The sequence below is a fragment of the Syngnathus acus genome, chromosome 10 (assembly GCF_901709675.1).
Source record: "Syngnathus acus chromosome 10, fSynAcu1.2, whole genome shotgun sequence".
NCBI lineage: Eukaryota > Metazoa > Chordata > Actinopteri > Syngnathiformes > Syngnathidae > Syngnathus > Syngnathus acus.
In genome coordinates, this window is record NC_051095.1 from 9,497,344 (window position 1) to 9,772,012 (window position 274,669).

Here is a 274,669-nt window from a genome sequence, read left to right on the forward strand (position 1 = left end):
TCTGTACATTTATGCTTATACAGTATATATGTATGTCCATATGCATGTAATGTGCATGCAATGTGTATGTCTTTAAGTGTCTGTACGTATTTGTATGCATGGCACATTTAATAGAACATGATACATGGTTTCCCCCACTAGTAGTTTTAGATTTTAATTTGTCAAAACAAACGCCATTCACGTTTCAATTACTGCTCGGCTATCACCGAATCAAAACGCACACGTAGTTTTGTCAAGGCAGAGGGCGTCGCCAGGTGGAGGTTTTGTGTTATTGCAGCAACAGAAAGAAAGAAAGAAAGAAAGAAAGAAAGAAAGAAAGAAAGAAAGAAAGAGTAAACCATTTATTTTTATTAGCCATTTTAGATGAGACAATTATTGTGATTGGGCGCTTGGTTTCTGGAAGAAGAGCTCCACCATCCCGTGAACCTGCGACTTAATGGTGTAACAGTCTGGTCTCGTTCGAATCAGTTCTCTCACTTCCTCCAGACTTTTATCTTTCTGGTTCCTGATGATCAGAACAATGGTGCTGCCTGAGGGGCAGAGCAGACCCTGGCTCTCCAGAGCCAGAAGGTCCACAAGATACTGCTGGGGATCGTGGTCCATGAGCACTAGGTTGAAGGTGTCGCTGGCCCCAGGAGCTGGTTCTAAAAATTTGCACAGTATCGGGATGGTCTCACCTGAGCTGCCTGTCAACACCTGAAACTACATAATTGGCATTTTTTGTCTTTTTTGCTTCATAATGACAAATCATATTTTGACCTTTACCGTTTTAAAGATTGAATTTCCTACCTGAGAGTGACGGAAGCCAGCCACCATAATGATCTCCTCTCCGAGGTCAGCCACCGCGGGGTCCTGCTCCACCGTGAGGAGCCTTCCATCAGGAGGCAGTAGACGCAGTAAGCGCACTGAACTGTAGCCACAGTGCGTGCCCAGTTCTAGCACCCGATAGGGACGGACGCGCTGGACTACTTCATCCAAGGCCTGCCCTGAGTTCACCCAAGAGAAGATGATTAGTTTTAAAATAGGGGTGTGGCATAATCACTACTGCAATGTATTTATCAAGATGTAGCAGTTCGTACTTCTCGCCAGTGTTCAAGTGCCAAAGATCTTCCCCAACGGAGAAATTTTAATATAGGCTATAGTTGTTACAAGATGGCGCCAAAGCACTACACTAGGCTCTACAACTATCCCCAACAAAGTTCCTTGGCACCAAGATGCCATGGGATGGCACCAAAGCAATATTTATACAACAGACCTTGAGCACAAGAACAGAAATTAGGGTATAACACTATTTGCATTTCAGTAGGCACACACTGACCAATCAGCGGGCCGACCGCGGCAGAGGCATGCCTTCCTGCATGGATGTCAAAGGTCTCCAGAACGCTGGCGGCGTTGCCGTGGATGCACTGGGAGAAGACAAAAGCGTGCGTGTCCTTGGCGCAGGTGCGGCCCCGCAACAGCCGAAGTGCCCAAGCCACTATGCCGCGACATGATTTAGCCGCTCGATCCAACGCCAACATGATGGCGGGAAGCAGCGGCATGGATGCCGCCATCAGTAAAGAGGCCATTTTGACAGCACTGTGCAATGTGTTTTGTCTCCAAAACCTGCAATGGAATGAATGGCAAGCTATATTGCAGAGAAGTGACTTTTTTATAGTGTTCCCTGTGCAAATCTTTTATTTTATTATTATATTAGACACAAACAATGCAGCAAACATGTAGAGAGCAATACAATAATACACGGGGGCATATATTCAGATCTGTGAAAAACACAAAACCGATATTACAGAATATCACCGATGCACTGTGAAATTCTGTGAAAGACCCGGGATGACTTCAATCATAATGAACAAAAATTCTAGTATGACTGTTATTTTTGTCATTGGAGATTTCAAGATTGTAATGAAAGTTGGTGCTTGAAATCTGCAGTCTGTCGCGGTTGTTTTCCATGGGGTTTTCCATTGTTAAATACACTAATATTGAAAATGTATATTGCATAAAGTGCAGTCAGTGTATTAAAATAGAAAAATATACATACACAATAAACATTCAACAGTAAATGAAAACTGAGGAATTAAAGCGCTAAATTGTTTGAATTAAATTCATCTTTGGCTCCCTCTGCCGACGAACAATTTCAAACAATTCCATTTTTAAATTCTAAGGCAAAGAAAAACTTTTATGCATATTTTATTAAATTAATGATACGTATTAAATAAACTCGCTACTGTAGTTTTTCTAATTAATGTAAAACAACCATCAATTATCTATTTGTCCATCTCAATGAAGAGGGTTCAGGGAAATTTGTTAGTTTTTTGATCAACAAACACATTTACACTTATATACAATTAATCATGAAAAAATCCACATTCAAATCAATTTAAAGCTGTAAAATACGAGTGCTGCAGTACACTTACCAAGCTAGTGCAGAGTATGTATGTGTCCTGTGACTCCTGTCAAGCACAGATGCAACAGCTGACTGGAAAGGTAACCACACGCGCGCGCACGCACACACACGCACACACCCACAAACGTACACGAACACGCTGTTACTGTTATCCAGTACGCTTAGTGGAGCTGATGAACACCATTGAACATCTCAGAGACATTTCATATAGTCGAAAAATCAATTTTTGTGCATTGGCACAAATATTAACGTAGAATCTTGAATACAATTTTGCATTATTATTTGTTGGAGTTGTAGTGTGGAGAATGGAGACTGCGGCGTCCACCTGAATCAAGGTGCCGGAAAGAGGTGGTAGTGATCCGGCAAATCCGGTTGTATTTCACAATAAGAGACCTTTTAATAATAGACGCCAAACTAATGAGCGTGTCGTTTTGATCACGTAGATTACGCGGCCATTAAAAAAAAAAAAAAACATTTTCAACCATCATGCTTGGGTCATTATTTCAATGAAACAATGAAAACTAATCTAATCACTTTTGTTAGAAACAAAACAAAAAAACATCGATAAACCGCTTGACCACACCAGGTGACCATCGTGAGCCAATCAGCTTGGGGGAAACCTAAACGACGCGTGGAAAGGGCGAGCGTAACTAATTGGTTGATTCCAAAGTTTCTTTGCGCTCGGAAACATTTATATTCTCTTTTCTAAATTTCATCACAAGAGCACACGATAAATATACCAATTGCACGTTACAAAGACCTAAGCCTGTCCGTGAACAGCTATCGCGAATTAACGTCTTTAAAACGTCACCCCACCAAAAGGTACGGTCATTAAATGGGCACCTGCGTGTTGCTTTATTTTATCTTTCGTTTGTGCGCGGCCCTACCGGAACCACTTTAGATGACTGGAGCGAGCTTTGTGCTCTCCCTCGCCTCCTTTTCCTCCTCTGCAGCCGGCTCGGCCCACCACCACAGTCTCCGTAGAGCTCAACCGGAGGGGAGCCACCGTGGCTCGACTGTCTCGCCGGTGCAGCTACTGCGACATTACCGTTGGAGGCCGACGAATTTGGAATAACGGCGCTGTTGACCAGCTTCGATTTATTTTTTGGTTGTTATATATTTTTTGACAGAACGGTCACACCAACGCTTGGGCATGGCAAGTCCAGTGGCACACACCGGACAGTCGCATCATCATCAGCCGGTGACCGCGTCCGCTTTCCGGGAGGCGCAGAAATGGATCGAGGTGAGCTGCTCGTTTGGCGCAGGCAAAGTGTCGTGTTATGCTTATTATTTGATATTTTGTTCGCAATTTGCATCACCTCGCCTTGCAGCATCATCGCCTCGTCACCTGTTGAAAGGTTACGTACGCTGACATTTGTTGGGGGAAAAAAACTCGCGTATTTTATACCTTGATTTGAGCAAGGCCACATAAATTGACATTACAAAAAAATGATGTCACAAAACGTATATAATATAGAACTAATGATGATCTTGTTTAGTTGTACACATTAACTTCTTGGTAAACCTGGCCCAGTCGAACACAAGATTATTCTTTTGTATGAATGGCAACAGGTGCATACACAGGGTAGGTGTACTTTTGGCAACAATTCATATGTACAAGAAGTGGATTTTATTATTCTTTGTGGTGGGTTTTGCTGGATTTTTTGCACTGTACAATTCAGGTGACCAAATTCCAATTGTTTTGCTCATGTGAGGCCCAATTCAGATATGGGTAAAAACAACAACACTGATTCCGATAGCTTTATTATAGGAGTTAGTCATTTTCCTAAATGTGCCTTGAAATCTGATCAATATCATGAAAAGAATACATACTGAAATAATGAAGCGCTCGTATCAATTTACCCACAAAATTACTAAATTGAACACCAAGTTAAGATGGAGGAACAAGTTTATCGTACCTTCCGCCATCTAGTGGAAGAGAAAGTAATTGTTCCACCGATCAATCAGCATCACTTGCGTATAAAGTTGAAGAAAGCTGATCGTGGTATAGAGGACAACATTAAAAATAGCCAAACTTGGATGTTGGCCTAATTGGTTTATCAGGAGGGGTCATAATATTTAACATTCAACACTTGGTTTATTAGACTACACACAGTAAATTTGCGATTTATTAAATGTTTTATCAACATAACGACATCTACATAGAAATTAGGGATAGACATCACTGGACAAACGTGACTCAAAGAGCCTCCGTGACCCAATAAAAATAGACTGCAATTTTGTCCGGGAGCCTAAATTTGTGCACCACTGCTTTTAAATAATCCCAGAGTGGAGCACAAATGAGCGATGCGGCTCCAAGATAATGAGATATGATCCATATTTGAAGTGTGCCAGCCGAAACAATGAGAGCACCATGTGGAATGGATTTTTGCTTCATTGCCAGGCCAGCACACAAGCGCCGTTTTGTTTCCCGCCGAGGAGAATTTTAGTGACAGCAACTCAACACTTTTGACTTGTCACTCAGTGAGTGCATTGCATGAAGACTCTGATGAATGGCTTGTTATCTGTTTTTTGTTGTTTTTGTCGGGCGGAATGCAGCCGCAGCTTTGTGGGATGACACAAAGGCTGACATATCTGGTAAATGCATCATTTCAGTGATTGACTCAATGAAGCGGGGCCACAGCTAAGGATCTGTTGACCTGGACTCAGAATGGGATGAGTGCACGCAGCTGAATAGGTAACTGATAGCGCAATCACGTTGTTGTTCTTCTCCCGCTCGTCCCCCCTCAGGGAAGGAGTGGGCCGGTATCGTTGGCCACCTGCTAACGTTCGCTAGCTCACCCGAGGGAATCGGAGGCAGGTCGCTGTAAACGAATGAATAGATGAATGTAACGAGGCCTTCTCATTCAGGGGCCGGTCGCTCCATCCAAGTATTTTCTCTCTGTTGTGTCATGGATCTTATGAGGACCCGATAGTTGATAGTTTTCCGGATGCTCCATAGTCACTCGCCTCGGTTACACTCAAAAACTGTTGCGTCTTCAATAGCTAGAACCAGTGCTACTGTAAACAGGCCGAGCTGTGCCGCATTTAGCGAAACGTGTCAAGTATTTGGACCACTCGTCTCCAAAATGTTTATAATTTCCCATATCTGTACTTTGAACTGTAAATATCCCACCAAGTAAAGCTTGTCTCTGAGCTGAGATGTATCACTTCAACATACTTCCTGGACATCAATTCCTGTGCAGGCTTTCGTAGCTTGTGGAATTCGAGGGCATTGCAGGAAGAATACCAAAACTGTTGTTTTTCAGTGAATAAATTGTGAAGGGGGGAAAAAAAGGAAATTGGTGAATTCCTAAATAATGAGGACTTGATCTGTGATCCAGCACACCTATTTCTCTTCTTCAAGTAGCTGTCTGTCACCGTCTTGTCAGTAGCAGTGTCTTATCTTTTCTAAACTGCGCATGAGGCGAGGTGGAAGACTTCAGGTTACGTCGCTTGACTGCTCAATTAGCATCTCGTCGAGGGCTTGCATGAACATGACTATTTTGATGTTCTCACTTTGCATCATCTGAAGCAGGGTTCTTAAAAGTTTTAATTGCAATTAAGAGACTCGGAAAATCCCAGCAAGCTTGCTTTTGCTGTCACTTCAGAATCCTCACATGATGTCATTCCCAGTTCATTGTCATTCTTCCCCCAAGATGATGGACGGACAGTGTTGAACATTTCCCCTCCCAAATTGCAAGCAGGCAATGTTTTAGGCCAGATTGAGGATGTCTCCTTCATCAGTGCCAAAATCCTCCATTGAGCTCAAAAGCCTTGCTGGACCACAGAAAATCAGGATTGTATAAAATAACTTAAGTCACTGCTGCCATATGTGGCACAACTCGTATTAGGTCCAGGGGACAATTACTTGGTTAAAAAATAAAAAAAATCCCCTTGGTAAATAAAATCAAAATATTTGGGTTGTCTCAGGATGATATCAATTTTGGTTTGATGAAATTAAACCTTTATGAGCAATAAATGTGCAAAAAATACAGAAATCAGGAATGCTTTTTCGCAGCACTGTACACTGTAAACACTTTCATTTTGCTGGGCGGCTCACCTTTTTCTATCACTTCAACTAATCCCCCGCCGTCTGCCCTCCACTCTATTGATCGCCCTCATTCTCAGGCAAAGTGGGTCGCTTTGGGTGACTCCCGAATCAAACTGCCATTCCATTGATATAGCTTAGCGGTACTGAGCAGGTCACAGGCTCGGCAGGTTGCACCTTCACAAACGAGCAATGATGGTGAAAAAGCAACTAACTGCTTGTGTTTTGGCTTCAATCGACAACTCCTCAACCATCATTTAGTGATGCGTGTCGGACGAAGCCAGGAGTCGGTGCCGGATTGATAAAACCGTGATCAAAATGAGTTCTTGCTGTTTGATAGCGAGGGCAGAGACTGATGATGCTCCCGACTCCCATCAGGGAATGTTTCTAATTGGGTCACATAGGCTGAGTTGGTTTCCTACTTTTTGAGCTGCGACGCTGGGGAGCTGGACTCTTTTGTCTGCCAAGGGAGCTTATGCAACCCCACTGGAGGCCACACTACCGGTGTGAGATTATACTGTGAGATATTGTGCTTTGAGCTGCTCTTCTTCCAACCGCTTTTATGTTTTACAATGACTTCAGCCAGTAGTTGTTGACATGGATCTGTCTGGAGTTTGTACGCTGTTGCAAGATTTGTATCAGATTTTTATCCGAGCCTGATTCCGATCTGAGAATATTCAACTCCGGACGCGCTTCAATCAAATATAGCACACTTCCCTCATCCCACTGTAGACCAACCTAGATGTGTATTTTTTTTTTTTTTTTTTTCAGATCGGTGTGATCATAGTTCAGTCCACTTAGAGTGACGCCAAATAGTCCACAAAGTCAGGAACGTTGTAGTATTGCAGTTTTGTATTATGAAGTGGTGACAATTGCCAATTCTCCAATCAGCAGGCTCGTCTAGCTTTGCCCCTAGCATAATATTGGTAACATTCTGTACATGTACGCCATTGAAGCCTGTTGAAAAATGCAACGATGTGTTTTGACTAATTGACGTCTTACTAATAGAAATGCGTCCTGACTCGTCCTGCTCGGTGGCTTAAATCTCTCAGTTGTCAACAGTTGCTGGGCAGCCTGAGCGAGGCACTTTTCCACCAAGCTCATCCATGCACAAAATAACTCACTCACGGAGATAGCCACAACAAAAAGCATGCACTCATCGGTATTTGTCGGCCTGCTACAGTAGCAACCTTGTTCTCAGGCGGGCCAACATCCGCGGGTTGAGCTCTCTTGACCCTGACTCAGAAGTCCACCATGGCCAAGAGTTTGCTAAGCACATGACCTGGTTTGAAAACTGGTTGGGCATTTTTTATTCGAATAGTCTCCGATAAATTGGGCAGTGAAAGCAATGATGAACTCTTTGGACAGAATTCCAAAAGTTCTCTTTGTGCTAAATTCCAAGTTAGGTTTACCCACACCATTGATGATGACACAAGTATGACAAGACATTGATTTTCTCTGTCTCCGTGATATGAATAGCACCGCTAGTCTGAAAGCGATCATGACAAATGAATAACTTTCACTTCCCACTCACTCACTTCCCTCTTGTTGAGAGTGTCAAATAACTCCCGGAGGGGAATGGCTTACATTAAAGCGTGGGCCTCTTGTGCGCTGTTATCGCCATCTTCTTGCTAGTAGCAAGGGGATAAACGTCTAATCCTGACTAATCTAGCTGCACCTCCCTCTTTTGGGGGCGGGCTGTGGTGGTGTCCGTGCGTGCGTGACACGAGTGTGACAGCCTAAGGTTGCCCGTCTGCATCCTCGAGCAAGATCGAATCGAGCAACAAATCCATGAGTGAAATTCACCCCAATGTGGTATTTTATATTATTAATTGAGTTTTCATTATTCTGTTGCGTTTTGTAGCAGTACAAGAATATGTAATGGTCTGTTGGGTCTTTATGCATCTGTACAAATAAAAGGCTCCCCTCTATCTGCAGTGGAGTAAATAATAAACCCTCCCTACCCTTTCATTATTTGCATAACGGTGAACATGCTTTGAATGTTCTCAGCCTAACTTGCACGTATGTTTGAGAACAGCACGATGAAGACGTCACGAACATGAAGACTGTTGTCTTGGCAAACGGAAAGATTTCAGTTTTATCTTATTTTAGCTCTTTGGGAAAAGTGTGAGCAACAAGCACTGACCCTGACTGAATCTTCTAAGAATGCACTGCTGTTCATCTTTTTGGATTTCTTTCCTCCTAATATCCCAAAGCCCCCGAGGGTGAGGCACAATGGAAGGATTTCTGTACATTTGTGGTGTAAAGCAGCATTTCCGTCTCTTAATGGGACCTCACCACTAACGTGGACTGACAGACGCCCAAATTCTCAGGAATGACACATGGAATTAGTGTCAGGTAAGGTGGAAACAAACTACAGTGCTTTGTTTGCCCATGCCTATTGACCCTGGTGAGGCATTTATTTTGACAAACACATTTTTAGAATATAACAACGTTGACACTGCTATTGTAAAATCACCATTTTGCACCTTACATAGTCATATTTCCCCCCCTCCCTTTGAAATTGAAACGACATATTAGATGGATTAATTGCGAAACATTTTGGTTTGTATTATTTCTTGTGGCAGCAAGTTTGATGACTCGCCATGAAACGCAAAGCTTTTTTATACCGGTGAATACAATTTAGGAAGAAAAAAAAAGACACAATGGAGATTCGCTATTTGTCAAAGTCGTGATGGAATTTGTTTCAATGCAATCAGGCCACCTTAAACAGGCTGGCATTTCGCCATGGTGTTGACACAGTACGTCAGTGAATCTCCCAACTCATTCAACCCTGACGAGTACGGCACATCTATGTAGTGACGAGAGGGGAGAGCAAGTCTGAACGCGAGGACCAAAGAGCACAATCCTATCACTTGGCGTGTTTACATGAGTCTTTGTTGCTTTTAGATGACACGACGTTGAATCTAGCCGTTGACATCTGCTGATCCCTCCATTGCTGGGATTTTATTTTTATTGGTGTCATCGCTTGGTTACAGAGAGAAAGTAGAAACAAGATTGGAATTTGGAGGCAGATCCTTTGGTTGGATTTACACTGCTAGTCCAGGTGTCCAATTCCAAAATGGATGCCTGTATCCGAGTTTCAATTTCAATGTACTTTTACATACACACACTTGATTAGCTTTGTCTTTGCTCATCAATAAAACAAAATGAGGAACATTGAAATACTTTTTTTTTTTGGTTCAGTAACCTCTAAGTATCACAGCATATCTTGTTAATTGATATATTTTTTTTAAATTCTATGGTCACTGACTGAGTTGGTAATGGGGCAAATACGTGACTGATGAAGCAAGTCAAGGTTGGGGCGTCTCACGGTCTTTCTGAATGAGTCTTCTGGAGTGCTCAGTGGCTCGTTGTTCCCTCCCAAAAAAACATAGCGAGCAGGATATTGGAGACTCATGGAGCCCCCTTGAAAAGTCCTTCTGCTTCGAAAGCTAAGCTGAAAAAGCTGCCGCCAACACGGAGGCTCTTTGTTTCTGTTCCCGCAAAGCTTTTTGGGGGTGGGGGTTGTCACTATTCACCTTTTGTGGTATGGTTTAAGTCAGCTAAGCTTTGCGTTAAGTAGTGTAAAGATGACAGCCGACAGAATGTGAAATTGTGCTGTATGTGTTCAGAAACCTCTGAGAAACTGACAGTGAATGAAACAACCTAGTCAGTATTTTGTTTTGCCTTTTCTGGGCCTCCACGCTTTAGCATAGCAATCACACCTTGACTATATTCTCATCTATATTTACGCTGTGCTTTGTCTCTCTATTGATTGTAAATAAACTGTACTGTAAGTGGAAGATGACAATGTGGGTTAGTAGGATGGGGATTTGTGCTGGCTAAATTGAGAAGGCGTCGTTTATGCAGCAGAAAGAGGCTGAGAGGACCTCGATGGGTGCGTTGGGCGGACGATTTTAAAGGGATTTAATCGTCCCCCCCCGCGCGTCTGTGCCCCTTTTTCCCTGGCTTTTTTGGCACCAGTCGCCATCCTCTACTTAATCCAATACAACCGCCGAGGTTTGTGGTCGAGCCAAATACTGTTTCCTTTCCCCGTTTTTGGGTTCAGAGGAAGTGAGCAGAACTCGGCGGGCCAGGAGAGGGGTTAATCCACAGCCCAAAAACATCGTTCCATCGTCTAATCCGGGTGGAAAAAGGAAGGATTGGCCGGAACGCTAACATTTAGCTCAGGGTTAGGGAAATTTGGCTTGTTTAATCAGTGGCTTATCAAAATTTGGGGGCATTGGCAGAGACAGAAAATAGAGCCAATGTTGGAATTCTGAACGTTTAAAGCTCTTAGGAAAACAAGTGAGGAAAAAAAAAAGCAGCCACTAATTATCACGGTTTGTTTTCATGCCGTGGTCAGATGATGATATTGAGCAAATTCAGAGGCATCCTTTATTTTTTATATATTCAGAAAGTCAGTCCTTGGGTTGGACTATGCCTGGTTTCAACTTTTGATTTGATTTGTACAACATCAGCACCACAGCAGTCCAGACACTCGGTCTATAAACGTTTGAGTTTAAGCGAGGAAAAACGCTGAATTCTTGAACACAAAGAATGAGTTTGTTGTACATACCTGGAAGCTTGCAGCTAGAGGCTAATTGAGATGTTTTCCATGAAACAAGTCCATGTGAGAGGGTGGCTGCATGACTAATCGGGTAGTTGTGTAAGGTTTGACCAACACTCTTGTCTTACTGATTTAGCTTTTTTTTTTTCAGAACTGCATTAGTCTTTTGTTAGCGGGCCCAAAGACATTGCGTAACATACCAAAAGTATTCCATCTTAGCTTTTTATGAGAAGCCGTAACGAATCCACAATTCCTTTGCCTGTAGTCTAACGACGATCCGCTTCGATTGAACTGAGCTGAGCAAGGGGGGACAGGTGAATCTTAGTTAAATTTCACACACCAGTGCTGGCTTTCTGCAACGCTTTGGCCTCTGATGCTACCTCAGGGGCTGGAAAATTCACGGATCAGCTTCAGAACTCTCTTCCATCTTGCAATCTTTCACACAGAACTCAGAGGCAGTGGTCCAACTTCGGGATTGCTAGTCTTTTTCTTGATTCCGCTGCATAAGGCGGTGCCAATTATACTCTTATCTGTTATTACCAGAGATCATCCATGATTTGTCCGTCTTTTGTTCTTTGGCTCGGTTAAGTCAGTGATTTAAGACTTCCTTCCAAAAACTTGCCAAATAAACCGTGTGTGAAAGTCAGGCTCCTCTAAATTATATACAGAACATGATGGGTGGATCTGGAACTGATTGTGCTGATTTGTGAGGTTGTGACCTGGTTTGCAGGCTCCAGACGTACACGGTCCAACATTAAGCGCAAACTCTTGAGAATCTTCTCAAGCCATCCTGCTTTCTAGCCTATGACAAGGCCTTAAGATGAGTTTTTAACCTACGTGTGGCTGGTATTTTAAAGCTGAATAAGTCCAGCATATTTGCTGCCGCATTCACTCGCTCCGCCATGCCAGCATGCCAGCACTCCAGGCGCTGAAGCAACAATTCATAGATGCACAATAGGCGATCCCTGTGGTGATGGCTAATGAAAAGATCTGCATTGATGTATTGTCAGCAGATACCACCGCTGACCTTAGCTTGAACCTGCTGACGGGACCCCCGGCCAGAGATCTCTCATCGTCATGTGTAGTTTCTGAATCGCACTGTATTGTGCCCTAAAAAAATATGGCGCAATATTTACATTTGCTGAAGGACCTTGTTTCCCTATTGTTGTTTTCGGCCCGCTAATCAGAACCCAAAGGCATTTGCGGATTAAGCTCTCTTGCCAAGTTGTATTAACGAGATTATTGGCACGCGAAGCCGCAAGACGGGCTCACGCGTGTTTTGAACTTGATGATGACATAACCCGCTCGAGACAACATCCTGTAAGAGAAGAATGCGTCCAACTACAAAAGCCAGCCACGTGGCTTTTAGTTGTCTACTCCATCCCCGACTACCAGCCGTCAACTTTTAAATGAGTCTGTCAGGTGTCCGTCGCCTCTGGGCTTCAACAAGTAGTGCTTTAGCTAGTCTGGCAACCCGCCTGCCTTCATACCTTGACTTATTGCTTGTTAATTTGGGACAGGTAGAATTTTCCTTCTCCAGGCCCCTGGGCCCGGAAGGCAGAGCCGACTGAGTAGCAGTTCAAACAGTCTTGTGTTTTCATTGGTTCCAAAACAGGAGGTTATTTTGTCAAGTGGCTTGTGATCCGTTGCCAGGGATGATTTGACTTGTGAGGAATTCTTTTTATCCCGTCTTATCTCTTCAAATTTGTCGCCATCATCAATTTTTGTTTGTTAAAAGGCAAGCTATTCAGTTGGTATGAGAGCTTTGGAATGTTTTATTGATGGCCTACATATGTTATTAATACATATATTTTCTCGAAGTAAAAGTCCACGCTTTGAACGTTAACAGTGTTTGTAGAGTTACACGACTTAATCCAACATCACCATTCTCATCCTTAATTTTAAAAACTCTATGCAATAAAAAAAAAAATCTATATAACGGGCATGCATTTGTGCTACATAAATCATCTGGAGTAGCTCAAAATTTTTATTTAGCCAATATGACATATTTACATAAAGTGCCTATGTAATTCTCACCAGAGATGCTAATTATTAAATGCATAAATGTGTGCATATTGCCCTTCATCACAAACATGTCTCAAAAGGCTTCACGTGGCCACAGATGACAATTACACTCAACATCCTCTCATCTTAACTCCTACTGGGCAAATCTAAAATCTCATTGGTTACCAAAAAAATGTTGATTTGCATTTGCTAATAAAGTTTGATTTGATGATGATCCAGCACTAAATAGAATGTGAGGCCTGATTGGCCCAAAAAAATCAGTGTACACATTGTACACTGGAAAATGTGCAGCCACTAGAAATGCTGCAAAATGAACCAAATAGAGTTTTGGGAATGAATAATGCATTTGTGTGGAACAAATATTTGAGTTAAAGTTATTATTTTTGTTTTCAAGTCAGTACTCCGAGACTTGTAAGACAATATTGATAGTGCAACTTTTGAGGTGTGCTCTTTGACCTCTCTGTGATTTAATTCAGCATGTTAGCGTTCCTATTGAAGGAAATTAAAAGGGAAGTCAGGCGGAGAATGTTCCCGTACTATTTGTTTGTGAAACAATGCAAGTGACATTCCAGTGAAAACAAGCAAGTCATGCACATTCCTCCCAGCGGCCTGCGTGGCTCACCTGACAACAGTCACACTGAAGAGGTTTAAATGTCTCGGCAAAATAGCAAAAAAACAAATCAAAATATTTCTTTATTTATTTATCTGCACATTTTTGAGAATATAGTTCAAATGGCTGCAAAGAGGACTCTCCCCCTTCCTTTTATAAATCTGCTGTCACAACACATTAGCTCGCCACGGCCATTTGCTCAGGATGATTAGAGCTTACGCCAAGCTCGTTAGCGTTCAGCACCGTTCTCCAGCGATGGACTTGACGTATGGCCATTCCCGGAATTGAAATCTCCAAAAGAGCGGAAATTAAAGTTATCAATCATATTTTAGTATGTTTATTGCTTTGATTTATAGCCCAATATATTTGCTGAAGGACTGGACTCACGGATGTTTTCCCTCATAGGCGGTGACAGGCAGATGCTTCGGTGACAAGAATTTCAGGGGAGGATTGGAGAATGGAATATTGCTATGCGAGTAAGTGGTTGTTCTTTTTCATTTTTGTCAGGCTTAAATGTCTCCTTGTGTGATAACACTGTTTAGTTTTAATCTTAGCACTATGAAGCCACTTCAAAACACTGCCAATTCTAAGAGCAGTACCAAGTCTTTCATAGTGGACCAAAGGGCTGAAAGATATGGACAATATTTCATATCTCCATTTTCATGCAAGATTTTGACCTTTTTTTTTTTATCTAGAAACATTTAAATATAATACTTAAAAGAAGGCGCAATTTTCTTAAGATCACAGTCACTCCTGACCATTAGTAAAGTAACCAATACATTTAGAAATCAAACCTTTTACTACAACTTGTACTGATTCTTTGCCAGTGCTTCAAACAGGACCTCTCACAACATCATCGCAGATCATTTACAGGAGGCTAACGGCATCATCAAGCAGTCCCTACACAGAAAAAGTGCACATTTGTGACACTGCACACCTTCATTTTCTACAGTCCTCTGCTGGGCCTGCTGAAGGAGAGTGAAATCGAGCAGGGCTTTCCAGCCATTGAAGTTGTATGAGTTAATGTGGTGGGAAAAAGAAGTTTCCTCATGAGAAAATGACATCTTTTCATCACTAAATAACTTTGCCGGAATGCCATGAGCGATATCAAATAGCACAAGGCTATCCATGGATGGATCAGAGGACGCTCTGAGACACAATTCATTCCAGTGAAAACACATCGAAGAAACATTAGGCTGAGAGAGCAGGGGGTTCTCAAATTGGGGTCCCTGGGCCAGAGCACCAACTTTCATCTCCTTGGACAGAATTAATACAAAAAAATCCCTAAATCCTGCGAGGTTCCACATGGTTCAGAATTTGTATTCATTTCATCTTGTCCTCATCAGGTTACTGAGCTCCATTAAACCCGGCTTGGTGAAAAAAATCAACAGACTCCCGACACCCATTGCTGGCCTGGTAAGTCATTCACCCTCAGTTCTTCGATGTAGCAACATCTAGATTTAAAATCCACCAATTTTAGGGGATGGTATAGTTACATTTTAAAAAATTAATCTGGGCAATGTTGACATTTTTTGGTTTAGTTCCTCTTTTGGTATTTTGTAAGTTTGTGGGGTTTTTTGCATTTGGGATAACATGTTTTTTTTCCAAAATACAGCAAGAATCCTGAGATGCATTTGTTTCATTGAACAGCCACATTGTCATCTAATGACAGTTTGTAGACAAAATGCCACCGCCAACCAACTACTGGCTTGGCATGCACATTGCAAAGTATGGTTGTTTTTGTAGGGCGACGAGAAAAAGATTTGTTTTGACTATGTTGCCATCTAGATGTGAAACGGGGTCACCTGTGAAATAATCGGGTGTTTAAATAAAAATGTGCCAAGGGGTCCTGGTTATTTGGATCCGTGATGATGCATTAGACAAATAAATCTGGGTTGGGCTGAAGTGTCTTATCGGGCGGTGTCACTAATGGCTGTCAATGAGCCGTCCCTGTTTTTTTTTTGTTTTTTTGTTTTTTTATGAGTGTCTGGTAAACACCCGGCCTTATTCCCCACAGGCGTTTAGTGCATTGCAACCATAACAAGCAATTATGCTGTTGCGCTCAATCTCGGCAACACATCCACTAACCAACTCTTGTTAAGTAGTCAAGTCAAGTCAAGTTTATTTGTATAGCCCTAAATCACAAGCAGTCTCAAAGGGCTTCACTAGTACAGTCAGTAGATGTATTGAGACTTTGTTTTTGTGACTATGTTGAAATTTTCTGTATAGAATCCATCATTATTGCTCTGGAGTAGGAAGAAATGAGCAAGGTGCTAAACTTAACAAGTAGTAACGTTTATTGCAGAGATGTCTGCTCAAGCGGGGTCACCATAATGATTACATGTTTCCATGCAGGTAATAATATAGCGTGCTACCAATAATTATCTCACCCTTTAAAATGCATCATAATGCCTAACATCCCTTGGCATGTTTGTTTTTTCCACTGTCCAGGGCTGCAATTAGGGAGGTGAGAAACAAACAAACAAGGTCTGCCGTTATCAGGCCCCGTCATAATAAAACAGAGGCAACTTCCCCCCTTCCTCTTCCTGCTTGGGACTAATGGCAAAACAAGCCTCTGAGGACTTTTTGTAATTAGAGCAGCTACCTCAGCACGTTGGCAGCTCTGCCGTCGTCCTCAGGTCGCTTGTTGCCCGCTGTTCGTTGGCTTACGGATTATTTGTTTTGGGGGGAAAAATGCTCCACAAGTGCATGAATACAGGGCACGTACTTATGATGGAGAATCTCTGTAACTTACATTAAATCCACTCCAATTTGCCCACAATCATTGACTCACAAGGTGATGTATCACCTAATATTGCACACAATAACTATTTTCATTTTGTACTGCCTTGTGGTATTCTTAGGGCTCAGAGAAGGCGACAAGCGCTGCTCCACTGAAAAAACACAACAAATATTAAGTTGATAGAAAAAGCAAAACAAATCCACTTCTATTAGTCACTCACTGCCTTGTGTTTACAACTCGCACACAGTCCAACTTGTGTCCAAGTATATTCCTACTGAGCCGGAATGTGTGTGTGACCCCTCACGCTCGGCAATCCTTACTCCAAACACGCTCAGTTGTCAATCAGAGTTTTGCGGTCGACACCCGGTTTCCTGTAGAGCCGCAGCGGCCTGAAAATCTGCAACGGCAGTCGGGAAACAGACAGAGGTGTATCTTTTCAAGTCGGGTGTCTGGAAGGCCACCGTGCTCAGGAAAACTAGCGGGATGGGGGCGGGGAAGGTGTCTCTTGACTGCTGCACCTTGTTTTGTGGCGAGTGTTTCTAATTGAAATCACACCTCTGTGAAAATCAGTCGCACATCAATTCACTCATTATATTTTATTATCTGTTTGTTCTGGCATCGAAACTACTGTAAAAGTAAATGCTTGAAAATGGAGTCTCAAACTTTTTCGGAAAAGGGACTACATAGACTGATGAAAGTTTTCCACGGACAGCCAAATGTATCTAGCATATGTACACCTAAAGGCCGTAGGAACTAAAAATGTGCCGAGTTTTAAGAGAAAAAAACACATGGTGGCACTTTTATGAATAAAGATGTATTGTATTGTTTCCCAACTAGTACTTCCTTTTTAGTTGTGAGTGAGTGACAATTGTACGTGCCACCTCAATGGTGCAACCCTAACCCTAACCCTGTCCCCAAAAACACAGGAAGCCATGGCTTTGGTTTGCTCTAAAATAAGGAGGGAGGGACGTGAGATTGTGTGGATAACCTCTACACCTGTTTAAGTGTACTACATTATCAGAAAGCTTCCACACTCGAATTGACTCCGGACCTCTGAATGTAAGGCCATTGTATTTGCGTTTCGGTCTGGGAGAAATCAGGGTGGAGAGGAAGCGGTAACACCCTGAGATGGAGAGAGAAATGACTTTGCCTGCAGCCCTGCGATTGACAGAAAGTAGGAAAACAAAGAGAGCGAGGGCGCGCACGAGAGAGAGCGCGAGAGAACCTGGGAAAAAGGAGGGAGAGCTCGGCTCAGGTTGCGTCCCACACAGATTCTGTCCGAGATTGTCGAAGGTGGAGAGATTTTCCTTGCATATGTTTCGCATAGTTAGCCTACCTTTCCATGCGTACAGAAAATAGTTTTCTGCAAGGGTGTTGTGCACTTCACTGCAGATGATGATAGGGGCGAGACGTTTTTAATGATACAGTTCATGTCAAGTAGAAAACGTGTTTGCACTATTGTATTATTTTAAAAGTCGTCCCTTTGCCATGCTCAACCTTGGACCTTCAAACTGTGAGGCGACATGCTAACCAGTGCGCCACCCTGCCGTGCCGCAACGTCACATATCTTGATTGGAAATTGATAGTTTTCAGTGACTTATTATGAATGTGGCTTCCCTTTCAATCCCCCGTTCTGCAAGTTGATGCACTGATGCACATGCTTGTGTTGGTGTGCCATCTTTCTTGTCGCAATACAGCGCCAAGTGTTTTGGTGAACGACTGAGTTCAAATCAGCACAGTAACTCTTTCATGAACGTGTACTCTCCACACACAGGACAACTTGAGTGTGTTTCTGCGTGGATGTGAGGAGTTGGGACTGAAGGGAACCCAACTTTTTGACCCCGGAGACCTGCAGGACACGTCTACACGTCCCGCTGCCAAGTAAGTCCGACACTTTGTGCACCATTTTAATACTTTGAGCAAAGCAAGCAGGATCTTGAATTGTTTTAGCAGTAGTTTAGTCTGTCGGTCTGTCAGTGATGTGTCCTCCTGGCAATCAGTCAGTTGGCTGCCAACACAAATACCTCCGTGCAAGTCAATGCAATGGAATATTGTGCGGAACAATGACTGCGTCTCTCACACAGTTTCGTTCGGCACGCGCTGCTCACTTAGCCGTGAGCGCTATCGCGTTGCCGAGTGACAAAGGCTTGTGTTTGTAGTTGTAAATGTAGTGGTGCGCGCGTGCGTGGGTTGTCATTCAACTTGCTAACAAGGTGTCATTCCGCAAAGATGTCCTAACGCAACAGTGCAACGTTGAGTGCTGCCTGACTTGTTCTGTCAAGACGAGGAATTCCTTTGCTCAACATGTCACTCGTTTTGTTTCCAATCAAGTTAAAGATGCATTGATAAAGCGAACGCTTCCGGCGTTGCGCTTTTTATGCACCTGGATATAAGATTACATTTTATATTTGCACATCCGTTAGGGGAACTCTATTTGTGGCAGAATCATGTTGCAACTGAGGCTTTAGTCAAGATGATGGAAAAGTGGAAGCAGGATGATTCCCAACATGGTTGCTTCCTTCGAGGGATAAGAATTGATGAATTAAAAAAAAATCATGATATTAATTGAAATATTATGTTAAGCCATACAATGTATTTCCCTTTTGAGTTCCCTTTTGAATGCCCATGGAAGTAGATTCTGTTTTATCTTTGCTCGTAAGCATTGTCCTGCCTGTTTGATTGTATAAAGGCAAAATAAATAGAATCAGCTGATAAGCGGCGATAAGCTGCAGGGAGTGCCGATAATGCTCACTTCTTGTTGACTTGTCCCGGTCTGGGAGTCTCTGTTCACAGCCTCGCCTACGCTTCTTAACTATCCTTGCAAAAAAAAAAAAAAAAAAACATCCTTGAACCCATCTATTTTTTGAAAAACACGCAGACAGTTTAACAAAACGAAAACAAAGCGCACCGTTCAGGTAATAGATTTGGACTCATATGAGAAGTTTGTATTGTCTCAATGGACAACAAACCTAAAAAGAGGACATCACTGTGGGGTTGTTTCCACTGCTTTTGTTGAAGCTGTCATGACAGGAAGGGTTTTCGTTCGCGTGTTTATAGGCCGGGGGAAACAGCTTTTACCGGGAAGACTCAAGGAAACAGAATTTAGGCCACTCTGGCAAAATACATTTTGTGATAGGTGACAGTTTCCTCTTTCTAATTGCCCTCTACTCACACACGCACGCGCACACACACATACACACACAGAGTTTTGTTCCAATTAATAGGGTCTGAAAAGTGGAAAGCATGATTGGGAAAAAAATTCCCAATGGAATGAATGTTCTAAACATAACGTTAGAAATGACAATATTAGCTGTGCTTACAGTTTCTTTCGCAGTGATCGTCGATTCACGCAACTTTTTGGATCTTTTATATTTGATTTGATATGAAGTCACATTCTCACACTGTGTTTGTGATTCTCCACAGGCGGAGCGACTGCGGCCGAAAGATCAAAAATGTAAGTTACTTCATTTGATTTTGAGATGATGAGTTATTGTCTTTTACTTTGAATCAGTGTAGTATATTGAAGGCCTTCTAATGGTTAAAGGAAGGTAGACATGCTTTTTGCGGTCCCGCTCCTTTCACTGTTGACAATACAAAGCCGAGTCGCGTTTACCACAGAGCGCCTGCACAAACACGACAAGGCCAAGACATTGTTCCCGCCTTGAAAAGGGAGGCAGGAACCCTGCCGCTGAAACGCGACAAGCTCCTGGACCCTGAATGACTTATTGGCACCCGATTCCGCAATAATTTAGAAGAGAATAGAACACATCGTAAGTAAGACCTAAAACAATGTGAGCAGCTATGTATATCTTTGACAGTGCAAAATGAACCAAGGGAAGAAAAAAAAAAAAAACACATGGGCACAATATTTTCGGCCCACGTCAACAGCACACTTGATAAGAGCTCAGCGTGGCTTTATATTCTTATTTTAGTCACACGCAACAATCAGCACGGGGAACATAAACATGATGTATATGAGTAATACAAAACATAACTCTTTATTTGTACGATTGCTTTATTGTTTTTTTATGAACTGATTCCCTGCTAGCTAATTTCAAACATCCCTATAACCTACCACGTGAATTTATTTCATAATATATAAATGCATACCTGGCTTTGAATGTCTTGAGTTCCTAAATGACATGAAAATACGTCCCCGTCAGTGAACGAGTTTTTAAAAGGATTTCAAAGTGATGACTATATTTGTGAAATTCACTTTGTGGGGAGCAACTAAATACAGATGTCTTACACTCGATTGGCAGTTTTGCTTTAAGTGCATCTCTGTCGGAAAACATGACTAGGTCGTCACGACTAGCTCATGCTGGAACTTAGCCAGCACCAGCGTGCTTTTTGTGGCTGACAGCAAATATTGCCCGAGAGCACGTTCCTGTCATTTTGACAGGCAGAAACATAAACAAGCAGCTGGACAGCGAGCGAGCTCACAATATTGTACTGCTTCCTGGTTTTGGCTCGTCACGGTGTTGGTACATGTTTCTATGGTCTCCCACATTCCAGCGAAATTCCAAGCTTTTTTTATCCTTACTATTTGTGTCATGGCTCTGATGCCTTCCCCAGCAAACAACGGTATAAACCAGGGACGTCAAACTCATTTTTGTTGCGGGCCGCATCGTCGTCATAGTTTTCTTAGGAGGGCCATTATGACTGTCAACACAAATAAATGTATGAACGCCTCATATTATATATGCACAACAAATTGGTGAATAACTAGTTTTTAAATCTGAAACAAGTAAAAAAATGTTTTGAAGATGAATGGTAAAAAAATGCTAGCAATAGCTCTATTTTTTAAAAGTGAAGGCAATTTTAGTACTGACATGAATTTGATTTGTCTTCGCGGGCCACATCTGGCCCCTGGGGCTTGATTGTATAAACAATACAATAAATTCAATCATGTCTGTTTTGATTGGTGCAGGTTCTAATCACTATCTACTGGCTGGGTCGGGCTGCCAACAGCTGTACCTTCTACAACGGGCCCACGTTGGACCTGAAGGAGTTCGAGGGCCTGCTATCACAGATTCGAAAGGTATTGAATACTCTTGTTTTTAATGGGATTTGGCATTGAAAATGATATGATATTTGTTTGGATTGGACCTCCTTGAAAACCTTTATGCCATGGTACCAAGAGTAGCTACTTTTGGGTTTATTTGTATTTGGTGCAGGTTGTTGAATCAGCTTAAACTGCATTGCGTTAGTGGCTAGCTTTTGATTTAGGTGAATTTTTATTCAAGCACCAAATTGCAGTTGCACAATAGAAAGCAAATTGTGGCCCTTTTCTTGATTTTCGTGGGACAGGAAAGGCCTTTCCTCCCCTTCCATTAGCAGCTTGACATTTTTCAAACAGACAAATGCAGGGAGGACTCGGCAGGTTTTTAGAACGTGAAGTTGAAGTGAGAATTAGAGCTGGTGTCGAGGTTTGAACGACGACATGGCCGCAGTGGGACGTGCAGAAATAGTCAAAAGAAAAATGCTTGCCCAGGTAACATTTCATTGCATATTTTTAGCAATTGGAATAGTCCCTGACTAGAGTGTACAATTGTGAAATCCTTCTTGATCTGCATTTGTGCTTTCTGTATTCTGGTGGCAACATTGAGACCATTTTGTGTGTATGTTCAAATTTGATCAGTTCATTTTAGAATCTGTATTCAGTTGTACATTGTGCTTTGCAACTGTTGAACTCAGTCGCACTTCGACTGTTTACAGAGAGTCAAGATCTTCCCTTATTAACATTTTTGCTCCATGTTTGTTGTTATCTTGCTTGATGTTAGCATTCCCATCCCTAAATCTTGGTCTTGGCACATTTTAGGAGGCGGAGGAGGCAGAGAGCCCCCAACGCAGCATTCGGGACAGCGGCTACATCGATTGCTGGGACTCGGAGCGCAGCGACTCGCTTTCCCCGCCACGACATTGTCGCGAGGACTCCTTCGACAGCCTGGACTCGTTCGGCTCACGCTCGCAACAGACCCCGTCGCCGGATGTCCTGGTGGCCCGCGGCAGCAGCGATGGTATGGAACTCTACAAACCCCAAAGTCTCACAGGCAGCGATTTACGTATCATTTTCATTTGAGCTGCGTGACTTGAATCGAGCTGTAAAACTGGCCTAAAATCTTCGAAAGACTCAACTTGACTTGGTCTTACTGTTCGTGCGACACAACAAAATTTCGACTCCAACAACATGACTTGACATCTTTTGCATTTGAATTTTCATTTTCAAGATACAGTCGTAATACAATGCGGACTTGAATTGTGACTTGCTTCCACTTCTGTATTTATAATAGCGCACCAACTCTGTAGAAAGGTGCTCTCATACAGTACCTCAGGCAGATAAATGAAGGCCCATTGTGCTTTCACAGCTGCGCTGCCGTTGTGAGGCTCGTTGTTCTGCATTGTGTGTTATTGCAGGACAACGCCCAGCTAAATCGAAAAGCCCTTTGAATAATTTCAAAGGTTTTTTTTTTAGAATACCAGCTCATTTCAGATCTTTGTTTCGACTCTAGCCACACAAACCTAAGCTAAAACAGGTCTAATTACGTGTTAGGCAATTTATAGAATTTAAATATTCATTTTTAAATTGAATTTGAAATTGTCACAGGAGCAATAAGCACTCATTCATAATATAAAACATCGGATGAAGTACAACTAAAAACACTTTTTTCACATATTCTTTTTCACATACAGTATAACAGCCATGAGCAACAAAGCAGCTTAAACAGTGCCATGTTAACTTCAATAAAACAACAAGTCAGTTGAAAGAAGTGTTGTTTCACACCCACTCGGAGTTCTTCTCTCGTGCACGCTCTGCCTCCATCAAGCCGCCGACGCATCGCCGGACAACTTGCACGCGCCCACCTACTGTAAATTGACACCAGCCAACTGGATACCTCTGGAAAATGAATGAGAATCCAGGCTGAATACTCTTAGTGATACAGTGAACGCAGTCATTCCTGGAAGGCTTTGAACCGTGATGATGAACAACAAACCCATTCGCAGCTGGATATTGTAACACAAACATCAACCTGACGATATACAGCATCATGTATAGTGTACACACATCCGGGTCCAGGTTGGGAGGCAGGAGGCAACGGTCCCCTCCCTTGTCCCAACGTTTGCAGCAAAGCTCCTTCACAATTGGCCTCTGTAAAGCAACCTCAGAGGAGCATGGAAAGGAAAGTTGAATTCAAGGAAGACATTCGATCTCCTATGTAGTCATTTGATACTATTTATGAATGAGACGCTTTGTCCTCACAATACTTTCATTTGGAAAGACTAACACTTTGAGAAAATATTGAAAATAACTCCACGCTTCAGGGTTAACTTAAAGCGTAGTTGTTTGTGTAAGTAATAAGTTTATAAGTAATAAGTCTGGTTCACGCTATGTTTACCTTTTCTTGATACCTGCTGCTCGTGCATATTCAGGCATGCGAGCACACACCACAGGAATGGTAAACCCCACATTCTCTGTTCCATGTTTACGCTGAGGATTCTTATGTAACATGGAGGATTTTTTTCTTTTAGCACAAGCAGGGAAAGTCCTGCTGCCGATCTAGGTGTCACCTGTCTTATTTACCTTTTCTAAAATGGGATGGAGACGTTGAGCTAATAATCATACTCTTCGGGCAGGAGATCCACGTGATTTATGTCTCTTGCAAACAGACATAGTGATGATTTTCTATCCCTATAAACCATTTTAGACATCTTGTTGGATGAAATGATATCATAGACTTTTATTTGAAGCGTTTACATTTGTTGGATTTCAAAGGAATTTGTGACTGTAAATGGGGTCATAGTACTGAGATAAATAGGTCTGATGTTTTTTTAAGAGTTGGATATTGACTTCATGCTATCAAAACTATGTTATCATAGCTTTGTCAATATTGTGAACTGACTTGAAGGAAATGTTTCATCTTCTATCAAGGAGTCAACCACTGTACCTAAGTATTGATACTTTATGTCCGATCATTGCTCATGATTGTCCCCCCCCCCCCCCCCCCCCCCCCCCTTCCCCAAGGCCGGGGCAGTGACTCCGAGTCAGACGGCCCACCGCACCGCAAGACCCCGGACATCCACAAGGACGACATGTTAGCCCGCCGCACCTCGGTGAGCGAGCCGCGCACCGCCATGCCCTTCAACCAGTACCTGCCCAACAAATGCAACCAGGGCAACTATGTGCCGACGCCGCTGCGCAAGAAGAAGAACGGCGGCGACAAGGATGACGGCGAGCGCAAGAGCTGGAGTACGGCCACCTCACCTGTAGGGGGAGACAGACCTTTGAGGTGAGTGTTTCTTCACAGGCTTGTTTGTGACCGTCCCGGATGATGTCATCGACGGTATTTAGATGAGACATATCGCTTTGTTTGACCGGCGGCTTGTTATTGAAATTGCCAGTGATTCCATGTACCATCACGCCGCCCCGTTTTTCCCGCCGGCACTGTCTGCAGAACAGATGGTAGGGATTGCCTTTGAAATGAGCTGCTGCTTGCATAAACAGTGTGATGTGTGTACGTTAGCAATCATGCGGTTGTATCACATCAAGCAAACACGTGTCATTTTCCAAAAGTGTAACGTCAGGAACCTGCTTGGCTTATTTGAAGTGCCAAATTAGGCATCTTTACAAAACATTTTGAAACCGTTCCCTGGGTGTCTTTGTTGTTGGAATGCTTAAATGAAGCATCAAGAATAACAATCCAGTTTTACACCCCCTGTTTTGAAGCTACCAAAAGAGTTCCTTTTTTTTTTTTTTTGGCACACTTGATGCCTCAGCAGAAAATCCAGAGTCCTGCCTGTTTGTGTACGGGAAAAAAAACAATCCAACAAAAAAAAAAAAATTGTTTTTTTTATAGTGAAGGCACTTTATATTTATTCAAATGTAATCATACAAATCTGTATGTTGTAATGTTTTGGTGATCACAGCATAACATGCATGGACTACGGTGCACACAGAAATGGGAACACGGGACCCTCCCTCAGGATGTACGGAAATGAGCTCTGCTTCCTTTGCTGACCCTGTTCACACCCCATACTTGAACCGGACAGCTGCGCACTTTCTCCCAGCCGGCCTTCTGCCTACCTGCAAAGCTCTCTGAAAGTCCAAAATAAGCTTGGGAGGTTGGCCGTAGCCTGACGGGAAACGACAGTGGCCGCTTCATGGAGGGGGGCAGGGGGGCTTACATCGTACCACCTCGAACAATCGAGTGCATGTCGCCGCTTATCTGAATCTAACGCCAATAGCGCACACTCATCTGAGCTAGCACTGCAGATTTGCTTACCTTTTGGCTCCGTCTATTTACTTTCACATTTGATGAGTGGGCGAGCACAGGCACTCCAAGACCCAACTATGTGTTTAAATTTCCATATGCCCTCTTTCAAACATAAGCTGTGACCTTTTTGCCAAGGTTTGTGATGCTTGTCGTTTACAACAGCAGCAGTTGTCTGCATGTGGATAATACTGCCCCCCTGTGAATGTTTGGCGCAACATCATTCAACCCCCTAAATCTTGACACCCAGACCATTTCTTGCCACTGTCTACTCAACAAACATTCAGTAATCCACATTTGTGTTTGTTTGTCTCTCCATGCTGTCATGTGTCCTGCCAGCGTGTCACATGACCCACAGTAAGTCATCGAGTTTCCATGTGGTCAAATCTGCCAGCCTGTTGTTTATTGAAGGAATGCATTCGGTGCCAAAATAGCAGCTGTACCATGATAATGATCAAATAGAAATGATTTGCTCAAGGTTATGTTCATTATTACAGTTCAAGACAATATGAGTAATATGAAAACTTGCAAAATGCTAATGAAAAAAATGGCTCTGTTTGGGGAGAAATCTGGAAAGACTATGATAAAGTGCTATTTTTTGCATGCAAGGATTACACACCGACTTTACAGCGATTGTGGAACGTCATGTTAACTTGCCAATATCTTGCCACAAATTTGAGACATTTAGCATAGAATAGGAAGTCTGTGATTCGCAGCTCTTCTGTAACATTTCTTGTGGTCAAATTCCATCTTTGTAGCGCTGCCGCCACATAATACTGCAGTTGCTGGGGAAAAGATTTTGGAAAATCTGTTTTCTGTGTTTTAAACTACAACATGACTCCCATTCCTCGACAACCACTTAAAACAACATGTGACGTGTGCAGCAATGGCAAATTTCTGTTTAAGTGCGTCTCTCTTTTGTTCCTTCGCAGGAGTATGAGTATGATTGACATGCGCGGCGAGGTGAACAACACCACCATCTTGCCGCCGCACAGTCACGTGCGTCATGAGCTGATGCGCAATCAGTACAACCAAATGAAGGAAGATGATAGTCACTGGCAAGATGTGAGTGAGATATTGGCCATTTCCCTGTCGCGTAAGGACACCTGACCTTTACGCATGGAGCAAAATGAAGTGAACAATAATCATTCGTGTGCGGCAGGATCTGGCCCGGTGGAAAAATCGTCGACGCAGCATTTCTCAGGACTTGATCAAGAAGGAGGAAGAGAGGAAGTTGATGGAGCAGCTGATGATCGGAGGAGAGTGCATCTCGCAGAGGAGGAGGAGCATCAAGACCTACAAGGAGATTGTGGAGGACAAGTAGGTCCAACATAATTAGCAAGCGAAGATTTTGCCGTTCCCTATAAATGTACTTTGCGCACTTCACCAAATTCCAGCGAGTCTGTTCTACTTGCACCATGTAGACGGCACCCCTGTCCAGCGCTCAATTTAAAGGGAGTGAGGGGAGCCACTTTGACGGGCGAAGAATTGAGTGTCCACACCCACAACGGCGCAAATGCATGTTTTCAAATCAGCCAGTCTATGAAAACACCAAACAGACCACACTGTACACTCGTGATCGACTTGTGCTCTGCCCGACAATGGGGACTTCCAAGCATGCTTCCCTCTATTGGTCTCCACAGGGAGCGTCGTGAGGAGGAGCTGCGGGCAGCTTACCGGAGAGCCAAAACCCCCGAGGAGGCGGCCTACATCCTCCAGCGTTACGCCCAGCGCTTCTCCATCAGCGAGACGGTTATGGAGCGCCTGCAGCTGCCCAAGGTCCTGGACCGCAGCGTCTCGGCAGACCCGTCCTTTTGCGGCTTCCCCATCTCCCTCACACCTTCGCCGACCACCTCTGAACCGTGGGACGCCGACCCAGACGGCCTCCTGAAGTATCTGCGGCAACCGTTTGCGCCGGCCCCCAGGTTCACGTCCACGATGGAGGCGCAAATCGACGAGTGGCCCAGAGATTCGCCGCCCCAAGGGCCAAAGATCCGCTCGCGCTCGTCCGAGCCGCCGTTCAGCCCGCCGCTGTCGCCCAAGCCCCTGCCTTTGCTGACGCCCGAGCCTTACTTTCAGCCCTGGCCTGCTACACCGGAACCCTGTCCCAGTAAGGTTAGTTTTACACTAATAGAGCATTTGATTTGTGAATATAAAGTCTCTTCCATCTAAATCACAGGAATAACCACACAGATTCTGCTTAAAATAATACCACACAAAGAATATTGCTGCCTTAGGAGGGTGAACCTGTTATTCAAAGTTTCATTTTTCCTTCCTGTACCGTGAATGCTTTACCTTTATAAATTTGTAAATCATCGTGTGGTATTAGTTGAAAGAGACGCCAAACTACATTTTATGAGGTTGATGCATACATTGAAATAATTCAAGAGATCCTCCCTCTGTAGCTCACTTACATGTACACTAACACCCAAACAACACTTTGACTCATCTTTCAGGGCTTTGGTGCTATCTTGTGGCATCTTAGAGCATTACAGACATGGGACAAATGATTTCATTTTCCATAGCTATGATTTGCAAACAATGCTTAGGTGGGTGTTTCGGTGTCAAAAATGATGTCAGACACCTTTTTCTAAAATGTGTGTTTTTGGTTGAAAACGTGTTCACACTTGACAGCAACAATGACAAACGTGTCTCTAAAATTTTGAAATCCATCCATCCATCGTTTTTCTGAACCGCTTTATCCTCACGAGGGTCGCGGGCCTGCTGAATCTATTACTTTACTCAAAACAGGAAGAAACATTTTCCGGATAAAATGTTAGGCAGCGATGGCCGCTACTGAGCTAAATGAAGCCAAGTGCTTCTCTGGAATGTCTTGTCAAGCGTCCCAGTCCCACTTTGAATGGAGTCTTGTGTTCCCTATTGACCTAAGAAGTTGCCGGCGAAGGGCCCTCTCGGTGTGGAGTGGACAAAGACGGCCCACACAAGCTGCTTGGAGACGGATGAGAAGGTGGAGGTAGTATATAGGGGGCGCGGATTGGGAGGTAGTGGGGGCACTCACTGGGAAGTTCACAAGGAGCCTCCTCACACATATATTACTAGCGTCTCTTTGTCTTTGAGGCCCGCTTGTTGCTAAGGTTTGCATGCTTAAGATAATAGTACCCGAGCCCAGCACAAATGAAAGCACAAGTGGGGTTTTAGCCACAGATTCATTTCAGTCCTAGTTCTCATTACCTCCTCTCGGAAGCACTGTTTAATGCTATTAATGAGATGATGTCAATGTTTTTTTTTTTTTTTTGGAGGGGTGAGGTGCTCAATATGCTCCAAAACCCATGTCCAACTTGAACAGGAAGGTCAGCCATTTTGGTTTGGTGCAGCCATGTCTGATGAATTCAAGGGCTTAACAAACTCCTTCGAGGTCATTTGTCCAAGGATCGATCAAATTCAGACTGGCAGCGGTCAATTGTTTTGTGTATGTTGGGTCCGATGTTGTAATTTCATATTGAGTTCAGTCTAGATCTGACTCAGATTACCTTTGTGACATTGCTGCATTATGCAAAACAACTGATATGTGTCTACCTATTTGTATTTTGTAGGGCTTAGTCACATTTCATTTTATACTGTGTTTTATATGCATTGCCAAGTATCATCTTAGCACAGACGTATCTCAACACAGCATCCATTTTGTTGTAGGCCGATGGACTCCTGCGGGTCAACGGCAATGAGGATTGTCAAGGATCAGAGTCCTCTCCCGTTTTCCTACTGTACTCTTTGCCCCAAACCACCGCCCACCACCCATGTGCCTCGGCGACAAAAGGAATTCTGGCGTCCACCAACGTAGAGGCAGCTTTAGGTGACATCCAGGACAAAGAAGTCGCTCTGTGTTCAACGCCACCCAGCAGGCCTACTTCGCTACCAGTGGTAAAACTATCTTATTACGGTCCCTTTATTAAAACATTAATTGCCAGCCATTTTAAAATCTATAAATAAATTTAATCATGCCCATCAAATACTAATATTAAAAAGCTAGGCTGCACATTTAAATTGTTTTGTCAACCTAATAAAATGCCTGCCTAATTTACTATAGTAAATTCCTCCTTCACTACAATGCTCATTTTAAATGATGCAAAAATAATCTGTTAATTTTTTTAGGAGTTGCAGAAACCAGAGGAGAGCTTTGAGAGAAAGAGTGGAAGGCAGTCAGCAGTCGCTCTAGCGGAGAAAAAGTCTCAATCAGCATCACACCTCCAAACATCTGCAGGTCTGAGTCACATGCTGTTCTACTGCCCCCATGTGGACACTTGCGTTTCTGTCATATTGCAGACACCACACTTGCATGATCACTACTGTGTCTTTGCAGAAGCCAAACAAGAAACTGTACCGTCGTGTGAGTCAGGGCTTGGCACAAACTCTGTAACCTCAGTGGTAAGCCATTAAAATCCTTCCAAATTCAACATCTCCATCTATCCGATTAATAATCCTGTAAAATCGCTAGACGAGCATAGACAGTCACGTGGGGACAAACCAGAAGAAAGAGGAGGTTCCCAGTTTTGGACATCAACTGCCAACTACAACCACAGAAGGTTACTCGACACACGCACACACATTAAACTGTCTGTGCTTTTGTCCATTTTACTTTTATAACCATATATTTCCCCAAAGGTGTTGAAAACAGTACTCGCTCTCCACTGACAAGCAGCAACCCAAATTTACGCTGCGAGTTCTTTGCAGGTAATTGTACTTTTTTTTTTTTTAACTATAGGGGGCTGGGACACACAATTGACTATTAAATGCATTATGATATAGATCTATATGATTCTGAGCTATTTTTGTATTCAATTGCAAATGATGCAAATTGTTGGCTGTGTTTATATGTATGTAAATTGTGATATGCCACATTGATTGTTGCCATTTGTTTCATTGTTGCTGTACATTTACAATCTGCAGATAAGGGAGAGAAGGATCACTACGGCAACGTGAGTACAATCAACTTTGTTGTTCTAACAATTCTATGTCGACATGTCCAGATTCTTATGGTGCTCAGATGCTTTTCAAAATCAAGAGATTTGACTTGCGACTATCTTAACTCAAGATATGACTTGACTCAATTTGATTTTTGCCCCAATAATTTGGGACTGCAATATGAAGGTTCAGCTTACTTCTGACTTGCACATATGTGACTTCCTCCCACCTCTGGTCACCTCTGTCCTTTTCTGTCTTTCTCCTTCAGTAGGAGTGGATTGGATAGCATTGGACTAGTGCTGTTGTGGTAGACCAACTATCTCTCTTCTCCCCTCCATTTTTTTCTCTGTATGTCTGTGTGCGTGATATCCCGATTGTGTGAGGGTGCCCGACGTGTGCATGACTATTTTGGTGCTTTGGGTTTTGTGGATGCATGTGTTGTCGGTGGTGGGTTGGGGCGGGGGCATCCTGTTAGGTTTCAGTGCCGGTGTCGCCTCAGACCAGGCAGGCCGATCGCTGGTCCTGGGACCCGGCCGAGGAGCGAAAGCGGCAGGAAAGGTGGCAGCAAGAGCAGGCGCGCCTGCTGCAGGTACACGGATAGATGGCGAGGCAACGCATGGCGCATGAGGCTACGCCCAGCTCTGTCAGGATTCATTGCCAGTTTTGGTTTTATTTGCACAAGGGAGTCACACTTTCAAAAACCTGCTACCCTCCCAGGGATGTTTTGTTTTTGCTAGAATTAATGATTAGTAATTTATTATTTATGTTTGCCCACTGCTGCTTTTAAACCGTGAGACCAGTTTATATCTTAAAGGCGTCATATGTCATAAAGCTGATTAACCACACTCCATTGCGCCTGTAAAAGCTTGCCGCCATTTTGATGATCAGCACGTTTATTGTACCGTAACATCCGCTCATGTGCCGCTGCCGTCAGTTGAGGGCGCCCTTGAGCAGCACAAGGAGCTTTGTCACAGCTTGTGCTTGGGGGCGAGATTCTGTTGGCTAAATGCCCCCCTCCCTCCTCCACAGCTCAGTGAGAAAGGTTTCTGACCTTGGATGATTGGAAGAATGTGTGGTGCATTACTGTGCTGGTTGTTTTATCCCGTGTAATTGTTTTTCTTTCTTTGTGATTCTGTCTTCCAATGCAAGTCTTAATAGAAAAAAAAGTCAATTCATAATTTTGATAATAATGGGGGTTTTTTTTCGCTAACAACCAAGTAGTTGAAACCGCTCTCTGCAGTTCAAACTTCAATCAATTCTTGAATAAATTCTTGAAAAGCTGACAGTGTCATTCAAAATTGAGCTTTTTTTCTGGGTCTTAAAGTGTCTTAAATGAAATGTTTCAAATTTAAAGTCTTAAAAATCAATGAGATAAAGGTGCCCAAAAATATCTCCACTTTAACTCCTCTAAGCCTCCAGACACCGTGTTAACTTTGTAAAAGACGACATTTTCAACAGTGGTACTCTTCTCGGAAGCCTGTTTGCATGTCCACCTCCTGCTTGCTTCTTCACCTCTTTTTTTCTTTACGTTCACTCCTGACAAGCCAAAATTGATTCAATGTTTGCATGCCTCCGACATCAATTGCAATGTCTTTTCTTCCTGTATTTGTATATGCTTGCGGTGCGTTACCTCGGTAACACAGGAGAAATACCAGCGAGAGCAGAAGAAGCTCAAGGAGGACTGGGAGAAGGCCCAGAGGGAGGTTGCGCAGGAGGAGAGGCGCTACCATGAGGAGGTGGGTGCACATTTTAGACAATACCAAATGAAAGTTGCCTCCTCAAGCCTTATGTGACGCGTTGTCTGTGGTCATGGGCTTTGATTGTTTAACGGTTCCAACGCTACCCTCACGTCAGGAACGTCTCATCCTGGAAGAGACAGTCACAGGCCTGATTCCGCAATCGTCCGCCACGTCGGTATCCGAGTGCCAGGACACCATCGTGCGCTCACTTGCTGACTGGGAACGCAAACAGGAGCAACTGGAGAGACATTCGGTGATCAAATCTTATTTAACTATCTTTTTTATTTTTAAATGTATTATTAGTTTGTTATTATTAAGCATACCTTCTGTATGAAATGCACTATATATAAATACTATACATTATATACACTATAATGTCTTGCCTTACCAAAAATTAATTTATGATGACATATTTTTTGAAAAATATGAGAACAATTGTGTTTTTTTAAATCAATCTTTTCAAGAACAATGACGCGATTTGATGGGATGAAGAGTCACCCTCTTGTGACAATAAATTGTACAAATAGTCATAATCCTATGATAATGATAATCCTTTTGTTCTAAATACATGTATGCTGCAGATAGCACAATTGACAAAATGCTAACGTAGGCTGGAGTATTTGTCCCACAGGTTAGGTATGCGCTTTTTTAAACAATCACATCATTTATTGCAATTTGTTTTGCGGGCCTCGAAACTTGCATCTTTGAGCCCCCCTGAACCCAATTTGAAAACCCCTGTGATTGGTCCACCAACTAACAGTCTTTACTTCTGATTGGCTAACACAGCTGGAGAGTGGAGAGGTTGAGTGTAGACCGCGAGAGAACGACAAAACGAGCGACATCAGCACCGCCGACGACAGCGTCAGAACAGCCAAGAGGTTTGTCGACGCATCAAAGCATAAATAAAAAAAAAACATTACTTTTCCTCAGTAAACATGATCTTTACTAACAAGAGACATTGTTAAAGGTATGCATAGCTGATTTTCTACCAAATCATCCAAGGATTTTAGATCTGCGAGTTTACACGTAATATTGATGCAAATTAACCTGAATTGACAACGTACTGCACCTACTTCTCGCAACCAAAGTTTAAGATCCAGCTCATCTGTCAACCTAATGAGTAGAAGGAAACATCCTAAAAATAGAGACCTAACATAGATGTGGGCCATCTACAGCTCGGTGAGTCAGACTAGCTGCGTGAAAAATGGCCAAAAACTTCACCAAATGGCTGCCAAGACCTCCGCCCCGGTCAAGAAACGGCAAGACGTTGACGCCAGCAAGCCCGTCCGGCCTGCAGGAGAACGCAGGTGTGTGTGTGTGCGTGCGTGCGTGTTTGAATGGTCTTTAAATGTATTTGCTTCAGTCTTATCATTTAAAGAAGCTCTCTGCCTTCTGTCTGACCAATTGATGAGAGTATAACCATGGCAACAGAAGTGCGCTTTTTCGGCATTCATTGTAACCTGCAGTCTTTCAGTTACTGTGTTTGGCCAGTAGGTGGCACCTCAAGCTTTTATCATTGCAGCATCTCACTCTTCTCAGATTATCTTCATCTCGTGTCCTAGTTGGTTTTTCAGCAACCCACTTAACAGCAGGATCTGGAAAAACGAGATGCAGTAATCTGCATCGCCATTTAACGCCCTCGATACTAACCCCAAATGAATGCGGCCATTGCATAAAGACATTTTGTAATCCTCATAATTATTTGAATCCCTCAAAATTACAAAGCGATCCAGATGAATGCGGCTCGTTTCAAGGCTGTGCAGTCAGCCGCATTGTCAGCTGAATGCCGCAACGGTCTGTCCATTTTCCAGGAATGCACCCGCCACAGTAAATGCTGGGCGCAGCCCACCCAAGCCCCCTCCGCCTTCTGTTGACGCACCACCCAACAGGTATCCATTTTGTGCCTCGCATCAACGCTGTGTTTTGTGCTGTACTTGTGCTTGCTGTCATGAGAACAAAAAATAGGTTTGTAGGAGGACAAAAGTATTGGGACACGTACATTAATTATTAAATATCGCTGCCCTAGAGGTATGTTGGGTGATTTGGTGTGAGAGAACATGCCCACACACACACATGCATACAAAACCATCTTGGAGGAAATCCAGCGAATAATGTACCAACTCTCGAGCTGCCTTTGTCTTTCGACTTGCTGAAGCAGCACGTGGGCTCATTGTTGCCGATGTTATTGCGGTTTATAGGTCTGTCAGTGGCAAGAAGCTGTGCTCCAGCTGCGGGCAGCCGCTAGGCAAAGGGGCCGCCATGATCATCGAGACCCTCAGCCTCTACTTCCACATCGACTGCTTTAAGGTTAGCGAAGACATTTTCCCCAGGTTAACATATGTGCGAAGGGTCAAACTACATGACAAAGAAATATATGTGGTTTTTTGAGAAAGCGAGTTTTGGGGAGTGTTTATTATGTTAATTTCACTGTTGTTGTGGTCAGTGCGGGGTCTGCAAGGGCCAATTAGGAGACATGTCCACAGGAACCGACGTGCGGATCCGCAGCGGCCTGCTCAACTGCCACCAGTGCTACATTCGCTCCCGCTGTGAGTTGCCCCCACCAAACATCCTTCACACACACATGACTTGATTTTGTCCACATTTACATCGACCATAGTCGAATAGCTCTAACATGAACACGTGCCTGTAAAATAAATGCTACCACTCCACATTTTGAGAATCACTGACAAACATTCACCCTCGTCTAGCTAGCATTCATCAGTTTCCTTTTTCTCATCTGTCTCCACCGTTTGTTGCTGCATGCTGAATGTTTGTGGGTCTCTCTTCCCCACTCAAGCGGCCGGACAGCCGACCACCTTGTGACGTCTCCAGTCGAGTTGAACCTGATCACCTGCCAAGCCCTGCCCTCCCGTGCAACCCCCATTCATCACGTGGGTCAATCCAAGATTTTTCATCCATATATTATTCTTTGACTACAGAGTATCAACAGTCAGGACAGTCATTCACTCATATTGTCATTTTTACGACGCACAATCTATTTGAATCACCATTCATCAAGTGTGGTTCATTCATACATACTTTAATTGGATTTAATCTGGTTTAGGTGTTTCCTTTTTTTTTTTTTCTTTTTCACCAAGCAGCATCCATTTTATGTCACTCCCAAAAGCAGACAAAATGAAATTAACCTTCACGACGCACAATACTGGATCTCTATTGGTGCATTCGTTATTTTGGATCAGCACTGAATTGTACACTTTATGTTGAAAATGTGTTATAATAATCCACAAGGCTTCCACTGACACACTTTTTGAATGTAATTCACGAGGGCAGTAACTGAATCCGCTACTTTAATGTGCCTTAGGAACAAAAGAACGACGCAAAAAAAGAAACAAAAAAAAAGCATAATATTTTCATTTGAAGGCGATCGATCAGTGGCCAAATTGTCCTCGCACTCCTTCATTGCAAGTCGTCCACTTTGCCGCGTCGTTGATTTTGCAGTGATAGAATGCTCTTGTCCGTGAGGAATATATACACAGGATGAGACAATTGACCTTTCGCTTAAACCGCGTCCCGGGAATGTAGCGTGACCAATCACAGCGCAGCAAATAAGAACAATGCTTTCCTGAAGTTTTTGTTAATGCATAGTGACACATAAGTTGAATGGAAATGTTTTCTTTTTAGGCTCTGGAAAAAGCTATGCAGTCGTCCACAGTCGGTTGCGTCTTTCAAAAAAAAAAATCAAGTCGAAACTTGCCCAGAGTAATAAAACCATGAATGAAGATATTCAATTGATAAAAGAAGCAGACAGAATCCGAACTAGCCCAGAAAAAAGATGTAAAATATACATTACGCTATGCAGTCAACCACCATCACAGACTTTATGTTGTGTGAAACTTTTTGATCTTAGCAACAATAACTAAGGGGCTCTGAGCGAAAGGTCTATTGAACCTTTGCCAACTTTCTTTATTTTTGTTTTTAAATATATATATTTTTAGCTTGGTTTGCATTTTGAGAGTCGGGCAGTGTGCTGCCGATGTTTAACAAAAAAGACTGCACGTTTAAGCCTACAACCAAAAGATACTGTAAAAAATGTACAAATCAAAGCAATAGCCACTGCGCTTAATTCCTGGAGTCGTTGAGCATTTTCCATTTTCTCTTTTTAGCGCGGAGGCTTTCTCGTGTATTTATTGTAGTAGTCACCTGAACACCATATTTCGATGTATCCTTTCATTAACTGTGTCAATGCAATGACTGTATCTTTATAAATAAAACCATCCAAAGTCACTGTCTGTCTATATGTTCTTCTGATTTTGAGGCAAACTATTAGGAACAGCTGTCCCAAAGGTGAGTATTTGCTTTGTTTTTAATGGGGTGCAAGCAGGTGTCTATTTGAATGTTTTTTTCTTCACATTTTGGGCAAGTTTTTAAGGTTAATTAAAAAAAAAAAGTTATTTTCTTCATAATCGATTTTTAATTCATCCATCAGGTCTTGGTCAGCCGGGAAAGAACCTGTTGAACTTAACCTAGGTGAATATATTTGATAGTTTCTGTCGAGCAAAAAACGTGTTTCTCCATATGAACCTTTGTTAATCTTTCATTTTCAACGAAGTAAATTTAATTTTGAATTGATTTCGTTTCTACAATGTTTTATATCATAGTTTGCATATTATATCATAATTTTACCTGAGTTAAAACTGTTCCCTTTAGTAAGATCATTTCATATTTAGGTATATTTTACCCCCTACCTTCTACCACAGTTGAACCAAGCTCACAGATAAGGGTAATAATCACGTTAAATGCTTTTTAAATGTGAGATTGTTCTAAATTAAAAAAACAAAATATTGATTTTTGCAAGCCTATTGATAGAAATATGAAATTGTGAACCTTTGCAGATTTTTATCAATTTTGGCTTTGTTATGCAATAGCTGCTGGCCGAATTTAATTTCTGTCTAAAATCAAGCTTAAACCTTTACATTAATTAAAACGCTTTACCTAAAATGAACAATTGCCACCTGTTATATCGCTAATATCGCTTCCCATCGCAAATTGTTACAGAAACGTGAACATTTCCACTGTTATCATGTACGTTCTTCACACCACAGAAGCTGACAAAAACATGACCAAGACATTTTTTTTTTCCTATTATTTTTTTGTATCATCAACAACCATTTCAATGCCTTGGAAAACTATGTGCACATGTAGAAATATTCCCTTCTTAAATATAAGCATCCAGAACCTAATAACATAAATAACCTTCCAGACAACAATGTTCACAACAAAGTGGGAGACTTAAAATCAAAAAGAGACATGCAAATTATATCCAAATAAATACAACATTTGCATACATTCCCTTTTTACCAAAAATAAATTCTTAGGGAATCCGACTTAAAATGAAGACTATACGTGTCTATGATTCAACTATTAGGAGACGCGAATACATATTAACACTATACAATTGGAGCCACAAACACACTGTCATAGAAAGACACACGAAACATAGATTTATGTCCATGGGCGGGGCGGGGATTTGGAGGGGTGCTGCTGTAATTGTGCCTTTTTTTCTCATAGTGGACAACAAAAGAAACTTGATGAAATATCAAGTTAAAAAAAAAAATAATTCTTTCTGGTTGAATCCCACAAAAAGTCCAAACCTCGCTCAGATTCATGGAAACTGTATAAGGCTATGCAGCCTGCGTGCCGCATAGTTCATTCTGTCAGAAATAACAGAAATCAAAATGGCCTGCACTGAAATGCAGGCTCTTGATAAGTTTATGCGGTTGGCCGCATAGTCGTCGCGGTTCTTGCAAAAACTATGCCGTCGGGCGCATACTTACTCATTAACCCATCAGAAATTGATCACAGGTAAAGTCCAAGTTCTATGCGCTGGCCCGTGAGTCTTGCAAAAATTTAAACCAGCCCAGATGAATGATCGAGTATGTGGCTGCCCGCATAGTCCAGCTAAACTACAGGATCGGTCGCAGTTTGTTGAATAGCCTAAATGTTGACTCAAAATTATAGTCCAGACAAAATGCATGCTCTTGCTAAAGCGACGTGACTGCATGGTCGTTGAAATTATACAACAATGTAAACCAGCCCGGATAAATGCAATTGACATTAAATTGTGCAGCTGTCCACGACCTCAGAAAAAATGAATGCGGTAAATATTATGCGGTATTGGTCATAAACTCTAGCCCGAATAAATGCAAAATATTATTAAAAATAAGCAGCTGTCAATTGAATGCCTCAAAAATTCCCAAATGCAGCCTCTCGAAACTTTGGTCTGCCGCATGGTCAGACACGTGTTTGTCATTTGTTGGGTATAAGCACTGTATTATCTGTGAATAATGCAATACTGTGAGCTCGCCAACGCTCCAAAAACAGTTGGGTCAAAAATAACCCAGTACGGGTCAAAAAGGGAAGCAATTCGTGCGCGTGTGAGTGCACGTACTAAGCAATCCAAATTTGGGCTGTTTTGTACAAAACAACCGAATTTTAAGTTGTTTTGTGCAGTCGTGTTATTTTCGACCCACCGATTTTTCAACAATTTGCCAAATGTGCCATGAAATGTATTTTTGTCAAGCAAATGCCACACAAAAGGGAGACAAAACAAAAGCACTTTTGACTGTCACTGTCCATCAGTCTGCGTGTGCACGTCAATTAGAACATGCTGCTTTTTACTAAAGCAGCCTTGGCTCCGTTCTGTCTCTGCAAGGACGACAGCACGCTGGCGAACGGCCCGCCCAGCGAGTCCGGGATGGAGGTGATGGTCCCCGGGGCGGTGGCCCAGCCTTGACTCGGTGCCGTAACCCCCACCCCCGTCACCCCCACCCCCATGCCGGACGACACGGCGCCCTTGCCGGCCTCCGCCTGTCCGCCGTTGCCGCCCCCGCCGTTCACCTGCACACCGGTGGGGCTGGGGCCACCGCAATTAGAGGTGGGCACCGGGTTGGGGCCCCCCGTGCTGTCCGGGTCCGTGGATTTGGCGTCTTTGCTGTCGTCGTCCCGCGGGTCCAACTTTTTGCCAGAATTGGACTTGGCGGCGGCTGCGGCCGCTGCAGCAGCACGCTCCTGCTTGCGAAACTTGGCCCGTCGGTTCTGGAACCAAACCTTCAAAACAGCCCCAAATTTGTCATTAGTCAGTAGTTTTGTTGTTGGGTTTTATAGGAATAATATTTATAAGCACCTTTACATTATTTGTGTGTGTGTGTATGGGGGGGGGGGGTCGTTTAAAAAAAAATTCGCCCACAGATATCCTGTTCCTTTCCAGTAAACACGTGCGTCTTTTCCACTATTTGTCAATAAGTGTGTGCATTATTTTAATATATTTGCGTCTATTAAAAAACAAATTGGTGGTTTGAGCTTGAACAGTTTGTGAACCCATTTGCTAAATAATATACAATGAAAACGTGAGTTTTTAATCGTTAATTCTATAAAAAAAAATAAAAAAAACTGTCAATTGGTGTCAATGTGTCTTACTGCCTGCGCGTAATGTATGCAGTAAACCTTGCGTAATTGGAGCATTTTTAACTTGCATGGATTACTGCTCTTGACTTTGTGATTGTTTACCTGCACTCTGGCTTCGGTCAAGTCTATCTTGAGTGCCAACTCTTCACGGGTGTAGATATCCGGGTAGTGGGTCTCTGCAAAGACCCTCTCCAGCTCCTTTAGCTGCGCGCTGGTGAAGGTGGTCCGGATACGCCTCTGCTTGCGCTTTTCGTTCAGACCCCCGTGGTCCGTAAACAGCTTGTAGGGCACTGCATACATAGGAGGACAAAATGACGTCATGTTTTTTTTTTGTTTTTTTTTTTTTGCAGTGGGTCGGTCTATCGTGCTTTTCTAGACATAACATCAAGGATTCTGTAGAAAAGTTTAGCAACATTTATGTAATACAGTGTTTATTGCGTTTAGCATCGTCGTCTTAATGGTGGAGAATTTGTTGAATTGACTGCTTGCAATATAAATGTGATTAAACTCAATTCTGTGTCAAGTGGTCATCAAGATTAGATTTCAATCGGGAATATATAGTTAAAATCCGTTACAAACAAGTCCGGTTGCTGTGCGCAAAAAAAATAAATTCCGGAGACTTTACGTGATATAATTGCTTTGAAAGTGATCACTTAAGTGGATTTTTAATTGTTAATGCAGGTTAATTCGGTTCCATTCTGTGCGTAATAACCGTGCGTTATAGTCAAGTGGCGATATTGATTTAACTATACTACCAAGTTGGATTCTGTTTGGATCTGCATGTATTTATGAGATTTTTGTTGTTGTTGTAAAAATGTAATTTAATTTTTTCGGATACTATTCCGGTTGCCGTGCGTTAACCCAGCAGCGTAATAGTGTTGATATCAATTATGTTCAACTCCGCGTGGTGATAATCAAAGAGAGTTTAATGGTGAATTTTATTCTCTTCCAAATGAGTCCGGTTGCTCTGCCTTAAACCGTGTGTAATCACCTCTTGTGATGTTGCTAAATGTTATAAAACAGCATCAGAAGTGGGGTTATGTCCGTGATCATGCTCGTAAATGTCGTTTAATAGCGTCCAAAATGAATCTCGATGCCGTGCGTAATCATCCACGTAAATGTATTAATTCCACTTTTTGAGGGAGTATAGATGATAATAAGTGTGTTCAAATCTGAGTCCAGTGATCGTCCATGTTCGCTTTTAATCGTAAATGTACTTGAACTCTGTCCCAAAATGAGTGGCTGCGCCGTGCGCAAGAGCGTGCGTAAGTTGTCAAAACTCGTCGCCTTCCGCGAATACAGTAACTCCCAATTTGAGCGCCAATAATGAGTTTTGCTCTTTGGTTATCTAATTATTCGTCTCATCGCAAAGTAAACACATTACGGCAGCTTATGGGCTAATTCTGTTGGAGGCTTTCGGGTGTGACACGCGCGTAACCAAATTACACGCACGCAGCCGCTCCTAACGCGATAAATTCCTTCATTTGTGTACGCAAATTTGGCCCCGTACCGAGCGAGCGAGCGAGCGAGTGAGCAGTGACGCTTGAAAATGCGCCTTACCGGCCGCGTAGGGGCTGCTCTGGTGGTCCCTCAGCGTGCCCAGGCTGCAGGAACCGGGCGCCAGCGACGGGCAACCGCTGGTGGCCCCGAACGTGGTCCGGATGGGGTTGTACTGGAAGCCGCTGGCCTGGCTGCACGAGCTGAAGTCCGCGTAGGCCGACGCCAGGCTCGACGTGTCCATGCCGGCCATGCACGACTCGTAGGCGGACGAGTTAAGGTAAGAATACTCCATTTTATACATTTGGGAAGGCACCCAAAAGCTGAAGATTCCCCAGGTCGGCTTATGATGGCGGGTGAGAGGGAGGAGAACGTGTGAGGTTGTTGGAGGGATTTTTTTTTTTCGATGTTGACTGCTCGGCGGCCGCTCCAGAAGTGGCCTCCTTTATAGCAGCCCAGGCACGTTTTGTGAAAAGCCCCCTAAGAGCCGCCTTGCCGGAGGTCTCCAGAGCATATCGAGCTCATCAGAAACAAAAGCAGCGCCGTGCGCACGCCGCACTGCCTCCTTCCTTCCTTCCTCCTTCTTCCTCCACCGCTACCACTGCCGCCTCCCTGCTTTACATGACAATAAGTCATCAGTCTATTGGGCCCGTCGTCCGGCCGAGCTGCAGCATCATTGATCCCCCCCACAACACCGCACCCACCCACCCACCGCATCTCTAATTAGAATTTAATAGCGCCGCAGTAGAAGCAGAGAAGGAGAGCAGCCCTCCTTTTGCCCTTTAATTCAATCACAGCACTTGGAAATAATGAAAGTTGGGTGACGATTCTCCCTGATGCAATTTGCTCGCCCCAAGCTTTTAAAAGGCAGCCTGAGAACCTTTTGCCACACTTTCGCCATTTTTCTATCTCTTGCCTCCAATGCGAATTACAGGATGCTCATCTGCTGAATATTTGTCCACATGATTCCATCTTGAAATGCTCAATGTCACGTTTTTGCCCCCCCCCCCAACAAAAAAACAAAACAAGGTTGTGTCACGCGAGCACCTGTCGTCGTTTTGTGTATATTTCATGAGTTGCGACACAAAAGTCCATTTTTTCTGTGTATATTGTGATCATGGATAGAATGATATTAGCATTCTATTCTTTTCTATGCTAGGAGTAATTGCCATAGTATTAAAAATACTGAAACATATTTTAGGAACATCATTGTACATGCTTTTCTTTGACATCACTATTCTGACAGTCAATGAGCCATTTTTCACAAGTGATTTATTTACATTCTATGAACCCCATTTACCATTCATGAATAAATGGATACAGATTCTTACATATTGAAATCTTCACCAGTAATAATATCATTAATATTTATAGTGTTCTACAAACTTCCTGATGTTTTTCATATCAATATTAATTTTTCTTTTCCATTATTTGTCCACTAAACTAATTATTTCCCTCAACAGCACTTGAAGTAAATGTATTTCATATTTTTGTGTAATTGTATTTTAACATTTTTAGGAAAAACAATTTTGGGGGGGGGGATTAAATATTCATGTCTATTTACAAGTGATAATAATTATTTACTAGCTTCCAATTTTTTCATAATTCGTTAATGTCTATCATTGGTGCAATTTTTTTGTAATGAAATGTGAATGATGAAACCATTACAACAACGAATGCTTTAAAAGTTTAATGTATTATTTTAAAAAACATACAACAACTATAAGACCAATCATATAGTCGTTAAAGACATCAAAATGTCTCCATTGTCATTCAATCGACTTCCACATTGTCCTAATTGTCTCAATTGCTTTTATTATTGCTTTTATGCGTCCCCGCGCTGCAGTAAACAGTCACCCCACTAATCAAACAACAATCATGCTGACACGCGTTTCATGAGTATATTAATACAGATTTCACTGTCTTCACGCAACGAACACTTAAAATGCGCCATCAATTCAATAGAGTACTTTCCCGCATAAAAGCCAGTCATGCAAATGCATTTCAAGTGCATCGTGTTTGTTTGCTTTAAGTGTACTATTTAATTCATCCATCCATTTTCTGATCAAATAATTTGTTACGATAGATAGATAGATAGATAGATAGATAGATAGATAGATAGATAGATAGATAGATAGATAGATAGATAGATAGATAGATAGATAGATAGATAGATGTATATATATATAGATGTATATATATATATAGATGTATATATATATAGATATAGATATAGATATAGATAGATATAGATATAGATAGATGTGTATATATATATATATATAGATATAGATAGATGTGTATATATATATATATATATAGATAGATAGATGTATATATAGATAGATATAGATAGATGTATATGTATATATATAGATAGATGTATATATATATATATATATATATATAGATGTATATATATCTATATCTATAGATATATAGATATAGATATAGATATAGATATATATATATCAAAGTCAAAGTCAGCTTTATTGTCAATCCCTTCATATGTCAAGACACACAAAGAAATATGTGTGAGATATGTGTGTGTGTGCGCGCGCGTGTGTGTGCGTGTGTGTGTGCGTGTGTGTGTGTGTGTGTGTGTGTGTGTGTACGTGTGTGTGTATGTGTCATTTATCACGTAACTCCCCCAGTGGGTTTTGTGCGTGGATTTTTTTAGCTTTTTTTTTTTTTTTTCTGTTCTTTGCACAGCATATTATGGAAATGTTCTTTTTTTCTGGCTTTTCTGCACACAAGCTGGTGCTTGATGGCCAAGTAGTGAGCTAATTCGATTACGGCGAGCCAAAAGGGCCAAATGGAGCACACCGAGCTCCCTCCCTCCCTCCACGCGTCTGGCGTCCAGCAAAAAGAGGGGGGAAAAGCACCAAAAATAATCGAATCAGGCTCAAAAGGAAGCACAAGGCCAAACGCAATTAAAAGCTTGCTTTTCTTTCGCTCGCTCTCTCTTTTATTCTTTCACTCTATAGTCCACCGGCTCTCTTTTTCTTTGTTCTTTTTGAAAAAAAGGGAAAAAAGCGTCTTTTTCCATGTTTACGCCTGCTGCAAGGCACTGGTCATAACATTAGGGACACTGGTCATACATAATATTAGGGACACCGGCACAAGCCACACAATGAACAAAAACAAAAAAAAAACGGGGCTTTGATGTATTTACGTGTTCGTCTGTCGAGATTGATCAATATCATGTTGATGTCATTGCTTCAATTGATAATATAGCCTTTCTAAAATATTTGGAGTAAATGAAAATAGATGTAAGTATACTGTACCTTAATATTTATTATTTGAATGAACAGAAAAATATTCAATGTCAATACTACGGTACTTTAAATTACAAACAATGAGACGGTTCAGAGCAAAATGTAATATAAAGCAAATAATTTAAAAAAAAATCTACATAATGTATCGTTTATATTTTGAAATACATCAAATACCGCTCATAAAATCGTCAGAACAAGTAAAAAATGTCTATCTTTCATATTTTGTCATTCAAAACGATAAATAAATACAGATTGTTTTATTTGTCATCGTACTTTTTGCAATTTTATTTCTTAAGATTTTGTCAGTTTTTAAATAATATTAACGTGGAGAATAGGAAAACAAAAAAATTGGGGGGTCGAAAAGCAGAACAAATTTCGAAAAACAACACAACTGGGAAAATATTCAGAAAAATAGAAAAATTATTCCAATAAACAGATCTTTTGTCTCATAAAAAAAAAACAGAAAAGCTATTCTGAAAAACGGGGGAATGCACCCCCACCAAAAATGCTCAAGAATAAAAGGATTTCTTTCCCCATGTGAATAGTACAATAAAGAAGGACAAGAAAATAAAACAATACTTTATAAAAACAGTGAATAGTCATGTTCGACATCGGTCAGTCATTAATTAAACAACTCATGAAAAGTGAGTCTATGTAGTGGCCATTAAAGTTTCACATTCAAGTCCTCGTCAAAGGGAAGGCGGCCCCGCGAATATGTTCCTCACTTCAATAAATCACAGCACAATGCTTGGCACCTCCCCTCAATTTAACCGAGGTGCACTCTGATGCTGCATCCTCGTTGTCCGCCCGCCGCAGAGGAATGCCGTTTTGTGTGTGTGTGTGTGTGTGTGTGTGTGTGTGTGTGTGTGTGTGTGTGTGTGTGTGTGTGTGTGTGTGTGTGTGTGTGTGTGTGTGTGTGTGTGTGTGTGTGTGTATGTTTTAGGGAGGTGGTAACGAGTGATGGGAGGGGTCGTTCTGTCACTCTTCATTGTCATCATTGATAAGGCCTCCCATTCACTTTCTGTGTGCATGTGTGTTTATAGCAACGTTTAAGCTTGATGTCTCAATTGGACACCAAGCAAGAAAAGGGTTACATTATTTGCGCAAAAACAATAAATAAATACATAAATAAATAAATAGATAGATAGTCCATGTATCAAGTCCACTTGACATACAATCAAATTTTTAGGCCCTGGTACACACTTAGAGAGCAAGGCAGTCTTAGATAGGTTGCACACACACACACTATAAAATATTGCATATTTGATCGGAAATGTGCTTTTTAATGCCACGAATCCCCTCAACAGCTACACGAAATGTCTTGTTTTAGACTCAGTGACAAATGTGACAACAAAGTAGCCGCGAGCTGTGTTCGAGAAACGTCGTGTTTCTCGGCATGCAGATGGAACGTGACATCTGGAGAAGACCAAAATTCAATTAGTGTGTGTGTGCGTGTGTGTGTGCGTGTGTGTGTGTGTGTGTGTGTGTGTGTGTGTGTGTGTGTGTGTGTGTGTGTGTGTGTGTGTGTGTGTGTGTGTGTGTGTGTGTGTGTGTATATAAGTGCGTGTGCATACACCAGCATAAAAATATGGCAGAGATGCACTCAGACTTGTTGTTCATAGGCGGCAGGTGGTGCAACCAGCCTGTTAGAATGTCATATGTCTTTATATGTCATATGTCAAAATTTTAGGGATTCATATCTTGAGCAGATAGTCAGCTATTTTTGTTTGAAGCAGGCATTTTAGGCAAATTCCAGAGCTTTGGAAAAACAAAAAACAGGAAAAAAAATCCCTTTCACAAATCAAAATGTCCAGGAAATCAGGCACTTTTATTTGAAGCAGCTATTTCGGGAAAATTCCAGTTTTATCCATCAACACTAAATTAGCTGGACATAGCTGTCATAACAGCGCGCACGAAAAAGTCTCAAGCACCGACAAACAAAATTGAAAAGAAAGTCGGCCATTTTGGTTTGGTTCATCGAAGTGGTCTGACCATATAGAGGATTGGCCATAAGAAAGGCGGTGAGGGTGCGAGGGCCAAGAAGCAGGAGCCTCCTAAGCGCATCTGTCCCTCCATCAGCCTTTAAGTGACCAGGCAGAAGACCCGTGGTTGCTGCATTAGCATAAAAATCTCATTCCAGGGATGAGATCAGGAAATGTACGAGCCTCCGACGTGGCCTTGGCACGGCCGAGGGGATCAATCCCTAAATGACTCCAACCTCCACGTGGACATTAACGCAGGCAAATACCCATCGACCCGACGTCCAAATCCGATTTGGACGGAGGAAAAAAAGACGTGATCATTAAATCTCTTTGCCCGGCGTTCAGGAATTTGATTCATAAAATCGTCGGGATTAAATTCTTATCGGGAGCGCTTGTCATCGTTTTGGTCAGGCAGCTGCTTAACGCGACTGCTCGATGGCCTTCATAAGATTTCGGCTTGTAAATAAACTTGTAATTTAATCCTGGCTGCTCCACCACAACCGTGCCTTGTTTGCTGCATAGTCGTACTGTGCAGGGAGGCGCAGGCATGGTGGGTGCACACCTTGTGATTTTATACACAAATTGAGAAGATTAAGCTCGTACATATTTGTCGTTTATAAAATCTCGGTTCTGTTAGTGTGGCTCTTTGGGGATGTGTGAAATGTTTTAGCTGGGGTATTGAAGGCTGAACCCTTTGTCAGTGATTCCCAAAGTGGTGCGAGCACAACAGGGCTGCATGAATGTTCTTCAGGGGGTGCACAAGAGTACAAATTTAATGATTTTTTTTTTTTTTTTAATAAGCAGTGTGCATGCACCATCTGTCAGGATTTTAAAAGACTGCTTCAGAGCATGAATTAAAAACGGGTGTGTGCACCACTGATGGTGCGTCAAATTGAATAATGATTATTTGAAACTCTCATTGTGATAATGATAATAATAATGACAAAGATAATGGTACAGATGATGATGATAATTCAATATAAGAAGAATAAGAACACAAAAAGAAGAAGTAGAGCTTGAAACATGTGGAAAAGGGACTCGCATACTAATGCACGCACCACTTGGAGTGAGGTAACAATCTTACTTTGTGTTATTTTTTTTGTTTTTGTCTTGTTGTTGTTGAAGAACCATATCAGGATGTTGAAGGTTCTGCGCAGAAAACCTTTTGTTTTCTAGCAGAGATTCCCAAATTGGAGCACAAGCCATTGGAAATGAGCAAATTCTAATATGAATTATACAGGATAGAATGTTTTTGTTTTCATTTGTATTGTTGTGCCAAGATGTAGAAGGCCGTGCATTTTTTAACAATTTTTCTGGAATGAGAATTGGGACATAGTAAGACACATTTTTATTTGTGCTGTTGTTTTCAAGAACTGTTTCAGGATTCTGAAGGGGATGCACGGCTTTAAACTTTCTGCTCTTGCGAGAATTCACCAACTGATGCATGCACCCTTGGAAGTGCGCAAACTGTAATATCACTAACTACATACATATTTACATTTTTGTTTTGCTGTTTTTGAACGACTGTATTAAGATGTCAAAGGTGGTGCGCAGTTTGAAATATCTTCCTAAGTGACTGGGGTGCACTAATTGTAGGAATAACGATATAAAGTGAGCAATAACAATAATAATACATTTAATTTTGAAAGCCCCATTAAAATGAATTGCTTGGGATGCTGACGACATTGCATGGGGATGCTGAAGGGGGTGCGCATATGGGCTGATGTATGGGGAAGGGCAGCGGGTCCTGTTTGCCTTCTTGTTGCCACACATTCCCTCCCAAATGTTTTTGAAAGCGTCTTGAAGCATCATCAGTTTTACGCTGGGAGGTCAAGGCATATTTTATCGTCCATTGCGCACCGCCCTCCCGCCTCCGCATGAGCAATCGACAGCGATTAGGCCTCGGCGGCCTCATAAATCAGCCGCGTGACCCGTTATTATTGTTGAATTCAATAGCTGTTGGGGAAGTGAGGGTCAGTGTCATTAACTGGCTCCCTCCCTCTCCATGCCGTGCACCCCACCCCTCCCTCCCACCCTATCCGCGGGCCCCCTGAAGGCATGTGGCCCCTCTATACAAGGACCTGCTGGCTAATAATGCCTAAAAGCTTAATCACACATGCATTAAGCGACAGACAGCGGCCTTTTGTGCGTGCGACCGGCTTTACTGGAATGAGGCGATTAATGGTCATCTGAGCGGCAGGCGACAAGGCGGCGCAGAGAATGATGGAGCGTTTTTTAATGGAGCTGTGCGGGCGGGCAGGCGGGGGGTCTCGCCAAGAGGAAGCGCAGCCGGGCGGGCCACAATTACAGTAGCCCCTCGTTTTTTGCCATCCATCATAAAATGTCAAGGTTGTCGGGTGTTATTCGGCGCTTTGTGATGTTTGTATGAACGCCCTCCCTCCGTGCGCGATGCATTATCATATGCAAGCACCTGCGTGAACCCCAGCAGCATTACTTTCATATTTGGATATGATCACTTGATTTGGCCTGCGGCCTCCACCTGCATCAACAAGGCGTCACGCTGCTCATTTGCTTAAGGCCCATTAAGACATGAACCAGGCACATCACTAATAAGGAGCTGGGTGCATGTAGTAGGGAAAACGGTGTGACTGCAAACATTTCCTCGGGGAGCTCTGCTCCAAAATGGCGGCATACAAGATGCAGTATAAGGACTTAGAATTGGGACACAAATATGGACTATTTTAGTCGGCTTTAACAAAAGTGATGGGACCTCAAACAATGCCTTGAGGAACTCCAGTTTAATGAAATGAATGGCACCTGACTGTTACCTGTGATCGTCGGTGCGTCAGTGAAATTATGTGACATCTTTTAGTGGCCTTTACTTTCATCCAGCTTAAGGCACATGGGTACAATAGTCATGCTGTGTAATCAGCATCTCGATATGCCAAACCCTGGTGGTTGGTGGACTATTTCAGCAAAGGAGTTTTCACTCACACAGATTTAGATGTAGAGTAATAGGACTTTTTGTGTATAATGTTACCCTTGGCCCTTTCAGTTCATCTCAAGAAACCAAAACTTTGTGTGTGTGAATCTGGCAAAAGTATTGGGACACCTTCATGAAGCAAAACCATTGATTTTGTCCCCTTATGCACGTTTGACTGCTCACTCCATTGACATTGTACACCACCCATGCTCCCTCCTCCTTCCTTCCCGCTGTTTCATCTTGACGTGACAAATCGCCGCGTGTGCACTTTGCGAGCGAATGCAGGCCTCCTCATCATCGCCGGCTGCAAATTTGATCAGAGCCCACCGAGGGGACCCCAAAGGCCCCCGGTCGCCTAATGATGAATCGTCGCATTAGGATTCATGTTTATGCATCGCTGTTTTGCGTGCGGTGTTTTCAAAATGGATCCTGTGGTCTTTTTCAATCCACGTGTTCGCTACGGTGGAAATCAGGTGGGGGTCAAAGGTCGTCCGGGCCCGGTCCCAAGTGCAGGCCGAATCCTCGGAATGAAAGCCCGCCGGCCCCAGGGATGATATGGACTCGGTGGAAAGCGTAAGAGGAGCAATAAAGCTTAATGTGATCATCGGAGACGGCTCTCAAAATGGAAGGCGCGCTCCCAAAACCCACGAGGTGACAGTATGATGAAGTTTCTATTGGATTTGCCAAGAGGAGAGCCGGGGCGTCGAAGAACCCCAAAGCGGCCACGCCGGCACGCCGGAGATGAAATTGATAGGCAATATGTGTTCATAAGAACAATTACACTGGCAGTGATGCACCAGATTGCAACGCGAGTGCTGAAAAAAAGCTGAAAAAGCCTCAATGGATGCGTCATATGAGAACTTTATTGTGCCAATACTGACACTGTGTTCATTCCAACTAAAAAGCACGTCTCATTTGATTTCTAATATTGCAATTGGATAGGAGGTGAAAAATATCATCATTAAAATTGTATTGTTAGCGGTACTCTTACATAGCAGCAGTATTCCTATTTTAAGATTTAAACACCGGCAGGTTCTTATTTAAATGTTGCACAGTTGTCATAGTAATCATAATAATAGTCCCGGTGAAGCAGCATGTGGCTTATTTTCCATTATTTTTGCACATACCATTTTACGTAATTGTCAACAATTTAGCTGTGATCACAAGGTCGCATTTTTATTACCGTAATTTTCGGACTATAAGTCGCGGTTTTTTTCATAGTTTGGGTGGGGGGGCGACTTATACTCAGGAGCGACTTGTATACATATATATGTTTTTTTTCACTTTTTTGGGCATTTTATGGCTGGTGCGACTTATACTCCGGTGCGACTTATAGTCCGAAAATTACGGTACTCATTGTACAAACTTGTCAAAAATATGTCTTCAGTAGGGACAATTTTTTCCTCCAATGACATATTTTTAAATTTTTTTCAAAGTTAACTGGAGGATCATTTTGTGTATTATATTTCCTAAAAAAAACAACATGTTATATTTGTGACCGTTTTGTACACTTAATTTTAACTTTGAGTGGGGTAGAGGGTAAGGTCTGGAAACAAGTTCAATTAATAGGATACATTTTATTTAATAGTTTGAGTTTGAGCGTTGCATTTTTCATGTCACACTCATCAATGAACCTTAAGATGAGCCAAGTAGCTTCAGTTATGTAAGAGCAACAACATGACGGAAGGGGCCAGATGGGCTCTTGTTTGTCTTTTATTCTTGTGTCTTTTATTTTAAAAGCCATCGTTCCACCCGCCCTCTACTTCCTCCTCCTCGTAGGTTTGCATGAGAATCAGAAGCAGCTTTCGGCGGGACCGGGACCCGTCGGTCCACGTGGACGGGATTGATGTCATTGTCTCGTCACGCTGACCTTTGCTGTAATGGCCGCGGCAGACATCGCAAACTCTCACATCAATTTGGCCCAATTGGATGTGGCATGTCTCGGCTAACTCAATTTGCCCAGAAATGCACCTGTCTCTGCCTCGCCTACCCCCCAACCCGCCCCGTATAGATTAACTCCCCAGCGGGGAGAGGGGGAATTGGAAGGAGGGGTCAGTGGATCAGCAGCCAACTCCCCCCGACCCCCTCCTTCAAAAACCCTCACTTACATGCACATCAACACAGAGTTCTCATCTTCCACTCTGATCTTTTCCCTCCTTCTTACTTTGTAGATGTTGCCTTTGTGTGTCCGTGCGTGCGTGCGTGCGTGCGTGCGTGCGTGCGTGTGTGTGTGGGCAGAGCAGAAGGAGAGCCATTAGCCAGCCTCTAATTACATTAGTGAGACGTTAAAGGGGGGATGTGAGTTTAAACAGCCAGCAGCAGAGACAAGATGGAAAGAGGGGGTGATGTGGGGGGCGGGTAAAAGTTGTTATTAAGGTGGTCCGTGACTGGTGTGTGTGTGTGTGTGTGTGTGTCACTGATGACAAATGGGCATTGCGCATGCGAGCATTAGGTAAATGAGCACTGTGCTGCAAGGTGGGGAAGCACACATGCATGCAGCCTCCATCTCCAAGCAGACACTGTTGGCCAATAAACGCCACCCTCTAGTAGCCCCCCCCCCCCTACTCGAAAAAGGAGACATTAAAAATAAAAACAAATAGCTAATAACGGAGATTGGTTCATAGATGTTACTGTTCATGAACAGACATCAAAATATTTGCAATCTTGTTACTTGTTTCTATAATATTCATGTTAAATTACCATGAATCAATTAAGTAAACCAAACCAGCAGTCCTTGACAGGATAAGAGGTCATGAAAATGTATGGATGGATGAATGGAAAACACAGACTAATTTTATATTTTGTATCATAAAAAATCATTAGCAAAACTAGGAAGTTAGAGTAAAATATAAAGAAGTATGGAATTTTATTTGTGACACAGCTCTTTATCCATTACTGTTCAAAAATTAGAATAAAAATGATGTGGGATATTTATCCTAAATTCTTAATAAAGCATCAAACATTCTCCTTACAATATTATGCTCTATGCTGTTCTGCTTATCTAAACATAGTTTTCTGATCAATATTGTGTTTGTAGAAAATGAATTAAGCAGCAAATCCACCCGTTCTTATCCAACGTTGTGGGGTGGCCATTTTGCCACTTGCTGATGACTGAAACTGACATCACAAGTGCCTCAGGGTAACAACCAATTTGTTGTTTGGGTATGGGCATGACATGTTATCAAACCATAGGCACATTTTTGGAATACATTTAAATGTTTCTTTATTGTTTTATACATTTTGTAAATTAATATAATTTTTTATTTTCAATATTTAAAATGTTAAAAAAACAATATAGACAAAAATATCTTTGTTCTCAATTGAAATGATTTTTTGTTTAGATTTACATTACTCACATCAACAGTAATATTTCTTATTATGGTTTTTGAAATGCAAATCAATTGGACAGTGCACTGTGGTTTTCTATCGTCTTTATAGTATGTAGAAACCTCTGCAATATATTCTGGGAAATGTAAAGCACAAACGCGTGACCCCTACTGCAGCCCCCCAACACCGGTGTAGTCCACTGCGGAGACGTTGAGCACACAGTCCAGCAGCCCCCCTGACCCCGCGCTGTCCCCCATTATGGAGCAGTCAGAAAGCTTTTAGAGGCTACGCTAACGGCCAAAGATGGATGGTGGAAAATAAGAAGAGAGGAGCATAGGGTGAAGGGGTGGTTGGGGGCTGGGGGGAGCAGGTGGCTAAGAAGAGAACGTCTCACTTAATGCCGCTAATTCAATAATTAGGAAAAGTGGAGTTCACAGAGACACACAGGCACACACAAGGAACCCATGAATGGATGGATGGATGGATAGATAGATGGATGAAAAGACTCCCCCTCAAAGTTAGCTTGGTATGGTCGGCTCGCTGGCAGGCTGGCTAGCTGGCTGGCTGGACGGATGGATGGACGGACGGATGGATCGACGGATGGATTGACGGATGGATGAATGGAGGGATAAATGGATGATAGATAAAAAGGTGCATCAATCGATGGACGGAGACAGAACAAGGCCCCTCCTTACGTGATAACTGCAGACGTTACCTCGGGTGACTTTTCATTTCATGCGTGACCTGATGCAAAAACCGCAATGTTTGTGCGCACGCACGTGCTTGCATATGCAACAGAAGTCGTGTTATGATGTGATTACGGTCTATTGCTTCCTGTAATTACATCACATGATTTCTTCCTCCTCTATTGTTTATTCTTCTGTACTCCGGTAAAAGACAATCACATCTGGCTTGAGATGAGACCATTCTGCTTTTAGATGCTTTACGTCGCTTTGTTTGTTTGGACAATCGACTCCACAAGCTGAAATTGATCCATATGATGGCTCAAACAAAATGGACACTGAACCTCAAGATTTATTATTTTTCACTTGTGCATTTTAAAAAATAATGACGTCTGTTCCATGCTTCTTGCATGTGTGTTCATTTTTTATTGGTGTGTTAACTTTTTGTTCCTGTCAAAGAGCGACTGGCAATACAGTACTATAATTATTACTCGTTTTATCTCCACTCTTTGGCGAATCTGAAGCCCAACATGGCCGAACTAGATGCAGGCGGGCGGGGCCTGCCAGTCGGTGAAAGATGGCCGTCTTTACGAGGCCAGACGCGGCCAAAGAAAAATAACCAATCGGGCCAACTCTGATGGCCGCTGAATATATCGGGCACTCTGCCTTGAGTGTGCGTATGCGTTTGTGTGCGTGCGCGTGTGTGTTTATGTGTGTGTGGCTGGAGCGGCGGGGCGGGGGGCCGAGGGGTTAAGTAGGATAGAAGGCGGCCATACTTCAGATTGGCAGCAAGCTGCTGCAAGGATAATCTAATCACAGGATGCAATTCAATTAGGGCGGAGGGTCTCTGGGGCCAAGCAGCCAGCCAGGCAGCAGTCGTTGCCACTACTGGGGAGGACGAGGATGGGGAGCTGCTATGAGGGTGGGGGGGTGCTTCTTGCCTCTGCCAGGACTGCATGAATGCAGATGAAATTTGAAATATGAAAATCTGCTATAATTTATGGATGGTGTCAGGATGCTGCTGGAGGCAAAGGGTGGTGGGGTGGGTATGGTTGTGGAGGGGGGTGAGGAAGATGAAGAGTTTGTTTTCATGGTTGCCTCTTGTGTGAATGATCTATCCCGCAAACACTTTCACACTGCTGTTGTTTCATACTGGTTTGCACAAGGCAACTTTGCTTGATGTCCATCCGTCCATCAGTCCAGCCGTCTGTCTGTCTGTGTGACTGTCTGTCTGTCTGTCTGTCTGTCTGTCTGTCATCTTTTCATCATTCCTTGGTCATTAATGTGTGCGTGTGTGTGTGTGTGTGTCTGCGTGCGTGTGTGTGCGTGTGTGTGTGTGTGTGTGCGTGCATGTGTGTGAGAAGAGTGTGAGAAGCTCTTAGACAGATTATTGCTCATTACAGGCGTCCATTATGTCAGGAGGAATCCTTTTTCATTTGCACAAGTCTTCCTGGAGATTTTTTTTTCTTATTTATCCGAGCATCCATTATCGGAGCTGGGAAATCAGATTAGGCTGTGATGATTCTCCGCTTGCCAATAATTTCCCTCAGTGCACATCTCGGCCTTGTGTTGACCCTCCAGCCGCGTACAACAACAGCGACACCGCAGCGCAGTAATTGCATTAAATGAAGTGTTTGATGTAAATTTAAATGTTGATAGCCAACAGTCCAGCCGAATTTCCATTTCATGTCAATGAAACGGAAATGTATTGAGTAAATGCTACGACGTACAAATCTGTAAGCTGTTTATTTGTTATAAAATCGGTGTTTCTGTATCTTAACGGAGAGAATGATATTTGAAATTGTGAAAATTCAGACAGCAAATAATTTCAATATTGTGATTGCGATTTACGACACAATTTTTTCCCCCCGCAAACACTAGGAATAAATTAATGTTTCAAGTTCACATTTATAAATATTTCAGTCCTGTCGGTTACGATTACTATTAAAAGAAATGCAAGTGAACTAGAAATTCATGTAGAACACATTTTATTGACTTCAATGAGTTGTCAACTTAAATACTTTTAGGCTTTCAAGCATTCACTATGACAACTTTCAAAAAAAATCTAAAAAATGGTGTTGCAAACATAAGTCAGTATGTCATCTACTGATTATAACAATAACCAAAACTAATGTGCGGTTTCATCACGTTAACTTGTGTTGTATGTTTCAACTCCGTATGCACTGAACCAATCCAATTTCAGACACTTGCGATTATGGACGTCTTTGGAGTGAATGATTCGGAACACAGTGACAAACCCCGCAGAGTAAACTATGGCAGTCATCGGGACTTCCTGTCAATCTGCAGTCATGTAGTCCGGCGCTCGGAGCAGAATGCCACCTAATTGTGCTTTTCAATACTGCTGTGCATCGACGGAGGGGTGAGGGTCCTGGGGGGGTGTAGTTGAGGTTGTTTGCGGGGGGGGGGGGGGGGTGGTTACGACAGGAATCTCAGCTATCGTGCTCTCATTGACGAGGTCAGCTTTCTTGTTGTTGGCAGCACGGCGGCCACCAGAGTTGCTGACGGCATCGTCGGCATTAATCACTTTTTTGAAAGTTGGGATCATCCAGTTCTCACTTTGACTCCCCAATCTGGAATCCCAGCACCACCAGCAACTCTCAAGTAGAAGCCATTTTCACCCTCCAACACATCCACTGTCACCGTTGCTCTCATCCTGCAGCAGACGGGATAAAGTGATTACCCGGCAACATCCTCCTCAGAGGTTGGATGTTGGGCGGGGGTCGAGAGAAGGGGGGGGGGGGGGCTGTTCTATTGAGCGGGTGATGAGGAGGGCCCGCCTCTCCACTATCCGGGGCTCTTTATTGAGGCGTCTATGGGGCTTTATGCTGCCAGTGCTCGGCCTTGCCCTCGCCATCATCAATCATCCCGCCGTCCGGACACCTCGGCCAATCGCGGCCCTCCAGGAAGCTCTAAAGGAGACAAATAGAACATTAGTGTGTTGATGTTGCTGCCTGTCACGCGTTTGACTGACAGCCAAGCTAGATCGAAGTTTGGGACCCTGGCTGGAAGTGGCAGGCGGGAAACCCCGTGAAAGAATAGCCTTACAGCATTCTCCATTTTGTATTAGCATTAAATTCAAATCTCCCATTTTTGCTCACAAGGCAAAGCAAACAATTATTCAAACGACATCTCGTACCTTGGAAAAACAAACCAATCGGGTCACTCCTCTCTCGAGGCAGCATCTTTCGACTTAGTGACGTTCTTGTCTCAATTTATATGCATTTACTTTTGCTGTGTGAAACACGGGAGTGTTTAGTCGAGCCCACTGGACTCTACTTTCGTGGCCCGTGCAAATCCGGCACAACGCGCTGTATAATGGTTGCAGAGGTGGGTTAGACAGAGCGTGGGTAATCTCACAGACGTGCACAAGTAGGCACAGTTAAAAAGGGGGGCGTGAACAAAGTCGACTTTATTTGCCACCAATCAAAGCAGCGATTGGTGTGTGACAGCCAAGGTTATCTCATTAAGAGCCGGTACCTTGTGCCTTATAGTGAAAGAGCATTTAAGTTATTCTACCTGTCATTATACGTTGCTGGCACAGATAGATGATCATCAATACCTCATTTGTAGTCATTAGATATGGTTTTAGTTCCCACAGCACAGTGGAAGACCTTTCATGGCACTCCCATGGTTTCACTGCACTTGGAAGTTATACAGTGAAAGGCCATTTTCTTCTTAATTATTTTTTGTTTAACGACAATTTCTAAGGTCCCACTTCTCCTAGCAGCACTGTTCAAGTGCTGCGAGAAGAAAAAGAGGAAGAGGTCGAATGTGATTACAGAGATTTTTTACAGCAGGCGCAGGCGGTGGCGCAATAAAGGAGGAGAGCACAGAAATGGGAGCGGGGCAATTACATGTGCAGACCGCACCTCAGGAAAGGCCGCCGCCGCCCGCTTCACAATTAAACAATTCTTCAAGCCCGACAAGCAAACCTCGCCATTGCACTGCTGTTGTATTTCCTCGATGGGATTGCTAAAAGAAGCCATTGGAATGTCTACAGGAAAATTATTTGCTGAAATAATAAAACCTAAAAGAGTGAAATGATCTCTGTGGTTGGGAATCACAGTCTTCAAGTTTCCACTGTGTTGAGGCTAATAGCACACATGACATTAGCGTGATGTTGGCACAATTAAACAATTATTCAACTGACTGTGTGCCTCTTCCTTCAGGTGCCATTCATCACCGAGCCTTCACCCCCATGACCCGAGGCGGGACAAAATGTCACTGCGGGATAACGGGGAACATCTTTAGAGCCGTCTGATTCCAAAGGTATTTTCCCACTGTGGCTACAACCGCAACAATCCACGTTTTGTCCAATCAAAACCTAAAAACTAAGCATTATTGTCATTGTAAATGCTCAATAGTTGGCGGCACGGCCTGTATTGGCTGTGATTACATGGTGCAGGTGTACCTAATCATGTGTCTGACTACAACAATGTTGCATTTTATGTAGAGTTGTGTGTTTATTTCTTTAGCTTTTCCCCCCTAAATCAAAGCATGCCCATTTATCATGGCGCCCGGACAGCTTTCTTATGTCGCTACCTTGCGCCGCTCGCTTCCATCCACCAAATTCCGCATTTTTATGGAAAACCGCAGTCATTTTGATTGATGAAATCCAATGATGTCCAAAGCAATCCGGGGGATCTCCAACTGTGGCGCATCGGCAGGGTGCTGCACTGTTGCCATTGTCCGGCGCAAAGAAAAGAGGAGCGATGTCCCGGGAGGGAAGAAATCACCATTTTAGACTCAAAGGGGTCTTTAAAAAAAAGGCAAAAGTTTTCTTTTACAGGCAGTGGGAAAGTGCAGGAAAACTTTTTCCTCTTCTATCAACGGAAACAATGTACTTGTTCTTGGTGCATTCAGCTTAAGAGACAAGGATTGGGTTCATAGAACAACCACTGAATAATGAATTGATTGTTGGTGCAGATCCTTGGAAAGATGCATTCCCCATTAATTTCCCAGTTAAACCTGCATAGAGCTAAAAATTAGTTCAGCTATTGCTGTCGTCAGGCCGAAATTGCAAAAATATGATTTTGAACAAATATGCTGTTATGCTGCGGTATGCAGATATGTTTTCTTTAGCAAAATGAAATTGAATAGTAATACCTACCATGAGTAGACTCACTAAAAAATCTCTAGAACAAATCCCAGTGAAAACTCAGGAGGCCCACCATTTTGGTTTGCAGTAGCTGCTTTGTGGTCATTTTCGTCCTTGAAGGACAAACTTGTCGTGAGTTCAACTTTGTGACGCGAAAATTAATAGCAAAGTTTATCAAGAGTATATTCATAAATAAACTCAAGAAGCCATGCTTAAAAATACACAGAAAGCGTACCTTTTGGGTTCAAAATGGCTTTTTCAGGGCCATTTTGAACATTTCCCGACATCCCCTTAAAGATGATCTCATGAAATCTAACAATTATGTCTCTCATAAGTTGACCAACTTAAAGGTCTCAAAACCCATGCTCGAAAAAAAAGTCTATTCTTTTGGTTGAAAGTGGCCATTTTTGGGTCATTTTGATCATTTTCTAATGTTTATTTTTTTAATAGTGGACTTGTCCTATCGACTTTGTTCATCCGCTACCAAATTCGAAGCATGTGACAAACCAGTGCCAAAGCAAAGACCAATTTTTGGTTTTGCCATTGGGTTTCGCTGGCGATTGCCATCACGTCTTGAATTTGAAAATGAACGCATTTATGTGTGGATGCAGTGTTGTTGTTTGCTCCCCTACCTCACCTGTAAAAATGTGTCACATTAGGCGGCAGCTGAAATTATAGGCTCAGTGCACATTTATGGGACACGTTTTTTTTTTTCATCTCGCATGTGACAAAGTGATGATGTAGGTTGCTTTTATTTGCTTGTCTTGTTTGTGCAGTGATTCATATCACCTGTCCGCTCTAATTGGCCTCTTTTATTAATACCAGCAGCGTGCCTCCCCTTTGCACCCAATAAGGCCCTTATATTGCCTACTTAATACCACATGGCCCAAAGGGAGCTTCAATAAATCTCCCTTTAACCACTGTGTTTTTTTTCCCGCCCACCCCTCGCAAAAAGTGTCCTCGGGGCGACATCGGGACCGTGTCACGGCGCTGATTGTGCATGGCGCGGTGCTTAGGAGCAGCTGCCGCCGCCACAGACAAGGCCTTGTCAATTAGAGGCTGACAAGCTGCTCCTTCAGCTGCCTGCAGGCGCTCCGTGTCGGGGCCCGCAATTAGGAACCGTGTCAGCCCCGGCCGGGACCTCCGCGGTGTAGTCCGCAGCTAATGGTGGGCACCCGCAAACATGCACACAGGGCTTTTGCTGCTGCTGTCGCTTGTTGGCCATTTGGGCCTGTCGTGACTCATGAGTAGGGTAACAAAACAGTCTCGAGAAGCCATATCCGATGAGTTGCAGGATGTCTGCCATTTTGGTTCAAATGGCCTTTTTAGGGTCATTTGGGCTGAGAACCTTGAGGACAAGCGATTGTCAAGTTGTGCACGGCCTGATCAACCGCAGCTAGGCAAGGGTGTCTGATATTGAAAGACCCGAAACAGCGGAGAACCCCAGGTTACATCACTGACGATGTGTTTTGAAATACTTGGCAGCATATGTATAATTTGATAGTTGACTGTCCATCGTGACATCTCAAGTAGCCATGCCTGACCATAAAGTCTGTCATTTTGGTTTGAAGCAACTATTTTATGGGGATTCACAGGAGTCCTTCAAAGACAAATTTCTTCTTGAAATTTTGTCTGATTGCTACTAAATTTGAACCTTTGAACCACAAAAATCGAGGTGATGAGAATATGCCATCATTTGAATTTTGCCAAAGTTTGATTACTTGCCATTGAAACATGAAACTCAGCCATAAAAGGTTAGAGTCAGTTTCAACATGTAATTTGTTATGTCTATTATGAGTGGACCGCAAAAAGGTCTCAAGCACACATGCTTGGAAATTGTAATATTTTATGACTCATTTTAGCATCTACATGCACCCATCAATTTTATCCGAGACGATTTTGGACCCTGCGAGTGAATGAGTCAAGAAATGTCTCCAGCGCTGTCACAACTATGACAGCCCGCAGACAGATCGCTCACCAAGCCCCTTTTGTATGCCGTGTCACCGCTAGCAGCTGGTGGTGGCATTCCCCGGCCCTTGGACGCCGCCCTTTGACCCTTGCGAGGGGTGAGAGGGGGTTGGCCGGTCTCCGGACAGGGCGGTCCGGCCATCGCCACAGCGCCCGTGATAGCTCGGGTCAGCGAGGGCCAAGTTTCCAGCAAGGAAAAAGGCGAACAAAAAGCCCCAAAAGCTCACCATGCCAGTGGGATCATTAGTTGGAGCGTTTGTTTAACTAATTAGCAAGCTGGGAAGGCCCAGGGAGGCTTGTATGGACGACATGGACATCATGCAGGAAGATACAGACATCCTTTCGTGAAAGCAAAGGATACTATGGTGGCCTGGGATCCATTGAATTATGACGCATTCTCAGTCCAAGGCATAAAATGTCGAAATGCATTCAAGGGAGCTTGGAATTCTCATGATTGCTTCCATAGTTTTTGTAAATGTATCCTTGGCCATCTGTCTATAGTTGTGGCGTGTAATGACAAGCACAACAGTCAAATGCTCTTCCACTCGATTGCCGAACGTAAAATACATTTGTAGCTTTTACACAAGAGATTGAAGGATTTGTGTTCAATTAACAGAATTCACACTCAGTAAGTGCATTTGTGAGTAAATTGAGATTAGATCATTTCAGTACACTTATTTTTGTGACTTTTGGGGGGTGGGTGGGGTTCACAGGGATATTTTTCTTATGTGAAATACATGCCTTAGCTCAATTAAGTTTGTATAACTTGCTTTGTACACAAAACCCAGTAACTTGGTTATAGGCGGTATCCAGTCGGTAGCAGAAGACCTTTTACATAGCAAGATATGTTCACCTCTTTTAAAATTCTGAACTCCAAAATAATATAGAAATACAAAATTAGCAGAGCAATAAAAGCAGAGTCATAATTTATCCACAGGTGCTTTTTTTTAGAAACTATCAAAGACACGACAAGCAGAAGAAAGTAGTTATGTGTTCAGGAATTGCTGCTCAGGGTTCAAAGTAGCGGGACACTGAAGTTCAAGAACAGAGCAAACAGCACATGCCGACAAAAGGACGCCCACAGCATTGAAGTTTTTGTTGAGGTGGCCAGGATGGGGTGGGGCGTTTAAGGTCTTGCGTTAAATATGGGAATGTTGAAACAACGGGGGCAAAGGGGGTCAAGAAAAGTCAACAGGAGAGCAGTCTTGATGACAGAAGGAATTTGATATCAAAAATAGATAAATCTAACCGGCCGGGGCAGGCGCACAATAGTCACAATGGAGGCGAGTGTTGGAGTCAACACACATTTGTTGTGGGCCATTAAAAGCACTGCGTTGACTTGTTAACATTTAACACAAAACGTTGGTGCGACGAGAAAGAGCTGAAAGGGAAGAAAGAGAAGGGGGTTCCAAGATGGAGTGGGCGGGGTGGGCATGACATGCTGGCGTTAAACAGGCGAGCAACGCACGCCTTTGAATTGTAACACTGACCAAATCATTCTTGTAATGCCTTTTGTTTACGCCTACCTGTTTCACACACAGATCCTGAAAAACTAGCAAATATTGCTACTTTAATGTAAAGATCTGAATATAAAGCCTCCAATCCTGCAAAATAAAGACTAGCACACAGACATCCCGAAAAACTATTCAATATAATAGAATCAATCCGCAAAACTATAAAATGTAGCTACTTTTATACAGATGCTGCATAAATATAAAGTTAGGTCTTACACAAAGAGAGTGTGCAAAATGCCAGAATAGAATCTCATTATCCAATGTAGCCATTTTTTTCACACCGAGATCCTGTAAAGTGCTGAGCTGCAGCTTCTTTTGTACAGAGTAAATCCAGCAATTACAGAGATACTCTGAAAAAAGTACAAAAAATAGCCTTTCACATTGTTTCATTGTGCTCAATTGTAAAATCCAGCCTTTGTCACACAGAGATCCTGCAAAATTGGTAAATATAGCAACTTTAATGCTGATATCTTGAAAGATTACAAAATTAACCTTTTTCACACAAAGGTCTGCATAATCATTAAATGTAATCACTTTTGCACAAAGATCCTTCATAGTAGAAGCTTTCACACAGTCACTGTTTAATGCCGATACCCTGCAACATTATAAAATGTGCCATTTTTCACACAAAGATCCCACAGATTGGATGTAACCCACAGACCCTGCAAAATTATCAAATCGAACCCATCACACCAAAATAATTGAGTCTATTCTACACAGCGATACGGCAACATCAGTTCCTACAAAACTATTACAAATATGCTTTTCCAGAGATCCCGCAAACCAATAAAATGCAGACACTTCCACACAGAGAGCCAGCAAAATTATGAATCCTTCAATAACTGATGCCTCCATAAGAGGATTACATGTAGATGCCACCAGATATCAGTAAAGGATTAGTTTTATCTAATTAAAGCTCTTCAATTCACTTCAAATGTGAATATGTGTAATAAATAAGCATAATTTCTGAAGGCAGTATCTCTGATAGATTCTGGAGATGTACCTAATGTAGTGTCCGGAGAGCTTCCTCGCGAAGCGCTGAGAACTCTGCATGACCTTCAACCCGACCCCCCAGTATCCCCCTACCCCTCGTCGCCAGTCGCACACAAGTCTGAATTCCATAATTCTTTTGGGAAAAAAATCTTCCTTTTTGACAATTTAATAGCGCAAACTAATCACGCGGTTGACACGGGCCATTCATCTGGTGGCGGGCACACAAAGAACGGAGACTGCTCTCGCCCCAGTTTGTCGTGGGTGCGACAGTCGGGGACGGGCCTCCGTTTCCACATGGAGTGCACAAAAAAAGCATTGTGAGTGCTTAATGGCTATGTTTGCCGAGCCACCCAAAACCCAGTGCATCAAACCTATGTATCTTGGCTCGCGACAAAAAATGGGCTGCAGTAGGTCAATAAAAAAGAAATTAAAAATTCAATCTTTGGTTGAAAAATTATTATTTTTTCTTTTCTTGGTAGGAATGTCTATCATGACAAACTGCCACTGGCTTCTTTCTGTTGTCATGTTGTCAGTACAGATGCAGTTGATGGATATGATCCAGTTTTATGCTGCCGATTCCAATATGGATCATCCATGACCATGAGTGAGATTAGCCGATACTAATACCGAGTTGTGATAAGAATCTATTTTTAAGAAAAAATAATATCCTGATAAATAAACTTGAATGAATCGCCCAACGGTAGTCGGTAATTGGAATGCAAAAGGGGGGGGGGGGGGCAGTTTAAACCCCCCAAGTTATGAATTTGTTTCTGAATCAATTTAGCCGTGCAGGCATTTTCCCCAAACATCCACCAACAAGCGAAATTGATCTGCTGGGACCTCACCTCTTAGTGCGCCTCAATAACAGAGACATCAAGCACCACAGATAATTTTTAATATATATGCAATAAATGTTCAATTTGTTTCTCAGGGAAGGACGGCAAATAATAACGGCACATTTCACAGCACATTCATAACACGCAAACAATGTGTGTGTGTGTGTGTGTGTGTTTGTGTGTGTGTGTGTGTGTGTGTGTGTGTGTGTGTGTGTGTGTGTGTGTGTGTGTGTGTGTGTGTGTGTGTGTGTGTGTGTGTGTGTGTGTGTGTGTGTGTGTGTGTGTGTGTGATTAATTTGCCTTTTGATTGCGTTTGAGGAAGCAATAAAAGCCGCTTGACTTTGCAGCACTTTTGACCGCTTTACTGCCGCACAAATATGTTTGCATGCGTCATTTTGTTTCACGCCCGTCGAGGTCTTTTGTTTTGCTACCCAGATGGGACCTGGACATTTCCATACTAATGATGCAAATTATGAATGACGTCTTATTCAAGATGTCACCAGCAGCAACCTTGCTGTGCGGTGAAGAACTGTTGCAATAATATGCCATTCACTTTTGAAATGTAGGATGCAATTTTGTTATGGTCCAAAGGAAAACATGTATATCCACATTTTGCGATTTGTCATTTTATTTAAAGACACATTTTAGAGAAACTTGCTTTTCAAAAACAATGTCTTAAACATTTAATTTAACAAAATGGTGCAAATTCAGCATTTTTGGTTGATGGGAGTCAAGTGCTATACAGAAAGATGATTACAGCGACTCCAAGTGCTCGGAATTTGCCCGCGATCCTAATCCTGATCCCAATCCCTCTCAAGATTTGTGGTGAATGGTCCAGGGCAGGAAGACTGCGTGACCAAAGGACACATAATAATGGCGCGCCTCCCCGTTTGTGCTGACAATCCTCCTCATGCCCGTCACTGTGTGCGTTCTCCCGAATTCACCTCGCACGCACGCACAAGTGAGAAAAAGCAACTTCTCCGTCCTTTCATTGTCAATAGTAGTATTCGTGCTCACTCCACCATGTAAACTCAACTAGGGTTTGGGATGCGACATATCCAGGTTAGGAAGGATGCACATACGTCGCCCGGCCCAATTAGCGCCGTACAATTGATTTTTTTTTTCCATTTAGAGAGTCCAAGTGTTTTTGTATAGTCACATGAATTGTTCCATAACTTTAGGTGCATGCTTTCCGAAGTCAATCAAAATCATACGCCGTAAGAGCGGAACTACATCGTAAATTGAAGAGCCTTTGTCAGGAACATTTTGTCTTCGGGAGGTACCCCAAGAAAGGTTCTAGTGCAAAGATAATTTTACTTTTTGATTGACACCCCACACACACTCACACACAGGTTCATTTTATTCAGCAAAATGTTGCTTAAAATGTGACACTTTCCATTATTTAAATTAGTGAGAAAACAGTTGCGAATAAAAATAATGGAGATTTGTTCCTGATCGCGTTTTCTCGTTTCAATTTTAGGAAATCGTTTTTTTTTTTTTTCAACTATTAACGACCCCCACATCCAAAAAAAAGTATTTTGAGTACTTTGTGTTGTTTAAAACCAAAGAAAATGTTGGAACGTTTATGACTAAATAAATAGATAAGTAAAGTTCATTTCGATTGTAGAACCTGCTCTTATCTGAGTGAAAAAATGTGAGCAAAGTGTGTAAATTCCTCAAGTTCATCTGTTTATAATTTTTTTCTACGTGCATTTTTTTGCGATAAGTCAAACTGCACAATTTACCCAAATAAGCGTGCATTGCCTGTTTTATCGCCTCAAATATAAACGTATAACTGTTACGATGGATGCTGCGCGTGCAAACTCTTGTTGTCAAGTAGTTCCTAAAATGACCCTTTCCACTTAAAAAGATCGTTTCGATATCGATTCTTTATTCGTAAAAACACGGAAACGCAACAATACATTTATAATTTAAAAAGAATACATATGCTTTGAAAATCTAATTTGATTTTCCTTTCGAAAAACAATAATAATAACGGCAAAAATGACTGTTTATTTAGAACGATTGCAAAAAAACAGCATCGGTTGTATGAAGAAAATAATCGTTCCTTTTTATTAGATATAGATAATAGGTATTTCTAAGGCAAAATATATTTAAAGACCTTGAAATGTATATGAATATATTTTTGGAATATAAACAATACGATAATGACAACTTATTAGGCCAACATTTATCTGGATTACGGAAAAAGATATTGTCTGATTTAAAACTACGCTCACTCTTGTAAAATTACTGATTAAAATTTTCTCGTTTTCATCATTAATAACGCTGGTAAAATATCGTTATGGTTATAATATATGTTTCTCGGATTGCCTCATTACTTACATTACTTATTTACATCACATTACACACATACGAGAATAATGAATTAAAATGAATATTTTCGCGAGCGCAAAAGAGCATGAATGTAATTTTTTCATTTAAAAAAAATATTCCCAACAAGAAACCAAACACTACACCATGATTTGAAATTCAAAAGCCTTACAGTAGGAGCAACATAGCTCTTTTTCTCTAATGCACCGCACGTTATCTGTCACAGCTAATCTCTCTAGTGATTAATTAAAATACATGCTCTGTGTTCCATTTTTTTTTTTTGACATGCTTAAACACACATGGAAAACGTTTTAAATGGGATAACGCATGCAATGTCGGAGGCTCCAGTTCTTACCTATTTAATGCAACGTGTGTGTGTGCTGGTCCTCCGTGGTATCACATGCCTACTATGTGGACAAAAATAAAGCAGCCACATGATTCCCTTTAGCAAGTGCAAACTTTGTGTCCTCCTGCGCACCATTTTATACATGATGAGCCCCTGTAATGGGATTATTAAACAAAAACGTTTCAGGCGCTGGCGTTAACCTTTTTTAATGCCTAATTAGGTTTTGCAAAGAAATAATTAGATTCTCCAGTGCTTACACACGCTGCCTATATTTTCAAATGGCGTCTGCGAGAGAAAGGCAGCATTGTTTGCAGTGAACGGAACACGCACAGTTGAGGAAAAGAGTAAAGTGTAACGTTAAAAAACATGTTGGGACAGAATAAGGAATACTTAAAAGTCTGCTGTTTTTGCGACTCACTCACTTGGGCTCAGTTTTCTGTCCGAGCGCGCCATCTAGTGCTGAGCAGGCGTAAAACAGTTTAAAATGACATGTAATGGCACGAAATAAACAATTCTCCCAACAAGACTATATATTGAAAATTAAAATTTAGTGAGTCGTTAAAGGAACGGAGCTTTGTTGGCGTCTGCTGCCTGAACCGGAAATACAGAAAAGAGTTTTGTCGCTCATGCTGGTCAGGCGGCTGACTTGTATCTTTGTATTACTTCATATTATTTTAATCCGTGTTTGTTTAAAATCCACAAGAAAAAAAATAATATACATAGTAAACACAGAAAATACATAAATTCATGTGCAGACATTTGACACTTATAGAGAATAAAACACCCTTGCCTAGATGGGTTTCCTCCCACATCCCAAAAACATGCATGGTAAGCCGATCGAGCACTCTGAATTGCCTCTAGGTGTGAGTGTTAGTGCGAATGATTGTTCGTCTCCGTGTGCCCTGCGATTGGCTGGCAACCAGTTCAGGGTGTCCCCCGCCTACTGCCCGATGACTGCTGGGATAGGCTCCGTGGGGACAAGCGGTACGGAAGAATGAAATGAAAATTTGAAATGGATCATTTTTCTGTAGTGACTGCACTCTCACCCACGCCCCCTAGAGCCGACTGGAAGCACTTGCTCTTAGAGAAATCGTCGTTTACGAAAGTGCTCCTTTCCTGTCCTCGCGAGAGTTTGCGAGATTACTGTCACCAACCAAGAAGGTCAGGTGATCATTCACTACAAGCGCGTGTGTATTTCGACTCAGATACAGTGACGTGACTGTCACAGCACACGCTACTACACCGGTAAGTTGTGTCTTGTGTTAAAACTTTAAACACTGGCAGGCAATCAAAAACTCTCCCTTTTAGGCGGATACGCGTGCTGGGTTATTTGTCATAAACATGGCGTTGGGGAGATGACGCCGCTAGCCTAGCAATCTCCCATGCTAGCTCAAAGAGAACGTTCTAGATGCACCTGCCTTTTGTCGCCTTTGATGAGGCGTCAAAAAGAGTCCTAATCGAATATCAACGCGCCCTCGATCGCCTTAAAGAGAACGCCAAGGCGGTTTCCATCGCAGGAGTTTCCCCCCCCCCCCCCAGACTATTAAATGTAAGGTCGCTGTTTAAAGTCGTTTCATTAGCTTTCTTCTCAAGTAGCTTCGATGACAGGTACGCTAAGCTATTGTGATGCAATTCAGACGAGTAACGGAAACATCATGTGCGTTGAATGGTCTCCCAATTATCTGATAATCCAATGCATACAATGTATTAATGTCGTTAAATGGTTCCTGTGATATTTATTCTTCCGTTTTGTCACACAGAGTTGGCCAAACGTTGATATACATTTTAAAGTAGATCTACGTCTGTACTTCCTCACCCTCCTTCTTTCCTAGCTTCCTGATTTCCTTCCCTCTGGGCTTTCTTCTCCCTGTTCTCTATACTATTTTCCTTTCCCCTTCTTTCCTTCCTTTCTTTTTTAGTCCTTCACCTACACAATCTAATACTCTATCAATAAAAAATGTATTATTTATTTATATGTTTGTTAAAAATGGTTATGGAGGCCCTCTGCAAAATACAAACGTCTATAAAGTGTTTATGGCAAACTAGCAATGTAGTCCACGATCTGTTTGGCTTGTGCATTATATTTTGTTGTTTCCCTGAACAGTGACACACAAGCATTGAAAATGGCAGACACCAGCCATCAAAACCCTCCAAGACTGGGGCCTGTGGTAAGCCAGTTGCTTAATGATTGTTTCAGGTTTTTCCTGTTGAATGTGCCCAACACATTTGTGCGTATTCTTAACAGCACTTATTTTCCCCCTTTGTGTAGCAATTTTTAATAAGCAACAAGCTTGAAACGGCCATGTGGCTGTCACGCCTCTTCACCGTCTACTGCTCCGTCATGTTCATACTTCCAATCTTGGGGTGAGTAGGCACATAGGTTTTTGTTGGTGTAACCAAATCTTATTGTGTGGACCATTTTTGTTTTAGACCCCACGCGGCGTCCAACTTCTACCAGCGAGCGCTGCTTTCCAACGCGCTCACCAGTGCCCTGCGCCTGCACCAGAGGCTCCCCAGGTTCCAGCTGAGCCGGGCGTTTGTGGCACAGGCGCTGCAGGAGGACAGCTGCCACTACCTGCTGTACTCACTCATCCTGGTCAACTCCTACCCCATCACGAGTATCCTTGACTTCAAGGCGCTTGCCTGCTCTATGAACTGTGGGTGGGTTAAAAATTGTTTTAGGCAGAGGTGTCCGAATGGAGAATCACATAAATGTATAACTGCTAGTCAGTCAAGGCTTATCTTTTTTTTTTTTTTTGATAAACCAGAAACTCTGCGAGGACATTTAAAATGACGCATTAACATCTTGAATGTTGTCTTTTCAGGAAAGTGGAACAGTAACAGTTTGTTGTCTTTGGTCATTTTAGTAGGATTTTGATGAGTGTCTTTATTCGGCTGCCACTTTGTTTACTTGTCATATTCCACATGTGATAAAATCACACAGTTCAGGCGAGCCAGATTAAGTCGAATGCCATATCCCGTGTATTATCTTGTAGTTCTTTAATTCATTGACTCCAGTGAGTATTTTCCCAGTTTTCCTCTTCTCCTTGCTCCACGCAACCACCTTCACCAAAAAGGTCCTCGATGTGAGTATGACACAGCCACTATCTCTGGCTGTGACTTTGATTGCTTTCTTGTCAGGGGGGTGCTGGGAAGAGTTTTTGCTGAAAGAAACAAATGAGGTTGTTCAATATCCCAATAGAATTTCTACTCTAACATTTTGTTGCTAAAAATGTAATGGAGCAGTTTGCTTGAAAAACATGAACAGATGAATTTCAACATGTTGTCATCGTCCGCACAGTCAGTGGGCCCCAGCACGCTGATGTTCATCAGGAATCTCCTGGACAAGATGTCCGCCAATCAGCAGAACATCCTCAAGTTCATCGCCTGTAATGAGATCTTTTTGATGCCAGCCACTGTCTTCATGCTCTTCAGGTTGTGCACATATAAACATAACACTTTTTTTTTTAATCACGTGCTAATTCAAGCAGTTGCTCTTACCATGGGTCGAAAATACTTCCGCAGATGATCTCAAACGTGTTAAATTCACTTTAAAGATGACTTTGATGTGGGGTTGCTGTCTTCAGTAACGATTAGTCTTCAGGTAGACTCTTGACGTGTGGTTGGTTCTGTCGAGTGCTTTTTTTTTTGGGGGGGGGGTTTGTTATTAGGACTTTTTCATTTCACCTAGTCTGTGTCACTTTCTGACGCTTCATTGTTTTACCAAACGTCAGTTTTCCAACATTCAGCTGTGACTGATAGTATTGGAGCTATACACCTACAGCAGAACCTGGGTCAAGGATCTTCATTGGATCCGATTATTTTTTTTTAGTTTACAATTGGGCAAATCTTACAGGGGACACTTAAAGAAACGGGTGATCAGCAGAAGGTTGAATTTCAACCTCGGTAGGTGGGCTGGTACTCTGTAAATGCAACTATTTGTGTGTGAGCCATCAAATATGTCTCCTTGAAAATGTCGTTTTCGTGGTTTGTCAACAGTGGCCAGGGAAGTTTGCTGCTGCCTTTCATTTACTATCGCTTCCTCAGCCTACGCTACACGTCCAGAAGAAATCCATATTGCCGGTAAGAGCTGCAAATACACATTGTTCTATACTTGCTTCTACTGATGGTTGCCTTATTTTGTTTTGTTTTTTGACAGTACTCTATTTGCTGAGCTGCGAATCCTCCTGGAGCACTACATCATGAAGCCTGCGTGCCCTGCCTTCTTCCGGAGGATGTGCCTCAGCAGCATTGCCTTCGTCAGCCGCTTGGCCCCCACCGGAATCTGAAGGCCTTGACATCCCCCCCCACCCACTCCTTTTTTTTTTTTGAGTTTGGCCTCATTTTGGACGAGGACGCACAATGTGGCGCCACCAATGGAGGACATTTGTTTTGTTTTTATTGTTGCAATGACAACTTGACAGTGTACTGCAATTCAAGACCAGCCTGAAAAGCATTGAAGTTGTTTTATGTCCTCTTCTCCTTTCCTAATGTGACCTCATCAAAATGGTGGGCCTGCTGCTCTTTTATGCCAGAGCACATGAGACATCTTAATGTGATCCTACAACTTTATTTATTCACTTGAGATTAGTCACAAACTGAGCTTCTAGTATATGATTACAAATTTAAATATTGTCAGAACTAGGAGGCGATGTATGCAGTTTATACTTTATTTTTTGTATATACTCTTAAAAGTCCTCAATTCACTCCTCGCTGTACAAATGTCATTTCTGCTTTTTCCAGAATAAGCATAAATGTGTCGTTCCTTTATGCTGTTGGAATTCATGATGGATGTCATTAAGTGGGAAGCTGCACTGATTTCCAATGCATTATAATTCAACCTTTTTTCCCAATGCATTTAGCACACTTGTCCTAATACATGTGCCCTAACTTTTCTTCTCCCATGTCTCCGTCTGCCTACAGATGAACTACATTTTTATCGCGTGATGAGCTCTTAACGATTATGAAATAAAATGTTAACCGAATCGTCATATTTATTTTGTGCTGAACTAATGTGCAAACTGCATTTCGTGATGAAACCCGCGAATGCCTCTTTCAGTTTACTCAAAATGTTAGTTTAACCGAAAGCGGTGCCGCGCTCAGGGAATCATTTGGTAATCTTAAGACCCCATTTCAACCCCTTACACTGAGTGCCAAGCAGGGAAGAAATGGGTACCATTTTTATAGTCTCCGGTATGACCCGGCCGGGGTTTGAACCCACAACCTTCCAATCTCAGGGCGGACACTCTACCACTAGGCCACTGAGCTGGTAGAGAACAAAGACGAAAATGACGTAACTTTCCGTTCATGAACGAGTCGTGAATTGCATTTCCTGTTCACCAACTGAACAGATCTGTGAGTGAGTGATTTGCATTTCCAGTTCATTTCCGAATGACGTCAAACAGCCAATCAGAAAGTGGGGGTGAGGGCGGGTGTGTCACTTTTCACTTGCGGTTAAGCTTTGACCATGAATGAATAAATAAATAAGAAAGTGTAGCGAACGATTCGGTGAACGATTCTTTTGAACAAATTTTTTGAGTGAACCAATTCTAAAGATTCAGTTCACTTGAGAACTGGAATGCACATCACTAGTACAAAAGAGTGCAGACGGCCAAGGTCTGCCAGATCGAAATAACCGACTGGTTAGTGACACGCGCTTTTGCTCGGTAAGACCCTGGTTCGATCCCAGGTATATGTGAGCATATACCAGAATGTGCTTTTCGAGTTGAAACCCTCGCTTTATAGGCAAACAAATGCAAGTATTTATGTGTAAATACATGAGGTGGCCCCGCCCCCAAGTTGGCGGAGCAAACAAATGGGGGCCGGGTGAATTAGGGTTTCAAAGTAGGTTTAGGGTTTCGAAGTAGGGTTAGGGTTTCAAAGTGGAGTTAGGGTTTGGGTTAGAATTAGGGTTAGGGTTTAGGCTTAGGGTTTCAAAGTAGGGTTGGGTTTAGGGTGAGACTTTAGGGTTTGGGTTAAAGGTTAGGGTTAGGGTTTAGGGTTACGGTTAGGGTTTCAAAGGTGGGTAAGGGTTAGGGTTTAGGGTTTCAAAGTAGGGTTAGGGTTAGAGGGTTAGGGTTAGAGCTAGGGTTAGAGTTAGGTTTAGGGTTAGAGTTAGGGTTAGGGTTAGGGTTAGGGTTTAGGGTTACGGTTAGGGTTTCAAAGGTGGGTAAGGGTTAGAGTTAAGGTTAGGGTTTAGGGTTTCAAAGTAGGGTTAGAGCTAGGGTTAGAGTTAGGTTTAGGGTTAGAGTTAGGGTTAGGGTTTAGGGTTACGGTTAGGGTTTCAAAGTAGGGTTGGGTTTAGGGTGAGACTTTAGGGTTAGAGTTAGAGTTAGGGTTAGGGTTAGGGTTTAGGGTTACGGTTAGGGTTTCAAAGGTGGGTAAGGGTTAGAGTTAAGGTTAGGGTTTAGGGTTTCAAAGTAGGGTTAGGGTTAGAGGGTTAGGGTTAGAGCTAGGGTTAGGGCTCTAGCCCTAGGGTTAGAGCTAGGGTTAGAGTTAGGTTTAGGGTTAGAGTTAGGGTTAGGGTTAGGGTTAGGGTTAGGGTTAGGGTTTCAAAGGTGGGTAAGGGTTAGAGTTAGGGTTAGGGTTTCAAAGTAGGGTTGGGTTTAGGGTGAGACTTTAGGGTTAGAGTTAGGGTTAGGGTTAGGGTTTAGGGTTACGTTCACTTGAGAACTGGAATGCACATCACTAGTACAAAAGAGTGCAGACGGCCAAGGTCTGCCAGATCGAAATAACCGACTGGTTAGTGACACGCGCTTTTGCTCGGTAAGACCCTGGTTCGATCCCAGGTATATGTGAGCATATACCAGAATGTGCTTTTCGAGTTGAAACCCTCGCTTTATAGGCAAACAAATGCAAGTATTTATGTGTAAATACATGAGGTGGCCCCGCCCCCAAGTTGGCGGAGCAAACAAATGGGGGCCGGGTGAATTAGGGTTTCAAAGTAGGTTTAGGGTTTCGAAGTAGGGTTAGGGTTTCAAAGTGGAGTTAGGGTTTGGGTTAGAATTAGGGTTAGGGTTTAGGCTTAGGGTTTCAAAGTAGGGTTGGGTTTAGGGTGAGACTTTAGGGTTTGGGTTAAAGGTTAGGGTTAGGGTTTAGGGTTACGGTTAGGGTTTCAAAGGTGGGTAAGGGTTAGAGTTAAGGTTAGGGTTTAGGGTTTCAAAGTAGGGTTAGGGTTAGAGGGTTAGGGTTAGAGCTAGGGTTAGAGTTAGGTTTAGGGTTAGAGTTAGGGTTAGGGTTAGGGTTTAGGGTTACGGTTAGGGTTAGGGTTTCAAAGGTGGGTAAGGGTTAGAGTTAAGGTTAGGGTTTAGGGTTTCAAAGTAGGGTTAGAGCTAGGGTTAGAGTTAGGTTTAGGGTTAGGGTTTAGGGTTACGGTTAGGGTTTCAAAGTAGGGTTGGGTTTAGGGTGAGACTTTAGGGTTAGAGTTAGAGTTAGGGTTAGGGTTTAGGGTTACGGTTAGGGTTTCAAAGGTGGGTAAGGGTTAGAGTTAAGGTTAGGGTTTAGGGTTTCAAAGTAGGGTTAGGGTTAGAGGGTTAGGGTTAGAGCTAGGGTTAGGGCTCTAGCCCTAGGGTTAGAGCTAGGGTTAGAGTTAGGTTTAGGGTTAGAGTTAGGGTTAGGGTTAGGGTTTAGGGTTAGGGTTTCAAAGGTGGGTAAGGGTTAGAGTTAGGGTTAGGGTTTCAAAGTAGGGTTGGTTTAGGGTGAGACTTTAGGGTTAGAGTTAGAGTTAGGGTTAGGGTTAGGGTTTAGGGTTACGGTTAGGGTTAGGATTTCAAAGGTGGGTAAGGGTTAGGGTTAGGGTTAGGGTTAGGGGTTAGGGTTAGGGTTAGGGTTAGGGTTAGGGTTAGGGTTTCAAAGGTGGGTAAGGGTTAGAGTTAAGGTTAGGGTTTCAAAGTAGGGTTGGGTTTAGGGTGAGACTTTAGGGTTAGAGTTAGAGTTAGGGTTAGGGTTAGGGTTTAGGGTTACGGTTAGGGTTTCAAAGGTGGGTAAGGGTTAGAGTTAAGGTTAGGGTTTAGGGTTTCAAAGTAGGGTTAGGGTTAGAGGGTTAGGGTTAGAGCTAGGGTTAGGGCTCTAGCCCTAGGGTTAGAGCTAGGGTTAGAGTTAGGTTTAGGGTTAGAGTTAGGGTTAGGGTTAGGGTTTAGGGTTAGGGTTTCAAAGGTGGGTAAGGGTTAGAGTTAAGGTTAGGGTTTCAAAGTAGGGTTGGGTTTAGGGTGAGACTTTAGGGTTAGAGTTAGAGTTAGGGTTAGGGTTTAGGGTTACGGTTAGGGTTAGGATTTCAAAGGTGGGTAAGGGTTAGAGTTAAGGTTAGGGTTTAGGGTTTCAAAGTAGGGTTAGGGTTAGAGGGTTAGGGTTAGAGCTAGGGTTAGGGCTCTAGCCCTAGGGTTAGGGTTAGGGTTAGAGCTAGGGTTAGGGTTAGGGTTAGAGCTAGGGTTAACCCTAAGCCTAACTCTAACCCTAAACCTAACCCTAACCCCCCCCCAGACAGTGCAGACGGCCAAGGTCTGCCAGATCGAAATAACCGACTGGTTAGTGACACGCGCTTTTGCTCGGTAAGACCCTGGTTCGATCCCAGGTATATGTGAGCATATACCAGAATGTGCTTTTCGAGTTGAAACCCTCGCTTTATAGGCAAACAAATGCAAGTATTTATGTGTAAATACATGAGGTGGCCCCGCCCCCAAGTTGGCGGAGCAAACAAATGGGGGCCGGGTGAATTAGGGTTTCAAAGTAGGTTTAGGGTTTCGAAGTAGGGTTAGGGTTTCAAAGTGGAGTTAGGGTTTGGGTTAGAATTAGGGTTTAGGCTTAGGGTTTCAAAGTAGGGTTGGGTTTAGGGTGAGACTTTAGGGTTTGGGTTAAAGGTTAGGGTTAGGGTTTAGGGTTACGGTTAGGGTTTCAAAGGTGGGTAAGGGTTAGAGTTAAGGTTAGGGTTTAGGGTTTCAAAGTAGGGTTAGGGTTAGAGGGTTAGGGTTAGAGCTAGGGTTAGAGTTAGGTTTAGGGTTAGAGTTAGGGTTAGGGTTAGGATTAGGGTTAGGGTTAGGGTTAGGGTTTAGGGTTACGGTTAGGGTTTCAAAGGTGGGTAAGGGTTAGAGTTAAGGTTAGGGTTTAGGGTTTCAAAGTAGGGTTAGGGTTAGAGCTAGGGTTAGAGTTAGGTTTAGGGTTAGAGTTAGGGTTAGGGTTTAGGGTTACGGTTAGGGTTTCAAAGTAGGGTTGGGTTTAGGGTGAGACTTTAGGGTTAGAGTTAGAGTTAGGGTTAGGGTTTAGGGTTACGGTTAGGGTTTCAAAGGTGGGTAAGGGTTAGAGTTAAGGTTAGGGTTTAGGGTTTCAAAGTAGGGTTAGGGTTAGAGGGTTAGGGTTAGAGCTAGGGTTAGGGCTCTAGCCCTAGGTTAGGGTTAGGGTTAGGGTTAGGGTTAGGGTTAGGGTTAGGGTTAGAGCTAGGGTTAGGGCTCTAGCCCTAGGGTTAGAGCTAGGGTTAGAGTTAGGTTTAGGGTTAGAGTTAGGGTTAGGGTTTAGGGTTAGGGTTTCAAAGGTGGGTAAGGGTTAGAGTTAAGGTTAGGGTTTCAAAGTAGGGTTGGGTTTAGGGTGAGACTTTAGGGTTAGAGTTAGAGTTAGGGTTAGGGTTAGGGTTTAGGGTTACGGTTAGGGTTAGGATTTCAAAGGTGGGTAAGGGTTAGAGTTAAGGTTAGGGTTTAGGGTTTCAAAGTAGGGTTAGGGTTAGAGGGTTAGGGTTAGAGCTAGGGTTAGGGCTCTAGCCCTAGGGTTAGGGTTAGGGTTAGAGCTAGGGTTAGGGTTAGGGTTAGAGCTAGGGTTAACCCTAAGCCTAACTCTAACCCTAAACCTAACCCTAACCCCACCCCCAGACAGTGCAGACGGCCAAGGTCTGCCAGATCGAAATAACCGACTGGTTAGTGACACGCGCTTTTGCTCGGTAAGACCCTGGTTCGATCCCAGGTATATGTGAGCATATACCAGAATGTGCTTTTCGAGTTGAAACCCTCGCTTTATAGGCAAACAAATGCAAGTATTTATGTGTAAATACATGAGGTGGCCCCGCCCCCAAGTTGGCGGAGCAAACAAATGGGGGCCGGGTGAATTAGGGTTTCAAAGTAGGTTTAGGGTTTCGAAGTAGGGTTAGGGTTTCAAAGTGGAGTTAGGGTTTGCGTTAGAATTAGGGTTTAGGCTTAGGGTTTCAAAGTAGGGTTGGGTTTAGGGTGAGACTTTAGGGTTTGGGTTAAAGGTTAGGGTTAGGGTTTAGGGTTACGGTTAGGGTTTCAAAGGTGGGTAAGGGTTAGAGTTAAGGTTAGGGTTTAGGGTTTCAAAGTAGGGTTAGGGTTAGAGGGTTAGGGTTAGAGCTAGGGTTAGAGTTAGGTTTAGGGTTAGAGTTAGGGTTAGGGTTAGGATTAGGGTTAGGGTTAGGGTTAGGGTTTAGGGTTACGGTTAGGGTTAGGGTTTCAAAGGTGGGTAAGGGTTAGAGTTAAGGTTAGGGTTTAGGGTTTCAAAGTAGGGTTAGGGTTAGAGCTAGGGTTAGAGTTAGGTTTAGGGTTAGAGTTAGGGTTAGGGTTTAGGGTTACGGTTAGGGTTTCAAAGTAGGGTTGGGTTTAGGGTGAGACTTTAGGGTTAGAGTTAGAGTTAGGGTTAGGGTTAGGGTTTAGGGTTACGGTTAGGGTTTCAAAGGTGGGTAAGGGTTAGAGTTAAGGTTAGGGTTTAGGGTTTCAAAGTAGGGTTAGGGTTAGAGGATTAGGGTTAGAGCTAGGGTTAGGGCTCTAGCCCTAGGGTTAGAGCTAGGGTTAGAGTTAGGTTTAGGGTTAGAGTTAGAGTTAGGGTTAGGGTTAGGGTTAGGGTTTAGGGTTAGGGTTTCAAAGGTGGGTAAGGGTTAGAGTTAAGGTTAGGGTTTCAAAGTAGGGTTGGGTTTAGGGTGAGACTTTAGGGTTAGAGTTAGAGTTAGGGTTAGGGTTAGGGTTTAGGGTTACGGTTAGGGTTAGGATTTCAAAGGTGGGTAAGGGTTAGGGTTAGGGTTAGGGTTAGGGTTAGGGTTAGGGTTAGGGTTAGGGTTTCAAAGGTGGGTAAGGGTTAGAGTTAAGGTTAGGGTTTCAAAGTAGGGTTGGGTTTAGGGTGAGACTTTAGGGTTAGAGTTAGAGTTAGGGTTAGGGTTTAGGGTTACGGTTAGGGTTTCAAAGGTGGGTAAGGGTTAGAGTTAAGGTTAGGGTTTAGGGTTTCAAAGTAGGGTTAGGGTTAGAGGGTTAGGGTTAGAGCTAGGGTTAGGGCTCTAGCCCTAGGGTTAGAGCTAGGGTTAGAGTTAGGTTTAGGGTTAGAGTTAGGGTTAGGGTTAGGGTTAGGGTTTAGGGTTAGGGTTTCAAAGGTGGGTAAGGGTTAGAGTTAAGGTTAGGGTTTCAAAGTAGGGTTGGGTTTAGGGTGAGACTTTAGGGTTAGAGTTAGAGTTAGGGTTAGGGTTAGGGTTAGGGTTTAGGGTTACGGTTAGGGTTAGGATTTCAAAGGTGGGTAAGGGTTAGAGTTAAGGTTAGGGTTTAGGGTTTCAAAGTAGGGTTAGGGTTAGAGGGTTAGGGTTAGAGCTAGGGTTAGGGCTCTAGCCCTAGGGTTAGGGTTAGGGTTAGAGCTAGGGTTAGGGTTAGAGCTAGGGTTAACCCTAAGCCTAACTCTAACCCTAAACCTAACCCTAACCCTAACCCTAACCCCCCCCAGGAAGACAGGGAAAAAAACAGTTGGAGTCTAGGACTCACCGTTCTCAAAATAAGGGGGGGAACATATCCTCACGGGGCAACCTGAAAAGATACGTTCTTTTGAACGAATCGTTCACTCACGAGCCAACACTCGCGGCCAATGATTGTATAGGTTATTGGGGGTGCGACGTTGCCATGGTAGCTGGTTTAATCGTAATGCCTCGTCTCGGTTTCGACTTGAATGCCGTTCGTGTTTCCATTCACAACTTAGTATCGTCCTCATTTTACTTTAAATGCTACTCGTTGTCTTCTCGTGTGAACAGATCGCGGATGCTAAACTAGCTTGCTAGCCAACGTAAACATGTCGAGTTTATCCTCCTGAGTGGATAATCCTCATCTCTTCTGACCTCACCGGTTAGCTGCGACAAGTGACTGGCGAATGGAACGACGGGTTGCCACTTTTGTGGCCGGATAAGCATCTAGTTTGACGGCGTGCGTCGTTATTATCCTCCTTTATTTATTATTTTAACGTGATCCGTTGTTATCCACATTTTCCAAATAAAGATGGAAATTAATTTAAATCGAGTTGACTATATCCAGGTAAATCATCTTTCTATCTGCTTTATTAGTATTATGTGGATATTTAAGAACGTTAAACTATTCTATGTGACACTGGTTGGTTCCTACAATTTGCAGGTTGGCGTAACAGCCCAAAAAACCATGAGGCTGCTGCCAGCACTTGGAAAAAAAGCCACTCAGAAGGTTTCCTCAATTGATACCTATCCATACCGAGCAATTTGTGTGAATCTCAATGCAATAAGCTTTAAACTGATGTGTTTTTTTTGTCATTGTTGCAGGTGGCTGTTGCTGACCAAGACGGCGTACTGACATGTTTTGGGATGAAGAAATGCGACGCAGTAGTGAGTCAACTTCGCTGGTGTATTTTGTCCATATTTTGTGGCTAATTTGTGGCCTATGTTTCACAGCCTGTCTTCAAAACACTCCCGGGGCAGAAAATATGCCGAATGGACCTTGGCGGAGCGGTGGGAACCCCGCAAGAGAAGATCTTTGTCTGCTCAGGCTCTCAAGTGCGAGGATTCACCAAGAAGGGGAAACAGTTCCTCACTTTTGACGCCAATCTTACCGAGAGCATCAATGCCATGTAGGCAGCAACTCCATCAAGTATCTAGAATATGGCTGACTCATGGGACACGCATATGAGAACATTTGATCGGTCCTACCATGGATTAATTTATGCAGCCCCCCCCCCCCCCCGTAAAATAAACTGCATTTGTGATTGTAGTTTGTAGCTGAAATTAATATAACAGTTACTCACGCTCACTTACAATCCTTATTCAGAAAGTTTTATCGAAAATCGACACTGAAAATACCTGGTCCACCCACCTTGTCCTTTGTCCTACGCAGGCAGGTGTCTGGCGCTGACCTTTTTCTGTGCGCCAGCTACATCTACAACCATTACTGTGACTGCAAGGACCAGGACTACTTCCTGTCAGGAGACAAGATCAACGACATCATCTGTTTGTCTTCAGAGAACCTGGCTCGTACCATCCCTGTGCTGGCGTGTCAAGATCGTGTTCTCAGGGTGCTGCAGGTAGACAAGGTTATTTCTACTCCTGATTGTCCAACAGGATTTAGGTCAATTAAACTTTGCCTTTTTTCTTTAAATGCATCAGGGATCTGAGCTGGCCTACGAGGTGGAAGTGCCCGGACAGCCATCTGTGCTAGAATGCTACAACAAAGATGGAGGCAACTCAGTCCCCTTTTGTTTTGATGACAAGATCCTTATGCTGTCATGTGAATCGCATGAATTTCATTCCCCTCTCAGGAGATGCCATTCTCTATGGAACAACGGATGGCAAAATTGGCTCAGTTCACATCGGCGAGGGTTCAGCGACAACCAAATGGGAGATTGACAACGACAAAAAGAAAGGAGGTACCGTACTGTGCTGTTTAGGTAACAGGTGGCATGTGCGGTTGTACCCAATAAAATGCACTGCGATAGGAATTCTCTGCCTCGACACCTACGACATCACTGGTGACGGCGTGAGGGACCTCCTGGTGGGACGTGATGACGGGATGGTTGCCGTCTACGGCTTTGACAGCACCAACGAGCCCACGCAACGCTTTGAACATGTGAGCGGTCTTTAAATGTAGACTTGATCAGTCAGTCTCATGAAACCGACTTGTAATTTTCCTCCTTTGCCTGGCACAGGCTTTGTCAGAAAGCGTGACCTCCATTCAGGGAGGCTGTGTGGGAAAGGAGTCCTATGATGAGATCCTAACTGCCACCTATACAGGTGACATTGCTTACGCACTCCATTTAACATTGAGTTTGCACGATCCCTAACCTTCACAAGCTCTTAAAATACTCAAAATGTAACTGAGAAAGGCATTCTTTTCATCAAAGCATTATTTTGAATCATGCTTTTAACGTTTTCCCTTCTAGCCTATCAATCAAGTGCATCCAAGCAGACGAATCTCAATGCCTTTTGGGGCTGTCTTGCGTTTTTCCAGGTTGGGTGACAGGATTGACCACGGAGCCTCAAAAGGTTGAATTGGGTGCGGGAGACGAGGTTAGGATAAGTAAAGAGGTTCAGGCCAAAGTGGAAGCCCTCAGGTAACCGCCGCCGCTGACAACTTTGGTCTCCAGAGCAACACGTGGAAACGCGAGGCATTCTTTCACCGTAGGGCGGAGCTGGAGCAGCTCCAGGTCAAAGTTCAAGTGGGCCGCGAGCAGTACCAACAGACGTCATTGTCCAAGACAGCTGTCTCTGTGGTGCCCACCTTCAGCATCAACGACAAGTTTACGCTGTGCCAGGACGATGCCAGCTACAGCCTCACGCTGGAGGTCCAGACAGCCATTGACAACCTGCTGCTCCAGGTACTTGCTGACTTGGTAAAGCTTTAAAGGGGACATGTTGGGCTTTTGTTTTCTGAAAACCATTACAATGGTACTTTGACTTAATTGCAGTATGTTTTTGTATAGTACAATGTAATATGGGAAGAATGTGATACGGACTGTATATTTTAAAATGCAATTTTTCCTTCAAATTCCACAAAATTAATGTTCATTTTCTATTATCACTTCTCCATTTGTGCATAAAACTAAAATGTTTTTAGCAGGACAATTGATGGATACAAATAAATCATCCAGCATAAAATACCATTTAAAATACCATTCAAAATATCTGGCAGTCCGACTTGTCTCCGTCTCTTGTAGAGCGATGTCCCCATCGACCTGCTGGACGTGGACAACAACTCAGCGGTGGTCAGCTTCAGCGAGTGCGACTCTGAGGTGAACCTTATGCATGAAAAATTGGTTTTCTTGTTGACTGACTAGTGACTCCCATTTTGAAATCCTCTCTGTCTCTTTCCAGCATCCTAATGGCAACTTCCTGCTGGCCACTTACCGATGTCAAGCCAACACCACCAGATTGGAGCTCAAGGTAAGTAGCGTATTATTGTGGTTCATTGTTCACAGAAACATATAGCTAGAGGCGGTCCTGGCTACTTTTGCGCTCTGGGCAAACCATCCATCACACGTCACGTTTATTTGTGTTGTAGGTGAGGTCCATCGAAGGGCAATACGGCACCTTGCAGGCTTACGTCACCCACAGACTGCAGCCCAAGACGTGTCAGGTTCGCCAATATCGCATCAAACCTCTTTCGCTTCACCAGCGCACACACAGCATCGACCAGGACAGGTGACTTTCCACCCTACACCTTTTTATTATTAAATCGATATGACCTAACCTTATGATCTAATTTGTTCTGCGTTGGGGGCTCAGGCCAATGAACAGGCTGAGTCTGGTGGGGCAGTTCAGTTTTGCAGAAATCCACTCCTGGGTGGTCTTCTGTCTACCGGAGGTACCAGAGAAGACACCGGCGGGAGAGAGCATCACCTTCTACTTCCTTAACACCTTCCTTGGCACGCAGTTGCACGCCACCTACAGGTCAGCAACAGTGCACTAACACAAACAGAGATATTTTGAAATGCATGACTTCAAATGCACTCGTGGGTTATTAATGGCCACTCATAAAAAGCAACTGGCATTTTGAGCATTTTTTTCTTGATTCCAATTGACATCACAACTTGTTTGCAAGGTAGCATGTTAGCAGTAGCTAAGTATTCCAATGATGTTGCACTGGTGTTTTTTTCCCCGCCCCAGCAAAGGAGAGGGTCACTTCAAGTCAGATAACATCTCCACCATCTCCATCCTGAGCGATGTCCTCTCCAAAGAGGCCACCAAACGCAAAATCAACTTGAACATTTCCTACGGTGGGCTGCTGCGGGAGAATTATTCTTCGGCAGTCAGGTACTGCATGGTTAAGCACTTGTAAAAGATTGGAACCGCTGGTTTACCTCCGCAGATATCAACGCCGATTCTGTGAGCCACACGCTCAAGATGATTCACCCTAAACTGGAGTACCAGCTGGTGTTGGCAAGAAAAGTTCAGCTCATTGATGCACTGAAAGTATGTCCGAGCAAAGTCCATGGTTGGAACAAAAACCCGTTTTTCGCAAGTGTATTTCTTCTAGGAAAAATGTATGGATTTAGAAGGTCCTGAACATGACACTCCAAAGTTTGCCCACTTGAGCCCCAATCAGAAGTCAGTATCGGAGATAAATAATGCTAAATTGTATTTTTCACCCGGTTTGATGTTCAGGAGCTGCAGCTTCACGAGGGCAATGCTGACTTCCTGATCTCAGAATACCGCAGCATCCTGGACCAGTCAGACATTCTGCTGGAGGAGTACAAGAGGCAGCCGGCGCACCTGGAAAGGCTTTACGGTGATACTTTCGCATTCATAGTCAACATTATTGTTACTCTTCATTCTTGTGCACTGATGTTTTTCCTTTCTCCCTGTAGGCATGATCACGGACCTCTTCATTGATAAGTTCAAATTCAAAGGACAGAATGTGAAAGCAAAAGTGTCGTCGCTCTTGGAGATCCTGGATAGTTACGATTTAAATTCATTGTTGGACTTTTTTAATGAGGCTTAGTCGTGCAGTCCACGTGGGAATTTTTAGGGGCACTTTTGTCTATATTTAAACAATTCTAATTTATATTTTTAAATCCTTGCCAACTTTCCCAATTTAGCCCCACATTTCAAAAAAAGTAGCATATATTTCAGACAAAACATACAGTATCTTTCAGAACACAATCTTGAGTAGAAACTATGCTGTACAAACTCATCTAGTAATTTGGACTAATAAAACATTTTTATAAATATATTTATCCAGATCCATTTACTTTCATCCAAAGACAGTGATGATACCCATGTCTCGTCCACTCCATGATAGGTGTGCGAGATTATTGTCACTGTCCAAGGAAAGTCATGACTCCAAAATGCCTACAATAAGTGTCCAAATCAGTCCCCTCTACTGCAGCGGTTGTTTGAGCTCAAAAAGTCCTGTTCCTCCTTTGACAACCTTCCCCACCACCAGGCAGGCTGATGGCGATACGAGTTGATCACTTGCGCCTGGAGGTGAAAAAAAACAAAACACATTCGGCGTGTTGCTGTTCTTTCTTGGTAATGTGCATCGATACGCAAAGCATGAATTGTGAACATGTATGGCTGGCAGAGGATTTTGCGAGGACATCTTGAGCAATAATCTGACAACATTTTCGTAACTGCAGACATGTCACACGGTGTTGAATTTCGGCATTTTTCTATTGCGCTGGAACACCTCCCAACCACAGCTGAACTGTGTCAAGAGTATATTTGGAATCATACAATGTACATTTTTGCTAACGTGAAGGCACCCTAACTATGTACTGCACCGCATGTCCTCTTACCCAGCATGGTAGCCTGTTTGAGGAATTTGTAGCTGGTCTCAAAAGTCATCTGCTGCAGTGGGGAGGGGTTGGACTTAAAGGCATGGCGGTTCAGTGGTTTATAGACCCCCTCAAAACACATGTAGTCTGCCACGAGTGACAAATGTCTGGGGTCCACCTGGATACCTGGAGGAAGATAGAAATAATAGTGAGCTGAGTGGTTGTGAACTTCGAGGGGGTCTTCTAGTGAGTGCATACGCATACCATAAACTGCAAAGACATCTTTGATTTCTTTCTCTATGACTTTGAAAGCTACTTCGATCCCGTAGGTTTGTGCCATGGCATGGACCTCGTTGGAATAGAGCCTGTTGACATCCAGGATCTGGAGGACGATACAGTCACAAAGATTGTCACCATAAGAAGGCAATGAGATCTTAGCAATTTGAATTCCTCTTCACAAGGATGATTGCTGAAAAGAATTGTCTGTTTTTCTCTTTCGGAATTCATTGTCCACATACATCGCTGTGCTCGAAGATTTTGTGCATGTTGATGCCCTCAGTGTTAAGAACCATCAGTTTTTCTCCAGTCTTGGTTGTGGTCTCATTCAGCAAGCATCGGGTCAGGCCCTTGGTTTCCACCATGATGGCGTTTTGGGCTAGTTTTGACACGACTGACGTCATGTCAAGGTACACTTTGCTCACTGGGAAAGCCACTTCCAACTGTCAACAAAAGGTGATATGGAACATTGTAAGGTCTAATGACATGATGGGTTCATTAGTACTACTGCAACTTTGATGCACTCATATTTGAAAATAGGCCTCCAGTTAATGAATGGAAGAGCCTCCAATATCAGTTTAGAGCGTGCAGAAAAGACAAGACTATCTTCACTTGATAAAAACTTACTTCACACCACAGTTCATGCTTGAGGTCATAGCAGTAGCCCTCTATTGCTGGGTTGGAATTCAGGACAAAGTTCACCCTCATCTGATCGGCAGACTCTTCTACTCCTCCACTTTCCGCTTGAGTCTTTTTCGCGGCTGTCGACTCCATTTTGGATTGTTTGGCACCACCCTCCGCTTCCTCTTGTGCTTCCTTTTGCGTCTCCTCTTCCTCCTGCGCCTCCTCTTCCTCCTCCACATCATCCTTATCCTCATTTTCCTCCGCGCTGTCATAATCGACCTAAAGACAAAGAGTCGAGCTGATTGCAGGTTCAGTGCAGGTTTTAAGTGGCAAATGATCTCTTGACGGTTTTACATGACTATTGAGGAATTCAATTCAATAAGAACACAATACGACACCAAGTTGTACTAAAATGCCAATTTTACAAAGACAATGCTAAGTTTGGATTGACAAATAGGGAAAAAAATAAGTGTTTATTACGTATTTTGCAATATTATTCAGAACGCCATATTTAGAGTACTGGGGGCATATACAACATATTGTAAAGAAAATGTTGGGGATATATGGAAGGAAAATTTTTTATTTCACCACAGAAATATCTTAAAATACTCTAATATACAGTACGTGTGCATTCGTCCTCTTACTTCCTCTTCTTGCTTGTCTTTCCTCTTGGCATCTGATGCGTCAGCGTCACCTTCATTCGCTTGGTCATCAACTATTTCTCTCTCCGCCACGTCCTCCCCATCATCCCCCTGACAACAGAAATATGGTAAGATGGAGAACAGATAACAGCAAGAAGTTAAAAAAAAAAAAAGAGAAAAATATGAGCAATATGTTTGTCAATCTGTACCCCTGGTGGCTCAGCCAATTCATCACCATCAATGTCTTTGTCTCTGAGGGTGGCCTTCTGGGTCCCCACAGCAATGGAGGCCAGCTTGGCAGTACGTTTGTCAATGGCTTGAAGCAAGAGGTAAAAAAATCTGAGGAAAGTGTCAGGAACAGAGTTAGGCGGTTTGAATCAGCACCGTCTTAAATGTTGTTAATGGTTCACCTAGTTTCCATGTAGTGGAGGATCTTGTGGGGTGAGAGCTGTTTGTCTTCAGCATAATGCTCAGGATGAAGAAAGTTGAAAGTGATTTTATAAGTCTGCATCCTCGACCGAGGGAGGCTCTCCATACGTACTGTCTCGACCACATCGATTTTCTGCAGTACCTGCTCTCACGCACAGCCAACAAAAGAAATGAGAACAAAGGGGGACAGGATAAACCATTAACATGATCGATTAGTGAAAAGTAAAAAGAAGGATTTCAGGTCTCCAACAACCAAACAAGATCATCCATTCCTACCTCGGCCAAGCAGACCCTTGTAAGTTGTCTGCGGAGTTTCTGAGCTCCCTTTAAGGCCTTCTTGCTGTTCAACACCGGAACACTCATCATAGGTGTCTTGATGTTGGAGCTGGCCACCATCAGGATCTCTCTCAGTCTGTCACACACACACACCACACAAAACCAACCATTACCAACATTTCCTCAAGCGCAGACATTGACTGCAATTGCAAGTCATGACATTTGATATTACCGAGGTATTCCCAGTGTGACATTCATCTCTCCTCTGCCAGCAAAGTGGAAGGTGTTGAGGGTCATTTGGGTGGAGGGTTCGCCAATGGACTGAGCTGCCAGCAGACCCACCGCTTCCCCTGGATCACATAGTGACCGCTGCCACTTGTAATGCAACAGTGGTCGAAGTCTGGAAACAAAATAAAAAAGGGCACTGAGACCAAGACAAGAGACCTCTGCAAAAGCCTAAAAATGGAATATGAATTAACTACACAAATAATTTTATCCTACAAATATCAAAAGACTGCTCACTATTAATTACCTGTCGGTATCCAAGCCCTGTGGACTCATCGTGTCTCGATTTTGCAAGTATTTCTCGGTGATGTCGTGAAAGCTTTCAGAAACAGATCCAAAGCTTATATCAGGCCTAAACATGGCCAGGCTGGGGTCAGGGCAGCGGGAGGACTTTTTTTTGTATTTTGATTGCCCATCTTCACCTAGAGCACGCCACTGTTCTATCAGCTGGAGAAAGAAAACAGTGCCAATGAAAAGGTGTTAATATGATTACAGTGATCCCTCGTTTATTGCTGATAATTGGTTCGAAGATCTCCCGCCGCGATGGGTGAAAATCTGCGATGATATTTCTTTACGATATCCGCACAAGACTTTCCTAATTTTATTTTTTTTAATTTTATTGTATTTTTAAAGACATTCTTGTATTTTTAAGCGTTAAAGTTAAACTGACTTTTAGAAACATTCTTTCGGGATTCAATAAACCTCACAAAGTCACAAAAAAAACGACAGTGAACGTGTCACGGCTTCGCTCTGCTCTCGCCGTGCTGGCTGACGTTGGTCCGCGGGGTGAGCATAGCCGCAAGCCCGAGGCCAATAGATGAAGCGCAAAGTGGCGAGGGATCACTGTACATTTACGGCCTTAACATGGACTGGGGGGACGGGACACACACACACACACACACACACACGAGGGAATGCCAGGAATACTTTTAGAACAGCCGCATCCCTCCCGCACACATTTACTCCGGCATCGGTCTGCTTCAGTTTCGCCAGCTTCTTTTGGGAAAACAATAGAAATGCTCCTATAACAGATGAAAAGAAAATTAGATGACTGTGGTCAATAGTGGTGGTGACTAAGCACAAGTAACATTTGAAATGTGGCATAAATGATGTACCTTTGCGAGGACAAGCCAACCCTCTTTTTGATTTCCAGCGTTGTATGGCTGAAAAATGTTTATTGGCACCTTGAGGGTCCACTCGTGCTAACACCCCGTCCAAGCCCTGCGACTTTCTGATTACCTACAGCGACAACAAAATGGTTATTATCTTTAAATTATACAAGAGTTTCAAAGTAATGGCTTGATCCAAATGACGTTATTCAGCATAGTGAAAAAAAATGATCAGAAAAGTCATTTATGCAAAAAGCTTTCAAACATTAGAAACCCCTCAAAAACTGGCATGAGCATTTATTTTTAGCTACAAAGACTGTGTGTAGTATAATTTATCCCCAATGGCCATATCAGAACACAGTGGGGCCAATCTACTACACGTTCACTGTGGCAGCCATTTTGGCCAGTGGCACACACTGAGGAGGATGCACTGAATTTGACAAGGCTGCCATTTTTTTTTTTAATGCTCACCCAGTTCTCGCAGAAACGTTTTCTTTGACTATGGGATACTTGCAACAACATTTCACAAGGTTTACCTCAAAGTTGTCCTCAATGAAGGGAAACTGCCTCGGCTGCAGGAACTTCGTCTTAGGGATATCAAGCCCATCTTCACCATACAAGAACTGGACTACAGATCCATCACTGTCCCTCACTGTCAGATCATACTGTACCACCAAACCCTCCAGATGCTTTATAATACACCTACGGAAGAAAAAAGGAAGATGAGATCAAATAAGAAGTGGGTGGAATCTTTTTCCACCATTTCTGCCACTCAATGATTGATTGACCTCTGCAAGTATCCTGATCTAGATGTTTTTACAGCAGTATCCACCAGTCCTTCTCTGCCTGCCATGCAATGGAAGAAAAATTCCTGATGGTAGAAACAATGAAATTAAGCTTTGACCAATCTTTCGTAAAAATAGGAGCTTGAAGACAAACCTGTGGTTTGATGCCTGTGAGGAACCTCCCAGTAACAAAACCTCCAGCAACGGGCGCTGGGTCATATGGTTGGAAACAAGGTAGCGATTTCCCAGAGGGCATCAGTGGAGGCCTACGACCCTCTAATTCAATCTGACCTAGTAGACACGAGATCTGAAACAAGAGTCAACCAAAGTAAGATGAATATTAAGACAGTGGAAGTCTATAAATGACAATTTCACCGAAAGGCGGAGAGTGGGGAAATGTACCTGCATGGTGTTGACGGTGGAACCCTTGGCACCTGACTGGACCATCAGTTGGAGGTTGTTGTCTGGGAAGGAGGTGTGAAGGCCAATTGGCATACACACCTACAAAAGACACAAGATAGACTCAATGGAATTATGGGACCCTGAGCCTGAAGATGTCATTTGCAACGTCACAAGTAATTTTGTGTGCAGCACGTATTTATCCCCACAGGCCATGGTTGGAGCTCAATAGGGCCCATGAGCTACACGTACGATGTAGCAGCCATTTTGGCCAGTAGCACTCACAGAGGCGGGTGCTACTGAATTTGACACGGCTGCAATAGTTGTTGCATACCCGTAACCGTGGCGATGCTAACAAAGTCAGTGTGACAACACGAACTGTATTACACAGTGATTGCAAACGCAAAACTTTAAACACCACCTTGTTAATGTCATTGTTGACTTGGTTGGCCACTTCTTTGAATTTGTGGTCAGCCATGCTAAAATCTCGCTGGTCCGGATTGAGATGAGCATCCTGCCATCGGCTCTTAGCCTCTGCTTCATCCACGTCGGGGGGAAGGTTGAATGCTGTCTGGAGGGCCTGAGGAATGGAGAAAACAAAATGTTACCACTGTGAAAGTTGAATGCTGCCTGGAGGGCCTGAGGAATGGAGAGGAAAAAAAGAAAATGTTACCCAAGTCAAAATTAAAGCCCCTCTATGAGAAAGACCGTTGTTGTTACCACCCTTGAAAACACATCAGCTTCGGCTACGATAAGGTTCCAGTTGGCGAATTTATTCTTTGTGTGTAGTACATGATTATGCCCAGAGGCCAGGGTGAAGCACAATGGGGCTCAACGAACTACACCTTCACTGTTGCAGCCATTTTGGCCAGTAGCATCCACCGAGGAGGATACACTGAATTTGACAAGGCTGCGTTATTTTACAACGCGCATTCTCGGTTTGCAGTTTGAGGACAGTTGATGACTAACCCTAACCCTGATGACAGTACGTAGATACGAAGCAAACGACAAGGTGTGGCTGCTTGAACTCACTCTTGTGCCAATTTTCAGAGATTCTTTGATAATCCTTTTCCTCTTTTTATTGGCACCTGGTTTCACCAGAATGTCCTCAACACCTAATAGAAAAACACATTGGCGGTAAATACGTATGTTCAAATATGGTGGTATGCCTGTGGGAAGAGGAAACACAATCTAATTTACCTAGAGTGAATCCTCTATATAACTGCAGGTAAGCAGTAAAGAGTCTGGCCAGACAGCTGAGCAGATTGCCGCTGGTCTCCCCTCCGTAAAGTTCGTAGCAACAATGGACCAGACCGTACGCAGAGGAGCCGTAGTGAGCTTTGTCCAGAACCCCCACTAACAACTCACCCTGACGGATCAGCACCTAAGAAATATAGAACAGTAAATTGTCAAATCTCATTTAACAACTTGATACCATGTTTACACTTCTGAGACCAACAAAAATGTGTACGTGTTTGTGCACCTGCGAGTCACACATGGTGTCAGGGTCATATCCAGGAGTCGCTCGTGGGGGAATTTGGATCCATGCTTTGCTGGGGATTTTTGATTTTCCAACCAGATTTAACGGTACGGCCTTTTTTGGAATAACATTGAGGAGGAGTGTGGACACCACCTATGAAGGGGAGAAGTAATTGGTTAAATCTACTCGCCGTAAAATTTAAGACAACCAGTTTTTTAATCTTTTAATTTCAGGATGCTTGTAATCTTGATGAAATCCATAATACAAAGTCAACCATCACGGGTATGACACTACATACCTGCTTTCCTGTCCAGAGTTTCTGTGGCTTGAGTATTGCGGGTCGGAGAAGTTTAACTCGCCCTTGTTTGTCAGTCAGTCCTCTGTACACAAGTTCGGTGTACTGATCTCTGGTGAAGAAACTGCCTCGAATTGTCATGCGTGCACCTGAAACCATGTGATCCTGAATCAGACCAGCCAAAGGTGTCCCATCCTGATGAAACAAAAAACAAACTAGTGAGAAGTATAAAAACCTATTTGGCGCCCTTCCCCTTCTTTTACTATTTATGACACTTAAATGTTTTGAAGCGTTACAAGGTTAACCATCCGAAACATTCAAGTGGGATGAATATGGGGGAAAAAAGGGATCTACATTTTTCCACACAAGGCAATTACATTAGAGCAAAATGGTTTGCTTAGTTTGTTTTTACTTAGGTGTGCTGTATGCATGTTGAATCTACCTTTGGCAAAAGATACTGTTGGTCGGTGCTGACTAACGTGTAGGCCTCAGCTCGACCGAGCTCGGTCTGTGGGAAGTGAGCATTCATCTCATCGCCATCAAAATCTGCATTGTAAGCTTTGCAGTTGGCGTAGTGGAGCCTCAGAACCTGTCATACAGAACAAGCGAAGCGATCTTATAGGACAATGAATATGAATCCTAAGGCTACGAGTGATTGAAACTGTTCAATCGACGTCCAGACCTTCTCTCCAGGCAAAATGCGTGCACGGTGAGCCTGTATTGACGGTCGGTGCAAGGTTGGCTGTCGGTTCAACAACAGAACATCTCCGTTCTTAATATGACGGTTCACCTTGAGACAAGACAGATGATTCGTTTTAGGGTCAAGTCATATTCATGTGGCGGATTGTCCAACAACAACAAGTGCAACCGTTGCAATTCCTTCGTATTGACTCACTATTTTCATTGGCATCTTGTGTGGACCCGGACAGGGCGTCAACAGCTGCTTGGCAACCGCTTCTCTTTGTGTAAAGCTGCTCGGTGACAAGAGAGTTCTCCTGCCGTCCTCACTCATCACCATCGTCGCACCGGGATGGACGTTTGGGCCATTCAGGACGGCCTGGCGAAGCTCCTTCACATTCCAAGGCGTGACAGGCTGCGGGTAGGTTAGTTTTGTGGCAAACACCTGCACAAACAGGACAAATTATAATTGTGGAGAAACGAGGACAACTGGTCACTTATGACTAATTTCCACCAAAGATGGATTCGCAAATATCGACTCAAGCATACCATGGGAAGTCCTATCTCATTGGTTCCAATGTACATGTCTGGACAGATGACAGATCGAGCTGCAAAATCAACTCTTTTGCCCATCATGTGTTTACGGAACAATCCATCCTTTTTCTCCAGAATCTACAAAGGAAAACCAGGACTGTCAATCATCTGGAAGGTGAAGTGGGAAAAAATAAAACGAGGATGCAGTCACCCCAATCTTCTGTTAGGGTTATGGGAAAAGATTGCAAAGTAAACAAAAAGAATACTGTAAAACAGCTAAATAAAATAAAAAATCTTATTTAGACAATTTTAAATGTTACTATTCCTCAAATTGGAGCTTTGGACATTTATTTTAAGTGACAGATTTTAGACAGTTTGTATTAAGACTTGGTAGTTGTTTGCAGGATGTACCTGTTTGATTCCTGGGTACTTTTGAGACATCATTTTGTCCATGTCACTGTCAAAGACAATGTTGATGTGTGTCTGAAGGCGAATCCACACGTTGTAGAGTTTATCTGTTAATGTCTTTCCAGGAATCTCTGAGAGAAAAGACCTGTCTTTCTCTTCAGTATCCTGAGACTGATCAAATAAGAGAAAGAACATTTCTTTCAAAAGAATTGGATTATTTCAACGCAAAGACAAAATCTTACTTACCTCAGCCTCCGGAGTACCTTTCTCAACAGCCATGAGAGAAAGCAGTTTTCTTACAACTGCACTGTCCTTCATCACTGCTTGCATGTTGACCGTCTGACCGTTGGTAAACATCTGGTCACCCAGTCGATTAGTTGGACGGTACCTCGAAGGAGTAGGAAAGACCCACATCTTCAAGCAAAACCACACTCAGCTTGTCATCAAAGGGGCTGTGTTGTACCTGCATGGCGGGACCACCATCAACTCCAGGAAGAAGAGATCCGGAGAGAAACCTTCTTCCGCTCCGTTTGACGCAGAGTTGTTCCTAACCCCATAAAACAGACACTTCAGGAAGAAACCTGGAAAGAAATGAGAATAGTTTGGTAAAACAATTCAATCTCACATTGAATTTAAAATTCACCCCCACATTCTGTTGCCTTACCTTCTTTCTTCCACAGCATGTTGACGTGTTCTCTAGCTGTGCTGGCAGTCATGTAGGCTTTGTCTCCACCCGTCATGTCCACTACTGAAAGGTCCAATCAAAATATTGGTATCTAGGTTCATGTCATCAAATAGCAACTGATTTGGGGTGAGAAGCAGCCATTAAAAGCAAACCAAGTATGGCTTAGAAAGTAGGAGATAGTTTGAAAGCGACCTAAGAATTACAAGAAAATGAGGGGAAAAAAAACTCACCATCACATTTGAGAATGCTTTGCGTGCCAGCGGGCATTGTGACGATCAGCTTGCTGTTGTGCTCGCTTCGGACGGCGAAGCGCTTGCTCCTGTTTGCACACAGTTGTCTTTCGTTTTAGTCATTAAGTTACGTAAACGACAATTAGATTACGAAAGTAATGCAAAACAAATCCCTACATAGTGACCCGCGAAAAGAATCATTCTTTTGAATTGGTAGGATAAACATCTCCATTCACCGCTTAACAGAAAAGTCACACATGATTAATATAAAAATGATCAAATGCTGCTCTTATTATAGTTGTCCAATACTGAAGTTAGTTAAGGTAAATCTTTGGTATAGTTATTACCTGCAGTGGGGACATTTCCGAGATTTCATGTGATTTTTCCAGAAATCAGTTATCAAAGTGTTTTTTCTTCCAACAATGTGTTTTATCTAGGGAAGAAAATGGCATATATAAAAAACAGAAACTGCCAAATTGGTTACAGTGTTATTCATGTGAATATACATTTATCACAACATAGTTTAAATGTTCATCCACCCATCCAAAATAATATCGAAACATATTATGTCCATAGAGTGAACGTGTTTACTGACCTGGTTGATCTTTCCTGAGCTTTCAGTTACGACTGAATCGGTGAACTCTTTCAACGCTGCTGCAATATCGTCACCAGTGACTTTGCCGTTCTTCTCTATAAACTAGCGTAACCAGAATAACAAAAACACTCTAAACAACCAATATAGACCTTTATTACATTTTTTAAAGAATAGTCTAAAAATGTTGAAGTCACATTCATATTCAAAAAAATATTTCAATTATGTTGTTTAGTTTTGTCTGTTAGATGTTTACCAGAAATATACAGTATATGTAGAATTAATGCAATTGATTGTGATTCATGAGGGTGAAATTAAATATGTTGCTGTATGTTACAAATATTAAGCTTAAAGCTCACCTGGTTGAGAAATTCCTCTATCTGGTAAACTTGCTGCATGGCTCCATGGTCCAATAACTTGAGTTGGTTCAATAGCAGGTGGACGGCTGCCCGTGGACATGTTAACATTTGGCACGTCAAACATGAACCACGGATCAACAGGTAGAGTTTCTGAAAATGAGCAAAACCACAGCAAAAACATGAGTGGAAAATAGAAAGAAGCAGGGCTCGGAAAATTTCAGAATCCCTAGTACTTCGGACGGGCACGCTTCAAGTTTTGGTAGGCCGAAATGAAACGAACTGGCCCATTTTTGGGTTTTTAATGTTGTAGTGCTAACACATTAAGCCTAATTAATATTGGAGCTTTTATTAACACAGAACAAAAAAACAATATTCTTGCAAATTAGAAAATGGCAGCTGTCTCATCTTCTTCAGACATTTCCTCTTGTGCCAGTCTCTTCTCTGCTCACTGTTTTTCCTAGTTTGTGTACAATATGTCTTGTGGCCTTTGTGCTCAACATGCAGAAATAAATTTCTGTCCCAGGACAAAATGATACGACTGATTCCCCATTTATGGAGATGTGCATAAGGTCATTCTGTGTTTCAGCCTGGAGACTTGTGCAGTATACCGTTTTCACACAGATCATGCAGGAAAATCCTCTCTCACAAATGGCTGTTGATGGACTTAGTGTCAGCATTAACTTTCTTTGTATGACCTTTGTATAAGATGTGTAGTTTGCTACCACGGTGTGCTGGAAGCCACATTTTTAGATGTAGTCCCGGTATGTCGGTCTAGTGATTTTGCAAGCCCTGAGAAGGATACATTTTATTGAGACTTTATAGGATAATTCCCAGCAGTGACAGTGTTAATCCAGTATAAAGTAAAGGTGCATTTGGCAAGTTGTGTGTGCATGATTCTTACATCGAAAAATAAAGGGTTGTACACAGGAAGTGGTAGCTCTACGTGTCCCAGGTGTCCTGGACAGTTGTTGAAGTCCTGGTGGCAAGTTGAGCATACCTGATGGAAGAAAACAACACAATCTCAAAGACTGCTTTATTGTGAATTTCTTCTCATGTCAAGACATACAAAGAGATCGGCAACTTGGTGGAAATGGTGCAATTGTGCATACAGCAGACAGTCAGTATAATAGCGCAAAAGTACAGGAGGAGGAGTCACAATATTTCAAATGCAATTCTCATTGTTGTTGGTCATACCCACAACATTGTCTGACTTAAACATTAACAGGAAGACATTGCTTCTTTGGTGTAAATAGTGAAAGAGAGCCTCAAACATATTTTACCTCCTTGTTGTCTGCTGGTCCCAGGGCCAAGTCATACAGGCCATTTGGGAGCACATTCCCGACTCCATCAAGCAACCTCGTGTTGGTGATCGTTTTTACACTCAACTTCCTAGACGAGACCAAAAATGACCAATTTACTCACAACAACATATGCCTGGCTGCTGGTGTATTTACTGATTTGGCTAGATCAATTTAATTGCACAGTTTAAACGTGAAGGTCAAAGGACAAGCGAAAGTTTCTTCCTACAAAAAAATAATAACAAAGTAGTGGCAATCAAACTTTAAAATAGATTAGTGACATATTGAAAGGGCGAAACCTCAAAAATGTCTTGTTTACGTCACGTTTTGGACGTAAACTTTAGCACGAAGCCGAAGCTAACAAACTCACCGTATCTCTTCGGCAGAGTACATGCCAAACGACATGCCCTCCAATCGCCGCCATGGCACGTCTTTTCTAAACAGCATATCGGATGATTATCCAGATTTAGTACGTTTACTTAGCTGAAATCATTGCTAGGTTTTCTGACCACATGTAACATAGAGCCGTGCACGACTTTCTCCCACGTGCTTTGAAGGGCCCACGGAACTGAAAAGAAAAGTAGGGAGGGGGGTGTTACATGTATGATTAAAATTGAAGACGTGTAATTGGAAAATCATAAAAAAGCATACAATGAAGAATAACACATACTATACTTGAAGCCAAATTCCAAACAGTGGCGTCATATGCGGGAAAAAAAACACTCTCATTTTTAAAATCCCCTCGATGAAGCCTCCATGGTTTCGTCCTCCCAGACGCCTTTGCGCGTAAGCAACATGGCGGCGTCCGGGAGACAAGTAGGAAAGTACATATACAAAAACAATAGAATTTTGATGAGCAACCTCGACCTGCTGTTATTTCACAGGTAAGGAAAATTTAACGTTTCTATTTATACAAGACCCTTACCCATACAAGCTTCTTGAATTATCTTTTGTTCTTTCGTTTGTGACCAGCATCCATTGCAAGAGGTCATCATTGCCAATGCAACCCACTGCATCCTGCCAGAATAACGATTTATTCAGTCATAAAATATATTTTTAACCTTCATTAGGATTGTGGAGAATTATCAAATAATCAATAGGCGACCTCTTAAAATGTATACCAATTTCTGTTTGTATATTGCATGGATTTAGACGACTAAATGCATTTTCCCCTTTTCAAGGAATTTTGTTGGGATCTCACCTATACGCCAACAAGCTGTAGAGGCCAATAAAGGCAAGTTGAAACGAGATATTTGATCATATTTCAATATAGTTTATATGTCGGTCCTTGCTTAAATTTTAAAGTTTTTAATTGTCCAACTAAACCCACAACACATTTGTGTATTTGGTGTAGCGGACTCTTCAGAGCCCATCACCATCCCCAGAAAGAAAGTATGGTATGTGTTTGTACATTTATTTTATATGGAAGACATATATCTGTGAAACATTTTTAAGCTGAATGTTGTACAGTTTTTGATTTAAAAAAAAAAATCACGGTTTTGTGGTGCGTCTAGAAATTCAATTAATGATTCCAATTCAGCCTGATGGCGCAAATGTACTTCAATAATTAGACAGCTGCAAGCATGAAGAATGTTGTTTCTATTTGTTTTTATGAGATTAAGATGATAAAGTGTTTATTAATGGCATTGTTACTGTATGGTACTTCACTTACAGTACTTTTTCTTGCAACTGTAATGACCACTTTTCGTACACCATTTAAAACAATGACTGGATGTATTATTGTTTTTTTTAACTGAAAAGGCGCAAAGAGTCAGTATTGGAGGCCTTGGCTATGACAGTGAACAGGGTAAGTTCCCATATTGTTTCTTTCTGTATCCATTCATATTTGCCCGTGTACAGCTCTGACAGAGTGGTTTAAATCATAGCCTGCAATCATTAAAAAAAAAACTCTTTGGAAATACAAGTAACCCTTGCATTCACTACTGTGATGTGTTGCATGCCGTGCACAAATTGTATGAATATCTACCAAGGGTATGATTCATCGCAACAAAGATGATAGTTCTTCTGTATTTCACGTTCAAAAATTTGATGCAAATATTTTTTCCCACCAGGATCCTACAGCATTTCCCTACCAATTCCAGGATGATCCTTACCTTTCACCGAGAACTGCTGCTGAGTTTGTACGAAACTTACACTTTCTTACACAGCCCTTAACTGTTTTGGCTTGTTAAATTCATCATTTGTCATTTAATACATTTTTGTCTCTTACTGTACTTGTGTCAACTTTAAATGTCTATTTATTCAGAGGACCAATTTAGTATATGCATAATCTCTCCATCTCTCCTTCACTTGCAGAAGCTGTTCTCTCTCTCTCAGGAGTCTGGAAGATCTGCAGCTAAATACTTTGTCAACAACCATCCAAAGTTCTTCACCAAAGATTTTGCTGAGCCACATATACCTGTAAGAGACACGCATATATGGACTCTGTCGTAACGTGTGTGTGTGTGTGTGTATATATATATTGTATTGTCAGTGTAAATGGAATGAATGTTTTTGCTTGATGTTTATGCAATAGTGTCTGATGCCAGATACAATTTCACTGTGCCTTGAAGAAGTGAGCGAAGAGGCACTGAAGGAAAGGGTGAGCTTGAGAAAAGTCAAGGCTGCGGTCGACATGTACGATCAAATGCTGCAAGCTGGTAAGTGCAATTTGCATACCATGAATAGCACAGGACTGCTTTACGGGGAAAATCAAACCCTTTTCTTTCTCTTATTACCCCCTTCACTCTTTTTTATGATACATAATTCTGTCGATTCATCACTTTTATATGTGTTAGGGCTTATTTTAAAAATTCTCCACAATTCCTGTTTCGCAACCAATTAGTTTAGTTTATTTGTTTTTATTTAGGGATTAAAAAATCAAGTAAACAATTGAGCAATATCACACAAGAAGGATTGATGGTCATTGTTTTCCCAAAATAAAACCAAGTGTTTGCAAATGTCTTACTTTGAAACCCATAAAACCATAAGAAATGATCGAAGAAAGAAATGCTATTTTTGCAAATGCATCGGGGATTTCCGAGACATTTTTAAAATAAATGGATTATGTGTCCAGTAATATTTGTTAGTGTAACTTTCTTTCCTCAACTCTTGTCTTCCAGGCAAATCTGTGTCCATAGAGACAACCCACGAACTGTTAGACTTGATTTGCCTCTTTTGTGACAGAGACCCTGTCAATGAGGATGGGCCACAGACTGAGGACATGGTGAGTCCCTGACATTAGACAAGAAATGGAAGACTTATTATACGTTCCCTAAATGTCTCTAAATTAAAAAAAATGTTGAAAAGAGATTTTAATCAGGAAATATAGTAAAGAACAATTCAAAACACCCAGGTTGAAATCTTAGCTCAGGCCGTTCGTTATATGTTTGCTGTTTTAGGAGGAGTCAAGGGGTGATGTGAAGAGGTGGAGAGGGAAATTTCGTCGAGCATCAGACTTGCTGACGTTAACCTGGAGAGAAAATAACAATGCAGAAAGAATATTTAACCTGCTGCCAGCGAAAGATACTCGATGTTACTCCGCTCTCATCAGAGGCATGGTGAAGGTAGGTTAAGAACACACACACACACTTGTACGCACAGCTCTCATTGTCAATTCAATACCTCCCTGTTAGAGTATGTGATAGATCTGCAACGGGATTGACTGTCATGATATTGTGCATGTGCTTATATTGTTAATTGGTGTAATTTGTGAAGCTAGACTGTATAAAGGATTCTGCCAATGTGTGTGTGTCTTTAGCATGGTGCCTATGCGAAGGCTTTCAGCATGTACACAGACCTACTCAACAACAGACTGACAGGTAAGTCGCTTAAAGTAACAAGATCAAACAGAATGGACAAAAAAAAATACTTCCGAAAGCCAAATTGGAAGAAGAATCTTGATTTGGTTGTAGGTTTCAGTCTAGAGAAAGCTTGTCCCAGAGAGATAAATATTATTAAGAACCTGTTAACACATTTCCACTTAAGGACTACGATGCTTACTGTAGTTAAACATCTCCAAGAAGCCGCCAACATTAGGCTCTTTTTTCAGCCGACGTCCACATTTTCAACGCCCTGATCTTGGCTGTTCCAGAAGTCAGAGATAAATACATCGAGAGATGGGACCTCGTCACTGTAAGGCTTCGGACAGACAATATTACATCTCATTGTGTCCATCTTCATTGTCGTGCGACTCTTTCTCATGTTGCTTTTGTTTGCTTGTAGGAAATTTTAAAGCAGATGAGTCAACAGAAAGTCCAGCCCAACTTGCTGACCTTTAACAGTGTTCTCAAAGTCTTGAGACGCTGTGGCTCTTTGGCCAGATCGTTGGCACTGCAGACTCTGAGTGAGATGAGGGCTCTGCGGATCGGTAATTAAAAATACACAGTGTTTTTACTTAGCCTTTCTCTAGCTTGTAATGTAATGTGATTTGTATTTGTTTGTTTGTGTAGCGCCCAGTCTGGCCACCTTTGACCATGTCTTGGCTGTATTTTACAAAGCAGGTAAGCACAAGGATTATATTAAAGTCAAATGCCTTTTTCCAAAATTTAAAACATCCTAGATGTTTGGCTAGGAGTTGGTCAAATCGGTCCAGCTCAAGAACTCCGTAATGAAAATGGCTCCAGATCTTGCTGTTGTTTTGAAAGGTTTCTCTCTTAGAATAAATTATGATACGAGGTTGTTAAGTGGTGTTTAGCAGATCAAAAGTGAATTAGTGCTTGAAATGTTCCAAACCAGTTGAAGACCTTTCTCCATCTATCTCTCTTGTGCCCACTTGAAAATGTGTAAGTCATATGACAATGCGTTGTCGTTTAGCATCATCTGGCCAGGGCAACACCGACATGTTACAGGAAGTGATGTCAGAGTTGGCAGGGAAAAGCTTCACCTGCCAGGACCCTGGAGATGGTTAGTAATCCAAAAGTTATCCGACACAACTGTTTTGTGTTGTATCGATCTAATTTGCATCGTGGAGACTTGATTAATTAAAAAGTCATTTTTTCTGTCTTTTTCTCACCAGTTCTATTTTTCGCTAGTGCCATGAGACTTGTAAGTCACTTTTTTTTTTTTTGGGGACACATTTCTTGAGCATGAGTTTTTGTCACTTAGAGTTTATGTTTCTGTGAATTGCAAATCTGTTCGTCAATTCTGTTTAAATGACCCTTATAGAATTGCTGCTATTTTTTTGTATGTGTTATTTTCCCCACATGTATCAATGCAGTGTATGGATTATAAAGATCTGGAGCTGGGTTATAAAATCCAAAATCTGGTGGAGGTGGGGGAAAACTGGAGGCTTCTGGGGGATTCATTCCAACGGACCATTTACTAGTAAGATATGTATACAGCATTCGATAGTAAGCTACTTGTGATACTGGCTCAACTTTTGCGTGCACAGAAATTGTATTCCTAGCACAGTTGTTTATCCAGGAGCAAAAATAATTTGGTGCACACCACCTCTTTCTTCTTCAGTGGTCGCTTCTTCAACCTTTTGTGCATGATGGAGCACATTGATGTGGTGCTGAAATGGTATAAAGAGCTCATTCCATCGGTGAGTGCATCTCGATATCTGTTGGCCTGGAATGTGTTCATGAAGCACTGACAATTTTTGCCCTTTATGTTTTTATCATTCTAGTTGTATTACCCAAACTCACAGGGACTGAGAGAACTCCTGCAGGCTCTGGACACAGACAGTCGCTTGGACATGCTGCCTACTATATGGAAAGGTTGCTAAAAGATGATATAAATTACATCATGTGTCTGGCCTGGAACATCGATTACAAACACAAACTTTAATGTGTGGATTATGATTTAAACCAACTGTATGTGACCTGATTGGATGTTCTGTCTTTCTAGATATCCGGTCTATGGGTCAGGATAAACTAGAATTGATTGAAGAGCTCCTCACCTTGATGGCCAGAGAGAAACACAGTCCTGAGGTCAGTCAAGATCATATTCATGAAGATTTTTTTTCATTAAACATGACAACTATTAAAATTAGTAAATAATCTCAATTTTGCGCATTGTGCTAAAGGTCCAAGAGTCATTTGCTGTATGTGCGCTGGATGTAAAAAGCGCATTTGATGGCAGCAGAAGTAGGGCCAGTCTGGAGTGGAGCAACACCGCCCTCTCACATGTTACTTCCCTGCTGCTGCGGGCCAACAAGATCCAAGAGGCTTGGTGAGAGACCCGTAATTATATTTATCTTATGTATTATACTAGTAATAATCCCTTTTTAAACACGTTTAATTTTTCTGTTCTCTGCAGGAAGATGCTACAGCTTTTCAAAGCAAAGAACAGAGTTCCATCGTAAGTGACTTGGTGGCAAATAAAAACCTCTTGCATTCAACTGCATTTCTTCATTGTGGCCAAAGAACAAAATAACTAAAGTCTGGCTCGGGTAAAAAAACAAGTGCAATAGCAAAGTAGGCAGATGATCAAACAGTGAACATCAAAATTAAGTACAAATGGGCCTTTTCCTGACCTCTCAGATAAAAGGTTATGTACCATCGGTGATCTAAAAATTTCGATTTCTTCTATGTAATCCCTCAGCGATAAACTGCTAGAGGACTTCCTGTCCGTGTGCCGGAGCGAGGGCTCTGCCCAAAGAGCCGTGGAGCTCGTTCAGCTGTCGGCCGCCTTCTGTCTGCAGGTGACACCGAAACTGGCCAAGCTGGTGCTAGCTGAGTTTGAGCTGAGCGAGGACCAAAGGTGAGGAAGGCTGCCAAACAACATCTGAACACATTGTAGCAGTTTCTTTTCGAAAATGAAGTTGTTTTTTTTCTTTTTCACATCCAGAGATTTAGTGTCTGAGCTGGAGAATGTCGCGGAGCCCACAGACTGAAGAAAGGAGTCAGCATTCATAACGAAAAACTGACAATTACTGTCAAATGTCCGGTGAGAGTTTTAAACAAGAGTGTACCCACTTGTGTATCTATGTCAAAAAAATATATGGAGCATATGTAGACAATCTGTGCCTCATTTGTGGACAGAAATGTGTTTAAGTTGTGTTGTTGTTTATGTCCACCAGAGGCCGCTGTTTCTCCACAAATGATTACTTTATGATGTTGATGCTGTCAAGTAAAAATAAAATAAATTATCACAAAAATAGTGCTCCAATTGCATGAGCTATGATGTCTCTACGCTTTATATTTGCAATTTGACAACAGCATTTACACAAGCCGAATTTTCTCTTGATGATAAGACCAACTTCCTGAAATTTGAGATTAGCTATTTCCTGCAGAATGTCGGAATACATGTTGGTGTGTTTGTTTGTTTGTTTGTTTTCTGACGCCTTGAAATCAAGTAGTGAGGTGACAAACTAGGGTAATTCCAGAGTCGGATGACTTTTAAAAAAAAATGTAGCCTCCCCACTCGATGAACAACATACGTACACACTGTATGAAAAAACAAAATGTTGGTGTCTTAATTCTGAAATCCTTATATTCTTATAAATTTCGTGCACTAAAAGAGCACGAGGACATAACGTGTCCATTTGTCCATCAGCGCGCTAAATTGTCAGCAGTTCAGCTTGGGGCGTGTGTTTGCGGTTTCTTGCAGGTACGTGCATCTCAAAACTGAGCGCTTCATTTCCTCCACCAATTACAAGCCGAGCTGACAGCACAACCAACTAAGGGCATGCAGTACACCGAGGGGGAACTGGCACTTTTTAGATGGGTGTGGTATTGCACTCTACAGCGTGTCAAACGACACATTTTTGGCACATACAGGCAGTGAAGTAAGACAGGAAATCATATGACTGTGTTTGCAAGCTTGCAAAAGTGGCTCGTTTGACCAGCATGTATTTGTTCTCTAATGCCTTGTGCACCATGACTGCAGTGTTCGGCATTTGGAGGGCCATACAAACACAGGATGTGATAGCACATCCTCCTGCGCTTTTAATACCTCTCCCACGTGTTGATAAACTCTCCGTGTTGGCGGCATTGAAGAGTAAACAAAAGGGAACAAGATTTGCTATTAACCCTAACCGTCACTTCCCGAAACTGGAGAAGGACAAAGGGGAGTTTGAGGAAACACAAAAAAGAGAGAAGGCTGTGAGAAATTTGATAGTAGGTGGATTTTTTGCATAGAATAGAGAAAACAAATGTGATCAATGGAAAGAAAGAGAGATGTGAATTTCCAATCACTGGCCCTGCACAAAATACAAACTTAGGACATTCTGGTATGTCAAAGGAGACCTAATGTGTGTGTTTGTTTTCTTGCTCCCAAAATTAGTAAATGTGCTTCAAAAAATCATGTGTTTTGAGATTGGCATTATTGGCATTATGGCTCAGTGAATATCTGCTTCCTGTTTAATATGCAACATACCATTTCTTGAAATAATTTGGCCATGCACGGTTTCTTGCCAGCAACTATTCTTCCTCTTTGGTGGAGATTCACAGTGTTGGGCTGGGTTAGGCAACAAGAAATGTAACAACTGGCACCAAGCAACTCTGCCGCCTTAAGAAAAATCCTATCAGTAAAGTTAATGTAATGGGAACAAGTGCTGCTCTGGAGCGTAACGTTTGCACTCTGGAGAAAGGTCATGTGAAAGCAGATTTACAGGCACATCAGTGTAAGAAGACAGGCGGATGAAATGAAACAGCCTTTGTCCTTGAATGCAATCCATTCCTTTTCTGTCTTGGGTGAGACGGTGCCTATTACCCTAATTACCCAAACCATTTCTAACATACTGGCATCATATCAATAAAATACAAGAAAACTTGCTAAAAATGTTTTTCTTTATGTAGATTTTCAGTCATCCACAAAATCTACAAAATTTGAAATGAGACAACTGTACTTTTTGTTGAATTTGTGTTTTTTCACGACTATGGCAATAATGCTATTAGCTTAACGACATGCTAATAACTGCAGTAGTGCTGCTTGAATGACCGAACACATATCGTAATAATTTTATTTTATTTTCATCAGACAGAACTATGCCACAATCAAATGTTTTCTTTTGTTAAAATAATAGCATCTAAATAGAATTTGAATGCTATCATCGACAGATATAGAGTTTGAACTATGAAAGGGGCTTAATTAATGTTTTTTGTTGATTCACTATAGTGCTAACTTTCTGAGCACTGAGATATTTTAAAAACGACATAAGTGCAGTGAACATGTTTGTGCAAGAAACAACTTTTCAACTATGGACTGAAACTCACCAAAGTACTAAAATAAAGTTGACAAAATAAGGCCTTCTCAAAAGTGTTTAGTGGGAATCGGCTACACGAGAGGAATTTACTCCGACAAGATTCAGCACATCACTGGGAGGTGGGGTGGGGAAGGGATAGACTTGGGAAAAGAGGAGGGCTCACTTGCAAAGGTATGAGTGGAGTAGGGATGTGGAATTCATGCATGTAGAGACTGGTAGAAGCAGCAGTGAAACCTTTGGAGACAATGTTACAGTCAAAGCAGATTTTCCCAATGTAACATTGTAAGAACAGGACTTTCAAACTGTGTGTCATTTCAAATTTGCTGTAGACATACTTGAGCTATGATGCACTCAGCATTCTTGCACAAGAAGCCATATTTTATTTCAAACTTGATTGAGGCTCTTCATTCCAGATTTACAAAAGTATCTATGGTTAATTCTGACAAACCGTATTCCATAAAATAGTTTATTTACTAAAAGACATGCAGTGTCTGTTTACAAATGTTGGGAGTTAAAAAAAAAAAAAAAAGCGTCAAGATTTTATTTTCTGAATGACTCCGTTTCTTTCCACCGCTGCAAATGAATTATTTGGCAAAATTTTACGCCTCTGATTTTGAATGGAAACTTTTCTTCCAAACGCATAATAAAAATGATGCTTTTCTTGGGAGGTCACTCGTCTGACTGCTGCTGATGGAAGTAACGAGGAGGGAGGGCGAGGTTCGTTTTAAAAGAAAAGATCGCACGGATGGGCGGAGCTACTTTTCTCGCCGCCGGGCGGTGTCGGCTGAAGAAAACCGGTCGCTTCCCCAAGCCGACACAACAAGGACTTCTCTCCCAGGGGGATTTAATTGTACTCAGTCACTTGTCGGACTTCAGGTAAGAGGTGAATCTTTCTCTTCCACTCATCCATGCTTCCCATATAACGTTGCACCTGTCTTATTACACTCCAGTCTAGAAAGATTCAAAGCAATGCAGTAGTATCATTATACTGTACATTATTTGCTTGATATTCAATTCATTCATTTTATACATGTCGTCTTTTTGGCATTATTGTATGTCTTGTCATTCTAATAGTCGTATGGTGTGAATTAGAAGAAATAAATCACATGAGTTGAACCTGTAGTAGGGTAGAGAGTAATGTAAGGGTATTTTTCAATCAATAATACCTTAACAAACTGCCTCGTCATTGTCAACGTGTGTGAGAATGCGGATGAAATTTAAGTTACCGTACACGCATTGTGTAATGGACAATATAAGAATGTGATACCTGACATGATTGTGGTTATTGTGCCAATATGACTTTATGACGTTTCAGCAACTAAGGGAGAGAGGGGGGGTGGGGTCAAGCTTACTAAAAATATTAAAGTCATTTTATTTTATAACATTGATATACTTTAGACATACAATATACCGCATTTCAGAAGGAAACAAAATAATTAGAATTCAGAGGGGGGAAAAACGGAAAACGTGTTCCTCCAGAAGCAGTGCCATCTGGTGGAAGTAAGGACAAGTTGCCGTGGGATAGAATATTATGCCGATTTAAACTATTTTACATTACTCGCCTCAAAAGACACGTCATAATTACATCCCAGCCACGATACCCAAATGTAGCCTCTTCTTGTTCTCCTATGGCCTCTGTCAGGTGTCACAATGTCGCAGGAGATAAATTCCGAGGAAATGGAGGAGATCAGAGAGGCCTTCCAGAAAGTAGGTGAGTCAAACATTGATGTTGTGTATTGTTGTCACAGTCAGATTGAGTTTTAGGTGAGCAATGGACCAAATACCTACAGCAGGGATCACCAACCTCTTAAACCGAGAGCTACTTCCTGGGTACTGATTAAGGCAAAGGGTTTGACACACACTTCTGAAATAGCCAATTTGCTCAATTTGGCTTTCACTATGTGTTATTATTGTCATTACATTGTCATGTCATATTGTCAGTTGCAAACAAGATCTCATATGACATCATTTTGTTGTGACACAGTATATGTTATGGAATATTGATGAAATAGATTGCTGTCCAGGAGAGGATGCAGTATCACCGACAAAGCCCCAATTTAAGATTGAAACCCTGAATCTAAAGAAAAACACATTTTGAAAAATAAAGAGACAGATGTTACCCCCATCCTTAAAGAAATGGTCAAGAACAAAACTGTGCAAATGTTTTTTCACTTATGCTTTCTCTTCTCACTTTCTACCACATCCAATGCCTATAGACGTGGACAGCAATGGATACATCTGCATCAAGGAACTTGGTAATCTCTTTCGTGAGGTTGGTTTTTCTGTACCTGGCTTCCAGCTCCGGGAGATCATCCAAAAACTTGACCGAGACAAAGACGGCCACATCGACCTTGAAGAATTCACCTCTGTAGGTAACACACTAACTAACTAACAAACTAACTAACTAACTAACTAACTAACTAACTAACTAACTAACTAACTAACTAACTAACTAACTAACTAACTAACTAACTAACTAACTAACTCTTGTCAAAATGGTAAAGCTGCCTTTCAACTACAGTATTACAATAATTGTAGTTGAGCAACGCTGCTTTAAAATCGCTCATATAATATAAAGAGAAGAATCAAGTTTAGGTTTTAAAATTGTGTGTTTTTGTGGACTCCTTCAGCTATTCAAGGAATTAAAGAACGACCGCATCGCCCAAGGGTTCAGAAATGCTCTCAACAGGAAGGAAGGCATTGTTGCCATTGGGGGCACCAGTGAAATTTCAAGTGAAGGAACACAACATTCAATTTCTGGTAAGAAATTCTTCTTCATGTTCAAACCAGAATTTCTAAGTAAACATTTAAAGTTTACAAACTAGTCATGTCCTCCAGAACAAGAGCGCTATGCCTTTGCAAACTACATCAACTCTACTTTGGAGAAGGATCTCGACTGCCAACACGTGCTGCCCATCAACCCAAACACCGGAGCTCTATTCAAAGCGCTGGCTGATGGCATCCTACTTTGGTACATTTCTAATGGACTGCCTAGCAGCATGTTAATGCAATATAGGATCAGTAATCACATTAATATTTCATGGCCAAATGGATGATGAGAACAACTCTTGTTATTCCCATCGCCTAATGTGGTCAAATACGCTCATTTACCTTTTGATGTGTCTGTTGGTGGTTAACTGCCCAACTTGTCTTTGGTTTGACACAAGAAGAAGTAAATTCACTTTGGATTTTTTTTTAATGCTACTAATAAATGAATGCTTGGATATATTTTCATCTACCTTGCCAGCTATAGTTCCCTCAGGTCTATATACATCTATGGATGTTTTTTATTTCAATATATACTCGCTTAGCATTGTTCTATCGACTTAACTCAAACAATGTAGTTTATCCTACTGAACCTCTGATTTGTTTACACAGCAAACTCATCAACCAATCTGTTCCCGAGACCATTGATGAGCGAACCATCAATACAAAAAAACTCACTGCATTCACTACGCAGGTGGGGGTGCCTGTTTGTATTCTGTTGTTTAGAATAGCATTAATGCGCCATTAGCATTGTGTCAGTAACCTTTTTTTTTTCTCTTACAAATGTATCATGAAATTGACAAAGCAGACTGCAGAGCAGGTGGAGCCATGCAATCCATGTACTGATAACTAACGTAATCATTTGACATGATTTGTTTCATACATAAATAGCTTTATAGCAGCTAGCTCGTTGACGTGTGAATTTTACAACACTAACGGTTACAAGAAGTACTGTGATATGTACATGGAATTATATACTGTGTTCCTAAAAACATGTATGCTGATGTGCTGCAAAAGCATGACACTGATGATAACATTTTCCTTGAGAAATCCAAAATATATTCTCACTCTCGGGAATTGTTTGCCTTTAATTGTGTTTGTCAAAAACAGGAGAATCTCAATTTGGCTCTGAACTCAGCCTCGGCAATCGGCTGCCAAGTTGTCAACATTGGGGCTCAAGATCTGAAAGAGGGAAAACCTCATCTGGCCCTCGGGCTCCTCTGGCAAATTATAAAGATCGGACTCTTTGCAGATATCGAGCTGAGCCGTAATGAAGGTACGGACACAATAACGTACTTTTACACAGTACAAATTGTGTAACGTCACAAAACCTACAGCCGGTTTATAATAGTAATACTAGGAGATGAAAATGTTGATTTCATCATTGTCCTGCTTCTTATGTGCAGCCATTGCGGCACTGCTGCTAGAGGGGGAGACTTTGGAGGAGTTGATGAAACTCAGCCCAGAGGAGTTGTTGCTACGCTGGGCCAATTTCCACCTGAAGAAAGTTGGCATGAGCCTGTCAAACTTTTCAGGGGATATTAAGGTTCGCTAACATGACTGGAATGCAAAATTTTGTACTGCAAGATTTTGTACTACTACAATTGTTTTGTGATTGTGCATGAATTCCATGATTGCATTCAAGGGAACTCATGGGAGGCACACAAGCCAGAGTTTTTAATTTTGACAACATGAGTCATGCAGTAGAATTTCATGGTCTTTCGGGGGCTTTCAGGGCTTTCATTGAACCTTTTTCTCTTACTGTGTACGTAGGACTCCAAGGCGTATTTCCACCTACTGGAGCAGATCGCACCAGATGGCAGCAAAGAGGACGTTGAGCGAGTTGAAATTGATATGACTGGACTTTATGTAAGATACCAAAGCAAAACCTATATGTACATATAATTTTTTCTTACGGACTACAGTATCAGGTCACTGAAAAATATATCAACAATAATATGACGAATGTTATAAAAGATTCATCTATATAGGGTTGTCTCTATCTTAATAAGCTCTACGTGTGTCCTCAGGAGAAAGATCTCGCAAAGAGAGCAGAGCTTATGTTGCAGCAAGCCGACCTTCTTGGCTGTCGACAGTTTGTGACAGCTACCGATGTCGTGTCGGGAAACTCCAGGCTCAACATGGCCTTTGTGGCCACGCTCTTCAACAAACACCCGGCTCTGACGAAACCAGAGAACCAAGACTGGAATCTTGAGAGTAAGACACATTCAGTTAACATTGCTTCGCAGTCTACTGTCTCAAAGTCAGGCATGTTTAGATTTCCGATGTAAAGAATATTAAATTCCCAAATAGGAAATAAAGGAGCACAAAACTAGGGCCAGACAGGTATGGATTCATTTTCAGCCAATTCCAATGTTTGGCAGAATACAATTTTGATAATCTAATAATTGGCCGATTTAATAAAGCTATATCATGAATATAATTTGTTTTTGGTCCCTTAACAATCACAATAGTAGGGATACGAATTGCAGTTTGAACATTTGTCTACTTAGAATGTCTTATCTAAGTATCATGTAGTACATACATCTAACCCTGAGATGTTTGCCTCTCCTCTTCTTCTACCTCCAAGGTGAGACCAGAGAGGAGAGGACATTCAGGAACTGGATGAATTCCCAAGGGGTCACCCCATATGTTCACCACATCTATGGGTCAGTTTCTCCACTCATCCAGTGACTTCCTATCAAAAGCCAGATGTTGGAGCAGTCGCTCTGTCTCCCTGTTGCTGTATTGATACTCGGACACCTAACTTTAGTGTGGATGTGGTTTCATGCAGTGATCTGCAGGATGCCTTGGTTATTCTCCAACTATATGAAAAATGTAAGGTTCCAGTGGACTGGAACCGAGTCAACAAGCCTCCATTTAAGGCCGGGTCAGGCCATTTGAAAAAGGTCAATTTCAAGTGTGCCGCCTTACACATTGGTTACTGGTTCCCAAAATTTGCGGGAGAAATGCATTTGTGTGTGTATCTCTGTGGCAGATCGAAAACTGTAACTACGCTGTGCATCTGGGAAAGAAAGGAGCTGGTTTCTCGCTAGTGGGAATCGCAGGACAGGATCTCTATGATGGAAATTCCACTCTCACCCTCGCGCTGATGTGGCAGCTGATGAGAAGGTAATTTATTGTTCATACATCCCCCATGAGAGCAGGACTGGATGTACTGGACTCAATAAATCAGATTCCAAACAGGACCACGTCTTTTATTGTCTGATGAATATGATTTTTGATCCTAATCTAGGTACACGTTTAATCTGCTCGAAGACCTCGGGGATGGAGATGTGGCTGGAGAGGATTTAATAATCACATGGGTGAACCAAACTTTGTCTGAAGCTGACAAGACGTCCTCTATCAAAAGCTTCAAGGTAATAACAATATTTGTAAGGGTGAGCCTGGTTTATCAATATGTTCTGAAATTGGTTCTTGGGCTAGTTGGAAAAACAAATACATGTTGAAGGGTGATATGATGATATTTTTAAAGCTCACTTTGTTTGTTTTAATCTTGAAATCTCACAGTTGTGCCCCAATAAAGTGTGATGCTCATATTATAAAATTCTTCTCGGTTTTGCTGTCCAGGACAGGTCACTCAATACTAGCCTTCCAGTTTTGGAGCTAATCGATGCCATCCAACCGGGGAGTGTGAACTTTGATCTGGTTCTAAAAGAAAATCTCACAGATGAGGACAAACTCAAGAATGCCAAGTAAGACCCACTTGTTCTCTGACTGTTCATTTTATAAAATCATACATATTGTACCATCCATTCCTGATACATCTTATGCCAGCGTGGCTGTAATCCTGACTTTATTCTGCACTAGGTATGCTATTTCTATGGCAAGAAAGATTGGCGCTAAAGTGTACGCCCTGCCGGAGGACTTGGTAGAGGTCAATCCCAAAATGGTGATGACCATCTTCGCCTGCCTGATGGGAAGAGGCATGAAAAGGGTATAAAGGGATGTTGATATTCATTTTGCTGGTTGGACTGCCGCACTGGTCCTCGGGTAGCCAAATGGGTACATGGGGTCAATTTAGCAGCTTGCTGTTTCTTCATATATAATTTTTTATTTGGGGGGGCAACATAGTGGCTGAGTTGTTTTTGGGATCTCAAATCTGCGGTATATCAGCCTACAGCTTTGTCCGGTGCATGCTGGGGAATTCTGCGACCTCACTGTGAATAGGGAGAAGCCTGTTAAGAAATAGAAATCCAGAAATCAAAAGCCTTGATTTTTTTACATAAATACTGTACTATTTTACATGGGACTCAATTTAAGACTGAATGTAAGTTGTTATTTTAACCAGCATATACCATGTTTTAATAAAACAATGTAAAACAGTCCTTTCATCTTTCACAATCTGTGATTTATTTACCATAATTTAATGAAGCTGCATTTATGGTATTTTGTACGATTATTCCAGTGGTTAATTTGATTTTAACGGAGAAGAACTATTTCGGAGACAGTTCAATACTGCTCTGCATCATGTGAGTGATATGTAAGCTTTCATGATGATGATGGTCATGATTATCATTATTATCATTCGTGGTGGTATAGACTATTAATGCAGCATATTTTATTGAAAGCAAAACTTCAAACTGAAGCATTATTTGTTGCCCATATTGTTAGACGACAATATCGTCTATTGTAATCATAAATAATAAAAAATTATGCTGAACATTATCTCAGGAAAACGTGGCCCCTGCAGAAATGCATGATACTTCACGAAGTGTGTTTTTGCTTAGAGTATAGACATTCCACCTACATTATGTTGCATTTCAAAGAATAGAATACAGTATTATTTATTTAGTAATTCTAAAACTGATTCCCATAAATTTATCAAACACAAAGAAAAATACTCTCCAGAATCCTATTCGTACAATTTCTATACATTTCGAACCAATGAAATGATGCGAGGATGGTTGTACTACAAAATCTCGGTAGATGGCGACAGCGGCACTTTTATGGCTGCCAGCTGCCAACCAACCAAACGATGAAGCAGCACAACGAGCCGCTGATTGGCTCCATCTCATGACGTAACCAACTGCCTGGCGGTGCTTTGAAAGCGTACGGGAGAAGACAAACGAAGCCATGGAAACGACACCGAAGCCGAGTGGGGACATCGAAAAGAGCGTTCCAATGCGTGAACGACGAAGCACCGCTGTCAAGCGGCTAAAATTCCACAGTAGCCCCGTGAGGATTCGTTCATGCGGGGGTGACGAAGTCACGCTGTGGGGCCTGAAAGGCTGCGGATCACCCAACACCGTTGTCTTGACCACATGCTCCACGCCTACCAAAAAGCCTTCACGATTCTACGAGGACTCACCGGAACGAACCTCCCCGCAAACCACCTCTACGAACACTCGGGGCAAAAACGTCAGGAGACGAAGACTTTTGGACACGCCGCTTGATCCAACGGTTTGTATTAGACGATAAGCTTCTCTGAGTATTTCAACGACTGTACATCGCCGTTGTTATTTTTCCTAGCGTGTTGCGTCTGTTATTTAACGGTCGAAATTTAAATAGGAGCTTCAAAAGTGACCGTTGAAAAATGACCTGTATTGATGAATGTCAATTTGTATGTTTTCACAGAGTGTGTTATCCCCAGCAAAGAACTCCAGCATCACCTTTCCCTGCAAGCGATCTCTATTCAAGAATGGGAAACGTTCCGCAAGGTCCAGTACAGAGGGCAGCAGCATCAGACCTCAGGTCAACTCGAATCCTTTCAGTCCCCTCTCACTCCTCATCCAGTCTCCTCCACCGCAGAAGAACCAGTGCAAGAGAGCGCACATGTATGTACATTTTTCTGATCATTGGAGATCAGTGCACATGCTTTCTCCACTGACTGTTTTTGTTGTCCAGGTCTCATGGAGAAGACAAGAATGCAAGTAATGCCAAAGGAGACTCTAAGGTACACATTTTCTCTGAAAGTGATGTATAAGTCACGGGAAACGGTGGTAACCCCCATGTTTGCTACTTTTAGAGGTCAACTGCGCTAAGAAACGATGTGACGTCCCGGTATACCTCAGAGTTCCTCGAACTGGAGACGATTGGAAGCGGACAATTCGGCGCGGTTTTCAAATGTGTGAAAAGGCTGGATGGCTGCATCTATGCTATCAAGCGATCAAAGAAACCACTTATGGGATCGGTAGATAAGTAAGTGGAGGGTTTCATATGGGAAAAAAATTGACATTGCGGAAAGTCATGGGTTCTCATACATAGTCAAAACATTGAAACGTCTTTGTTCTTCCCATACAGACATTGCGTCATGCGGGAAGTGTTTGCCCACGCCGTACTGGCCCAGTATCCCAACGTGGTGCGTTACTACTCGTCTTGGGTCGAGGACGACCACTTGCTCATTCAGAACGAGTACTGCGACGGCGGCACGCTAGCTGACGCCATTGAACGCAACTCGAAGCGGCTCGCCTCCATGTCGGAAGCGGACCTCAAAGATCTACTGCTACAAATTGCGCGAGGCTTGGAGTGCTTCCACTCAATGTCGCTGGTGCACATGGACATCAAACCGAGTGAGTTTTAGTGGTTGTGCTACAAATAGATGCAGTGCAAATGGGAAAACTGACCGAGTCTTATTTTGGATTCCAAGGCAACATCTTCATAGCCAAGAAGCCCGGATGCAGCTGTGATGAGGATGACAAGCCAACCTACAAAATCGGTATGACCTTTTTCTTTACTTCTGTTCTGTTGCCATTACGTCATTGTGCAGGGTGTCCTTTGTTTGCGTTTGGAGGTTACGAATGGTGTGCACAGCGTAAAAATACCCCTGTTGTAAATGAAGGCCCCCCTTCACTTGATTGACATTGGATTAGGGAACAAATATGTGCCTTTTTCCAGGTGATCTTGGTCATGTGACCCAGGTAAACAATCCTCAAGTGGAAGAAGGTGACAGCAGATATCTAGCCAATGAAGTTCTACAAGAGGTTTGTCATCAATAGAGGGAAAATGGGGAAAAAATTGTACATTTGAGAAATTCACACATTCTAACCTCATCCCTTTTCTTACTTTTGTAGGACTACAGTAACTTGACAAAGGCCGACATTTTTGCCCTTGCTCTTACTGTTGTTAGAGCCTCAGGGGCGGAGGCTCTGCCCTCCAACGGGCACAAGTGGCACAAAATCCGACAGGGTGATCTTCCCGCCATGCCATGTGTGCTTGAGCCAGAGTTTTTCAGTCTTCTCCAGGTGACTGCAAAGTGTTTTCATACTGCCATCTAATGTACATGTTGACAATTACATACATTTGAAAATACTAACATGGATCAAAGGACCATTTTTAGACTGTAAATCGTTTCGGAATCGGTCAAAAAATGCATTATGAAATTGAAAAACATTTTCATTCATATATCTTATACCTATTTTGCTTTTCAGATGATGATACACCCTGACCCAACAAGACGGCCTTCGACCCATGACATCATCAGAAATTCAGTAATCCAGACAACACACAGATTGTAAAGAAAAATACCAATAAAACTCTGGTGTAAAGTATGAGTCACATTTTCAGATTCTTACACATTTGCCTCACCACCTCATTACCACAAATCCTGTTTTTTTTTTTTCTCTAAACCTTTATCTCAATAAACATCAATAATTATGCTCAGACATGTGCTAAACTATACCTGTCATAAAAAACAGGATTACAGGAGATGGCATTCAATTTTCAACAAAACCTAGGCTGTGGTATAATACAGTTGGGTTATTTTTTAAATTAGTGTTGTGTTGGCTACTAGAATGCCCCGCATGATTTCATATCATAAATAATCAAGATCCTTCCTTGTTTTAAGAAAAAATAGATAATGACTTGAAACCAAAGGCTAGGTCTCTGTGTGCTGAGTCCCACATCTCTGTAATCAGGAGACACTTGTGGTTGTGAGGCCACTTCAAACGATGCTCTTGAATTCAGATGAGTAAAAAGCAACACATGCACATACACACAATTTGCATTTTAAAGTATTCTTTTGTCAACGCTTGCGTGTCATGTGATCATCTCGGAGATGTGTTCAGTCCTCACTATATTAGTCTTCACAATTGGTCCGGCCTGAATCCACATAGATGAAGATTTCTTCATGAGCTGAACATCACGTCAGGAAATTTAAAAGGTGTGTTGAACACGTTTCTTTCTTTCATCTTTCTTTAATAATGTGAAACAATTTTCCAGCTTATTGGCGTGACATTTGGTTTCCATGGTGATGCATGCTACTAAATGACCATCCTTTGAGTATTATGGTTCTGCCAATGGATGTGTTTTTTAGTATGTTTATTGACATGATCGTCCTTCAATCTCACAGTTTTTAATCTTTCTTGCCATGTGTACAGTATGACATCATCGCTTACATACAAGCTGAATGTTAAATAATGTCTCTTGACTCAACGTAACAATGAGCATTTGTGTGCAGTATGCCACATCCAGTGCACGATTCTCAAAGGTTGTCTGTGAAAACATGGGAAGAGGAGGAGAGTGACCATCCCGATAGCCCACTTAGCAGGTACACGCACACTCCTTTGGCCTCTTGACAATTATATAAAACTAAGGTTCAAAATTGGAGACAGGCAGGAGTATCCAGGCAATTTGTTATTAGGATACTGAAAGTATTAAATCTTACATAGTGATTGTTTTCTCCAGATCAGACATGACACGTTAATCCTAATCCTTCGACAAATGCTAATGATTGTTGTTTCATCTTTACTGCTTAGTGGCCCAGCTGAAATGGCTTCGTTTCGTTGTTGTGATTATATATTGTCTCTTTGAGGTATTGTCCTTATGCAAACGTTCCAGATTTGGCTTGTTAGCATCTCATCCTCCAAAGTTAGCTTCATTGAAGCCACTGCACCTCGCTAGATTTATCATGGCATTTGTATTTTGTAGAGGGCAGTCGATGTGCGATGACACTTCCTCAGAACTACAAAGAATGGCGGCCATTGACAGGAGAGATGCCAATTCACAGAATTCCCATCATGGCCGAGGGGCTCTCACCAGGTATGAGATTGATCGATAAGACAAGAGCGGTTTTGGTGTCGCCGAGTTATTTTGTGTTTTTGATTTTTTTTAGGATAGTGAATATGGTGATGACTCTGAGAGAATGGGCACAGAAGAGCGTAGCTGAGGAGACACAGCGGCCTGATTCTTTTTTGGAGCGTTTCCGAGGCCCCGCCCACTTGGACATACATGCCCCACCCAGCCGATTTAGTCACAGCCACAATGGCTCGGATACAGATGGTGACATGAGATGCTCAAAAAGGAAGTAAGGAAAAAAATAATTTCAGAGAATGAAATAAACATCAAGTTGCTTCACTCTTTTTTACCGTATTCTCTATTTTAGGAGGAAATGTAACAATGTTATCCTTTCGCCATCGGATGATGCGTATTACCACTGGCTGATGGTGATTGGTCCTGCTGTTTTTTATAACTGGACCCTGTTAGTTGTCAGGTTGGAAAGAGTTTGTTTTTCCTCTAATTGCTTAAGATCAAATATCTCAGATTCTTCTTCAATCACAGGTCTTTGATTCGTCACTCATTGTTGCCCGTTGCATCTGGTTTTGCAGGGCCTGTTTTGACGAGCTGCAGACGAGAAATATTTTGGTGTGGCTGGTCATGGACTACATCTGCGACGGTATCTACATCCTGGACATCGCCGTTCGTCTCCACACGGGTACTTAGCATTTGATCGGAAAATTCAAGAAGTAGATTGATGAGCCACGTGGGATGACATCACAGACTGTACTGTGGAACAATTTCAGTAACTTATTTGATATTGCTTTCCATTTACGTGTATTTCCCAAGGTTTCCTGGAGCAGGGCCTGATGGTGAAAGATGGCCACCGTTTGAGGGAAACCTATATTCGAACTTTACAATGCAAGCTGGACATCTGCTCCATCCTTCCAACCGATCTGTTATATTTGACTTTTGGAGTCAGTCACACGCCCCTTCTCCGATTCAATCGTCTGCTGCGCCTGCCGCGGCTCTTTGAGTTCTTTGAACGTACGGAAACAAGAACGGGCTATCCAAATTCCTTCCGCATCTGTAAACTTGTAGTCTACATCCTGGTGATCATCCACTGGAATGCCTGCGGCTACTACAGTTTCTCCAAAGTCCTGGGACTGGGTTCCGACTCCTGGGTTTATCCCAATGCCTCGGATCCAGAGTATGCCTCCCTGGCCCGAAGTTACATATACTGCCTGTACTGGTCCACTTTGACGCTGACTACCATTGGAGAGACTCCGCCTCCTGTGAGAGATGAGGAGTATCTCTTCCTAATATTTGACTTTCTGGTAGGTCATTCAGTAACTTCTGTTCATCTAACGCAGCCGTTGATGTCCCACAGCTGCTAACTGAGCAGTTTTTTGTTGTTGTTCCAGGTCGGCGTTCTGATTTTTGCATCCATTGTGGGAAATGTTGGAGCCATGATCTCAAATATGAATGCCACGAGAGCAGGCTTTCAGGCTCGTGTGGATTCTCTGAAGCATTACATGCACTTCAGGCATGTCAACAAGGTGTTAGAACAGCGCGTCATTAGGTGGTTTGACTACCTCTGGACCAATAAGAAGACCATCGATGAACAGGAAGTTCTGAGGAGCTTACCCAGTAAATTAAGAGCAGAGATTGCAATCAATGTTCACCTGGACACACTGAAGAAGGTATTGATCTTGTTGGAGAGTGTGCACATTCCAGCTCCTCCTGCAACAAGGAAATATTTGTGATCGTGCATATCTAGGTGCGTATTTTCCAGGACTGCGAGGCAGGCCTTTTGGTGGAGCTGGTGCTCAAACTTCAACCACAGGTTTTCAGTCCAGGAGACTATATCTGCAGAAAGGTCCGTTTGAAATAGAGAGCCAGCTTCAACAGAACACACATGAAGTACACTGCAAAATTTAAGATTGATTAAAATTGTATTGTTGATTCTTTTTCCAAGGGAGATGTGGGCAAGGAGATGTATATAATTAAAGATGGCCGCCTTGCCGTGGTGGGGGAGGATGGAGCCACGCAGTTAGCTGTCCTCACAGCCGGTAGCTGCTTCGGAGAGATCAGCGTCCTGAACATCAGTGGCAGCAAGATGGGAAACCGCCGCACGGCTAATATCCGCAGTCTGGGATACTCGGACCTTTTCTGCCTTTCCAAACAAGACCTGATGGACGCGCTGCAGGAGTTCCCTGATGCTAGGGCTCAACTGGAGCAGAGGGGTCGGGATATCCTGCGGAAGGAGGGGCTCCTGGAAGAAATTAATGTGTCTGCTGGGGAGGAGCTGGAGGAGAAAGTGGAGAGGTTGGAAACCAGTGTGGATCGACTGCAGGTCAGTTGACACCTTACCAGTTGCAGTCAAATTCTATCAATAGCGTTTTCACTCCTTTCTATAGGCGGAATTTGAATTACGAACGTGGTCACGGAATAAATTAAACTCACAAGTCAAGGCACCACTGCCTTTTATAATGCGTCTTGGTTCCTCTCATGGTCTAATTTCCAGACAAGTTTGGCGCGTCTGCAGAGTGAGTTCAACTCCGCTCAGCTTCGAATGAAGCAGCGAATGACAGCCCTCGAGCACAACATCACCACGGTAACCACAGGTAGCGGTTTTCTGTCAGACACAGACGGCAACGACAGCGCATCTGGTGGCGGCGGGATGCGAAGCCAAATAAATATTCGGCTTTAAGTCCTCCTACGACGCACTGACTATCATATTTTTTATATATACCGTAATTTTCGGACTATAAGTCGCGGTTTTTTTTCATAGTTTGGGTGGGGGGGCGACTTATACTCAGGAGCGACTTATATACATATATATGGTTTTTTTTCACTTTTTTGGGCATTTTATGGCTGGTGCGACTTATACTCCGGTGCGACTTATAGTCCGAAAATTACGGTATATATATATATATTTTTTTCCTTTCTTTTTTCTTGTAACCCTGATGGTATCGACATTACAGTACAATAAATTTCAATTTTAATCCTGACAGAATAGTTTAATATTAATTAAATAAATATTTCCGCAATTATTTTAAATATGTACATACATGAACTCGCAGTGTCGTTGGTGCAAATGTTAAAGTAAAGATCATAAAACCACATGAAATTTCTTTTTCGTGATATGGAAAGTGCATGCTCTGCAGCTGTCAGCCAATGACTATTAACGACCAAAGTTCAACATAACTTTTTCTGCAAGACTCCAGGAAGTGACTGTGGGAGTGTCCTGTGAAAAGAGTGAGAACACTGTATTTGTGGGGGAAAAGGTAATTGTCTATTGCCGATTCTTACTTGTGTTTTTTCTTCTTTAAATGGACAATTGTGACTCTTTTCATCAATGTATCTCTATCTTCTAAGAGCTACAGTTTTTAAAAAAAATACAAACCTAAACCTCCTTTTTGTAGTGCAATGACCGATCAAGAGTAAAACAGAAAATCAAACTGTCTTTTATTGACTCTTTATCGCACGCTGATTATTTATTTTTCACGTGCGCGTGTGCACTGTACACTTTCCGTCTCTTTTTATGCTCACACTGTGTGTGCTTATCTAGACACGATTATATCCAATGCTTAATGAGTTCTTATCAGACACAATTAATTTATGCCTGCGGAACCCTAATCAACAGCACAACTTTCCCAAGCCTAATTGTTTAAATGTTTCTGTAAGTGTCAAATGTTGTGGCGTATGTTTGCGCTGAGTGTGCTTCTTCACAGATGGCGCTTTGCATTGCGTTGGTAGCAGCCAGTGTGGTACCAGTGTCTGCAGCAGAACCGGTAAAACCTGCTTCAAAATCATCAAAATTTTAATCTTGTTCACCAGAGGAGCTCAGCATTCTTTGAGCCGTCTCCAAAACTAGAGCCCCAAAAGTGGAATCAAATCAGCTTGAATTGTTTGTTGCAGCAGAGCCTCATCGAAGGTCTTCTTTTGGCCACGGATGAGCGGCCCTGGCTCTGGGCCGTCTACGTTTTCATCGTTGGACTTCCCGTTATTCTTTTCATCAGCTTGATGTGGCCTGACATGGTGCTTTGAGCTAGATGTTTTCTCTCTCTCTCTCTCAAAATCAGCTCGTTTGAATAGTCTAAACTTTAGACGACTAACTTTATACCTGTTTGAATTTAGAGGTTTGGCCCCCGTGATCAACAATATTACTATAAAAAGTCTGATGATGTACAACGGGATGACCCCAAGAGCTCGGAAAGGAAGCAATCAATCCATGCATAGCACAGGTAATTCTACTTCAAGTGGTTCACTCTGAACAATGCATGCAGAATAATGTGCTCTTCTTTTGTGTTCGGCAAAACTGACAGAACATTGGCAAGAAGAAAAGACACACGCTGTCAGCAGAGGAACTGAATAAGATTCGACAGCTCCACGACTATGCTGTTCTTGACCCCCCCTCATCCTCTCCAAAATGCAACAAAAGAAGCAAAAATATCAGCAAATAAAAATGTGGAACATATCTTTCGTTCAAATCTACTCAGTTACCCATAACAACAATATGTGTGTCCATCTGTTCCTAATAATTCCTGCATACTTTGAAAGTTTTATCACTGTAGCCAATCAGGCATTTCGTCAATGTCTTGGCCCTGGTGTTGTTATGTTGGGAAGAACTACAAAAAGAAAAAAAAACCACTGAATCCAAAGAGGAGGTTTGTTCACTTGGGATTAATTTCGAACCGACTAAGAAGAGGATGGCTGCACAACTGCATCTGATTGGCATTCGTCTAAGCGTCTTCATAATTTGCTTTCATTCTTTCTGCGTAAGTCTCACCGTATATAAAGCTGCAGCCCATTCACATTTGGAAAAGCAGTTTTCCCAAATTCTATGAATTATTCTTTTAACTGTATGGCGAACGTGCGTAGTTATGTATCAGTGACAACGATTTTAGCTGTTCTTGTACGCCCGTGCAGGCATCAGACCAATGTGACAAGGAACTGAAGAGGCTGCAAGAGCAGGAGAATCATCTGAAAAGACAGCTTCAAAAACAAGATCTCCTCCTACGCAGGCTACGGCTGTTTAACCAAGATGACGATGAAGCAAATACCAGAGTCAACCAAACCAAGCACGGAGGTCAGGATGCAAAAAGGTCAGGCACCCTTTTCCTGCACGTTTATTTTCATTTTATTTGATTTCACAGAGTTGGAAGACTGCTCCCACATCTACAGCGCTGGCTCTAAAGCCAGCGGTTACTACAATATCCGACCACATGGCTCCAATGCTTCGGTCAGAGTCTTCTGTGACATGAGTGAAGGAGGTGGTTGGACTGTGATACAAAAAAGGATCAACGGAGCAGAAAATTTTAACAGGTGCTGCTGTTGTAGCCTCAGTAATGAAATGAATACAAATCAGACGGAATAGCGAGGAAGATCGAAACATCTGTCTGTCTGTCCGTCCAGATCCTGGGTGGAATACAAGGATGGCTTTGGAAACATGGTTGCAGACCTTGATGAGTTTTGGCTTGGGAATGACAACTTGCATTCTATCACAGCACAAGGTCAGTATGTGTTGATCGTAGCCTTTGAGCATCCATTTTTCACTAAGCGCTATACATACATTTGTTAGGATTTTTTTTTTTTTTGGTATTTTATTTATGTTATATCAATGTTCCTTTGCTGAAATAAATTGAAATTCCATAAGCCCAATCTTTGTTGAAGAAAAATAGCACTGTGTTGTAAAGCAAGGCAAGGCCATTTTATTTAGCACAGCATCTCATGTGTTTGAATTGTCAAACTAACAATTAACATAGGTAACAATGTGGAAGGGCTGCTCCCTTAAGTGAAATACCAATAATATTTTGTTTGTTCGTCATTCACTTTTCTCTTCACAATCTGAGTTGCTTGAGAACAAGCGCTGCAAATTGTTGTCACAGTAACGAAAGCAGAACTCAGACAGCTGGCATGAGAGGAGTGGTTTATAAGGAATTTCTCAGAGATTTTATTTGTATTTTTAAATTATTTCATTTTCTCAAAAAGAGCTAATTTGAATGAGCTATATACTTCATCTCTATACGTAGTATGGTTTGAAGAGAACAAGCTATTTTTAACTCTTCAAATTGGTCCAATGGAAGTTTTTCTTTTTGTTTTAGGCAACTACACACTGAGAATTCATCTGGAAGACTTTGAGGGTAACCAGCGCCATGCCGACTACAGAAACTTCAATGTTGCCGATGAAAAGGTTTTATTATCATATAGCACGATTATTCAAATCTTCTATCTCATACTTTCCCCCTCACTCATTGTGTTGCTCTGATTTCAAATTAATTTCCTCTTGACCACATCTTCCATTTATCTTTGCAGGATCACTACAGACTCACCTTCGGCGCCTACACGGGCACGGCTGGAGACGCTCTGTCTGGCAACTACCAGGTCGGTGTGTCAGACTGGGCCGCTCACCAGGGCGTCCAGTTCAGCACCTATGATAAGGACAACGACAACTATCAAGGCAGTTGTGCGCGGGAAGATAAAGGAGGCTGGTGGTTCAACAAGTAGGCCAGCTTTCAGGTTGCAAGTGAACACTTTGAAGCTATCTGAAATGGATATTTTTGGTACCTTGTTGCTTTCAAATACTTGCATCCTGATGCTTTGCCCTTTTCATTTGATTCTGTTTCTCCCCAGGTGCCACTCTGCCCATCTCAATGGCAGGTACTACCCTGATGGCTACTATAGTGGACTGACAGATGATGGTGTGGTTTGGTACACCTGGAGAGGATGGTGGTATTCCCTGAAACGCAGCATCATGAAACTACGACCTGACAACTTCAAAATGGACCCTTTGGATGACCCTAATGTTGTCCGTGGTGATCCTTAAGTCCAACTTGGATGGTGCCTCGAAATGTTTAATGAGTTTAATGCAAAGGCCATTCATCTGTTCAATCGAGGCGCTCACAACTCTTCGATAAATTGCAGACATATTAGTTGCTTTTTGCAGAGGATATAGAATGTATGCATGAAGCTTCTTTTTCGAGAATTGCTCACTATCTGCTGAATTGCTGCTTTTTATGAAGTGACGAGCCCACATACAGTGCTTGGATCTCAGAATTTCAGCAAAAAAGAATCCACTGAACGGCGGCTCTTAGCTTAAAAATGCATATTTTTTTGACTTTGTGGCAATTTACATAAAGCAACAAACTAAAAAATAATAATTGTTTTCTTAATGTATCAACTGGGGATGGCTAGGGTGTGCAACAGGCCCGTCAGGAATCTGTGGAAGCCCAGTTAAGACAGTCTAGCATTTGATTTGATTTTCTAAAATATATTTATAAATGATTTCCCTACCCTCCTTTGTATCAATTAAGCCCCCCGTAGAGGCAAAATCTCGAGTCAGGCCTGCTACCAATTCGACTTCATCAGGGCTCGTCTCTTTGACTCAATTCCAAACGTACCATAAAAGCATCACCGGCGTTGAAATTGCAATTCTGGTCAAACCTGACAGGGGCTAGGAAGTGATTTAACCAACAATATGCATTCATGTCTTCAGGTGACTTTCACAGCAAGATTTGCAACATTCAATCAGGTGCTAGACTGGTTCTTCAGGGTAGGGGGGCTTTCCGGTGGGGGTGTTTAAGAAGAATGTGACCAATGTTAATGCAAATTTTAGTCAGCTTAAAATTTTGGGTGGGGGGGAAGGATTGGAGCTGGAAAAACAGTCTTTACAGATAAGATCGGTTTTCCCAGTGTCTCAGACAGTGGATGTGTGCAGTGGTTTAATTTCAGTGGTTCCCCTTCACCGTTGTGTGAATTGTTTTGTGAGCGCCTTCACTTCAGTTGTACCTGATGAGGCAACAAGTGGGCGGACGTCTTATGGACATACCAGTAGCCTTTAAATTGGCTCCTCTGAAGAAGCAGTTGCAGTTTATCTCTCCTCTGAAATTAGAAGGATGTCATTGGTCAACAGACCAAATTATTGAAATCATATTTAAGTGTGTGAGGAACAATTGGAGTCATCACTGTAGCATGAGAAATTAATTCTATTTGCTTATCAGAAGAACGGAATAGGTCTTGGGCCAAATCAGGTAAGCAGAAAAAAATTGAATTTTGAACTTACCCATTTAAAAAAAATTATACGTACATCTCAAATGCCAACTCAGCACTACTGCCAAAGATCCATTATTGAAACTAAGCTATCATGTGTGCCTTTGCAGTCGAATGGCACGGTGTCACTATCGTCGAGCGTTGATCTGCGTGTGCAGCCCATGCACCTTACTGCTCATGCTCTTCCTATTCCTCGGCATCATGGTGTCTTCAAACATGAATAAGGCCACCAGAAGTATTCATTTTGTGGCCTCGGGAAGTTTTAAAAATAATAACTTGGCGTCCATGCCAAAAACTTTCTGGAAGCTCCACGAAGAGGCTTTTTGGAACCAACTTCAGTTGACCCTTGATCGCCAATTCAATCCAATTCTGAATCCCCAAAATGCCTACATGAGGTTTAGGAGTCACGCCTTTTATGTTTCCCTTATGAGTCGAAGCTTCTCGGAGGTGACTGACTTGGATCCCGTGAGGAGGAAAATGGAGCAGCTACCTCTGCAGATGCGAGATTTTGTGAGCCACATGAAACGAAGAAGTTACCCGGTCCTCATCCAGCCCGCTGACATGACCTGTGGAGCAGGAGCAGTCGATGAGAAGGAACCACCGCTGCTCCTCCTCGCCATTAAGTCCACCGGGCTGAACTTTGAGAACCGCCAGGCTATCCGACAGACCTGGGGCCAAGCGGGCTGGGTGGCCACGCGTGGAATGGACGGCAGTCCAAGACAGAAAGTTGGGGGATATATCCGCCGAGTGTTCCTGTTAGGCAAAGAGTACCCCAGAGACTCTGGATGGCACATATCCGAGTTGCTGCAGGAAGAGGGCGAACAATATGGTGATATTCTACAGTGGGACTTCAACGACACTTTTTTCAACCTCACCCTGAAGGACGTGCTCTTCTGGAACTGGTTCTCCCGCCAGTGCAGTAAGACACGCTTCGTATTCAAAGGCGACGACGACGTTTTTGTCAACACGGTGAACATGATCACCTACCTCCACAACCAGCTAGAGAAGCCAAACGCAGAACGCGCCATGAAAGAATTCATGGTCGGCGATGTCATCAGCGCGGCTTTTCCTAATCGAGTTCACCAGTCCAAGTACTTTGTGCCGGACAGCTTCTACAAGGGACTCTATCCCACCTACGCAGGTGGTGGAGGCGTGGTGTACTCAGGCCAGCTGGCCAAACGTCTTCACAACATCTCTGGAAGAGTTCACCTCTTCCCTATCGATGACGTATTTGTTGGCATGTGCATGGCACGGCTTAACGCACATCCCATCCACCACCCGGGCTTCCTCACGTTTGACTTCCCATACAAAGAAGACAAGGCGCCGTGTGCATATCACAAAATCTTATTAGTCCATAAACGAAGCCCGAAGCAGCTAATTAGACAGTGGGACAAATTGTCCAAGACAAAGAACCAGTGTCGGCATGTGTCACTGAGGGTTTCTAACAAGAGGGAAAACACAACAATAAACTAACAAAAAGTGCTGATGTTCTACAAATAAATTGCTTCCACTACAGTTGTATTTGAATCGGTTAACATCTGACCTTTTTACAATGCCATGTATGTCCGGGTGGTAATTAGCTCCCATGTCGCCAGAAGACCAGCTAAACAAACCCTTGACTAAGGTATGATTTGGTAAATGGGTCTTGAATCGAAAATTTAGATGTCTCAAATGCCGTTATATTAATGTGTGAGATGCAAGTCAAAAAGAAGGTGAAATAAATTGCTTGGGAAGATGGGATGCTGGCTTGAATTTACATTTCAACTGTTACATTTATAAAAAATAGGATTCAGATATAGTGACTGGATAACAAATTTTTCTCTAGCTCGGATTATCGACACACTTTTGATGGGAAAAAGGATAGCGCCATGTTGAGCTAATGTTAGCTAGCAGGCTAGTCCATAGGTTGTCACGGATCGGAATGGAGCAGGGCGACCAAATACAGCTTTGACCAGGGCTTATTGACGAGAAAAGGTAGTTGGAAGGGAGGATAAAGGGATCAAGCCAACAGAACCGGCAAAGTCAACGGGTCTGACTGACAAGGCTGGCAAACATAAACCGAACTAACCGAGACGTGGTACAAGAAGACACAAGAAACTAGCGACAACAGAACATGAGACAAGACAAAATCAAGAAACAAGAAAGGGTGTGACCCCGCAGACAGGATTTATATACGCGACAGGTAAGGAGGCAGGTGACGGTGATTAGTACATAGATCGAGAGTAGACACAGGAAGGGAGGGGCGAGCACACAGACGCTGACAGAAACTATGACAATATGCACATAATAAAAGAACCGGGGGCGAAACGTGACATAGGTTTTCCATTAAAATTACTCAAAGACAACACAAATATTTTACACAAACCGTACCTGTAAGAAATTGCTCTTTGCAAACCTGACAATGGGTTTGAGTCCCATCTGTCCTTTCAGATGTTTCAATGCTGATAAAAGTTCATCCTTGCTTCCACAAGGTAAGTAGATAAATACTTTCCATAGGTTTAACAAAATGCTTCACAATTAATTATTTGGTATACTATATTCTACTACAAACTAGATATTGCAAGATAGAATTTGAAATTAAATTGATACAACGTAATGTCAAAGTATAGTTTATGAGCATACAAACAATATACAATCAGATGAATTGTCATTAATTTGAGAAAATATGATTTTTTTTTTTTTACTTTCAGGAGATACAAAAGTGGGTGCCCCTGCACCACTGATTTCATGCTAGAATAAGGTCAGCTGTTTAAGTGTCCAGCAGCTGCAATATGAAGGAATAGGTTGAAGGATGACAAAAAAAATGGAATTGTCCCAACATGAGTCTCGTGCTCCCGCTATCGCTTTGTGTCATCGTCTTCTTGAGCATCACTGTCCTCATCATCTTCACTCTCACTGTACTGGTAAGTACAGCGGTTGGTGTTGACAAACAAATCATCCTCATTGTCATCAGAGTTGCTAGTGCTGGACTCCTCGTGGTCTTTCCCCTCTTTGTTATTTACTTTGTCTTTCTGTTCGATGACCTTGTTTTCAATCACGAAGCCTACGGGCCTGGACAAAGACAAATAGCACAAGGACACTAAGCAATGCTGAGGTAAAAAGAAACACCGGTGAGCGTGTGTCTCAGTTGACTTGCTACACACCACAGATGACTTTCTTGCAGGTACATGATGTGATCTTTGTACAGAATGGAACTGATTTCCGCCTTCACCTTCTCCCCTTCTTCAATCGGATCCACGATCACATAGTCACCTTGATGTGGAGAAACCCAAAAAATGATTGCACTTTACCATTTGGAATGGGTCACAAACACCATAAGTCTGCCAACTCACCTCTTTTGATCCAAATGTTCTTGCGGAATTTTGTGGGCATGCTCACCAAGAACATCTCGCCCTGAGCTGTGACAGCTTCATGGAGGTTGTTACCACGGCTACCAGTCACCTACAAGAGTGAGAGGGGTAATTAAGAGAGAAAATGAGCAAAAGCAACAACAACAACAACAAAAAGTATTTATTCTCAGAAAACTAGTTACGACTTCTCGGCTTTGTCAGAGCAGAAATTAACTCATGCTTGTTATCCACAACATAAATCATTCTGAGACAACCTTCACAATCTGCTGGTTCTCCGTTGGCACGACAAAGTCTCCAAGAACTTCCTTGACGACGTGCTTGCGTTTTGTGGCCTGTGACATGATCAGTGTTCACTTTCCAAGCCAGCTAAGGATCAATAAAACATTTCATAGATGGTAAGAAACAATAAGGAAGCAGTGGGTATTTTCTGAGACCTTAAGGACATTTTAAAAACATTTCTCGCTTTTCTTGGCCATTGCGAATAAATAAAAACATCAATGCTCCTTTTAAATAATTTTCACATTTCTCAATACTATGGACCACAAAAGAAATGACGGAAATTGACACTAGACAACAAAAAACTAAGACATATTTTAATGTAATTAAACCCATATTGGAATGGCTACAGAGATCACATTATGCCTCACAAAACTAAGAAAACATTTCGCGGTGTAGTAATTATAAGATCGCTGAAAGAGCAGTCTCGATAAACTAAATTAAAATGCCAGTAATCATCATGTTGACGTTCGCAGTCTCACCATCGCAAAGATTGGCCGAGTTAGCGATAAAGTTATAAAAGTACCTTTGAATAAAGGAAGTCTTTATAGTTGCGAATGTGTCTCTAAATCTTGCCAGGATCCTAAAATAACTTAAAAATAATCTAAATTCTGATATATCGACAGTCAAATTGAACCACGCGTTACTGTTACTGCTCCACTTCACTTCCGGAACAAGGTTTGGGACTTTCTTCTTCGTTGGTGGCATATTCTTCTTCGTCTTTGGTATGATGATCAAGTGCATTACTGCCACCCACCGCGTGGGAGTTTAGACAGCAATCACTTGTATTTATTTATTTTAAATAAATGAATAATTTTTGGTCTACATTTTTCTTTTACTCCCTGCATTGGAAAACAAATGCGTGTCATTGATACTCTTTTGTCAAAGTAGCCTCCTAAATTATGTCAACCTCTGCATTAACAACTTGTTTATGCAAGTAAAGAGAGAGCTTAAAAAAGGTGGAGCCTTTCATTTTAAATCCACTTTCATTTATTTCTCACAGCTTCCAACAAATAAAGCAAACCACCCAGTTCAAAGCTAAAGTTTACTCAGCCAATGTTAACAAAATGGAGATTAAAATTCACAGCACAGTGGCCTAACTATGACAAGTGTCTCATACAGAAATTTACTATCAGACAAAATGATTCAAAACCAGTGCTCGACATAAAATCTACTGTAAAATAATTTCCAATTTCAATCAATTATTTTAAATTTAGTAGCAGTAGCGCTGGCATGCATTTTAAGGATGACTAGTTTGATTTAACAGTAACATTATAGGAGGTCGTGTGGGAATGTTGTGCAGTCTCACTCAAATGTGTGCTCACACTATGGTATTGTCTGTATGCAGATGAAAGCAAGAAAGTGCAACTTTTTTTTTTTTTAGCTGATAACAGCAGATGAAGCCATCCTGTTGATGCCACATGCACTGGAGCCCCTGTATAGGTAGTAGTAACCCTGTGTGAGAGAGAAAAGCATCATCGAACAACAGATAACATTTTATCGTGCTCAGTTGTCATTTTGGCACCCACAAAGACTGAAAAAGCTTTGCCTTGGATTTATTACCTCCTCTCCATAATCTTCTCCCCAGCTGTTTTTGATGGCCCAGAATGGAATTCCCTTACCTGAAAAGACACAACATAATGATCAGGAAAGATCTATTTTCTATTGCTATTTTAACACAAAACATTCAAACATAACATGTCAATGATTTGTATATTATTATTCTTTATGTTGATGATTCTCTAATAAACTCTGTTAAAGAAGTAGTCTGTTATTTGAACCATTGAACTACCAATAATAGAATTCAAGGAATTCATCAAAACTAACTTACGGTCTCCATAGCCCACCAGAAGCACTGCATGGTCAATCATCCAAGGGTTACAGAAGATCTTAAACGGGTGAGACACGCCCTTCTTGTAAAACTGCACAACAAGTCAAATAAAAGGAATTAGACATCCTAATCACTTCTCAGTGAAGTAAATGCTGATGCTTTATTTTACCTGCATTGCAAAAGCATTCAGAGCTACAGAGACGGGGCCATTCTCAGCCAACCAAGCTGCAATTTCTGAAAAGAAAAAAAACAAAAAACAACTGAAATGAATCCAACACACATAATAACATTTGCTTTTGCCTTTACATGGTCAGGGTGAAACCTTTGTTTCTACAGCAAATTGGCTTTGTGTGTTACATCTTCACATTAAAATGTCACTTCAAATTTTTCTGGTCATCTTTGTGCTCTCACCATTCTCATCTTTGGACAGCTCCACAGAGCTGTTGATGTAGGCGGCCACCTTCCTGCTGGTGAAGTCGCACCTCTGCTTATGGCCAGTGTAGGAATAGTCACTCTCCAACTCCAGACCGCCTTGGGCACGCATGCACGGGGACCACAATCAGGCTTAAAGGTTTTTTAAGTACCGCTCGGAATAATAGCATTTACCGAGATTCTCAATGGCTTCATAAGCATTCGATGGCAACCCGCCTCTGCACGCCTGATCCAGCCCATCACAGTCAACCAGCTCTAAAACCCACCAAGTAAAAGAAACACACACATCAACTCATGCTTGTATAACGAAACAAATTTCCGTGGCTGAACATTACCTTGTTCCGACAATGACTGCAGAGTTCCGTTTTTCAGAAACCACTGCCCTTCGATGTTACCTATGACTGAAAATGCCCAGCAAGATCCACACATACCCTACAAGACACAAACAGAGAATAAAAGCACATCAAGAGAAAGCAGGGAATGTGACTTTTGATAGTTATATTGTTGATATTTTATTTGACATGCTATTTAGTGTAACTCTTTCTACTGAGGTGGTACCTGGTTCTTAACAGGACTAACAGCGCCGTGATCCCTCCAATCCCAGCTGGCAGGGGCGGGGCTTCGAGCAGAGGGGGCCAATTTCATTGGTCGCTGAAGAGTCCACTGGCTCAGCAGCGGGTTCAGGTAAATCGAGCGAAACTCTTCCTCTGCAAGCAAAGAGAAACTGATGACTATCTTTTGAAAACAACTATAGATCGAAAAACAAAACCATAGATTATTTTGTGTCTGGAAACAGTGTGATGGGTTACGCACCAGTTAGGTCACTGAACTTGGTGATGCCGTACTCTGCAGATCCTTTATCTATAGACTGGATTTTTGCCGCGGTCTTAACATTTTCATGAAAGATCTGCAAGCGTCGCTCAGCCTCTGCAGAGTAAAAAAATATATATGTATATGATAACCGCAATTTGTGTAGTGCATAAAACTGAATTAGTAACATGAAATGTCAATGAGTACAAGAGGAAATGAAGTTTACATTTTTGTTTTGCTTGTGCAGTATAAATAAAAAAAAACCATCACAAGATACTGTATAGAATTTTTTTTTCAATTCAATTGTGTTTGTTGATTGTCTGCATTGCCACGTCCACTAGCAGCTCACATGACAATTTATAAACATTCGGGAAAGGCAGATTCAAGGCAGCATTTTACGCCGAGGCCTGGGTGTTTTTGTTCTCGCCACCACATTCCTGATATTCATCTGAAGTTGTGGAATGTGCAGTATACTGTATACACACTCACCCTCTTGGGTGTTATAGACTTTATTGTATTTCATCATGAAGTCTTTGAAAAGTCCCAGCAACTCCACAGATTCCTGGTAAAAAAAAAAAAAGGTCAACACACACTTAACAAGGCAAATCTTATCCGGAGGTTCAACTTGATTGGAAATATATTTACTCAACCACACAGACATTTAATGTCTGCATGATGTTGTTGTTGTTTTTTTACCTCCAGAGGCTGGTCAGGTGAAGCGTCCTTAACTGTGGCTGTTTCATCTGGTATAGCTGGTGAGAAAGAAATTGGAATATTTATTCCAAGTTGGAATAAATGACTATGACTATCATGTATAGAACTTAGTATTGTAAAACTGAGATAATGTGTTACCATCAAGTTGATCTAGCTGTGGAAAGACTGATATGAAATGGACACTGGTAAAACCCATTCGCGCATAGAGCATTGAAAATGACCATGTATAGTCAGGCTTTTATTTTGAAAATTACCATAAAAATCACCATGTATAGGCTTTTTTTATTTGACTTTTTAGTTGTTTCAATATGGGTTTCAAACTAGGGTTAGTGTTTCAAAGTAGGGATTTACATAGGGTTAGGGTAGGCTGCAGTATACTGTATACATACAGTATATATATGTTTACAAGGGCTTTGTAAACACTGACATTATGTAACCATGGGTTATAGAAAGTCATACTTCATTTTGGGACATCTGCTTACCCTTCGGTTGACATTTCTGTTTGAGCAAATTCGAAGTTTCCTGCCAGGGTATGTCCCAGATTTCAAACACACAAACCTCAGTCTAACAGGAAAAACAACAACAAAAAACAAGTTGAACAAGAATCCTTTTAAATTGATTCTGACTGGCGCAATGTCTACATTTACATTGAGCTATTTTCACCTCGTGGAGCTGTGGAAACAATCAACGGTTGATAATAAAAGAACTGAGTGTGCATGTCTGTGGTCTCGAGGTCACGTGACAAGAAACAACACAGCTGAATTGGAACAAAAACAAGACAGCCTGCCTACCTTGAGCTGTTGTAACTCGGGATAGAAGTCACAAGTTCGGAGCATGGTGGATTTCTTGCACTGAGTATTACTCATCTCCACTGTTATAGTGTAGCGAATACCCTTGACCAGCTGGAAAAAAAAGGAAAAAGTATATTATGATAAAAAAAAGCATCTATCATTCAGTTATTTATACATTGTCCTGATTGGTATGAAAGAAGATTAAAATATTTGTTTTTTCTCAAAAATTTACTATATTCATCCCAAAAATATGCAAATTTATTCTCAGAAAATGTATATTTTAATCTTGTGTACATTTTCCTTTGTTTCAGGTTGACCCAAATTTCTTTCACGCTTTGGCGTGTAATATTCTTGTTGAATTGCTGCCGTTGCAGCTGGAGGTTTCTTTCTGTTGATGAAATGGATCTGTCACAATCCCAGCGTGACAAAAGGCAATCATTTGGAAACTGTCAACACGCGCAATGCCATTTCCAGTTAGGTAAACAAGAAACGATTGAGATGTCAATAATCCGATGGCGTTAGAATTAATTTTGTAAATAAACACTTTCTTCATGCGATTTCATCAAGTTAGCGCGTGCAAACCAATGCTTTCTATTTGTGCTGTAGTTTTAAAAAGACACGACTGCGCATCAAATGACTTTAAATTAAGCCGACTACAAGCCTGACGCACTTTTAAATAGCAAGAAACAGATATTGACAACATCATAGCTATTTGAACCATATCAAAACATATATATGAACTATACTATTAAACTATTACATTTTAAATCATCCTATTCCGACCTGTTTGGTTGCGGAGATGAGTCGGCTGACTTTGCGGAGGTGCATCGCGTTGGAGCCCAAGTTGTAGCGCTGCTGAGCGAACTGCAGCGCCTTCTTCAAACCCGGGTCGCTCTCCGTCACTTGGATCGGGGAACCCGGAGGACTCAATAGAGGCCGGTCCATGTCCTTACCGAGCCCGAGCGTGGCGCCGAATACGGCGGCCAAGGCCACACAGACAAAGGCCTGACACCCCAACGCCATGTCGTTCTAATGAAAAAAGAGGCCTAGTGTGCAGATCGTTCAGTTAAAATGCGGGCAAGTTGTCTTCCTGCCAAAACAAACGATTTTTGTGTGTGTGTGCATAAGCAAGAGAAGCTTTTGTTGCCAAACAAATCATGAAACGGCTTTGTGGGAGGAGCCAATGGTATCAGAAGGTGCGTTCAAGAACTTCTGTTGCTGACATTTTTTATGCATACTCGTTTTGTAACGTAAGGTAACCACTAATTACTCAACTAGTAAAATTACCTTTAACAGAAATTAATTTACAGTACGTGTGATAAAGTTTAGTACATGCCCACATGTACATGTAATAAGTGTGGAAGGTGCTTTTATTTTGAAAGGTTCAGTACCGCACTAAACTACCTTCTGAAATAGCTGACGTATTTTCACTGCGTAAAACATGTTAATATTTTATAATTTTGCTGATGATCTACTATTATAGTACGTTAACAACGATCGGAACGTAATTTTATTAACGTTTTTTCCCTTTCTCTTTCCCTGTTTTGGTCGTTTTACTTTGATGAATCTGCCCCGGAAGTGATCCAGCTAAGGTTATCGGAACGGATACTCAGCCTCGCTAACAGTACCGAATTTTCAGCTAACTCGTAAACTTGCACTTGTGGTCTTGTAATAAGGCTTCAATCCAAATTTCGTCACATCCTCGAGTAAACAATAATTAAATAAATAAACACAGAGGTTTGCTGGCTGCGTGTCCTTAGAATGACACGGTTGTTACTCTGAACGTGATGAGCGATTTATTTTTAGGTCGAAGCATTTGGTTGTTGCTTTTATAAGAGTGTCCTCTTGCGTTAAGATTTGACGGGACAGACATGGAGACTCCGGTTATTGAAGATATGATCGACTTTTGCCGGTAAGTCATTGAAGGTTATGTAACGCTAGTTGCCACATATTCGCAATTGGTCAGAGGATTGGTCATGAAATTACCTTTGCAGCGATATAGATTGCAAATCTATAAACAAGACCTCATTTCAATGTGAGCTAATGCTGCGATCCAAATGGTTCTTATACAACTTGTTAAACGTGTCACATTTGCGAGACATTATTGCTACGTGTCCAAAGGAAAAGCTGGTTGAAGTGACAGGTCAACTAATTTCGTTCTGTACGAATAGCAATAAATTAAATCGATTCCAAGAATTTCCAAAATGTCGTTATTGAACATTTGATAGAATTTTCCATGTTATCTGCCTCATTATTCCCATTTGATTTGCACAGGTTACCCAAAGACACACTTGTCTTCCTGCTGTTGGTGATTTACTTTCCAGTTGGCATTTGTTTGATGTTATTAAGGATTTTTATTGGTGTCCATGTATTCTTGGTCAGCTGTGCACTACCTGAAAGTTTTCTAAGACGGTATGTAAATGTACATTATCCGTATTTTACTTTCTCGGACAGCAAACTTGATTGTTGTAAATGTTGTCACCGAATGTAAACGTGCTCACTCACACTGTTCACGCAAATACTTATTTTTTTCTCTTTCTCTGTCGTAACAGATTCATTGTGAGGATTATGTGTTCAGTCTTGGGAATGCACGTGAGGCAGCAAAATCCCCGATCCAGAGACAAAAATACCAAACTTTACATATGCAATCACGTGACAGAGTTTGATCACAACATAATCAACCTCCTGACCCCCTGCTGCACTGTGAGTCCAACGTGGAACAAGTTTTGTGGAACTGATTTGCATTTTTGGCTGAAATTGAGTCAATCAAAGCCCTTCCTTTGATTCTCACTGCTGTAAATGTACTGTATGAAGACTGAACGGACGAATGTGTTAACTGAGCAATCTGTGTTCTCATCAGCCCCAGTTTGAGGGCTCCACAGGTTTCGTATGTTGGGCCAGAGGCTTCATGGAAGTGCACTCTGCGCTTGGCAGGGGAGCGATAGGCGAGTCGCTTCAGAGGTACTGCTCCACCGAAGGTGCCTCACCATTGCTGCTTCTCCCTGAAGAGGACACCACGAATGGACGCGCCGGCCTGCTAAAGTTCAGGTCAGTGCAGCCACTTGAAGGCGCCTGTGTATTCAGATCTGATTTCCTCTGTATTTCCCCCATGAAAAAATATATAATAACATATTTCCAACATGTGAGCTTGCCTGTTCCCATTCAGACAAATTTATTCATAATTATTTTTGATAATGTTCAACGGATTTGTGTACGTTCTAACCAATCTATCTGTATTCTTCTTTCTCAGTTCTTGGCCCTTCTCTCTGACAGACTCCATTCAGCCTGTGGCCTTGAGGGTTGCAAGACCTCTGATTGCTTTGGTAATATAATTGACTTAAGCTGTTATTTGAGCTAGCGGTTAGATTTCCATTGTTTGTTAGGAAGCTATTGCAAAACTATTTTATAACTATTGGTTTCTATCTGTCTATTTTTGTCTGCAGAGCACACCAGAGAGCAGTTGGTTGACAGAGCTGTTATGGACATTTTTTTCTCCAGTTACAGTGTATCATGTAAGGTACTAAATATCTTTGTATCATTATCTCTTTCATCTTGGTTAAACTGTCAAACATATGTACAGTATGTACGTACATATGTACTTAGTACAATATCTTGTTATGATAGAAAAGCCGCAACTCATCTGGCACCAAAGCAACTTTGTTTTCCGTAGATTGCTCAAGCGGTTAATTCGAAGCTTCCAAAGAGAAAAAAAGTACCACCTCTATTTAATTCCAATCAGATGAGACTTTTGGTTTGTGTGTGTGCTTAATAGTTGTCCAAATATCCTAACTTTTCCCCTTCTGCCGACAGTTGGTTGCCATCAGTTTCACGAGAGGATGGTGAGTCCTCACAGGAGTTTGCCAACAAAGTCCAGGAGGTAAAATAAAGCCACTTGAGTAGCAATCTGCTAATCTGCATTGTCATGTTTTTGCTGTGCTTTGGCTGGCTACCGTTTGTAAGTGCTCACTTCCGTTTCAATTAAACTGCGATTACTTCGTGATTTTGTCCTTGCAGCTACTCGCCTGCGAACTTGGCTTGGTCACAACCAAGATCACTAAAGCCGACAAAGCCGAGCACATCAAAAGGAAACGACACGCCCTCCCACAAACGTCTCAGAGTAAGCGAATAAATCAACGGGATGCCAACAAACTTCACCGCGCCGCGGTCGTACTTTGATGGATGTATTTCTCCCGTTAGGCTTACGACCTGCCTCGATCGGCCTCGGTTTCACGGCGCAGGGAACTGATGAGCCTCGGATAGCTCAAATGGCCCAGCAAGTGAAGGATGTACTCCCCCACGTCCCCCTGAGCGTCATCACAAAGGACTTGGGTATGACGCAGTCAGCACACTCTTACTCCCGACATCCAACTTGTGCTGTCCTCAGCAAAATCTAATCTTGTTTGAAAAGTAATTGCATCGAGCTGCTTCAACATCATACGCCAAACGAGGAGTTGACTTGAATCGGGACGTTTAGAAAGTGCTAAGCAATCAATAAAGTGGCCAGTTAACAGGGACCGTGGCAGTGAAGTTGACCCGTGAAGATAAAATGTCAAGTATGACCTGTGTTTCCTCACCCAAATCCGAAAGTTGTCTTTTGGTGATCTTGCAGCCAAAACCAGTTGTGTTAACGTCACCATAACAAACCTGTTGGAATATAAGGAGGGATCTTCAGCGGAAGATTCCGAGGAGTCGCCATTTGGGGCTTCAGTGAACAGCACTTTTCCTTCCACTTGTGCGCAGACCTTACAGGTAATTTTGAATTTTCTTTTAAAGGCGGACATTTCCAAAACAGTTTGTGTTGGGAATTTCAATAAAAAATACCCGAGTAGTCATAAATAAATACATACATATTTTTTAAATCAATTGATCTTGATGCAATTTTAATTTCTTTTTGTCTTCTCCACAGCCTGCTGCAAAATCTTTTGGGAAATCAGCTGTTGACAGGCATTTGTCCCTTCAAGAGCGGAAAGAAGCGCTGTACAATTTTGCAAGAAGGTTTGAATTTCTTGTCCTCATTACTGTTGTGTCATAAACATATTACACCATCTGCTATTAGCACAAAAGAGAAACAGGCTGCCATTTCCATTACAAAATGATATGGATTGGTTCCTAAATCTTGGTTTAAGCAGGATCTAGCTGTTTATCAGAGGGCAAATTTGTAACTATAAAGTAGCACTAATTGAAAAATACATGCACTGAGAATTACCTCCAGCAGAACCTCTACATTATTATGTCACTTGAAGAAGCTGAATATAAGTATGTTAGTAACCGTGTTAACCCATATTAAGGTGTGTAACCCTCCCCCTTCCCCATTTTCTTTCCAGACGTTATATTGAAAAATATGGATCGGATAAAGAAGACAGTCACTGAACACTTTGGTGAGGTCAACAAGAAAAAAATAATCAGTCTGTCTAGTGCAAAAGATGATTTTTATATTCAATCAACTGGTGGCGGTGTTGGGAAAACAGACTTGCTAGACAGTTCAAGGAATGTTCTCACCAAATACAGTTTAAGTTGGTGGAAAGGTGAATAATGCATGTGTTCAATTCTTCATTCTTGCTGATGCATAATTTTGATAACACTTTGTATTATGATCCACTGACTGTGAATCATCTATTTATTTTTATAATGTTCAGAGTCATCAACTACAAATAAAGTTCAGTTTGACCTTGACTTTGGTGGAATTATTTATAACACGAAACAGCAACCGGACTATCTGGATGGTCCAATGCAGATCATCTGAAAGTGAGGCAATTGAATGTGATATTTCAAGTTTCAATATTTTGTACTCTGCAAATTTTTACTATAAACTATATTATATACGTATACAGCATTGTTAATTAGTTTCTATTTATTTCGTCTTAAATGTGTACCATCTCAACCTGACATAAGTGTTAATAGCTAAATTAATTTTGTACCAAGATAAAATTGCATTGCCAGCGTATTTAATTACTGTATACAAAGAATTAAATCGATCCAATACTTTAGCATAATGTTTCATATTGAGATAGAGCAGCATAGTGGGGTGTTCATATTCTCTATGTATAAATTAATGGCTTAATGCTGTAACGGAAATCACTTTTCATGTTAGGACAGAACTGCAGTCAGTGGAGTGTTAAATTCATGCATAGGCATCTGCAACGTGAGAAAGTTGACTTTTTTTCAACAGTTTTTCATTTGTACCAAAATTTCCGATTGCAACTTAACTCAACCCGGAAATTGCGTAGTCGCTGTTCCTTCCCCAAGCATTGTGATTGACAAGCTAACAAGTTAGCAATGTCGGGGATTGAGGATTATTCCAACGATTCTGTGACATTCAAGGATGATAACGAGTTTAATGTAGAGGCAGGAGACCACGTTGACGATGAATTTGATATTCATCGATATACTTTTTACAGGTATTATTTCGTTACAGAAACGTAGTTGGGTCCAACTAGCTACCTCCTCATTTAGTTCAACCAAATGCAGCGTCCACTTCTTAATGTGAATGGAAATATTTGGGGGTCAAGCAGCAATTTGTATTTTGCATTTATTTAGTACACAAGTCACTGAACAGCTTTAAGTGCACTATTTATAAGGTGTTTTTTTTTTTAACTTTTTGATTGCTGTAATCGTGTTTAAATCTAATCTTAAACATGATTTTTCTTATTAATTTTAAATTTGTCAACTGCCAAAGTTTGTGTTGTGTGTTTCAGAGACAGGAAAGAGTGGGCTGACTTGGAACCTGTTCCTCAAGATGATGGACCAAACCCTGTTGTCAAGATTGCTTATTCCGAAAAGTGTAAGTTTGGTCAAATGTTTGGCTTTTTTGGTGTCTGACAAAGTTTTGAAAAGCTGTCTGCAACATGGCTCTGTCAAGTTCCCAAAGATTTACAGTGCAGTTAAAAAGCATATTTCCTCTTTGCTTGTCTGTTAGCAAGTATATTTTGTCTCACTTAAATGTTTACTCAAATGAAGCCGATTGGCAGTTTTAATATCTGGCAGAAAACCCCAAAAAATTCATTTCTAAGTAACCTTTATTTATTGAATGGAAAACTATTCCAAGATGTCACCCCGCACCACTTTGTCCATTAACGTGTCTAATATTTCAAGCCGTTTGTGTTTTTCAACAGTCTCAGATGTTTTTGACTATTTCCGTGCCCTGCTGAAGAATGACGAAAAGAGTGAACGAGCTTTCGCCTTGACAGCAGACGCGATTGAGCTGAACGCTGCAAACTACACAGTGTGGTGAGATCACAGTTTGAATTTATTTTTTGTAATTACCGTAGCCTCCATTTTTAAATAGCACACTGTGATCGTTTTCTAAAGGGTTGTTCATTTGTAACACTATCCTAAAGTCATGTATTTTGAAGTATTTTTTGGCATAATAATAGTTCTGTACTGTTGTGTGGAAACGTGCAGGCACTACAGGCGGGTACTATTACAAGCGTTGTCAAAGGATCTGAGGGAGGAAATGAGGTACATTACAGCCATCATTGAAGATCAACCTAAAAACTACCAAGTTTGGTGAGTTAAGTAAGAAGTGGCAGACCAATTAATGCTTCAACGGAACATTTGTTTGTACTAAATAAACTAATCCGTTTTTAATTCAGATTTTGCAGTTTTGTTGTATTTTTATGGAGCGAATCAGCAAGCAAGTTGTTTTCGCTTCCAGGCATCACAGACGTATAGTGGTCGAGTGGTTGAATGATCCCTCAGAGGAGCTGGAGTTCATTGCAGACATCCTCAGCCAAGATGCAAAGAACTACCATGCCTGGCAGCACAGACAGTGGGTCATCCAGGTTAGTTGTGCTACTTGTGTTCTGAAAATTTGACTACAAAACAAAACCCTACACTGAAAGAACAGCTGAACTTTATTTGGGGTCAATCAGAGACATTTTAAATGGTGACATTTGTGGATGAGTTAATGTTGGGATAAGTTTTTATCCAATATTTCTTTGTCTATGACTCACTTTTTATTATGGAAAGCTGGCAGATGAAGAGATACAGATTATCACGCACATTTGGAAGAGTCGAAATGTACCAACGTGCTCTAACATTTTAGTTTTATTTATATTTTTCTACCCCTCATCAAACTTTCAGGAGTATAAACTGTGGGACAACGAGTTGGAGTTTGTGGAAAATCTCTTGGATGAAGATGTGAGGAATAATTCTGCTTGGAACCAGAGACATTTTGTCATCACACACACGACAGGGTTCTCAGATCAAGTCATTCTCGAGAGAGAGATTGAGTAAGTGTGGCACTTTTGCAGAAAGCTTCTTCAGATCACATCTTTCTCAGAAACTGTCAACAGTCATCGCATGTGTATGACAGAAAACCGAAAACTATGAAAAACAAAAGGCATAAATCTCAAGTGTTGTGTTATGTTTTGGAAATGGTTGCTTCCTAGTTGACTTAATGTTCCTTTTATTTGTATTTTCATGTAAGATACTGTCTGACCCAGATCAAAAAGGCCCCCCACAATGAAAGTGCGTGGAACTATTTGAAAGGGTAAGGCATTAGCCAACAAAAGTTCATATATATATATAAAAAACAACAACAACTCAGGACTGCTTTGTGAATCAAGATTTGACTCCATATGATTGATTCACAATTTGTCTGAGTGTGTCTTAAGGAAGTGAAGTGGATACATAAATCTTTATTTCTGACTGATATTGGTTTTTGTTTCTCCTTCAGGATGCTTCAAGACAGAGGTTTATCGTCCCAGCCCGGGCTGCTTGAGAAAGTCCTGGTGCTAAAGGAGACGCGTTCTTCATCTTACCTTCTCGCATTTCTCTTTGATTGCTACGAGGATGCTTTGGAGAACGGCAGTCAGAAAGGACAATCGGAGGAAGACCGAGTGGACACTTTAAAAAGCGCTCTGGAAGTAAGTCATTTGACTGGCTAGTGTTACTTTGCAGTCTGAGACCTGCGTATTTGTTTTTCTCTTCCAAGATTTGTGAACTGTTAGCCGAGGAGAAGGACACCATCCGCAAGGAGTATTGGCTGTTTTTGGGACGCTCTTTAAAGAACAAATACGGATCAAGTGAGCCAGTTGACGCTGAACTTCCGTCCCTGGCGGCTGAGCAGCAGGAGATGAACTAGATGCCCGAGTCCCACTCCACTCCCATTCATTTTCACTGTACTTTGTTGTTGTGTGTATTGCCACTTCCCCCCCCCCCAACAAGTGTTACAGTTGGTCAAGGAGGGAAAGGAATGAGAACGATGGATTAGATACAAAGCAGATATGTGTAAAGTCCTTCCTTCAAAATTCTGCACAGTCAAGCTTCATTCATGTAGTTCTTTTTTTCATTTGGCTGTTGTTGGTGCACTTTTTAAAAAAAAAAACAAATTAAATTCTGTTCAAGTGACATGTTACTTAAATCCATTGTCTCACTTCTTTCCGTTCTTTGCTGGTTCAGTAAAAAGAAGGTAAGGCAGCTTTATCTGAACACTATTTGTTCTGCTTGCTCCTCTGAGTCGTGCCCATGCGGCAAAAGTAACCCTCACAAACACATTAGTACTCAGCAACATGCCCCAAACGCTAAATCGATTGACTTGACTTCATCCAGCTGTTTTCTTCATTTCAACGTGTGCTCCCCCTCTGGTTTTGAACTGAATACAGCAGACTGCGTGCTTGCTACAACAGCACTCCTGCTTCTTGGCTCATTTGTACACATCGTCAGCATTTACATAGAATTACCAGATGGTGTGCTGACCTGTGAAAAATCGCTTTTGTACGACAAACCAGGTAGTAACTGTTCACTTAAAAGTATTTGGTGTTTAATAAAGCAGCCGGATCAACTTCATCTTTATGTGGGGACATGAAGCATCAACGTGTGTGCTGACAGCGCTCTCTGCTGGTTGAATGTTGAAGGCTTGCTGTATAATTGAAACGCTGTACAAAATAAACCGAAGTGAGACTTTACCTTTTGTTTGTGAGATGAATGTATCAAAATAGAAGTGAATGAGAAGATATTCTATCCGTATTTATTTTTTCCCAGGGGAGTGGGGGGAAGCTATGATACCTCAGGGGCTCAACAATAGTGATGTGCATTCCAGTTCTTTTAAGTGAACTGAATCTTTAGAATCGGTTCACTCAAAAGATTTGTTCAAAAGAATCGTTCGCTGCACTTTCTTATTTATTCATTCTTTTTTTTTACCTCGTGTAGTGTACCTATTGAAGTGTCCATGAGGTGTACCTAATCACAGGCCACTTCATTAGGGAAAAAGCTTAAGTGAAAAGTGCCACACCCGCCCTCACCCCCACCTCCCGATTGGCTGTTTGATCTGTGACGTCATTCGGACACTCCATTAGGTACACCGCCATTTTCAGGTGTACCTAATCACTTGGCCACTTCATTAGGGAAAAATCATGGTCAAAGCTTAACTGAAAGTGAAAAGTGCCACACCCGCCCTCACCCCCACTTTCTGATTGGCTGTTTGATCTGTGACGTCACTCGGACACTCTATTAGGTACACCGCCATTTTCAGGTTCGTTGATGGTATTATACCAAATGTGTTTGAATAAAAGGTTGGGAAAAAATCCGTTACGCCGACATTTGTTATTTTGGGGGACACCAACTCATAACGTAAAACACATTGTCATATAAAGCAGTTAACCAAATGTCTGATTTTTATGTTTTAATCGGCGAATATGAAAACAAGGAATAAAACACCAGACAAGTTTTAACATGAATATGCATACACGTTATTTAAAAACTACTCTAAGTGTTATAAAATCAAGATTACCCAAAGAGAAGCATAATCTCCCCGTTGTTGCTTCACGGCGCATCCCTTCATGCAATAAAGTTAGCCGTTAGCTTGGAGAAAACGTGCATAAAAGAAGTGGTGTTTCAGTGAGTTGTTCTTTCTTTCCTTGGCAAATCGTAAATCTACATTCTGGCTTACATAGTTAACGCCACGAGACGCAACACGTTTACTGATTGACCTGCTAATGCACGAGAAGGCAGTTCACTCATTGACTCGTTCGCGAACGGGAAAGTCAGGATTCGTTCCCTCACTGATCCGTTCTCGCGATGAACTGGAAATGCAAATCGTTCACTCACACATCCGTTCAGTTGGTGAACAGGAAATGCGATTCATGGCTCGTTCGTGAACGGGAAGTTACGTCATTTTCTTCTTCGTTTTGTTTTACGGCGAGGTGGCACCAGCTTCAATGCGCATTACCGACACCTACTGGTTGAAGTCATATGAACTGAAAAAGAACGAATCACTTTCGTTTAAAATTCTGGTTAGGGTTTAAAACTCTGGCTAGGGGTTCAAAGTAGGGTTTTAAATTAGGATTAGGGTTTCAACCTAGGGTTTAAAACTGGTTAGGGTGTCAACCTAGGGTTTAAAACTCTGGTTAGGGTTTTACCCGAGGGTTTGGATTTACAACTAGGGTTTCAAATTAGGGTTAATGTTTCAAACTAGGGTTAGGGTTTTAAGCTAAGCTTTGATTTTCTTGTGTCGACTTTTTTCATAGCTACATGGTACTCATCATCACTTGCGTATCTGCTCTCATGTTACTAATGAGATGCTCCAAAACTCTGATGATCATTGGCCTAACTGTCAAATTACCACCATCATCATTGTCTACGGATAGAGTTCCCTTGAAATGCACTGTGGAAACTTTAAAACCATTAAGCAATGACATCTATTCATCCTCTTAAAGGCGTAGCTGAACAATTGCAGTGATGGCACTGGATGGGGAGAAATGCACTTTGGATATTAATCTTGTTTCTGCATCGTCTGCTTCCTCAGACCGGTCTGTCAGTGCCTTGCAGTTGACTTATAATTGGCTTCAATATTTCTCAGCATAATTGAATGAAATGATAGTGATGTCAAGAGACCCAACACTGCTCAAGCCTGAAATCTTTTTCATTCAAGTCACCTTGAATAAGGAAAAGAATGTCGACCTCTATTTTACTTTATTTTTTACAAGTTATTTTTACCTTTTGACACTCATGAGGGCAAATTGGTAAGATGTATTAGCGGGTAGCGATGTTGACTTGTGGTTACCACAACTCGGCATGGACTGGGTTCGGCTAACCCTAACCAGGCGACTGTGTGAGCATCTTGATGAGCTTCGAATGACTTTCAAAGGAAGATTTGAGTTCATCCAACGGATTCACAGCGGCGAGACCTGCTCATGTGACTTTCCTCGCCATGGCCTGTTGCTGCTTAGTGAACCGCGCCTGACAATCATCCGTCTTTCGAGTATGAATGGGCCTCACACTGACATAGTATCGAAGAGGTACGGTATGCCACGCTTGTCCAATTTATCACATGATTGAATACGGCCATTTTCACAGAATTTAAGTCGTCGCTCCAGGCCGACGGCGACTGTTCTTTTACTGAAGCTATTTTCAACCCCTTGTCTGTTCCAAGTTTATTTGAAGAGTCCTTATTCACTACAAGGAACAACAAAAGTTGAAACTTGAGTATTGACTATGTACTTGTTACCAATTGATTGATGCTCCCTGAGCAGCATGCGGTATGACCAACATTTGGATTTTATGTGACAATACTTTCCCATTGAAAAAACGTCAGGGTTCCCCCGCTTGAACTTTTTGAGCTTGAAGGTTCTATGCCTGTTACTGTATGTTTATATTAGTGGAGTGGAAGTACACATTGTTTGGTCACAGCTAGGCCAGATAGCAAAGAAATGTTAAATGTATCTCTTGATGGGTGAGAAGGCCCTAATACTGTTGACTTTGTTTAATTTGGAAGCATTTATAGATTCACTTTTTCATAGTGTCTCCTTTAAGACATTAGCTGGTGTGCAGTCTGTCTAGACAGGGAGTTCCCAGTCTCTAAGTGGGATAGGCTGCAAATCTGAATTGATTTTTTTTTAATACTTTCATCTGTTAGGTCCAGTGGAGAGCCCAGCTACTATTTTGTACTGACAAACATATTGAGGCTGCATCATCATCTCTTTCTCGCAGCAATGTGATGATTTATGCACATATCTTTCTGCATTGATCTGGACTAAGTAGAACTCCTCCTGCCAATAATCGACCTCGTAATAACACGAGAATCCTCCTCACTTATATCTGTTCCACAGAGAAATGCTTTCTCCTACACACACACTAATGGTTTTAATAAAGCCAATGATGGATCATTTGGATGGAAAGGAGTCGAGCTGGCCAAGTTTTGATTCAGGCATTGCATTCCAGCACCACGGACAGCACTTTTGAGCTCAGAGAATCCATCAGACTTCCAGCATTATGGTTGTATGATGTGCAAGTGCAGAAACAATTGACAAATCACAATTCATGTCTTATAGTCTTTGTCTCCAGGGAAGCAGCAGTACCATAAAACAGATTGAAGCCTCTTTTTGAAGATATGTTCAGTATGCCGCGCTCTGCTTTCGTGAAGTTGAGTTCATGAGAGCTTGCATCTTTAAAAACTTGTCAATTGGCTCATATGTCAGTCGAGGAACTGCCAAATATTTTGAATGGTATATGTAAAATAATACTATACTCAATGACATTAATGAAATAAGGGGTAGGTTAGGCAACAGGTGGATTTCCCCCCCCCCGAGACGTCAAGTCAAGTTTTTATCGGTGCAACTTAACAAACAAAAAAATTAAACTGTTTCAAAAACCTGATGTGTTAGAACAAACCGAAGACACTTTTTAAAATTAACATCAAACTACATTCAAATGTGATTTTGACCAGTTTTATCATTCATAATAAAAACCATGACTAAATATTCAACAGACAGGGGCTTACTGCTGACCAACTGTTATAGATGGATGCAACAATAACACTTCAAATACGTGAATTTTAAAAAGACGTAATACATTTTGAAAATAAAGTATAGGGGGTCTCAAAGGCGCCCACAATCTTTGTGTTTTATTTACATCCGCACAAAGCAGCCTTCACAATACAGAGACATTTGAAACATTATGCAAATAACGTGGAGTCCACAGCACCTGTGGCATAGGTTTTAGAAAATGGACACACACGCACACGCACATGCACGCGCCCACACACGGCGCACCCCCGCAGCCAGCCCACTCTTTGATGAGGATGCAAAGGGTCCGAACTTTGCGGGGATAAGCGTTGATCAATGCTCGCGAATGGATTATCGACGGGGCGGTAAGTGCAAAGCGGGCCATGCCTTCCTGGCATGAATTAACATTTCAACCATTCCCGTAAAAGCGTCGGGAATGCAGAGAGACGCCACAGCGGCGCGAACCGCCGCCGAACCGGCCGATGAGAAGGACCGGCTGACGATGGCCGACGCCGACCGGGGTGCTCCCGGACCAGACGGAGGATGAGGTCGGCTGCCAGCGGAGAGGGATTGAGAGCGGCAGCAGAGGTGGAATATAATGAAGTTGAGTGGGAAAGGACTCTGCGCCGTCCTGTCCAGCACCCTCCTCTTCGCGTGCGCCCTCTGCGAATTTGTGCTCGGATTAAGATGCGTCTCGCTGGGCTCCAGAGTCAGGGAACACTTTCACCTCGGCGCTGCAGCCGGAGCCTTCTACTCCGGGCTGCTCCTCGGGAGCGGCCAGGTCCTCCTGGGCGCCGCGCTGCTCTGTTGCACGGGGAAGCCGCGCGGCCGGAATTTGGTCCTCTTCGGGGTTGTGATCTTCCTTCTGGGGGTCCTCACAGCCTTCTCCGGAGCCGTGGTGGACGGGGACACCGCTTCCCTGGTAGAGAGGAAGTATTCCCACTACTGTGTCCTTTCGGGCCAGGTGAGCCGCGCCTGCGAGGAGCTGAGGGAGTACCAGAGAAGTTTGGTCATCTCCTCGGTGCTCAGCACGCTCGAGTGCCTCCTGGCTCTCGCCAACCTGGTGCTCATCCAAAGGTACAAAGCGGCTCAGTTCTCCAGGAACAGGCAAGTTCAGAGGCACAGCTCCGGGCCCATCATCTTCAGCGAGGAGCGGGACTCAGCGGACTTTCAGCCTGTGTCTTATATCAATTTAGCCGTTTTGAGCGTGTTGGACGAGAGCGGCGGCGCGGAAGTCCAGCGCGGAGGGCACCCTTCCATCGAGCTGCCGGGATACTCTCCCGCAGACCCGGAGCTCAACCACAGCTTCCCCTTCTCCTACCCGCTGCCCAGTGAAATGCCGCCGGCTTATGAGGACATCTTCCCCGCAGAGGCACGCAACACATAGCCGAGCCGCTGTGGAACAACCACCGGAGGGGACATTTTCTTCCAGTTGCCTGCTACACTTTGCATTCACATCGCCGTCACACTATTGACGAGCAACAGGCTAAAATAAGGCAATGCAGGCACATTAAGACCAGCAGCTTGCACTTCAGTTTGTGTTGGAATATTTGCTGTTCAGATTTATATTCGTGAATAAAAAGTATATTTAACCTCATATCGTGCACACTGAACTTTCCAAAAACACATTATTGACATTATTATTAGTTTTAATTTGAGTTTTTAACATGCAGCACTGTGGTCAAATCAGCTGCTTTTTTCTTTTTGTTGTTGTTGCAGGAATGTAGTAGGGATGGAGAACTTTAAATACTGGCAAAAGTACCCCTTTACATGAAAGAACAAAAACTAAAAATAAGTACATTTTATACGCAAAAAATCAATTATGATGTTGTTCATCAGCTGGAACTGAGGCCTTTGTCAAATTGGATGGAATTCTGAACATTTCCAATAACCCGATAGCATTACAACAGAAAAGTCAGGAGAAGTCTACTAGAACATCTGAATTTATTGATGGTGAAAGAAAGAAAGAAAGAAAGAAAGAAAGAAAGAAAGAAAGAAAGAAAGAAAGAAAGAAAGAAAGAAAGAAAGGTGTCATTTTAACAGGGGTATGTAGACTTCTTATAAACCCGTCTAAAAGAACTATGCTTTCAAAAGGCCTCAGACTGTTTTGTTGCTTTGACGAGGAATTTCAAGAAGTATTTAGTCATAAGTCATAACGCTCATCCTTTTATGCTCACTACATGGCGATCCGTCTGCCAGATAAATGAAAGAAAAATCTCTTTTTCCCAATGTTAAAAAAAAATATATAAAATCGAGCGCCACCTCAGGAATTGCCTTGGGGAGATAATCCAGGGGAAGCATGGCGGAAGACGCTGATAATGTCGAAATAACAGTGAGTTTAGGCACTTTCGAAACAAAGTACTCACAAATGAGCAGCTGTCAGCAAGAACTTTTCACTTGGGATGCCTGTGTTCACTTTTTGTGGATATTAATCCATTATTGATGATGGGAGAGTTGCGTCAAGAAATCTCAAAAGATTTTCAATGGGTTGATCCTTGCTGTCTCGGAAGCTACCCGGAAGAAAAAGTCAAAGAGACGGACGGAAAAGATGGAATTCATAACGATGGCAAAATGATACACAGTAATCCTCTCACCATTATGACTATGTGCAAAAAGTGAAATCTATGATCTGGAAATAATCTATAAAAAGCTGCTAGGCTGTGATCACTTGCCATCAGTTGATCCAAAGAAGTTTTTTAAAGAAGGTTTTTCATTTACATGCAATGCATTTGCTCCCGATTTTATTTAGGCTTAGTTTTCTTCAGGCATTTTGATTGTCACGTTTTTTTTTTCATGCCACGAATAAGGAAAATACCGATTTTCAAAATAGGATTTACAAACAAATATATTCACTTCCAAGTCCGACTACAAAAAGTATCATGACTGGCCCCATCTTTTAAATTGTGTAACTACTTGATGTACAAGCAAAGTCCTGTTCTTCTGCTTTCTAGGATTTATCAGCGACTGCAACATTGTTTCGCTTTAGCTTCAACACAACGGCCCGTCTATTTGCGTTAAAATATTCATGTGATCCAATTGGGCTGCCAAAACACAGTATACTGCATTCATTTATTTGAATTTCCAGTGCGTAATTATGACAACTGTGCTCTATAGATTAACTGCCAGCCAGTGCCAATGTGATTTCATTGGAGGCCTTCGAGCCTGGACGAGAATATTGAGTGTGCTCGATCAAGCGCTTTATTATTTACAGCTCCGAGAGTGAGCATATTTTATTGTAAAGTCAAATTCGGTTTCACAAAGTTGGATCGCAGAATTAAAGTACGAGTTGAGCGTAGGTGCACACCCTCTGGGCACAAATTGATAAAGCGAATTTGTCATTACTTAGCTGAGTACGTGCTGAGATTTTGTTGCTAATGTCGTTGTAAAAGTTTACACGCGTGCGCGCGCACACACACTCGCAGTCTATTATCATAAAATCAGTGTTCGTTGGGCCCAAGAGGCTATTCTCCGCCTGAGGGATCTTTAGTTGGATTGTGTAGCTGCATTAGTGTAATGAGCCTCTCGCTCTGGTCACAAAAGGCAGCAAATCGCTGATTTGCAACTCTCAACGTCCTCACTCAGAGGCGTCTGAGGAGCGCAGATCCGCACAAGTGATGGCGCTGCAGAAATTTGGAAGAATGATGAATGTTGAGATGTTGCAAAGAGGGCTGAGGAAGTGACATCAAAAGTCCCTGGCGATCCCGGAGACACCTTGTAAATCAGCGTGTGTGTTATCACGTTGTCACTGAACGCTGGAATGGGCGAGCACTGCTCAGGCATCAGGTTCTCTTTCAGAGGTATACGTAAATTTAATTTAATGATTATTACTGAGGAGAAATTTGCTCTGCGTGATCCTGTGAAGTGCTGACAAAAACAGGTACGCTCAAAATTGAGTGAACCTATCTCGAGGGCAACATTCTTTTTTTTTTTTTGCATCGCACTTGTAATGGATCTTAGGAGAGAACATAGAAACATATTTTGAGTGTCTAGCAGGGGGGAAAAAAACTGCTGTCTATACTTGCGGAAACAAAATCAATATCCCTAAAAGCCTTTTATCAGACATGCATCCATTTGTCTGTGTTCCATCCTGCTGCAACATGAAGAAAGCTTCAGTGGTTTTTAAAAGCCAAACAATGAGCCCTTGCTGACCAAAATGGGTTTTGTTGCTGATGTACAAGTTTCAACCTGCAAATTTTTATTAGCAAGCATTTATTGGCAGAGATGCTGACGTTTAGGATTTAGAAGTTCCTTTGAGTGAGGAGGTGTTTAAGAGCAACACTGTTGGTTTCAAAAACATTTTGGCGTAAGGCTATGTGTTGTACACAAACGTGGATATCTGGGCAACATTTTGCCATATTTGACAATGCCCAATGAATTTCCAGTTGTACTTTTTCTAGATGTAAAAAGCAGGATTGCAACGAATGACATTTGATCATTTTCAACCAAAACTCTTCAAAATGATTGAAAATTAAAAATTAGGAAAACTAGACTGCACTAAATTGCTTCCCGTTTCATTCTTCTTTCAAATTTACATTGTCTCAAACGAGTGTGGTGCCATCTAGTGGTCAACAGTGGAATCACAGCCAATAGAAACAAGAATTAGACCAAAATATAAAAACAAGATTAAATTGTGTCAGCTTCAGATGCCACAATTACACAATACAAGGCGATGAAAAGACAGCAGTAAAGCAAATCATTTGTGGTTTTTCCAACATTATTTGGGCAGTGATTCGATATGTTATTTTTTGTACAAGACAGACAAGAAGGACACAGACCTATTCATTCAACAAATATTGTTTTCACTATGTAAATGCTAAACATCTCTGGTGTCTTTTGTTATTTCTATTTTCCCAGCACAATCCGACTGGGCAAAATGGCATGTTTTCACTTTTCATGTCCTTTCTTACCTTTGCTTCAAGGTAATGAGAGTTTGTTTATGTGTGCCTTTGTGGTATACCCGACAAACACAATCGTATATCACTTCTATTGCTGTGAGTCCATCTGTCCTATGGGCATATAAGCCTGGCCTTGCAGCCTCCAGATTATTGATGAGTGTTGCCCTGTTTACCTGCGGAGGACTTAAACCATCTGTCTGGGATAGAGTACACGGTCAGAAACAACGGCTACAACAGGTGCCCATGTTTGTTCTCTTTTTGTGATGTACCCTATAGGCTTCACAGTTGAATCCCAAGGCACAAAGTACAAATAAGTAATACAAAATTAAGGGTACAAACAAGTTCTAGGCCATAATAAATGCCTTTGGAAAGAGGCCAAAAAGCAGTTTAAACAAAGCGGAGCTCTAGAACATTGACGGGCAACATGTTGTTGACATGAAACCGAGATTTCTGAGAAACGTTAACATCCTGGTTAGTTCTGTTGACAATCTGCATGTTGAAAGAGTCTCTATAATGCCATAAAATGAATCATGTCTGATAGCATTTCTATGTTCTTCTTCTCTCGTGGAGACAAACAGTACGCAAAGACTGCCATCTAGGTGTCAACAGTGTAATTACAACTTCAAACTGATCAAAGTAAAAAAAACTTTTTCTGAGCCTGTCTGGAAAACAATCTGGAGTCATCATCACATTGTAAATGGTCATATTCTAGTAAATGTATGCAAGCATTAAGTTTGCAAGCAAACAAACAATCACTACTTTCTTGGAATGAAGAGTGAGCCAGAGATGCAGTGCGGGGAGGGAGAAGAGAAGGAAGCACTGGCAAAGTCTGCAGGCCCACCAGTGAATTGGGCGTTCATCAGCAGCAGCGTGTGCAGCAGAGCCAGCTGGAAACTTGTAATAACCTCTTTGGCTTGCCGCCATCCACCATTTAGCAGACAACTCCTGGAGCATCAGAGTGCGGCTGAGGTAAGGTCGTTCTCACAAGAAAACTCAAACTCAAACGCACAACTTCACTTTCAGACAACTAGTCTCCATTTCACATCAAGTAAATTTATTTCAGTATTCAAAACTTCTTTTTGTGGCACCTTTCCTGTGTAAATCCAATAAAGGTTGGGAAACACTGCTGTGCGACAGAACGGTTTTCATGCAGCACTGCTTGTATGAAAGCATGATTACTTTTATGGAAATGGAGTTTGTGGCACCGCCTGTTTACAATGTTAACGCGGCTTGGTTCACATGCAGTGATTATTTCGCAGGTTTGATTTCACCTTGTGGCAATAAAGAAGTTGAGGGTTTGAGCATCTGTTAGTAGCAAAGGAGCCACCTCGGAAGCTCCTCCGAGAGGCCGAGCGATTATTCTGGGCTTTGTGAGGTCATTAAACTTGATTATCTTTTGGCAGGCCAACAGATCCGCAGACAGCCTTGGTCAAAGAGGTTTTGTTTTACTAAAACAGTTTTGATATCTGAACATGATAGAAACATGACAATGTGAATGTCATAAATATTGTGATATACAGTATAAGTCATTGTATTCCTTTCCTAGTCGAATAACATTTCCTCTATTCTTGCTCAGATTATATCAAATTTTAATCAGATGTATGAATCAGGTTTAGTTTTATATTTTTGCTTCATGATGACAAATCGCATCCACCAGAAATAAAAAATGCGTTTCGTGTTAGTTTGAGCAAGAGCATGCAGGGCCATGTATTTAAGGAAATTGAAATACAGCAACTGGAAAGCAAATTTGGACAAGGCAGAAAACAATTCAAGGAGAACGGCGACAAGGAATACTGGTGTCGTATTACTGGCAGTGCACATATTGATCATTTGGGAAGCTGAAATCAGTTATAAGAACTATGACCCACAAGATCAATGATGACAATATTTATAAATATTCATTCTTAACTGTGTTCAGTAATTACATTTATTGCCTAAGCCTTACTCAGAAAATACACAATACAACTACCGTAGATTTTTTGGGACTGTTTTTGTTCTAGTTAGTTCTCTTGATTTTGATTGCCATGTGTTGGGTCCCCTCACGGTTTAAAAATCAATTCTTAGAAATCAGTTTGTCTGCCTCCTGCTTAAAATAGTTGATTAGTCTGGAAGAATGGTTGTGAGCTATTTTGAACTGCAGTAAAAATAATTTCCTAGGCTAGTCACTGAAAAGGAAGATGGAAGTAAATTACGTTAGAGCTTAACATAACCTTAATATGTGGAAGGTCATTTATTCTAAGATCAAGAACATACACAATGCAACAATGCTTAAAAAATAAAAAAATCCATAATCACCTGCCACTTTTCATTACGCATTTGATTCGGTACTTTACAGAAATGACAAGATATATAAATAATCCAAATTAAAATAGGATCAATGGAGCTAACAGACACAAACACAGAAGGTTGCATAGTTACTGCAAAATACATTATTAACAAGCCACAAGACCAAAACAAGAGCTGTATGGTCGTACAAATATAATTATTACTCAGTGTAAAAATATCACAACAAAAACTATAACCAATATGATAATAATAGTATTGTTTTTTTAAATAATTCCCTCTCACTTTTCCAGATCAGCGAAATTCGATTTTCAGAGGGGGAGAAGAAAAAGTGAATTTACAAGCAGCCCTGGCTCCATGTGTAGGATTTTTTTTTCTAGCGCAAGTGGTGACTTGGGATATGTCGGTAATCTTGGCCTCAGGTTAGAAAGTCTTGCAAGCCAGCCAAATTCATCTAGCTGAGTGACAAGTTTGGAGGCAGCACATGCGGTGCATCTTTGTCCCCAGAGGTGTCAAGTAGCACTTTGGTCGCTTTAGCCTTCCAAATCGTTCACCCCATTTTGTCAGTGAGTAGAATCAGGTAGCATGGTCCCATCTTTCCAAATTTTAACAAAATGTTTGTGACCCCTAGTGCTCTTACGAAAACAAACCAAAATAATGAATCGAACTGACAGGTTTGATAATGGAAGCTCCCTGGTCATTTTGGCGGAATGATATTGATCCTTAATATTACGATTGTGATTCAAGGTCATATTTTGATTTTCATGTGTTTGAAACGACTGTATTGTAGAACTTTGTCATCAGTATTGTCAAAGTCAAAGTCAGATTTATTGTCAATCCTTGTCAATTGTTTTCTTTTGCTGTCCTGTATTCATCTGTCTATCTCGCTCACTCACTCTGAACATGACACGATATAAACATCCCATGTTTTTAATACGATGCAAACTAGAAAAGCAAACGAATCATTTTCACAGTAAAGCTGAATTTAGTGATCACTGGGCAAATTTCTATTGCGTTTCCTTTGGGTCTGACGGAGCAAAGCATCAAATGCTGCCCTGTATAGTTAAGCAGCCCTCTTTTTGGGGGTCCCTGAGATCTTACAATCCTCAAAAACCATTTTCACTTAATTGGACTTTCAATTCTCTTCCCTTCAAAAGTCAGGGCAAACTCTCTTACTTGGCAAGAAGCTGTCTTAAGCTGCGGCAGAGGTGTGGCTTTGTTCCACCGTGTTGAAGATGAGACAGACGCCGGCTGTGAGAAGCAGGTGCATGGCCTCGTACAGTAATTTAGGAGAGAAGACGCTCCATATGAAGAGATGGTAGCGCAGGACAGTCACCAGAACAATGTAGGCTGCCGCGGGCACCGACCTGAGCAGAGCCAGGCAGTAGCAACCGTGGCCCATTGCGGCAGGACTCCTGCGGAAGGGAAATGGATCATCAGACAAAAGGGAACGCTGAAGTCAACAGGAAGAAAATGGCAACATAACCAAAAGTTACTGTTCTGGAAATGTACCATTTGTCTCCAAATATTTGGTGACACAGCATGTGGCCCATTGCCCAAGGTTAGTGTTAAGCTATGTTCCAAGGACAGACGTACCTTGCCTTACAAGTTGAATTTTTAACTGAATTTATTACTCTCATCATGATCCCTCAAGGGGAAATTCAAACTCATACGCTGTTTTAAATTGTGTTGTGTTGCAGCCCACAAATAGAACCAAACTGTTACATTTGGCCTATAGTTTTGTTTGATCAATTTTGTTACTTCTTAGTTCCCAACAGCAAACTATATTTTCACAAAAAAAGATCTTGGAGCCAGAAGGTTTATCAACCTGCAAGGCAGAAGGAAAAAAAAAGAGAAAAAGGGTGACAATAAAGATGAGTAATCAACCTTCTCGTTTGAGAAAACGTGCAGTGGTGTGTAAATGAGCAGATTTGACCAGGCAAAAGTCCCAGGTGAGGAGGAGGGAACTTCGAGCACATTCCAAAGAGGGGGAGAGAAGAAATGTAGATGGAGTAGGAGACGCGGGAAGGAGTCCAGTTTGGAAGGAGACATTTAAACAAAATACCAGTAAGAATGTGTTTTGGTTATATCTATGCTAACTGCCATGAGTATTTCTGATATGTAATCTCTCACTTGCATAAATTCAAAGCATTCAAGAGTTTTTATTTTCAAGACTTGTCCTCTATGTGAAGCTAAAGCACTTCCAGACTTTTGTCAAGTGTCTCACTCAAGTACTTATATTCCCATGTTTCATGATTACTTTTCACGATAGCTTAGCGCAGCGTCTCCATTTTCCCCTTTGGTGATAATGTTAGTAAGTTCTAGAAATGTGGTTTATTCACCGCCATGGAGGTGATTATTATGTTTACCCATGCAAGCTACCCAGTCATAGCTACAAGCTGGCTAAGTTGCGCATGATAGGAGAGTATCGAGCATTTCGCAAAAGGACCCGAGCAGTGATTTCTTTTTTTCCCCACAGGCATGATTCCTTAAAAATCATATTAGAAGAACAAGATGATGCCAGAGAGGTTCGATTTTTTTTTTTTTTGCACTGATCATTTTTACTAACGCGCCACACTCGACTAACTGAAGTGATTTTCTGTAGAAAGAAATCTGGACATTTATCTGTCTTGACAATCTAACAAGGATGGATTATGTCCTGCATTGAGAACAGTTAACGAGCTACATTGAAAGTCGTATGTAGTTGCGAGCAGCAGCGTGAAACGGGCAGCGGGCGCAGCATTCATTAGAGGCCACAACATGAAAGCGATGGACCGACCAAACAACATCCTAACGACTGGCGAGGGAGAGCCACGAAGCGTGTGGCGAGGACGCTTTTACACAGCCGCTTGGCAAATCAATTGTGCTGTTAGACTAAATGTAATTTAGGCTCGGCTTGCCTGGTTGGTACAGACGCCCAGTGAAACAGATCAATGTGTGAGCGCCGTGTTTGAAATTATTTAATCATGCCTTGTGAGATTCTCTTGTGCTTCCCCAAATTAATTAGGAAAAGCAAGGGTACGCAAATGACTTTAATCCCTGCATGATTTGACATTTTGGTTTCTGGCAACAGATACGTGGTCAGGGACATGCCATCATGGCGACAGTTTTCAAAGCATTACAGATAAAAGTGAGAATTTGTATTCATTCATTTTAAATAGCAGTGAACATATTTTAGGGCAGTGGTTCTTAAGCTTTTTGCTCAGAATAAAATATTTAGCTCTCCAAGATCCACAATAATGGCCAACGTTAAAATACAGTAGCATAGTGGACCTATGTGTTCATTAGAAATGAGGCAGCATTTCTTTTTTTTAAAAGTATATTTAATAATAGTAAAAGCCACTGTAGTGTTATGCAGTGTGAACATGACTGCATTTGGAGGAAAATGAAATATCTTACTAAACTAATACTTCAGTTCAAATGTAGAATTAAATTGAAAAAAAAAAAAACACTTTTACAGATTGAAGATGTACTGTACTAAAATATTAAGTACAACTGAATCGTACTTAACAGATGTAGTCGAGTGGATTTAAAGAAATTTTATACATTGTAACATGCACAGTTTTAACATTATTATTTTGCATACCACTAGAGGGAGACCGTGGACTACTAGCTGCACACAAACCACACAGAGAATCACTATTCCAGAACAAATAAATGTTCTGAAAGTATGTCCCAATACACCGCCCTCAACTGGTTTCCCTCGAGACCAAAATGTAGCAATTCCTTTGCCGTATCGACCGTATACATACTGCCTGATAAAAAAAAAAAAGTTTCTGTAATCCCATTTTTTTTTCAATCCCTCCATAATTTTCTACGTAATTTTTTTGCGAATAGATTTCACCCGATGGTAGGATGGAATGAATTCAGACGATCATCCAAATGCTATCCAACGTTAAACAACAAATTCAAGATTGTCAACAACTACAGTGTTTGGTATTCTCCAATTGATCAGTGCACCCAAAAGCTGATTGATGGTCGAGTGCAAACAATCAGATTTCAATAAAAAGGTCTGATGAAATGAAACCGTCTATTGTCTTCGGATTAAATCACCATCCAGGTTCTCCCTTAGGTGCAAGAAATATAAAATAACACACAACACATACTACATAGCAGCGCTTATTAGGTTTTGGACATAAAGTAGCAGAAAGCACCACCAGATCCTTTTTTTTTATGATCCTACACAACACAATCCCAACAGAGCTGCTGGACAGTTTATAGAGTAAGAAAGCACTCACCTGTTTCTCTCTGAACTGAGGTAACAGACAAGGTGGCAAGCCCAAAGCAGTGGCCCAGCATATGTACTGAGGGCTGTTAAGAAGATGGCAGGAGCTTCAATGTAGTTGTCTAAACCGACAAACCAGACTGAGATGTCCACAGTTGAAATGCTGTTGGAATTACCCTGCAAGTGCATGAGAGTGTTTTATTTTAGCATTCAAAGCAACATTTGCCAAATAAAAAACAAAGAAAAAGAAAAATCCATGTCTGAGGATTTGAGGGTTTAAGTTCGCCCATTTTTCATTCATGAGCTATCAACGTCAAATGAGTCAAACATCAATCAACTTTGTACTTGTTTACATGAGAAGAAGCCTCCGTGATCTTGGCAAAAAAAAAAAAAAAAAAAAGGTTTCTGTGTGATGACATTATTAGTAAGAAATGAGGAATCATGTCTATTCTTTTTGCAACAGGCTCCACTCATGACACTCTTCATGGCCTCGAGAAAAATACTTCAGGCTGAATTGTGTTTGTTATAAGCACCCAAAAAAATCGTGACTTGAGATTTTATTATGAGTCACTGCTGTACAAGAATCAAGTATGGCCACTTTTCACATCACTGCGGTGATTCATATTTTCCTACAGACGGTTGCTCCGTTGCAGCGGAATTCATCCCCATAGATCTCGACTCAACATTTGTACAAACTGGCTCCTACTGCTCTAGGTTCATTGCCAAGGTTTGGTGTTGTTTTGGTGATGTCCAGATTGGATTTTGCATTAGACTTAACCTTTGGAATTAAACCCCTAAAAGTACAACTAAGGCTTTCCTCAAAACAGAAGATTGTAGTGGTTGACTGCTGACAATTGAAATCATGAAGTGAAATGGGGTCCTTATATATGTAACTATTGTAAAGACTGTAGTTTTTTTTTTTTTTTTTTTTTTAAGGAAAGTGTTTAGCAAAGATAGAGTGGATGACAATGGAACTGGCACAGCTCAAGGCAGAGGAGATATTATCATTCACTTCTACCAGCGTGAAGGCCAACTGGACAAATTTGACATATGTTACAGTGCGAGCCTTGAATGCCCCTTAAACACAAAAATGAATTCTGACCGTGAGTTAAAACTCACCTGGGGCCAATCAATATTTGTCAGAAACTGTGCATCACCCTTTGGTCAAAAAATTACAATGTCAGTTAGCGGTTTGCCAATTCCAAAGGTCGTCAGTTAACATGGACGGATAAATCTGAACAAGTTAAGATGGAACGACCCCGAAACAAATGTAACTTGGCATCGGTCTCATTACTTACTTGGAAGTAAAAGAAGGCCTGACCAAACCAGTAGTGCATGATGGTGGTCTGGGCTGCATCATAGTGGAGCTTCTTCCAGATGAACTGGGCCATAAGTGTTTGGACGAGCAGACAGGAGCACAACACCGGCAGGTTGTGGGGACGGAACAACAGTGAAATCAACAAGACCAGGCCACTGTAAATCTCCCATAGCCCTCTGTTCTTCAGTTTGGCATCAGCTGTGATGATCTGGGACCGCAGCAGGTCCTTAGTACCAGTGAAGAGGATACCCAAAACAAACACGTATACGAAGCGTGCTTCCACGATGCCCCTGGAAAAGACAGTGACAGACAGGGTTACTGATGAAAGGCATGCACCCAATTGAATTCTGGCTAATCCAGGCTGACTTCAGCATTCAAGCACATACTGTATTTTCCGCACTATAAGGCGCACCTAAAAACATCAAATTTTCTCAAAAGCCGCCTTATAATCAGGTGCGCCTTATATATGGACTAATATTGAGCCACTACAGCAGGCGTGTCCGAAGTCCGGCTCGCGGACCAAATGTATAGATCTTATATATGGACAAAGTTTCAAAATGGGCCATTCATTGAAGGTGCGCCTTGATTGGGTGATAGTTGATTTCTGATTGAGTTTGTTCTACTTGAACGATATTATACTCCCGTAGCACATGAAGATTAACCTGCTGAACTTCTGACTACATCTCAAATATGTCTGAATGGTGGATGACACAATTGTGCTTGCTAGTTGCTGCATCATAATATAACATTGACGGTTATAAAATGCTTATGATGTAAAAGTGAATTTTCATCACTATTTTACAATGTATCACATTAGAGTCACTTATTATTCAGACTACATTGTGTTTCTGCTCCATCCTCTCGGTCGGTACACACAGCCAAGGTAATATCAATAATTTAATGTACGAGACTGGAAGACAGAATAAACCGCCTGAAGGAATCAGACCGTCTATCACTGTACTGCACTCATTGGGGGGGATTTCATTTATTCCCCCTGCATTAAAAAAAAGTTTCAACGGATATGTTTTTTTTCCCCAATTCTTATACCTTTGCAATATTCATTTGTTCTAGTAATATAACTTTGTTAAGACACTTTATCGAACCTGTTTGAGTGTAAAACACTTCTCAAGATCATGTATTCCAATTAAAAAGTTTAATATTTGCATAATATGCATTTTTATCAATCCTTACACAGTAATATTGAAAGTAAAATTGTTTTGTTGCAGTTGGAGAGGAAGCTAATCACTTAGCTTGCCCTCTATCATTAAACCCAATACTGAAAATGTAATTTGTCTAAATTAAAGATTTGTCATCTATGTTGAAAGCTTAAATCCTGTGTAAAAGAAAAAGTTTCAAATAAATGAGAAAAATCTCAGCGATTGACAAGACACTCTTAACTGGTGGTTAAAAAACAACAAAAAAAAACCATACCAATTCTATAAAGAATATGTAGAAAAAGAAAAAGCAAGCCGGTTATTTTCAAATGTCTGCTTCCATTCAAAGGCTTGGTAACCATAAGCAACGTTTCATTTCCAACAGGGTGCCGTTAAACCTGCAAAGTACTAAAGCATAATGGCAGACCCTAAAGGAGCTGAGCAAGCAATGGAAATGTATTATTAATCTGTGTTTTATGGAACCTGGTACAGAGAAACGGGGTAGAGCAATACACTTCATACACGTCTCTCTTCATAATTCATAACTCTCCCAACAATATGGCAGATATTGCACTTATCATTAATTAATGGAGAGCAAAAGTTATGGTTTTGCAAAGTGAATGAACGATTTGAGTGGGTGGATTTCCGTAACTCCAATGCTGAATGACAGTGTTACTAAACAATGACAAAGTAGCCATCTTAATACAATAATGACAAGTATCGAAATATCAATAACAATAATTCACCGGACTCATCTCTTGATTACTCTGTTCCATCCATCCAATTTCTATATACGTAGTCGAGCCTATTCTGGCTGACTTTGGGAATGAGGCAAGGTATGCCCGGACTGGAGGTCCGCAAATTGCAGTCTCTACACTTATGAAGTGGAATTTATTTTCAAGGCACTGTGGTGAAAAGTCTTTACCAGCAGTAAATGTGCATTTGTTGACAAGCTAGGCAATAAAGAGAATAGGCACTACTTTTCATGTCAGAGGTATCCAGGCTGGTCTATCAAAACAATTGTTTCCGGTGGTCACGGCATTCCCGTTAAAGGCAATGCAAGAAGCCGCTTTGGTTGGCAGTGAATGGAGTCAGCTGCCCACAACGGTGCAAACCTCCCTTTTTTTAAATTTTTTTTTTTTTTTAAATGCGCCACTTTGAAGATATCTGTGAGATTACCAACACTTAGTGTAACATGTGACATCATACATTTTGAAACGGCTGCTGTTACGTCCACCTTTTGCAGCCAGATTAACGTTTCATCAACATTTTCTACTGTGCCTTTCTTCACTTTTCCACTGAAAGCAATCCCATTCTCCATTGAGTCGCCCCCCCCACACACACACTTTACAGTTCACTAACAGCAATTCAATCAGTTCCATTCTGGTCACTTAGATTGCTTGAGTATTTCTCCGCAAGAAGATGATTAGGAGAAAGAACCTTGAATGCCATTGTCTTTTCCGATGATTCATTTTGAAGCTGATTTCTTTGAGACAATGTGAGGAAATAATATATTGAACTTGTTATGGCTCATAGTATTTTTCAATTAGTATGGCTAATGTGACCGTGTTGCATGCTAGCACTCGATTCGAGCCATCATTTGCTGCTAGCAAAATGGCCCTATAGATCAAATCAAATTATTATTTCGTATCTTGTTTGCACTGTATCTCGTTTGCGTCCACAGGTAACTGTTATTTAAATGTTAGCCCCTAATTTTCTTTGTGAACAGTGTACAAATCGCTGGTTAGTTTTTAGGACTTTGCAAGAAAGCATGAGCAAGGGGAACAAGATTTTAAAGATTTATCGTGGCGAAAACATTTGATCAGTATGTTCAAAGAGTCTTAAAACACACATCCCAAATCACGTTGCATGATTGATGGGTCTCTTATATAATCTGCAGTTTTCTCACTATGGTTGTCACATGCTGGGCTTGCTTGGAAAATTATGATTTCCCAGGGGGATATCAATCTTTTCCTTTCCCCTTGTATGTTGCCCTGAGCACATCCGTCACAATTTTAGTGTGCTCTCGTGCCATTTAGAAAGTGGGGAAGTTCTAACATCTCACGGGGAGAATACACCACAATGCATATCAAACTCAAGATGAAATCACTAAGAGGAGGTTTGAGCACTGATGGAAAAGCGGATTGACTGGCACATTTTCTTTTACTCTTCATGTCAGTTACACGTGTCATATATGTTGCCTTCTTAACCCGGAACATTCCAAATGTCAGATATTTGAATGGTTAATAAAGATACCTCGTCACGACAAGGGGAATCAATCTGACTTTGTATGGTGGTAATAGGAGCAACACAGGACCGAGAAAAGTATCTTAAGGTAAGGGAGCAGAGAGGCTGTCGGAATTTTACGTTACCTTGGAAACAAGCCCTGGTGTGGTTAAGAAAGCTAAGACTGTGCCCAATCCCCTCATGTTTTAAATGCCCTCTTCATAAATCTCCTGCATGAAACAGGCACGTTCAGTAAATCAGCCCAACATCCAATTCACGGCTGAAGGAAAACAGTGCATTCACAGCATTTGCAATCCATTATAAAAAAGAAAAAAACAATTGATTGACAATATTTTGAGACTTTTTTCCCCCCAAAGGTCAAAACTTTTGTTTTTGTTTTTTGCACTCATCGAATTCCACAAAAATCTTTTGTATTTTTACTTTTTTCTCCTATTTTGTCTGGCTCACTTGTTTTTTCAGGTTTTATTTTGTAGGCAGGACATGTGCGCTAGCTAAGTGTCAAAACAGGCACATCTTCCTTTTCGTGCCACGTAATGTGTAGTAAGTGTTTGGAAATTTAGCAGATCGCACTTGGTCATTCTGGGGATTGCAGCTGACCAAGGGTGTTTTCTTTTGGATGGCAGCGGCACACCTGACAACTGCCCTATTGATAAAGCTATTTTGCAAAACATGTCACGATTCTGAAAAATCAGTTTCAAGTTTAATAAATGTTGGCTGAATGTGAAATATTACTTTCTGACAGATAACAGTTCAAGATGGTTTATACAGGATTATACAATGGATATCTTGGACAGAAAATAGATTTGTTTGGTCTTGTTTGGTTATGTGGGAGCGCATGTCTTATTGATCAAGGATAAAAGGATGGTGAGGATGAAGGACAAAATCAGAGCCATATTGGCCAACTCCTCTCACGATGAGCTGTGACAGATGGGAAGCTCGTTTAGTCAGCGCATCATTCCACACAGGAGCAGAACTGTGCGCTTCAGGCGCTCCTTTGTGCCCACTGCCATCACGTTGCACAACAGCAGTGTGGGCCACAACTCGTCACTATCGTTTCTTCCCTACTGATATCAATCGACTCGTCATATGTATCACAAAGTCCTGGCATATTAGTTTTTTTTTTTTTAGTCTGTCATTTAAATTCAATGCATTCATTTTTATTATTCTTTAAGCAATATACTGTGTGCTGCTGTAATACCAGAATCCAGGGCATCATTAAAGAATTATCCGAGTGGATAATGAATATAAATATTACAGGAAAAGTACAATGCCAATGACAGAGCCGAGGCGGGTCAGCAAGTGTGTGTGTGTGTTTCTATGGATGTACGAGGTTCACAGGTGTCTCAAGATGGGTTTGAATATATTTCCATTTTTAAGCGTGATCTGTATGCATGAATACATCTGAACTGGAAACAAGCGCAACAGTCTTGTACAAGATGAAATGGGTTCATGTGCTGTGCAGGTGTGAAGTACAAACACACGTACAGTACCGAGATGAAAAACAAACACTGAAAAGGTTTCGGTTTTTGAAGCTCAAATGGAACAGATAGCGATGATCCGCAAACCGCAGCTTTGATGGTGAGATACTTCACGTTGGAGTTTTCTTTTTTTTAATCTTTTCTTTTATGATTGATTTTGCTGTTCTTTTTTTGTTTCGCAATAAACATCATAATGCAAATGTATCAAAGATACATTTCTAGTAGGGCTTGACTGATTATTGGCCAATTTTAAAATGAAACAATTTTGACCTTTCAAACATTGATCTAAATTTGAACACTACCCATTTACAGAAGGACCACTGGTCTAACACAGAAATCTATACCATAATCTTGTATCTTGATCATATTTATAATGAAATCTGCTGGTAAATTACTTCTATGGACCGATCATTCAAAACCAAGTAAATCTTTTTTTTTTTTTTTTTACAAGCAATGCAAACAATGTGAGAAATGCAAACTTTGTAAGGAATTGACCTGGATATTTTACATGCAACCTTGTTAAATGGATAATATTAAAAAGGAGGTTAATATTGCACTAACTACACTGAGGACTTTACAGGCAGCTGCTTTTTAAAAGAAATTGCTGAAACAGATGACCACAAGATTAGGAGATTGAACATAGGAAAACAAATATAATGTACAATACTGAGAAAAGCTACTAAAGGTCTAACAAAAAAAAGCTAGAGGACGCATCAGCTGTCAACATATCAATCATATAGTTTGTTAAAAGGGTCTCGGCTTCCCGCATTGCCTTGTTCAGGTGCCCCTAGTATGGATGGGAATGACAGGTTGTGCATTTAATTAGGTGAGCAAGTAGAAAAGACTGCCAAGGAGGACAAGAAAGGTTATGAGAGGTCAGGCGACTGCATGGTAATAGCTAGAGCCAGCCTTTGTTGACTACACAGAGGAACTGCACACTCATTATTGGGGGAAAAAAAAAAAAAGAAGTAAATCTACTGAATTCCATCCATCCGTCTATTCCTTCCATCCGTCCATCTATCTATTCACCCATCCATTCATGTTGTTCAAGTTACTCTAAAAAGGGGAATGGTAACAAGAAAATGCAGCAACATCTGGTGAAAAATGTAAAATTTAAATTATGACAATTTTAAAATTTGGTAGATTTGAGCCAATAATGACTCGTGACCATTAATTTGACTTTCATCACAGTAAAAAAAATAACTTGCGCAACATTTTTTTTACATAAAAAGAGGAATAAGAGACAAAAAGACAGCTTTAGCGTTTACTATTTAGAGCATAATTTAAATTGGATTTTATGATAGCATTAAGAAACATAAAATCAGAAAACATGGAGTGGGTACACTCGAGTGTGACAGCGTGGACTGAAATCCTTTCACGGACAAAGAATGGCAATATTTTTTTTTCCACAGTCATGAGCAATGGTCATGGTTAAATGGGTCATAAAAACTTACTTGGACATGTTCCGACCGGAGTGTTGCCAAGGAAACAAGACATTGCCGACAGCTGACCGGTAACTGTAGACCCCCAAAAGTCCAAGTGCAAGGGCAACCTTAGAAACCAACGAGCATCGTCTTTGAATCAGGAAGTAGATGAAAACCAAACAGAGAGCAGACAGCAGGGACAGGACCAGTTTGTGTTCGGAGCTACGAAGACAAAAAGATAAAAACATGGAATTTTGCTATATCCAAATTATGATTCTTTTTCTTTTCAAAAACATTAAAAAAAACAGTCACTCTATAGAAAGAAATAAAAATCCCAATTTGATTTAATTTAATTAAGTTACAATATTCTATTATGTCTTCAAGGGTGAATGATGAATGTGAACTATTGAGCTTGAAGGATAAAATGGCCCACGTTATTTTTAAGAGTAAACACATCATGAATGCGTCACTTCATTTAACGAGGTTTAAATAACAGTCTACTTTGAAATCTAGAAATAAGGCATAAAAAAAAAGAAGCCTTATTTTGTAGTTGGGACAGCAGAGGCCTTAAGCAGTGCGAGGCAAAATGAAGGCGTACGTCTCATTATCTGAGCAACAAGCAGTGCAGGTAAGCAAAAGGATAGATGGGGGAAAAGGTCAGACTCCATATCTTCATTCTACACTGACGTGCATGTTAAGGAAGCAGTCACAATGCACTGAGCTCTTGAATGAATATTCATCGGTGGTTGACTCTAAAAGATACTACGAAACAAGAGTTTTTTTACAAAGAGGAATCCAAGATTTTCGTATCTTTTGATAAGGGAGATAGATAAGTACAAACACATAATTTGTACATATTAAAGGGGACGTCAACTAAATGATGTCCTGTACAATAAGTTCTATGGATCTGCATACAACATTATTGTTAATATTTTTCTTGTTTTTTTTTAAGACCCAGAGAGTCATATTGCATATCACATTTCAATATTGGTCAGTCCCACCTGTTCAGCCAATGGCCTAGATCAGGAAGATGAGCCCACTGCACACCTGTCTGGTTGAGGGAGCGCAGCAGTCGACAGCAGAGCAAAACAAAAGGGGGCGTGGCTAAAGCTAGCCACTTCTCAGAGTAGAGCTCTTCCTTTGGGTTGTCTTTGTAAGGAAGGACTTCTTCTTCACCTCCCAGGCCGCTCTTCTCTCGGAAGTATTTGCGACACACGTCCTGGAAGACTACAAGGCAGAGGGTGCTGAGAAGGAAGTACCAGGTCTGATGCTCCTCCTCTACGAAGCTGCTGGCCGCCAGACTAAGAGTGTGGCCGGCTGTGCCCGCCAGCAGCAAAACGTCCAACTCTGACAGGGACCACTCAGTGCTACTGATCTTCAACGGGGACTGCAAAAAGGAAGATGACAACTGTGTGTGATCGGTAAACCAAACCATCAAGTCTACATATCAGTCTTTGATATGCACCACTGTAAAGTTTTTTTCCGCTGGATTTCCATTAGAATTTTTGCTGTATCAGTATCTTTGCAAGTTCGCAGAAAGGAATTGAGATGTGACCTTTAAAGATATACCATAATGAGAAGAGAGCTGCAGCAATGGAAGATTTATCAGACCAATTGAAAGAAGAGACAAAGTTTTAGCCTTCAAAATAACGATACCACCCACACATCTGAAATGCGCAACTCACCTTTCCGTGAAACTTAAGTCCCAGGGGGGATCGTCTCGTCATCATAGCGAGCAGCAAACAAGACATGGCTGAAGTGAAGGCGATGGCGGCAAACACGAGAGCCCAGGAGAGGCTGCAGAAGTAGCAGGAGCTCTCGGCAGATGTACACACCAGAACATGCACTGACGCAAGCAGCAGGCACAAGAGGTAAAAAGGTAAAGAGAGAAGGGCCGACATGACTGGAAGGTCCACAGCTGCGGAGTTGCTCAGGGCTTCAGGCATTGCCAGCAGTAAGAGCAACAGCAGCTTGGAGGGAACAAAGTCAAAGAAAAAAGAAGCTTACATTAGTACGATATGTAATAAAGTAATTACATCTGAATTTAAATAAGTATCAATATAAAGTTGTCACTGTTATTAGGTTCTAAGCAAGGTACAGTGTTCTGTGGAAAACTGATCTGACGCACGAGTCAATTAAGTTACAAGCTTAGTTGCGGAACGGATTAAACTTGTAAGTCAAGGTATCGCTGATTAGCAATTATTTTGAAATCAGGATAAACTACAGGCGGACTGGCTTGTGTTTGATTTCAAAGCTTTCAATCACTAGTTACGCCATGCTATTTGAGAAAAATACTCGAAAAGAAGATTCTTGGGGTTTACCTGAAATACAAAGACCATTCCAGCAATCATGGAGTACAGATCGTATTTGCCCAGCTGTTTGCTGAGGGCTGAGCTCATAGCGGACAGCGCTTCCAAGTACTGCTTCAGGACTTTCTTGCCCATGTTGGTCAAGACCTCGGACACGTTTCCCTCCAGGTAGCGCTTCACCCAACTCCCGTGCGCCTTCTCTGCCACACGGTACTGTTCAAATCCTGCTTCTGGATCAGGAAATAGCCAACCTGTTTTATACTATTCATTACAACGTCCAATGATGTAAACCAAAAATCAGGGTGTTTGTTCAATTCATCAGTGTTTGTTGGATTATGAAGAACAACATTATTGAAGTTGCTTGATACATTAATGAGTACTCATGTCCTCCTAAAAATATTGAACAGTGAAACACAGCAGCAAAGCTGGTTATAGATGGTGACTTTGCCAGAGACAGAGGGGATGCTAGAAATATGAGATCCTTAAGCCACAGGCATGAATCATACAATATCGATGGGCCCGCCTCATGTTTCATCAGAAAGTAGAGCAAAAGAGTTGATGGCCCTTCAAAGACGGCTTTGAATAGAGGTGCAAGAAAAACAAAACAAGAAAGCTGAACATATTGTTTTTACTTTGCTACTCTTAATGATTCATCTCATGGGATATCTGGACAAATGAAAACATTGTTTTTTCCCCCGCTTTCATTGGGGAAAAAAACAACAACACCCAGTTCACCTTTACTTATTTAAAGTTGTTTTTCACCCCAGTCAGTCCATGCTGACCCTAACAAGCTACTTAATAAACATCTCAGGTGCAGGGACAACTCGCGATTCAATATTATCTGTGTGGGGAAGAGAAAAAAAAAGAAAAAAGAAATCAACACATCAAGAAGTAGCTCTACTGAAATAATTTCCATCTCATCTGATCACCATGGAAACCTTAGACAAAAATAGGAAGTAAAAATGTCACTCTGTCTCTGCCTGTCCGTCTAATAAGGACAACGTGCAAACTCCAAACAGAAAGGGCAAGACAGCAACATGTTTCCCCTCTCTTTTTATATTCTGGTAGCATTGGTCAGATATGGTTACCAGGTTGCCATCGTAGTTCGCCTGCCGCAAACATCCTGTCAAACCCTTACATCTGTGACGGTGAACGCGAGTGGTACAAGTTGATTGACTGATTTGTCCTTGAAGAACATCATGTCTACTTTTGTTGTATGCTCTCCTACTCAGTTCCCCTTTTGTGCACATTCATGAGAGAAGAATACAAATACATGATGTGACGCTGTAACATCTGAATGGGTCTTGTATTCTGGCTAGTTTAACAGGTTAAGGTGACATATAGGGACACATGTACATCTGTTTGCTTTGCCACACACGAGGGTCCACAGCAAAACAAAATTAGATAATTGGCGTAAAAACAAAAAAACAAAAAAAAAAAACACTATGGCGATATTATGGACATGTTTTGTAAGGGCTCGGCACAAGAGGGCAGGCAGATGACGACGTTCTAATTCGAATGGAAATAAGCAATTGGATGCAAAAATAGTCCAATAAAATGTGCATCACAATTGTTTGCTATGGTGATGCAATACGTACGAATACAGGCTCAGGGTTATTTAAATAAGTACTTTGTCATAATTTTGTTTCAGAGCATTTTTTCAAATCAATGACTTAATTTGAGGAGAAATTCTTTACAGGTTAATACAAGGGACCAAAAGAAAGACTTTTAGCAAACAATAAATATATGTCAATATAATGAATGTAAAATAAGTTAAAGTGTGTGTGTTGCCCAACCGAATTAAGCCACTGGATTTTTCATTTACCTCTCTCATAGTCTGGAATGCTGTCTTTGAGCAGGCAGCTCAGCTGGTGGCCATTGAGATGCAGAAAGCGCAGCTGGTCTCGAAGTGAGCTTTCCTCCAAAACACTCGGAATGACACGGCCCACGCTGTTTTGAGATATGGGCAGGCCCAGGGCCAGGGCCAAGGTTGGAGTCAGATCCACCTGCTCAATTTCATCAGGCTTCTCCATTCCCACTGACAAAGGCAAAAAAAAAAAAAAAAAAGACAAACATATCTATTTATTCAGCAACAGAGGCGAAAAAGTGATTACGATCAAGAAAAATGAATTTGACTGTACCAGCCTTTATCTTCAAGTATGTTTGTTTTCTAATCAGAGATTAATAGCATTAAGACATCTTCTTTCGGAACAATTCAACCTTTGTTCCTCCTCAAAATATCAACTGTGTGCTTACGACAAAACTTGTTTTACAACACGATTCGTGAAGGCTCGAAGAGGAAAATCATGATCAGCACTTTAAAGAAAAACCAAGACAAATGTGTTTACCTTTCCTCTTGAAAGCGGGGCTTATGAGCACCAGGGGTGTATTGACTTCTGGTTCTGAGGAGCCTCCGTGGCTACCGGTTTCTGACATCCCGTGGTCCGCACACAGAACAAGCAGATAGGGCAATGATCCCTCTACCTCCTACAATCACGAAAAACACAGAATTGCATGGACAGAGCCACAACATTAAAACAAACATATGTTGAGAGAAATCATGTGTTACATTTCTTAAACTACATAAAGAATTCATTTGCTCATGTGCACTTGTGGCCATGGAGCTAGAGGACTGGGAAATTTAACAAATATTAATTTGGAGAGTAGTAGGATGAACATGAGAATCACTGGGAGAAACAAAACGAGGATTATATACCACTTCATCTGTTTTTGGATTGGTAAATCGTGGGATGAAGTCACAGAGAAAATTATGCAATACAATACTGCGGTTGCAGGGAGAGGGATGTTTGCTTTGTGCCCTGTCGAGGTGCCCTTGAGAAACTATCCCCCAAATTATTGACACAGTTGTGTGATGAATAATTGATTTACAGTGGATTGTAAAAGTTCCAATGTCTTCAGAGTCTTCAACCAAAATGTTGTAAAAATACGTCATTCTCGATGGCAAAAAGGTAAATTTGCTATTTTACCATGACAATCAAACTGCAAAATAATTTGACACGTATGTTGAGTCCACATTACTGACAAATTGTTCCCACTAAAACAATTCCAGCATTTTTCTTTTACTTCTTTAGAAAGACCTCTATTTAAAGATTCGAACATCCCCAACTTCCAGAGAAACAATAATCACATTCAGCAATTTATGGTGGCCATAACAATGCCAGCGGTTTTATGAGGTGCTTGGTATTTTGTGTCGGGGGTTCAAACACATTTACACAATTAATTTAAGTGTGTGTGTGTGTGTGTGTGTGTGTGTGTGTGTGTGTGTTTCCACTCACAAAAGACAATACTGGTTTTGAGAGAAAGGGTGGAAGCTGCAGTGCAGTCATCACAAACTTTTGTTTACGTTTAACGTAAAATGTCATTAATTGTAGCGATTCATTGCTCGGTCTCTAATTTGGTCATAGAGCCTGCTTAGTTTTAATGATCACCAAGTTCAATTCTCACGTGTACCTTTGAAATGAGGGCAGCGTGGATCTTCTTAAGAATATCGTCCATCTCCAAAAGTTTGGGCTGAATCATCGAACTGTGGGGTCCACTGATATGACCAATGTGGTCAAGTCCAAGGTAGTGGAGGATCAGAATGTCCCAGTCGTCTCTCTTGAGCGTGCTATCCAAGTGGCGGGTCACATTGTTGTCAACCTGCATGATACCAGATAAAAAGACTCAAAAAGGGAATGCTATAAATAAATAGTTTTTAAAAAAAAGTCTATGTGTATGTCCTCTGTAATATAAAAATAGTTAATGGTGTTTAAATGAAATAAAACAGTCTGGCCTATATTCATTTTCAAGTTACAAAATGACAGGCATTTTCCATTTTTAGTCATTTTCCCTCCTTAGGTGTGTTTTCTTTGACTGTAAATCTGCAAAAATGAGCGCTGATTAGATTAGCACCATTTGCATATGTTACAGATTGCACACGTCAACATATTTTGCTCTGCTCTGACATTTCACTTCAGCAAATTAGCACAGCCTAAACTTGAGCAAATTACAATGAAGTCCCAATGACTCATTTTGCAGTCATCTCAGTACTCAGGCATTTTTGCCAAATTCGGCTTATCATAAATGACGATCTTACCTCAATGTAGTCAGACACAAAGGACGTTGTGCCATCGTACTCCATGAAGTGTTTGGGGAAGAGGCGCACCCATGTCTCATCTCCATAAAAGATCATTTTTTTCCCCGCGGTTTTGGCTTGCCAAATAAGATTGTCTTCCAGTAACGATGGGGAATTTAGATTCATCACCACATCAATAAAACCTGGAATACTGCCAGTGGTAAGAGCCTGGAGAGGCACATGTTTTTGTCAACAACAACAAAAAAAAGCATTTCATGATGTAGTAGAAACATACAATTACATCATGTCAATGAAACTAAATACCATTAATTGGAAATTCATATTAATGGTGTCATAAGATGCATCCTTTATTTTGCATCACACATTGATTCCCACAATACCAAACAATCTTTTTTTTTTTGGGCCACAAATGAAGAGATAAAAAGAAGACAAAAAGTGACCAATAAACTATCATGGGGGTAGTAGAAAGGCCTAAAGTTAGAGAGTTTGAAGGAACACTGCTATACGATGGACCCTACGACTTGCCTGTAGCTCATTTGGCGATTCTCAGAGGTGTTAAAAAATCCAAGCTGCAATATGGAGGTTTTATTGTCTTATGGGCGAACCTTGTCAGGTCACTACTTTTAAAAAGCACATTCAGCTTGCCCCCCCCCCCCCCCCCCTCCCTTCCAAATATCCCAGCAGTCGTGTTTTCATTACCCAACGTCATGTTATGTACCAAGTATCAAAAATACAAAAGGCTCCAGCTCACCCACGAGCCTGATGAAGATAAAGTGTCCGAAAAATGAATGGATGGATTTAAAACACCGCCTGTACAGTTCAGGAAGTCTTGTGACAGTTTAACTCTTGGACAAAAAAACATCAGCTCTAGCTTTAGATGAAGGTTTTATCTTCCTCTAAACAGTGACAACCTGATAAACAAACTGACATGACAGTTAATTGCTTCAAATAAACTGAAGCAGAGATGTTGCTTTTGCTTACTTCCTGGCTCGGTTATTTACTACAGCTTGTCAGTGCAACAATCTTTTCCGCTGCCAGTGCCGACGCGATCTCTTTGGAAGAGATGGATAACTCCCCCTCCATTTCTTCAAATGCAATCTCAGTGAGGTTTAAAGACTATTCAAAGACTCAGAACAAATAAAATAAAATAAAGGCTGTTGTCAAATTTGAGGGAAAAAAAAATCAAACTACAAGTGCACAAGACCAAATGTAGGATGAGCTGGAAAAACAAAATATCAGCTCAAAACAAAAAGTATATTTTAAGATCCAGTTGCCAAATACATTGTGATGCTGGCTGAAAGAACTGGACTGGTCAGATCATCAACAGTCCTACAGTATGTGTCTGCTCACCATGTGTCACTGCTTGAATGTCAAATACAATATCAGTGGGGCACACGCTCGACTGCTGGCACAGAGCAGTGGTGTGTGTGTGTGGGGGGGGGGGGGGGGGGGAGTCGCACAGGAGCCAAACATCAACATTTTGATGTCTGCTGACCACTCAAAGGCAATACCAACATGAGAATATCATTGCCGTGGTCATGTGCATAAAGTGCATAAAGTTGTGAATAAATAATTAATCTTTAATCAACATATTTTTTAAAAAACAATTCAAATTCTTAAAAATCTAAGATTAACATTATCATTTGCAGCTCTTACACCAGATTTTTTTTCCATTAGAGCATATAGCTCACCTGAATGTAGTCCTCTACGTCCATACACCTAACTCCTGAGGCATATACTCAACTTTTAGACATCCCCCCCACAGAGTTGCTATCATTGCTGCTGAATTTCGACTCATTACCTGAATTTACTGTCAAAATTGAGTGCATCGGAAATATGCTCTGACAGCTGTGCCGGTCAGAGACAGTGAAACTCAGCTGGACGTGTGTGAATGACTGAATGCGGGAAAAAGTCAATTCCTTGCCAGCTTCATGTCAAGAAATGATGTAACCTTCTAGAAATAACAAACATGTTTGCAGAAATACAAACAAAGGTCAAATTAACGGTAGTGTCACAGTGCTGTGACGAGTTATTAGTATGAGTCAAATGTAGGATATGCTAATAGTAGGTGTGTGCTGCCACCTACTGGTTGGGAACAAATTCGGTTTAAACGCTATACTGTACTACAAAAAAAAGACCCCAAAGACAAAAAAACAAAACAAAAGACATCCTGATGCGAATGATTAAGTATGTAGCAATAGTTTGGGGGATTTTATTCTGCCTGTGTTCCAGTGCATAAAGAAAGGTCCCTTGGCATCCAAGAGCAAGACAAAGCAGCACTATTGACATCTGAACATCTCTTAAATGAATGACTTCCTGCTGCCAGACCCCCAAAATGACATTTAGCGCACTTCTCCAACGGTAGTGATGCCTTGCCTTGTGCTCTTGCCGTCAGTAAATCTGTTATTGACGGATTATGGCGGAACATCTGTCTCACTCCTAAAGGCCACCTCAATCCATCCCAGCTCATCCCTCCTCTACAGCCTTCGTGACCCCCTTAACAGAACAACCCTGAATCGTAACAAACTGAATGTCACTTCGGTCAAAATTTGGACAACATTCTTTGGGGCCTCTGATGTTGCACAATAAGACAAAATTAATTTCATAGTTTGTTCCCAGTTGCCAATATTCTGTACTTTTCTGAATTTAACCACTTAAAACACTGCTGGGGCAGTTGATCAAGGACTTCTAATGACCAATTGTTGGGCATTAAACATTACCATGAAAAATTACATGACATGAATATCTGGACGCTCAATTACTGTTCTGCTTTACCCGACAGCTTGTTTTGTTTCCCCTTTTTCATAGCATTCCATGAAAATACCTCCAATGCAGCAATACAGGCTTTCCCAGTCTGCCCACCAACTGTCACTCATAGCAAAAACAAGCCCTGCTGGCTCTGTTCCCATATTGACTCACCATCTAAATATGAAAACTCACCATCTTTTTGCCTTTGCAGTATATTATCCGTGGTACATGGACAATTTTGCTGTTTAAAAATGGAGGTAGAGTGAAGTTAAAGCTTTCTACTCGGGATGGGAATAAAAAACATTCCTTGAAAGTGGAGGTAAAGAACCAAAAATTGGATTCTTATTTGAGTTCATCGCAAAACAATCATCACTTGCTAATAAAAGTGCCTACCTGATCATCACTAGTCCTACAATGATGAGACTGTTCTTTGTGTGGAAGGTCAATCACTCACCACAACCTTAGGGACAAGCTGATTTGGCTTTGTGTATTTCATTATCGTGTCAACTTCACCCTTTCTGTCTGCATTCTGTCTCTCCTTCCTCCTGCAGTCTTTCTCAAGTGTGGCTGACCACAGGCACATCCTCTCTTGACTGACTAGGGCCTACCTCACTGTCATCACAAGCAAGACAAAAAAAACCATATTAAACCCTTTCATTTTCAGGAAAAATGTTTTTATTTTACATTTAACCTACTTCAAGGAAAGAGCAGATGCCATTTATTCTTTACGTCTGCATAGCGTCTCAGTCTTTTATTATTGTAAGACTAGCTTCTCAACATTACAAAACACTTATCTGCCACATCTGGTCATCAGTGAACATGCAAGCGTACTTACACTGTTTGGTGTTTTAGGAGGAAAAAAAACAGTTTGATCGTTTCTTATTTCTGTACAGCCTGTGGGGCACATGGATAGGATGAAGTACTACGGACCAGACGATTTTCTCACTTACTTTGATCCTGGGCATGGTGACAGTTGGAATTCTAGCTTTAGCCACATAGCTAAGTGTCGAGCCTCTTTCCACCAGGTGTCTTGTGTAGGGCATGTACGTGCGACCATTGGCTCCAAACACAAAGTCCTCCCGCAGTGCATCGACTAACATGATGACAACCCTTTTGAATAAGGGCTGAGGGATGTGAGACGAATTGGGCGAGCCCACTGAAATTTAAAAGACATAATTAATGGGTGGCTGCAGTTTTTTGATGGCGAGTGATTGAGTGAGAACAAGCCCGGCTGATCTTACCTGACAGCGGCTCCGCAGGCAGGTTTTGCCTGCTCTTAGACGACAGAGAAGACTTGACAGGCACAGGGAAAAATCCCCTTAGGAAAAGTGCAACCCCCAAAACTTCCAATATTAAAATTAATGAAGCAAATGTAGACGAACGGACTTTCATTTTTTGTACTTGATAATGGGACACTTTGGGTTGTTGAAATAAGTTCCCTCGGTGAGTTAGCTAGCAACCACCATAACGCGTCACCGCATACTTTTTACATAACATTACAGCTACACATTCAATTGCAGCGGACGAGTACTACATTGCATAGTAGACCGTAAGAATAGAAGCAGTATTTACCAAGCAATTAGACCACAAACAATAACAACACATCTCGATGTTGCCATTCATAATACTTCCGCGTTTTTTGTTGAACTACGGGAAGCGCATATGGTCAAATAAGTGATTACCCACCCAACCACCTCCGCCCCCAAACAAAGAAAATATGCGCAGAATTAAATGCAATATTTAAACATAGGTAAGAAACGGTATCCATCACAGACCACAATTTTAAAAATAATGCAAGTTGCAAAGGTTCCCTATGTACTTCATCTGGACATTTAATAAAGTGGAAACTAGAGAAGATGACGTGATAATTATTTTTTTTTGGTGGGTGAGGGATAACATTAAACATTTCAATTATTTCTAATAGGTTACTTTTATATGTGCAGTGATGTGAGAAATAATATGAGAAGTATTAGATAATTAATCAATTGTATTGTAATCTAATCATATATTTTGTACGTCTCTGTTGTTTATGTAAATGAATTACTGTTTTTGTAGACAGTATCCAAACTGTGAAATGTTTTTATGCTTAAGCTTATTTTATTCAACTTTCCATAAGTGTAGAAAGCAAAACTTAACACAATTATTTCAGTACTATTTTATTTTGAAATGAACAATGCAGTATTTCAATAACATACTACCTCCATGGACATATACTAAATTTTTTCATATAATATATATATATAGTACAGTATATTTACAGTAACTCTATTTGTCTGTCCTCTTCAGAACATTGATAAAAACATCTTTGGGTACTTCCACATTGCCAATACGCCTCATCTTCTTTTTGCCTTCTGCTTGTTTCTTCAGGAGCTTCATCTTGCGTGTTATGTCCCCACCATACTTGCAACAAAGAATGAATCATTTAATTGGTGAAAACATCATCACAACTGACACAGGATGAATAGAAAAATCAAATAATACTTACACATTTTGCGATGACATTTTTTCTGTATGCCTTTATTCTAAAAAAGCCACACATTGAGATGTTAATTTTCTAAAGGCATTTTTTCGCTTATATTTTCAATGATTCACAGTGGATAGTAAATAAAAAGCCTTTCACTCACGTCTCTCTTGCAATGATTTTACTTCCAATAGCTGCTTGTACAGCAATTTCAAACATTTGCCTTGGTATGAAATCCCTGAGTCGCTCACATATGGCTTTTCCTGTGCTGTATGCACGTGCTCTGGAAAGAAAAATATATATATATATATTTTACAACATTTAGATGCAACTTGAGGTGTGACTCACAGAGCAAAGCTCTGCTGTAAAAAAACTACCTGTGAACAATTACAGTGAGCTCTTCCACTGGGCGCCCATTCAATAGAATGTCCATCTTGATCAGGTCAGCCACCTGGTAGCCTGCATTTTCATAATCAAAGCTATGAAGGACAAAAATGAAAATAATGTGTTCAATAACGTGGAGATTATAATAACACAATCAACAATCAAGTGCACACTGATATGTTTTTTTTTTAATGATTGTTGAATTAATTACAATGCCCACCCAAATTTGCAGTTTGGCAAACTTGCATTATTTTACCTGGCATATCCAGAAGACAGAGACTTGAGGAGATCGTAGAAATCCACAACAATTTCATTTAAAGGGAAAAGATACTTCATCATCACACGATGGTCATCGACGTACACCATATTATTCTGGATGCCTCTGCGATTCTACATGAGTACAAACATCACCATTTTTTTTTTCATTAAAAAGGGCAGAAACAATATTCAGTTGCATGTCTAATAAGCAGAATACATCTAGTAGGACAGAAAGAAATCTTACCAAGCATAGAGTCATAATCTTGCCAGTGTATGTGTCAGGTGCTAAAATGGTCCCCAGCACCATTGGTTCCAAATACTCCGACACTACCGATCTATCTGGAAACTGAGCTGGGTTCACCACTGTGATCTCCTCCATGCCATGTTCCTGTAACAAGTTTACACGTGCAAGTTGAACGGCTCATTAGCTTCAGTTCCAGTTTCTTTTGATTCCATCATACCCAAGAAGTACAATTTAAAAGTAAGGGTTGGAATTTCGATCTGGGACCAAGTCTTACCTTGATGAGTTTAGCTGACGACAGCACCGCCTTATAAGGCACTGTTGGCGCTGTTATGATGACAGAAGCATTGTATTCCTGCTCCAGCCTCTGATTAAACACCTCCATATGAAGAAGTCCCAGGAAGCCCAGCCTGCGGATTCCCACTAGTGTTATACATAACATTCATTACACGGGACACTGAATTATTCCCCCATTAACACTAAGACATGTCTGAATTGACATGATACAGAATTCAGTGCAGTGACCAACTCTTTAGTTAGGGATTGCAAGACCAGTTTGGTACTGACCGCCAACCAGCTCCCAGGGCCATACTGCTGTCTCTCTGCACTGTGACACTGGAGTCGTTTAATGTCAGTCTGTCGATGGCGCTACGAAGGCCCGGGTATTCTGATTGGTCCACTGGATACATTCCTAGAGAAAAAGTGATCCGCAGCTACATTCAGACAGCTGGTTTTGTCGGTGTTGGTTAAACATCACAACCCGTTTTCTTAATCGGTATATATAACCTGGATTGTTTTGGGGGGTTTTCTTAGTACAATTGGTGACAATACCACATGAGGATATTTCTTACCAGCAAACACCATTGCTTTGGCTGGCTTAAAACCGGGTAGAGCTTCTACGGGCTGGCCCTGGTGGTAGAGGGTGTCCCCAATCTGCGCCTCTTTTACCTCCTTCATCCCGGCTACGAGGTAGCCTACCTGTCCAGCAAATCTGAGACACAAACGACCCCAATCTTCAAACAGGGCTCTCAAAATTAACAATTCTCTGATTTATTTAGTCTTTCATGAAACGCACTGATTTATCTTTTGTGTTTAATCAAAATAAGACCTTTGCAGACATCTGCTTTTATTTTGTAAATCAACGACCATCAATCCTAGTGTGATGTTGCTAAACTGTTGTTGAGCTGATTTTTTAATCCGTAAACAATACCAATAAACAAAAGTAATTGGTTCATAAACAGTAATTGGGGGAAAAAAGGTTACAAATGTTTATATATACTTTAATGCAAATAAAACTGTATCCGATTAATTGATAGAACTCTAAAAATATTCAATAGCCCTAAACATAACCTCGTTTTCATTATCACAAACATTAATTATGGATTATATGGTTATATGTTCAATTTGATTTAAAAAAACATTCCGTATGGGCGTTTGTTATTCAGGGATGAACAATTTGAGAAAAAAGTAAATAATATTATGAAGATTAGGTAACCTTTCCCTTTTTGGATATACTCTAATAGTATTCATTTTTAGTTACATCCTACAACCTACTCGGAAGTCTCTATAATACACCGTCTGTGTTGGATTACTTCTCGGTATGACAATTCAAAAGCACATCACACTATTTGTTGGTCACATTTCTTCGATTAGTATGATCCTGGAGGGAAAAAAAAGTGTCATGAGTCAAGTCAGAATGCATCTTACAGTTTCTGAGTCGGGTGCTCCTCTGGGCGAAGAAGTCCGAGCTCGTTGACCTCGTAGGCTTTGCCAAGATGCGCCGACACGATCTTGTCCCCTTTTTTGACGTGACCCGCAAACACAGCGATGTTAGCCACGACTCCTCTGTAGTGGTCAAAATTTGAATCAAAGACAAGTGCTTTGAATGGGTCATGAACAATTGCCGAAGGCCTGAGGGAACATGGGGGGAAAAAAATATTCAGTGACTACGTGTCAACTTTGCCTCATGTCTTAAACGACAGATTATTCTTACGGTGGAATCCTCTCTACAACCGCTTGGAGAACCCCTTCAACATTTGTACCCAGTTTAGCTGAAATCTGAAACAAGAGGAATTCATAAAAAAAAAAAAAAAACATTTTCATTCATGATGAAGCTGAAAAACATTCCTCAACCTACCCGGATGCAGTCCTCACGAGGAATATCAAACACTTTTTCAATCTGTGACTCCACTCTCTCTGGATCCGCGTTTTTCAAATCAATCTGAAAGATAGTAGTTAGCATAGCATATCATATATGGTGTAAATATCATCATCATGTAAAAATCATTAAATAATGAAAATAACTGGGCTTTTTCCAGGTACTCTTGATTACTCACACATGCCAAAAACTACTTGAACATTTGAAATGTGACAAAACACTCCAAAAATATAAATCTCAGTCCGGCACGAATGCAATGCACTTTGATTGAATTGGGACTTGAGGATGTTCCACTCAAATAAAAAACAATTTAATTACCTTGTTAATAACAGGGATGATTGAGAGCTGAGCTTCAAAAGCCAGGTAGAAGTTGGCCACTGTCTGTGCTTGAATGCCCTTGAACACCACAGACATCGTCAATAGAATGCATCAGCATTTGCAGAACCAACCACACCGCGGCCGGCCGGCTCTTGTAACCTGATTGGCGTCGACAATCAGGAGGACGCCCTGACAGGCAGATATGGACCGAGACACTTCATAGCTGAAGTCAACGTGACCCTGTGGAGATGCATGTGAAATTACTCATCATCAGCTAAATAAATAGTAAACATACTAAAAAGTGGGTGAATTTGTCTCATCAGCAACTGGAAAAAATAAACTCCTAAAATTGGACATTTAATAATCGTGTTGCAATGGCTAACAGCTTGAAAGATTTTTCATTATTTTTCCAAGGAATTATAACAAAACAGTCGTCAAATAATAGCCCACTTACTGGCGTGTCGATGAGGTTTAGGAGGTGCTGCTTGCCATGATGTGTGTAAAACAAAGAGGCAGTCTGGGCCTTCACGGTGATGCCCCTCTCTCGCTCCACCTGGAGCTTATCCAGCACTTGTTTGTTTTCGTCCGTTTTTGCTATGGCCCCTGGTAATGACAGCCATTATTTACAACTTACCTCAAATCATTTTAGGACAAACCAAGATGGATGATTTATGGAAACTCATTGGACATTTCTAGGTCCAGCTAAACTACATAAAGAGCTCTAGTACCCGTGATAAAAATAGGTTATTTATATTGTTTGATTGGGACTTATAACAAGATACTGCAGTGTCTTTTTAAATAGGATTTTTTTTTGCATGTGTGTTGGAAATTTAGAAATGGTTTAGTTGTCTGCATCAAACTGAAATCTGATTTACAAAGGTATTCCTAAAAGTAGAAGACTGCAATTAGATGAGTTTGCTTTCATCAACAACAAAAAAAAGTTTACGGATCTCAAATTTAATATATATACAAAAAGATACAATAAATCCAATCTATTGATTGTTGGTACATTATCCAGCTGTTTTTACAAACATACCTGTCATTTCCAATAGTCTGTCAGCCAGTGTGCTCTTTCCATGGTCAATATGTGCAATGATGCAAAAATTCCTGATTCTATCCACAGGAAACTTGGATAGGTCAACGACTTCCTACACAACATAATAAAACATAAATCTGATCAATGCTTCTAAATAGAAAAGGTTTATATTTACTACTGGTCTTACTTTGTCACATTGAGTGCTGAGGTTAGAAAGCTGCAGCCTCAAATTTTTAGAAGGAATGGGTAGTTTCTTCAGCCAGCAACGTCTTAGCACCGAATAACTCATACTATGGTTTGGCATTTTCCCTCTGCACATTTTTAACAGTAAAACACACCGAAACGGTAGCGTGGACGACAGAAGCATGATTAACATGCGTGAAATTTAACTATACACGACTGACAGGGTAGAATAAAACAATGCAATGAATGCTAATACCGACTCATTGCTTAGCATTAAAGGACAGAGGTTAGTATTGTAGAAATCCCGAGATTTTATATGCGTACAGTCCTAAAACAGTGCCGATCACGAATCTCAAGGGCGCTGACATTTTTGGTTGCCGCAAAGGATTCTGGGAAATGTAGTTTATTGATGCATCTACCTTTGTTGTTTGCACTATACGTAGAAAAACACGATATCCTAACTACAGCATGCTAAATGCAAATAATACAGCCCAACAAACTTATTTTAATTAAACCCAAAGAACATGTTGAACATTATTTTTTAATAAGCACGTTCTTGTCGAACATCCGGAAATCCCGCCCACAGCCTGATGATGAACAAAAACCAACGCCAGTTGCTATGGTAACAAGCGTTCATTTGGCATAGCTCTTTTTTTTTTAACTTATACTTTGAGACATTTCAATGTTCATTTGTCATAGCTTTTTTTTTAACGTATATTTTGAGACATTTCAATGTGTGTAATGTGTTTTGACTAAGATTTATTGTTGCATTTTGATGTAATGACTAATCAATGGCCACTTATTTATCTACACAATAGAATCCTTGTTCATCTATATTTGCCTCTCAATAATTTTTATTTGTAGATGCAATGAACCTGTGTAACTACTTTCAGTCATATTATTGTTTCCTAGTGTCATATTTTGTTTCCTGGAGTTTTTTCCACCCCCAAATGTGAAATATGTGCCTTTGCTCAGTAAATGTTGTGCAGGACATTTTTTTTCAACATCAAAACAGCAACCAACATTGGTATTGCCTCCAAAGTCTCTTGCTAAAAATCCCCAAAATAACAAGTAAATATATCATTTTAAGGTGATATGTTTTATTAAAAACTGGGCGCAACGACCTTGTAAACAATCATTCTTATCTAAAATGTATAAGAATTTCAATAGGACGGCAAACAATAAGTCTGAAACGAAGGAATGTTGAGAGGGATAAGAAAGCAAGCCAGAGTGTTATGCCATGCAACATTTGATCCAAAAATCCAATAAAAAATAGACTGTTGTTGAGTGGGTAAAAAAAGGGAAAGCACAATATCTGGCTACTGATGAGGGGCGGAAGGTATTTCTCTTCACAAAACATTCTATCCTCTCTGAGTGTCGGAAAAAAATGTAACACAAACCACAATAGCACTGCCATATCCTCTCACATTACAACACTAGAAAAAGACTGTCACTTTTTTTTTTAAATTCATCAGAATTTTTTTTTTTACTTTCAAACTAATGCAGGAATTAAAATATAAATAAAACCCAACGTAAGTAAACGCATAATAAATGTTTTATACTATATATGACAACAACAATATTACAAATGAACTGTTTTGGTTTTGTTTCTCACCTCGCTACACAACCATTGTGAAATTGTATTTCAAAAAAAAAAAAAATCAAACGCTTGATTGAAAAATACTGTCTAAAAAATAAAAGTTAACTGTTGATAGTCTGTTTAAGGTAACCTTGTTGACTTTCTATCAAAAAATGTCCACCCCACACCCTTTTATTTCTTATAGGCTACATGTGACAGCAGTAAATTCTGTTCTGTCTGATTTCCTTGCACCATTACTTCTCTTAGTGGTCATATATGGAAATGCATCTTAAGGCTTGTTCCGTGAACACATATCTCAGCTTTGTATAAATTGTAATTTTTAAACTTTACATTTTTGTCAGTCATTATTATAAAATGTGTAAATTTTAGCCAGGAACACAATGAATATGTTTACTTGTATGTTTTTTTTAAACATTATTATCGTTTTTAAATATTGATTAGAGCTCCATGCTGATGGTCACGGGTAATAAAACATTTATTCTGTGACAACACTAAACAACTGTGTTTTTGCATTGACTTGGACAAAACAAGTCAGGCCACTTTTGAATGACAAAACAGAAGACAGTCAAACGAAACAAAAACATAATCAGAAAATCTCTTTCACTCGGAAAAAAGAAAAAAAAAAGACATAAGAAAACATCAAGAAAATGGTGTTGATTACATCCGAATTTAGAAGTGACTTTAAACCATTATATATGTTCGTGTTCACATTGATATCGTATGTACAGTGGTCACATACTTAAACTGGAAACGGGAGATACACATTCTAATAGAATTCATCACACAATGAAAAGGGAATATAAATAGACAGACATTTACAAAAGACAAGAGTTGTCAAAAGTGCTGCAGACGGTGTAGAAAATAGGCGGAGCTAGAGGATCACACTGCAATCCAGGACATCACTCTGCAAAAGTACGTACACACAGTTGCTGGAGGTATTTGGTTCTGAGGCCTCCTGACCAAAACTTATTGAAGCTGGCGTCTAAGTGGAGGGCACCATGTCCTTGATGACGGGTTCTCGGTTTAAGTAGGTGGCCCAGTAAACCAGGTTGAAGGAACCAAAGAGAACGGGAAACAAAACCCTTGACATCCTGTCAATTTTGCTAACGCTATTGAAAGTCTTCTTGCTGTCGGGGATCTTGCCATCTCCTTTGACCTTGTGGGATTCTGAAGCACCTCCTTTAGCAATGGTTGGAAGCGTGCTTGAATTCTTGGTAATGTTAGGTGCATAATTGGCCACTGCTACAGCATAGGCGTTGTTCTTCTTGATCACAGATGTCCTCTCTTTTTTCTGTTGAGAGAAAAAAGAACCAATTGAAATGTATCGGAAATAAGCGCACCAATATTTCACCTCTTGAACGGTGAATGAATTAGTGCGAGGTGTCGCGATAACATGAACATGGAGACATCATTGTCAAAACGTCTTTGGTCTCATCACCTTGTCGGTCACAACACTCTTTCCATCCCAGGCCCAGCCGCGCTTGGTGAAGTAATTGACTGTGGCAAACTCAATCAAAGCAGAGAAGACAAAAGCATAGCAAACAGCGATGAACCAGTCCATGGCGGTGGCGTATGCAACCTTGGGAAGGGAGTTGCGAGCGCTTATACTCAGCGTTGTCATCGTGAGCACCGTGGTTACCCCTGAAAACACAAAGACAAGTTAAGTTACAACCCTGACAAAACTATAGTCAGATTTGTTATTATATGGAGTGCACAGGTCTAGAGGGTCCCTCAAGGGTCAATTCTTGGACCCCTTTAGAATCTCCAAATGACAGCAGTTCAATTACCATGTTGCGTCACTAAAGCAAATTAACAAGTGGATGAAAGAAAATTTCCTTCAGCGGAACCAAGACAAACCTGAGAATTGTTTTTAGCAATACAGAAAAGAGAATTGTTGTTGTTGTTAGTACACACTTGGCGTCACTGTTTTCTAAAAAGCATCTTGGGATGCTGATCGACTTGGACCTAACTTTCAGCAGTTGCGGCAAAATAGCTAGCTGAAAAACATATTCAGACTAAAGGGTTTCATGATCCAAGCAGAAGAAAAGAAGCTCATCCATGCTTTTATCTGCAATCCACTTGATTATTACAATGAGTTCAAAGAAGCATTTGTCTATGTTTGATGAGCTCGAGAAATTGAAACGTCACTTGTATCAATTAATGCCAACATTTCTCATATTTGCATTGATCTGCCTGCTGTTATGAACTATTAAAAAACAAGTCAGCTTCTACTTTTCTTTCTGGTCAACAGACTAAGCACAAAATCCCAGATAATCATGAATAGTCACTTCTCATTGACCCGGGAGGCCAATTTGTTATCTGAAAGGAGATCCTTATTTCCCATGTGGTTTCTTCCCTGAGTCAACCAGTCTTCGGTCACTCTTATTACTTCCACTTGGATTACAAACAAGTTCAGCTATATAGAAAAAGCAGTCAAGCATTTAAAGCATGTCTCCTCTTTTCAAGTCCCCATTCTCCGTTGCTTCCAAACATTTTCATCCAGCCTTGCGCTTACAAATGGGAGTTTTCCAAAATTAAGATCATTCCAAATGCTTCCACGTGTGTTGATATTCAAAATTATGAGGAGTTTGGTATACTATAGATGTATTGTAATAACCTGCTGAAATGATGATCCGATAATGATAAAAGAATGAGCATTAGAAGAATATAGTCAAAAAGTGATGCACACACTTACCAAATACAGTTCTTGCCGGCACTGATTCTCTGTTCAGCCAAAAAGACACTTGGGAGAGGATGACGGTCATGATGCATGGGAGGTAGGTCTGGATGACAAAATAGCCAATCTTCCTCTTCAAATGGAAATGAGCGGTCATCACGGTGTATTCACCTGAGCAGAAGAGGAGGTCAGTTTAAAACATTGCAATTTGCAACTCGGATGGGAATAGGAAAAATGTCTCAATAATATGACGAAGAATAAATGGTTTGCATATATATTCTATATATGCAAAACATATCGAGAATCACTGTGCAAGTGCGCAGCGTGAGGCAGGCCTTGTGCATCGAGGCTCTATCTCAAAGCGAAGCCACGATTAGACATGAGAAGGAGATGTGTTACCCATGGCAACAGAAAAGAGAAACATAGCCCATTTATTGCCATCTGAAATGGCTGGTTACATGAGACGAGAAGATAGAGGTGGAAATGGGGAGCTGGTGTCAATTCCAGCAGTTAATTCTGAAACATTTTTATCGTTATGTCTTTTTATTATTACTACAACTAGGTGTTGAGTAGGAGGTCGGCCCCTTTTTGCCCATCTGTTTTTTTAGAGATACACAAAAAACATCTTAGGTGCCACTGTGACTCATCTGACAGAAAAAGACCACTTGTCAACAGAACAGCTTCCCTGACCTCATTCTTTACCTTGATGCCACAGATTTGCAGTGCAAGGATCCAGTCATTCCCCATGGGTTACACCAGAAAGCCAATCTTGAGAAACAAAGCGACGGAAAGAACAAGGAACCTAAACTAAAACAACCAGCGCTTTTCCCCAAAGATCCATCTTGAGCCTTACGCCATTTCCATTTGCAATGAGTGTTACCATGGCAACCGAGCCTCAGAAGGAATGCGGGTACCTTCGCATCAACGCGGTATAAACCCACATACACAATTGCTAACTCCCCCGGCAACACTTTTGGCAACAAGCTTCTCACAGCAATGACAGCCTCTGTCATCTGAGCAAATGTTTGGTGGTTGTGATATGACCACAAGTGCTAACCTGAATCTGTGCCCTCGTTCTGCCTTCCAAGGTCTAAACCACTGATTGGTTCACTTGAAATACTATAAATTTGCGTCTGTTTTGTTTGGTGGTGTGCCGTGAGATTGTTATGATAGAAAATATGCGCCTTGGCTCACTAAAGGTTGGAAAACACTGCCCTAGATCATCCACACCAACCACTCCCACCAGGAGAAACACGGTTTCCCCGTTCGTGGGGGAAGTGTTTCGCTATTGTTAGTCAAAGCGTGTCTGTGCTCTCTCCTTGCACGTAATATAACTCCATAAAAGCAATTTCATTTGGACAAGCCTTTATTATCGACAATTGCCACAACCATTAACAAAGAGAGCATGTCTTTCATCTTCACAAGCTATTTAGTCTCAGTTGTCTTGGAATTTTTCATTTATGTCTGCCAAAATGTTACTAACAGACAAGTGAAATAATCGACAGTTATTCTCACACCGAGTCTTCATGGAATCATTTAGACCAGCTCAGAATCATTAGAGGTTCTAGCAGGATTGTGATCTCTGATATTTGTGACGTCCAAAGCCAATTAACTCTTTCACTGACAGCCCAGTTGAAAATTGATCTTTGACACCTATAGCCATCATTGGCATTAAATGAATTAGTTACTGCCTTTTTGTTGTAAGTACCTGGTCACTGGTGGAGCTAGGATTTATTTTGCCTGGGGGATATCTCGGGGGTCGGGAAAACTTCTACAACCCAAACTTTATTATCTGGCACAAACAAACAGAAATATGCTCTTTTTAGAATTTATCTTCCCATTTAGTAGTACCGTATTTTCCGCACTATCAGGCGCACCGGATTATAAGGCGCACCTTCAATGAATAGCCCATTTTAAAACTTTGTCCAGATATAAGATATATACATTTGGCGCGCGGGCCGGACTTTGGACACGCCTGCTGTAGTGGCTCAATATTGGTCCATATATAAGGCGCACCTGATTATAAGGCGCACTGCCGGCTTTTGAGAAAATTTGAGGTTTTTAGGTGCGCCTTATAGTGCGGAAAATACGGTAATTCAATCTTACATGTCTGCAGTTTACGAAATTATATATTTTTTTCCCCTTAAATTGTAATATTTATATTAATTTGCTCTTCTCTTTTCAAGTGTCAGAAAATCATGAATAAACTTCAATAAGACCAAGAAATTTACACAACTCACATCCTTCTTTCTATTATTCACACCCTGAAATGCCAAGGTCCCTGTTAGCTGCACAAAACAGTGCGGATTAAATGACACAATTCCTTCCAGCTCGCTTCAGACGTGTGTTGTGTATGTAAAGCATGCAGCTGCACCCAAGTGTACAACATACAAGTGCTTTAAAGTAACAAGTAGAACATGAATGAGTTATGAAATTGTACAAATTTTGCAAGCGTGTGAGGCTGTGTTCACATGTTTGTGCAAGATGTCCATCCCAGTGACGCCCGAGAGCACATTTGCTCGTACCAAATGACCTACTTTGCAAATACGCTACATTAAGCCCTGACACACCACTAATGAATGATTCATTTAAAGTCAGCCAATCAGATAATGTGGAGCGACTAGTTCAACCAAAGAAACACTCGCAGCCGGGCATTTTCCTCCTATGAAGGCATCATACACCACTTATCATTGATAGAAGCGTTTAGTTCATGAAAGGAGAGTCGTGGAGAGCGAAATGGATGCTGGAATTCCCTTGATACTGAAAGGAAGTCACTGGGGGAATAAGAATTGAAACCGTTAAGAAAGGGAGGAGACGGACAGGATTTAATTTCAAATCGTGAAAACAACTTGGAGTCATTCCGTGACCTGTGTGGACAGTAAGTCAAAAAGACTGGACTACCAGATGGCATTTTTTTCTTCGTCACAATCAAGAACCTATTTGTAAGATTTTTTTTTCAACAATGAATGGGACTTTTATGAAAAAAAAAGAAAAGGTTTTCCATTTTCATCCCTAAATTCAAAACTACAGTAGAACATCATTCCAATTGTGAGAAAAAGCACAAATATGATTCACCAACTGGTTCAATCCATAACGTGTCAGAAAACAGGAAAAACATGTTGATTATTGTTTTCCAAATTAAATGTTGATGTTTGTAAAAGTTTATTTTAGATTCAAAACAAAAACCGTAGGTCTGCTTTTATGAGGCACTCCATTAATTGAAGAACATTTACAATTGATGGCCTGAAATTTGGAGGATTTGGACAATTTTAAACTAAACATGGTCTATAAATCACTTGATCAAAAATAGTTATGGAATTAATTTGAAAATTGATTAGTTATCAATAAATCATTGCACTTCTATAATTTAGTACAGAATAGCAATTCATTTGCAAAATGAATGCATCGACTTTTCTCAAAATGGGTACCTTGAGTGTCATGTGCCATTGCTTGAATATTTTGTGTTGTGAGCCAAAATCGTAGTGCCAACTACAGTTGAAATAAATTGAACATAAGAAGCCACTGTTGCTAATCAAATTAGTCATATTTTACAGGTACTAACTACAGAGTGTCTAGTTGTGTGTTTCATGATATATCTGCAGTTATTATCATTGCATGTGATAAACGCATTCAGCAACCCTTCCTTGAACATCAATAAAGATCATTTCCATGAATAAAAACTGAGAAGACAGTGACGCAAGACAAAGCCTATGAGGAGAAACTCCAAATAAATGAATGAGACACACAACTGCGCCTTAATTCACATTTGCAGGCTGACAACTGGTTGAAAAGATGAAAGCAGCAGTGATCTCCCAGCACTGATGACTCTCCCTTGGTGTCATGCTGTTTGCGCAAGCAAATAATACTGCTAAAATTAGATCAATGCTGTCTTGAGAGTCACACACACTTTCAGATCTCTCATCTGCTCCAGAGCCTTCCTTACGAAAACAAACAGCTGAGAATAAATTGATCACATACAGAAATGAAATTAATTTTAATCAATTGAGTTTTCTCTTCTTTTTTGTTTTCAGTAGGCAAACATTTTATCACTGTGGAGTCATTCATGTGCAATTCAGGCATCGACACATGCAGCTTGTTTGATATGTTCCATCAAATATAACAGATAGGACCACAATTGAACCACAATATTAACTTTCTGTCAATGTTGCTTGATTCAAACCTCAGTTTATGTGCACACCAAGTTGTTTTACTTCTCATTAGGAATTTTCGCTACTAGAATCGGACAATAAAATTATTGATAGGCACAGCAGCCATCATTTACGGTTCCGCGAGCATCCCTTTCTATCCCAACAGGCAAATATATTTTCTATGTTTTTGTCCAGAGCTGCAGCAATATCATTCATCTGATTTTATGGCTATAGTAGTTATTTATTTCCTCCAACACCCTTGAGCACACCAAACACGCGCAGAAAGACACAGTAAATAGTCTGCCCATTTTCATTCTCCATGGGGAGCTTTGTTAAAGTGGAAAGGCTTGTAGGAGCTGTAGCACACCTGTCATGCTGCTTTTGGGTTTCCGGTCCTCGCTAAATGCAAATTAATGCTACAGTGGTGCCTCCGGATTTGAGTTTATTTCTTTCTGTGACCATGTTTGTATAATATCTGAAATCATCTTTTCTACTGAAATGGTTGGAAATGCCATTGACCCCCCCCCCCCCCCCCCACACACACACACACGCACAAAATACTTAATAAAAACGATTAAAATGTAAAGTATTTGAGCATACCAGGAGGTGGTACTGAGCAAATGACGACACAAAATGTAGACCCAAATGAAGATTTACTTCTGCTACTACTTAAAGTTAAAGTTAAAGTCCCAATGATCGTCACACACACATCTGGGTGTGGTGAAATTTGTCCTCTGCATTTAACCCATCCCCATGTGATTTTAATCCATCCCTTGGGGGAGAGGGGAGCAGTGAGCAGCAGCGGTGCCGCGCTCGGGAATCAGTTGGTGATCTAACCCCCCAATTCCAACCCTTAATGCTGAATGCCAAGCAGGGAGGCAATGGGTCCCATTTTTATAGTCTTTGGTATGACCCGGCCGGGGTTTGAACCCACAACCTTCCAGTCTCAGGGCGGACACTCTACCACTAGGCCAGTGAGCTGAGAATATATGCCTGTTATTATTGCTATATAATTTGGGTTGTTCAACTGTCTGTGTTCAAATATGTTTTGCTTAAAGAACTACAACTACAGATAATAACTGTTAGCAAGTTGGTGGTATTTTCCATTATAGCATTAAGCTAGCAAGGGCCGTTCTTAAGACATCATCGTTTGATTGAAACGTATTTGATGGTTAGTTTGACGGTAAATTTGAATTAAGACTGGTATTAAACAGGTGGAAGCAACTATTTTTTAAGGAAATATTCATGATATGCAAAACTACTGGCTATTGTAAAGTGAGTTAAATTGGGTTTATTGACACCATACAGGTCTTGTATGACAAGTTTGCGTTCGTCGAATGAATGAATTCGAATCAATTTAATAAAAAATATCAATCTTACTTTTGTCTAAGTACAAACAGTGACGCCAAAAGACTTTGGTCACAAGCTATACCTGCCAAAGGCTCCATAGATTTCAACAAGACAAGCACAAACCCACAGCTTGTTATTCTCAATGAAACAGTTTGGAGGTGTGGTGTTTTGTTTCTGCGGCCCTTGCAGTTCAGGCGAATGAAAACCCAATAAATAAGCACCCACATTGATGTTTAACAACAGTGGTGAAAGACTTGAATGTGAAGAATAGTGTGAAATGAAGAACTCCAAACAGTAAACTGCCTCGTCTGAGTTTGAGCTTACCTGTACTTGATTTAATAGTTTCCTGGCCCGCCGTTTGTCCAAGTAAGTCATACTGATTCAGACGCGAGCTTTCTCCTTCCACTACTACGGAATCAGAGGCATTTAGAGTCCAAGCGTAAGTCACTTCCGAGATTGTGTAGGCGTCTAAAGAAAAACACAACACACACCTCTGTTTGAAAGGATGCATACAATTTGAGCGAAATAAGCAAAGCACAATAAAACCTTCAATCTTTGTCGTGCTCCTTCAATATATTCAGTATCATTTCATGGAATTGTATGTGTTATGTGTCAGGACTTTCTTTGCCATGGTTATCAGTGATGGCGACATACATTCTTTGCAATGGCAACTGAGTTCCATATAACTGTGGACAACAAAAATACCTTAAGAAGGATGGAAGACACAGCAAAAACTCAGCAACAACAACAAAATGAAAAGATTTAACTTCCTTAAATTCCAGTAAGTATCATTATATTAGCATTACTCACAGCTGCCAAATTTAAGCGGACAGGAGTGAAAGTCCATTGGGAAATCCTCCAGATGCATCGGGCACTCTGCATGCACGGTTAGCCTGCATTAGATTCACAGACAAATACACTTGAAAAATGCATTCGAAATATCACCTTTCAAACCCACTGAAGAAATCAATTTATTGAATGACAAATATTATCAGCATTATTATAGCTCACTAACACTCTGGGCCTTACGGACACAAACGAGCTAAGTATTCAAGTACCTGCTTCACAGTGGTGATCTATGACCCTGGCCAACTTTACACTATCCGCAAGTAGAGATCTGCTTGCAGTTCCTGATGAACATACTTTGCGTGCTTTGATTTTCTAAATGGACTCCAGTGAGTCTATTTCTTCTTCCGTAATGTCAAAGACTGATTTTGAAATGAGTGACCTGCTTTTATTGGCCCAAAAGTAAGTCAACTGTGTTCACTCTCACAATGGCGCAAGTGACCCTTTTGAATTGCCAGAATCGCCAGTCTACAAAATACCACAAAAAGAAATTTCCACCCATGTGCACAGTTAAACCTTGTGCTGGTCTTGCACTGGGCATGAAAATAGGGCCCTTTGTGTTGAGTGAAGTGCGTGTTTGAATATCTGCTTGTATATGTTATTTTGTTACCTTTGTTCAATAAAGTTACCCTGGACCATGAGGTAAGGAATTCCAATTTTGTACTAACTACCAATCGGCTGAATTAAATTAGCTAATAATGTCAACAACAAGCAGTTGTATAACCTAAACCGGTTGTAATTTTGCAGCATTCAAATTACACTTGAGCATCTTTTATTGGGAGTCAAATTATTCCAAACTTTGGACATTCTGCCTTTTCTCCAATAACAGTCCATGTGGAAAAATAATCACTGCAAAATCCCGCAATACAGTCTAGGGAAAGATCTGGGATGGGCATATGCAAAAAAAAAAAAAAAAAAAACTAGAATGACTGTATATCATCATTCATATGGTCTTTCTTGACATTGATAAATGGATGCCATGTGACAAAACAGTATATGCTTGAGTGAAACTGTGTCCTTTAAGATGTTTCCGCGTCCTCGTGAAAATCTGCTGAACTCAATCTGTATTCAAATACAGTCTACGCGTCGAAAAAAAAAAGGGCTTTTAGAATTATTGACTACAACATAAAACTCCCACCACGGCGAGAGCAAATCTTTCCTAAGATGATTAATCGCAGCATATTGATTCAAACTGTATCGCAGTCAGATGAGTTTGTTTGACGTAAATTACCTCATTGTGTACAACAACGTCCCGTCATCTTTGATCCTCAGCAATTTATTAGGCATGGTCATGTTATGAGCCACAGACTTCTTCCCATTGTGGAAGAAAGTGTCGGGGGTCCAGATTTTACTCGCCATCAGGTTGTTGAGAGGCAATATATTCATTGGTCCATGAAATTTTAATCTCTCATCCTTCCAGGCTTGCCTGAAGAAAACATCGATGGTGTATTCCTGAGGGAAGAGAAAATGTCATCAGTCCAACTGTTACTGTTTGTGTGTACAGCGAACACAACAGACTCCCGAGCTTGGTTGATAAATGTGAACTAAAACACATTGCACTCTGTTGTCGTTTCCTATCGCTCTCCACCTGACACATTAAACCTGAGAACTGAGTGACTTTTCGGATCCGACGGTATTTGAGAGGTGAAGCCTGCGCTTGTGTTCCTCACAGCTCCCATCCTGGGCGTTTTTCCCAAGATGGCTTTGAGGCAGGGAAGAACCCCTTGACCCATATAATTCTCTGTTGTCAAAAGAAACCACACATACCAGCGCAGAAAGCCCTGCACGATGAATTGTGTGTTAAAGTGTGCGTTTACCTGATTCACACATACGTAGCCAGTGGGGAAAAAAAGACAAACCCCTATTTAGTTTTTTTCTTTTTTTTTTACTGAAAGTCACACCAGATTGGTGAAATCCTCCAATGAAACATACATATGGAAATATTGAATCCCAGGATTTGAAATGATCATGAAGGTGGTCCAGACTGACAGTAATTCCCAACCAATGTTCCACAGCACATTAGAGAAAATGATCAATTTTCACTCCCAAAAATGTGCTCATCAGTCAATGCCAGTGACCTGTAGAGACAGGCAGATCTTTTTGACTAGATGGCAGAAAGTACAATTAACACGAGTATCCATCAGACTTGGCGGAAACAGGTCTGTCAAATTGAGTGAGTATAAGTCTTGTGCTGACACGCAAATCAGGCACAGATGCGCTGTCGACACAAATAGAGCCCCCCCCCCCTTCCCGTGTGATCAAGATCATCATTGTGTCACTATAAATACAAAACACAAATATTTGAGTCCTTTTTTTTTTGTTTTGTTTGAAGCATCGTGCTTCTCCTAATGTGTCTTGGCTCAGTATAGGTCAGGTAAGAGTGTAATAAAAAGTGTAATTGTTGTGAGGGGCAGCAACAGAAGAAAAATGACTCAATCATTCAGGCTGGAAACAAATCTTTCTCAAGATTAATCACCCTTTTTAAATTAAACTGTGCCTTTTGGTTTTTGAAAGCCTTGTGCATCACGTTGGCGCCAAACACTATTGTCCTTAACGTCAAACTCATTTTGAAGCTATTATCCATCCATCTATCCATTATTTGAACCGCTTTATCCTCACGAGAGTCGCGGGTGTGGAGCAGTCTGCGGGCGGTAGGCGGGGGACACCCTGAACTGGTCACCAGCCAATCGCAGGGCACAAATAGACAAAAAATCAAATTTAAAAAAAAGTTGAATGAATTAATGAGTGTCCAGACTGTTGTTGTTGTTTTTTGTAATGGAAAAACAAGTCCTAAATTCATGGACAGATTAAGCCAGTCAGATGTTGGTGGTAATCAAAATTTCATGTTTATGATTTATATCATTTCTCCTCAACATGATTGATTCCTTATGTGAGACCTGCTAGTCACGACTTTGCCTGTTTGTGTGCGCGAGAGAGTGAGTTCTCATTTCCATTTCATTCAGAGAGGAGAGAACTGAACAGACGCATTTTAGCCGTTCAATCAACGGATCAATCACTTGGAAAATGGGTCCTCAACAAAGGCAGGGGACATATACGATATGAGGTGGAGTGGGTCGCATGTCTCAGAATGATAAGCGGGGAAAGCCCCGGATAAACAAAGGACTGGGGGGAATAACAAGAGGAGTTTCAATAATTCATAAGATGATTACTGTCACATGAATAGACGTCGTGCTTAGAGAGGAACACAAGTCCCGCTTTAGTTCTGTGGCGAATGGTGTGTGCACCGCCAAAATAATGATGTATTAAAGGAAGCTTAAACAAGGAGGATTAAATATTAAAAAATATGTATATCTGCCCTCACCATGTCTGTGTCTGAAACAGGTCCAAAACTGGTGACGAAGATGTCCGTCTTCACCTCAGTGACCCTGTCTGGAAGGCACAGCATAGTTTGATGTTCAATAAAGCAGCAAAGAAGCACAATTTAAACTACACTGGGCAAGTTTTTTTTTAAACAAATGTGTTATTTTTAACCCAGAAGTTTTAAAGATACAACACAAGAGCATCCCCAAAATGTAAACATGCTTAATTCTACTCGTATGGAAATTGTAAATCAGCCAAGTTTCTTGTCCATCTCCTCTCTCTGATAAACCATTCAAAGGGAATATTACAATAATATGTTCTACATGGCCCCACTAGTCTTAATGGTAGTCTGATTAATATTGCATTTGTGGTATATGAATTACTCATCAGAATCCACTCATTTTTTTCATCTCCGGGGGCGGCCATTTTGCCACTTGCTGTCGACTGAAAATGACATCACAGTTGCTCATGGCTCAGCTAACAACCAATCGTGCGTCAGCTTGTGTACATCACATGATCAAACTCAGAGACCAGGGTAAATTGGGGGGGAAAAAAATCCCCCTGATTATTTCTTGAACATCATTTTCTTTGTCTTATGTTTTGTTGATGGAATCTGAAAGCGACATTCAGCATAACAGAAGGTGGCTATATTAACCCTGGACATCAACCTCCCAATGTTGCTCTCCTGCATCAGATCTGCAACATCAAGTCCATTTGCGACTTCCACATGCTGTCTCTTTCAATAATTACTGAAGCTGGAGCTCGCGGGCTCGCTCAATTTAAAAAGCTTTCCTTTCCCTTTTACCCAAACACTCATAATCTAAAGACATCATTAGTCCAAGCTAAAGTGCTCCGATGCATTGTAAGGCTGGCACTCATCCCCATTGCTCCATCAAGAAATATTACGGGCTGGCTTTCTCATTTAAAAAGTATGTGAATCAAAAGGAACAGCAGGCCAACAAGTGCATCGATTGTACTTTGACAAAATGCAAGTTACATTTATGTATGTAGACTCCTGTGTTATGAATCGAGTTCATATAAAGTCATATTTTGAGGACCCACCACATGGGCCATCCATTAGTGTTACTTAGGAAATATCATAGGCATCAAAAGAACGTTGTCCACTGATTTTTTTTCATTTTTTTTTATGGTCTATATTTCAGACTGAATGTGAAGTTTCCTCTATTAGTTCCCCCCCCCACACACACAACTTGCCCTCTTTAGGGTCGTGGATGACCTGAAGCTAATCCCAACTGACTTTTTATTTAGGAACCATTTTTACGTAGCTTTTTATGCAATATGTTTGATAAGCAAAGTGTAAATGTTCAAATCGTGCATAATGTCGGTGATGGGAGCACAAGGTTTGTATCGCTTGTTTCAAAATTTGTTGCAGTTCAAAGCACATTATTTTCAGCTTTGAAAAGAACCATTGGAAATTAGATCACACCAAGCCTCCAGACTCAATGAATTTGATCGTTAATGAATTTGAAACGGGTTAAAATAAAATACTGCATAATCGATCGTTCTTCATCGAGCCGTTGTTATAATTTAGGCTAGTTGAAGTGAGGTAGAGAGAAGCTGACTAGACTGAGGGGGTTGTGCAGTGGAGCTGCTATTATGCTCCCTTTGGTCCTTCTGGATGAAAAGACATCATCCTTGCGTATTTTGTTGAATTGAAGTCTACATTTCTGTGCTCAACAAACACGTAGAGAGACGACACAAAACCAACAGTGCCTCCTTGTTGCAGCAAACTTGGGACAGCACAGGCTCCCTGGAGTGAAATGTTTTACCCAGAGTGCATTTAATGCCTGAGGATGACAGTGAGGTTATTTATATGAACATGAGGACAATAACCAAAGTTCATTCCTTTGGCGAGAAAAGCCAAACACGCTTGGCGTAAAATCCTCGTCCCTTGTTACAGACTGATTTGCTGAACCGTGTTTAATTGGTCGGCTGAAACGCGCCTCAGTCCTGGCGCTTTCCAAATGTCGGAGAATCCATCTTACGCATTATTTGTATTCATCCAAATAAAATGCAGAAAGTAACACCTTTCACAATTTCCACATTACTTATTTATACAGGTCACAAGATTAAGAATAGCTGTGTGAATTCAATTGTAATTCACACCTTATGTGGGCGCACTACATAGCACCTCAGTGACAAGCATAAGTCTCATATTGATTTGGAATATTTTTTTTAAGATTTAGGATTCTCAGCACCAGAAGCGGTGGAACTAGGTGGTTACTGGGGGCATAGTCCCCCCCACACACAATTTTTGGCTTGCCTTTGATTTGCCCTTTGCTCCCTTCAAGACAGATAGACTGAATGCTGTTTTTGTTAGTTTTCCAATAACAAAGTTCTAAGACAATTCTGTTTGCTAGCCGCTTCTATGTCTGATACTGAGCAAATATCATTCAAACATTCACTCCTGTGGACACATTATATGATTATCTACTGTAGTCAGTGAGGGGGGTTTCATGAAAATGTAAAGCCCATACCCGCAGGATGGTTAAGCATGGAAGACAAGGTCAAGTCATATTAGCATTAAATTGCATGAAGTTACTTCCCATTCCTGGAAGAGACATGTAATGTGGGCGTGCAGCAAAGGCACCACTTAAAAGGCCCATTAAGGACGTCAGTACCAATGTCTTTATCATATGAACTTTTTTGGTGTAGATTTGATTTGGGCTCACAGAGAACAAAACTGTTAGCTTCAGCGTGACTATAAACCGAGTTCAGCTCACAGTCTCATCGCAAATAATGTGCAGTGTTATTTCATGCATTCTGCAGCCACAGGAACCAGATGTTACATCTCAAAGGTGTCATGCACACTTGAACCCAACAGACAAGTGGGAAATATTTTTACGATTTGCACTTTAACAACAGTTTTTGCTTTCAACCTGATGTGTTGATACTTAAGTGGCTTGGAGTGAAATGAAGAGCCCTGTGTGCATTTACACTCACACTTGACTTACGAAATAGGAACATTTTTTTTCTCTCCCTTGAAACTTCCCAGTTGCCTCAAGGGGCAAACATGAGTTGGTCTTGAAAACCTCTGCCCTAGATTTCGCTCTTCTACCTTTATGATTAAGTCCAAGTGTGGAACGGTTTGACTCATATACGTTGTATCGTGAAACGTAATTGTCAACCCACAGATGAGATATAAACATATATATGTAAATTTCGTTGTACATGTGTGACAACGACAATAAAGATCTATTCTATTCTATTCTATTCTAGAAATTCACAGATACACACGTACGGTTCTTCTGTACGTAAAATGGTGCATCAACATTTGGGGCACTACTATATATATTTTCATTTAAAAAAAAATAAACACACTTGTGACTGAGGAGCAGCAGTGCACAACACTGCCAGACCAACGAAGATCTGCTCCCCATATGGCTTCTCCGGGTTGATGGCCTCAGGAATTTGAATTTCAAATGGACCTAAATCCTGAGGGAGGTCCTCGGCTTTGGGGTGAGGGGCCAGTCGGAAATGAGATGCCGACCATACAAGGTGATGGAAGAGGCGAGGACGGTGAGGCAAGCCCGGGAAGTACCGTTTTTCCTCATTTACTTAAATTTACAGCCGTTTGCTTCCTCTGCAAAATTACATTTTAAGCCGTCACCACGGGGGAAATATTTGGTGTCATAAATGTTGCCTTTTTGAAAATATGACTAAAAGTATCACTCAATTTAAAATGCACCATTTTGCTCAAACTGCTCCTCTAAAAATACATAATTTAGTAAGATGCGTACTTGTAGATAAAAAGACTCATTATACAGTTAAAAAAAATCTCTTTTTTTCTACGTTTGATAGTCAAATGGTTCTTTTTGTCTAGGAAACAATGTGTTATATAATCTCAATGTTTTGTGTACACTGTGTGTTTAACTCACTATGGGCGGGGGTTAACGTCAAAGGTTATCTGTGCAACAAATGCTAATGTTAAACCAAGTGTGTTCAAATGAAGCCGTTCACTGGCTTTGTGAATATTTAGTAAAGGGAAATATGCAATGGAATATTGGCAAAGATAGCAAATTGAAATCAAATGTAATATTTTCTTACCTCCTAGACCAGGGCGAAGACGGTTATCATAGCCATCGAGCAGGCTGTCAAGGATGCGTGTGAATAGGGTGATGTTGGTTTTGAAGGCATCAGAAGTGGTGTCTGCCTTTACCGATCTGGTCAACAGACACATGACAACAACATGACACGCTAGAGGAGCTTTCATGAACATGATTGGTTTTGAAGAGTAGCTGCAACTCCCAATCCCCCTCCAAGAGTTGATTCATGAAACAAAATGTGCTTGTTCCATTCTCATTTCAAGGCAGAAAACATTTATTAGCCATCTCATACAAATTTCAGTCAGGCATGCAGATTCATTGTGAATGAAGTCATCAAAGGTACTTTGGTACATTATAGCTGAACGTAATCAACAACTTTGTCAGCTCAGGAAAAAGCAGCCTCGGGTCAGTAGTATTTCTATCATAAGGAAGGAAAAGAATATGGAACATTTATTTGAATATAAAAATAATTCATTTGACTATTTTTCCCTCAAATCTATTATATATTGTGAGAATACTGAATGAAAATGTCAACATATATATTTATATATAATAATGTTAAAAGATACTCAATGATGTGGAATGATATTGGTGAAAAACTTGCGCAATGTCGCTGAAAAGTGTGGAATGATATTGAAGGATATGCAATGATGTGAATGATATCAGTGATGTGGAATGATATAAAATCATATCGAATGATATTGAACGTGTCACTGGGAATGAATGGAGATATTTGGGGGTGAATGTGGAATTGTGAGGAAACTGTGAACACTTCCAGCATCCACACAATAAATGCAACATGAAAATAATGTAATACAAATAATGTAAGCTATGATGAATTGTTCATTTCCAACAAGTCAATAATCCAACCCATCTGTTTTATCAGCCCCATGCCTCCAGGTTATAGCCAGACTGAGAGCACAGAAGGCATAAACCAGTTATTATCAAATGGCGGCCCGCGGGCCGAACCCTCCGAACTGTCCAATTCACGACTGGATTCCATAATTTTGAGGCTCAAAGAGAAAATATCACGCTAAAGCAAATGAAAACAACAATTGAGACTGAGGCTAAATTTCCGACAGTTATGCGCAGAAATGAATAAAGCAATAAACATCATACAATATCCATGCTGTCCGGTGAAATTATGGCCCTCTGACAAATATAGTTGGTGACCCCTGGCGTAAATTGTCTCCTTGGTGCGCAATATGTGCGTCCAAGGATTACTGAAAGGCAGAAGGTCCCTCAGACAGCTATCATCTTCTAGGTGTCTCCCTTTCACAAAAGCTTAAAAAAATGAAGAAAAGAAAGAAAGAAAGACTCACCTGGTTATCCACAAAGCCATGAGCGGCAGGCAGGAGAGGAGCAGAGGCGCGCTCTTGCCGCTCCACATTGCTGCTTCAACACCGACACAAGCAGGACGCCCACCGCAACGACAACCAGTGAATAGAAACATAACATCACAGCATTGCATCGAGGAAATAATGAAACCCCACGAGTGGGAAAAATAAGGAGACGAATCGAGGGGGGGGGGGGTGATTGGGGGTAATTAGTATTCAGTGACACGTCCCACGCACCCACGCACTGCTATTGCCCCAAAATACGAGCGCCACGATTTTATGCCTTGCCACCAAATAGACAATGATGATCAATTTTCAAATAGAAGACGCGTGATGGAAACAGAGCAGAAAAAGAAAGCATCACCCCTTTCTCCCACGCCTTTGCCGTGACAATGGTTGTACGTGATTCTTTTGTGCCAAAGCGCGCTCACCTCAAGTGCACAAAGTACCCACGGCAGCTGCAATCGTCGACGGTGGGGGGGGAAAAAAAAAAGGAAAAAGTTCAAGTCAATTCACAGCTTTGAATGGATGGAAGCGATGGATGGATGGAAATGTGTCAGGAGAATCACATCTCAATCCCAGTCAGCTGGAATGCACCGGCTTCCATCGTGGCTTAAATGAGGCAATTAGATGATAGAAATGCGTTGGGTACAAAAAATATATATATATGGGAGCGACTAAAATAAAATAAAAATAAATCAAAGCAAGCAGTGAGAAGCTCTTGCTTTCAAAGGGTCTTGTGCATTATCATCTTGTGGTCTCGATGTGATTCGTGATTAGCAAGAAGCACATTGAGCCCCCCCACCACACGCATACACACACTCCAAAAGGCTAAGGAGGACACTTACTGGGTCCTAGAGGTAGTTCCAGCTCCAAGAGCCTTTATTGGAATGCGCGCATGTTAATTGATGTAGTTTCCGCCCCAGCAGCCTGCAGTCAATATGATAACGTATTGATTATGTAAATTTGGTCTTTTTTCTGAACTTTGCTTCTAGGAAAGCAATTTTTCCAAATGGGATTTTCTGGCTTTAGTTTGAGCGGAAATGCTGTGACGTTTGGACTGCTTACGGTTGCTGAACCAGAAAATCAACCATAGTGGGGGGGGGGGGGGGGGTGGGGGGGGGGAAACCTGGAGAGAAAACTGTTGTTATACGGTGAGTTACTGTCTTTGTCCAGCAGAGGACAGTCACTATGCGTGTGCACAGAATATAAGACAACACAACTTCTTTGGTATTTTAAGCGTATACACAAAGATCATACTATTAGGCGCACCATGAGATTCTAAATTTGCCTTTACAGAGATTTGATCAAGCTTTGTTATTGCAGTCAACAGAAAGCTGCTTATTTATTTATTTATTTATGCATTTATGCATTTGTTTATTTTTAAATTTTTATTTATTTATTTATTTATTTATTTCACCTAATGTTGGCTACTTTTGCCCCATTAGTCTTCATCCATCCATCCATCCATCCATCCATCCATCCATTTTCTGAACCGCTTAATCCCCACAGGGGTCGCGGGTGTGCTGGAGCCCATCCCAGCCGTCATCGGGCAGTAGGCGGGGGACACCCTGAACTGGTTGCTAGCCAATCGCAGGGCACACAGAGACAAACAACCACATGCACTCGCACTCACACCTAGGGACAATTTGGAGTGCTCAATCGGCCTACCAAGCATGTCCTTGGGATGTGGGAGGAAACCGGAGTGCCCGGAGAAAACCCACACGGGCCCGGGGAGAACATGCAAACTCCACACAGGGAGGGCCGGAGGTGGAATCGAACCCGCACCCTCCTAACTGTGAGGCGGACGTGCTACCCAGTGCGCCACCGAGCCGCCCATTAGTCTTCATTTAACCAAAATTGCTCACTTTTGAAATGTAGGAGCAAGCCAAGCATTATATTCAGAACTTCCCAATTTCTCAGGCGTGCCAGTGACTACACTGTGCTGTCTATATTTATTTTCATTGTTTACTATGATGGATGTAGTTTGCAACGTTGTCTGGGGGCACTGTGTTATAATGGTTTGTAATATGTTGGCCCTCTCTGCTGAAACACAATATTTTTGATTGGATCAATAGACACAGAGTAAAAACCCACAAAGCTGGTGCACATGCATCGCCCCCCTTGGTCATCTTGCTTTGTACAAACTATTGGAGAATATTGTGGGCTAATAGACCAGCTTCTGTTGCAAGCAGTTCAGGCATACTTGTAATACTCAGCATCATCATACTAATAACCGACTTGGCTTACTCTAATTAACCAATCAGAGGATGCAAAAATGATGGTGATGATGTTTGAAATCTGATTGGTTAAATAAACAGTCCCATTGCTTAAAGACTAAGTTATTGCAATCACAACTGATTTTTAAGACACTGCATAGATTAGATATGTCCTGAAAAAACAGGGCTGGACTGGCTATTTGGCATACAGGGCAGATGGCGTTTTCTGGGGCTAATACAATGCCATTAAATTATTTTCTACCATTTTACCCCAAGAGACCAAACCACAATTTAGAGGGAGCATTGAAAATATAGACAGCAAACCAAAACAATCATTGGCAGAGCTACGTGGTAGCCAGGGTTCAAGAGTCGGGCCATTCCAGCCCTCCTGGAAACAATGCAGCCTCGAGAAATGTTACGATACAAAGACAATAGACTGCATGCTAGGTGTAAAATATGACAAATTCTCAGAACAAAAGTTGGTTCAGAGCTTCTGATAGTGTTTCTACCAACAGAGAAAGCCCTAATGGCCCCAACCGAGTGCTGAAATTCCTGCACTAACTTTATCCATATTCATTGTCAGTCATTGTGCCAACTGGGACACATTCATGACATGAGTAAGAGTGATGCAATGCCTTGCAATAAATTATGTCGCTGTAATAGAATGTAACGCAATCCGTGAAGTCAAAAACATGTTTTGTGTGAAAAATATAGCATCGGTTGAAGGAATATAAAAGGCTTTTGTTTCTTCTGGCCAAGCTCCTCTTCGCCCCACCTTCACCGTTGGACTTGATAACAGTCCCAGGGGTCACGTTTATTGAGACGACCCACTCATTGATCACCTGTCAGAGGTATAGATTAGAGCACAGATCAATGGAACAAGAGTGCGCCGTCTGAAGTGAAGTGCATGGGAGGCGGCGATTGTGTTTGATAATGGTCTGACCCCCGAGGTCCATCAGTCTGTTTTGATCTGTGCGTGACTGAGTGCTTGTTGTGGGCTGCTTTGCTGCCTCTTAAGCCAGGGAATGTGCTGACGGATCATCCTCCACACATCTTGCCCTACTGCTGTTTTTACGGTCGACTTGCACAGTGGCATCGATTCTTTATAGATGTGTAATGCATGGTTTTTCTTTTCAGTTCTGTTCTTCTACAGCTTGTTGTGTATATTGTATATTGTATATGGATATATGCTGATATAAACCATATGGTTTATATCTGCATATATCCATGTAATCATCAAAAAATAATTTAAAATCGATTTGAACTTCGTAAAATATGCATCCATGTTATAAAAATTAAAAATGGATTCAGTCCAAAAAATTATTTGCTTGTTTTCAAGTTTGTAACAAAGACTAAATGCAGCTAGGGCAGCACGGTGGTGGCACATTGGTTAGCACGTCCACCTCAGAGTTCAGATCTGCCTGTGTGGTGTTTGCATGTTCTCCCCGTGCCTGCGTGGGTTTTCTCTCGGTGCTCCAGTTTCCTCCCACATTCTAAAAACATGCATGGTAGGTCGATTGAGCACTCTAAATTGTCCGTAGGTGTTATTGTGAGCGTGAATGTTTGTTTGTCTATGTGTGCCCTGCGATTGGCTAGCGACCAGTTCAGGGTGTTCCCCGCCTACCGCCCAAAGACTGCTGGGATCCCTCGTGAGGAAAAGCGGCTCATAAAATGATTGGATGAATGTACACCAAGCCTGATGCTAAACACGATATCTGCAATGTCATCTTTGATTTGACCAGGTTGCAACAAAGCACGGTGACATTTTGGGGACATGGTCGCGTGAGGCTAGTGTCTGTTGCTGTCACATGCATGTCTAGCAAAGCCGGAAATGCTGTGCAATTCTCTGACCTGTTTCCTCGGCAACAAGCGGTGAATGGAGGAAGATTGATGCTGCGTGAGGCTGGAAAAGCGAGAAGCCCAACAATGGGCCATCCTAAAGTGATGCCACCCTGAAAAGAACTGTGTCAAGTCATTACGCAGTCAGAGTTACAAGATGATTAAGAACCTGTCATCCATCGTTATTCTCAAACGGAACTATTCTGATTGTTACAAACCAAATGCATTGTTGATTTGCATGTTATATTTTTCTCCCATGGGCCATGACACAGAACAACTATACATTTAAATTTCAGCTTTACAGGTGTCATATGCAGGTGGTATGTGACATCCTTATAAATTATATTGTAACACATAGCAGATGTGATAGTAAAGGTAATTACAGCCACCTAGTGGCACAGATTATTTTGTTTTTTCATAGAGGGAAACATTTCCATAAAAGCTCAAATCTGTATGTTGTTGAGTCCAAATGATTACTTTCGAACAGGACGTCGACTACTGGGCCTTTTAATGGACTAAAGAAAACTACGTGCATCAGCTGTCATGAGCTGAGATTGTGGACTTTTTTTTCTTACAGACTGTTTTGTGTCTTATTTTCTTGTGTCCCATGTTTATGTCTTGGTTTTGTCAGCAACTCGTCTCATCAGCCATGTTCCTCATGTCAACCAATGTCCAGCTGTTTTGTATCTGCGTCTTGTTTTTGAGGGACTTTGTTGATTAAGTATTTCCGTGGATATTCCATGTGCCTTGTTTCCTTTTTGTTTTTCCAATTTATTTTTTGGTACAGACCTTGCCTTGCTTCTCTTGACAAAATATACCCACCAAAGTGGAGGCCCCAATTCAAAGTCACGCACAAAAACAGGAATAGACTCACTTGACTTGCGACAACAATGAACCGACAGAAACCAAGGAACTGAATACAAGCGAAAAGACACGAGTGACTGAAAACCTGATTGGTTACCAAATTCCAAATGAGTCGACATGATCAAACGCAGATCCCAATCTCAGTTAGTTTTTGAAAGTCTAAACAACTTGTGTAGAGCGGTAGCCGCTCATTTTTGAGCCTGGAGCAACACACGTAAACACAAGTTCATGCAAAGTTCATATTCTGCCATGGAATGTCATCATCAGAAAATATTCTGCTTATGTCTACATAGCTGCATGCATCTTATATAACGCAATAAATGAATCACAACCACGTACTGCTGATGAGAACAAAAAGGTCTGTTCCCTGACCTTAGTGAAGCTGGTAATGTGGCAGTTTGTTGCACTCACTCACTCGCTTGCCTCAGGTTACCAGGGAAACTACACAGAGCACCCTTCATCTGTGTTTTCGGTAGTCATGTCGCAATTGCCGTCTGTTGACAATAAGTTTGAACAACCGCTATATTTTTATCCATGGCTAAAATTTACTGCGGAACTAAACCGTGGGATCCCACATTTTCATCTTCCACAGCTCGCTGTTGTCATGCTGGGAAGCGTCATAGCAAGATCACGTCATAACAGAAGGGAGTCGTTACTAAGGAAATGGAAGCATGTTACGGAGGAAATAACACAAATTTCCGATGTGCTGCCTGTGGGTAAATTGAGTTGTATCTTTGAAACAGTGACATTACACTCACTCACTCACTCACTCACTCACTCACTCACTCACTCACTCACTCACTCACTCACTCACTCACTCACTCACTCACTCACTCACTCACTCACTCACTCACTCACTCACTCACGGCCACAGTACCGCAGTGATTGGATGTACATAATGGATTACATAATCATTCACAATCTGCTGTGATTAACACAATTTCATCAATATTGCTGCAAAAGAAAACACAACTGAACTTTCAAGATGTGAAGGAGGAAACAATTATTATTGAAATATATATTAAAATAAATAAGAGGTGAAAATAGTCAATAAAAACGGTACGAATTGTTATCTCATTATTGTTGATCATAATACTAGCATCATTTTAAAACATTAGGCAAGTTATCAATGTACATTTTACAAATTTAGGTAAGATCTAATTGGCCATGCAGATTATTTCTTTATTTCTTTATTTATTTCTTTATTTAATGGTGCTGAGATTCCTCTGCTGCAAACAGCCACCAGATGGCAGAGAAAAGTCAAATTTGTGAGCAGTGATCTCTGAGGTTGGTTCTCAGTCTTCTTTTCTGCTTTCTTTTCAAGAAAAAAAAAAAGGAAAAAAGTACAACTGTATAATTCTTAAAACACGTGCATGGGCATCTCATTATGCAAATCCACATCAGTGAAGTAAACTGACTATTACAGTTTATATGTGTGCCTACAGTTTGTAGCCTATAACTAAAAGCAATTGGACAATGAATACCCTTATGTTCCAGTGCGATAATTGTTCCTTGTGATTATTGAGGGAAAAAATCAGGATCTATTTGATTGTGTCAAGAGCTGATGAATTGATGGGAAGTGGACATGTAATGCTTCACAGCACGTGATGATTAAATGCCTGACAGGAGGCAGATGGTAAAGCTAGCAGGAGTTCATGGCATGCTGATTTTTCGAGTTAATGTCACCACCAGTCGCTCTGTTGGACTGTGAAGGTTATGTTTCCGTGACACACACAAACACACACATGCACACACACACAACATGGTGTTCTCTTTCCAATATGACGGGATGGGGAAAGACTGGAATTTTTTGGGCTTGATTGTATTCGAATCCATCAAAATAAATAGTCACTCCATTATCTGATGGAAGGCCACCTCTAATTGGCCACTTCACCGATATTTGATCTTCGTGGCCAACTTTATATCATCCAGTCAGATCTTGTCACTCCCACAACAACACAAAACAGACTTTCAAAAATGTATCACGTTGCACCAGCTTGCATGGGTCTGGAAAACTACGAAAAAGTTCATCTGTAAGTGTGTCATCCTACTCTCAACCCTGGTATGTTTATTCTGCAAATAAATGATCCAATCTATATTTATCTCCCCTCCCACTGACTTTTCTTATATGGAAACCAGGCAGTCACAACGGTTGTGCTGCTGTGCATTTATTCATCTGACCAGCACATCTTTATTGACACAACTGATCGCGTCAGTTTATTAGAAAAATCCACTGATGAGTGTTAGGCCAAAAACTATTTACTTTCTAATTCACCCCACAAATGTCTCATTTTACCGAATGAAGAGCACAAAAATAAATTACAACAGCAATGAACTAAAAAAATGATGGGAAGCTGACATTATGATAAATAAAACCTCAAAGCTTCTCTGTAGCAGCTTTGGAGGCATTAAAAGTAAGAGGTGTCGGCATCTTTCTGACATCGGGAGCGACAGGCCTGCTAGAAAGAAAAATAGGAAACAGAAAAAAAAATCGGCACAATGCAGCGTTGGCAGCTCCATCAATCATGTGCACACTTATTTAGAGCACATAAACAGCAAACATCAATCTGTTGTTGACAAGCTCCTCATTAGGACACGCCTGGTCTCTATTTTTGTGTTGAGCTCTATTCTACGTCTGCCTGCTTGCGGAATACAGACAGAGAGTGAGTGAGCGAGGGAGAGAGCGACAGCGGGGCAATAACGGCAAAATCAATTTCGCACATGACTGCGTGCGGGAGAGATGAGTGGCAGCGGGCATCTTGATCTGTCTATCAGCCAGCGTGTCTCTCACTGGCGCGACAGCATCATCCCTCGTGTTAGACTAACAGATCAACAGGAGCCAACGATGGCAACTACATGGATGAAGAGACAAGGCGCCCACCACACACACACACACAGACACACACTGCATCTATGTGTGACGTGTGTGTCTGCAGGTGAATGCTCAAAGTAAACTCATTCCAGAGTTCGAGCAGAAAATATACTGCATGGATGAAATGAAGTGTACCGGGACAGCTGGCAGTGGGTCCATCTTAGCAAACTAGCTTTTTTTTTTGTACCGCTGATTATAAAAAGCAGAAATACTACTGCCCTCAGGTGGTCAAAGCGCACAAAGCAGAAGGAGCAGCAAAATGTCCGCTAACCTGAAGCAAAAATCGTGATAAAAACGGTTTCATTCCTTACATTCTGAAATTATATATATATGTATATTTTTCTTGTTTAAAAACGTTTTTTTAGGAGGCTTGAACCGATTAATGACATTTACATTAACGTCAATGGGAAAAGATGATTTAAGATATAATCTGAACAAGTTAAGCTCGTATCTCAAGGCACCACTGCATTTAGATGTATGAATGATAGAATTTCCAAATTAATACAAAACAGTCACTCAGCTAAAAACTTTATTGTTGCAGTGACGGACTAGCCACAAGCCGTTTGTCTGTGCTGTTAAATCACGTGACGTGAGTTAAACCCTTGCACAATTCTTGACTATGCAGTCAATTGCCATTGCTATTAGGAAAGAAGCTTATTGGAATATTAATCAACAATGAGACCTTACAAGTTTCTGTCTGCCAGATCTCCTAATTCTTGTTTTCCAGTGATTGACTATAGATTGAGATCATCCGTCTAGTATTAGATTAATGCTCGCTCTTAACATCCTAGGCTCTATTAACACTGTTGGGAAAAATATACTTTTTATCATTGGATTCTATGTATCTACTTATGTGTGCAAGATTTTCTACAGGATGTGACATTTTGACCTCGTGATAATGACTTGGGAGCATCTGGCTGGCTAAGGAACTCATGTCTGGAGTCATGAGTCGCACTATACAATAAGCCCCATAGTGAACAGATCATGAGGTTGTCATGGGATGGCTGAAGCAGACAAACGTCTTATTTAAGTAGAAGTCATGAGAACGCCACAGAAGTATCCATCCCATGACCACTAAGACTACGTTTTTGTTAAGCTAAAGTCATGAGACGACCATCTGCTTCTGTCCGTAATAGTATCGCTGTCGTCATGAGATGTAATTGTGGAATGTCCTTCCTGTCTAAAGAAGCTATGCATTTATGTACACTTGCCCCATTGTTTGTTCCTCAATAAAAGGCACGACCAAACTGAGGGAAGGCGCGGATCTCAGCCACACTCGCTGTGTGTCTGGGTCGCCCTTCTGCAGAAGTCGCTGGCCATCGAAGACATATCCCGCCTCTGTGAGATTCTGTTCAGATAAATGTTGTGGACCCAACATTTTTGGGGGCTCGTCCGGGATTCCTGAAAATCTGCTCGCTGATCCGAGGAGTGTTGAGGACGCCGAATCCGTGCACGGCAGAGGTCCCAGGACCCTGAAGGAAAGCCCTGGGGAGCGATGTTCATCCACCAGGCCGGCGAAGTCCAGTTCAGCACCTCTCGGCGGCGACGATTGACGGAATCTTCAAGAGAAATCTTTCAGAGATTCGGTGAGACCTCTTCGTTGGCTGCGTGGTTGGGGTATTTTAGTCCCCGGAAAAAAGGGTACCCGGGTAAGGGCGGCGGAGTCCTTGTTGTGAATTCCAAGTGATAGGAATTCGGTCTACAGATGGAACTTGTAGACGTAAATACACCTCGTTGTGTTAAGAAAATTCCGCGGTGTGAATGTGTGTGTGAATGGTAGCACGTATGTGCTGCATGTAATATAGTGGGAAGAAATAACGAATTTCTGTGGAAGCACAGGCAAGAATTCCTCACCAGGAAACTGGTCGAAGCAGGAATTACCACAGAAAGTTGTTATCCCACTAAAGAAACATTCCAGCTTTAGAAATCCCTAGGATTTGACAGTTGGACTAAATTCATTAAAATGGGGGGCCGTCAAAATGTTACTGACAATATATAAGGAGATGAGAAGTATATATGTTAAATAAGTTACCAAACTTGAGGCAAGTGTCATTAAGAGCGATGAGGCCGCAAGTATGTTTGTCAGACAATGAAGCCACAGTGCGCGGGCGCACTGTTAAGCAGAGGAGCCTGAGGCAAAAAGCTCTTTCTGCTCCTATGCAAAACATGCATCTAAATTTAAAAGATCTGTAAACTCCCCCATATAATAGCAAAATATGTCACGGTCAGTCAATTAGAACTCCTGTACAAACAAGAAGCATGACGAAGGCTGTTAAGTTTCCCCAAAGTATAAACGATGCTGATGTATGCGAATGATACAGGTGTCAACCTTATTGAAAGATAAGGCCACTAATATGAAAAAATAAATAAAAATAGTAAAACCAAAACATCAAATAGATGAAGATGTTTGCGCAGCGCTGTTTGTTGATGTTGTTTGTCTATTGTGTCTTTATTGTGGGCCCTTGTCTTGTCCTTGTGTTTTCTGTGTGTTTATGTGTGTCTATGTGTTAAAATTATGAAATTGGCTAAAATAGTGTGCAAGGAAATTTACTAGACTGCGGTCTATTCGATTTGCACCACGACACAAAAAGGCAAAATTATTTTGAAACAAGAAAATGCAATTTCTGGAGAAACTGCTGTGAAGGCGTAAAAGATTAATAAATACTTAGAGGATGCAACAGAATGATGTTGGAGCAGAATTGAATCAGTTGGAAAAATGTAGAAATTAGAGGTGAAAAAATGAATTTTGTGAAATTTTGCAGAAAATTTAATCAATCTTTTATTGGCCAAGTTTGAGCATGCCATACAAAGGATTAATAAGTTAACGTGAAAACATAATTTTTTAATTTAGCGATTTCGGGAATGTTGAAAACTTTCCCCGGTGTGATTTGAATGGGCTGAATGATGTGAATTTCAAACTGGGACAATGTAAATGTGAATTTTTGGAATATGTCAAAATTGGAATGAGTGGGTTGTTTTATCAAGAACCTTGAGATGGGGCAAATTCAAACGAGGAATGTGAATTGAAAATAATGTATGACTGTGTGAACAGCTTGAAGAGAGCTTGAGGAGAGTGAGACCAGTGTATAATGGAGGCTGTGTGTGTGTGTGTGTGTGTGTGTGTGTGTGTGTGTGTGTGTGTGTGTGTGTGTGTGTGTGTGTGTGTGTGTGTGTGTGTGTGTGCGTGTGTGTGTGTGAAAGAGAAAGAGATGCAAATGAGCAGGAATGAATAACTGACAAGATACAGGTTGAATGGTTGACGTTGTTGGAGAATGCTATGGGAAAATTAGCAGAGCAACTTTGAAGAAAGAGTGATCTTGAGCAAATCTAATGCTAAGAAAAGAAAATAGGGCTTATTTCACTGATTATCATGAATTGAATGGCTGGTTTTACGCTTTCATCTAAAAGTCAAGTTTTGGTCTACATTGATGATAATTGCTTTTGAAACAAAGGAAGCGTGGGGATGAGATTCCTTTCTCCTCATGCAGCATTTAGGCCAGAGAGGAAATTAAGTCAAGTAACAGAAGTTACGATGGGTAAAACCAGAAGTAAACTATCTTGGTTTACTCTCAGCGAAAGGGAGAGCAGTGCAATGAGGCAGGAAACAGGCTATATTAGACACACCACGACCTGTCACAAAGAACAACTTGTGTTTTTTTTTCTGTGATTGCTGCAGAGCTTGGGCTCCACGTTATGCTGACATTGCTAAGCCACTGACAGGAGTGGCTCATGGACAGCCGTTAGCAGTCGAAGATACATTCGCGTGGACACCAAAAGTAGAAGCATTGACAAAATTGAGAGTGGCATTAGTTCAAACAACAAAGGGTGCGATAATGGATAAGGTGTTATTGACCACGTCAGTAACAAAACTGTTTTGCCAAAATGACTTCTTAAGGCAACCCCAATTGTGTCACTTATGTGACAACAGGGGGGGATGAGTTATTAGTTACCTTCGGTTTAGATTCTTTAGTGAAATTTTTTTTTTTTAAAAAAAAAGCATGTCCTGTTTGTGTGAAACATGATCCACACGGGAACCTAAAAGAACCTCTATATGAAACTCACCCCCACTTCAGAAGGGTTAACACCTGTTGAGAACAAAGTGGAAAATGTGTTCGTTATATGTGCTGCTGCAATGGCAGTAGAATCGTCAGCAGAGGTTAACTTGTTCCATCCCACAGACCTGTTGGTACCACATGCTGTTGATGTGTTGTTACTTCAAAGTAAAATGAACATGCTGTCTCCAGCCAGACATTTGTCTTATACAGCTCTGTTATTGTCACAAATCATTGCACTGACCAGAGCGTGTACTCTAGCAGATGGACAAGACCTAATTGTATACACAGACAGCCAGTATGCATTTTCAACAGTTTTTTACTTTGCAAAACAATGGGAAAGGCGTGGAATGATAACTTCGACAGGAAAGCAAATAACACATGCACAACTTCTAATCCAGCTCCTCCAGGCAGTAATGTTGCCCACAAAGCTTGCAATTTGCAAATGTGAGGCACACACACGGAGGAAAGATTTTGTATCAATAGGCAATGCCTTAGCAGATAAAACAGCAAAGGAAGCTGCTATAGGCAAATACAGAACCTCAGACCTATTTCTGAGATTGCCGTCAGAAAAGGAAGAACTAATAAATATACAGATCTTGCATGATATGCAACATTTAGCCCCTAAACAAGAACAGAAAATGTGGATTGCTAAAGGTGCACATCTGACAGACAAAGACATATACGTTGTAAATAATAAGCTTGTTCTCCCTAAATCCCTTTTTAGAGCAGCTGCAATTTCGACACAAGGAAGTACTCATGTGTCGACAGGGGGGATGCAGGAGCTAATATCACAACACTTTACAACGTATGGTTTCAATTTGTACTCAAAACTTTTTTGTAGAACGTGTGAAGTCTGTATAAAAAATAATCCACAAGGGAATGTAAGACCAAAAAGAGGAAAATCCCCAGAACCAACATATCCGTTCCAAATGTCGCATATGGACTTCATAGAACTAAACAGGTGTGGACTGTACAAATACTGATTAGTCCTAATCGATGCCTTTTCAAGGTGGACAGAAATAATCCCAGCAAAGAATGCAGATGCTATGAATAGCAAAGGCTATCTGCAAGACCATCATTCCCAGTTATGGCATCCCAGAGACCATTTACAGTGACAACGGACCACATTTTGTCAATTCGGTCATTAACCAAATGCATGGCAGAAACAGGAAGACCATGGCCCGAATGTCTAGATTTTGTAAAACTCTATATGAGGATTATGCCCTGTGGCAAGGGTTTAACCCCTTATGAGATCATTCATGGCAGAGCATACAGGCTCCCTCTGATCTCACATGATCAAGACAAAGACACAGAAGAGCTAACTCTAGCTGACTACATGATCAAAACCATGCAAACGAAAAATGTGTCAAATGCAAGTTTACTGCCCTCCACTCCTTTATCTCCACAGGATGGCTCAGCAAAACCAGGTGACTGGGTCTTCATCAAAGTAATCAAACGAAAGACGTGGTCTTCACCCCGGTGGGAGGGACCATTCCAAGTCCTACTCGCCACACCCACAGCTGTGCAGAAAGACCCAGCTGGATACATCTCAGCCACTGTAAGCTGCAGAGAGTGCTTGGCTCCTAGGCCCCGGTCAGGGCGAAGTATCCGGCTGCAAAGGGGGTGCCAATTATAGTTTGGCATCAGTCTCAAACCGGTGAAGAACTAAGAACCCTGACCATTTAGCTCCCTAGGGGTTCAGGTGGCTCTGTGGAACTGAACGGAAAATGGCACTCAGAGGAGTGCTTGTCTGTGCTGTGGCTGTAGCATGCTTGCCAATGACATGGAGTGTCCAGGGTCCCCAAGGGGAAAGTGGAACTTCCGCTCGAATCAAGAGAATGACGACCGAACTGTTGACAAAGTATATAAAGATAAACCCAGATATACCACATGCAGACAACATGTGGTACCAGTATGTGTCAATGTTGGCCAAAACATACAATCAAACTGAATGTTATGTATGTTCCATAATGCCACGATCAAGTCAACAGCCCGTCCTACATGCCCGACCCATGCCAGAGTAAAATGGATGGTGTTTCGCAATACTAAGGGCTTTTGGGTTTAATCCCCTCAAAGGACTCAGACGGTCGGAAAGTAATGAGGCACAACTAGCCGCCCATCCCTGTTACAACATCTCAAGGCCATTCACAATAGTGTCAAGAAGTTCTGTCGTCACACCCGCACCAGTGACTCTCGAAGTGAGTGAAACCATCTCACATCCCCTGTGCTTCCGACGAAGACGTGTTGATGGAATAAAGGTGGGAGATACAAAACGCTGCATCACCACCGCACTTCTAGAACCTTCCAGCGAGACCTTGATGAATACCACAGTAGCAATCCGACAAATCCTAGCAGGAGGCGAAAATCCCCACTCTATCATCGAAGGGGGATGGTGGCTTTGTGGTCGCCGAGGCTACGCAGTCCTTCCAGGACAATGGGATGGCACATGTGCCCCCGTATATGTGTCAGATCACACTGTGTTCCTCAGTCTGACACATTTTCAGGAACATCATCAGCGAAAGAGACGTGCAGCTGTTGCCCCCACCTTCCGTCCCTACGACAGTGTCTGGGGCTCAGACGTACCAGATGAATACAAGCTTTGGAGCACAGGACAAAAGGTGGCACTCACACTCTTCCCACAGGCGGGTGTGGCTAAGACTATTCTTCGAATAGAAACTATGGACTACAGGTTGAAGACCTTTGCCAATTTTACTCTAGAGCCCCTTACAGGTTACCAGACGGAACTGCAAGCTCTGAGACTAATGGCACTACAGTCCCGAATGGTTTTGGACCTCCTGACTGCCGAAAAAGGAGGTGTGTGTGAAATAGTTGGTACCTCCTGTTGTACCTACATCCCAGGAGAAAATGACACCCACATCGAGTATGCTCTACAAGGACTTCGGAACCTCCGTAGGGCTATGTCCCAGGATGAAACTCCGGCCAAGGATGTCCATCCCTTTTGGTGGCTGTTTTACGGCAATTGGAGGCAACTTCTCTTGAAAGTCGCAGTTCTTTTAGTTGCCATACTGTTATTTCTCTGTATTTTTACATCATGCATCATACCTTGTATTCGTCACATGATGACTAAAATGTTGACATCAGCATTTGCTGTCCAGAATATCATGTTGGTCCATCGTGAACAAGATGAGTGGGACCACCTTGCGTAAATCGCCTGCCTGTTTGTTTTTTCTTTTTGATGATCCAAAACAAAATACATTCCATTATGACGAACATGGCCAAAGCCGAATGGAGAGCTGTAGTTCTGATGAACTCTGGAATGTAAACGTTCATACTTTTTGTTGTTGCCATACTAAATTGTGTAGGCATATACTCATTTATACACATATGTAGTTATTAGCTGATGTTTTGGTTTCCTATGAATTCCAATGTTAAACAGGGGGGAATGTTGGGAAAAATATACTTTTTATCATTGGATTCTATGTATCTACTTATGTGTGCAAGATTTTCTACAGGATGTGACATTTTGACCTCGTGATAATGACTTGGGAGCATCTGGCTGGCTAAGGAACTCATGTCTGGAGTCATGAGTCGCACTATACAATAAGCCCCATAGTGAACAGATCATGAGGTTGTCATGGGATGGCTGAAGCAGACAAACGTCTTATTTAAGTAGAAGTCATGAGAACGCCACAGAAGTATCCATCCCATGACCACTAAGACTACGTTTTTGTTAAGCTAAAGTCATGAGACGACCATCTGCTTCTGTCCGTAATAGTATCGCTGTCGTCATGAGATGTAATTGTGGAATGTCCTTCCTGTCTAAAGAAGCTATGCATTTATGTACACTTGCCCCATTGTTTGTTCCTCAATAAAAGGCACGACCAAACTGAGGGAAGGCGCGGATCTCAGCCACACTCGCTGTGTGTCTGGGTCGCCCTTCTGCAGAAGTCGCTGGCCATCGAAGACATATCCCGCCTCTGTGAGATTCTGTTCAGATAAATGTTGTGGACCCAACAAACACCCCGTGCCCCTTTGAAAATGTAGCAACTTCGGGTCTAATCGGCATTCGCGCGAATTTACGCTGGTCACGGAACCAGAAACCCTGAACTCTTTTTTTCCATTATAAAGACTTGCTTTCATAAGGTCTTAATATTCAATTGTCAGTACACTGTGATTAATCAAATCAGTTCGTACAAATAAACCTATTTACAGTTTTAGAATGGTGGTGCACACATCCACACAGATGCAGGATAGAAAAATATCATGCGTTATCTTGACTGCAGTGAAGACTTTTAAATACACATTGAGCAAGATGAAAAGAGGAGAAAAGCATCATCCAGTGGGCTAGTTTTCATCCTTACAGCGAATGAAATATTTCATAATTTGGTTGATTTGTTCCCATGCTCGCTGTTAATAAAAACATGTGTTCTCTCGGGATATGAAGGTACGTCTGTTCTGGTTTTGGCAGCTTTTATTCCTTATTCGCTTCCCATCTGTGAACCAAAATGGTGCTTCATGCTTGTTGCCAGAGTCTAGCCTCCTTTGGCCACCATGGTGTCCTTGGATAAGTAAACCACCCAGTAAACCATGTTAAATGCTCCAAAGGACACTGGAAAGAGGATCCGTGCATACTTGTCAATTTTGCTGGTTCCGCCCATCCCGGCAGCGCTGGGCTGGGAGCACGGAGTTTGTTTGAGCTCCGCTTTGTTTCCCATCATCTGGAGGCGCTCCAGTTTGGGCCCCAGCAGATGCTGCAAGGAAGCGGCGGCGGCGTTTTGCGCCTTGCACGGCGTCCCTACCGTCACGTCTGGCGTGGATGACGCAGCCAGGGCCGTGTTTTTCACAAGCTGTTTGACTTCCGACGACGAAGCCTCGCTGAGCACGCTCTCGGATTTGGGGCTGGAGCGGGAGAGGGTGGGCGAGCTGCTGTTGACGCCGCTGTTTAAAGGTCTCGGCGGTCGGGCTCGCCCCACTCCTGAAATGTTGCTCGTGGACTGGGCTCGCTGGTGATTGCGCAAGTCTTGGTGGCAAATGTAATTCATGCGCTTCCTCAGGTTACCGTTGGTGTCTGGGTTCTGCTGTGGAAGCAAGTAAGATGTCAGTTGCACTGGAAGGGAATGCACAAACAGGGTTTTGCACAACTTGGAACAAGGAGATGAACCTGTGTGTTTCTTTTAGTAATCTTAGCAATAACCTGCATTTTTTCTTCCTCTCTTTTTAAATATTTGGAGTGAGATATTTGAAGAAAAAAACCAACGGTTTAATTCTAACTAATAATGCAACGCACACGGACAAGTTGTGCAAAAGAAACACCCACAGTGGTCACAGAAATAACTTGAATATGACAAAAGTATGAATAATTTTTGAAAAAAATATTTTGAAAATTGCAACTTTTGAATTGCGATTCAATAGAATTATTTATAAACAGCAAACCTGGAGAAAAATTCTTGTACTCTGAGAAAAGAATGAAAATAATTTGGACGATCATTGGGATATGTCATCTGATTAGTCAGTCAGCTTATTCAAAGGGTGACAACTAGCCATGTCAAAAGTAAAGGCTATAAGATCATCTCTGTGAGCACAATTATTCAGAAATGTGCATGTTTGATTTTTTTCCTTGCATTCATCCTCCTACATTGCAAAAGTGTGTTGGCGGAGTGTAAACCTTGTCATATTGATCTGATTACAGAGGCCCTCACACAGATGGCCTTCATGGCGAAGCGGACGGCAATGCAGATGTCACGTATCAAGGATTTCACTCATTTCACACAAGCTTAAGACAGAAAGTAGGTAGCACTGCATCACAGTAGTAATGCAGTAAAGAGTCAAAGAAGCTTATCCTTTGGGAGTTGATGTTTTCCAACAGGCAAGAGTGTGAAGCTGCCTGGCACTAAAGCATTTGCAGAAATAATCCACCCCCACCCAACCTCTGAAAATATTCAATGTCCAATGTGGATAACCGAGTTGTGTGTGTTTGCTTGTCATCACGGCAGGTGTGAAATGCTATCAAAGTGGACCCATCACGCAGTGACCCTTACGTCCAATCTTTTCTAGGGTCAACAGGATCGGCTTTTGCGTAAAACAGCATTTCCACCCGCCAGCAGCGGGGTCTCTAGGAGACCTATACCGATGAAACTAGGCTGTGTTGCCGTGGCAACCTACTTAATCCACCGAAGTGCGGGTGTCACCCGACTGCATTCAGGCGTGATTACACCATAGTGGGATTTGGACTGGAGGAGGCAACTTAAAGATGTCAGTGGGGAAAAAAAAGTCATCATTTAATAATATGGAATTCAAAAATGTACTCAAATGAAAACAATAATAAAAAATAAATAAGGGAAATTTTACACCTATCACTTGATATTGTACTGTTACTTTTGGTCTATGTCTGAAAAAGGAAGTATGGTTATATATCATAAAGTGTTTTTTAGCACTATCGTTATAATAGTACACACATGTGAACACAAAGAGTTCTATTTTTGTAACGGACAAAAATCCTGTGAGGCACAGAGGCAGGTAAGACCTGACGTTGACGAGTGAAGACCGGTGGATCTGCGTGTGGTAGGGCTGCGCCGCTGTGGGAGGCATAATCATAGAATGAGTTTGTTTGCCTATTTCTAAAAGTAATTTGAAGCCATTCATCCATCCACTCATCCCGTCCATCCATTTTCACACCGGGTTAAGATTCATTTGTTGGAGCAAAAATCTCATCCTTCTCTTTTTCTGTCATGGCCACTTCAGGTCAGTTAAATGTCCGCTAAGCACATTTTGTGAGAGGTGCTGAGTGCTCAAACTGCACTCAGATTATCAGCCATGCTTATATTTGAAGGACATGACATTTACCTGCAGCACCTCCTCCGTGTCCTTGACCTTGACTGGCGTGGTTTGAGGTACAGGCGGGCATTTGGCCGGCTTCTTTATAGCCCGCTCGAGCTGCGCGTTGAAGTAGTTGACAGCAGCAAACTCGATGAGGGCAGAGAAAACGAAGGCGAAGCAGACCGCAATAAACCAATCCATGGCCGTGGCGTACGACACCTTGGGGAGGGAGTGGCGAGCGCTGATGCTGAGAGTCGTCATGGTCAGCACCGTGGTGATGCCTTCAGGGGTTCAAAAAGAGAGTTTGTAAGTAAGTAAATGACAACAAAAAAAGTGATGTCGGATGTTGAATTCACTTCGCTTTGGGATTAAAGGAAGTGAACTCAGCGAGCTTCGCTGACACATTAAAGCAAGCACAACAGTAATGTATGTCGAAAATAGAAACTGCATCAAAGGTGCTTGGACACATTTATGAGCAGTGTTTCAAGCTCAAGAACGTGTTTTGACAAATGAGTAATACAAACTATTTTCTATGCCACGTATCCCCATGAGGATCAATTGTAATCTGATTTAGGGTGAGAGAGAAGAATAACAAGACAAGCCATTAAAAAAATATGATCTTTGTGTTATGGTAATGAAATACAAGGGAACATTAAATTGCGCAATCGTGTGCTAGTATCACTCACTAAAAATATATTATTAATGTATTAATTATTCACATGCTCAGTTTAAATAACCCAGCAATGGCTTGGTCCCTTTTGGAGTCGGACCTAGTACGGCAGTAACCCAGTTTGGTTCATTTGGCAATCCTGGTTAAAATTCCGAACGAGCACGTCACAAGGCCAGCAACATTTCCAACAGTGACATAAATGTCACCATGCAAAAACATTATTTCTATCCGCATTCCTGTATACAATCACAAATGTTTTGACTGTGGTAGTGTCAATGAAATGCAAAGTATGATAGTTTGTTTGTGTCTACAGATGGCAAATATGTTTTCTTCTTCATGATTTGATCAAACAGCACGAAGCTGAATATATATTCCACAGTAAACTCGCAACTCTGTCTGTGCAGTGTGAAAAAAAAAGTGATTTTTTTGTTTTTGTTCTGTTGTGTTTTTTAATGAATTAATTCAATGTATTTTTAATGTCATTGTTTTTGGTCATTTCAAGCAGGTGGGTCAAGACCCAAAAGTGGGTGGATCGTTATGGGAAAAAAATATAAGGGGATTTATGTATTACCAACATGACAATTAAATATTTTACAAGCATGTTTTTTACACCATTATTTTATTTACTGTAAATACTGCTGTAACGTGTATGTTTCAAATTTATCAAAAAGACTTCAACAATACATTTACTTTCTTAAGTGTGTCGCGACTTAATGACAGTAAGAAAATATAATTCCCAGAGCGACTAATTTAGATTATTTATTGCCCAAATTTGCTCTATCCACTCTGTGATGTATGTAATGTAAGAAAGCCATAGGCACAGATGAATTCAATTGAAAAGGTGTACATGACAGCGCTAAAGGACACAATGTAATGATTCTGATGGAATGTCACATTGTCGCTGTCACGCTGCCATGAAAAAATTAGACGAGATGAATGCATATACCAGAGTGTATACAAGGTCATGCGCGGCTCCTACAAAAATAGAAAGATGCTCTATATGCTAACAGTGCACCACTCGTCCTCTGTGTCTTTAACCAATAACCATAATTTAATTTAGAGGAAAATCTCCTTTAGATTGACAGACCAGAACCGTTAGCGTGCCACAGAGTCCTTCCTCAACATAAATGCATCCGCTCGCAACCGGAGGTGACCGCTATACGATTGCATGTCAATCATAGGCAACCAAATGAGAATGCTAGGTGGTTTGTAGCTTCTGGGCGCAAGCTGAGGATAATGACGTATCAGCAAAATTATTTGGTAGCCTTCCATGAAAAAATATTTCATATTTGACACGTCGCAAAGCTTCTGGGAGAATTTCCTTCGTTTTATTATTTTTACATTTCACTAGTAGGATATCTCAGGGGGTCCCTGAGAGAAGCATTTTTTTTTTTTTTTTACAAATGCAAACAATTCCTCATAACATGCTAATATTCATTGCACGCTCACTTCGAGAGACGGGTGGAAAAGTGGAATGAAAAATTAAAGCATTTGTAAAATACCCAAAAGTAGATTATTTGGCCTAGCACCTGAGGGGGTTTAAGGATATTTAAGGGGGGTGGGGGGTGCCCCTTTAGCCCCACCCCCTTAGCTGTCTCACCCCCCAGTGTCTCTACCTCTGGCCATCATCACCACAAAAACACCCACACTTCCGAGCAGCCAATTTAAAGTCAACAAAAATGCAGATCATGACATGTGGCATGGCAAGTTTAATTATTGCAGCATTGTTATTGAAAAAATTATTGCAAAATTGACCTTTTGATGCACTGAAAATGTCTTCAATCTTTAACTTCAGCTCATTAAAAAAATGGGAGCGAAAACAAAAGTGCTGTATTTATGTCGGCTGGGAAGTTCTTGCTCCCCTGTAACTTTAAATCTGTATCCTCACTAATTTATTTGTATCCTCTTCTTCAAATCCAAATAGTCTTTAGTCAAATTATTCTTAAATATACATACGCCCAAGATCAAGAGCAAACACATTTAAATATAAATTACAATTCAAAGGAACATGTTTTTCTCTATTTGTGTTTCTTGAACTGTTTAAAGCATGAAAGAAAAGTCGAAATCACTTGTTTTTTTAGGCACCCATCTTCTCATTGTAGTTGGCTCCACTGTACTTAAAAGGTGCAGCAAAAGGACTTTTGTTCATGTCTAATCTTAGCTTTCAAAGAAAAATGTGTATCAGTACAGCAGCTCTTGATACCCGCCGTAATTACACACAGAGAGGAGGCACTCCAAGCAAATTAACAGCCAGCCAAAAGGTTGAACACAATGAGTGAGGTCCACGTACCGAAAACTGTGCGCGCCGGGACCGACTCTTTATTTATCCAGAAGGACACTTGGGAGAGGATGACTGTCATTATGCAAGGGATATACGTCTGAATCATGAAGTAGCCCATTTTCCGTTTCAAGTGGAAGAAGACCGTCATCACCACATATTCACCTGTGGGATCAACACAGACGAATTAGCGTGATGAACAAAACAGTCTGACAGATTTCACTCATGAAAGCTTTGGGCAGCTCATGTTTTATTTTGTCCTCCTAAAATTCCAGCAAAATTCAAAAAACATTAAGGTCAACCTTGATGCTGATGAAATGTTGGTTTAATTTTGCATGTGGCGTTGACGTAAAAAGGGATGAATATCCCTTGAGCCAAAGAGAGCACGACAAATGTCCGACAAGGTGGAAATGGAGAGAATCTCACCTGTGATGGATTTAATGGTTTCACTGGAGACCGTCTGGCCGATGAGATCGTACTGAACCAAGCTTGACGACTCGGGAGGGACCTCCACGGAGTGCTCGGGCCCTTTGGTCCAAGTATAGATTATCTCTGTTTTGGGATAGGCATCTGTGCACAGAAAAAAAAAAAAAAGACATGACTGAGTGAAGAGTGACTCATGCTCAGGCTGAGAAAAATGACAGCACTTAAGTACTGACTTGCCTTGCTTGGGTTGAAACACATTTGAAACTTGAAGGTTAATACTTAAGGCTTACTTTTGGACTGACTCATCTCAAATTCTGCTGGGTCGTGTATTTCGAAGGCTACTTCAAAGGTTAGTTCACAGTTAGAATTTTTGTGGTAAATATCAATCGACATAAAAAATGAAATATTGGATGAGGTGAGAATTGAAGTAATCCGTCTCGCCTCATATTTTAGCTTGGATTCAAATGATTCATTTAATACTTCACGACACCTAATTTCTTAATGTGAAGAAAAACAAAGATTTCAAATAGTCCTAAATTGAATTGGCTTCATTAATCATTCCAAATGATCACTCTGACCTGAAAGTTTTCACTTGATGTAAATCCTTTTTGAATGCTGTAACGTTTTTTTACGTAATCTCAAATAGAGATTTAAAATTGTCAGAATTTTAACATAAATTCAAAATTTAAGTTCTTTCAATGAAAACACTTTTATTTATACTTTATATACACTTATACTTTATATTTTTCACTATTGGAATAAAAGACAACATGCACATTTAAGTGGCTATAGAATCAGTGATTTTTTTCATGATTAAAATCAATCTCTGAAAAATATATTTCATAACATTTTATTTACCTTAATTTGTTTCATTTTCCATTTAATTTTAACATAAAATGGTGTGATTACGTAAATTGTTTTTTTGAGTTTGGTTAATTTATTCCAGTATTTTAAAAACACAAATTTGGAAGACAGCTAACAGATTTTATTTATTTATTTATTCATTCTGTAGTTTTGTTTGTTTATTTAATGTCTTATTATCAAGAATTTTTTTTTCTGTTCCTTAGTCTGTTCTTTACTTTGACCTAAATAGAGGCATAGGATCAGTGCCACCAGCTTTTACCAGTCTTTTTTTTACACAAGTATCTGTACTTGAATACTTTTTACAACTCTGCTGACAACTGTGCAAAAAAATTCCATTAGTCCTGTTGTGTGGCTGACTTATTCCATATCAAGATGGCATTTTATGTCTCAATGTTTCCTCAGAGTGCTTTGGCCACTCAATAAAATGCACAACAAAATGACAGCTGTCTTTGCCTTCCACTCCCTATGGGACTCCGCACCAGCAGGATACTAACTGTGCTGCCAAAATGAAATGACTCTGGTGTGTCATGGAGTGCGCACACGAGTCCAGATGGAGAAGCAAAAAAAGAGAGCGCGAGGGAATGAAGGCAGAGGAGAAAGAGGGGGAAATGAGCACACACACGCACACATGCCAGATATGGAAAATATATGCATAGGTCTTTGCTATCCTGGGGCACAGGAAGGAATTCTGACCTTTCCTTTGCTTCAGGCCAAATCACATCCAGGGTCGTTTCCTCATGACTGGAGGTGAGCATCAGGAGAAGGAGGAGGGGAACGGGAGGTGACAATAACCGAAAACTGGGAATTTGTCCTCTACAATGTCATCATCATGCTGTGTAATTGACGGAGATTGGCCATGAACAAAGGCAAATGTGATTTCCATTCCTTGTTTCTCTTTTGCAGATAAAATCTCTATCTGGCTGCTTCTGACTGATAAGAATGAACTGCTCTATTTGAGTAGCGACTTTAATTGAGATTTTTGCTGACCGGTAGACCCCCCCCCCCCCAAACAATGGTGCTGAGTTGAGCTTTCATTGTTCACTGCTAAGTGCAACAATGAAATACACGACGTCATTATTCAGTATTAGTCGACTGTCATTTTGCGCTTTGCAGCAAATAATCCATTTCCGTGCCAAAATGGGAACAGTCATGTGATTGAGCAGCACACACTCACACAAAACTTACAGCTTCCAAACTTGAGGGGGCACGCATGTCCGTCCATCGGGAAGTCCACAAGCTTCATGGGACATTCTGCACTGATTGTCAATCTGTTGGCCATAAGACAGAAGAAAGGGAAACAAAGTGAAAGACTGACAGGAAGCATTTTGCTCAAATATTTAAAGAAGTGTTCAAAATTGATTCAATAAACAGTGAACACCTCTACCATAGGAGCAGCACCAACTCAATACAGGGCTCTGTTTTTGTGAGTATTTCACGTAACACTGTGCGGAGGCGGGTTAAAGGTAGGGCTGCTCCACTGTGGGAGTGATCACAGCTGCATTCAATCATGACCATTCAAAACTGCTTCTTTCAATCCCTATAAATGTGGTGGCCTAGTTGCACACTGAGGAGGACATTGATCCATCATATTTTGTTTTTCAAATTTTGTATGCTATTTTATGTTTGATCCGCGACCTTGAGTGCCTTGAAAGGCGCCTTATAAATAAAATTTATTATTATTATTATGACAACCCCACCCCCCAAATTGCTGTTCTCGCCCAGCGGGATGATCATTTTAAAACTTTAATATGATAATTCAGATGGTCTCAGGCCCATTTGCATAGTTAGGAAGGAAATGTGTCATATTAGACCAGCCCTCTACCATGCACCACTCTTAGATGTAGTCTGGGTCTAAATTGACTTTCTGCCACCAAATTGTCACTCCACCAGGTGCGTCTTCAAGACATTCCTTCTGCTGCACCAGCCCGCTCAGATTGCTAGAGACCAGTCTGCCAAAATTGTCAAATATCTGCAGAGAGCCTGGATAAGGAGCTGCTGTCTTTGGCACTATTATCTACAAAAATAGAGCCCTACAAATTTAAAGTTTTAAAGCTCAAAACTATTTGGACATTAGGGATGGCTCTTGCGGGAAATCACAGTTTGACAAGCAATGAATTATGAAAGTTCATCTCCCAGGACCTCATGGTGTAGAGAATGGTCCCGTTCTTCATGATCCGGAACAGTTTGTTGGGCGCCGTCATGTTGTGGGCAACTGACTTCTTGCCGTTCCTGAAGAAAGTGTCTGGCGTCCAAACTTTGGTCACCATCAGGTTATTGAGCCTCAAAATCTCAATCGGACCCTCATACATCAACCTGCGGTCCACCCACGTCTGCCGAAAGAACACGTCCATTGTGTATTCCTAACGTAAGAATGGACAAACAAAGCAAACATCTGATTACATTCTTCATTATTTTGTGGACTGAAATTATTTGTACACTGCTCAAAAAAGGGAACCTCAATCCAAAACGTCTAATCTCCATGAACAAAATATTCTAGTTGAAAGTAATGTATCTGATCCAAGTCACGGCACCAATTGAAAGGTTCTGAGCAAGCTTTTACTGGTTCTTTTATCTTTAACGCTCAGTTGAACTATTTAATAGATGCCAGAAAGATTAAGACTGTGGAGCCATTTTCTGCCAACTGCAGAAAGTCTAATCTGTCCGAAACGATAACCCACGTGACAATATGTGAATCAGTGGTCTTAACTGGTTTCAACTGGTTAAGTGTGCAAGTGTGCAGATAGGTAGGAAGATGCACAGTCAGTCAAAAGCTCACAGTGAAATAAAGACCTAAATCAAGCCACCAATCTACTTGCCTGGATTTACATAGTTAGAGAAAACCCATTTTATTATGTATTGGTACTTGGGCTCACTCTAGTGGTATGAAAAAAAGAAAACACTGGCCAGGTACAGCTCAGTTGTATTTCACTTTTTAATACAATTTTCCTATATTTAGCACAGTAAGTTGTGTATGATGTTACAGTGACTTGCAATACTAATATTTTTATGAAAACATACACCTCCTATGCTACTGTACAGTAATGTTGGTCGTCGTGGTGGGACTTGAAGAATTTGCTATTTTTTAGGTTGTACTTGGTGTAACACACACTTTCTATGATTATATTATGTTTTATTACGTGTCGGTCATATGTTAAAAATTGGTTAACGGGAATTTTTTTATACTTCTACCCGGCTTAAATGAGTGAGAATATCCCAGAAATGCGATTGGCTTAGATGAACCGTTTTTTGAGCAGTAGAATCTGAATTTGTAAGAAACGGAATGCATACCATTTCAACATCTGAGACAGGACCAAAACTTGTCACATAAATGTCTGTCTTGACCTCGGTCACGGGACCTGATGAGACATTAAATCACGCATTCAACTTTAAATGCCCCTTCAAGTCACAATCCATTAGTTTTAGTCACACTTAATATTTGGTGTAAACACCCTCTTCAATTTGTCAGGATGAAGTCAAAAGGCTTTCACTCTGACGCATCTTGCTTAATGGATGTTTAAAAATGCTTGGAAAACATAATCCTGTTTGATATTTTGCCCTGTAGTGAAAAAAATGTGGACTTGACTGAAGCCTTTGCGGCCAAGGATAAGCTCCAATGTGGATGTGCAATAATGCAATACACGCACACTGCTTTCAGACATGCTTGAGAAACAAATCTGCACTTTGAGCACTTGAACTGTACATTAAGCGTTTGTCCCATAATGTGATTATATAAGCACACTGCGTGCGATTTTAAAAGTATATGATATACCGTATGACATTGCGTTGGCCGTGATGTCCCGTTTGTTAGTCGTCTTAACCCACGGAGGGGGGGGGGGGGGGGATGTCGTCACAAAGTTCCAAAAAGATCACTGCGCCATTTATTTGATCGATACGAGTTATGTAAGGCTATTTATGCACACATTACGCTTCATTAAAAGTAAGTTAATAATGAGTTCAGAGGCTATTGCGTAGAATTAAACAGCTCGTTATTTTTTGCCTAAAGGGCGTTTTCTACTTCGTATAAAATCATGACCAAATTTAAAACACGTACCTCCGAATCCAGGTCTCAGTCTGTTATCGTAACCGTCTAGAAGTCGGTCTAAAATCCGCGTAAAATTCCCCGGATAGATCCTTTCATCCTTCTTTGTCTGTCCTGTGGTGTTCTTAACACTAGACAAGAAGGTCGAAGAATTTAGAGGTTAAAAAAAAAAAGACAAAGGGGGGGGGAAAAGAGGAAGTTTCGGTAACCCAAATTTGGGACTCACCAAGTCGTCAAAGAGAAAAAGTATAAGAGAGTCATAAAAACGGGGTGCATCGTCGTCGCCAGCGCCTTTGTATTGGCAGAAAGCATCTTCGCATGCCATACTTCAAGCTTCTTCACATCTCCTCACTTCCAAGTGCCTCTTCAGGGAGGAGAAGGAGGAGAGGTCAGATGGAGCGGCGCACAGACAAGTTCTCCCGGCCGCATGCAGTCTCTCCTCCGCCGCAGACGCGCCAAATACGCACGCACCTTCCAGCCCGGTCACACCTCCCTCCAGCCTGGATTTTAGCTGCTGCTCATTTTCTTTGCACTTGCATCCACAGAAAGAAGCAAATCCGCCTTCCCCTTCACTCCCTTTGCTTCTACGTGCGTCTTACCCTCCCATCCTTACAGCTGTTTTTTTTTTCCTCCAATATGCTTTCGTAAAACAATTCTTTGCATGATCCCGACATTCACATGGTAAAGAAAAGAGGCGGTTCACATAAGGACAGTATGGCCTAGTCCTCTCAGCATTTGGTGTTTCCTGACAGTGTGGCTGTGACCTCCCCTGCTGCTTTGCATATTACACATAAGGCGTCCTCCCCTCGGAGTTTCTTTGCACAACTTTACCCTGGTGTAAAGGGCATCTAGGGAAAGAAGCTACATCTCCTGTTATTTCCTGTAATTTCAAGATGTTTGAGAAATACAGGCATGCAAAAGTGGTAGGGGGGGACGGTTGCGAACCTGGTTAACTGAACAGACAACGGTTTTCAGGAACATTTCAAGATTCAGTGGAAAAAGAAATAAGTGAAATACTTGATTGGACTCCACCATGCTGCATATGCATCCTAAAGAAGATTATCTTGTGACAGTCAGGTGAATCCCGTGCAGGGTAAATCTGTGCAGAGAGGTTTAAAACCTTTGTTGATCGTTTTGATGAGCTGGTCTGCGAAAGGGAAGGCTGCGCTGCTGTGGGAGTGTCAATCATGTCTTCTTTCATTCTCTTTAAATGCGGTTTCCTGAAGTCTGACAGATGATGGAAGCACATCTGCGCTTGGTGACTGACCCTGATTGTTCTTGTGCTTCCCCCTTGCTCATTGTGGATTTTCATAGTTTGGACTGTACTCATCTGTACTGCATTTTTGAGATTCAAATGGGTCAGTCTTGTCGCAATACACACACAGGCAGGGACACAGGTAGGGGAAGTGGGACAAGCCACATGCTGCTTCACAGATTTCACTGCACCTGGGACAAGTACAAGACATTCAGTGTGTGTGCGTGTGTGTGTCAGATGAATACTATAGTGCATGTGTGCGGTTCTGTAGCTAAGGTAAATTCTGCAGAATAAAAAGACTTTTTAGTTCACATGTATAACGACTTACCTCGAAAGAAAATTGCGCAATCACGGTAAGTCGAGGAAGCATCTTGTCGATTTCTTACATGCAAAAAACACACATTTCCCAATTCCCTGCACACCCACCCACTCCAGTCCACCCACAACACACGAGAACAAGGCGGCACTGTGGGGGATGAGTAATACGCATGTGCTTTGTGGGAGCAGGCTTTCATCCAAGTCTGTTTATTTCTTCTTCTTTTTTTTTCCCTTTTATTTATTTTTGTACGTTTGGTTACTGCAACCTTGATTGAAAAATCATTTGGATTAATGTAAAAGAGCAGGCCAAAACAAATAGAATAAAGAAAGTCTATTGTGTTGTGAGCTTGGATGGATGGACAGATGAATGTGTTGATTAGATAGGTATTATGTAGGTAGATAAATTCCTTGAAACTCTCTCTTCCTGCTTTGCAGAAAGAACTGCTATAACCTAGTTTTGGTCTGTGTGTGTATTTGTGTGTGTTTCCCCCCTTTTTTTCTTCCACACAGTTTTACTAGTACTGTTGCTCGGCAGCAATTGCAGTGTAACACATCAGAAGCTCTCGGCACGCGGCAGAAACAAATCAAATGAGACCTGTGACTTGCTTTCATACAATTGAACTGCCGAAGTTGGATACGATTTGTTGCAGGAAAAAAAAAATATATAATATTAAACATTTAACGATATAAGCCCATCTTTAAATGAGGAGGGTTGTTTCTTCTTTCTTTTTTTCTCCCCAGCCTCTCACAGGTCAGTGTTGGTGCTATAAAAGACATCTGGTTTGGAAGAGGAGACTTGCTATTGTCGAGGGGCGTGGTGATGGTCATCTCGAAAAGAACACACACTTGCCAATTCTTCATCACCATGTGGTCTTTCACATTTTAAAAATGGGTTAAAACGGCCATGTGTTTATGGAAACAACAGTAAATCCCATTTGATTCATATCCTGCATGACAGAAGTAATTTCCTTCCAAGTCAAGCTCTTGTCGCTCCAAAAGAAATGAAAAGGATTCAAACGGTTGACAAAGGTGTCATTGAAATAGATATGAATGGCTTCATTCGGCAATATAATAAATGTGTCCTCTCAATTACCCTGAAGTGCAACAGCCCTGGATTGCTGCTGTCCCGACATCCAAGTTTAGAACGTGGCCTCATTTAAAAGGATGGTTTGGTTAGCAATTTGACGTCACTGGACTGAGCGAAATAAGTGGAAGGTGAAAATCAAGAATTAAGGAAATCATACGTATCGCTGTAAGTGTTTATCAATTAGATTTGAAATTAAGACAAAAATCAGCATCTTTTCATACTTAATTTACTCCGTTTTGTTCCAGTGATGAATTCTTAATTTAACAAAAAGGTGATTGAAGTGATTGAAGATCATTTCTGCCTGAAGAAGAGCACATCTGTTGTAGGCGGTAGCGTTTTTATCCCATCAACTCAGACATAAAAGAAGCATTCCCACATTTCTATGTTAATTCGTGTGACAATTATCAGCAGAATCCGTAGGGAACATGGTAGGCAGTAGAGGCAAGAAGAAGCATGCATTGGATGAAACTATTTCCCCACCATCAAACGGTGTTAAATCAAAATCATCAAATGTATGAATTATAATTACATCACTTTAATGTGTATTTATTACTCAAAATACACTCATGCTTTGTTATGAGGTGTCTTGGTTTTTGCTCTTTTGCTTGTGCTCAACTTCCTCATTCTTCTCCACAGCAGGCCAGCGTAGACCCCCTCCAGTAGCAGCAGATGCAGCCTCAAGACTTCACTGATCTCTTTTGCTGAGCCATGACAGTTGCGACAGAAACATGGTGATGAAAGTTTCCTTTTCAATGCCATTTTCACCTTAGCAGATGTGTGAATGGAAACAAAAAACAAGGCCCGAGTAGCTTGCAGCAATTTAGCAGCAGTTGCCTGGAGGGCAGACTTTAACTCACCATAAAGGAGTCCACCAAGCAGGGGGGATAAAAAAAACAAAAAACATGCATCTAACTCAGAGAATCAGGCTAACGAACAAGTTTGTTTCTGTAGAAATATTCCTGTAAAAATATAATATATATAATAATATAATATATATATATATATAATATTATATATTATATATAATACATATAATAATATATATATAGTTAATATTATATATTATATATAATATATATATATATATATATATATATATGTATTTTTTAATATATATGTATGTTGGGATCAGTTTACGTTTTCTCATCATGGAAATTGAATTTGGATCTATGTATGCTCTCAGTTTCCTGGCCTGATTGCTAGGATGTTCTCGCTTTGTTTCACCTCTCCATTGAGGCGGTGCTGTATAAATAGGCACACTTAAAATAGTGTTGATCTCTCAGAGGAACTTCTCAAGAGAGGACCAATGGCCAAATTTCCAACGATGAGATATAGGCCAGACTGTTACTGGGCTCTTATGTGGAATCCCTTCACTTTTGAACTAGTGTGTAATTTTATTACTGTAATATCTCTTGAAATGAAACTTTTTTTGTAAGAATTTCCCTCCTGCAGACAAAACGTCTTTTCTTTATTACATCCATGCCTCATTAATTTGCTCTGTGTGCACGTGTGTGTGCAAGTGACAGCTTTGTTAGTTTGTGTGTGAGCTTCTTCCCATCCCCGAGTTCTTGAGCTGTCCCAATTATGTTATTCGCGAGCAGAGATGTTTTCCCCAAAGACATTTGTGTTTTCAAGGTGCTAATGAATCGTGACTGCACTTCCTTCCGGATCTGTGAGAAAATCGTCAATTGTCAGGTCAAACGCTAATCTTCACCAAAATTGTTGGATGGTATTGGAACATTTTCACGCTATTCTCGGGATCTTGTTTGTGCACAACCCCTGATGGTTAATATGATCTGGATACGTCATGACAATAATGTCAATATGACCTTGGGGCATTAGCCACTAAACGAGTTAGTTGTGTGCCCGTCTTAAATTTATTTCCATGTGGTGTTTCTATTTCACATTCCACATAACAGGAAGCCTCAAAAGCACAAATGTGACGGTAAAACGAAATAAATGTCTTATTATATACAGTAATTGCCTCATCATATGATTTCTAAAGATCAGTTTGGCAAGTAAAATGGAAAAATGCATGGACAGCAAAAAGTCAAATTATTATTAATGGGCAACTAAAGCCAAACAGAACCAGAATGGGAAAATGTATGCACCAGTATTTTGGATTTTCGATGCAAGCACATGAGCGCTGAATAAACAATATTGTGGGATTTTTCTCAGAGACTCAAGTCACTGTTGCACCACCAGGTTGCATGGGCTGCTTTTGCAGTTGTCATATAGCTGCAAAAGAAAATGAGACAACTCTCAGTGGAATAAAGCGGCAGCAGAAAAGAATCTAACCCAAATCGCCTTTTTTTTGGTCCCTTGAGTGGTGAAGCACTTCAAGCAAGAAGGACTTGCTTGCAATTGTCATCTGATTAAAAGCTAATCTATTTTTACATCTTGAGGCAGTCAAAGTCCTCTTTCAAATCGTGTACTTTGAGCACAAGACGCTTGTGAATCAAAAAAGGTACTCAATTGAACAGATGAAATTGTTTGATACGTAAAAAAAAGTTTCCTCCAAAACATGTCATTATTTCAAGGAAAATACGTTGCCATGGTAATATGAATTTTGAAATCATTGTCATAGATGATCGTACCCTCAGAGGTCCCCGATTTAATGGCACATTGTCAGGATCAAACTATCTTTTTATATTGAGAAACAAAAATCAAAGAGTTTTCAAAACAACTAGGAGCTTTCAGAGTTAATGGATCTGGATTTAGGCTGATTAGTGGGTTTAAATGAGGGAAATTTGTAGGTCAAGGTGAAAGAACTCATTATCCTTCATCATTAGAGGTTTAGTCTAAGATGTGTGGATCCCTCGTTCTTGCAGTCTCAATGGCAATTAACATAGCTGAGGTGATGAAGTCAACTCTTCAATTAAACATTTTTGAAGTATACCGATAAAAACATGAAGCCGCATAGTACTGTATAAATCTCGTCGACGAGTAACCAATTCACCTCGCCCAAAGTCAACTGCGAGAGATTCCAACTCACCCGAGACCCTAAACAAGCTAAATAGTAAAATAATAATAATAATAATAATAATAATAATGAAATGCTGTTTATATTTTCCACCATCATTTCTCGAGTTAAACGTTTCTCTTTAATTGTCACCCACTTGCCCAACATTTTCTCCCATCCAGACAAGCAAGCAGCTGTCTGTTAAAAATAATTTCAATTATGTGAGGATTATTATTGTTCAGATGATAGCCGTCAGGCACAGACACAGCAGTATGTCCACTGACTGAAGGGCACATTGTTCACATTTCAAATGGAGAAATAAGTGGAAAGGTTTTTGAGAAGACTTTTTGGGTCAACAATATAGAAAACTTCAAATAAAAATCATTGTGAGTTTTGATTGCGACAGTAACCAGTTTTTGAAGAAATAATACAAATTGACAAAATGCTAACACGCTCACAGGCGGTCCATTAATTACATTAGAATTGATTGACTGCTAACATACAATAGCATGATAGCACCTTGAATATCAAAAACACTAGGCAGATGGATACTAAATTTACTTCTTCCCTTATATGTACCATATTGCAAGATAGCAACCTGGGTAAGATCCAGATCCATTTGACTTGTTATAGTTCATTCACTCATTTGCTCATTTCATTCTATTTTATAATTGATCAAATGCTAACATTTGCTAACATATAGCACGATACTACTACTACATGAGTAAAGAATGCACCAAGGCTGATTGATAAGGCTTTTACATCTCAGTGGATTCTACACAAATGCATGGCACAACATAGTGAGGCAGTCTTATCGGGTCTAGAGAAAATGAATCAATCATTGTGCAGTCAAAACAAAAATGCTAATGTTCTTTTATTTCTAATCTAGTGAGGTGATATATCAAGGCAAAATCATTGTCATTGCGCAAATACGTCTCCACTTAAGTGGTTTCTGGTCATTGCACACAAATACATTGTGTATACTTTATTGCATTCGGTACACTTATGACGACTTTGTTTGCTGCTCTCTCTTCTTGGGCCTGATTAGTATTTTTCCATCTTTCCGTCTCATTACTTTAGCGCTCTGGGTTTGCAGTAGGGAGTCGTTCATTGTGTGTTGTGACATGGAACTGATGGGGAATCTGTGGCTTATCTGTGATTGACGGCCACTTTCAAATGTGGGGCTGATCATCCTCAAAAACGATGTTGAGTAATAATGTCAAAGACAATGTACCACATCACAACACGAGTCACCTCTAGTTCTTCCACTTCCCATTCTCACGTGATTGAAGTTGGTTGTGACCACTTGCACATTGGCGCAGCCCTCCTTTGTCGCAGTCTATCTTTTTTGTTTTTGTTTCTGCCCCTGTCGGGGATTGTATTTAGAGCAATCTGTCACTTTATTAAAATTTTACTGATGATATGAAAGTACTTAATCAATTACCTGGATGTCACACAAGATCAGATCATTCATATTGTCTGCTCATTGTAAAATAATTGCTACCACAACGTTTTCTTTTTGTAGCTGCATCCTGTAATTCGCTGGCACCAACAACGACAAACTTCTTCTTATTGTTCCTCTCTTAATAGGCAGTTGTTACATAAAATTGATTAGACTTTTTTGTTCAAACACTTCACTAAAAACTACTATGTTGGTGGGATTCAATTTGTTTCTTTGCTTATGTCAAACTGACAATTGAATTTGCACCCACTAAATTGTTATTCATTGTTACTGGGGATTAACTTGTGAGCACCCTATATTTAGAATGTGTTCCAATTCTCAATTCACAGTGCAATAATTAATTCAATTAAACTTCATATGCGTATATGCTACCAATTATAATCAATTGTGCATACTCATTACATTTCAAAGCTTTGGCAGATACCATTTTACAGAGTATTATGCTGATGAATTACTATTCGCATGCTTGACAGAGTTATGCGGCCTTAAATAAATAAATAAAACATGCTAACATGGTGGTGGTGATGTTTGGAACATATTTTGGAACATATTCTCTGCAACAGGAAAAAGTAAGTACTAAGTCTACTGCACAACAATCCCCTTCTTCTTCTTCATCTTCTTCATCAGCTTCCTCCTCCTCCTCCTCCTCACACAGCCCTCAATGCAATCAGGCCAAGTGATGGAATGAATGCCAGTCAACATTTGATGCTCAAATGCTGAACAAGGGGAGAAACACATTTATTTTAAAAGTAGGAGAAAAAAAAAATAATAATTTCAAGAAAACTCGTGATTAGGGCCTTGTTTCTATGGCAAAAAAATCAGCCAATAGAATTGTTAATCGGGAAAACTTTTGAAGCGGTGTTTTTTAGAGAAACCACCACCTAGAGTACATTAAAAGCCAGTGGAAGGAAGAACTGATCATTTTAAAAAAAATGAGCTGTGTGTACTCCTTCCACCCATCCATTTTCTATACCGCTTAATGATGTCAATCAATACCAATGCTTGATTTTTTTTAAAAGGACTCAATATAAGATGACTTGCTTCAAATGTGAACGTCTCAATTTTTGTCTTCTTACGCAACGTGACCTTTTGAGGGCCAACTCACTCCCCCGTGAGTTTGCGCTATTTTAACCTGGGATTTCCTACAAGGGAGTGTAGTGTGTGGGCTACTTTTTTTTTTCTTCTTTTTTATTCAGCTGAGATGTGCAGGGTCATGTGTGGATGCGGGGGAGTAACAGGACGCTCTTCGGTTCTAAGTATACCCACTCATGCACATTGCTAATCAGAGGACTCTACCAGACCACATCCGGAATATTTTTTATTTTGTCTAAACAAAATTACATATTTTTTAAATACAATTTATAGATGTAATTAATTATTGTAAAAAAAATAGTCGGCGTTGTTTGCACAATAAAATTAAATAATTGTATTTCCTCTCGTCTGCGCCAATTGAATCTGTTCATATGACTTCTTAACGCCATCTAGCGGTTAATTCATTTGATTGCCACACAAAATTAATCTGGTTGATTTTGATTTCAAATGCTTTTTTGTCCAATAAGAATGACTGCAGAGTTAAATTATAAGAATTACCTACAGTGTAGTTAACCCGTGAAGACGAGCGGATTGAATTTCAGCAACAAATCCCAGCTGCCAGTTGCCATGACAACAGTACACAGAAGAGGCTCGAAGCGTTCGTTGCTTGTTCTTTATTCATGATTTTATCGTTATTTTGTCTCGTTGCTAAATTTAATTAATTTCTTGGATATCATCATAGTGCAGTAGGTTAGTTTAAAATTATTGTGAGCGTTGCGTGTGTGATGTAATGCTAACGTAAACTACTAGTTAACGTAATCTAAATGCGACTAAGATAACTTTCTGAGCATGATAGGCAGTCATTGTGTCGCCCGATTAGTTATTGTTTGCCTTGTCATACATCAATAAAACTAAAATACATTTATAATAAATTCATTTCATACATTCATAATTAGAATAATAATTGTATTTTTTCTGTTATGTATAGATTTTTTTCCGAATAAAAAATTAGTAGGAGCTGCATAGGAAAATAAATAACACGATTGCTAACTTTTGTTACAGTATATGCAAGTGACCAAATATTGATGCAATTTAGTTTCTACACCTTTGCAAACTATCCATTCAACCTTTTTCATACTGCTTGTCTTCATCAGAACTCAGGTGAGCTGGAGGCACCCTGGCCTGGTTGCCAACCAATAGTCAGTTCAACATATCACTGGCTACATGCATCAAACCACATTAGACACGGTGCCACATTCCAGTAAGTATTGGATATAACAGCATAAAGAACAGAAGCTCATTAGTGCATTTTTTTTTTTATCAACAGTTGAATGTCCAGCAACTTCCTCAGATAGTCTTGTATCAAAACCGAATGGCGGCGTCAAATCCAGCAAATCAGGTAAAGCAGTGTGCCATGCTTACATACAGAAAGAAATGATTGAAAAAACATATTTTCCTCACTGTATGTCTGTAGATGTTAGGAGGAGAAGCATGAAGAGGGAAACACCTCAGAGTCAATTAAACTCACGAGATGGGAAAAGCATTCTTCAACAAAGTTTAGTTGAAAAAGATCATCGACAAATGGTGCGTATCTGTTTGTGTATGCGAATGTTCTACTCTATTAATCGCTATATATCTTGTCCTCCTTGCTCAGGAGATGCGTTACTTCCTGTCTCTCCCAATTCACAAGAAGACAAATCATGCTACTCAAATGATGGCAGAGCAGAGAAAAGCACTTTTCAAGCAGCTGAAAGAGGAGGAAGAAGAAGAGAAGGAAAAAGACAAAGTAAAAATGCTGAAGCAAGCCAAGAGTAAGCCAACACTCCAAACACAAACAACCGCAAGACGTGGGCTGAAGATTGCTTTGTTGAAACAAAGTAAGTGGAAACCGATTGGAAACGTATCTTCACAACTCACATTTGAATCCATTGTGTCTTATTTATTCATAGAAAACATCGTGAGGGAATCTAAATATGACATGATCTCCATGGAGCGTCAGAAGGCAGTGTTGGAGGTAAACAACTGCACTCAGACTTTGAATATGAAAGAGGTTCACTATTATTAATGTTGAAAAATCACTCAAAACATGGGTAAACTACTTCAACATGTATGTTTTTTCTATAACACTTAACAAAGAATAACAGTCCCGATCTACAACAATTTATGAATAAATGCTACAGAGTTGACTTAAAGAGAAAGAACATCTTTCGAACTAAACAAAGAAGAAAGACGTTCTACTCATAACTAATGAGGGCCTCTCGCAGGCGGATACAGGAAGATAAGAAAAGAAGGGAGGTATGTATGATTGGGAGTTAAAAGGAACTCTCTGAAGCTAGACAAAGCTTTGTTGAAGCAAAGACATGAGGCCCTCGGTCAGGCTTCACCATCCAATTATTCCAACACGTACAATACATTTCAGAAGCGTTTCTATTTTTTAACCCAAGAAACCACCATCTCTCCACCTCCCCTCTTCCTCAGGTATCACTCATGACAAAGAAGTCGGAGATTTGTAAGATGGACAAGGCCATCGCAAAAAAGGAGAGAGAGCTGAAGGAGTTGGAGAAGACCATTGAGAAGGACAATCAGAGCTTTGCAGTGTTAATGAGGGACAATGAGAAGAAGTCTTTGGAGGCCCAAAAAATGTAAAGTTAGGGTTAGCTAGAAATGCAGGATGAAACTAAAATGAATTGCCGTTCTTAAAATTCCCATGTTTGTTTCTGTTGTCAGTTTTGAACAAGAGGTGAAGTCCAAACAGGAGAAAACTGCTGAGATCCAAAAGTTGACTTCAGAAATATCAATGCTAAGAAGGTGCCCCTTTTCTGCAAAGAACTCGCTGTGACTATGGTAATCTGAATATATTGCTTATCTAAATCAAGTCTTCTCATATTAGTGAAGTTGCAAATTATGAAGAAATCCTCAAAGAGTACAAACGATACAAGGACCTTCTCTTCAAGTTGTCTCCTCTGGAGTGGCAGGAAGCCCAGAGGGAAAAGCTTCTCAATAAAGTTAAAAAAAACACAGATGATGAACAGAACAAGGACCTCGACGACGCAGATTGCAAGCCAGGTAAGAAGTTCTTTACAAGATACTCCTTTTTTGCTGTTCAGATTTTTTGATTATTGCACACACAGAACTGAGCAACCTTGAAGGTGCCCGGCCCAGACAGTCCTCTGCAGAGCGCGCCAGGTGTTCACCACACACAGTATTCTACACACCATTACTACATGAAATAAATATTTGCGATTTTTTTAAACACCCTTCCTAAATATTTGTCTTCACACTTTAGGGCCACAAAAGTGTCTGAACCAGATATTTCAGAGTATGAGGTCAGTTTGATTGAAATCTACTGCGGCTTCGTACTCTTTTCTGACTTATTAAATGTTGCATCCACGCAGGATGACCCAGAGTTGTACTTCACTGATCCGAAGCAACTTATTGAGCTGATGACAGAGCTAACTGAGCAGAACTTATCCTTGATCAAGAACTCTACAAGAGCCGAGGAAACACTGGAGGAGCTCAAACACTCCATGGAGGAAATCAGGAAGCGGACGTAATTGGCACATGTTTATAAATATGATGATGACAAAAAAATGTATTATTTCTCCCGTTTGTTGGCCATGTTTAAATGAGTGTGGCCGCGTAATCATATCAGTGTAAAGAAGATTTTTGACTTAATTTACCCTTGACTTACTTTACTTGACCTCTTAAAAGTCAATTTTCTATATTTTGTCTCCTTTAAGTGAAAAGGAGGAGGAACTTCTGACCCAGCAAATAGATGACATGAACAAGCGAATTGAGGAAGAGAAAACAAAAGCTGCAAAGCTGAAAATGAAGGTGAAGCTCCACGTCTTGCTGAACACACAAGATGAGGTGAGGAAATGGATCGTAGGTTTCACCGCATTTTACAGATGTAGGGACAGAAAACATATTTTATTTTATGGATCTGCCCTCTCGATCGCAGGATGATATGATGAGGGCGCTCGGCGAGAAAGTATCAGAGGTGTATAGGTGCTGTGTGGATGACAGGTTGAACAGCCGTAGCACCCTGGAGAAGCTGGCCAGCATTGAGAAGCAGATGTCTTCACTGCTGCACTCCATCGAGGACATCCCCAAGGAAAGTTTGGAAACCATGCAAAAGATCAAGGACAGCGAGAGGAGGACCAGGTTTGTGATCTGCAGCCATGCCTTGACATTGGTAGATGTTACCTTAGAAATGTACGTCAAGCTATTATTGTACTGACTGCAATGCATGACACATGTTACATATTATTTTTTGAGGCAACGTGAAGAAAAGATGAGATTGCAAAGAGAGAAACAGATCGAAAGAATGAAGAGGTACTTGGAGAGATCCCTATCTGATGCCAAGAAAACGGTAAGTCATTTCAAGTTTTCCCAAAATGTTTTAATTCTCTCTCTCCCTGGTACTTTATATTTAACATATGCATCCAGTGGAATTATTCATTATTACACATACTAAATGTTGAGAATGTGAGAATGGCAACCCAATATGGACAAAATATCTTCAGTAGAATCACAAATTCTGGCTGCTCTGATTTAAATTATATTGGCATCGGGACTCCAACCTGTCAGATTTGAAATTCTTATCTCTTTCAGAGTGGACGCAAACTAATGCCCAGATGCTTACCCACTGCTCGGAAGGTCAAAGTCAAAAAAGTGGAAAGTGCTCCTACTGATGATGGCTTTAGTGACTACTTCTTTGCAACTTTAGATATTGACTGAAGACACGAAATGAAAGTTTGCGATGCCTGATTTGACTGGCAATATACATGATTAAAAATACATGCAGTTTGATCTTGCTGCAGAGTATTCAAGGCATTATTGTGTCAAATCTCATTATTTTGTGTGTGGGGTGGGGGTGCATATGTTTGTGGGAATTTATGTTTTAGTCAGTGTGTTCAGGTTTGTCCACATTGATATTGGTATTGGTCCAGCTTTTCGATCGATTGCGAAATAAAATATGAACATTTTGATTATTAAATAAATATAGTATTGTCCTAGTTTCCATTTTTGCAGTGCAAGTCTGTGGGAAAGTTTATTCAGTGTCGGTAATGCAGGGCAGGTCTCCTGAAAATTATTAGAACTGCTAAAACTGATATTTAAGGTACAATGTGGATGTTTGTGTTTAGAAATTACTGTCAGTTATTATATACACTCAATTTGAGTAGTTAAACGTGGCACAAAGTGAATGAGTCGTCAAGAATTTAAAACTATAGTGTTCAGTTCAGTTATGCACTCTTTTCATACAAAGTTTCAATGACTGCTCGTTTGTTTGGCAGCCTTGACTCACGCATGCGCAGATGAGATCTGCAACTCCACAATTCCAGATCCATGCGTATGGATTGTGGCAGGTGACAAGCCCTTACTCCGAACAAACGGTAGGGGGCGGTAATGATACTCGCGGTGCTGTCACCGAGGAAGGCAAAGAAGAAGAAGGATGAGGAAGTGCTGCGGCTTCATCTCGCTGTCTCGCATAGGCGATGCAAATCCTACCTTGGTGCCAAGTACACGCGAAGCAACGACATCCTTGTAATATTTGAAAATGCCATGGGTAACTGTTGGGCCTTTTGCGTAGGACTCTTCAGAAGAGAGGCTAATAGGATCCAAAGAGGGGGCGGGTAAGTAATACGTGTGCTTGGCTAAGTGAGCTAACTAGCTTGACAGCATCATGGAAATGGGGAACTTGCTTCCTGCTAATAAGGTTAGCTTAAAATGGAGGCCTTGTGATGTTCTTGTGTGCCTTTTGAGACTCAATTGTTAAAATTCATATATTCTGAAAATGACCCCCATGTCAGCGGGGTATGAACCTGTGCTGTGGCTGTGCCAGCAAAGCACAAAACCCCACCCCTGTGGCCATTACTCTTGAGATTACATTGAATAACTACGATGGAATAACTCGCGTGTGTTGGATATTGTATCGGTGTAGTTATTGAATGACTCAATAGAGGCCAAGTGTTAATTCTATCTGTCGTTTTGCTCAAGATTCTTTCAAACGGTATTCTTTGCGTGACGTCACGAGCAGACTGACTTCACCGAGATGCCAGGAATTTCTCCTCCATGTACCGACAATGCATATTGAAATGTAGTAAACAACGATGGGCACTAGAAAAGCAAATGCACCGCATTACGCAACGCACCTATCCAATGTGCTAAATTCAGGAGTAATGAATCCCATTATAGTGTTTAGGTAACAGGGTTTGAGTAAATAATTCCCATCGCAGCCCAACTAAAAACTCGCGCTGCCTTGAAGTGATGTGTAACTTCTCCATTTTTTGATCTGCAGAACCTGACACAGTCTAGGTGTGTCGGCGACGCCTTCAATAAACATACAAAGACAAACTTGAGCTCATTTGAATTACATTTTCAATTGCTAATAACCTTTGTGTTCTCACAGGTCCAAATACTTTCGCAGTAGCACCACCGGGGAGCATTATACAATCGAGGTACAATTTACACTTTGAGGCTGGTCTTGTCTTTACTGTGCATTTTGATCTAATTGTTGTATTTGTTTTCATTTTGCAGTTTGAAAACCTTGTAGAAAGTGATGAGGTAAGTGCAATTGTGCTCTTTGGTTTTGCGCAGGCTTGTAACATGTAAAGGGCATTCGAATTCAGAGGTCCCACTATTATTAAAACTTTCACTTTTGAATACAAGAAATGTGCCCAAATAGTTCAGCAGTGCAGTGATGAATTCTCAATGAAATGATGTTTGTCTTTTTTGGCAGGAGGAGAGTCCTCAGCCTTGCCCAAGGTAGAATATTTGTTCAAATTACACATTTCAAACACAAAATCTAAACTTGACGCATTGTCTGTCTTCTTTTTCTTGCTGTTAATTCAGACCCATCAGTGAGGATGAGCTGACAAACCTTCGAGAGCATCGATATACTGACATCTCCAAAAAGCAGGTCCTGATAGACCAGAAGCTTCAAGCGGAGGTAATATTCTTCCTCATATTCTCTTCATTTCTCGTGGGCCCTCCTTTGTTATTGTTTCACGTTTGAGACCTAATTTTGCTTATCCTATCATTTGCCGCATTGTTTTTTTTTCTGTTTGGTAATTTTCTGTTGTCTTTATGTTTTGCTTCATTTTGTTATGTCACTCAGTTAGAGGCACAAGAGGAGAGTTTGAGGCTAGAAGAGGAGGCTAGAAATGCTGCCCAGCGGGAGGCCGCCAGGTTGGCACGTGAACGAAAAGGGAAGGAGGTGAGGCGACATTGGGCGCTCCTCCCTTCTGCCAGTTGACTGGACCACTTTTCTTTACTGACCGGCATGCAAGCCCTGTGGCTACTTTTCCATCTTTATGAATATTTGTCAGGATTGTATTGTGCCAGTCCTCATTTGTCTGGTGGCCTTGAGTACATGCTGCACATTTGGGAAGTACATCATTTCTGAGAATATGTCGTTAAAAGTACAGACACAAAATGGGAAAATTGAACTTCTGGTTCTTGTACAGAAGATCTCATTTCTTCTCATTTTATGATGTAAAAATGACTGGAGTAAAGTTGTGAATGAAAGATCACTACTACTGAAATACAATAATGCCTCATTCCACTGCTCTTCTGTTTACACTTCATTTGTTTGTGTAGTCTTGCAACAGTGCCTCGAGTGAATGAATGACAGAATCTGCGATATTTGAATATATCTGACTTGTTCTGCAGCGCTTGGCCCAGAAGACGAGGGGGAAAGCAGATGGGTGCGGCAGCGATCCTCAGACGAGAAAGTGAGTCATGTCCCTTATTCATCGGACAGCCGGATGAAATTGCAGCCGAGTCAGCACTTTTTGTAAACCTTTCTTGTTGGAGAGACGTCCTTTTTCATTTTTGCCATTTGACAATAAATGTAAAGAGCGATTCAGAAATGTACTTGGAAGCAGTATCGCAAATGAATGGCTCGATGGACATTGCAGTAGCTGACAAAATGGAGGACACTATAAACATCAGCTGAGAACTGATCTCCGCCATGGTACAGCAATGGCATGAAAACAGGAGTTCAGAACATTTTGCCAGAGGTTCCCTTTAAATATCTTAAAAGTAACACTTTTTTTTTTCTTCACGATTGTCAAATATTCGGTTGAATTCCCATTTAGCCGGTAAAATATACTTATCACCCTTTCGTGTCTGCACCCCACTTTTGTGTGTTTTCATTCCAAAGCTGTGAGGGACTGTTTTTATGGTTGTCATCCTGACCTGTTTCAGACAAACCGGGGATGGTTTCGACCCCTCCCTGCAGAATGTCAAAGCCCAGTCTGAGGCTTTCAGAAGCAATCGTGAGTGAACTCAACCTCCCAGTCTTATCTAATCTAAATCCACGCTAACAAGGAACTATGATTTCCTTAACTGTACATAAGAAAGGAAAAAAACGCTTATAATCTCCCGTTTTAGGACTTCCCTCCGACACAAACGTGGTGACGCCTAACACAGAGTGCAGCTGGGATTTCACCACCAAGACACGCTCCACCAATGATGACGCCACTTCACTGGACCTAGAGTGGGAGGATGAGGAGGGTGAGAGCACAATTCTATTGTTTAGTTTGGGGAGCTCAGCTTACTTGTTTCTAGATGATACATTGAAACCATGTCGCAAGGTTATGATGGAGTCATACAAAATACATACGTGGAGATAAATGTTACCTGTCTTGTTCTTACTCTGACGTATCTTGTGGCTTCCATGCATTATTGAATATTTTTACAATTGATTATTCCATTCAGATACAATTTTACTTCTCCTAAAGTGATATTTGAGTTAATTTGGTATTTTGTGATCAAAAAGAACTAAACGACAGTTAAGCAATATCACACAAGAAGGATTGAATGTCATTGTTTTCCAAAGTAAAAGCAGCAAATGTCTTATTTTGTTTAAACACAAAAAATAAATCACCCTGATTTTGTGAATCAGAGAATTCTCACTTTTGAGATCGGGAAATCAAAAAATACCTTTAGTTAACAATGTCGCTAAACGATTGTTAAAGTATGAAGTGATAAATTTGATAATCGATTGGTTGTCAATTAATTTTGACACCTCTACTACTTAAGTATTAGAATCTAAACCGAGAGAATAAGCATTCATCCCTGCGGCAAAGCCACAGTGACTCATAGCAGAAAGAAGTGAAAGTAATGTAAATAGTTATCTTTCTCTCAGGAATCAACCGAGCGCTTCCAGCCTGGGAGAGATCTCGGACAGAAGAGGACATCCTGCGCGCAGCCTTGCGACCCGGCGGAAAGCAAGCGCACAGCGGCCCGACTTCCGCCTCTGAGGACTCAAACGCGTTGGAGTGGGAGAATGATTTTGTGAGTACCCACCCGGAGGACAATGCAGACCCGGAATTTGAGGGTTTTGTCAATCCTGTGATGGACACTCCCTCGGAGGACGCTTCGGACTACAGTCTTGGGTTGGACGGCCAGGACAGATAGTGTCCAGCACAAAATGAGACTTCAACACATTCTCACATACACACGAGCTCACCAGCCCACCCTCGCCCCATCTCATGAAATAAATATAATTCTAACTTCCTTTTTCAGTGCCTTCATTGCTGATCATTTCTTGTATTGTCGCGAAACAATTGCAATTATTTACCGTCTAAGGAAAGCTCTTATGACCAGTTCACACTGCCCACATAATCAATCTGTTGCCAAACTATTCCTAAGATCGTTACAACTAAGCATGTATTACTTAGACGGTATCATAAAGGTTCGTTCTCAACATTAATGTGAGCAAACCCTTAAAACAATTGCAACAATACAAAACAAATATGCTGCTCATTATACTGAAATGATGCCCGAGAGCTGATTAGAACTCCAGAAAAAAGAAAGAAAAAGAAAATACTGCACACAATTGAAAGTAAACAAGACACTTGGTACTTAAACAAGTACGATGTAAAAAAAATCACATTTTTGCAAAATGAATATTTGCTGCTGAACACGGGAACACAAACATGTCATATCAAAATCCCACACTTTTTCAGGTTTACTCTCCCATCTTGTAACCAATTGCATGATAGGAAGGAGTTGCTGATTAAACTGTTTTTGACAATCTGCACAATATGTAACATGTATGTTGAGTCTAGAATAGCTTTAAATTGTGTTTAGAACATGTTGGGCTAGGCTTGCTATTTAAATAGAAAGGAAACAAATGATCTCATGTTCCTTACAGCAAAAGTAGATTTGTTTTTTGTTGGGATTGTTTTTATTGTAAATTTGGTATGTGGCTGTCGTACACTGCAGACACTGAAAGCAATATTTCAGGCTGAACAGGACCAAAGACCATGGCTCAAACTGAGATGTGTTGGTGATCAAATGCTGCTCTCCATATCATGCGTCCATCATCCATCCTTCAGTTTTTTAGTCATGTATTTTGCAGCATGACAAAAGGTTTTTTTGCAATTAAAAGTATAGTCGTTCTCTTTGCTTCTGTTGCTGGAGAATGTAGCAGAGACATACGATGATATGCAGATTCCGCATAACAATTCATCATGTTTTATGTATGCTTGTGCCCTTTTAAATGGAAACTAACATGTTTTGTAATTATTTTGAAGTTACAATCACTGGAACTTATTTGCAAACTGGGCCTAAAATGACAAACACTGAGAAATGTCTCTGAACTGTCTGAGAATGCACGGGCTCGCTGCACATTGGCTAGCTTTGTTTTATTGACATATTAAAGTTTTTTGTTTACATAGGATGTAAACCTGCAAATAAAACACCAACATACAGTTGCCTGATTGATTCTTCATCCTTTTAAGTACCCCAGATGAACCCCCTTTGAAGGGTGACACAACAAAAATGGACGTGCTCCTGTAAAAACACCATTCCATTGTAATGAGCTGTTTATTAAACTCATTTGTGCATAATTGCAATATTATAAAGACCACTGAGGCATCCCATTATTTAATGTTGCCGGTTATGGCCACTGCAATATGTACATAAACGGTCAAATAATTGTAGAGGATTTCAGGAGTACCCAAACTTCCAAATGCTGTGTCCTTGCCCCAGACAAGCGCTTTGCTGGCCCACATGCGTGAGGAAGAGTGGCCACTGGTCTGATTAATTGAAATGCAATTAACAGCACGGTCGCCAGTGGCGCTTGGAACAAAGGACAACAATATACAACAAACCACAGAGCCCCAGACAGAGCGGAGCCAGCAACTTACGAGGCGTCCCAGAGCCGCAGCACGACCCGCGGAAGAATTCAGACCTCAGACGCGGAAACCTTGGAGACGCTTCCAAACTATCCAGGATTTTTTTCCCAATCATTCCATTAGGATTTATATAGTTTGTGATATTCCACCTTACTACGCAAACGTGACAGAATGGTTTAAACTAGTGCGCAATTCATCGCATATTCTCATACAATGTATTTTAGAATGTGGATTTCAGAAAACTGGTGCGTTTTAAATGAAAACAAATATGCACCTTTTATATCATTAAAATAATCAAATCTATGTGAGTTTTTATTTTGTGTTTGCTGATTGATTTAGACGTCATGTCAATGCAGGGACTAGTTCGTCAGCACAGCGGAGGGATATGTACCCCGCCTCTTCTCTCCTTCAGCAACTTGCTTTCAGAATCTGGAGGGCATGCGAGACTGACGGATAAGGCGGCGGAGAACAGCCGAAAATTCTTCCTTTTAAAAGTTGGACGTCACACATGGGCGCTCTGCAAACTAGATGAAACGCACGTCGGTCAAGGTATGACACCTGGGTGTGTTTAACGTCCTTGAGGGTATGATGTTAAAGGAGAGTTAAATGGAGTTGCACGGTACGCCGAGCTCACCACTTTCTCTGGGAGGACTAGCTAGGCTAACAGTTAGCATAGCTCAACTCCGTTGGTGCAGTTCAAAAAGTTCACGGAATCGAGGAAGACAAGGAAGATTCACTCGCCTGGGGCTTCTTATGCGTTTGTACTTTGCTGCCGTTCACTTTAAACCGCGATGCAATCGCTTAAGGACACGGTGTTGTGAGGAGTTTAGCGTTTTTAACCAGTTTCTTGGCAAGTTTTGTAATGTTAGCAGAGCTAAGTTAGCAAATAGCTCTCTGCCACTATGTCATCGTTGGCTACCTCTTGTGTGTGTAAACGCAAATCCCAACGAGTGGTTTTTTTTCACGTTGCGTTGACTTTTAGGACGATCTAATCACAGCTGTTTGGGATTTGCGTGAGGCGAGTTGCGTTTCTCTGAATCCAGTCGCTCTTCCTCTGGGTGGGGGGTGCTTACCAAATCGTTCTTCCATATTGTCTCTGTCCAAATCTGTACATATGGAAGAATTGAGCGAGGCCACAAATGCATACGGGCCATCATTTCCTAATGAATTCAGTTTTCAGGTTTGAATTTTGCAAGGCTCTAACTTACACTTGCATCAATTAATGAAGCTGAAATGAGCACGCTCCTCATGTTTTCGTAGAAAATACTGAAATTGAGATACGAGTCGTACTCTGATCGTGTTGACACAAAGAGCCATCAGTGCAAAGATGTGCTATCAGTTAACAGATGATGAGCTTTATCTAAAAGGTTGGTCAACTAGATGCAAATTACTGCATGTAGTTGTGTTTAAGACCGGTCACACATCAACGATCCTCATACAAGATGTTTCAGAAGGTTTGAGAATATACCTATTTCGACATGTAAAGCGTCATAGCTCACCTACAATGTATGAATCAGCTATGAATCACCGATAGGGTTGACGTGAGTCCAATTGACTGAATGTTCCAACAGTAGGGTGAGTGTCAGGAAAAATCAACTTTATGGGCCGGTAATGTCATGTGTATGCCTACATGTCCCCCCCCCCCCCATTGGCGCTTCTCCAACATTTGTGTGTGTGAATGTAGAACAATGAACCATGGAAGTAAGCGCTGGACAGCTGTGTGCTGTAAGGGAGGGATTGAGGCAGGAAACAGCTTTTGGTGGTTACATCCTTTTCTAGCAGGATGGCTTTTCACAAGCCCCCAGACAGCAGCTGAAGGCTACACGTTGTTTTTTTGTTGTTGTTTCTTGGACCGCATTAACATCTCATACAGAGTCTCTTGAATATAGAACTCAACCCATGTATGATGCTGGCTGACTATGAAACGGTTGTAACTTCATGATTAATTCCCCTCTTTCTGTACTGGTTAGTGTCTGCAACTAATAGAGGTGGGTGAGTACCAATACCAAGTATCGATGCCAATTCCTGACCCATCTTAAGATATCGGTAGTTTTGGAGTCTGGTGATGGCATTGGTTTTCATTTTCATTGAGTTACATCAAATTTTAGCAAATGTTAGCAAACAAATAGTACACATGAGCTGCCGATCGCTAAAATTCATGCCGACCTAATTTTAACATTGTCATACAACTACAGAGCTTTGCAAGCTCCCGTATCGTCAAACTCTAATAAAGTACGATACCTGAGTGTTTTAAGATGCTGGACGGGAAATAGGAAGGCATCTACAGGTCAGTACTGTCACCCGGTGGCATTTTAGATGTACTGTACATTATTGCTTGCATTGTTGCAGTGCTGGTTCCCAGTATTTGTGCCAAGGCACATAGTTACCACCAAACAAAAAGTGTGTGTAGAGTGTCGAGAAATAATAACGATGATGTCATCTCAAACCACTTTCAAAATGATCAATAAAGGTTTCTGGTGTGTTTTCTAGACGCGTGATGGATTAAGAGCGCGTGGCGAGTGAAAAGGAGCTGGATGTTGACTGAAAGCACCAAGCGCTGCTTCAGCCCGTCTGTCGGACAGCAGTCGAGCTCTTCCCTCCGACTGACCGCACCCCTTCCCTCCTTCCATCGGCGGCGGTGACCCGACTCCGGACAGCTTGCTGCAGGGCCCTTCCTGAGCAGCAGCAGCTGCGTCCTGCTCGCTGACTCCTCTCCCTCCCCTCCTTCCTGTGCTTGGTCAGACAAGGCCAGAGCCTCCTCGCCTCCCCCATCTCAGCCTCCAAATAACTTCGTGGAAGCACTCAGCGAGGGCCTTGAAAACAACCCTGCAGACTTTCTCCCAGTTGACCTGCCCTCGTTTCCACTATGACTTCCATGTCCAGTCTCTTTTCCTTCACCAGTCCAGCGGTCAAGCGCCTGCTCGGCTGGAAGCAAGGAGATGAGGAGGAGAAGTGGGCCGAAAAGGCAGTGGACGCTCTTGTGAAAAAGCTGAAGAAGAAGAAAGGGGCAATGGAGGACTTGGAAAAAGCCCTGAGCTGCCCCGGACAGCCCAGCAAATGCGTTACCATTCCCAGATCGCTGGACGGCCGGCTGCAGGTTTCGCACCGTAAAGGTCTGCCGCACGTCATATACTGTCGGGTGTGGCGCTGGCCAGACCTGCAGTCCCATCATGAGCTCAAGCCCCTGGAGGTGTGCGAGTATCCCTTTGGCTCCAAACAGAAAGAGGTGTGCATCAACCCGTACCACTACAAGCGAGTGGAGAGTCCCGGTAAGCGCACCTTCATCACATCGAAATTGTCGAAAGGCTTTGAAGATTCATATATGGTGTCCATGTGTGCAGCATGTCGCGTTTGAAAACATTCGCATTCCCCTCGACGTGCAAACGCACAGAGAGCGAGAAGGGATCTGGCCCGCTCGGCCGCTCCCTCTGTTGCACGGAAAATCGATATGACGAGCTCTTATTAGATGATGTGCCTCAGAGACTCCACAAGGGTGTGGCATGAGAAAGTGTTTGGAAACGTTTGAACATTTCAGACTAAGTGCATAGCGCATCATCATGCTCAGGCTATTGATCAGGAATATATCATTGTATGGAAGTTCTTATTTAGAAATGATACAAATTGCCGCATGGACTTCTTTGTTCACCCGTTGGAATGACACACAGCATCTTAGACATCTTTTCTGTTTTTTAATCAATACCTCAGGCCCTAGACACAAGTCACGGCATCTCGGTTAGATCAGTAATGCAATACCCGCATTTCATATTTCACAAGCATTTTCCAGAGTCTATCTTTCCACATCTTCGTCGAATTAGCGCCCACAGCTGTTAACATATGACATCATAGCTGCGTGTCTGATCTCATTCTCACCCTCAGAACTGCAGACATGGAAAACCTATAATAATTGGGACATTGCTTGTTTAGATGGGAAGTCCCATGATTGTTCACACCACTCTGTAAAGGAAAATTAGATTACAAAATTCTTTTTTTGTTTTGTTTTTTACACGGCCGGGGGAAATCACATTATGCTAGCTAATTATGAACACAAGATTGTCTGGGGAAAAAAAAATGTAGCCCTAAAGAAACAAAACTGCCATTCTCCTCCTCCATGGCGAGACTGGGTCCCAACAAAAAGCAGATGCTAGCAGATGCACTTGTCATAAGGACATCGCCACATAAAAACTCAAATTTCATTTTGAATCCCAAAGATACAAAATCAGCAGTGCTATGTAGGTACGTATTGCATATCCAAAATTGTTAACTTGCCTTGGTGTGCAATTTTGGAGGGTGATCAAAGAGAGAAGTCAAAAGATTTGGGCATGTTTCCCTCCCTATTCTTCTGACCAACAATTAGGAAAACTTTAACAATAAAGGATAAATGAGTGTGCAAATAAAGATTATGGCTTTGTCGTTGAAAAACCAATAAGATGTGGATAAGAATTTCCTTGCATGGTTTGATTTCTTGAATTCATCAAATGAAGTCGCTCATGTTTTGATTTCTTGAATTCATCAAATGAAAGCACATCACCCTCAACTTTCTCGCTCTTCCATGTTCAATCTGCCATCCAGTGCTCCCCCCTGTCTTGGTACCGCGCCACAGCGAGTTCAACCCACAGCACAGCTTGCTCGTCCAGTTCCGCAACCTGACCCACAACGAGCCGCACATGCCCCTGAACGCCACCTTTCCCGAGTCCTTCCAGCAGCCGCACAGCGGGGGCGGGGGCGGTGGCGGAACTGGTGGTGGTGGTGGTGGTGGGGGAGGAGGAGGAGGCTCTTTCCCCATCTCGCCCAACTCTCCGTATCCTCCATCCCCTGCCAGCAGTGGTACTTATCCCAACTCTCCTGCCAGCTCGGGGCCTTCCAGTCCATTCCAGCTCCCAGGTATTTATGTATTATGCTATACAATCCAACATATTTTGTGGAAAACACTTATTGGTGTTTTATCCCTACTTGGATTATATTTCAAATGTCTTGATTGCCTTCCAAGTATTTATCCCAATTGAAAGCACAATCTATCCTTGTCTCTTCCTTCCCATGTGTACCGTTCACAAGCGACTGAAGTTTGTGAACCAAACCAACATTTTCTTAATTCTTAAACGGGGGGGGGGGGGGGCATAATATACAGTGTGTCTAAATTTTGCAGTCTTTCCCATTGACTGGTATATTTTTCTCAGTATAGTGGATGGTTTGTCTCCCAGTTTCAAACGGCTCATATTGCATCTCTGTCGGGAATAGTTGGCATGTGGCTGCTCGGCAGTCCCGGGACTTGTGAAATCTGACACCTTTGTGTGGGACTGATAGTGTGATGATGGTTCAGATCTGGTGTGTGCGCGCAACATTTACCGTTAGCAAGTGGCTCATCCTCACTGACCGCTCTTTGGCTCTTCCTCACTTGTCTCAGCTGACACCCCACCGCCAGCATACATGCCTCCTGATGAGCAGCTGGGCCAGGAAAGCCAGTCCATGGAAACAAGCAGCAGTTTAGGGCCACAGAATATGCCCAGAGGAGGTAAGCAGAACAGCACCCTGGCCAGCCGGGCTTGTAAGATGCTGTATCAAAATTGTCAATCTGTTGTTTTCAAGAACGTTCAGTTTTTCTCTAAAATGACATTGAAACTCTTGATTTGTCCGCTTCTCTATGGTGCAATGTCAAATAAAATAGCTTTGATCAATGGTCATCGTTTAATAGCGCCGTAGATATATGGAGGCCCTGTGTAATGTCGAGGGGGATTTCACAAGCTAGGTCTGTAGAGTGGGCAGATATCCACGGTGTGCGTGTAACTCTACCGTTTTGTTTCAGACGTGCAGCCCGTGGAGTACGAGGAGCCAAGCCACTGGTGCTCTATCGTCTACTATGAACTCAACAACCGTGTGGGTGAGGCTTACCACGCTTCATCAACCAGCGTGCTAGTGGACGGCTTCACTGATCCGTCAAACAACAAGAACCGCTTCTGCCTCGGGCTGCTGTCCAATGTCAATCGCAACTCCACCATTGAGAACACCCGGCGGCACATTGGCAAAGGTTTGACCAACGGCGATCGACACGTAACGGGTCAAACACTTTTGATGACCGCTAACAATCAATTGTGTCTCTTACCAGGTGTTCACCTGTACTACGTTGGTGGCGAGGTGTACGCCGAGTGCCTCAGTGACACCAGCATTTTCGTCCAGAGCCGTAACTGCAACTATCACCACGGCTTCCATCCCACCACTGTCTGCAAGATCCCGAGTGGCTGCAGCCTGAAGATCTTCAACAACCAGGAGTTTGCCCAACTTCTGGCTCAGTCCGTCAACCACGGCTTTGAGGCAGTTTATGAGCTTACCAAAATGTGCACCATCCGGATGAGCTTTGTAAAGGTAGGATTGCCACATGGTTATCCCACGTGGAGCCCAAAGTTTTAGACGAGTAGTAATGACCTTCATAGAATGTTGAGTGGCATGAACTACAGATTGCAGTTTTTAAGCCTCCCAAGAATGATTTGCTTTGATGGCAGTCATAGGATTGACCAACATTAATAAAAAATAAAGGATTCTGGTTGATGTGTAAGGGGGCAGCGTCATGGTCTGGAGCTGTCAGTTGTACTGGGGAACTGAGGACGGCGGACTGTCGCTATTTAATTTCCCCCAATTTGTTAAAAACCTTGACTGCAATCTTTTCCTATTAAGGTATGATAACCTTTCACACAATATTACAATTTCCAATTGCAGTTATTGTTACCACAATATTAGTGTGTTGTGTTGTGGATGGCCCCTTTAAAAAGAGCGCGTTTGCATTTGCGACCTTGCAAATATATTTAGTGAGTTCACGGACACTTATTGTGTCTCGCTTTTCCAAAAAGAACCCAGCATTTTCTGTTATTGTAGTCTTGAGTCTTTTGAAAACCCTGAACTATGTTCCTATATTATATCATTTTGACCCCAGCTGCATCAGTGGATTTCTTTTTTTTTTTAAATAAATGATAAACATTTGTATCTTCAGCAATTACACTTCATTTGGGTTGAGAGTTCATTGCTGATGAGTGCAACTAAACCCATCGAAATAAGATCACAAACCGAGATGACCAAATTGTTATTAAGCACACCAAGTATTTCCCCTGCTTGTAAATAAATATCTTGATAGTATGACTGTAATTCGTCTGTTTTTCTGTGATCTGTCCAGGGCTGGGGAGCCGAGTACCACAGACAGGATGTCACCAGTACACCCTGCTGGATCGAGGTGCACCTGCATGGGCCGCTGCAGTGGCTGGACAAGGTCCTGACTCAGATGGGTTCTCCCCTAAACCCAATCTCCTCTGTGTCCTAATAATAGAGCATTTGGATTAGACTCTTCCCCCCCCCTCCCCCTTCACTCTTACTCCTCCCCTTGTGATTTTTAATTTAAGTTGGTCTTAACGACTGAACTGTTTACACTTATTTGGGAAGAGATGTTGGACTGGAATGACAGCAGCCAGATTCAGTTGTTGAAATGTTACCTGGAGAAAGACAAGAATCCCCAACTAGCAATGTTGGCATGGACTGCCATACCTGCATCATTTGACCCATTCTTCATTTTGGATACATGCAATTTTGATCTTTTTGCATCTGGTCCAAGTATTTTTTTTTTTTAATTTCTCTGAATGTTTAGTTCTGAATTGTGGCGCAATTGACAATTAATTCAGAATGTTATGGAACATTTTTTTAATGACGCAATGTCAAGAAATGGATATCGCAATTTAAGACACAGATATTGCAATCTTCAATCTTTTAGTATGTAATTGTAGAAAGAACACTGAGCTACTGCCTTTGTAATCTGATAGTTTTTGATGTGGGAGATGGACAAGTTCATCATGCCATAAGATAACATCTTGTCAATGTTACATGTGTTGCAGTAGAAATAGTTGCATAAAATCAATTCTGATAATAGACATTTTAGGAGTGACTGCACTGTCCACATTCACTCTTAATATTGTGCACTAAGATTATGTGGAGGCATATATTAAATGTTGCCGTGGGTTACAAGACTTTTTATGTTGAATGACTTCATTAGCTCATTAAATAAACCGGTTATTTGGTTACCAAGTCTTTGGTTACTTCTTACACACTTGTGACATGTTAGATCGATTCATTTTTTCTAATATTAAACCTGGAAAGAATACGCAACTCATCTGGCTAACTGTTTGCAAAAGAAGCCCTACATTCTTGTAATTTATTTTTATAGAGACATGAAACAGTTATTTTAGATGTATGAACGGGGCAAATGGAAATTTGATTTTGGGATAAATAAAAAAAAAAAGCACGAATTATTTGGAATGTGTGAACTTTAAAAGACAGACTGGCAACTTCCTATTGGTCCACGTTGAGTTGTGCCGTAATGCTCATAAAAAGTCTTTGACGTGCAGCGATCAGAACACAGCCAGAACCTAAACATTAATAAATAGGACACCAACATGTCTTCTATATGTTAAATAGTAAATTTCGGGTATTTACAGACTCTTATAGGCAAAATGTTAGGGTACAGTTGCGCTAGTTAATTTATTGTTGCGTCGAGTTACCGTAAAGCCGGATGTGATGTGGCTGCCAGACAGCAAGCCAAAGATAAACACGTAGCCTGAACGAGAGGGGCGAGACCCAGAAATACAATTGAAAGGCTGATTTCAATTCCCGAAATGAAGTGATTAGGGGGGACACATACCTTCGAAAACGAGGAATTCCTCTTCTTCCAGACAAGGAGCCAGTCTTCCGCATACATCGGTTTGGTGAGTTCCGAAGAGGACTGACAGTTGTAATACTGCCCGGCTAAGCTAGCTCATGTTAGCTGACATAAGCTAACCATCTGATTAACTACCTGCGCTTAGTGTGCGAGTAATCGAGATAAATTAACGTTTCTTAGCAACTGAACATTTAATTCTTCGCCGTCATTTATCGTTTGTACTTATTTTACAACTGTTGACTGTCATTTTTCCGAGGACCCAAATTGGCCAAAATGTTGCTTGTCAAGTTGAAAGAGCAAAGATCGTAACACCAGATTTCGCTCAAAATGTAATCGTGTAATAGATTAAAACCATCGTTATGTCTGATAACTTTCTTTTAAAAACGATTCTAGTTTTACAAGTATCATATGACAAATCTTAAGAAAGTTGTGACTTTCTTAAAGCATCAGAAATGCACCAAGTGTAGCTGACGTCTTCAGGCAAGGTCAGTTGGGGTCTAGATTTTAGTTGTCGTTTTTTTTTTTTTAAAGTAGAATCCGATTTTCAATCTTCGAAGCTTTTTCCTCATTTTCAAAAGTAAACTGGTAAAGATTATGAAATTAGCGTTGGAAGCGACGGAAATTAATGAGCCACCTCGGCCGGTCAGAGTAACTTCTCAAGTTCTTCTCAAGTCAACTTCCCAATCTATGAGACTTTACAATCTACATCAAATTTGACAGAAGCAAAGAAAACTATGCATGAAATACTGGTAATTTTAGAAATCTAGTGACTTCAAAGTGAAAGCTTCCATAAATACAAATGACAAGGTAGACATCTGAAAATTCTATCTGTTAGAAGAGTGGCTCCTTTGTGTTGGATACACATTTCAAATAAAAAGAAGTAACTATTCCCCTTTTGCTGCAGGAGCTGTAGTTGAGTTCAACATGGTGCGAGCAACCTTGGTGACCGTCACCAGTCTGGCACTGACCGGTGCCGTGGTGGGGCACGCATATCTCCTCAAACACCAGTTTTACCCAACTGTCGTCTACCTCACCAAGAGCAGCCCCAGCATGGCGGTAAGAAAATACAACATAAGTTCATTTCTTGTTGTTTGGAGTGACTTTCAGATTCATTAAGCACTGACCTTTTTTTTTTTTTTTTTTGTCGTAGGTGTTGTACATTCAGGCGTTTGTGTTGGTGTTTCTTTTGGGAAAGTTCATGAGGAAAGTGTTTTTTGGACAGCTACGGGCTGCAGAAATGGAGGTAGTTTGCATGGAAAAGTTGATGTATAGTAGATATTGTGGACAACTATGATTAAAAATAAAATGTTATAGGCTTACTAAAAAAAAAAAGTAAATTATTTCCAAGCTTCCACTAATAAACTATAACTTGTTGAACTCATTTTGAAAAAAAAAAAGTTTTTTTGGAGGGCAAATAAACATCTGAACTTTATTTGAGGGTCATTCGAAGTGGTGGCAGTTGTGAATTGATTCCAACCGCATTATCTCGGTTGTATTTTTACTCAAATATTACTAAATTTCTCAAGCAGTTTTTTCTTTATCAAGTTCAGACACTCTACAGGTTAATGGTTAAAAAAAAAAAAAAGGTTTTGAAATAATTCATCTTGGTCTCATTTGAAAACCTCGGCGTTTGCACAGGGGTGTGTAGACTATTTATATCCACCATGACTTCTCTTTATCACTCCCTGACAACAGCATCTCATTGAGCGTTCCTGGTACGCGGTGACGGAGACGTGCCTGGCCTTCACTGTATTCAGGGATGACTTTTCGCCACGCTTTGTCGCCCTCTTCACACTTCTGGTCTTCCTCAAGTGCTTCCACTGGTTGGCTGAGGATCGCGTGGACTTTGTAAGTGATCGCAGAGAAAGAAAAACATTCTGTGGCCAAAGAAATAATCAAATCGCTGTGGTGGAATGCAATTTTCAAGTCACAAAGGCTGCATTTTTTGGGAAGCGTATTTAATGCTTAATTTCCATTTTCTGTAACAATGTAAGTGATAATATCCACCATGACACATGTTGAGGTATTATTTATAGCACCCTATTGTGGCCATTTTATCATCACAAACTCAAAATTGGAAAAACAGAAAATTGCCATTGATTTTCTGCAATTTTAAGGAAAATTGCTACAATGGGATATAAAGGTCTTTTTTCAAAAATTATTATTAAATTTGGGGGGTTATTTTATGTATCAACAGTTATCAGTGCTAGAGTTGAGTACTCTTACTAATAACGGTCTGGGGCAAAAAAGTGGTATTGAACTTTTTTAATATTTATCGGTAAAAATACTAAGAAATGCATTATTGTGTAATGTGAGACTGCCAGTGTTTTATAACTTAGGTATATTTTTATTTTCTCTCTTCAATCTCAGATGGAGCGAAGTCCAAACATATCCTGTCTTTTCCACTTTCGAGTCTTATGTAAGTGCAAATGCTCAATTGCTTTCTCAATTTCTGCATCTTGCCTTTGTTTTATTATTTCCACTTTTTCCAAACTAAAACTTTTTGGCAAGTACCGGATGCTTTTCGCTGTCCTTCTGCTGCTGTGAGGATGTCTTGGAAATGGGATTATCGTTCTTTATGCTCTCCAGCTCTCATGGGTCTGCTGGGAGCTTTGGACTTCCTGTTTGTTTACCACGCCTGTCAAAGCATCATCACCCGAGGTGCCTCTGTGCAGCTTGTCTTTGGCTTTGAGGTTTGTCATCTTCCAATAATAACTATTAGATTGCAACATGATGGCGCTTGCTAAATTGTTTAATGTTTCCGCTTGTGCACTTCAGTACGCCATCCTGCTGACCATGGTACTGACCATGTTCATTAAGTACATCCTGCACACGGTTGATTTGCAAAGTGAGAATCCCTGGGACAACAAGGCTGTGTATATGCTCTACACAGAGCTCCTCACTGGTAACTGCGTGCTTCTTTCATACTTGACTTGCGTCTATTGTGATGATAATAATAATAATAATGGGGGATTGTCCGTTTCAGGTTTCATCAAAGTTATCCTGTACATTGCCTTTATGACCATTATGATGAAGGTTCACACTTTCCCCCTGTTTGCAATCCGGCCCATGTATCTGGCTATGAGGTAAGGAGTCTTGCAGCTATTCAAACGTACTGTTGATTTTTCTTACCCCCATTTGCAATTCCAATCTATTTGTAGCGGAAGAAAACAAATAATAGCTTTAAATCAATAATACATAATTCACTGTCTGCTTGATATTGTTCAGTTTACAGTAAACGTGGTGCCTTAAGATGTAACTAAACAGAAAATAAAAAGAAATGTACAGTGTGTATTGAAAACAACCACATAACTTTGCCTTTATGTCCACTAGCTTAATGCTAACATGTAATGGAAAATGCCTGTGACAGGGTAATGGCTAATAATTGAACACACACGGTCCAGTGTAGACAAACAATATAACGGACATATATCGTTATCCTCTGCCCAAATCGACAAATACGACTTCAGTTACTTAGTCACTTACATATTTTGTCCAAGGGTTGCCCATTTATTCAGCTAAATCCAAAATATTCAAAACACATTATAGCTTGATTAAGGTTTACGTCCACCTCTGACTTTTAATTTATTATTTACCAGATTCTTTTTTAAGTTTATTTCCACCTCTGACTCTTTATGTATTATTTACCAGATTTTGTATTCTTTGCATTGAAACGTCTGCTCCTTCACCTCTCAGGCAATTCAAGAAAGCAGTAACTGATGCTGTAATGTCTCGAAGAGCCATTCGCAACATGAATACACTGTGAGTAGTGCAAATATTTTCGCATTGGCATAATTTGCAATATTAATACTGCATGAAAGAATATTTTGTCAACCTAACAGTCCAAGCCAAAATAAAAGCTAAATTCGATTTCTGACTTTGTTTGGTCATCAGGTACCCTGACGCCACTCCTGAAGATCTGCAGGCTTCTGACAACGTTTGTATCATCTGTCGTGAGGAAATGGTCACCGGAGCAAAGAAGCTACCTTGTAATCACATTTTCCACTCCAGGTACGTTAAAACCCCTCCAGTTTCACAAGCGCCGAAGATGAACGCTTTATCGTCATTTAGTCAGGTCTTTGTGTAATCCTGTTTACAGTCAAACAAAGCCGTGATTGCTAACCAAAGCTTCTCCGCTCGCAGTTGCTTGCGTTCCTGGTTCCAGAGACAGCAGACCTGCCCCACCTGTCGTATGGACGTCCTGAGGGCATCGCATAACAATCCGACTCCTACGCCTGCCCAGGCTGCGGCCCCTGCTGCAGCAGCCCCTGCGCACGCTCCCGCTGCACAGCCAGCTAACGGTGAGAGCGCAGAGAAAGACGAATTCCATCAGCAACACTGCTGTCCGATGTTTCATGAAATTGCCATCCACTATTATATTTCCAAAGCAAGTTGATCAGAGAAAACGTGGACCTCAAAGTCATACGTGTCCGCAAAGTGTGATTTTATTTCTTTTTTGGCATGGAGTAGTGGCACAGTTTAATTTGCCGCTCGTTCGTTTTTTAGTGGCCCCTGGCATGTTGGCCGGCTTCCCACCAGGCCTCTTCCCCTTCTGGGGTCCATTTCCCGGAATGCCTCATCCAGCTCCGGCAGCTCCCGGTGCTGGCGATGCGCTGCAGGGAAACACGGAAGCGGCGCAGGCAGCCGGTAGGTCACGTGAAGCCAAGCCGCCGAATCGACGGTCAAGGTGAAGTGGTCTGCCGAGTTTGAATCTGTTTTTCATCAGGCACAGGCCCGTCCACCTCATCCGGCACGGACCAGGCCACAAGTGACGCTCCGGGCTCCACCGTGCCGGGATTCCCCTTCTCCGTTCCCCCTCCTCCCTTCCCGACTGCACCGTGGCTGCCCATGCCACCGCCACCTCCTCCTTTCAGTAAGCTGTTTGTATTTCCACATTTAGTGCTTCAGTATTGATAGATCTCCACAGTGTTTGAAAAATAAAGTAGTTCAAAATAGGGCTGATCAGATTTTCATTGCAAACGGACCTCTCCCATCTTCTTCAGTGTCGTCGATGCCGCCTCCTCCTCCGTCTCTGTCGCAGCTGTCCGAGGAGGAGCTGAGGGAGCTGGAGGCCGAGGGTCGACGGGGCCTAGAGGCCAGGCTGCAGTGTCTCCAAAACATTCACACCCTGTTGGACGCCGCCATGCTTAACATTCACCATTACCTCAGCACCGTAGCCACGCTCACGTAAGTAAACTTCTTACTTACTCTTTTGTAACTTTCTGCGTGAGAATTAGACAGTAGAAATAGGTGGCGCTGATATCGGCTAAAGAATATTCTCTTCCTTCGCAGTCCTCCGAGGTCTGACTGCAACATAGGAGAAGCCAGCGGGACAAGCGGCTCTGCTTCCTTCCCCACTGCTGGCGCGAGCACGGATGATCAGAGTCAGGAGAAAATCTCCTCTCCCAGCAGTTAGTAACTACTCTTCAAGTGTGTGAATTTCAAATTTCCATCATAATTTAATCACACTTTTTTGTGTCCAAGTGAGCAAAACTCCAATCCAAACGCTCGAATCCGCTTCCACTTCTGCCACTTGGGATAGCGAGAGAAGAAACCATGAGGATGAAGGATCAGAGGACGAGGACGGCGAGCCGAACGCCGCCGAGCTGAGGCGCCGGAGGCTTCGGAAGCTCGTAACGGCGCCACTTGCGCCTGCAGACGATTGAGGCCACTGGCTGCAGACCAACAGGAGCTCTTTACGTGGTTCATCTGTTGAGCCCCTCTCACCATCATCACCAATTGGAGTCGGACTCAACCTTCGGGGGGTTAATAAACCAGAGGATCTTTTGCACTCCTGACTCCGCCTAAATGATAGCATGTTTTTTTCCCCCCCCCTTCTGTTTCACTAAACACAATAGTGGAATGAGAAGACTGCAGGCACTTCAAAGTTGAGAGCAACTTGCAATGTGTTTGTGTTAAGTGAGTGAAACACTGGTTTAGTATTTGGTAGTTTGGCTATCATTGGGCTCAGTGCCTGCACCCTAATTCATTTTTTCTTTAACAAACTGGCTTCAGTAGAAAGCGTGTCACTTATTACACTGCACAGTGAACTTTTCTGATCTAAAAAGGAAAGTTGATAAATATGTTCTCCCCTTTACAAATCAGCTTGCGCTGCGCAGTTTTTTTTTTTTTTCTTCCCACTGGTGCAGGTTCTGTAACATTTGTTTGAATGTGTACATACTGTATAAAGAGTTTTATTAGGGTGATCTGTACATAGATAATAAACTGCAACATTTTCTTTCAGGCTATGTTGAAAGTTTATTCTTGGAAGTTTATGAGTGAGATTGAAGGGGTTACATTTTTCACCACTACCCAAATGGTAGTTTAATGAGCTAGTTTAAACTAGTAGAATTTTGTTTAGAACTTTGGTGGTGAAATTATGAGTGAATAATATAAGTTAAGTGCCCTCAAACTGAAAGGAGATGCTGCGGTCAACAATACCATCTCAGTGGCCTAGTGGTAGAGTGTCCGCCCTGAGACTGGAAGGTTGTGGGTTCAAACCCCGGCCGGGTCATACCAAAGACTATAAAAATGGGACCCATTGCCTCCCTGCTTGGCACTCAGCATTAAGGGTTGGAATTGGGGGGTTAGATCACCAACTGATTCCCGAGCGCGGCACCGCTGCTGCTCACTGCTCCCCTCTCCCCCAGGGGATGGATTAAAATCACACGGGGATGGGTTAAATGCAGAGGACAAATTTCACCACACCCAGGTGTGTGTGACGATCATTGGGACTTTGTTTGTGTTTCTTGTTATAATATGAATGGGTATTTTCTTATTTTGTAACACTTCTGCAATTGTGAGTTTGGAAGTATATTTTCATAAGAAAAAAATGTGGAATAGACTGACTTCACACATGCAGGCTGTACAAGTACATTTTAATTCTTTACACAGTAAATGTGATCGAGTCAAAGCCACATTAAATGTCTTTCTACAATTGTCAGCCAAACTGTTAATACAATAAATTACCAGTAAGGGTTTCATTAAAAATACAGGTTAATCACAGGAGTATTGAAAAATTACTATGGAAAATATTTTAAAATAATATACACAAACCAGTGGGATAGTAAAGAGTGCAGTGATGAAAAGCTGTTATTACTGGTCAGCCCACTCTTACATTCTTTTAAAGAGGAATGCTAATGAAGCTTTTCAAGGACATTTAAGAGCTTATTTACAATGCTTAAATCACTTTAATAGTTGACTGACCTCTAGAAAAGTGAAAAAAATGCAGCCAAACCCAAGTTCAACCTTGTCAGAGTACCGACTCAAATGTTTGGCATTCTGAGTTGGTTCCCTTTAAGAAACAACAAAATATGTTTTGATGTAGTTGGTAAAAACGCTAAAAGGTGCAGTTATTGATTGGTGACACTTCCTGAGGTTTTCAGTGCAAAAAAACGAACACAGACCAGACAGATAATCGACTGACTGGCGAGCTGGCTTTTGTTTTTCCTTGAGAGGTCTGTGCATCAGTTTTGGGGCGTGGAGTACAAAGAATGATGCTGGTGACTTCGGTCTGGGGGTTTGCTGGCAAACAGAAGAGGAGCGGTCTCCGATCCGTACCAACTGACAAACAGGAAAGACGTCAAGGATTAAATGAACACATGTTGTGACAGCATCACTGGTGCGGTGAGTCAATGGGGCCAACCTTGAGTGAGGCTGGTAGGTGGAAGTCCACAGAGGTGCTATTTCCTCCTCATTACCCTGAGGGTCATCCAAGAAATAAGGACGAGGTAGGGGCCTGTTGTTGACGTTCAGATTGCTGACCTGCCGTTGTCACAAAACACATTATGACTTCCCAGAAAATAGATAGAAACACTTGTAGAATACAGTGGCACCCCCTTGTGGTCATACAAGTTGGAATGCAAGTTCGAATGTAACAGCGGAAACCCAAAGATACTTAAAAAAAATACACAACTTATTAGAAATGGCATCAATGTATATGTATATCCAATTAAAAAATTGTCTTTTCGTATTTTTCAGTTACTTGATTGCCCTCCTGAGCAGGCCTGCGGACTCTGAAGATGAGGATGAGCAGACTGCTTGGGAGCAGCTCCCAGATAAAGAGGATGGCGCCAAAGGCCAGGTAGCCCCTGTCGCCTAGTTCATCACGCAAGTCAGCCTGGAAACAAAACAATGCACAGTGGCTTTGTGGAAGCGTTTGAGTTTTAATAAACGAGCCCTAAAGAAGCAGACAACATCGCATACTCCTGACAGTCTACAAAAATGGACAAGTGCATTCAAACGATTGGACAAGTACCTGGTCAGAGACATTGTACCAGTCAAAGTCAAAAGACTCGACGTGGTGGTGCTGAGACAAAACCAGGACGCTCAAGTTGTAGCAAGCCCGGCTGGCAAAGAGCAAGATGACTGTGGCGCCCAGGACTGCTGTGCGACACACTGTGGTACCCTGGAACGAGTAGAATAAATCAAATTTGGGTATGATTCTTAATGACTTATGTTGGGAAAGAATGTGGCGAACAAAAAGCAGATCAAGCTAAGTTCCAAAAATAACATTTTCTGTGTTTTTACAGACAGACCTTGCTGGTCAGGTAGGGCCCCGTGGAGCGCGAGTGTCGCGTCAGCATCAGCAGCAGGGCAGCGAGCAGCACCGCATTCAGGATGAACAGTAAGTCGTTGACGAGCACCCGGACTAGGACCAGAGTCCAAGTCCGCTCCCCTGTGTCTTCACCGCGGCCTCCGAGAACTGCGCAGCCCACGTTAACGCAGAAGAAGACAGCATTCAGCACCCCATACATGCAGCGGGCTCTGCACCTGAAACAAAATGGATTCCGGATTGTAGATTCATTCCAGAGCACCGACTGAAATGGCAAATGTTGACCAGGTAGGACTCGGGTGATTTGTTGACTTAATCCAATAATTCCAGTTCACTTGCCAGGATGAATCCATTTTTTTTGCACAATCTACATTACTCACAGCTGTTTTTCTACATCTGAGCTGTAAGTCTCCCTGGCTTTGAGCAGAACCTGCGGAAGCAGAGAAAAGGGAATTATGTTCATCACGGCAACTGTGGCAAAGCTCACCTCAAACTGTCATTTATCTTCGATGAGGAACTGCTCACGGTCTCACCTGAGTGAAATACAAGTTGATAAGGCTCAGAGTGAAGAACTGCAGGCAGACGGGGAAGCAGTAAAGTAGCCAGTAGACCACTACAGGTAGGCGGTTGGCCTCCAGCGCATTTTGAAAGTAAAATGAGAACAAGGTGGTGCGCAGTGCCGCCCACAGGAGGCAGAGGAAAAGAAAGATGCTCTGGTAGCTCCATCGTTTGTGTCTGTAGAGGTAGAGAAGCCAGAGCTCGGCGTACACCGCCAGGAAGAGGCTGCCGTACAGCACCGTGTACAGGATGGTGAAGCCGAGCTGGACCGAAGGGGCCAGGGCGGGATGGAGGGGCAGTGGGACGGGCAGGTTGGAGGAGTTGGGGGGAGGGGAGGCTGTGACTGGCGCTTCCATGGTGGTCCTGACACTTCTAGAGCTCCATGCTGACCATCCTTCTCTCTCAATCGGAAGTTAACATAGGACACCTGACGGCACACACATGGGACTTTTTAGTTAACTCGTGATTTTTTTTAATTAAAAGGAGAATTGTGCAATATTGAGTACAACAAATCCTTCCAACGGTTACTAGTATAGTTCCAAGGCTGCACTGTTTATTTATTTTTTTACTTTTACCATATGCTTTACATGAATCACTTTTTATGCAACATGCACCTATAAAATCAGTACTTTTGCAGTAAACAGGACAAAAGGTGTGGAATGTTGCCGTATGCTCAGAATAGGAATGCCTTCTGCTGGACACATTCATGTAAAAATGTACTCTAATATACAATATTGACATTAATTCCTGATTAGAATTAAAGCCCACATCTGGCTTTTGTATATCTCAGGCTGAAGTAATTTTAAAAAATCATTTTAGTCACCTGATAAAATTGAGGCTGGACATATAAATGTACTTCCTTCTACGTTGGGTCGTAAACAGACCCTTCTCACTAAGCCGGTTAACATTTGGCATTTTGTGTGTGCGCGTATTCGGAATCATTATTCTGGAGGGGCACAGGGACATTAAGATAATAACGACTTGTGAATAGCTGTGTCAACAAGGTCGGATGTTTATGTCAACAACTCAATGCTAACTTTCAAAAGCTAAGCTAACCATTGTTGACGTTGCCTTTTTAAAGCGTAACAACGCGAGGTTTTATCCATTTCATACTGTCATTCCGTCATTAGTCGTTGAGCATAGTGTAAATGAATGACTGCAGGATGATAAATTACAGACCTTATTTTCACAGGAAGCGTCTGTATCCTCAGCGGACGACGTTCACGTCGTTACTTCCGTGTTACGTCCCGTGCGTCACCTGTGATAGGCGTAACCTCAAATTTGGATTACAACCACCAATCAGCGATAGCAGGAAATCGCGGTTACTTTCAGTTGTTGTTTACTCACCTTACCTCGAAAGGTGTGTGAAAAACAGATTTAATTTTCATTTATTGGACACCCAAAGGGGGAAATTGACGCCGGGTGTTATTTAGTGAACGATTTGGCTCGACGGTATTTCACTTGTATTCAGTTTACAATTCATATTTCCTCCACCGTCCCTTTTCAAGTCCCCAAAAAATGCATATGGTTTTGCGACCCAGAAAATCAATGAATCCCAATTATGAGGACGACGAACAGGAAGAAACAGCAGAAACAACCAAAAGGCTGTTGAGGAAGTCCTTCCGCCTGGCGCAGAGACCCACGGACGCGGTAATATTACTCAACTTTTCCGCCTCTTTCTCCTCCTCAACCGAGCAAAGAAAAGTTCGCAGCGAGCCACGTAGTTCCTCACAATCAGCGACGGTAGCAGCATCGCCAGCCGGCCGCCTCAGCCGGAAATTTGAAAGACAACCAAAATAAGAAGCATCCGCAAGCAGCGGACCGAGCGCATTACATCGACTCTGGGCGTGTAGAATTCGCTAATCGTCACAAGCTTTTTATTGTTTGACTGCGACGCGTTGTGAGGTTCACACTCGCCAAGCTCCTGCGTCATGGTAGATCGTTTGATCCCGAGCACGTTTGTTACGTAGCCCTGATGACTCATCGCTTTGTATCTTAACCCACGCTGCATTCATTTTTTAGAGGTGGATTGTCTATACCGACTTGTGTTTTTGTGTCCCAGGACTTCGAAGACTTGGACTCTGAAACTGTGCACGGTGAGGTGATGGAGAGAGTGCAGACTGATGATGAAGAATCCATGGAGGAAAACGATGACACGGTATCGGTGCACTAAATGCATGTTTATCGTCTTTGTATCTGAAGTGGCTTGAAAAAGTATTCATAGCCTTTGAAGCGTTTCATGTTTTGTGACCTTACAATTACAAAGTTGGATGTGATTCCAACACAAATTAACACAATACTGTGAAGTGTGATGAAAATGATATACAGTTTTCAAAATTTTAAGCAAATTTAAATCTGCGGTGTGTATTTCTATTGAGCTCTGTCATACTACCGTGCCACAGTATCAAAATGCACAGCTCTAAAATTACTTTATAATGAACTGCTCAACGGAAGACTATATATACTCTTGCATGTCATTAGGTGTACTTAACATGGTTAAAAATGATAATATATGACAGACTTTTGGCTTTGTTGGAACACCTCCACTGCATAATTTGTCAAGGACAGGATTATTTGCATGAAACATGCCCCGATTAGTGCAAATTGCATTACGCCTTAGAGCCATCAAGCCTAGGAAACTGGCGCTACATTTTAGTCAGGGACGGAAAAACGTCTTGCTGCAAGGAAATGTTGCAACAATGACGGTTGGGCAGCCATGGGCAAGGGAATGATGTGTTTACAAAAAAATGCAACGCTTACACGGTCAAATGGTGTTATCAGTGTTGTCATCTTCAGGAAATGAAGCGCTGCAGCGTTGTGCTGGACCGTCTCGGCGATAAGACCACGCGAAGAGAACCTGAGGAGCGAGACGACATGAACCGCAAAAGCGCCAAGCCTGCCTCTCGCATCCCAACTTTCCATAAGCGGCCTGCTGTTGTGAGCGCAGAGCTGCCCGTCTCAAAAAAAGAGCCTCCTGCCAACCTGGTTCAGCCTACTGACAAACCTGCAAATGTTGACGTATCCAAGACCAAAATACTTGAACCCCACCTCCAGCCACTGGTCCGCACCCCTAAAGTTAGTTTGGAGGCCCGCACCACCCCGTTCAGCATAGAACAAATGGCCGCAGGGGCTGCCCCCCAAAACTACGTCTTGTGTGAGGCAGTGCCACCCAGTCTGATGCTCAGCCCCAGGCCTGCCCTCAGAGCAGAGGAGAATCTCATCCAATGGGAAAACGAGAGCCAACACACGGAAATGGACAGCGCTGCAAGCAGCCTTCCGCTCATGGGCGCCCAAAGCAATAACGCATGTCTGGAAGAAATTCCTCAGAAGCCTTATTTAGAGAAAAAGATCAATATTCCTCTAACAATACCCAAAGAGCCCACCTGCATACCCCACACGCAAGCTATTGTGGACGAAAAACCACCATGGGAGGTCGAAGATCCAAACGCAGCTGAGTCCAATGACCCAAGATCGTCAGACATAGATAGTGAGAATGATCAGTCATCGGATGATCACTCCTCGGATGATTCTGTCAATACAGAGGACTGCAATGAACCACAAGCAAGCATACAGGACAGCGAGGAGGTTGCAAAGGACGAAGCTGAAATTGACGCCAAATCGGCCTCTTCTGTGCTAGCAGAGCAGCCTGCTAAAAGTCCATCAACCAAGTCAACAAAAGTGAGTAGGCGTGTTTAGGCACCACTTAACACTTCTAAACATAATCGAATGGCTATTTCCTCACCCCCACCCAATATAGCAATTTAATAAAATGCCACTAACGTTGTCTTACGTTGTAATGTGTCAACGTCAGACTAAGCAGTTGAACAGGACAGGCCGCAAAAAACAAAACAGATGAGTCCAAGTGGGAAACATGCCTGTTAGAATGGCGATGGACCCGAGTGTGACGTATAGCCAGAGGAGTTTACCCACACCCTTCCCAAATAGCTTCGGAACGCAAACGCATTCCGAAGATGGTTGTCAGTCTCGGAGCTGAGCTGTTGTCGCGTTTCAAATGCCTTCCTCTTTTTGCAGGGATGTCGATGCGGAGGCTTGGTCCTCTACTTCTTGCTGTCGGCAACTCTGCTGCTGTTTGGTATGCACGCGTGGCGCTTCGGCCTCCCCATGTCGGTCAGCCAACTCGCTGCTCATCTGGAGCTGCACTGGCTGGAGGGCGTGGGCCCCATCACGGAGGAGTGTAGCAGAGATTGTAGGTGAGCGACTTGTAGCGACATCTTTCCGATCACGTTCTTTTCAACAGAATGAAGTAAGCCGTGAAATCAAAAAGGGTTCACCACTTCCCAAGTTGGGTGGCAACTCTGTGTGCTTGACATGATAAAAAGTACCACGTTTAAAGGCATTTACAGACAAAATAATTTTTTAAAAGACTGTTATTCAGAGCTAAAGCAGTTTTTAAATCTGGATTTAAAAGTATTTACACTTGGGGCTGTCAGCATCTTATTCCCTTTATGTGCATCTAAATGCTGCTTCACTATGTTTGTATTGGACTCTAACCCGAGTTGGCACACCTCAGAGCAACACTTTGGGAGGCCGTACCGCGTCTCAGTGAATGAAATGACTTTTGCCTGTTTAGAGCTCATTTGGTGGAGAGCATTCCCGTGGGTTTGTACCCGTCCAGTCCGTCGCCGCAGCACAGCACAGCGGCCACCTGGCTCAAGCTGCTGGACCGAGCCAACAGCTCGGTCAGCATCGCCGCTTTCTACGTGACGCTGCGGAGCAACGATTCCAAGTTTGCCGGCTCCGTGGACATTCAGGCAAGAAGAGTGGCGCGGGCCTCGCGCGTGACGCTTGCCCCCGCCCGTCTTCACCTCTGATGTTGTTACTGCACATTTGCAGGGCAGGGAGGTCTTTGAGCAGCTGAAGCAACTTCCATCCAAACATGTGAATCTCAGTATAGCCGTGAATGGCCCACAGACGTCCACTCAGGACACGAGTGAATTGGCTGCAGCAGGTATATGATGACCTTGTTTCTAATCACATGCATGACCTCACAGACATTTTAATTCTTGCCAAGGTGTCAACATCAGGGAGGTGGACCTGAAGTCTATATCTGGAGGTATCGTGCACACCAAACTGCTGCTGGTTGATCAGAAGCACTTCTACTTGGGTAGTGCCAACATGGACTGGCGTTCTTTGACTCAGGTAAAAGAGTTAGGGTTGGTTTATTTTGGATGGATTGTGAATGAATGGATCACATGTGGGTCGGGTCACCCAAACGTGATCTATTAGTGTGGCCCAGGTCAATATGGATCTTGGTGCCTCCCAGGTGAAGGAGGTCGGTGTTGTCATAGAGGACTGCAGCTGCCTGGCGCAAGACGCCACTCGTATCTTGGAGATGTACTGGAGCCTCAATGGATCCCTGCCACTCTATTGGCCAGCTCGCTTCACCGCCCTGTCCAGCTCCCGGGATCCTCTGGAGGTCAACTTGAACGGAGTCGCCGCCAAAGTCTACTTGTCTGTGAGTTCCATCACTCTTGAAATATAATGAAAACAATCTAATTCCTCTCAAACATTTGAGGACGTCCGCTCACTGCTTGTCTTGTATCTTGTGCAGAGTTCCCCCCCACAGATCTCAGCGCGAGGACGCGAGGATGATCTCCACACCATCTTGTCCGTCATTGAGGATGCTCAGGAATTTATTTATATCTCTGTCATGGACTATCTTCCCCTTTCGGAGTTCACCAAGCCAATCAGGTTACCAACTTCTATCAATGTCCCTTTAAATTGTAAATTGAATCACAAGGTCATGTGATACTGAATTGCCTGGTCAGGTGTCATTTAGACTTAACAAAATGCACATGCTCTTTCAACACACACTTTTTGCTTTCCTATTGAAATACTTTGCAGTGCTGTACAAAAAAAAAAAAACTTTCAGATGTGGGTCACACTAAAGCAATGTAACGGTTTGAAAAAGTGTTGGTGGTGGTCTGCTCTCAGGTTCTGGCCTGCCATCGACTCTGCCCTACGCGCAGCAGCTTGCGCGCGAAGTGTGAAACTCCGTCTCCTGGTCAGCTGCTGGGAGCACTCGCCTGCCGCCATGTTCACCTTCCTGCAGTCGTTGCTAGTTCTCAACAGGCCGCCCATGAAATGCGACATTGAAGTGGTGCGTCATTGAATGAAGTGAAGGCTGGGTGCTAACGGGGTGGACATTTTGTCACACTGAGGATTTTGTTTCTACGCAGAAAATTTTCACAGTGCCCGCGACCGTAGAGCAGATGAAGATCCCTTTTGCTCGAGTCAACCACGCCAAGTTTATGGTCACCGACAGAGTCCTCTATATCGGTCAGTCTGTTACTCCCACTTTACGCAGCCAGTCCTGCAAATTCTAGAAATTACATGTTTTTTTTTTTTTTTTTACGTGTGGACAGGCACATCCAACTGGTCCGAGATCTACTATACCGAGAACGCCGGAGTGGGTTTGGTGGTGAACCAGACAGATTCCGAGGTCAGACAAGGCCAGCGGACATTGCAGAGCCAAGCAGAGGAGCTCTTCCTCCGAGACTGGAGGTCTCATTACTCCAGCACACTGTCGGCCACCGACGTCAGAGTCTGCCCTCGTATGTCACACTAAATTATTGATGAGCATCTCTCTTTGCTGCCTGTCCAACTTCATCCCTCCTTTTCCCCCTTTTAGCATGCTAAGGGACTGCTGTGAGAAACCACTGTATATAATTGCCCTTTTTATGGTTGGTTTCCCAATCATGTTTTTGTGCTCAGTGCTGTTGAACTACCAATCTGAGCTGTACAGATCCCTCCCCTTTTTGTTTTTGCATCGAGCAATTTGTATATGTTCTGCATGTTATTTCCTCAGGTAATTTCAAAATTCTGGGTATGCAATACTAAGACTTGGAAAATATTTAAAAAAATGCTGCAGAAAAAAGCATGCTCTTGTTGAGTGATTAAGAATGCTTTAAAACCAAATGAGAACATATGTTAGAGCTCTCAATTTATTATATTTGAATGCAAACGTTTATCATGGAACATTTTTGTTAACTAAAATAATGAGGGATGTGGATATGTACAAATGTTTTGGGATATTTCACAGAATAAAGTACATTTATCACAATGAGAAACACTTCTACTGGGAGATTTTGCATTCTAAATGAGTCTTTAAAAATTAGACATTAAACTTAATTCAGTGTGCAACACCTAGTCTTCACTTTTATGTACTTCCAGCATCCAGTCACACCTAGATCCTTAGGTCCAATTTGGCTGTGTTGTCTCCATGCATCATTGGCTTGAAGAAAGGATTTCTACATCATTTTTCTTGTCCAGAAGAACCCTCATTCCATGGAAAGCTGAACACTGTCTGTCTGGCCTTGATGCTGTTGCTGATCATATTTCCGAGCTAGAACACACAACAGAGGACTTTAGCAAAGTATTTTATTTCTAAAGTGCAAAACTAACCACCGAAGTAGCAGACTCGATACCAACCTAGAGAGTACATCTCCAGCTGTTGTCTCAAACGGACCTTCTGCAGGCTGTCGTAGAAGTTTGGCTCTGGGTTGCCACCAACGCTGGGAGGCAGGTTGAAGATGCGCATAATCTTCCGCTTGTTTCTACATAAGCAATTTAGCAGCACGACCGAAAGCAAATGTCAAGTTAAGAAGAACACCACCTTGATTGTTTTTATGTGCAATTGATTCATTTTAGAAGTAAAAAATAGTGTGCTCACCTTCTGGCATAAATGAGCAGGCCAAAGCTAACCAGAATAACCAGCAGGTAAACGTTGGTGGCTTCGTTCCAGGCTTCGTGAACAGAGTAGTCGATGGACTCGGGCTCGTTCCCCAAAAGGCCGTGAGCCCCCATGCAAACACACTGTAAGCGCTCAAACGATAAACTATAAATATCTGTTTAACATTCAATAGCTAAACTAGCTTGCTTGTATTGAGCTAAACGGTGAAAGAGCTACTTTCCATTGTAAACACAATGACGTCACGTTTTCGATTTACTTCCTGTTTTTTTTCTAATCACTTCTTGTTTCCGGTGGGTTTATTTTTCAAAATAACGGATCGTAATACAAAAAAAGAAAAAGACCGAAATTAATAGCGAATTTGTTTTCTCAATTTAATTATAAAATCATAAATGCGATAAAAAAAAATAAACAAAAAAGATGTCCACTGGCCAAATATATGTACCATACTGTGGTGGATTTTAGGACCATGCAGGCCTGCAGTTAGGTGCAGGTTTATATGGACTATGTTCTTTGCTGCATCAGTAAGAAACATCTTCTGTGACTGACACCGCCATTTTCATGTGTAATAACAGGCCAGTTCATTAGGGAAATATCATGGTCAAAGGTCACAGGTGTCACACTCCAGTCCTCGGGCCGCATTCCAACATGTTTTCCAAGATTCCCTCATTAAGTGCACCTGTGTCAAAAGTTAGGCTCCTGCAGAGCGTGAAAATGAACTGATCTTTTCACTCAGGTGTGTTTAACGAGGGTACCTTGGAAAACATATTGGAACGTGGCCCCTCAAGGACTGGAGGTCGACACCCCTGGTTTCAGTGAAAAGTGCCACACCCTCCCTCACCCCCACTTTCTGATTGACTGTTTGATCTGTGACGTCACTCGGACACTCCATTAGGTACACCGCCATTTTCAAGCGTACCTAATAACAGGACACTTTATTAGGGAAATATCATGGTCAAAGGTCACAGGTGTCAAGCTCTAGTCCTCGGGGCCGCATTTCAACATGTTTTCCAAGATTCCCTCGTTAAGTGCACCTGCGTGAAAAGTTTTAGCTCCTGCAGAACGTGAAAGTGACCAAAATCTTTTCACGCAGGTGTGTTTAACGAGGGTAACTTGGAAAACATATTGGAACGCGGTCCCTCGAGGACTGGAGGTCGACACCCCTGGTTTCAGTGACCAGTGCCACACCCGCCCTCACCCCCACTTTCTGATTGGCTGTTTGATCTGTGACGTCACTCGGACACTCTATTAGGTACACTGCCATTTTCAGGTGTACCTAATAACAGGCCACTTTATTAGGGAAAAATCATGGCCAAAGCTTAACTGAAAGTGAAAAGTGCCACACCCGCCCTCACCCCCACCTCCTGATTGGCTGGTTGATCTGTGACGTCACACGGACACTATTTGGTACACCACCATTTTCAGGTGTTTATGCATTTTTTGTATGTGCCAAGAATGTGTATCTGACTACTTGCTCTTTATTTTGGGGGACACCAACACATGTTACACAACGTAAAACACATACATGTTGTCATATAAAGCAGTTAACCAAATGTCCGATTTTTATGTTTTCATGCCCAAAAAAATTAAAACAAGGAATAAAACACCAGACAAGTTTTAACATAAATGTTTATTAAAATAATGCTAATAAAAGTACATTTCAAACCAGCAATCTAATGTGAAATTGATTGAAAAAGACGTCATTTTCTTCTTCGTTTTGTTTTACGGCGAGGTGGCACCAGCTTCTATACGCATTACCGACACCTACTGGTTGAAGTCATATGAACCGAAAACGGAACGAATCAGTTTAGGAAGTGATTCGTTCACTGAAAAGATTCGGTCTTTTATAACGAATCGTTCACTCACGAGCCAACACTAACTGCAGCTACAGAGTACCCTAACCCCTGGCCAAGCAAACTGCTGGACATTCTCATTGTGTCTCGTGAGCAAATAAAAAGTTCGCTAAAACAAATGCAGACTTTTTCGTTTTCAATCATTTTAATGTTATAATCAGCAAACATTATTTACAGAATTTCATTTGATTGCACTGTTACTTTTTATTTTTCAAAATTATCTTTTTTTTTTTCTTCCCAAAATAGAATTTGACTACTTAACACATCAGAATACATAGAACTG

At 41.6% G+C, this 274,669-nt stretch overlaps 29 protein-coding genes, 1 long non-coding RNA gene and 3 other non-coding genes across 50 annotated transcripts in view; 17 read left to right on the forward strand and 16 right to left on the reverse strand.

Moving 5' to 3' along the window:
- Positions 1–372: 372 nt before the first annotated feature.
- Positions 373–3,378, reverse strand: LOC119128968 (transmembrane O-methyltransferase-like). The gene is made up of 5 exons (XM_037261898.1): positions 3,292–3,378; positions 2,415–2,476; positions 1,319–1,605; positions 790–986; positions 373–702 (listed from the first exon to the last, which is right to left on the reverse strand). Exons 3-5 carry the CDS (start codon positions 1,566–1,568, stop codon positions 373–375), a joined length of 777 nt encoding a protein of 258 aa, XP_037117793.1. The 5' UTR covers positions 1,569–1,605; positions 2,415–2,476; positions 3,292–3,378.
- Positions 3,379–3,381: 3 nt separating this feature from the next.
- LOC119128967 (LIM and calponin homology domains-containing protein 1-like) lies at positions 3,382–36,579 on the forward strand. 3 transcript variants are annotated; one of them, XM_037261894.1, is made up of 27 exons: positions 3,382–3,647; positions 14,069–14,139; positions 15,010–15,079; positions 18,181–18,287; positions 19,830–19,860; positions 21,337–21,447; positions 22,228–22,426; positions 24,430–24,694; positions 26,015–26,032; positions 26,608–26,740; positions 26,838–26,995; positions 27,319–27,790; positions 29,327–29,554; positions 29,786–29,894; positions 29,994–30,058; positions 30,129–30,216; positions 30,296–30,364; positions 30,581–30,609; positions 31,071–31,184; positions 32,239–32,331; positions 32,450–32,587; positions 33,121–33,212; positions 33,510–33,641; positions 34,146–34,223; positions 34,533–34,641; positions 34,778–34,880; positions 35,132–36,579. In XM_037261894.1, the coding sequence occupies exons 1-27, from the start codon at positions 3,558–3,560 to the stop codon at positions 35,155–35,157; spliced, it is 3,198 nt and encodes a 1,065-aa protein (XP_037117789.1). In that variant the 5' UTR covers positions 3,382–3,557; the 3' UTR covers positions 35,158–36,579. The 3 variants fall into 3 exon arrangements, with proteins under 3 accessions (XP_037117789.1, XP_037117792.1, XP_037117790.1); XM_037261897.1 differs by lacking the exon at positions 31,071–31,184 and having other exon boundaries at positions 3,383–3,647; XM_037261895.1 differs by lacking the exon at positions 26,015–26,032 and having other exon boundaries at positions 3,383–3,647.
- Positions 36,580–37,423: 844 nt separating this feature from the next.
- phox2bb (paired like homeobox 2Bb) lies at positions 37,424–41,904 on the reverse strand. The gene is made up of 3 exons (XM_037262460.1): positions 41,320–41,904; positions 39,862–40,049; positions 37,424–39,402 (listed from the first exon to the last, which is right to left on the reverse strand). The coding sequence occupies exons 1-3, from the start codon at positions 41,558–41,560 to the stop codon at positions 38,953–38,955; spliced, it is 879 nt and encodes a 292-aa protein (XP_037118355.1). The 5' UTR covers positions 41,561–41,904; the 3' UTR covers positions 37,424–38,952.
- A 13,994-nt stretch (positions 41,905–55,898) lies between these two features.
- On the reverse strand, positions 55,899–66,679 carry LOC119129303. Its single transcript, XR_005099161.1, has 2 exons — positions 66,590–66,679; positions 55,899–56,400 (listed from the first exon to the last, which is right to left on the reverse strand). It is a non-coding gene; the product is annotated as an uncharacterized LOC119129303 (long non-coding RNA).
- A 1,016-nt stretch (positions 66,680–67,695) lies between these two features.
- Positions 67,696–71,571, forward strand: tmem33 (transmembrane protein 33). Its single transcript, XM_037262266.1, has 8 exons — positions 67,696–67,825; positions 68,685–68,748; positions 68,850–68,944; positions 69,011–69,198; positions 69,599–69,666; positions 69,882–70,015; positions 70,580–70,663; positions 70,740–71,571. Exons 2-8 carry the CDS (start codon positions 68,704–68,706, stop codon positions 70,867–70,869), a joined length of 744 nt encoding a protein of 247 aa, XP_037118161.1. The 5' UTR covers positions 67,696–67,825; positions 68,685–68,703; the 3' UTR covers positions 70,870–71,571.
- A 6,819-nt stretch (positions 71,572–78,390) lies between these two features.
- On the forward strand, positions 78,391–83,305 carry bbs7 (Bardet-Biedl syndrome 7). The gene is made up of 19 exons (XM_037260532.1): positions 78,391–78,852; positions 78,949–79,014; positions 79,110–79,172; positions 79,239–79,414; positions 79,678–79,864; positions 79,947–80,019; positions 80,099–80,206; positions 80,276–80,406; positions 80,486–80,570; positions 80,788–80,890; positions 80,962–81,154; positions 81,494–81,568; positions 81,651–81,719; positions 81,838–81,977; positions 82,062–82,226; positions 82,443–82,552; positions 82,645–82,748; positions 82,941–83,064; positions 83,144–83,305. Exons 1-19 carry the CDS (start codon positions 78,817–78,819, stop codon positions 83,275–83,277), a joined length of 2,142 nt encoding a protein of 713 aa, XP_037116427.1. The 5' UTR covers positions 78,391–78,816; the 3' UTR covers positions 83,278–83,305.
- Positions 83,306–83,402: 97 nt separating this feature from the next.
- polr1a (RNA polymerase I subunit A) lies at positions 83,403–96,009 on the reverse strand. Its single transcript, XM_037260531.1, has 37 exons — positions 95,806–96,009; positions 95,418–95,526; positions 95,039–95,134; positions 94,138–94,287; positions 93,782–93,883; positions 93,534–93,619; positions 93,187–93,275; positions 92,936–93,019; positions 92,735–92,852; positions 92,518–92,659; positions 92,275–92,442; positions 91,879–92,001; positions 91,547–91,774; positions 91,334–91,441; positions 91,094–91,240; positions 90,655–90,846; positions 90,360–90,509; positions 90,077–90,260; positions 89,909–89,991; positions 89,298–89,456; positions 88,880–88,978; positions 88,632–88,784; positions 88,481–88,563; positions 88,229–88,394; positions 87,699–87,822; positions 87,511–87,605; positions 86,831–87,030; positions 86,531–86,698; positions 86,299–86,434; positions 86,004–86,164; positions 85,803–85,932; positions 85,597–85,704; positions 84,956–85,231; positions 84,571–84,771; positions 84,317–84,434; positions 84,074–84,238; positions 83,403–83,756 (listed from the first exon to the last, which is right to left on the reverse strand). The coding sequence occupies exons 1-37, from the start codon at positions 95,880–95,882 to the stop codon at positions 83,656–83,658; spliced, it is 5,079 nt and encodes a 1,692-aa protein (XP_037116426.1). The 5' UTR covers positions 95,883–96,009; the 3' UTR covers positions 83,403–83,655.
- LOC119129765 lies at positions 88,007–88,142 on the reverse strand. The gene has a single exon (XR_005099305.1). It is a non-coding gene; the product is annotated as a small nucleolar RNA SNORA5 (small nucleolar RNA).
- LOC119129764 lies at positions 89,057–89,195 on the reverse strand. The gene has a single exon (XR_005099304.1). It is a non-coding gene; the product is annotated as a small nucleolar RNA SNORA5 (small nucleolar RNA).
- On the reverse strand, positions 89,654–89,791 carry LOC119129766. Its single transcript, XR_005099306.1, has one exon. It is a non-coding gene; the product is annotated as a small nucleolar RNA SNORA5 (small nucleolar RNA).
- A 179-nt stretch (positions 96,010–96,188) lies between the features above and the next one.
- ptcd3 (pentatricopeptide repeat domain 3) lies at positions 96,189–102,902 on the forward strand. The gene is made up of 23 exons (XM_037260535.1): positions 96,189–96,319; positions 96,617–96,669; positions 96,790–96,832; positions 97,197–97,242; positions 97,508–97,576; positions 97,752–97,856; positions 97,972–98,095; positions 98,558–98,661; positions 98,837–99,001; positions 99,196–99,256; positions 99,487–99,569; positions 99,660–99,804; positions 99,887–99,937; positions 100,251–100,340; positions 100,453–100,481; positions 100,654–100,760; positions 100,902–100,980; positions 101,065–101,155; positions 101,286–101,368; positions 101,464–101,609; positions 101,697–101,738; positions 101,982–102,140; positions 102,228–102,902. The coding sequence occupies exons 1-23, from the start codon at positions 96,192–96,194 to the stop codon at positions 102,271–102,273; spliced, it is 2,049 nt and encodes a 682-aa protein (XP_037116430.1). The 5' UTR covers positions 96,189–96,191; the 3' UTR covers positions 102,274–102,902.
- Positions 102,903–105,261: 2,359 nt separating this feature from the next.
- LOC119128301 (plastin-3-like) lies at positions 105,262–111,690 on the forward strand. 2 transcript variants are annotated; one of them, XM_037260533.1, is made up of 16 exons: positions 105,262–105,469; positions 106,229–106,297; positions 106,803–106,954; positions 107,217–107,346; positions 107,425–107,557; positions 107,965–108,046; positions 108,463–108,628; positions 108,759–108,898; positions 109,126–109,221; positions 109,383–109,569; positions 109,943–110,021; positions 110,147–110,261; positions 110,351–110,484; positions 110,609–110,732; positions 110,944–111,068; positions 111,184–111,690. In XM_037260533.1, exons 1-16 carry the CDS (start codon positions 105,277–105,279, stop codon positions 111,314–111,316), a joined length of 2,058 nt encoding a protein of 685 aa, XP_037116428.1. In that variant the 5' UTR covers positions 105,262–105,276; the 3' UTR covers positions 111,317–111,690. The 2 variants fall into 2 exon arrangements, with proteins under 2 accessions (XP_037116428.1, XP_037116429.1); XM_037260534.1 differs by having other exon boundaries at positions 105,330–105,462; positions 111,184–111,582.
- A 704-nt stretch (positions 111,691–112,394) lies between these two features.
- Positions 112,395–114,863, forward strand: LOC119129326 (wee1-like protein kinase). The gene is made up of 9 exons (XM_037262486.1): positions 112,395–112,776; positions 112,951–113,150; positions 113,221–113,269; positions 113,342–113,514; positions 113,617–113,885; positions 113,963–114,031; positions 114,211–114,296; positions 114,387–114,557; positions 114,744–114,863. The coding sequence occupies exons 1-9, from the start codon at positions 112,450–112,452 to the stop codon at positions 114,828–114,830; spliced, it is 1,431 nt and encodes a 476-aa protein (XP_037118381.1). The 5' UTR covers positions 112,395–112,449; the 3' UTR covers positions 114,831–114,863.
- Positions 114,864–115,346: 483 nt separating this feature from the next.
- Positions 115,347–120,789, forward strand: LOC119129159 (cyclic nucleotide-gated cation channel-like). 2 transcript variants are annotated; one of them, XM_037262243.1, is made up of 16 exons: positions 115,347–115,474; positions 115,772–115,861; positions 116,242–116,352; positions 116,426–116,617; positions 116,696–116,803; positions 116,919–117,025; positions 117,157–117,644; positions 117,732–118,010; positions 118,088–118,186; positions 118,286–118,663; positions 118,835–118,924; positions 119,531–119,597; positions 120,045–120,104; positions 120,232–120,351; positions 120,451–120,556; positions 120,625–120,789. In XM_037262243.1, exons 2-12 carry the CDS (start codon positions 115,773–115,775, stop codon positions 119,561–119,563), a joined length of 1,974 nt encoding a protein of 657 aa, XP_037118138.1. In that variant the 5' UTR covers positions 115,347–115,474; position 115,772; the 3' UTR covers positions 119,564–119,597; positions 120,045–120,104; positions 120,232–120,351; positions 120,451–120,556; positions 120,625–120,789. The 2 variants fall into 2 exon arrangements, with proteins under 2 accessions (XP_037118138.1, XP_037118137.1); XM_037262242.1 differs by lacking the exons at positions 119,531–119,597; positions 120,045–120,104; positions 120,232–120,351; positions 120,451–120,556; positions 120,625–120,789 and having other exon boundaries at positions 118,835–119,055.
- On the forward strand, positions 120,643–123,470 carry fgl1 (fibrinogen-like 1). 2 transcript variants are annotated; one of them, XM_037262245.1, is made up of 7 exons: positions 120,643–121,091; positions 121,243–121,402; positions 121,470–121,638; positions 121,729–121,826; positions 122,418–122,506; positions 122,629–122,832; positions 122,947–123,084. In XM_037262245.1, exons 1-6 carry the CDS (start codon positions 121,023–121,025, stop codon positions 122,818–122,820), a joined length of 777 nt encoding a protein of 258 aa, XP_037118140.1. In that variant the 5' UTR covers positions 120,643–121,022; the 3' UTR covers positions 122,821–122,832; positions 122,947–123,084. The 2 variants fall into 2 exon arrangements, with proteins under 2 accessions (XP_037118140.1, XP_037118139.1); XM_037262244.1 differs by having other exon boundaries at positions 120,646–121,091; positions 122,629–122,816; positions 122,947–123,470.
- Positions 123,471–124,103: 633 nt separating this feature from the next.
- On the forward strand, positions 124,104–125,893 carry LOC119128796 (N-acetyllactosaminide beta-1,3-N-acetylglucosaminyltransferase 2-like). The gene is made up of 2 exons (XM_037261571.1): positions 124,104–124,343; positions 124,473–125,893. Exon 2 carries the CDS (start codon positions 124,477–124,479, stop codon positions 125,833–125,835), a length of 1,359 nt encoding a protein of 452 aa, XP_037117466.1. The 5' UTR covers positions 124,104–124,343; positions 124,473–124,476; the 3' UTR covers positions 125,836–125,893.
- Positions 125,894–126,955: 1,062 nt separating this feature from the next.
- eif1ad (eukaryotic translation initiation factor 1A domain containing) lies at positions 126,956–128,678 on the reverse strand. Its single transcript, XM_037261573.1, has 5 exons — positions 128,515–128,678; positions 127,967–128,078; positions 127,695–127,803; positions 127,506–127,614; positions 126,956–127,413 (listed from the first exon to the last, which is right to left on the reverse strand). Exons 2-5 carry the CDS (start codon positions 128,051–128,053, stop codon positions 127,200–127,202), a joined length of 519 nt encoding a protein of 172 aa, XP_037117468.1. The 5' UTR covers positions 128,054–128,078; positions 128,515–128,678; the 3' UTR covers positions 126,956–127,199.
- A 282-nt stretch (positions 128,679–128,960) lies between these two features.
- Positions 128,961–133,751, reverse strand: ctsf (cathepsin F). Its single transcript, XM_037261570.1, has 15 exons — positions 133,350–133,751; positions 132,567–132,677; positions 132,258–132,339; positions 131,758–131,813; positions 131,551–131,623; positions 131,065–131,178; positions 130,810–130,958; positions 130,587–130,683; positions 130,426–130,506; positions 130,231–130,350; positions 129,989–130,053; positions 129,820–129,910; positions 129,552–129,610; positions 129,129–129,443; positions 128,961–129,097 (listed from the first exon to the last, which is right to left on the reverse strand). Exons 1-14 carry the CDS (start codon positions 133,587–133,589, stop codon positions 129,369–129,371), a joined length of 1,413 nt encoding a protein of 470 aa, XP_037117465.1. The 5' UTR covers positions 133,590–133,751; the 3' UTR covers positions 128,961–129,097; positions 129,129–129,368.
- Positions 133,752–134,127: 376 nt separating this feature from the next.
- On the forward strand, positions 134,128–138,239 carry aup1 (AUP1 lipid droplet regulating VLDL assembly factor). Its single transcript, XM_037261572.1, has 12 exons — positions 134,128–134,478; positions 134,841–134,978; positions 135,119–135,269; positions 135,427–135,614; positions 135,817–135,889; positions 136,010–136,083; positions 136,377–136,443; positions 136,581–136,683; positions 136,764–136,895; positions 137,176–137,315; positions 137,473–137,561; positions 137,891–138,239. Exons 1-12 carry the CDS (start codon positions 134,438–134,440, stop codon positions 137,934–137,936), a joined length of 1,242 nt encoding a protein of 413 aa, XP_037117467.1. The 5' UTR covers positions 134,128–134,437; the 3' UTR covers positions 137,937–138,239.
- Positions 138,240–138,784: 545 nt separating this feature from the next.
- On the forward strand, positions 138,785–142,474 carry fnta (farnesyltransferase, CAAX box, alpha). Its single transcript, XM_037262279.1, has 9 exons — positions 138,785–138,964; positions 139,262–139,347; positions 139,679–139,793; positions 139,968–140,072; positions 140,221–140,347; positions 140,649–140,797; positions 140,995–141,057; positions 141,244–141,433; positions 141,502–142,474. Exons 1-9 carry the CDS (start codon positions 138,843–138,845, stop codon positions 141,649–141,651), a joined length of 1,107 nt encoding a protein of 368 aa, XP_037118174.1. The 5' UTR covers positions 138,785–138,842; the 3' UTR covers positions 141,652–142,474.
- Positions 142,475–146,260: 3,786 nt separating this feature from the next.
- LOC119128831 (transmembrane protein 271-like) lies at positions 146,261–148,532 on the forward strand. Its single transcript, XM_037261643.1, has one exon. It carries the CDS (start codon positions 146,889–146,891, stop codon positions 147,675–147,677), a length of 789 nt encoding a protein of 262 aa, XP_037117538.1. The 5' UTR covers positions 146,261–146,888; the 3' UTR covers positions 147,678–148,532.
- A 5,788-nt stretch (positions 148,533–154,320) lies between these two features.
- pigg (phosphatidylinositol glycan anchor biosynthesis class G) lies at positions 154,321–175,859 on the reverse strand. 3 transcript variants are annotated; one of them, XM_037261639.1, is made up of 13 exons: positions 175,709–175,859; positions 175,418–175,623; positions 171,720–171,926; positions 171,095–171,283; positions 169,972–170,110; positions 169,449–169,661; positions 167,636–167,853; positions 167,000–167,284; positions 166,316–166,701; positions 165,345–165,536; positions 158,992–159,301; positions 157,707–157,870; positions 154,321–154,883 (listed from the first exon to the last, which is right to left on the reverse strand). In XM_037261639.1, the coding sequence occupies exons 1-13, from the start codon at positions 175,857–175,859 to the stop codon at positions 154,661–154,663; spliced, it is 2,883 nt and encodes a 960-aa protein (XP_037117534.1). In that variant the 3' UTR covers positions 154,321–154,660. The 3 variants fall into 3 exon arrangements, with proteins under 3 accessions (XP_037117534.1, XP_037117537.1, XP_037117536.1); XM_037261642.1 differs by lacking the exons at positions 175,418–175,623; positions 175,709–175,859 and adding an exon at positions 174,861–175,077; XM_037261641.1 differs by lacking the exons at positions 175,418–175,623; positions 175,709–175,859 and adding an exon at positions 173,411–173,713.
- Positions 175,860–176,607: 748 nt separating this feature from the next.
- Positions 176,608–181,880, reverse strand: guf1 (GTP binding elongation factor GUF1). The gene is made up of 17 exons (XM_037262454.1): positions 181,511–181,880; positions 181,324–181,435; positions 180,742–180,890; positions 180,447–180,527; positions 180,288–180,365; positions 179,949–180,032; positions 179,805–179,869; positions 179,519–179,722; positions 178,663–178,802; positions 178,379–178,502; positions 178,089–178,221; positions 177,815–177,958; positions 177,569–177,702; positions 177,306–177,407; positions 177,092–177,211; positions 176,953–176,989; positions 176,608–176,867 (listed from the first exon to the last, which is right to left on the reverse strand). Exons 1-17 carry the CDS (start codon positions 181,697–181,699, stop codon positions 176,733–176,735), a joined length of 2,031 nt encoding a protein of 676 aa, XP_037118349.1. The 5' UTR covers positions 181,700–181,880; the 3' UTR covers positions 176,608–176,732.
- Positions 181,881–182,586: 706 nt separating this feature from the next.
- On the reverse strand, positions 182,587–201,659 carry LOC119129155 (gamma-aminobutyric acid receptor subunit alpha-2). Of its 3 annotated transcripts, none has more exons than XM_037262231.1 (10): positions 201,284–201,659; positions 200,838–200,907; positions 199,517–199,632; positions 195,450–195,517; positions 193,359–193,579; positions 192,092–192,174; positions 191,606–191,749; positions 185,802–185,954; positions 184,545–184,747; positions 182,587–184,397 (listed from the first exon to the last, which is right to left on the reverse strand). In XM_037262231.1, the coding sequence occupies exons 2-10, from the start codon at positions 200,903–200,905 to the stop codon at positions 184,089–184,091; spliced, it is 1,365 nt and encodes a 454-aa protein (XP_037118126.1). In that variant the 5' UTR covers positions 200,906–200,907; positions 201,284–201,659; the 3' UTR covers positions 182,587–184,088. The 3 variants fall into 3 exon arrangements, with proteins under 3 accessions (XP_037118126.1, XP_037118128.1, XP_037118125.1); XM_037262233.1 differs by having other exon boundaries at positions 200,838–200,910; XM_037262230.1 differs by lacking the exon at positions 201,284–201,659 and having other exon boundaries at positions 200,838–201,265.
- Positions 201,660–216,684: 15,025 nt separating this feature from the next.
- gabra4 (gamma-aminobutyric acid type A receptor subunit alpha4) lies at positions 216,685–228,510 on the reverse strand. 3 transcript variants are annotated; one of them, XM_037262120.1, is made up of 10 exons: positions 228,227–228,508; positions 227,982–228,119; positions 227,768–227,886; positions 227,005–227,072; positions 225,856–226,076; positions 224,902–224,984; positions 222,853–222,996; positions 222,439–222,591; positions 219,506–219,759; positions 216,685–217,740 (listed from the first exon to the last, which is right to left on the reverse strand). In XM_037262120.1, exons 2-10 carry the CDS (start codon positions 228,065–228,067, stop codon positions 217,195–217,197), a joined length of 1,674 nt encoding a protein of 557 aa, XP_037118015.1. In that variant the 5' UTR covers positions 228,068–228,119; positions 228,227–228,508; the 3' UTR covers positions 216,685–217,194. The 3 variants fall into 3 exon arrangements, with proteins under 3 accessions (XP_037118015.1, XP_037118016.1, XP_037118014.1); XM_037262121.1 differs by having other exon boundaries at positions 216,685–217,737; positions 227,982–228,510; XM_037262119.1 differs by having other exon boundaries at positions 227,982–228,508.
- Positions 228,511–236,449: 7,939 nt separating this feature from the next.
- Positions 236,450–240,707, forward strand: cfap100 (cilia and flagella associated protein 100). 3 transcript variants are annotated; one of them, XM_037262515.1, is made up of 16 exons: positions 236,450–236,529; positions 237,026–237,132; positions 237,199–237,270; positions 237,346–237,455; positions 237,526–237,748; positions 237,821–237,885; positions 238,350–238,513; positions 238,599–238,679; positions 238,762–238,937; positions 239,003–239,057; positions 239,158–239,197; positions 239,267–239,421; positions 239,612–239,741; positions 239,833–240,035; positions 240,150–240,243; positions 240,486–240,707. In XM_037262515.1, exons 2-16 carry the CDS (start codon positions 237,096–237,098, stop codon positions 240,609–240,611), a joined length of 1,731 nt encoding a protein of 576 aa, XP_037118410.1. In that variant the 5' UTR covers positions 236,450–236,529; positions 237,026–237,095; the 3' UTR covers positions 240,612–240,707. The 3 variants fall into 3 exon arrangements, with proteins under 3 accessions (XP_037118410.1, XP_037118408.1, XP_037118409.1); XM_037262513.1 differs by having other exon boundaries at positions 236,483–236,617; XM_037262514.1 differs by having other exon boundaries at positions 236,498–236,621.
- A 587-nt stretch (positions 240,708–241,294) lies between these two features.
- Positions 241,295–246,595, forward strand: ap1ar (adaptor related protein complex 1 associated regulatory protein). 2 transcript variants are annotated; one of them, XM_037262189.1, is made up of 10 exons: positions 241,296–241,507; positions 242,284–242,332; positions 242,412–242,438; positions 242,614–242,639; positions 242,727–242,823; positions 242,992–243,090; positions 243,546–243,607; positions 244,083–244,153; positions 244,269–244,391; positions 245,026–246,595. In XM_037262189.1, the coding sequence occupies exons 1-10, from the start codon at positions 241,437–241,439 to the stop codon at positions 245,295–245,297; spliced, it is 897 nt and encodes a 298-aa protein (XP_037118084.1). In that variant the 5' UTR covers positions 241,296–241,436; the 3' UTR covers positions 245,298–246,595. The 2 variants fall into 2 exon arrangements, with proteins under 2 accessions (XP_037118085.1, XP_037118084.1); XM_037262190.1 differs by lacking the exon at positions 242,992–243,090 and having other exon boundaries at positions 241,295–241,507.
- An 824-nt stretch (positions 246,596–247,419) lies between these two features.
- On the forward strand, positions 247,420–255,079 carry smad5 (SMAD family member 5). The gene is made up of 7 exons (XM_037262026.1): positions 247,420–247,570; positions 249,512–250,290; positions 251,591–251,902; positions 252,423–252,530; positions 252,822–253,043; positions 253,122–253,378; positions 254,181–255,079. Exons 2-7 carry the CDS (start codon positions 249,888–249,890, stop codon positions 254,322–254,324), a joined length of 1,446 nt encoding a protein of 481 aa, XP_037117921.1. The 5' UTR covers positions 247,420–247,570; positions 249,512–249,887; the 3' UTR covers positions 254,325–255,079.
- Positions 255,080–255,568: 489 nt separating this feature from the next.
- Positions 255,569–261,955, forward strand: syvn1 (synovial apoptosis inhibitor 1, synoviolin). The gene is made up of 16 exons (XM_037263014.1): positions 255,569–255,756; positions 256,615–256,766; positions 256,861–256,953; positions 257,406–257,558; positions 258,081–258,129; positions 258,300–258,403; positions 258,489–258,615; positions 258,697–258,796; positions 259,407–259,472; positions 259,605–259,721; positions 259,854–260,011; positions 260,217–260,357; positions 260,437–260,583; positions 260,714–260,897; positions 261,003–261,121; positions 261,195–261,955. Exons 2-16 carry the CDS (start codon positions 256,635–256,637, stop codon positions 261,374–261,376), a joined length of 1,872 nt encoding a protein of 623 aa, XP_037118909.1. The 5' UTR covers positions 255,569–255,756; positions 256,615–256,634; the 3' UTR covers positions 261,377–261,955.
- A 614-nt stretch (positions 261,956–262,569) lies between these two features.
- gpr137 (G protein-coupled receptor 137) lies at positions 262,570–266,107 on the reverse strand. 2 transcript variants are annotated; one of them, XM_037263018.1, is made up of 9 exons: positions 266,002–266,107; positions 264,798–265,249; positions 264,645–264,694; positions 264,248–264,482; positions 263,968–264,117; positions 263,695–263,829; positions 263,356–263,474; positions 263,144–263,273; positions 262,570–263,109 (listed from the first exon to the last, which is right to left on the reverse strand). In XM_037263018.1, exons 2-8 carry the CDS (start codon positions 265,176–265,178, stop codon positions 263,177–263,179), a joined length of 1,167 nt encoding a protein of 388 aa, XP_037118913.1. In that variant the 5' UTR covers positions 265,179–265,249; positions 266,002–266,107; the 3' UTR covers positions 262,570–263,109; positions 263,144–263,176. The 2 variants fall into 2 exon arrangements, with proteins under 2 accessions (XP_037118913.1, XP_037118912.1); XM_037263017.1 differs by having other exon boundaries at positions 262,570–263,273.
- Positions 266,108–266,137: 30 nt separating this feature from the next.
- pld7 (phospholipase D family, member 7) lies at positions 266,138–271,713 on the forward strand. 3 transcript variants are annotated; one of them, XM_037263011.1, is made up of 12 exons: positions 266,138–266,472; positions 266,885–266,980; positions 267,619–268,500; positions 268,855–269,033; positions 269,414–269,594; positions 269,677–269,791; positions 269,855–269,982; positions 270,107–270,298; positions 270,395–270,534; positions 270,778–270,943; positions 271,023–271,122; positions 271,209–271,713. In XM_037263011.1, exons 1-12 carry the CDS (start codon positions 266,341–266,343, stop codon positions 271,409–271,411), a joined length of 2,514 nt encoding a protein of 837 aa, XP_037118906.1. In that variant the 5' UTR covers positions 266,138–266,340; the 3' UTR covers positions 271,412–271,713. The 3 variants fall into 3 exon arrangements, with proteins under 3 accessions (XP_037118906.1, XP_037118907.1, XP_037118908.1); XM_037263012.1 differs by lacking the exon at positions 266,138–266,472 and adding an exon at positions 266,617–266,756; XM_037263013.1 differs by lacking the exon at positions 266,138–266,472 and adding an exon at positions 266,618–266,722.
- A 50-nt stretch (positions 271,714–271,763) lies between these two features.
- Positions 271,764–272,792, reverse strand: smim19 (small integral membrane protein 19). The gene is made up of 3 exons (XM_037263020.1): positions 272,516–272,792; positions 272,275–272,399; positions 271,764–272,188 (listed from the first exon to the last, which is right to left on the reverse strand). The coding sequence occupies exons 1-3, from the start codon at positions 272,647–272,649 to the stop codon at positions 272,124–272,126; spliced, it is 324 nt and encodes a 107-aa protein (XP_037118915.1). The 5' UTR covers positions 272,650–272,792; the 3' UTR covers positions 271,764–272,123.
- Positions 272,793–274,517: 1,725 nt separating this feature from the next.
- Positions 274,518–274,669, reverse strand: part of fam199x (family with sequence similarity 199, X-linked) — a 4,655-nt gene continuing 4,503 nt past the window's right edge. The window contains exon 8 of the mRNA XM_037263016.1: positions 274,518–274,669. This exon is cut by the window's right edge and continues 1,534 nt beyond it. The gene's annotated coding sequence lies outside the window, so the exon portion shown is untranslated.

Excerpts from the sequence above, each read along its gene's own strand:
- tmem33 (XM_037262266.1), top strand. The coding sequence starts at position 68,704 with ATGGCAGACACCAGCCATCAAAACCCTCCAAGACTGGGGCCTGTG. Across the intron at positions 69,199-69,598 it reads CAACTCCTACCCCATCACGA|TGAGTATTTTCCCAGTTTTC; the intron begins GTATCCTTGACT and ends CATTGACTCCAG. Across the intron at positions 70,016-70,579 it reads ACTGTCTTCATGCTCTTCAG|TGGCCAGGGAAGTTTGCTGC; the intron begins GTTGTGCACATA and ends GTTTGTCAACAG.
- LOC119128831 (XM_037261643.1), top strand. The coding sequence starts at position 146,889 with ATGAAGTTGAGTGGGAAAGGACTCTGCGCCGTCCTGTCCAGCACCCTC.
- pigg (XM_037261639.1), bottom strand. The coding sequence starts at position 175,859 with ATGAAAGTCCGTTCGTCTACATTTGCTTCATTAATTTTAATATTGGAA. Across the intron at positions 167,285-167,635 it reads GAATGGTCTTTGTATTTCAG|CTGCTGTTGCTCTTACTGCT; the intron begins GTAAACCCCAAG and ends GTTCCCTCCAAG. Across the intron at positions 166,702-166,999 it reads GACTTAAGTTTCACGGAAAG|TCCCCGTTGAAGATCAGTAG; the intron begins GTGAGTTGCGCA and ends TCCTTTTTGCAG.
- ptcd3 (XM_037260535.1), top strand. The coding sequence starts at position 96,192 with ATGGTTTCGTCCTCCCAGACGCCTTTGCGCGTAAGCAACATGGCGGCG. Across the intron at positions 97,243-97,507 it reads TGGCTATGACAGTGAACAGG|GATCCTACAGCATTTCCCTA; the intron begins GTAAGTTCCCAT and ends TTTTCCCACCAG. Across the intron at positions 101,739-101,981 it reads GCAAAGAACAGAGTTCCATC|CGATAAACTGCTAGAGGACT; the intron begins GTAAGTGACTTG and ends GTAATCCCTCAG.
- gabra4 (XM_037262120.1), bottom strand. The coding sequence starts at position 228,067 with ATGCTTTCTGCCAATACAAAGGCGCTGGCGACGACGATGCACCCCGTT. Across the intron at positions 227,073-227,767 it reads ACTGAGACCTGGATTCGGAG|GTCCCGTGACCGAGGTCAAG; the intron begins GTACGTGTTTTA and ends ATGTCTCATCAG. Across the intron at positions 226,077-227,004 it reads CTGTCTCAGATGTTGAAATG|GAATACACAATGGACGTGTT; the intron begins GTATGCATTCCG and ends TTCTTACGTTAG.
- LOC119129155 (XM_037262230.1), bottom strand. The coding sequence starts at position 200,986 with ATGCAATGCTGTGATGTTATGTTTCTATTCACTGGTTGTCGTTGCGGT. Across the intron at positions 193,580-195,449 it reads CTGTTTCAGACACAGACATG|GAATACACCATCGATGTTTT; the intron begins GTGAGGGCAGAT and ends CTCTTCCCTCAG. Across the intron at positions 184,748-185,801 it reads GCCGGCAAGAACTGTATTTG|GGGTAACCACGGTGCTCACG; the intron begins GTAAGTGTGTGC and ends TTGTGTTTTCAG.
- smad5 (XM_037262026.1), top strand. The coding sequence starts at position 249,888 with ATGACTTCCATGTCCAGTCTCTTTTCCTTCACCAGTCCAGCGGTCAAG. Across the intron at positions 250,291-251,590 it reads CAAGCGAGTGGAGAGTCCCG|TGCTCCCCCCTGTCTTGGTA; the intron begins GTAAGCGCACCT and ends TCTGCCATCCAG. Across the intron at positions 251,903-252,422 it reads CAGTCCATTCCAGCTCCCAG|CTGACACCCCACCGCCAGCA; the intron begins GTATTTATGTAT and ends CACTTGTCTCAG.
- LOC119129159 (XM_037262242.1), top strand. The coding sequence starts at position 115,773 with ATGCCACATCCAGTGCACGATTCTCAAAGGTTGTCTGTGAAAACATGG. Across the intron at positions 115,862-116,241 it reads CCCGATAGCCCACTTAGCAG|AGGGCAGTCGATGTGCGATG; the intron begins GTACACGCACAC and ends TGTATTTTGTAG. Across the intron at positions 116,353-116,425 it reads GGCCGAGGGGCTCTCACCAG|GATAGTGAATATGGTGATGA; the intron begins GTATGAGATTGA and ends GATTTTTTTTAG.
- eif1ad (XM_037261573.1), bottom strand. The coding sequence starts at position 128,053 with ATGTCACAGGCCACAAAACGCAAGCACGTCGTCAAGGAAGTTCTTGGA. Across the intron at positions 127,804-127,966 it reads AGAACCAGCAGATTGTGAAG|GTGACTGGTAGCCGTGGTAA; the intron begins GTTGTCTCAGAA and ends TCACTCTTGTAG. Across the intron at positions 127,414-127,505 it reads CTGCAAGAAAGTCATCTGTG|GCCCGTAGGCTTCGTGATTG; the intron begins GTGTGTAGCAAG and ends GTCTTTGTCCAG.
- LOC119128968 (XM_037261898.1), bottom strand. The coding sequence starts at position 1,568 with ATGGCCTCTTTACTGATGGCGGCATCCATGCCGCTGCTTCCCGCCATC. Across the intron at positions 987-1,318 it reads CGCGGTCGGCCCGCTGATTG|GGCAGGCCTTGGATGAAGTA; the intron begins GTCAGTGTGTGC and ends GGGTGAACTCAG. Across the intron at positions 703-789 it reads CTGGCTTCCGTCACTCTCAG|TTTCAGGTGTTGACAGGCAG; the intron begins GTAGGAAATTCA and ends CCAATTATGTAG.
- pld7 (XM_037263011.1), top strand. The coding sequence starts at position 266,341 with ATGCATATGGTTTTGCGACCCAGAAAATCAATGAATCCCAATTATGAG. Across the intron at positions 269,792-269,854 it reads GAGTGAATTGGCTGCAGCAG|GTGTCAACATCAGGGAGGTG; the intron begins GTATATGATGAC and ends ATTCTTGCCAAG. Across the intron at positions 270,535-270,777 it reads GAGTTCACCAAGCCAATCAG|GTTCTGGCCTGCCATCGACT; the intron begins GTTACCAACTTC and ends GTCTGCTCTCAG.
- polr1a (XM_037260531.1), bottom strand. The coding sequence starts at position 95,882 with ATGCTGTTTAGAAAAGACGTGCCATGGCGGCGATTGGAGGGCATGTCG. Across the intron at positions 93,276-93,533 it reads CGGAAATGTCCCCACTGCAG|GAGCAAGCGCTTCGCCGTCC; the intron begins GTAATAACTATA and ends GTGTGCAAACAG. Across the intron at positions 90,847-91,093 it reads AACAGTATCTTTTGCCAAAG|GATGGGACACCTTTGGCTGG; the intron begins GTAGATTCAACA and ends TTGTTTCATCAG.
- cfap100 (XM_037262515.1), top strand. The coding sequence starts at position 237,096 with ATGCATCAAACCACATTAGACACGGTGCCACATTCCA. Across the intron at positions 237,133-237,198 it reads AGACACGGTGCCACATTCCA|TTGAATGTCCAGCAACTTCC; the intron begins GTAAGTATTGGA and ends TTTTATCAACAG. Across the intron at positions 237,271-237,345 it reads CGTCAAATCCAGCAAATCAG|ATGTTAGGAGGAGAAGCATG; the intron begins GTAAAGCAGTGT and ends GTATGTCTGTAG.
- LOC119128796 (XM_037261571.1), top strand. The coding sequence starts at position 124,477 with ATGGCACGGTGTCACTATCGTCGAGCGTTGATCTGCGTGTGCAGCCCA.
- LOC119128967 (XM_037261894.1), top strand. The coding sequence starts at position 3,558 with ATGGCAAGTCCAGTGGCACACACCGGACAGTCGCATCATCATCAGCCG. Across the intron at positions 19,861-21,336 it reads GCGGCCGAAAGATCAAAAAT|GTTCTAATCACTATCTACTG; the intron begins GTAAGTTACTTC and ends TGATTGGTGCAG. Across the intron at positions 27,791-29,326 it reads CGGAACCCTGTCCCAGTAAG|GCCGATGGACTCCTGCGGGT; the intron begins GTTAGTTTTACA and ends ATTTTGTTGTAG.
- syvn1 (XM_037263014.1), top strand. The coding sequence starts at position 256,635 with ATGGTGCGAGCAACCTTGGTGACCGTCACCAGTCTGGCACTGACCGGT. Across the intron at positions 260,584-260,713 it reads ACCGCCACCTCCTCCTTTCA|TGTCGTCGATGCCGCCTCCT; the intron begins GTAAGCTGTTTG and ends CATCTTCTTCAG. Across the intron at positions 260,898-261,002 it reads AGCACCGTAGCCACGCTCAC|TCCTCCGAGGTCTGACTGCA; the intron begins GTAAGTAAACTT and ends CTTCCTTCGCAG.
- smim19 (XM_037263020.1), bottom strand. The coding sequence starts at position 272,649 with ATGGGGGCTCACGGCCTTTTGGGGAACGAGCCCGAGTCCATCGACTAC. Across the intron at positions 272,400-272,515 it reads CTGCTCATTTATGCCAGAAG|AAACAAGCGGAAGATTATGC; the intron begins GTGAGCACACTA and ends TTGCTTATGTAG. Across the intron at positions 272,189-272,274 it reads GCTGGAGATGTACTCTCTAG|CTCGGAAATATGATCAGCAA; the intron begins GTTGGTATCGAG and ends TGTGTGTTCTAG.
- bbs7 (XM_037260532.1), top strand. The coding sequence starts at position 78,817 with ATGGAAATTAATTTAAATCGAGTTGACTATATCCAG. Across the intron at positions 80,891-80,961 it reads GCCAAAGTGGAAGCCCTCAG|GGCGGAGCTGGAGCAGCTCC; the intron begins GTAACCGCCGCC and ends CTTTCACCGTAG. Across the intron at positions 81,720-81,837 it reads CCACCAGATTGGAGCTCAAG|GTGAGGTCCATCGAAGGGCA; the intron begins GTAAGTAGCGTA and ends TTTGTGTTGTAG.
- gpr137 (XM_037263018.1), bottom strand. The coding sequence starts at position 265,178 with ATGGAAGCGCCAGTCACAGCCTCCCCTCCCCCCAACTCCTCCAACCTG. Across the intron at positions 263,830-263,967 it reads GGTACAATGTCTCTGACCAG|GCTGACTTGCGTGATGAACT; the intron begins GTACTTGTCCAA and ends TTTTGTTTCCAG. Across the intron at positions 263,475-263,694 it reads CTGCTCAGGAGGGCAATCAA|GTCAGCAATCTGAACGTCAA; the intron begins GTAACTGAAAAA and ends TGACAACGGCAG.
- fnta (XM_037262279.1), top strand. The coding sequence starts at position 138,843 with ATGTCGGGGATTGAGGATTATTCCAACGATTCTGTGACATTCAAGGAT. Across the intron at positions 140,348-140,648 it reads ACAGACAGTGGGTCATCCAG|GAGTATAAACTGTGGGACAA; the intron begins GTTAGTTGTGCT and ends TCAAACTTTCAG. Across the intron at positions 141,434-141,501 it reads CTTTAAAAAGCGCTCTGGAA|ATTTGTGAACTGTTAGCCGA; the intron begins GTAAGTCATTTG and ends TTCTCTTCCAAG.
- fgl1 (XM_037262244.1), top strand. The coding sequence starts at position 121,023 with ATGGCTGCACAACTGCATCTGATTGGCATTCGTCTAAGCGTCTTCATA. Across the intron at positions 121,092-121,242 it reads TTTGCTTTCATTCTTTCTGC|GCATCAGACCAATGTGACAA; the intron begins GTAAGTCTCACC and ends ACGCCCGTGCAG. Across the intron at positions 122,507-122,628 it reads TCAATGTTGCCGATGAAAAG|GATCACTACAGACTCACCTT; the intron begins GTTTTATTATCA and ends TTATCTTTGCAG.
- phox2bb (XM_037262460.1), bottom strand. The coding sequence starts at position 41,560 with ATGTATAAAATGGAGTATTCTTACCTTAACTCGTCCGCCTACGAGTCG. Across the intron at positions 40,050-41,319 it reads GAGCAGCCCCTACGCGGCCG|TGCCCTACAAGCTGTTTACG; the intron begins GTAAGGCGCATT and ends CTATGTATGCAG. Across the intron at positions 39,403-39,861 it reads TGACCGAAGCCAGAGTGCAG|GTTTGGTTCCAGAACCGACG; the intron begins GTAAACAATCAC and ends GCTGTTTTGAAG.
- ctsf (XM_037261570.1), bottom strand. The coding sequence starts at position 133,589 with ATGGCGTTGGGGTGTCAGGCCTTTGTCTGTGTGGCCTTGGCCGCCGTA. Across the intron at positions 129,611-129,819 it reads TCTGGTGGGCTATGGAGACC|GTAAGGGAATTCCATTCTGG; the intron begins GTAAGTTAGTTT and ends GTGTCTTTTCAG. Across the intron at positions 129,444-129,551 it reads GAGAAGATTATGGAGAGGAG|GGTTACTACTACCTATACAG; the intron begins GTAATAAATCCA and ends TCTCTCACACAG.
- LOC119129326 (XM_037262486.1), top strand. The coding sequence starts at position 112,450 with ATGGAAACGACACCGAAGCCGAGTGGGGACATCGAAAAGAGCGTTCCA. Across the intron at positions 113,151-113,220 it reads CAGTGCAAGAGAGCGCACAT|GTCTCATGGAGAAGACAAGA; the intron begins GTATGTACATTT and ends TTTGTTGTCCAG. Across the intron at positions 114,558-114,743 it reads AGTTTTTCAGTCTTCTCCAG|ATGATGATACACCCTGACCC; the intron begins GTGACTGCAAAG and ends TTTGCTTTTCAG.
- LOC119128301 (XM_037260533.1), top strand. The coding sequence starts at position 105,277 with ATGGAAGTAACGAGGAGGGAGGGCGAGGTTCGTTTTAAAAGAAAAGAT. Across the intron at positions 109,222-109,382 it reads TTGATATGACTGGACTTTAT|GAGAAAGATCTCGCAAAGAG; the intron begins GTAAGATACCAA and ends GTGTGTCCTCAG. Across the intron at positions 109,570-109,942 it reads CCAAGACTGGAATCTTGAGA|GTGAGACCAGAGAGGAGAGG; the intron begins GTAAGACACATT and ends TCTACCTCCAAG.
- aup1 (XM_037261572.1), top strand. The coding sequence starts at position 134,438 with ATGGAGACTCCGGTTATTGAAGATATGATCGACTTTTGCCG. Across the intron at positions 134,979-135,118 it reads CCTGAAAGTTTTCTAAGACG|ATTCATTGTGAGGATTATGT; the intron begins GTATGTAAATGT and ends CTGTCGTAACAG. Across the intron at positions 135,890-136,009 it reads CAAGACCTCTGATTGCTTTG|AGCACACCAGAGAGCAGTTG; the intron begins GTAATATAATTG and ends TTTTGTCTGCAG.
- ap1ar (XM_037262189.1), top strand. The coding sequence starts at position 241,437 with ATGGGTAACTGTTGGGCCTTTTGCGTAGGACTCTTCAGAAGAGAGGCT. Across the intron at positions 242,439-242,613 it reads ACCTTGTAGAAAGTGATGAG|GAGGAGAGTCCTCAGCCTTG; the intron begins GTAAGTGCAATT and ends CTTTTTTGGCAG. Across the intron at positions 243,608-244,082 it reads AGCGATCCTCAGACGAGAAA|ACAAACCGGGGATGGTTTCG; the intron begins GTGAGTCATGTC and ends GACCTGTTTCAG.
- guf1 (XM_037262454.1), bottom strand. The coding sequence starts at position 181,699 with ATGTTAATCATGCTTCTGTCGTCCACGCTACCGTTTCGGTGTGTTTTA. Across the intron at positions 180,528-180,741 it reads TAAACCTCATCGACACGCCA|GGTCACGTTGACTTCAGCTA; the intron begins GTAAGTGGGCTA and ends GCATCTCCACAG. Across the intron at positions 177,703-177,814 it reads AGATTATGACTCTATGCTTG|AATCGCAGAGGCATCCAGAA; the intron begins GTAAGATTTCTT and ends GTACTCATGTAG.